The sequence below is a fragment of the Pan troglodytes genome, chromosome 18 (assembly GCF_028858775.2).
Source record: "Pan troglodytes isolate AG18354 chromosome 18, NHGRI_mPanTro3-v2.0_pri, whole genome shotgun sequence".
In the NCBI taxonomy this organism is placed as follows: Eukaryota; Metazoa; Chordata; class Mammalia; order Primates; family Hominidae; genus Pan; species Pan troglodytes.
The window spans coordinates 46148871-46415695 of NC_072416.2; the positions used below are offsets into that span (position 1 = coordinate 46148871).

The 266825-nt window shown below is 43.0% G+C and overlaps 3 protein-coding genes and 1 long non-coding RNA gene across 11 annotated transcripts; 1 reads left to right on the forward strand and 3 right to left on the reverse strand.

The window, feature by feature from the left end:
• Window positions 1–9629: 9629 nt before the first annotated feature.
• Window positions 9630–86786, reverse strand: ABCC11 (ATP binding cassette subfamily C member 11). The gene is made up of 30 exons (XM_009430753.5): window positions 86705–86786; window positions 74328–74453; window positions 72941–73077; window positions 70628–70786; window positions 67103–67250; window positions 65419–65652; window positions 58945–59118; window positions 58028–58175; window positions 57712–57860; window positions 56273–56380; window positions 53772–54023; window positions 51249–51320; window positions 48230–48354; window positions 46047–46119; window positions 43060–43263; window positions 40930–41064; window positions 40760–40856; window positions 38986–39075; window positions 36632–36735; window positions 35272–35469; window positions 29961–30187; window positions 29713–29850; window positions 27201–27387; window positions 21363–21452; window positions 19691–19880; window positions 18016–18175; window positions 13650–13728; window positions 12867–12980; window positions 10222–10386; window positions 9630–10092 (listed from the first exon to the last, which is right to left on the reverse strand). Exons 2-30 carry the CDS (start codon window positions 74424–74426, stop codon window positions 10000–10002), a joined length of 4149 nt encoding a protein of 1382 aa, XP_009429028.2. The 5' UTR covers window positions 74427–74453; window positions 86705–86786; the 3' UTR covers window positions 9630–9999.
• LONP2 (lon peptidase 2, peroxisomal) lies at window positions 86754–201829 on the forward strand. Of its 5 annotated transcripts, XM_024349824.2 has the most exons (17): window positions 86885–87117; window positions 95067–95301; window positions 99545–99676; window positions 101518–101640; window positions 104330–104493; window positions 105684–105778; window positions 110102–110360; window positions 117419–117560; window positions 136046–136196; window positions 139700–139826; window positions 143223–143356; window positions 174403–174545; window positions 187709–187916; window positions 188303–188493; window positions 191837–192054; window positions 196899–196944; window positions 201710–201829. In XM_024349824.2, exons 1-17 carry the CDS (start codon window positions 86885–86887, stop codon window positions 201827–201829), a joined length of 2721 nt encoding a protein of 906 aa, XP_024205592.1. The 5 variants fall into 5 exon arrangements, with proteins under 5 accessions (XP_520624.3, XP_024205592.1, XP_003315137.1 ...); XM_520624.7 differs by lacking the exons at window positions 196899–196944; window positions 201710–201829 and having other exon boundaries at window positions 86754–87117; window positions 191837–195738; XM_016929800.4 differs by lacking the exons at window positions 196899–196944; window positions 201710–201829 and having other exon boundaries at window positions 87025–88141; window positions 191837–192258.
• Window positions 200758–225633, reverse strand: SIAH1 (siah E3 ubiquitin protein ligase 1). 4 transcript variants are annotated; one of them, XM_063796217.1, is made up of 2 exons: window positions 225581–225633; window positions 200758–202663 (listed from the first exon to the last, which is right to left on the reverse strand). In XM_063796217.1, the coding sequence occupies exon 2, from the start codon at window positions 202659–202661 to the stop codon at window positions 201813–201815; it is 849 nt and encodes a 282-aa protein (XP_063652287.1). In that variant the 5' UTR covers window positions 202662–202663; window positions 225581–225633; the 3' UTR covers window positions 200758–201812.
• A 7745-nt stretch (window positions 225634–233378) lies between these two features.
• LOC129137463 (uncharacterized) lies at window positions 233379–256442 on the reverse strand. The gene is made up of 3 exons (XR_008540038.2): window positions 256288–256442; window positions 243051–243148; window positions 233379–233461 (listed from the first exon to the last, which is right to left on the reverse strand). It is a non-coding gene; the product is annotated as an uncharacterized LOC129137463 (long non-coding RNA).
• Between the last annotated feature and the right edge of the window lie 10383 nt (window positions 256443–266825).

A 266825-nucleotide genomic window follows, 5' to 3' on the forward strand; every position in this document is an offset into this window, starting at 1 on the left:
TTCCAAACGGAGTCAAGTGCTATCAAGTTTATGGAGGAAGAATGCCGATCAGTTTTCCTCTATCTCCATGAAAGGCTGGGCAGAGACGGATTTCCACCCAGACAATCAGTATTGGGCGCTACGCAAGAAGATTGGTGGGCCTAGCCGGAAACAGAGTGGAGAATGATGGAGAGGGACTGTCCGGTCTGTATCCAAGGAAGTCCTTAGGAAAAGACCAGCCAAGCTCCTGTTCCAGGCAGAGCGTGGACTCACCCACAGTCAGGGAACTGAGGCCCAGCCTGGGTGTACACACGGCTCGGGGTGGGGCGAGATAATCCACTGGAATACAAAAAGAAAAAAAAATAGAAATCCTTTTCATATTTCTCCTCTTCCTTTAAAAATTCTATTTTGGCTGAGTGCAGAGGCTCAGGCCTATAATCCCAATACTGGGGGGCCAAGGCAGGTGGATCACTTGAGCCCAGGCATTCAAGACAAGCCTAGGCAACATGGTGAAACCCAATCTCTACTGAAAATACAAAAATTAGCTGGGCGTGGTGGCATGTGTCTGTAGTCCTAGCTACTTGCGAGGCTGAGGTGGGAGTATGAATTGAGCCAGGGAAGTCAGGACTGCAGTGAGCTGTGATCATGCCACTGCATTCAGGCCTGGATGATGAGAGTGAGACTCTGTCTCAAAAAAAAAAAAAAATTGTGTACAGTGATATACATGTGTAGGGGAGAAAAAGTGTGATACTTTTCCTCACCAGTCATGTGGGTCATGGCTGACACTCTTGTAACAAAAGGCGGACTAACAAAAGGAAAGCATAACAATTTTATTTCATCAAAGTTTAATGTGACATGTGAGTCTTCAGAAATGAATACCAAAAGGCTCAGGGAGAACTGTCCATTTTTATGCTTAGACTCAATGAGGAATGGACAGTGGTATAGAAATGCGATTGGACAGAAAGTTCTGATTAACTGTAATGGACCGAGGTGATGGGATGGGGACCCAGCAGGGCCTGTCTGTTCAGATTCTTCTTGGCCTCTCTGCACAGCATTTCTTCTTTCTAGGTATGGGGCACGACCCCTCTGGAATGAGGGTCTTAGGACTTACTCTCAGACAAAGTTGGTCAGAGAATTTCTTTACGGCCAGCTCCTGTGCAGAAGGGTGGGGGAAGGTTTGAGTCATAGTTTTAGGTTTTATCGGTGGCTTTGGGGGAAGAATTTCTATGACTCACCTTGGGGAAGGGGAACTCTGGTTTCTATGACTCACCTCATGGGAGAAGAGGTGCACAAGGGGTGCAGGAGGGCAGGAGAAGGTCAGAGAGAACTTGCTTCTGAGGCTGCTTCTGAGGTCATCCAAACTCCATCAGTTCAAAGTACTCAGCCTACCAAAGTGCCATACTTTGGGGTATTGTTGTCCGAGCCTCAACACATGTCCACCCTGCACATCCTTGTAAATAACTATACATGCATAAATTAGGGGTCTGTGTGCGCACATACCAGCAGTGGTGCTCCATGGCAAGGGAAAATTGGTGCTTGATGGGAAGGAAATTTTCCCAGCTCTGAGATTCTGTGGGGTCTCTATTCCAAAGTGAGGTTCTGGCCGGGCGTGGTGCTTCACACCTGTAATCCCTGCACTTTGGGAGGCTTGGGCAGGCAGATCACCTGAAGCTAGGAGTTCAAGACCAGCCTGGCCAACATGGTTGAAACTCCATCTCTACTAAAAATACAAAAATTAGCCGGGCATGGTGATGCACACCTGTAGTCCCAGCTACTCGGGAGGCTGAGGCAGGAGAATTGCTTGAACCCTGGAGGCAGAAGTTGCAGTGAGCCGAGATTGTATCATTGCATTCCAGCCTGGGCGACAGAGCAGGACTCTGTCTTAACGACGACAACAAAAAAGTGAGGTTCTGCCTGAAAAAAAAAAATAGAGAGAGAGAGGAGTGGGGAGACAAAGACAGAAAGAGACAGATAAGAGAGAAAGAGCAGAAAGACTTGGCCCAAAGGCCCCAAGAAGTGCTCAGAAATCAGTGTGTGCAGTTACATAGAATCAATAGCTTACAGTGGCTAAGAGTAGAAACTCTGGAATCAGATCTGTCCTCAAAATCTCTAAATTTCAATGTCGTCAACTACAAAATGAAAACACTATCCTGAAAGCATTGTAAATTAACTAAGGATTAAAGTGGATCATGGAAGTGAAGCGCTTAAACACAGTGCCTTAAACAAACACTCAATAAATGGTAGCTATTGTTTGTGAATAAGAATTTTAAAATTAGCAGGATCTCAGCGGGGCGTGGTGGCTCACGCCTGTAATCCTAGCACTTTGGGAGGCCTAGGGGGGCAGATCACGAGGTCAGGAGATGGAGACCATCCTGGCTAGCACAGTGAAATCCCATCTCTACTAAAAATACAAAAAAATTAGCCAGGGGTGGTGGCGGGTGCCTGTAGTCCCAGCTACTCGGGAGGCTGAGGCAGGAGAATGGCATGAACCCGGGAGGCGGAGCTTGCAGTGAGCCGAGATCGTGCCCCACTGCACTCCAGCCTGGGCAACAGAGCCAGACTCCGTCTCAAAAAAAAAAAAAAAAAATTAGCAGAATCTCGCTAGAAGTAAGAATTCTACCTCCTGGGTTGCTATTAGAATCTGTTTAGTAGAAATACACTGATGTCTCTGCTAAAAGAAGGGGTTTGGATTTTTCACTTTATTTGCCTAATGAACTAAGGCGAGAGATATAAAAGGACTGTCAAACAAAGCTGATGTCAAGTGATTTTTGCAAAGTAATTGGAATTTGCATGGACTTTTAAAACAGTATATGTAAGTAAAGCAATAATAGGATTCGTGAGCCAGAAATACATGCATGCAACAGTCAGAGAACAAGCCCTCTAATAAAGAACAAAAATATTTCACAGCCAGAAAATGTGGGTGCTGTTCTCAGCTCCACCACTTAACAGCTTAAAGACCTGAGCAAGCCCCTTGGCTCAGAGAGCTGAGCCTAGGAGTTAAAACCTGCCCCCAACATGAGAAAGAATTCTCAAAGAATCCATTCTCAGAATCAGGAAAACTATGCTAATTGCAAACAAATAAATTTTCCATTTAAATGGTGGTCATAACAATCTTGTAATAAACCTATTTCTTTCTTTGCATGGGCTGTTAAGGAGTTTAGAGCAAAAACTCAGCCATCTCTAGTAACTGTACACAATCTTATGGCATGCACTTATATGCAATTATGTGCGAGGAAGTGCCCTGTTAAGTCTAAATCGTGAACACCCCCCAGATCAGTGAAGGATATTGATATGTGAGGGGAGAAGGAGGTGGGGAGCATTTCAGTGAATGCCACTGAGAGGGACTGAGACCCTCACATCAGAACAGAAATTTCCAAATCGGTACGGTTCTCTCTAGAGTACAATGCTACCCATTAAGTATCTGGGAACCAAGGATTTGGCGAGAAACACGCTTATCAAGTCAGCAAAGTGTACTCCTCTTTGCTCTGATGAATCATAGTTTTGCACTAATGCTCCTCAGAGATGCCGCACTGGATGGCAAGCTCTGCATAAGGGGCTGTCAGGCACTAGAAATAGAACTTCCATGAAGGGGCAGCCTATCTGTCCCCCTGCTCTGAGCAGGCCATGCTGGCTGGTTTGGGGGTGAGGCCTCTATCCCCAGCCCTTACTGCTTGCTTCATCCTTCTCGTTTTCTTCCCTCTCCTGTTTTATTTTATTATTTTATTTTATTTTTGGGATGGAGTTTTTCTCTTGTTGCCCAGGCTGGAGGGCAGTGGCTCGATCTCGGCTCACTGCAACCTCCACCTCCCAGGTTCAAGCAATTCTCCTGCCTCAGCTTCCCTAGTATCTGTGATTACAGGCGCATGCCATCACGCCCGGCTAATTTTTGTATTTTTAGTAGAGATGGCTTTTCACCATGTTGGCCAGGCTGGTCTCGACCTCCTGACCTCAGGTGATCCGCCCACCTTGGCCTCCCAAAGTGCTGGGATTACAGGCATGAGCCACCGCGCCCAGCCCCCTCTCCTGTTTTAGATTCGAGTTCTAAACCAGCCTATTAAAAGCCAGTGGTGTGGTTGTGGGCAAGGTATCTCCTCCGCCTGGGACACGAGTTCCCTCTAGAAAATCAAAGAGCTGAGTTAAATGCAGGTTCTTAAATTGTTTGTGTGCCATGGACCTCTTTGGCATTCTAGTATATTCTCAGAAAAAGTATTTCTATGCATGAGATAAAGTACATAGGATTGCAAAGATAACCAATTATACAGAATGTGCTTATGATAATATGTATAAAACACAGCTGAATACTGTAAGGTATATGCTTCTATATTGATGCACTAAGTAATGTGATCTAGCAGAAGTTCTAATGACTATTATAATTTCAAAGCATTGATGCATGTAAGTGATATTTTGAGACATCTGAAACAATTGAAATGAGATTTGAGAATACCGCTGATTTCTATTGGTAACAAAGTCACAGATACTGCTAATACTATCTATTTGTTGCCCCATCAAGGAAAACACCAAATTTCAGTTTGTAAAAATAAAGATGTCATTTTTTTCCCATCCAAATTCATAGATGCCTTGAATCTAGCTAAGAGGTCCATGGACCACAGGCTAAGAACAGCTGGACTGACGACTTCTAAAATTGCTTCTGACTCTGAAGCAGTTGGATTCCACAGAATTTTCTAAATGATGCTGGGGGACAGATTAGGGGACATTTAGGATAATGGGGTGAAATTTTACAATCTTAACAGCTGGCACCAGAGTGAATCAGAGGGTGGGAACCGTTTTTGTTTAGCAACTGCCTTGATCTGTCTCTTGGGGCAGTCAGAGACACCCTAATGACTTGCTTGGCAGGAAAGGGCACCAGAAGGGAGAACTAAACTGCTCTGCATAAAACGTGTCCAAGAATTGGGAGGCGGGGGCAGGGAGAACACAGACAGTAATTAGAGAACCAGAGAGGAAACCAGAGCCAGAGTGGGTAGAATGGTGAGGGACTCCTTAAGAAAGCACGTGGTTGATATTCAACTGGAAGTTGTTGACTTGCTGTCAACAGTTCTTTTGACCCCACCCTTCATTCAAGTGGTCTACACATACAAAGGAAATAAAGAAAAGTGCTGAATTCTCCTGCTAGATGAATGCAGTGGAGCAAAGGAGAGGATGGATGGCCTAGCGGGATGCTCAGGAAGGCAGAGTTAAAAGAGGTCATGCAAATCAAAGTGCCCGGAAGCACAGGAACTTTGGGAAGCACATTCACATGGGGGCCTGGACCCTTCCTGTCTAGATCATATGGGACACGTGCTCTCAGCTAACCTCTGTGTTCTCAGAGCACGGGCCAGAGACCAGCAGTATCAGCAACATCTGAGCCTTGTTAGAAGGGCAAATTCTTAAGCCCAACCCCAGACCTACTGGATGGAACCGTACGAGGTTGGGGTCCAGCAATCTGTGTCTTGCCCTCCAGGCAATTTGGATACTCAAGTTCAAGTTTGAGAACTTCTGCTGTCAGGCGTTATTATTTCCATTATTGCATTCCAGTGTCCCAGTCCACAGAGAGGTGTATGCAGAATTTCTCCCAGCACTCAGCCTTGGGGGACCCGCTCCCAGCCTGGGGATAAGAACACTGCCCCTCACCTTGCACTGGAGAGAGCTTTCCAGAGCCAGAAAATGCTCCCAGCCACGGTGAGCTCCCTGCCCCTCCAGGCAGCCACTCCCTCCTGGGACCTTTCCAGTGACCCAAAGGTCCATGCCTTCTAGGCTGGGGCTGCCCTCTGGAGCCACTTTTCTGAAAGAAGCCCTTCCGGACCGGAAAGACTGAAGTCTGCGTCTTCCCCTCTTTCTGCTGGTGCCTTGCACAGCATGGTGCTCTGGCCACCATAGAGGTTGGTCTCTGAAGACTGCTCATTTACCAGTTTCTCTTACGATATTGTCCAGGGCTGCAGACAGAGGGCAGGGCAGGCAGGGCCAGCGTGACTGTGGCCTCCTTTGCTCTGCACATCAGTTGCTGTCACTGTGGACCACACTGTTACAGGAAAGGAGCTCCAATCCAGACACCAAGAGAGGGCTCTCGGATCTCACGCAAGAACGAATTCAGGGCGAATCCATAGAGTAAAGTGAAAGGAAGTTTATTAAGCAAGTAAAGGGGCCGGGCACGGTGGCTCACGCCTGTAATCCCAGCACTTTGGGAGGTGGAAGCGGGCGGATCACGAGGTCAGGAGAGCAAGACCATCCTGGCCTAACATGGTGAAACCCCGTCTCTACTATAATACAAAAAAGTAGCTGGGCGTGGTGGCGGGCGCCTGTAGTCCCAGCTAGTCGGGAGGCTGAGGCAGGGGAACCGCTTAAACCAGGGGGGCGGGAGCGCGGAGGTTGCAGTGAGACAAGATCGTGCCACTGCACTCCAGCCTGGTGACAGAGCAAGACTCCGTCTCAAAACAAAAAAACAAGTGAAGAAATAAAAGAATGGCTACTCCATAGAGCAGCCCCGAGGGCTGCTGGTTGTCCACTTTTATGGTTATTTCTTGATGATATGCTAAACAAGGGGTGGATTATTCATGCCTCCCCTTTTTAGACCATATAGGATAACTTCCTGACGTTGCCATGGCATTTGTAAACTGTCATGGCGCTGGTGGGAGTGGAGCAGCGAGGACAACCAGAGGTCCCTCTCGTCACCATTTTGGTTTTGGTGGGTTTTGGCCGGCTTCTTTACTGCATCCTGTTTTATCAGCAAGGTCTTTATGACCTGTATCTTGTGCCAACCTCCTATCTCATCCTGTGGCTTAGAATGCCCTAACCATCTGGGAATGCAGCCCCGTAGGTCTCAGCCTTATTTTACCCAGCCCCTATTCAAGATGGAGTTGATCTGGTTCAAATGCCTCTGACAACATCACCCCAACTCATGCCTCTAGAACCTCTAAAAAAATTCCATGACCTCCTCTCCACCAGTATGGAATTGAAAATAAAAATAATAACAAACCATCAAATAAATATAACAAAGCACAGCAAAGCCCTGCATTCTCTCATTATGATTATTTTAGTATTATTTTTGAAAGACCAAATACCAATTTTTAAATGTTTATCATAAAACATTTCTGAAACCTGAAAAGGTGAAAAGAATTATTAAAAATCAAAGCCTCATACACTCACCACTCAGCTTAAGGAATAAAATATTACAATATTGGCTGGGCGTGGTGGCTCACAGCTATAATCCCAACAGTTTGGGAGGCGGAGGCGGGTAGATCACCTGAGGTCAGGAGTTCAAGACCAGCCTGGCCAGCTTGGCAAAACCCCGTCTCTACTAAAAATACAAAAATTAGCCAGGTGTGGTGGCAGGCACCTATAATTCCAGCTACTCAGGAGGCTGAGGTAGGAGAATCGCTGGAACCAGGTGGCAGTGAGCAGAGATCGCGCCACTGCACTCCAGCCTTCACAACAAGGTGAAACTCCGTTTCCCTCCCTCCCTCCCTCCCTCCCTCTCTCTCTCTCTCTTTCTCTCTCTATATATATGTAAAATCAATGTTGTTTAAAAAAACTAATGGTATTTTTCAAAAAATTCTGCTTTATTGCTGCTCGGAGCCAATGGCTCTCACATTTTGCTGCTGGAGGTGGGGATGGGGGCAGATGGGTTGGGGCTCTGCACACTGAGTGGAAATGGGCTCTATTTCCTGTCCTCTGACTCCAGGGGTCAACACTTTTGTGGCGAATTATCTCCGTGGATCCGGCCAGCTCAGAAGCCCAGTGGGGCCATCACCGCATTTTTGGGACGAGGCTGCCATCTGCTGGTCACTCAAGGAAAAGACGGCAGCTGCATCTGGCCTGGGGAGGGCCAGTGTGCAGAGAGCTCCCTCACCCGTGATGTGGGCAGTGTCCCACAGCAGCTCTGGGAATGGGGAAGCAGAGGAAGGAGAGTCACCCTCAATGGGCAGGTGAGCAGCTGAACTGTGATAGGATGGTAGCATATGGGGTTCCCAGGGACACTTCAGGGCCCAAAAAAGAAAAAAGCCAGGACTGAGGGGAAGGGAATAACAGAGCAAAGGTTTTTTAAGAAAGATAAACCCCCTAGAAGGAGAAGCAGGTGCCACTAGAGAGTCCCAAATGGGGAACAGAAGGTTCGCGCTCCAGGGCACCGGACTTCTCCTGTTCCGTCCAAGGATTGCATCAGCCCCTGTAGTAGCTCATTCCCGCAGGGATTTGTTTGCTGTTCTCTCTGCCTTGAACATTCTTTCCTGCCCCAGTCCCCTTCCTTGGAGTAAATGTTTGTTCAGTGCTCAGGTCTCAGTAAACTGTGCCCACACTGCCTCCAGGAAGTCCCCGGGGGCTGCCTTTTCCTCTGCACCCTGTTCCTGCTTCTAGCCTCAGGTAGCCCTGTTCTGGATTGGCCTGCTTACTTGTTTACAGTTTTACTGTTTACTTACCCTCACGAGATTCCAAATTCCCTGAGGGCAGGGACAACATTTCATCCCCAGCACCAGTGCAGGCAAGAGAGTGAGAAATATTGGTTTACTAAATTGATTTTTTATGGCATTTTTTGAAAATCAGACATCATAATCTGGAATAAAAAGGAAAGTACTTTGAAACATATTTCCCCCAACAACAAGGTCTCCCCAGAAGTAAGTTGAAAATGATTGCCTTTTCTATTTGTCTGTAACCACATGTGGAGGGTGGGGGAGTGAGAACAAGAAAGAGAGAAAACAAATTATTTTATTTTCAGTTGTCATGCGTTGTAAGTTATGCTGCTCTTCAGTAAACAATCATAGTAGACAGCTGCTATCTGGGGCCTGGCCAGCATCCATATCCATTCTTCCTTCAGGTAGTAAGAGCATCTCAATTTTACTTTGGTGAAACAACCTCTTCTATTCTCAGTCTACATGATCTAGGGCAGCAAATCCCATCCCCAGGCCCAAGTATGGGCATGTGGCTCAGGCCTGGCAAATCACAGTATGCCAACAGCCTAGCACATGATTGATCAGGAACAAGCACATGACCCAAGCTGGCCCAGTGAGATTTCACCCTGGAATCATTGAGGCAAGAAGACCTGGGGGGTGCAGAGTGTGTAGGACGTGAACCTGGAGCTGCAGGCAACCATATTGCCACCATGAGGCAAGAGGAAGTTAGAAAGCGAAGCCAAACAAAGGAAAGCAGAGCTAGGAGAAGAGAAACAGAGACCTCAAAACAGGCATCCTTTCATTCTGGCACCCAAACTTGAACTTTTTCTGTATCTTTCTGTTATAAGACCAACAAACTCTTTTTTTTTCCAAAGTTAGTTTGAGGGAGTCTCTGTTCCTTGCAACTGAATAAGTACTAGCTAACGTAAAAAGCAGAATGAAGATGGCTGGGTGCAGTGGTTCATGCCCATAACCTCAGCACTTTGAGAGGCCAAGGCAAGCGGATCACTTGAGATCAGGGGTTCAAGACCAGCCTGGCCAACATGGTGAAACCCTGCCTCTACTAAAAATACAAAAATTAGCCAGTCATGGTGGCACATGGCTGTAATCCTAGCTATTCAGGAGGCTGAGGCAGGAGAGTTGCTTGAACCTGGGAGGCAGAGGCTACAGTGAGCTGAGATTGTGCCACTGCGCTCCAGCCTGGGCAACAGAGCAAGACCCCGTCTAAAAAAACATAAAGAAAAGAAACGAAAGGAAGCAGAACAAAGAAAGTGAGTTTTCCTTCGTTTTATATTTTACAAAGTCAGTACAGCATTTGCAACACTTCTAACACAGATCAGAAAACTATAAGCTTTTACCTTATTATTAAATTATTCAGCATGTAAGTTAAAAGGAGAACCACATGATCACTGAATCCCATGTCTTAGATGGTTCTGGGGTTCTAAGGTCTTGAGAGCCATCAAGTAGCCTATTCCAGGGTTTCCATCCAGCAATCCCCACCCCCCCCCCCCCCACATTTACCCCTGCTTCCAGGAGAAGTTCTCATCTCCAAACAAGAAGGTCACAGACTGTGGGCCTTGAAGCTGCACCTGTGTGAACCTCTGAGCTCAGCCGCCAGCCTCCATGAAGTCTCCACATCTCCTTATCTCAGTGAAGAAGTGGCTGTGGCCATGAGGGCTGCGAACAATGACCCAGGCTTCTTCCGCAGGACCTCCGGCCGATCAAATTCTACCACCTGGAGGGTGGAGAAAGGCGAGGGGAGGATCAGGGCACAGCTGAGCTTGTGTCCTTGGAGGACTCAAAGGCATCTGGGGTAGCAGCCTGAGCCCTCATCCTCCCACCAGCCCAAGGACGCAGCCTTCACCTTCCCATTGCCCATAACCAGGATGCGGTCACAGTTCAGCACGGTGGTGACACGGTGGGCAATGATGAGCACGGTGCAGCCCTGGAAGGCTTCACGGATTGTGCGCTGGATCAGGGTGTCTGTCTCCGTGTCAATGGAGGCTGTGGCTTCATCGATAAGGATGATCTGATGAATACAAAACAGGGGTGAAGGTGTCTACTTCAGGCCCTAGAGACCTGGGTCTAGCCCTGGTTTACCACTAATTCACCAGGGCCCTTCCTCTCCAGGTCTCCATTTCTTTAGCTGGGAAATGGGAGAATTGTGCTGAGTGCAAAGCCCGCTCTGATTGCTGATTATCCATTACCTTATGAAGAGAACGTTAGGTCTCAACCAGGAGCTAACTGCATTTTAGTGGCCAGAGAATTAAGTTCTTGGAAATGAAAATGGCCTAGTGGCAACTTCTTGTTTTATTAACTACTTTCCCATTTACCTAAACTAAAGTAGAGCGGTGTTCTCCAAGAAGGGGCAGGCACACACCCCAGGAGGCACATGAGATGATTTCTCCAGCATATGGATAAACATTCTTTTTAGTTTAACATTTTTGTATTTATTTCATTAACGATATGCATGAGGAAACTGTAACTCACACTGAAAGTGTGATTTCACAAATGGCACTGCTTGGGATGAGGCTGTTTTTGAAAAGGGAGTATCATTAGTAAATCACAGGGTAGGTGGTACCCAGAGATGACAAAAATCATAAAGTAATGACTCAAATTTGGGAAGCAATACAGAGGAAGCCATTGCAGCACCAAATGGCTATGTAATTGAAATAAGGAAGTGTGAAGAAAGTACTACATACACTTTGCAAATTTGTTGTTCATCTCTCCAAAGAAGAGGGGGAAAGTCCTACCTCCTCTGAAATTTTCCCAGGCTTTGGGCCCCACTGAGCTCTTTTCCCACAGCTCTGACAGTTTGCACCAACAGTTTTTGCATTTATCATTAATTTATCATGCATTATTATGCATGTATCACACACCATGATACATGTGTGTGAGCATGCATACATGTGTGAGTATGGAGGAGGTATGTACATATGCGTGCATAAGTATGTGTGTACATGTGTGTCTTGCCTCGCCTACGTAGGAGAAGGTTTGTCCCAGGCTATCTCACATACTCAAACACCTGAAATTATGGACAAAATATCTAGAAAGCTGCTGGAAGCCCTGTTCCGCAAAATTTTTAAAAATATGCAATTTTGCAGCCATAAAAAAGAATGAGTTAATGTCCTTTGCAGGGACATGGATGAAGCTGGAAGTCATCATTCTCAGCAAACTAACAGGAACAGAAAACCAAACACCGCATGTTCTCATTCACAAGTGGGAGTTGAACAATGAGAACACATGGACACAGGGAGGGGAACATCACACACCAGGGCCTGTCAGGTGCTGGGGGGCAAGGAAAGGGAGAGCATTAGGACAAATGCTTAATGCATGTGGGCCTTAAAACCTAGATGATGGGTTGATGGGTGCAGCAAACCACCATGGCACATGTGTACCTATGCAACAAACCTGCACGTTCTGCACATGTATCCCAGAACTTAAAGTAAATAAAAATATATATATATATGCAATTTTGCCCTGGATCAGCATCTGTCATCCAATTCCCAATTCTAATACAGATAAAAGGGATGTACTGCATCCAAGTTTTTAAAACAGTATACAGTAGGCAATTTAAAAATCAACGAGGGTCTAATGTGTTGTGTTTTTCTGAGAAAAGAGGATCATCATTTGGTCTAGTTGGAGACATTTCAGCTCAGGTGTAAGGAATCTGCTATCAGGCAGCCTAGGCTGTGAATCTCATCTACCATGCCTCACCCACACCACAAATGCATGTGGAATGGCACTCAGTGAAATGAATAAGCCCATCTTGAATTAATTTTTGTAGAAGGTGTAAGGAAGGGATCCAGTGTCAGCTTTCCACATATGGCTAGCCAGTTTTCCCAGCACCATTTATTAAATAGGGAATCCTTTCCCCATTTCTTGTTTTTGTCAGGTTTGTCAAAGATCAGATGGTTGTAGATGTGTGGAAATAATTAAGAAAATATGGCACATATACACCATGGAATACTATGCAGCTGTAAAAAAGGATGAGTTCATGTCCTTTGTAGGGACATGGATGAAGCTGGAAACCATCATTCTCAGCAAACTATTGCAAGGACAAAAAACCAAACACCACATGTTCTCACTCATGGGTGGGAATTGAACAATGAGAACACTTGGACACAGGGTGGGGAACATCACACACTGGGGCCTGTCGTGGGGTGGGGGGAGGGGGGAGGGATAACATTAGGAGATATACCTAATGTAAATGACGAGTTAACGGGTGCAGCACACCAACATGGCACATGTATACTTAGGTAACAAACCTACACATTGTGCACATGTACCCTAGAACTTAAAGTATAATAATAAAAATAGGAAATGAATAAGCCCTTTGGATTCTGTTGCTGTTGTTGTTGTTGTTGTTGTTGTTGTTGTTGTTGTTGTTAAGACGTACAGCACAGAGCCCAGTGTCCCATGGTAGTGAAGGGAGAAGGAGCCGGTGTGGCTTCCCTCATCATGCGTAGTCTGTGGCTTCCCCTGGCCACACAGCAGTGGTGGCCTCACCTTGGAGTTGCGAAGCACAGCCCTAGCAATGCAGAGCAGCTGCCTCTCCCCCACAGAGAAGTTTCCACCGTTTTCCACCACATCCGTATGCAGCTTTTTGGGGAACTTTGAGATCTGTGATATGGGAAGAAGAGACAACATAACCTGGAGGCCACTGTGGGGTGAGACCCAACCTGACCTCGTCAGTCTTCCACTGTATTGGCAACACTGCCTCCTCTCTCTACGCTCCAGCCTCTGTTTTCTTGCTCCTTAACTGTGCCTTGCTCACTCTCGTCTCTGGGCCTTTGCATACGCTAGCTCCTGTGCCCAGAATGTCCTCTCAAAAGATCTTTCATCGGCTGCCCCTCAGTTCTTAGTCTCAGCTCAGCTGCCACCTGTTTAAAGAGACCTTGCCTGGCCACCCAATTGAAAAGAGCTGCTCCTGCCCTGAAGTTTCTATGGGTCTCATGACTACCTATACAGCCCTTACCAGTATCTGAAAGTATCTCCTGCATTTACTTGTTGCCTTTATCTCCTATTAAATGTACGTACCAGGAGGACAAAGACCTCATCTGCCTTGTCTTTGCTGTGCCCCTGAGCCTAGAACAGTGTCTGGCACACGGTTGGTGTCTGAGTGCCATCAGCCTTGACTTAGGAATGCCAAGTCATCTCATCTCCATGAGATGATGCATCCATGACCCGAAGCAGCAGCAGCTGGAACACCACATGAGAGGAGCCCCAAAGGAGCAGCCCCCCATGGGCGATGCAGACTTAGACCAAGACTTGGGCCTTGGAGCTACTTACGGCCTTGGTCAGGAATGTCCTCTCCAAGGCATCCCAGATCTGCTGGTCAGTGTGACGGTCAAAGGGATCTAGGTTGAATCTGCCATATGAGAGAAAGAGAAGTGTTCAACAACATCACCCAGGCTTTGAACACTCATTTATATGCCCAGTGAATGACCAAGAATGTTTAGAACCGGATTATGGGGTTTAGGGAAATGCATGGAACCACCACAAATGGAGATTTTTTGTGCCTCCCAGCACCTGTTCCCTCTGCAGGCAGCACGCCCAGGTTTTGTTTAGGGGCCACCTCTTCCCCAGTCCGCCAGCCCATGTGTTCCAGGGCAGGCTCCACCATCCACTCCTGATGGAGCAAAGGGCTCAAGGATAAGCCAATCGACATACAGCGATCCCTGGCCATGGTGCTTAGCTTGGGGTGGGAAAGTAACCAATCAGAGTGTATCTCAGGACTTTTCAGGCTACCATGGGAGACAGCGGAGAGATTGCAACCATCCTCCCACAGGAGTGGGACACATGGAGCCCCCCAGGGCCCTCATGTGGAGTTCAGAATGAAGCAAGGCAATGCTAGGGGAAAACCGGGCCCTGGAACTCAGCCTTGGCCTCCCCATTATCATGCATGAGTCATTAGAGGCCACTTTTCCTTAAGCCATTTGGGTTTTGTTTTATTGTGTGATAGAAAGTACATAATATTTATCATTTTAACCACTTAAAAGTGTACAATTCAGCAGCATTAAATACATTAATAATGTCATGTAACCATTACCACTATTTATATCGAAACCTTTTTCATCATCCTGCTGGGCATGGTGGTTCACACCTGTAATCCCAGCACTTTGGGAGGCTGAGGTGGGCAGAACACTTGAGGTCAGGAGTTTGAGACCAGCCTGGCCAACATGGTAAAACCCCGCTCCACTAAAAATACAAAAATTAGCCAGGCACAGTGGTGCAAGCCTGTAGTCCCAGTTACTCAGGAAGCTGAGACAGAAGAATCACTTAAACCCAGGAGGTGGAGGTTGCAGTGAGCTGAGATGGTGTCACTGCACTCTAGCCTGGGTGACAGAGTGAGACTCGGTCTCAGAACAAAACAAAACAAAACAAAACAAAACTTTTTCATTATCCCCAACAAAAACTCTATACCCATTAAACAGTCTCTTCTTTCCCCTCCCCACCAGCCCTTGGTAACTTCTATTCTACTTTCCATCGATATGGATTTGCCTATTCCAGCTACCTCATATAAGTGGACTCATGTAGTATGTGTCCTTCTGTCTGGCATCTTTCACTTCATGTCCATCCATATTGTAGCATGTATCATTTCCCTTCTTTTTAGAGCTGCATAATATTCCATTGTATGTATATACCACATTTTGTTTTTCCATTCATCTGTTTATAGACGTATGACTTGTTTCCACCTTTTGATTACTGTGAGTAGGGCTGCTCTAAACACTAGTGTACACATATGGGTTGAAGTCTCTGCTTTCAACACTTTGGGATATATAACTAGAAGTGAAATTCCTGGATTACATGGTAATTCTATGTTTAACTTTTTTTTTTTTTTTTTTGAGACAGGGTCTTACTCTGTCGACGAGGCTGGAGTGCAGTGGTGCAAACACAGCTCACTACAGCGTTGACCTCTTGGGCTCAAGCAAGCCTCCCACCTCAGTCTCCTGAGTAGCTGGAATTGCAAGCACAGACCACCATGCCCAGCTAATTTTTGTTTACCTTTTTGAGGAATTGCCAAATTGTTTTCCATGGTCTCTGCACAATTTTACATCCCCACTGGCAATGCATGAGAGTTTCAATTTTTTCACATCCTTGTTAATAATACTTGCTATTTACTTTTTATTATTGTTATAGCCATTCTAGTAGGTGTGAAGTGGTAGCTCATTGTGGGGGGGCTGGACTTTCTGTTTCTTCCAGTGAAAAGAATCCTAACATCCAGGTAACTGACATGAGAGAGGGAATCTATCTGGACTTTACACCCAGCAAGCTTTACACTTGCATCTGGAACAGGCAGCACTAGACACTTCCCTGCTATGCAGCCATGTAGCCCTGAGTGAAACCTGTCAACCTCGCTTTATCCTTCCCCAGTTGTGCCAGCCACGCATATCTTGTGTGTAGGGCTAATGTGTACTAAAGAAGAGGCAGGTCTTATTTGCATGACATTTGATATCTCCAAAGCACTTTCATAGATGGGTTATTTGACATTTTCTCCTCCATGAGATGGGTATACTCCTTTCTTATCAGTTTTAAATGGGTTGTTCAAGGTCACGCCACAAGCCAGTATGAGAGCCAGGCTGGCATCAAAGACATTCAGAGAGACGCTTAAGGGTAGAGCCTTAAGTTCTAAGGTAGGATTTCAAGTCCACATTTCTTTCTGCAGCAAGAGGTGGGGGGAAATATCACAAATTATGGGTTTAGAACACCCAGGGTTATAGCTCATGTTCACCATTTCTTTGTGTGTCCTTAAACAAGTCCCCTTCCTCTCTAAGTTCCGTGCCTTCATCTGTAAAATGGGGATAATGAAGGGGCCTCACAGTGTTGCTGGGAGAGTTAAATTAGGCAGTATACTAAAGCATTCAGTTGGCACATATAAATGCTCAATAAATGTTAGTTCATATTTTTACTACTCTTCATATCAACGCACAGGAGATTTGGCCACATTCTACTGTAACATAGAAATCTATCACTAAATGTCTTATCATTCCCCTAACACAACCATTTTTTTGGTTTTTTTGTAGGGGCGGGGAAGGTTTTGAGACAGAGTTTACTTCAGTCGCCCAGGCTGGAGTGCAGTAGCACGATCTCGGCTCACTGCAACCTCCACCTCCCGGGCTCATGCAATTCTCGTGCCTCAGCCTCCCAAGTAGCTGGGATTACAGACATGCACCACCACATCCGGCTAATTTTTGTATTTTTAGTAGAGACAGGGTTTGGTCATGTTGGCCAGGCTGGTCTCAAACTCCTGGCCTCAAGTGATCTCCCTGCCTTGCCCTCCCAAAGTGCTGGGATTACAGGCATGAACTACCATGCCCCACCTCATGCCCCAGTCATTTTGAAACCCTGTGTCTGTACACATATTGTTCCTTCTCCTTGAAAAGAGTTTCTCTCCTATTTCTGCCTGGAAAGCTCCTACTTAGCTTTCAAGACCCTGATCAAATGTTCCCTCCTCTGGGAAGCCTTTCTGGATTCACTCAGGCAGTGACTCATCACAGTCGTAGCTCCCTTAGCATTTTGTACATATCTCTGATCTAGCAATTACCCCTTCATACTGTGATTTATTGGGTCTTACCCCTGTACAAAACCATCTTCCCCACCCACACTGTGAGCTCCTGCTGGGGGAGCAGGGAAAATGTACATTCATTAAACTGGCTCCAGTCCCTAGCACAGTGTCCAGACCAGGCAGAAGCTCAGAAAAGGCAAGTTAAATGAGTGGGAGGATGAATGAAGGAATGAATGAATGAAGCTCTGGGGTTCAGTTTATCCTCCTGGCTCTAAGAATTCTCCTTAAATATCACAAAACATGGGGGGACCTAGCCTGCTTTTTAGTGCATCCATCTTCCTCAGTCCCCATGCCTTGATGTTTCCTCCCAGATAAAGTGCATTGTCAGTAGGAGCCTAATCTGGATAAAGCTTCGTCCCTGAGTTGACTTCTGAGGACACAGAAAGTGTAGTGAAGAGGCTGGAAGATCTGGTTCTGTCTGCTTCACTGACTGGGCTGCCTGGATTTTTCTCACATCACCCCTGTCCAGAATGTGTACCATTGAAGAAGCACTTCCTAAAAACGTCCCCAGGGGCTTTGCCCAGTGCACAGAGAGAATAAGCTACATCTGGACAAGAAAGAATATGGTAGCCTGAGTGCAAATGCTTAATGGTATAGTGAAATCTGACCAATCCCATCAGGGTTTTGTTTCTGTTTTTTGTTTGTTTGCTTGTTTGTTTGTTTGTTTTTTAATAAGAGTCAGGGTCTTGTTGTGTTGCCCAGGTTGGAGCACAGTGGCTATTCACAGGCACAGTCATAGTGTACTACAGCCCTGAGCTCCTGGGCTCAAGTGATCCTCCTCCCTCAGCCTCCCAAATAGCTTGGACTACGGCTGTGCACCACCATGCCATCCAGTTTCTAAAAAATAAAAATATGTTTTGTTTTTGTGTATAACATTATGGTTTACAAAGTGCTCTTATATATATTGAGGCCTCATTTAATCCTCAGCAGTACTTCAGTGAGGTAAGCCAGGTAGGCATGAGTGGCCCAGCAGGCCAAGGAGGCCTGGAAATCGGGGCATTGGTCACCAGCTCACTATAGGCAGCCCGGTGCTGGAATCCTGGTCCTGTGACCCACCTCCTGCAGGCTTCCTGCTGGCCCAGCACTCACCTGATGGTTCCTGAGAGCAGCACTGGATCTTGAGGGATCACTGAGAGCTTGGACCGCAAGTCCTCCAGGCCGATGCTGCAAATGTCCACGCCGTCAATGAGAATCCGGCCTGCCATGGGCTCCACCAGGCGGAAGAGAGCCATGCCCAAGGAGGACTTCCCTGTGGGGCAAGAAACAAGCGGGGCCTCAGTTTCCTGCATCTGCACTAGCGGAAGCACAGGTCACACCTGGCGATCACACCTGACCCGCTGCCCTCCGTGGCCCATTCTTCATCACTGTGAGCCCTGAAGGGGTAGGAGAGGGCTGGCGTCCCTGCTCCAGGTGATACCTAATGCCATGAGCAGCTTGTTACAGCCTAGATCAGAGGGCACACGTGGGGCCCCTGGAGCAAAGCCAGCCCACAGACATGTTTTGTTTCATACACACAATGTTAGGATTATTTTTTAATTCCTTGCCAGCATTTTTTAAAATCCTAGATATAAAAGTTCAAATTGCATGTTTCTCTTGAAATTTAGTAGAATTGGCAACACTGGACCCATATCCCCCCTCCAGGCAACAGCTCGGCTGGAGCTGAGTGCAGCCACTTGGTTGAGACACAGTGGCATTCTCCAGTCACCACCCGCCCTCCCCCGCCCCCATATATCACACCCACCCATGGCACTCAGCTATGTCACCTGCCAGGCTCCAAAGCATTGGAGGTTTCAACCCTGTTCTCAAAGTTAAGCTCTATGAGGGTAGAAGCTGTGTGTCTTCCTTACCTTTCGGTTCCCAGGCACATAGTAGGTGCTCAGTAGAATATAGGCAGTAGGGTCAGAATCTACTGAGAGCTTTTCTCTGCCAGACCCCAGCCCTCTCAGGGTTTCCACCAATCGGCAGGTGGAAAATAGCAAGAGAAGAACACCCAAAAGAACATATGTGGAAGCTCTTCACCCTGCAGTGCAGGAGTGCTGAGGAGACAGACCAGGCAGGCTCTCATTATCCATGGGGCTGCCTGGAGGAGGCAGCTCTGGGGTGTCCAGGAGTGGGGGACTGGGGACAAGAACCAAGTCTTAACAGTAGTTTTTGAACAATGCAAAGAGGCAGAGGGAGGGGGACTTGGGCCAGATCTCCCAGAAGTGACAGGAGAGGAAGACAGGGAGAGAAACTGAGGAGGAGAAAGGAAACTGGGAGAGGAAAGAGGAGGAGACAGAGGCTGGTGAGAGCAGTCCAGGAAGGGGGTGGGGAGGGAGGAAAAGGGGAGTCTGGATTTAACTCCAGTGCCTCATCCTGGCAGTGCCCTGCAATGCCCCTCCAAAAGTGCTCCTGCCCGGACCCTACACCCCTCAGCTTAAGCACTGGGCTCAGAACCCAGGTATCCAAAGCCCGGTACCACTAGCCCCATTATTCTGCATACCACCCTGTTTATTTCCTCCCCGGCAGCCACCACAGCCTGCAGCTGTCATATTTCCGTCTTTATTTGCTGGTCTATTTAACATCCGTCTCCTCCACTGGAATCCCATGATCACGGGGACCTTGGGTTTCGCTCACCAGTGTTTGTCTAGCACAGGGCCCAGCACAGCGTGAGGACCTAATACATATTTGGGGGATGACTGAGCAAACACATGCCCCTAAATAGGTCTAGTGCCCAAAGGGCAAAGGAGGAGCTGGGGATGCTCGCCCAGGAAGCTCAGCTCACCAGAGCCCGTCCTTCCCACGATGCCCACCACTTCGTGGCCGCGGATGGTCAGGTTGATGCCGTGAAGCACGGTGGGTGTGTTGTCTCTGTATTTCATGTGATAATCCTGAAATATGATTTCCCCATGCTGTGGCCACCCCTGGGGACAACTTGTGCCTTCCATGTGTAAAGGAGCTTCCGAGACACACATCTTGTTTTTGAAGAAAGAAAAAGAAATCAATAGTTATCATCCATCTCGGCCCATCCCCTGAGGGCCTGCCAGCCTCCTGCTGTAGGGGGTGTGACCCACCCCAGCCTGCCTTGCGCCAAGGTCAAGCCCCCTGCTGTGTAATCAGAGGAACATCCCCCGCGCCCCCATCGCCTAAAACATACAAAATTTTCCCCAGAAGAGTGAGAAACCTGCATAGCTAATTCCCTTGTTATTAACATAGAGCAACGTTCCTGATTTACTGTGTGACTTTAAAGAAATAGAATCCAAGGTAATGACAGTAAAGGCAGCAGAGACTCACCCCTTCGGCGGGGTTCATAGCTCAGAGCCCTTGTGCAGACTTAATCTCTCTCTATCCTCATCCTATGAGACAGGCCTTTTTGGAGGCATTTCCCAGGTGAGGAGACAGAGGATCCAACAACTTAAGATCAACAACTTACTTAACATAAGTTCCACAACTTACTTAAGATCACACAGTTTCAGGTTGGAACTCAAACCCAGATCTGCCTAACGCCGAGCCCACTCTGCATCAAGTGCAGTTGTGTGTGTTGAGAGGAAAGAACGCTGGAGAAGAAGTTGGATCTGACCACCTGGCTGCAAGCCACAACTCCCCATGCTGGTGCCGTGTCACAGCAGCATCCCTGGGCAGGAAATCAGAGCCCTACAATTCATAAATTCCACTCATGCAAGGGGGCAGGAGACCTGGTTTGCACAGGGCTCTGCCAGCCCCAGCCTGTGTGATCTTAAGCAAAAGTTCTGCCTGGCCCAACCTCGGTTTCCTTGTCTGAAAAATGTGGATAATCATCCAATCAACCTAATAAAATTGTTCCATGATCCCATGAGATAGTCTAGATAAAGGGCTTAGCACCATGCCTGGCCCATAGAAAGGTCTCAATCACAATAATAAAGAACATGATGGAGCCTCACTATGGGTCAGGCAGTGTGCTATGTGCTTTACGTGTTATATCATTTCAACTTTGTGATAATCTGGCAAAGGGACGCTATTGTCTTTCTCATTTCAGAGATGGAGAAAAAGAGTTTGAATAAGTTGCCCAGGTTATTCCAATGATTCAAATGGTAAAGCTTAGACTTGAACCCAGGAAATCTGGCTACAGAATCTGTGCTCTTAACCACCATGACATAAATGGAAGCAATAATAGGAACAAAGATTATTGTCATCATTATTATTGCACTGGGCAAACCTCTCATTTCCAAGAGGAGAAGATGATCTCCTCTTCCCCCTAGGAATGCTGTGAGGGATGTGGTCAAAGTGAGCAGACAGGTATGGAAGAGCTTCAGCGAGATGGTCAACAAAAGTCTGGGGAAGACGGGGAGGAAAGGCCAGGAGCCTGGTGTTTCCTGGGATGGTCTCAGGGCTCTGAGGCCAGTGGGGCTTGTAGAGGTCACAGAAGTCATGCCCCAGCTTGCATGGCTCCCCACACCAGACCCAGACCTGAACCCCACCTTCATGTACTGCAGTATCCTCTCTACAGCCGTGAACTGTGCCTCTGTCTCCAAGCCAATCCGGGCAGTGCCCTGGAAGCTGGACGCCAGCTAGAAGGAAGGAGAAGTATCGGGGGTCAAGAGGCTGCTGGGGTGTGCTCAGGCTCTTCAACGCTCCTGATAACCACTGATTGCCATTGCCCCTGAGTGACCCCTGAAACTAAGATAATTTTCCTAGCAAGAACGGAGCAGAGGCCCCTGGTGCCCCCTCAGCCCACTTCTGAGTTTAGCTGCAGCTGCGATGGGCAATTCTGGGGGAGAACCTCCCCAGACACTGTTCCACCTTGAGTGCCCTCTGTATGTCTTTCTGCTCAAGACCTCTGCCCACATCACAGCAACCACCTAGCCTGTGCATGAGGACATCCCAGAAACCCAGGAGACTTAAGGTTACTGAGAATGAACTTTGACTGATGGGGAACAAGAGCTAGCAGAGATAAATGCTCCCATCTCCCAGCCTTTGAGGGCATGGTCCTGGAAATACCCCATATGCTTCTCAGGAGATCCCAGGACAGTTGAGCCCTAGTGACGTAGAACAGGGACCCCAGTGTCACACTCCCATGATGACTTCCTCCTTCCTCATCTCACTTTTCTGCTCCCTCAATCCTGGTTCCTGGGAGCACCTCCCAAATAAGCTGCCTGCACCCAAGTTCCTGTCTCAGGTCCTGCCTTCAGGGAAACCCAGGCTAGAGGAGTTAGGGACTCTTGGGAATTGGGGGCACCAAAGATAAGGAAACTGAGGCGCCAAAAGAAGAAATTACATCCACAGAAACATCTAGAAGCTGGAGGCAGAGCTGGGGTTGGGGCCCCGGTCTATAACCTCCATTACCCCGGCCCAAGAAATGGGCAAACAGGACGTGCAGGGGGTGCTGGGTAACACATTAATCATACATTCATTCAACAAACTCTGGTGGATGGCTCTGTGCCAGATGCTGGACCAGGCTCCATGTCCCAAAGTGCAGCAGATGTAGGCCTGCCCTCGAGGAGATCCCAGCTGGATGGAAAGGCAGACAAGGCAACAAAGAATAAAGTGCAGAGGGGCGCACTCCACAATGGAGAAGCCCTGGAGTGCCACTGGGATGCACAGGAGGGGCCCTGGATGAGGGCACAGGGAAGGATTCCAGGAAGAGTCAGTCCTAGAGTGACATTTTTAAGGTGAAGTAAGATGCAGTGGACTAAAGATGGGTGGAGAAGTGTGTTCCAAACAGAACAGCCTATGTAAGCCCTGAAAGCAGCAAATTCTCAGAATACATCCAGGCACCCACAAGCCATTTGGCTATGGCTGAAACAAAAGGGTGTAGGAAGGAGGGGAAGCCCTCTGTAAGTCAGAGAAGGTGGGCACCATGATGAAATGGTGCTTAGTCTGAAAAAGAGGCCAGGGGTGGGTTGGAAGACCACTTTTCCTCCCATCCCTCAGTGTATCACACCCTGCAGGCTGCCCTGCCAGCATCATGTTCAGGTGTCTGGTGGTCTTATGCTTCAGGGAAGCTTGGTTAATCCAAACCAACCACATTAATTCTACTCCTCTTGCCAGAGATTGGTTTAGGTGTGGGCTCATGATGCCATTCTGGCCGTTGAAGGATGAGAAGGCATCAGATGGGTGTGTTCTTGAAAACTTCTCTTTGCTTTTAAAAAGAACACATGGAAAAAGTTATCTCCTCTCCAGCCTTTGACCATTATTGTGGGAGGATGTGACACTTGGGGCTGCAGCAGCCATTTTGTGACCATGAATACAGACAGACTTGCAGACAAAGCCAGGCTGTGGATGCCAGCACAGAAAGGTAGAACGATCAAGGGTTCATGCTAGGCCACTAAATGAGCCAACTGAGCATAGGCCTACCCCAGCCTTCTGGTTACATGAGAGAATAAGTTCCCAGATGGTCGAGGCCATTTTGAGTTGGTTCTTTGCCTCGCAGCCAGATGCATCTCTGGCATTTACTGATAAGCCTCTTGGGGCTGCAAAGCAATGTGTTGTGTGATTCCTGCCTCCCAATGCTCGAATGTAATTTTCTTAAAAGCGCATGCAGAAGTCAGTGAGGTTCTGGCTTGACTGGAGCAGAGGGAGCACATTGAGGTCAGGACCCCATAGCTGAGGTTTGGTAGACAGGAGACAGAGTTTTTGAAGGCTTCTGAACGAGGCAGTCACATGATGAAAACTATAATTAAACATTACTCTGGTGAGAGTGTGGAAGGTGACTTGGAAAGTACTGAAGGACTGGGAACTGAGACGTTATTACCAGGATGAAGATAAGATGCTTAAATAGTACAGCAGACCTTGAAAAGAAGAAAAGACCCTCAAGGGCCATTTTGAAGCAGTCAGTCCCCCAGGCAGGGTTTCCCATTAGAGTCTCCTGTGGTGCAACAACCTTTGAGCAACCGCCTGCTGTGAACAGTGCACCCTGGGAGAGATGAGCCTCTGCCTCGCTCCCTACAAGGGCTGCGCTTAGGGCAGCACCAGCACTGGGCAACTTTCGCCCTGAGCGTTGCCCTCCTGATCTATGTCCTGAAGCAGCAGCGGGAGGGATTTCTGGGCCTTAGTGATTCCGAATCCCCTAAGACACTGGTGTGGCGCCTCTCCCTGAGAGTGCCGGAGGTTTGGGGGGCACTCTGTAATGGTGCATGTGTGTGTGTATCAGAGAGAGAGAGAGAATGTGAGCCTGTGCACACACCTGTCTCTTATTGGCTATGGGAACATAGCCAAGTTACTTAAACGCTCTAAGCCCTAAGTTTGCTATTTGTAAGACAGGAACAATAATAGCTAATATTCATTGAGCATTTATTCCAGGCCAGGCTCTACTCTAGGTTTTTACAAACATTAAGTCTTACATTTACACATAATCCTCACAAGTCTATGATTTTGAAACTTTTATCTCCCTTTTACAGATGAGGAATCGCAGAGGTTAACCAATTTACCCAAAGCCACACAGCTAATAATGGGCAGAGCCTCTTTGAACCTGGGTATTCCAAACCACATGTTCTTTTTTTTTTTTTTTTGAGATGGAGTCTCGCTCTGTTGCCCAGGCTGGAGTGCAGTGGTGCGATCTTGCCTCACTGCAAGTTCTGCCTCCCAAGTTCACGCCATTCTCCTGCCTCAGCCTCCTGAGTAGCTGGGACTATAGGCACCCGCCACCACGCCAGGCTAATTTTTTTGTATTTTTTTAGTAGAGGTGGGATTTCACCATGTTAGCCAGGATAGTCTCGATCTCCTGACCTCATGATCCACCCACCTTGGACTCTCAAAGTGCTGGGATTACAGGCGTGAGCCAACGTGCCCCGCCCCAAACCACATGTTCTTAACCACTTTGCTCATCTCATGGAGTGTGGTGAGCACTGAATGCCTGGAAGAGAGCACGGCCAGTGCCTGGCATTGCACCAGCTCAGTGGAAGCTCCCAGTCAGCCCAGCTGTTATTGCACTCCCAGTGCATGTACGTGCTTGCTTCAGGGGGCACAACGAGGAGTGAGATGGAGCCCCTTTGCATGCTCAAAATAACAGCTCAGCATGGAGGACTGATACTAGTGCTCATGGACATACATGCACTCCAGCACATACATGCACTCCAGCACACACATGCACTCCAGTACATACATGTGCTCCTGCACATACATGCACTCCTATACATACATGCATTCTTGGACATACACGCACATGCCTGTGTGTGCAGAGCCTTCTGCAGACACATGGACATTCAGACAGCTATGTGGTCCTCACCCTCAGACGCCTGGGAGTGCAATAACAGCTGGGCTGACTGGGAGCTTCCACTGAGCTGGTGCAATGCCAGGCACTGGCCGTGCTCTCTTCCAGGCATTCAGTGCTCACCACACTGCATGAGATGAGCAAAGTGGTTAAGAACATGTGGTTTGGGGCAGGACGCGGTGGCTCACGCCTGTAATCCCAGCACTTTGAGAGGCCAAGGTGGGCGGATCACAAGGTCAGGAGATCGAGACCATCCTGGCTAACACAGTGAAATCCCATCTCTACTAAAAAAATACAAAAAAATTAGCTGGGCATGGTGGTGGGCACCTGTAGTCCCAGTTACTTGGGAGGCTGAGGCAGGAGAATGGCATGAACCCAGGGGTGGAGCTTGCAGTGAGCCGAGATCGCATCACTGCACTCCAGCCTGGGCAACAGAGCAAGACTCCATCTCAAAAAAAAAAAAAAAAGGAACATGTGGTTCGGGATATCCAGGTTTAAAGAGGCTCTGCCCATTATTAGCTGTGTGGCTTTGGATAAATTGGTTAACCTCTCTGTGCCTGGGATTCCTCATCTGTAAAAGGGAGATAATAATAGTTTCAAAATCATAGACTTGTGAGGATTATGTGTAAATGTGAGACTTAATGCTTGTAAAAACCTAGAGTAGTGCCTGGCCTGGAATAAATGCTCAATGAATATTAGCTATTATTGTTCCTGTCTTACTAATAGAAAACTTAGGGCTTAGAGCATTTAAGTAACTTGGCCATGTTCCCATAGCCAATAAAAGACAGGTGTGTGCACAGGCTCACATTCTCTCAGGGGACATACGCAAGATCCCAAGCCAATTGGAGAGAAAGCCACATAACCACAGAGGGGACAATTAATGAATAAGCCCTGGGGGACGGAGCCCTGGACTGGTACAGCCCAGGTTCCCTTAGGCACTGCTAAGCCGGCCTCGGGCCTTGGGGCCTTCACGGATGCCCCTTCTGTGGGACTCTGTGGACAGTGAACCTTGGCCAGTCGCTCTCTCTCCACATCTCTCCCCATCTCCCAGCCCCCAGTGTGCTGGGCACAGAGGGATTCCGGCCTTGAGGTACACAGCTCACTATATCAGAATCTCCTACAGAACCCGTTTTAAAAATTAGATTCCAGGCTGGACACGGTGGTTAACACCTGAGTGCCAGCACTTTGGGAGACCGAGGCCAGTGGATCACTTGAAGCCAGGAGCTCAAGACCAGCCTGGCCAACATGGCAAAACCCCATGTCTAACCAAAAATACAAAAATGAGCCGGGAATGGTGGCATGTGCCTGTAATCCCAGCTACTCAGGAGGCTGAGGCAGGAGAATCAAGTGAACCCAGGAGGTGGAGATTGCAGTGAGCCAAGATCGTGCCACTGTGCTCCATCCTGGATGACAGAGTGAGATCCTATCTCAAAAAATAAAAAACAAATTAGATTCCAAGACCCCAGCTCAGGACCAGACTCAGAATCTCTATGGCTGTGGCCCTTGACTATGGTCCTCCTGGCAGCCCCACCCAGGCCCAGAGTGAGTCAAACCCCCAGGCTAAGGTCCAGAAGTCTGTTTCAAGTCTTAGGCACATTTAAGTTTGAGAAGCCCTGTTCTAGGGGCTGGGCTGTGAAACCCACCTTTTAAACAACCTTTCCAGGTGATTCAGAAAGGTTTGACAGCTCAATCAGGATAGGAACGGTTAGGTACAAAGACAGCAGCCAGGAAGCCAAGAAATCAGTGTTCTCGTTCCAGCTCTGCTAACATGCATCTGTTTGGACAACTCCTTCCCTTGTCTGGGCCTCAGTTTCCCCATCTGCATAATATGCGCACTGGACTCTGTCATCTGTGGGCTCCCCTTCACCCCCAGTGTCCTGTGATCCTATTAAATACCTTTGAATACAGACTTCCCAATTCAGAGCTGACCACAAGGAAACACAGCAAAGTACCAATTTCAGAAGGCCAAGCACATAGCTCCTGAGATCACACGTGGCCAGAACCTAAGGTGTCATTGAACACCTGAGGACCCCCTGAGTCTGCCCAGAAGCCACAGGCAGAGGATGAGCAAAGCTCAGAGAGGGCCCACACAGAGTCAACCCCTCACCTGCAGCACGATGTTGACAGCCATGACTTTAAAGGAGTAGGGGGTGGAGGAAATGCCAAAAGCCACGAACAGGGCAACAGCCAAGGTCACAAGGTTGGTCATGATCTCCAGCCTCAATGCCATCCATCGTGTGGAAGATAGAAACAACAGCAGGTAGTTATTCTGCGCATCAGTCAGCCTCTTAAACCTGAGAAGGAAAGCACAGACTAAGAACCATGTGTTTGTCTGACCTAGGGTCTCCCCGGGTCAGGGTAGATACCGGCTGCTTCCTCCAGCATCCAGTTCCCCACTCCCAGCAGCAGGGCCTGATTTTTCTTTGGGGAGTTCCTCCCTACCCCTTTCTCAGCCATGAATTTGGGTGAAGTTGACCTGACTCCTAACCCAGATTGAGGAGTAGGCTCTGCTGATAAGGCCCATCCTTAGCACGCGCTCCTCGCCTAACCTCTGTGACTCACTCAGGGATGGGTGAGTTACCCCAAATTGGCCACAGAGAGTGAATAAACGCCAGGACATGTGAGTGAGTGTGGGAGTGATTCCTTTCAGTGGGATGATGGGAGATCTGAAACTACCATTCTGCTACTAGGAGGGGAGCCTGGAGCCACCAGAGGGTCTCTGGGAGCTTAAAGGTAAAATAACACCATGGAAGGCAGAGCAGTAAAACGAGACACCCGAGGAACATTAGCTGAGTCTCTGGATTAAGCCTCACTTTAAGCAAGTCCTCCTCCCCAGCCTTTTGCTATGAAAATTTTTATAAGTACCAAGAGATTAAAAGCTTGATTTAATGAACATCTGTATACCCTCTAATGAAAATTTTTTAAAGTACCAAGAAATTAAAAAGTTCATTCCATGAACATCTGTATACCCTCTACCTAATTTAGCAATTGTTACTATTTCGCCATATTTAAGTCATATTTTTAAGCTAGTTTGCATTAGTTTTTTCTGTCACTTCCAACCAAGAGACCTACCAATTTCCAATTTTCACATACCACCATCACAGTTTTCCATGTCAATCACAACCTATACTGTTATTTGATTAGTATTATTATTTTACTTGCTTTGTTTGAGAATGTATATTAAAAGAAACTTTAATCACAACCTTAAATTATATAAATAATGGGTTTGATATGTTAGTTGCATTTTTTCTAAAGTACATTCAAATAAATCTTTGATTATTGAAATTAAATATTCATTTACTCATCAACTAAAACCATCTTACCATCTGAGTGGGCTATCACCCCAGCACAGTGGCCCTTCTGACTCACTCTGTCCATACCCTCTGAACCTTTGCATAAGACATTCCAAATTCTGTCCACCTTACCTGTCTATACTGATTGAGTCACCTCCACCTTGAGGCCTTCCCAGATTAAACACAACAGACCCTGGTCACTGTGTGGCCCCTGTGCTCAAGCCACCTTGCTATCCTTCAAACCTACTTCCCCCATCTCTTGGTCTTTGCATTTACTGTCCCCTCTGCCTGGAGAGCTCCTACCCACATATTTCCATAGCTCAACCCACACTTCATCTCAGGGTCCTTTTCTCTGAGACCTTCCCCAACAACAGCTCCAATCCCTCCAGACTCTCTTCATCTGCTTATCTTAGTATATACCTTGGGGCAGGGTTCTCAGTGCGGGCTGAACGAATGCACCGCTCCAGGATCCCCTCAGTCCTAGAGTCTGCACAGACCTTGAGTGGTCTATAATGCCACTGAGAGAGCAGGTGCCAACAGTTAATCCAATATTCCAGCTAACTGAGCACATACCGTCTCCCAAATGTGTGCCCAAGTCTTACCCAGGCTTCAAGGCCAGCTTAGATGCCACCTCCTCCCGAAAGCCTTATCTGATTCCCCCAGGCCACCTCCTTCCCCTCTGAATTCCCAAGCAGTTTATCTGCCCCTCTCTCATGCTATCTACCTTCTTCAATCATGTATAATTACAAAAACATGTGCCTGTTTCTCCCTTTTCCACCAGACTATGAACTTCTTGTAGGTGAAGACCGTGCTTGATTATTCTCTACAAACAGATAAGTTCATGTTACACCATTAAACCTCAACAACAATCATAGGACTTGTTTGCTTGTTTGTTTCAACATTTAGGGGGCAAATCTATGGCATGAGTAGTGAAGGAAGTTCTATTATTTAGAAAGCTATTGTTCCTCATTATTTTGTTAAAGATAGATATTTGTTTGGAAGTGAAAGAAATAACATAATGCAAGATGTGTTTGCACAGTAATGCACCTTATCATTAAATGTATGTATACATATGTCCATATATATATACACAATATATACAAGGTCTTTAAAGTTTACAAACATTTTTCCTATCATTTACATTTTTCATTCTTATAAATGAAAGAATGGTTCAGCAGGTTCTGGAGGCTCAGAGAAATACGTCCATCGAACAATGTGCTCTCTGATGCTTTTGAAGATGATGCCACTCCCAGACGCTCCATTCTTTCCCTGCTCCCCACCACCCCTGTGGTTCCATCATTCTCAAATGGCAGCAGAAGGACTCACTGGCTGATGAAGTCTTCAGTTTTTCCATAGACATGGATGGAGCTCAGGCCTTGCAGAGAATTGAGGATGTGGGAGAATAAAGGAGACCGGCTATAGTTCTCCAGTCTCTTGAACACACCGATGGCCTTCTTGAACATCCTGCATGGACAGTGGAGGTAAGGGACCTGGACCGTCCACCTCTGGGACCATCTAGTCTGGGTTGGTCCCAGCCTTGCTCCCCAAGTCACAAGCAAAAAGAACCTACTCACATATAATAAATGAAGCAAATAACCATGATTATGGCTCCCATTAACAGGATATATGGAGACAGCACACTGACAATCAACAGGACGGCGATCACCATTAAGGACAGGACCAGGAACTGCTCTGAAAAGATGGGCAAGAGCTGGTCCAGCTGTTCCAAGTCCCCTGCGAAGCAGTTCAAAAGCCGGCCTATTGGGATGGTGTCAAAGAAACTCATGGGGCAGCGGAAAACCTGCAGGGACAAAATCAACGCGGACCATGAGAGAAGCTGCAGGCCCTGCTCAAGATTGGATGAAGATGCCTGTTACCCTTGACTCTAAAGAGCCACGGATCCCAGGGGTCTCCAGGGCAGGCAATGTAGAGCAATGGTTTAAAAGCATGGATGGGCTCCACGGCTACCTGACTCCTCCACCTACTGCTGTCTGACCTCGGGCAAGTACTGAGTTCCTCTGAGTCTCAAGGTCCTCGTTAGTGAAATGGGAATGAAAACGATGCTTCACAGAGTTGTAGTGAGGATCACACAACTCCTCAAATATACTAAACACTGAAGTGTATAATTAAAAGGGTGAATGTATGGTATATGAATTATATCCTGTAAAGCTATTAGAGAGAGAGAGAATACATTAAAAATGCTCAGAGCAGTGCCTGCCCCTGAGGTAGGAGGTGAGACTTGACTCTGGAGGCGGGGTTTGAACGCCAGACCAAATTGAGGACTAGCTAAAACAGGGGTGGGGTGGAAGCCACTTTCCGTAAGACAGGCCCACCAGTGTGTCATGTCAGTTTACCATTCCCATGGCAACACCCAGGAGTTACTGCCTCTTTCTGGGTCATCAATGACTTGATGACTTAGAAGTTGCCACCCTTTTCCTAGAAACTTCTGTATAAACTGTCCCTTAATCTACATGTAATTAAAAGTAGGTATAAATATGACTGCAAACCTGCCCTGAGCTGCAGCTCTCAGCACACTGCCTATGGGGTAGCCCTGCTCTGCAGGGTCAGTCACAGAGCTGCAACACTGCCAGAACTGCAACGCTGACACTTCAGTAAAGCTGTTTTCTTCTACCCTACCACTGGCTTGCCCTTGAATTCTTTCCTGGGCAAAGCCAAGAACCCTCATGGACTAAGCCCCAATCTGGGGTTTACCTGCCCTGCATCACCCCCAGTAGGGCATTCTACCAAAACCAGCTCTTATTATTTTCTACAGGTGGGACCATTTTCACTCAGGACTGCCAAAGATTAGGAGCAGCAATCCTACTAGGTTGCACACGATTTGGACCCTTGGATCAAATTTAGCCTTAACTGCCCCCTTCTTGAGGGTGGCACCTCCAAGTTGATCTCTAACAGCCAGTGGCCATGAGGCCTTTCGGAGATCAAAGGACATGTCAAACCACAAGGTAGGCTCTAACAAAAGCATTTAGTTTGGTGTCCTTGTTTTGCAGATGAGGAAACTGAAGATTGCAGAAGAGGAAGTGGCTCTGTAACTTACTCATTATGCAAGTGGTTAATGGCAAAACCATGATCCAATTAGGCCTTCTGAGGCTTCCCCAAGCCTGGCACAGTCACTCTTCACAGAAGGCAATTTCTTAAAGGTTCAAGGCACTGACCAAATGACCACCTACATTTCCCCATGTACTTCTCAAGCTATAATGCAAGAAGTAGAAATGAATAGAAGCCAATGGCATCTATTAAAGCCAAACTCAAAGAAAGAGGAGGGAAGGACATTTTGACGGTTACTAAATGTAATTATTTGAGCCATGAAGTGTTCTCTGCAGCTGCTCTCATCGCAAATGCATGGATACTGCTGACCAAGCGTAGCTCTCATGTATGTTTGCTTTCTAGCTGGTGGGGTAGTGAGGGTTGGAGGGGCAGATTTAAAGCCTCCTTGCTTTTTCTGCCTCTAAAATCCCTTCAATTTTATTTCCAGAATGTTTTGTTAAATACTTGAGCTAAAGCAATCAGAATTGTCATGATCACTCAGAGGAATCAAAGGGCAAAAGGGTCACCCCTTCGAGGACTCTGAGCACACCTTGCAGGTGCGGGGCATGGCAGGGTTGTGGAGGAGACACAGGAGTGGACGTCAGCTCCACTGTGGGTGAGGAAGATGCATCTGTGGAAGCCCAGCATTACTTTGGATTAGGGACCAATGGTGGCGACAAAGGGAAAACGGTTTCAGTTTCTGATTGTCTTCTAAGTATCAAAACGATCTGGGATTGTTCTTGTTTGTTCATTTTTGCTTCATTTTTTTCTGTTGTGCTTGCAGTTGAGCGAACTTTTTAAGATTTATCCTTTACTTGTGATTCTTTAAAACTACAAAGACAAATTTAAAGTTTAAAAAGCCATGAAAGGACTGGAAAAAGGAAAATATTTTAAACACGAAACACGTTTTCATGGAAAGAAACTTGAACATTTCTCAAAATTAAAATACAAAATGTCATTTAGAGGCATGGGCACTGGATATTTCTAGAATCTTGGAATGTGCCATCAAAAGAAACTCAGAGACCACCTTGAGGGCCGAGGGCCACCCCCAGAGGCCGGGTGGGAAAGTGTCAGGCCTCAGGTAGAATTTCCCCCTCCTGCTTTCTGGTTCTGCCAAGCTTTATCTGAGAGGTGGGGAAAAGCTTTGTCTCACCCTGCCAAAGTTGAAACACTTCATGGCAACACAATTTGCATTCAGTCTACAAGGAACGATGGGCCACTCCTCACCTCCCGTGTCTCCAAGTCAAAACCCCCACTCCCACCTCTGAGATTAGCCTTCCCGAGCTCCATTCTCCTCCCAGAAGTGCTCTGCTTTTGTTCACCTTCAGTCTCCTGGTCTTGAGCTGGCTAAATCTGATTCCTCCTTCAAGGAGTGAAGTCCCCAAGAAGGCTTTCTGGACTCTCCCCACTTTCTTCCCCTGCCCTCAAGCTAAGACAAGGTGCCTCTTATGTTCTCATGGCCCTGTGTGCCCCATCCGGTGATAAACTTTACATATCTACGACAATGGCCTGTTTTCTTGTCCATCTCCCCCATTAGACTATACATCCATGATGGCCCAAACCCTACCTGCACTGTGCATTCTCTAATGTAAGCCCCATGCCCACTGCAGAACCTGGCACATAGTAACACTTAGTAAGTGAGAGAGAGGAATGACATTTCCAAGAAGCAGTGTGACACCATAGGCAATTCGGTTTTTTTTTTTTTTTAATGAGATAGGGTCTCACTGTCTCCCAGGCTGGAGTGCAGTGGCATGATCTCAGCTCACTGCCACCTCCACCTCCCTGGCTCAAGCGATCCTCCTTGATCCTCAGTCCCCCAAGTAGCTGGGACTACAGGCACAAGCCCCCATGTCTGGCTAATTTTTATATCTTTGGTAGAGACAAGATTTTGCCTTGTTGCCCAGGCTGGTCTCAAACTCCTGAGCTCAAGCAATCCACTCACCTCAGGCCTCCCAAAATGCTGGGATTCCAGGCGTGAGCTACTGCGCCCAGCTGACAATTCAGTATTCTAACCAAACACATATTCCAACTTTAACATATGTGAGATTTCAGTTTCCTCATATGTAAAATGAGGATAATATCCACTTCAAAGAGAACTCAGGGCAATCATAAGCAACTCTGTATATGACCATGCTCAGCCAGTGGAGGCCAGCGTCACTGTGGCCCTCCATCAGGGGACACTGAACTCTTAGGACCAGACTTCCAGCAGGAGAGCTCCACCGCACCTTCGTCACTCCCTTCTCACCAAGCAGCCTGGTTCACCCAGCTGCAACTACATTTTAGAAAAGGCAAAGCTATGAAGAGAGTAAAAAAGATCAGTGGCTGCTGGGAGTTTGAGGGTAGGGAGGGAGGGATGAATAGGTGGGACACAGGGTTTTGTTTACGGCAGCGGAACTATTCTGTACCATGGATACATGTCATTATACATTTTTCAAAACCCATAGAATGCACAGCACAAAGAATGCACCATAAGGTGAACTATGGATATTCGTTAATAATAATAATTAATAATGTACCAATATTGACTCATCAATTGTAACAAATGTCCCACGTTAATGCAAGATGTTAAGAATAAGAGAAATGGGCCAGGTGCAGTGACTCACAACTGTAATCCCAGCACTTTAGGAGGCTGAGATGGGCAGATGGCTTGAGCCCAGGAGTTCAAGACCAGCCTGCGCAACATGGCAAGACCTGTCTCCACAAAAATACAAAAATTAGCCAGGCATGGTGGTGTGCCCCTGTGGTCCCAGCTACTCGGAGGTTAAGGTAGGGAGGATTGCTTCAGCCCAGTAGGTCGAGACTGCAGTAAGCTGTGATCACACCACTGCACTCCAGCCTGAGTGATAGGCAGGTATATGAGAACTCTCTGTACTTTCATCTCAATTTTTCTGTAAACGAAAAGTGCTCAAAAAATAAAGTTGGCTTGGTTCCAAGTCTTTGCTATTGTGAATAGTGCCACAATAAACATACGTGTGCATACATGTGCATTTATCTTTACAGCAGCATGATTTATAATCCTGAAGCTGGAAACCATCATTCTCAGAAAATTATTGCAAGGACAAAAAACCAAACACCGCATGTTCTCACTCATAGGTGGGAAATGAACAATGAGAACACAAGGACACAGGAAGGGGAACATCACACACCGGGGCCTGTTGTGGGGTTGGGGGAGGGGGGAGGGATAGCATTAGGAGATATACCTAATGTTAAATGACGAGTTACTGGGTGCAGCACACCAACATGGCACATGTATACATATGTAACTAAGCTGCATGTGCACATGTACCCTAAAACTTAAAGTATAATAAAAAATAATAATAAAATAAAGTTGGCCGGGCATGGTGGCTCACACCTGTAATTCTAGCTACTTAGGAGGCCAATGTGGGAGGATTGCATTAGCCCAGGATTTTGAGACCAGCCTGGGCAACAGAGCAAGACCCCATCTCTACAGATAAATAAATAATTAAGGTCTACTAATAAAAAAAAAGTAGGCCGGGGGTGGTGGCTCATGCCTGTAATCCCAGCACTTTTGGGGGCTGAGGTGGATGGATCACTGGAACCCAGGAGTTTGAGACCACCTCGGGCAATGTGGTGAAACCCAGTCTCTACAAAAAATACAAAAATTAGTCAGATCTTGTGGCATGTGCCTGTACTCCCAGCTACTTGGGAGGCTGAGGCAGGAGGATCACTTCAGCCTGGAAGGCGGAGGTTGCCATGAGTGGAGATTGTGCCACTGCGCTCCAGCCTGGGCTACGGAGCTCTAAAAAATAAAAAAATAAAAATGAAGCTGGGCAAGTTCAGAGCTCAGCCTTCGGCCCCGCCCAGCACCCAGGCCCATACCTTGTTGAAGAGCCTGTTGTGCAGGGCCGTGGATGCCTTCCTCGTGACCTTGGTGAAAATCCCTGAGGAGCAGACCCCCACACAGATGAGGAGCAGGGCGTTGAGCCCGTACACCAGCTGGTAGAAGGACAGTTGAGGATTGTCTGCAATGTTGTCCAGGTCTGCCATGGTTCCATTGCTCTCTCGGCTGCTATTGGTCTTCAAGAAAGAACAGGGGGTCAGACTGCAGGTGTCCAGGGGGAAATTCAGTGGCAGGGAAAGCCTTCTCCCTGGGGCCACGTGAGACTCTGTGGCTGGTAGAAGGTGAAGCTGTTTGCCCAAACCTCCCTGCTCAGCGCTTGGCTACTCTCTTTTGCCCTTCATTCCCACTGCCCTGCCCTGCATCAGGCCCTCAGAGTCTGCCCCGTGGACACTGCAGCAGCTGGGCCCTTGTGCATGCTCTGCTGCAATGCAGCGAGAAGCTTGGGAACGTGATTTCCCAGAACCCCTCCCAGCATGGTTTCAGGTCAGATTCTGCCAAGGAGAGGCATCCACAGGGAAACAGAAAGGTGGAAGAGGAGAAGCCAGCATGCTCAGTGGTGACTGTGGGCAGGAGCATGGGGTGTGGGGTTTTTCCAGAGGCTGGAAGGCATCCTGGGAATCACCCACTTCAGTTCAGCTGAGATCCCTGATGGCCAATTCCCCTCCAATGGTTGACTGAGCCTCTAATTCCCTATATTAAAACCTTGGAAGCTCTAAATACTTAAAGTGGCTTCTGCTCTCCTGACCCAAACCTCCTGGTACACGATCCAGAAATTAACCATGTGGAGTACTGTGGGAAAAGCATGGCTTCGATTCTAAGCACCAAGTTCAAGTTCCGGCCCTGTCCTGTCCTAGGGCAGGTTCTTCATCCTCTCTAGGCACAGGGTCCCCTTGGAAAAATGGAGACAGTGGAACCTTCCTCTGAATGTGGGTGGGGAGATTAGTGAAATAACTTGACACAGTGTGGCCCGTGGTGGCTCCCAGCTCACAAGACCAGAAGTATATTTTAAATAAACCATAGTATGGAGGCCAGCCTGGAGCTAAAGGAGACAGTTACTGCAGTGGAATGCAAAGATTCTTGGGGCACTGTCTGGGGATATAAATCTCTTGGTTTTCCAGTAAGACTGCACAGGTGACCACCCATTCTACAAAGTCAGGAGGCCTGTGCCAGGGGAACCCCAGAGTCCTGGCTCCCCACGGTTCTCTCTGGAACACCAGCTCTGGGCTTGTCATGTGGGTCCCAAGCCATGCTCTGGCTCTTGTGGTCTCAAGGAGCAAGAAGTCACCCCACCTCACTCAAGCCCATAGAAACACAGCCCACCCACCTCACGGCACTCACCCCCGAGCCCTGCTCCAACCAGTAGCTCAGCCACCAGAAGCTGAAGATCGTTAAGAAGACGATCAGCACCACGAAGAAGAAAATTATGCAAGAGACCATGTAACCTGGGAGGGAGACAGTGGTGATGTACAAGTGCCACAAACAAGTGCGAGGCAACTGCTGACTCAGCTGCTCGGCCATCTCTGTCTTTGAGTGCTTGGAAACCCTTGAGCCCCACCCAATGTGGACGCCTTGGAGGAATGGGAAGAGCTGGATTCCAAAGTCAGAGAGCCCTGGGTTCAAATCCTGGCTCCACCACTTCCAAACCGTGTGACCTTGGATAAGGTACCAAATGTCAGCAACATACCACTTCTTTACCTATAAAATAGTGATAACCTTACCAGCTTCAGAGCCATGCTGAAGATGATATGAGATAATGTGTGTGAAGCACTCAGCCCAGTGCCTGGCACAGGGCAGTGTTCTAGAGAAGTTAGTTCACCTTATGCAGGTCCTGCAGGTTCAGTTTTATAAATAATAATAACAGTTACCTTTTATGTGGTATGTACTGTTATGTGCTACATGCCAGGAATAGTACCAAATGTATGCATTATTTCTGAATTAGTAATTCCTATCCCCATTTTCAATAGCGCTACTGTGTGAATGTATGTGTCTCTCCAAAATTCATATGTTGAAACCAAATTCCCAAGGTGATGGTATTAGAAAGTGAGGCCTCTAGGAGGTGACGACCATGAGGATGGAGCCCTCATGAGTGGCATTAATGCCCTTAAAAAAGAGGCTTCAGAGAGCTGCCTTCCTAGTTTTTTGTCCCTTTCACCATGTAAGGATACAACATTTATCCCCTCCAGGGATGGAGGACGCAGCATTCAAGGCGCCATCTTGGAAGTAGATACTGGGCCCTCACCAGACAAAAAACTTGCCAGCACCTTGATCTTGGACTTCCCAGTCTCCAGAACAGTGAGAAATAAATTTCTGTTCTTTATAAACTACCCAGTCTAATATATGCTGTTACAGCAGCACAAATAGGCTAATAAAATGAGGAAACTTAATCTGAGAGGGGAACTCCCTTGCCCAAACTTGCAGAGTTGGTGAGTGGCAGAGCTGGGATTTGAAGCAGTTAAGGGCAGGAAAAGGCAGGGTACACTCCTTGGGGCACTGCCTCCTGCTCTAGCACTCCTCTCATCTATTCATGCTCACATGTCCCGTGCCCACAGTCTTTTCCCAAATTCTATCCTTCCTTCAAGGGCTATCTCTTCTTTGATGAGATTTGAGATTCCCTGGCCACAGAGATCTCTCTTACCATCTGATGGAAGCAATGTCTTAATTCTCCAGCTAGATTCCAGGGTTGGTTCTTAGATGACTTTATACCCCTCACCTCTAGAGCTTGGCACAGTGCCTGGAACATAGCAGGCACTTTGTAAATACAGATCAATGTATGCTGCTAGATCCATTCATGCATTTCACAAGCATTTGCTGTTTCCTGCTCTGTCTGGGCAGGCCCTGGGTTACTCCTTGCAGGATACCCATGGTGGACGGGGTGGGGACGGCGTTCTGTGTACACAGCCTACCTCTTCCTCCCCCAGGCATGCAGACAGGAGACATCTTACACAAGGGTCAGCTTCCAATGTAAACGATGAGTAAAAAGTTTCATGGAGTAAAAATTACTCTCAAAAATCTCTTAAATTACTTGATAAGTACAGCACCATATACTGAGTTTTGTGTTTACAACATTGTACAGTAAATATACATGATGATATATACCATTTAATAAGGCAGTAGCTTTGAACTTCTAATTGCCCTCTGCCTGCCTTAAGAAATAAAAATTAAGAAATTTTAAATCACACCAAAATAAAAGTCCCACCACTGTGACCTTTTGTGATGTGGCTGCTATTTTCTCTCCGATTCTATTTCATGTCTTTCAGTGCTGCTCATGATAAACTCAGCTGATTGTAAAACCTGCTAAGGGAGCAGAGCCCAGAGTTTGAAAAACACTGAAATAATGAGGCAGGAGCACTTTGGGAGGCTGAGATGGGAGGATTGCTTGAGGCCAGGAGCTCAAGACCAGCCTGGTCAACATAGCAAGACCCCATGTCTATTCTATTTTTTTTTAATTTTTTTTATTAAAAAATAGAAAAACAGTGAAATAATGAGTATACATGAAAATATAACTTCCAACCTTGGCTTTGGTGGTAGAGTTGCTATAACTGAGTAGAGTTTGGTTTTGCAAGTTAGGCCAATAAATACCATGGCTCCTCTGGACCCCTCTACTTCACATGACCTCACGTGTTCCAATCTGACCCAGTTCCAGGGATAGGGCTGCTCCAAGAGAGAGCCCTGGGCTGGCATGGGGACCGTACCTCCAGCTGCCTGGATGTAGTGGTGGTAGACCCTCCAACTCAAGGAGCCTTCTTCCATCTCCTCCTCCTGTGTGAGCTGATGCTCCGGCACTGGGTCAGGGTAGAAGAAGAGAAAAATGGTATGCCTGCCAATCACATGATCTGCTTCTTTCTGTCTCTGGCTTCGATCCTGTGCCAGCTTTTCACTTTCCAGCTTCAGTGCCCCACCTATGTCTAAGGTTTTTCATGGAAGACTCTACTGAAAGAAACCTTTGACCTGGGCTCCAGAGCCTGGAAAGGGATCCATCCTTAGCCATTCAATAAACTCTGGAGGGACTGCGGGGTCTCACGTGTGTGATGGGCTGAGAGAAACGCAGGAAAGAATGAAGAAAACCACCTGGGACCAGAAAACCTAGGTTTCAGAACTGTCACTATGACACTGTGCGACATCAGGCAAATCACTTAACCCTTCTGTTTCCTTGTCCGAAGAAATGGAAAGCCGAGAAGTTTGCTAAGATGCCCTGCAGCCATACACTTCTGAGATAATGCTTCACAAAACAGCCCTGACACAAGCCCAGGTGGACTCTTGGCCTTGAGCTTGGCCTGAAGACCAGTACCTGGAGATGCCCATAGATGTTTCTGATGATAATCATAACAACAAACATCACGACAGTGACTGTCTGCTGCTGCTGCCTGCTATTCTCCCTTCTAATAACGACACCCCAGTATTTCCTGGGGAAGGGTGCTCTTTTTCTGGAATTTTAATCCTGAGGGAAATTATACCAGGATGGAAATTTTTGGAGTAGGTTTTCTTCAAAAAGACTCAGTTGGTGGCCGGGCACAGTGGCTCATGCCTATAATCCCAGCACTTTGGGAGGCCGAGGTGGGTGGATCACTTAAGGTCAGGAGTTCGAGACCAGCCTAGGCAACATGGTGAAACCCGGTCTCTACTAAAAATACAAAAATTAGCCGGTGTGGTGGTGTGTGCCTGTAGTCCTAGCTACTTGGGAGGCTGAGGTACAAGAATCGCTTGAACCTGGGAGGCAGAGGTTGAAGTGAGCCAAGATCAAGCCACTGTATTCCTGCCTGGGCAACGGAGCAAGACTCTGTCTAAAAAAAAAAGACTCAGTTGGAGACAGGAGCCTACAATGTGACAGGTACTGTGTAGGCGGCTTCCCTATATATGACCTCATCTAATCTCCACTACAACCCTGTGGAGTTAAGTACCATCATCTCCACTTTTGCCGAGAATTCAGAGAGGTTAAGTTAGATGGCTAAGGTCACACAGCTTTGTAAGCAGCAGAGCTGGGATTCAAACCCAGAACTGTCTTACTTGAAAAATGGAAGTCGCTCCCTTCTGCTACTCTGCCCCAGACAAGAGCAAAGCCATGAGCTTCCAGACATCAGGGGCTAAACCCAATTCATTTCTGATCCCTAATACCTTTGCTCTCAATATTTACTCTCTTGCAGTGTGTAATGAATGAATGTCTAGATGCCTGGCCAAGTCTTAAATCTGTGCCACTCAGAGCCAAAGGTACCCCCATCCTTCCTCTGATGTACAACCTTAGCTGTGCCCCCCACAACACTCACTTCCTGGATCCTTCAGGCCTCCTGCCCATCAGTCTACACCCCATGGCCCTCAACTACTTGGATCTGGAACCTGTGTATGTAAATGCTTAGGGTCTCAAGACACTGAGGGACATGGCCCAGTCTGGGGTCGAGGAGGAAACACTGGGACCTCTGGAGGACCCAGGCAGGCATGCAGACATTCTTATTCTGTCTCCCACACCATTACCAGCATTTCCATTGAGAGACTCTTCCAGGGAGGTGGCCAGAGCCTGACTTTCTACCTTTGGCTTCTCTGCTATCTTTGCTGTGTCCTGCAACATGTCCTGGGGAGAGAGCACAGGCCCTGAGTACACGTGCATCCACCGTGGGGAGTGAGGGCGGTGGGGCAGGACTCACCGAAGTGGCTTCCTTGTGCATCTTCTGGATAAGTTGGGCATATTTCCCCTTTTTCTGCATTAACTCACTGTGAGTTCCATTTTCACAGATTTTCCCATTTTCCAACAAAATGATCTGGCCACAAAATTCTAAGTACTGGACAGTCAAAAGAAAGAAAGGCTTCAGTAAGCACATGGAAAGATGTTTGATTTTACTATTCACCAGGAAAATGTAAATTTAAACCATGATAAAATATTATTTCATACCAACAGATGAGCAAACATTCAAAAGTTGGACAACTCCAAGTGTTGGTGATGGTCTGAGGCAAAAGGAACTCTACTTAACTATCAGGATTGTAGATTGGTACAACTACTTTGGAGAACCATTTGACCTATTCAGTAACATGGAAGATTTTTGAAGAATTATGAACCAACAATTTGACTCCTAAAACCCTACCCGAAAAAACTCTCAAACATGTGTACAAAGGTACACGTAGAAGGATGTACACTGAAGTATTTTTTTTTTTGTAGAAGTGAAAAATAAGAAACAACTGTTCATCTTGGAGAAATAAATTCTGGTACATTCAGATATTGGAATGCTATACCAAGGAGAATTAAATAAACTTATAAGGCTGGGTGCAGTGGCTCATGCTTGTAATTCCAGCACTTTGGGAGGCCAAGGTGGACAGATCACGAGGTCAGGAGTTCAAGACCAGCCTGGCCAACATGGTGAAACCCCATCTGTACTACAAATACAAAAATCAGCCAGGTGTGGTGGCGTGTGCCTGTAGTCCCAGCTACTTAGGAGGCTGAGGCAGAATTGCTTGAACCTGGGAAGTGGAGGCTGCAGTGAGCTGAGATTGTACCACTGCACTCCAGCCTAGGCAACAGAGTCAGACTCTGTCTCAAAAAAATATATATATATATCTATATATATATAAAGTTACAAGTATCAACATGGAAGATCTCAAAAAACATAATGTTGAGGGAAAAAATGAAATTACCAAAGGACACAGAAAGTAAAAAATAAATTCTATAAAGTTTAAAAATATGCAAAAGGAATTTCTTCATGTCTAGAGATTCATGCATATGCTGTAGAAGTATGAAGACATGCATGGAAACAATAAACAACAAAGTCAGGAGAGCAGAAAGGGAGAACTGGAACAGAATTGGAGAGTGGAATCAATGTTTTATTGTTTAATCTGGGTGGTAGATACATGGGTTTTTATTAATTATTTTCTAAACCTTGTTTAGGTCTTAAATATTTTATACCAAAAAAAAAATAGTAAAGCAAAAATAAGGGGCGAGAGAAAAAGAAACAGAAGAAGAAGGGGGAGAGAAAATAATAAGGCACTGTGGCCAATGCCATATATGAAAATATTCAAGGGAAAATGACCCAGGAGAAGCACCACCAGAAGCAGTCATTGCACTGCGGTCATCATCGGTAAGAAAACACACTGAGATGGCTCTCAATCTAACAATGGGAGACTTGGGGAATTCTTTTCTGAGAGATTGGTTTCTTTTTCTTTTCTTTTCTTTTCTTTTTTATTGATTGATTTTTCGTTGTTGTTTTTTTGAGACAGGGTCTTGTTCTGTTGCCCAGGCTGGAGTGCAGTGGCACTCACAGCTCACTGCAGCCTTGACCTCTGGGGCTCCATCCTCCCACCTTGGCCTCCCCAGTAGCTGGGACCACAGATGCACCACAACGCCTGGCTCATTTTTTAAATTTTTGTAGAGATGGGAGGTCTCTCTACGTTGCCCAGGCTGGTCTTGAACTCCTGGTCTCAAGCAGTCCTCCTGCCTTGGCCTCCCAAAGTGCTGGGATTATAGGCATGAGCCACCGTGCTCGGCCTGTTTTCATTTTTTATAACTTGAAAAGCAGGGGTCTACTCAAAAAATTTTGAAGATAAAGGAGACCATAAAATTTGTTCTCAATTTTTACCAGCACAAAAATCTTCTACCAGTCTGTTTGCTTTGTGTGGAAAGCAGAGGAAATTCAAGTTTTTTACAGCCCTCCCCAAATGTGGAGGAGTCTAACCTGAGATGAGGACAGCTGCTGGGAGGCTGTTACTGAATCACACTCTGAAATGGCAAAGGCTTGAGGATCTACATTATCCATCAATCACAGTCAGAGCCCTGGAAGGGTGCTAACCTGCAGCTGGTGGGTCACCAGGATGACCGTCTTCCCCCTGAGTGTCTTCTTAATGCACTCCTCAAAAATGTGCTTCCCCACATGGGCATCCACAGCAGACAGGGGGTCGTCCAGCAGGTAGATCTGATGGTCGGAATAGACGGCGCGGGCCAGGCTGATCCTCTGTTTCTGCCCCCCAGAGAGGTTGAGGCCCCGCTCCCCAATCTGCAGACAGGCAGTAAAAGGCACCATGTCCAGACAGTGAGCACAGCCGGGTGTGCTCAAATGGGTAGGCAGATGTAGCAGACAGAACCCCCTCAGTACAGACCAAGATATGCACACACTCCAGGATACCTGATAATTTGGCATTCTGGACTTAAAAATACATATATATCTCACTCATATGTGGGAGCTTAAAAGCTGATCTCGTGGAGGTAGAGAGTAGAATGATGGACACCAGAGGCTGGAAAGGATTTTTGGGGGTAGGGAAGGGAGGTGAGAATGAAGAGAGGTTGGCTGATGGATACAAACATCAAGTTAGATAGAAAGAATAAGTTCTAATGTTTGATAGCAGAATAGGGTGACTATAGCTAACAACAATGTATTGTATATTTCAGCAGAGCTAGTAGATAGGATTGAAAAGTTCTCAGCACAATAGAAATGATAAATACTCAAGGTGCTGGGTACCCTAAATGCCCTGACCTGATCATTACATATTCTATAGATATAACAAAATAGCACAGGTACCCAAAAAACATGTACAAATATTATGCATCAATAAAAATATTTTTCAAAACGTGGTTAGTAGGGGATGAATAAATTGCTTCTCAATTAATTAAAAATCTTACAACCTCCATGTATCCCCTGAATCTAAATTTAAAGATATATGACTTTTAAAAAATTGTAACTCTTACTTAGATACAATTTTTCTAAACCTATCAACTTCTAGGAGGCAAATATTAAACTATTAAAAATTCAGATAATAAAATAAGTCACTTATTCCCAAGTCAGAGCACTGTCTCACATATTATTCTGGTTTTATTTATTTGGTTTTTTGAGACAGGGTCTCCTCTGTTGCCCAGGCTGGAGTGCAGTGGCACCAGCAATCATGGCTTACTGCGACCTCTGCCTCTCAGTCTCAAGCGATCCTCCCATCTCAGCCTCCTGAGTAGCTGGGACTACAGGCGGTGCCATCACACTTAGCCAATGTTTTTAAACCTTTTTTCTTTCTTTTTTTTTTTTTTTTTTTTTTGTAGAGATGAGGTCTCACTATATTGCCTAGGCTGGTCTCAAACTCCTGGGCTCAAGCAATTTCTCCCACCTTGGCCTCCCAAGGTGCTGGGGTTACAGTGGACCTGGCCTTATTCAGGTTTTTAATCTCCATTGGCAGCACCTGTCAACTTGTGGGACCATTGGCCTGGGTTAGAGGTGTCGTCAAAGACTATTTGCACTGTGTGCACCCACTCAACAGACCAGAGCTACAATGGCTGCAAGGAGCTTTACTGACGCTGGAAGGACCATGTCACACGGCACCTGCTGTGATAGGAGTTGAGGGTGGAAACCCAAGTTACTGAGCATGTTTTGCAGATTAGCACTCCAGGCAGCTGCCAGCTGGCCCATCCCTCCTTGAGGCTCTGAGGAAGTGGGAGCTGGAGTGTAAGTGCTAGTTCCTGTTCTATCCTGACTGCTTGAAGTCTCTGTAGAGAAGAATCAGAGTTGAAATGGTGGCAGAGAAAACTCCTGTCCCTGCCATGCTTCCAGGTCACCACTGTGTGACCTTGGACAACCTGCTTGATCTGGCCAAAGCCCAGTTTCCCCATTCATTCATTTACTTATTCATCAAACACTATTCAATGCCTACTGTGCTCTTACAATAATAGTTAACACTTACTCTAGGCCGGGCACTAGTCAAAACACTTTGTATTAACTCATTTAAACCTCAAAGCAATCCGATCAGGTCAGTACTCTTATTTATGCCATTTTACAGATGAGACCTTGTTCTTCCTATTGAAGAAACAACCTTGAATAAGATCATTGAGCTCTCTGCCATCAAGGATTTATAGTCCCAGCTTTAAAAGAAGAAGAACAGGCCAAGCGCAGTAGCTCATGCCTGTAATCCCAGCACTTTGGAAGGCCGAGCTGGGTGGATCACATGAGGCCAGGAGTTTGAGACTAGTTTGGCTAACATGACGAAACCCTGTCTCCACTAAAAATGCAAAAATTAGCCAGGCCTGGAGGTGCATGCCTGTAATCCCAGCTACTCAGGAGACTGAGGTAGGAGAATCTCTTGGATCTGGGAGGTGGAGAGGTTGCAGTGAGTCGAGATCGCACCACTGCACTCCAGCCTGGGTGACAGACAGAGAACAAGACTCCCCTTCAAAAAAAAAAAAAAAAAAAAAAAAAAAGAAGAAGAAGAAGAAGAATTAAGAGACTACCCTCCTGAGGTTATTGAGATTATCGTGACTCTCACCTAAGACACTACATTCAAGTCACTAGAATAGCACCTTGCATGTAGTAAGTGTTCAACAGACTGAGCTATTATTAGACCATTAATATCAAGAAGGCAATGCCACTTTTATCTCTGGTGAGGGTCGTATGTGTATTAAGGTGGCTGCAGATGTAAAAGATTGGAATTATCAGGGAAATATTACAGTCAGAAATTTCCCCTGAGGGTCATGGCTGATGTTGCACCAGCCGGAGTGGGGCAAGGGCGATGCAGCGTTTCTCATCTTCACAGGGTCTCCGCTCTTGCTTCAGAAGAAGGAGCTTGAGGTCAGCTCTCCATCTCTGTGGGATAAGGTACCCACTTTCCTTTCCAGGTGCCTCTATAAGCTGAGCCCCAACCTCCCTCAGTGAGGGAAGCTTTGCTCCTCCTGCAGCAGCTGCAGGAAAAACTCCAGCTGCTTTGGGAGGAAGAGCTGGGATTCCTCCCTTCCCTGCCTGGGGAGGCAGCATGAACATAAGAGCACCAACATTACACAGAGAAGGCAGGCTCGCCTCCCTCTCACCTCTGTCATGTCTCCAAAGGGCAGAAGTTCCAGGTCCCGATTCAGGGAGCAGCAGTGGAGCACCTGGAGGTATCTGTGAAGGACAGGGAGCCATAAGGCACAGGGGACCAGCCCTCCCGCCCATCACCCTTCCCAGTGTCGAAAGGAATGGTCTTGATTTTCATGCTAAGAAATTTAGACTTGATGGTGTTTAATGGTATAACACTGAAGGCTTTTTTCATTTCCTTCCCTCTTTCATTTCTTTTAAATTAATACACACTCTTAGTAAATATTTGACCAGAATAAAAAGATGCAATAAAAAGCAGTTCTCCTTCCCATCTTTGACCTTCATTTGCTTTTCCCAAAAGCAGTCAGTCTTGGCCAGGCACGGTGGCTCACGCCTGTAATCCCAGCACTTTGGGAGGCCGAGGAGGGCAAATCACCTGAGGTCAGGAGTTCGAGACCAGCTTGGCTAACATGACAAAACCTCGTCTCTATAAAAAATACAAAAATTAACTGGGCGTGGTGGTGCGTGCCTGTAGTCCCAGCTACTTGAGAGACTGAGGCAGGAGAATCACTTGAACCAGGGAGGCGGAAAGGTTGCAGTAAGCCAAGATCACGCCATTGTACTCCAGCCTGGGAGACAAAGTGAAACTCCGTCTCAAAAAAAAGCAGCCACTATTACAGTGTCTTATGTATTTATTCAGAAATAATCTATTCGTATATGGATGTGTACTGCATGGTACTGCATGTATAGGTTATTATTGTTTTAATGGCATTTTAGTATTCCATTATATGGTTGCACCATAAATTATTTAACCAGTGCCCTAGTGATGGACACTGGAATTTTTTCTACTCTTTTGCTCCTGTGAGCAATGCAGTGTGAACATCCTTGTATATGGGTCTTTGCCTCCATGGGTGAAAATATCTACACATTAAATACCTAACAGTGGATTTGCTGAGTCAAAGGGTTGGTGCATTTTTATTTTAACAGACATTTCAAAACTTCTGTATGAGTTCTATCAGTCTCATAGAAGACCATAAAGAAGAGCAATGACAAGATGAGAGCTGGGACTTAGGATGATTGCCCTGGAGACAATCTTATGCGGGGTGGAACAGAGCAGGAGATTAGAGACAGGGACCCAAGGGCAGGGGCAGTGGGAACTGTTCAAACAAGAGATCACAGGCTGAATGAACTAGAAGCAGAGATGGAGAAGATAGAAACACAAGAGATATGTAGGAGACAGGCTTATTCACGATCGGTGACCAATTACCAATTAGATGTGGAAGAAATCAGAGGAGGAGACATCTGGCTTCCCAGGGTGCAAGGTTTGGGTCATGCCATTAAACTGAGTTGCACAATTTGGGAAAAGAAGCCAGGGGTATGGGGCTGGGCAGGCAGGGTGCTCATGAGTTGGTATTGGACATAATTGTGAGGTGTCCACAGGACAACTAGACAGAGACAGCCAGTTCCTACACCTCCATATCTATGTTGTTCCCGGGGGCAGATTGCAAAACCAAGCAAACAGTCACAGGTCAGAGTCCACCATAGTTGGAAGCATAGCTGTAGCATTCAGAGCAGTTTTCCTGGACCCTTCACTGAACAGGCTTCACTCATGACATTCAATCTCATGTCTTGGGCAGGTTAACCCGAGAATTCTAGGGCAGGGAGAAGCCATAGAGGGAAAGGAGGGATATGGACAAGACTTGGGAGATCCATGGGGCCATAGATTCAAACTGGTTTCCTCTATGTCACAGAACCTCATCGCTCCCATTTGTTTTCCTTTTCACAGAACCTCATTGCTCCCATTTGTTTTCCTTTTCACTTAGGGGCCAAGATTTAATGAATACAAATGAAGTTCTAATGTAGCAATATTGGAGGGGGAGAGTGTATTGACTTTTGAGCCAATATAGCGTAATAGTTAAGCACGAAGTTTCTGAAAGCAACTGGGTTCAAATCCTGGCTCTATCACATCCCACCACCTGGGTGACTTCGGGCAAATTATTTAACCTCTTGGGGCCTCAGCTGATTCATCTGGAAAATTGATATGATGGTATTTCTTTCACAGTGAGGGTTGAATATGATAATGCGTTTAAGTGGAGCACACAAGTGTTAGCAGTTGTCAGGTTACCGTTTGAAGCTGGAGGTGCCCCCAGACCAGCCACATGCCCTGTACTCTCCCTTTCCCCTCCCAGGAGCTTACCGGGCCTTGTCATATGCACCTCCCATGAGGATGTTCTCCCTGATGTTCCCGCTGACGATCCAGGCCTGCTGGGGGACATAGGCCAGGCTTCCCTGCACCCCCACTGAGCCCTCGAGCAAGTGCATCTGCGGCAGAATGAGTCCAGCCTCAGGACCAATTGGGCCAAGGGACAGAGCCTGCCTGGCTCAGCAGGCACAGTGCCCAGGGCCCCACTGCCCTCCAGGACCTTGGGGGCTCTCCTAGGTAAAAGGGACTTTTAATGTGGCCCTACCAGGCCCACCAGCGAGTTCCAGGGACCGGCCATGAGAACATGTGGAAGCAGCTGGAGATAAGCCCAGCCAGGTCCTGCTTGGACTGAATCCAAGGTCTGCACTAAAGACACTCCATACGTTTTTTCCTCTTTTTTTTTTTTTTTTTTTTTTGAGACGGAGTCTCGCTCTGTTGCCCAGGCTGGAGTGCAGTGGCACGATTTCGGCTCACTGCAAGCTCCACCTCCCGGGTTCACACCATTCTCCTGCCTCAGCCTCCTGAGTAGCTGGGACTACTGGCGCCTGCCACCACGCCCGGCTAATTTTTTGTATTTTTAGTAGACACAGGGTTTCACCATGTTAGCCAGGATGGTCTCGATCTCCTGACCTCGTGATCTGCCCGCCTCGGCCTCCCAAAGTGCTGGGATTACAGGCGTGAACGTTTTTTCCTCTTATTTGTCCCAGCCCCATTCCCTGGCAGCCAGTGCCTCCATGGTCTTCACCATGCACACCAAAAGTTCCAGGCTATCTCTGAGCATGCCTGGGTATTATGGAATTATTATTGTTAGGTAGGATAATGTTATCATGGTTAGGTAGAAAAACGTTCTTACTTTTGGACATCACGATGAAGTATTTAGAATGGAAAGTGTTATAACCTCTGTAATTTAAAGTATTCTACAAAATATATGTCTATATAGTAAGGTAAATATGCAAAAACTATCAACTGCTGCATCTAGATGGTGGGTATATGGATCCCTGCTGTAGTGTTCTTCCTGCTTTTCTGCATAAGTTCAAAACAACACGTTAAAAACAAATAGAGATAGACACTCATCCCCAGCACCCTGACTTGGGACCTCATCATTCTCAATCCTTTCTCTTTTATACCCTAAAATGTTTACTTCTAGTTTGGAGCCAAGCTTTAATGAATAAGAACAAAACTTTAAAATGGCATCTCTGTCTTCCTTTATTAGAAGAAAAGTGACAGGCTCATTTACATAGAAAACTGACAAACCACTGGGCACGTAGGAGGTGGTCTTGCCTGGAGGCTGCCAGGCAATGCTGCTGTGATGTAGAACAGAGCTCTGACCTCAGGTGGACCTGGGACTCAGCCCTGGCTCACCCCTTACCTGCTGTATGACCTTGGATGAGTCACCTCTCAGAACCTCACGTACTCATCTGTAAATGGGTCATTGTGAGTATGCCTTTGTCATGGGAGGTTACCAGAGTTAAAGGGGAAAATGGAAAGCTCTTTGCACAAGACTTCGCATGTAAGTACTGAAGCTAGTTTTACAATTTTTTTTAATGGAGTCTTTCTTCTTTGCAGTTGCAAAGAAACCGGGGAAAGGCCATTCCACATGCAGCACGTGGCTGATGTGTTAAGAGAGAGCTGGCTTTGGTAACATAACCACATTCCAAGGAGGGGATGAGTTTGGCAATGTTCATTTGGGAGAAGGAGCTGAGGGAAAAGCCAAAGAAAGGAAGGAAAACTTCTCCCAGTGTTGGGGGAACAAGGGACAATGGGCAGAAGAAGAAGGGGGAAGAGATGGCAGCCCAGGAGGGGGTGAGGTTGGGGCTCCATGGGGAAGGGCTGGTGTAAGACGCTTGAGGGAATGTGACCAAAAATGCATAGCAGGCGTCATGGGTGCTTTTAGTGTTCGTTATAAGGTGTGCAGTGTGACCCCAAAGGATCTGGGGAATGGGTTTGGGGTTTTTTTGAAACTGGAGAAATGGCCGGGCATGGTGGCTCACATCTATAATCCCAGCACTTTGGAAAGCTGAGGCAGGTGGATCACTTGAGGCCAGGAGTTCGAGACCAGCCTGGTCAACATGGTGAAACCATGTCTCTACCAAAAAATACAAAAATTAGCTGGGCATGGTGGCGCATGCCTGTAGTCCAGCTACTCAGGAGGTTGAGGCATGAGAATCACTTGAACCCTGGAGGCAGAGGTTGCAGTGAGCCAAGATCACACCATTGCACTCCCGACTGGATGTGTCAAAAAAAAGAAGAAAGAAAGGAAGGAAGGGAAGGGAAGGGAAGGAAAGGGAAGGGAAGGGAAAAAGGAAAGAAAAGAAAGAAAAAAGAAACTGGAGAAAGGGTGTGTGAGCCACACGTCCACATGGCAACAGACCTCAAACTCGTCCACAGGGGATGGAATGGGGGGTTCAAATCTCAAGGGCAAGGGCACCCAGCAGGCATATGTACCCCACTGCCGGAGTACGAGTAAGACTGCCCCATCCCATCCAGTAGGGCTCCTCTCCCCAGCCTTCCTTCCTTCTTTCTCCCTGTTTCTCCCCCCACATTTCTCTTCCGACGCCATCCTAAAAGGCACATACATCCCACTCCTCAATGTTATGAGTTTGGCTTTACAAAATGATTTTTATGCTCTTTTTTTTTTTTATAGGGACCATTGCAAGAGGGTATTGCAGTGTGGAAGAGAGACTGGACTCAACTCTCTGTGAAATAATTTGCATGATCGTATTAACTTTGTGTTAATATCCTGTATCCTCACAGAGCACAGGTGAGGACAGGTCTCCAGGTGACATAAGAGGCAGCTTGCACCAGGAGTGCTGCCACAAGATGAAGAGAGAGGGCCACCTTGATCATGCACCTCCCGCACAGTGCAAGCACAAACATTTTTGATTTATAAAAATCCCACTTGCTCAGACCCCTGTGAGGAAGAAAGCAGTGGGGGGCCCCGCCTGGGGCACTGGAGCTTGGGAGGGCCTGGACTGCCCGCAGACAGGCAAGCATGTGGCCACAGATCACTTACCTCCTCCAGGATGGCTGACAACAGGCTGCTCTTACCACTCCCCGTGTTGCCGCAGACCCCCAACATCATCCCCTGCAAGCCAAGGAGGACATACAAGTGTTGGGACAGCAAAGCCCTGGCATACCCACCTGCCCATGGCGGCTCAACTGTTTAGAACCCAAAACAACACACAGAAAACAAAATAACCACACAGAGCCCAAGACTCCTCAGACAAGCAAAGCTCAAGAGGAGCTTTGTGCTCAGTCCCCGCAGGCAGGTGGGGTGACCCGAGAGGAAGGAGATCACAAGGGAAAGGCAGAGGGGAATTCAGGGGTAGGTGGCAAGAACCCTGAATTCCAGATTTGTGTCTATTCTGTGCAGCAATCCTGGGAAAGCCACTTAGCCTCTCTGGGCCTCAGTTTCTCCATTTGTGAAATGGGAATAAAGAAGCCAGCCTCACAGAATCTCATGCATGCATGCATGCATTCATTTATTGAAACATTCATTCACCCATCAAATAGTTATCTGAGTTTCCTCTATGGACCCAGTAATGAAGAAAAGACCTCAACATTGAGCTCAGAATATAAGCTGAGGGGATGGGAAGACAGACAGACTACATAAATAAATAAATATCAGATGGAGATAAGTGATATGAGTAAAATGAAGTTGGCTCTTATGACAGACAGAAAGTTGGGGGTTGAGGCAATTTTAGATGGGTCAGCCAGGGAAGGCTTCTACAGAGCAGGTGTCATTGCTGCCCAAGAGCTGTGAGAACACTGGGGGGAAAAGGTTCAGAGGTACAGGTACAGATTTGGAGGAACCTGGGCTCTAAGGGCAGTGAAAAGTCACTGAAGGGTTTAAGGAGAGTGACTTGAATTGGTTTATGTTTTAGAAAGATCCCTCTGTCATGGTATAATGCAGCTGCCCCCAATCTTTTTGGCACCAGGGACCAGTTTCATGGAAGACAATTTTTCCACCAACTGAGGGATGGCAGGGGATTGGTTTCAGGATGAAACTGTCCCACCTCAGATCATCAGGCAAGATTCTCATAAGGAGTGTGCAACCTGGATCCCTCTCATGCACACTTCACAATAAGGTTCGCTCTCCTATGAGAATCTAATGCTGCCGCTGATCTGACAAGAGGCGGAGCTCAGGCGGTGATGCTCACTGGCCTGCTGCTCACCTCCTGCTGTGCGGCCTGGTTTCTAACAGGCTGTGGACCAGTGCGGGTCTACCGCCCAGGTGTCGGGGTCCCCTGGTATAATGGATTTTGGAGGGTCAGAGAGACAGAGGATGGGAGTGGGGCGAGAGATACAAACTACCTATTGGGTACAATGCACTCTATCGGGTCACGGGTGCACTAAAATCTTGACTTCACCACAATACAACTCCTCCGTCTAACCAAAACCCACTCGTACCCCAAAAGCTATTGAAATAAAAAATATATATTAATTATTTAAAAAAGGAAAATCCCTCTGTCTGCTGTATGGTAGAAGGCTCATAAGAAGGCGAAAGTGGGAGCAGAGAGGTGGATGAGGAGGTTCTGGGAGCGGCGTGACAGTGGCAGGGATAGGGCAGTGGAGGGGCTATGGTGAGGGTGGCAGGTTTGGGGCAGGTGTGGAAGTCAAGCTGACAGGCCTTGCTGGTGGATTGGATTCGAGGGAGGGAAGGAAAGGAATCAAGTGTGACTTCCAGGTCCTCAACCACTGGAAGGATGATGGTGCCATCTCCCAGGAAACGGAAGATTTGGGGAACTCGTCAAAGGGGGTGAATATCAAAACCTTATTTCATTTTAAATGCTTGATGGACATTTAAGAGAGATATTAAATAGGCAGTTGAGTCTGGAGTCCAGAAGATACTTCAAGGCTAGAGATAATAGCACAGAGATAGAATTTAAAACCGCAGGGCTAGAGATGATCACCAAGGAAGAAAGTATAAATAGATAAGAGACAGTAGATATTAGATATTAACACCTATTACTACTAGATATTATCTATTTTTTAGACATTTATCATTATATATAGATCAATATCTATATCTATTCTATATCAATTATTATAAGATATCAATATCTACATTAATAGATAACAGAGAAGAAAAGAGGAGGGGCGAAGGGAGACAGCAGGAAGCTAATCTTTGTAAACATTAGGCAGAGAAAGAACCAGATAAGGTGAGTTCACAGAATAACCAAATTCAAACACAGGATAGTGCTTGGCACATACGAGGAATGTAATAAATGTTAGCTGGGTCTCCTTTCCCTTCTCCTTTCTGTGTCCTTAGTTCTTCCAAGGACAAGCACACAGTACTCTCATATTATTTTGGGTCTTACCTAAGCCAAAAAAATTTTAAATGATAGATTAATTCACATTAAAAAATGAACGATATCCTGTGTTTGCCCTCCATGAAAAATTTGAATTTTAAGGGGAGAGACCTTGGAGAGGGCAGATTTTAACCAAGGAAATGGTGGGGCACCTGGCCAAGCTCCTAGCCTCAGGTCCTGAGAGCCTGGCAGCTGGCCTGCCTGCATGGCCTGAACAAGGCTACCTTGGACACCACCAGGTTGATCTTGTGCAACTCTGGGCCCAGGCTGTTCCCTTCTTCCTCTGGCCCGAGGGCATCTCTAGGCCTGGTCATCCCCTCAGAAGCATGCCCGTTCCTCTCCAGCTCCAGTGCCCCATTGATGATCCCGGGACAGGTCTGTTGCCACGACAAGGTGGCCTCCTCCAAGACCAGAGCTTTGCTGGGGTCTTGTAATGTCTGGACATAGAAAACAGGGCTCTCCTGGAGGAAAAACTTCTGTAAAGACAGAAAGAAACAGAGGGAGGAGGAATACAGTTCTTTAGTTCAGCAGGAATGTGTTCCCAGTTTTACAAGCCTGCCAGTTGGTATGGTTTTGTGAATTTCTAATAAGCAGTAAAAGTTTGCAGAAGTACCACCAGTTAGGAAAGGCCAGTTTCTGTGGGTGAAAATTCCAGGTCAGTGTTTTCCAAATTTCAGACCACCGGGCCACTCTTCCATATTTGCAAACACTGCACTGTCAACTGCAACTCTGCGCTCAGGAGGTTGACTAAGGCCTAACCTACATTAGCCTCATCCCAAGTGATGATAGCCATTGACTCATAGGATTGATGTTTTTCTAATTAAATTCTATTTAGATTGGGCTGGACATAATGGCTCATGTCTGTAATCCTAGCACTTTGGGAGGCCAAGTCGGGGGATTGCTTAAGCTTGGGAGTTTAAGACCAGCCTGGGGAACATAGTGAGACTTCCATCTCTTTAAAAAAAAAAAAATCTACTTGTAGCTGTTGAAAATAAAAAGCTCTGTCTGTGTCCCACACTGGGGAAAGGTCATTTGGGGTCATACATTTCAAAAGGTGATCATCAGCAGGTCAATTCTCTCTGCATCTCCAGCTCCCTGTCTATAAAGCACAAGGGTTGAACTACATAAATTCAAGCAATTAAAAGAATGGAGGGGAGTATGATCCTATGGAACTCAGGTTACATTCACATATCCCTTCCTGGAGATATGCTTAAGAGACCTAGAAGGATGCTTCCTGACATTTTGGACTCTCTTACCCATCCTTCTGAGCTCGGATTGTGGCTTCCTCATCTCTGCCCCCTCCACAGGTGAAAACAGGCACAGAAGGGGAGAACGAATGGGTGAACCCAGTGTCCCATGGGAAGGAAGGCAGCAGCAGGAGCCTTCTCATAGCTGCTGAGAAGTCAGGGAAGCACACTGGGCTGGTGATAAGCAAAGCACTGTTTGTGTTACTCAGAGCAGCCAAGCTCATTCCAGCCTCAGGGCTTTCACACTTGCTGTTTCCTCAGCCTGGTCATCATCACTCAAAGTCACCTTCGCAGGGGCCTTCCCTAACCAGGCTCTTCCTAGGAACCCCCAGCCCTCCCCAACATACTCCCTAGAACAGGCGTGTCCAATCCCTTGGCTTCCCTGGGGCACATTGGAAGAACTGTCTTGGGCCACACAGAAAATACACTAACACCAACGATAGCTAATGAGCTAAAAAAAAAAAAAAAAAAAAATAGCAAAAATAAAAATCACCTAATGTTTTAAGAAAGTTTACAAATTTGTGTCGGGCCACATTCAAAGCCATCCTTGGCTGCATGCGACCTGTGACCCAGGTTGGACAAGCTTGCTCTAGGACATCACATTGTTTTATTGGCATCATGACTCTTCATATGATCTGATCTAATCCTCTTTGATCATTAATTTACTTGTTAATTGTCTGTTTCCAATACCAAATCAGAACTCCCTGACAGCAGGGACCCCTGTTCAATACAGTATTCTCAGTGCCTGGCTTGTGGTAGGAGCTCAATAAATATTTTTTGCATTAATGAGTGAATGAGTGATAATAGGTCGTGGACTGCATGTACGTAAAAGTAGAGTGACTACAAAATGACTTTTAAGAATTGGTTTAGATTAGGGTTTTCAAACTCAGATGCCAGCTATGTAAATAAGTGAAGTGGACCATTTCTAAGATGATAAATGGTAAAATGCAGCTGCAGGCCTGGAGGTGCAATAGGGTATGGTACAGACTGCAGCAAACTGCAGCTAAATGCCTCCATCTAAACAAGGCAGATATTGCCTCAACTCCAGTGGCTTGTGGCCATGGTAGAATGTGGTCCAGGGTCACTAGATCTTCTAATCATTCAAGAGAATTCAAAAATCTGGGTTTTCACATAAAATGCCCAAGTTTTTCAATGCAAGCAACATCTATGGTGTTTTTCTAAAACAAAACTATCTATTGGGGTAACTCTATGCAAACCTGGATAAAGTCTGCAGAGCATCTGTCTGAGACCTGGTTTGGACACACTATCCTAAGATCTTCTTGGGGACTGAGACCTGACCCGATTCATCTGTCTTCCCAGGCTCCACACCAGCCTTGGAACAGGAGGTCACTGAGTTACCTAATCCCTCTCTCGACCTAGGCCTTGGCCAGGGGACGTGTTCTGGAGGAACATCATGGGGGCTGAAGACAGAGGAGCGTCCAAGCAGGGAGCCTACAGCCAGTCCCCTGATGACCTACCTTGAACCTCATCACTGCAGACTTGGAATTCGTGAGACCTTTGACTGCAATAGGCACAAAGAACACTGACAGCCGAAGGAGATTCAAGGAGGCCAGCATGCTGAAGGCCTGGATAAGAAGGGGAGGAGGCGGTGAGGGTCGTGGCCCTTCCTGCTTCCTCCATTCCCTGGCACCCGCATCCCTGAGCCACATCCTCAGCATCCAACAAGCAGTTGCTTCATCCAACAGAGGCTAAGCTAGTGTTTGGGGGAGACTGGAAAAAGCTGGGGAAAGAGCACTCGTCCTGGAGTCTTAGAGTCAAAGGCCTAGTCCCTGTTGCAGCTTAGCCACTGACATCTCTAGCTTTGGGCAGGTTGCCCCTACCACAGCCCAGTTTCCCCATTGGCATAGTGAGAAAAATCATAAAGTGCATACAGGAATAAAGTTGGGAAAAAACAAGAAAATTCATGTGAGTGAGCATTGCTTCCTTTCAATGTAGCTTGGTGCTATTCTTGCTGTCAAGGTCCTATTTCTTCTTCTTTGCCTTAGATGTTTGTTTTCTTTCTAACATTCAACATATCCTTACCCTTCATGCCTAACTTATGCTGCACTGTGACTATAGCAAAACACCTTAGGCTCTCAGGACCCCAGAAGGTGCCCTCCTGGAGGTGCCGAAAGAACCTTCCAATCCATACCCATCTCTCCTTCTTTCTTCTCCTGGCTTCATCCAAAAATGAACTCCAATGGAGCAGGAATGCCTTCGTCTAGACCTGCCTTGTGTCATCTCAGTGTGAGCCTCAAGTACCTCTGAAAGTATTCCTTCTATAGCGCCCCCAACACCCTCAGACTTCTCAGAGGTGTTTTCCTGGTGCATGCCTGAGCCAAGCAGAGGGGACAGCCATCTGGGGCACACACAACCCCTTGGCTGCAGACTCTCAAATGCTTCCCTTCTTGCTCTGGGTGCTGCCTCCTGGCCTCCCCAGTTGGATTACCACCCCTCCAAGAGCAGCACCGTGTCATATTCTGCTCAAAGAGCTGGGATTCCTAACACTGAAAGGCAGCTGCCACTTCTCAGGGCCAGGTTCCGACCACGAAGGGAAGGACTGAAGAAGCTATACCTTTGTATTTAAAGTGCACTTCCAGGGCCCTTATTTAGGGACTAGAGGAACTCCACAACCTCAAGGTGTTATTCAAATTGTCAGAATTTTAACTACAAGTACCACCTCCCCCACACCCCCGATGGTTCTGCTGTCCAGCCCGCCCACAGGGCTATCCAAGATGTCACTTTTTCAGATGGGTTGAGATGGAAGACAGCACTGTACTTTTGTCTGGAAAATCAAAATCAACATATAATGTCCATATACAAAGCCTTCAGACCTTTGAGGGGCATGGCTAAAAAAGGACACATGAGAAAATTCCCAATCATGATGGGGAGAAAACAAAGCCCCCCAAACCCTTACCATTGACGCTGTGAGTTTCAGCTTTAAGGATGTGTGGATGAGAACCCAGACCACTGTGGCCACTGTGGGGATGATGAAAAAGGTTATATTTGTCAGGCTCTGGACAAGCCCGCACTTCTCCAATAGTTTCATTTCCTTCCTTCTTAGGTCTGGGAAATAAAAAAGAAATACACCAAAGATAACCACAAGAACATTCTCCAAAGAGCACAGCACCATCCCCAAAGCAGTAAAAAGAAAAAAACTCCTCAAGAGGTGAGAGGGGCTCGGCTCACCATGCCATCACCAGGTTTGGAGCAGAAAGTCAGACTTTCCATACCTTCAATGATTTTTGCAAATGGTTTCTCCCATGTGTACATTTTAATCAGCTTAATGCAAGTGAGAACTTCACTGGTCACACGGATGCGCTGGTCGCTGACCTCAGATGTGTGATGCTGAGCCTTCACAGCCATTCTTGTCATGAATACCTGGAGTCAGGATACAGCAAGTTTGGAGTTGATCTGCAAGGGCTTCCTTTGACAAGGGCAGGAGAGTTCAGCCTGGCATAAGTAGGGCAACTGGGTGTATTTCCAAAGAGAGGTTTGCCAATCGAAGCTCTCCAGGCCACTATGCCTTAGAGCATCCCAGGGGCCTTTCTTTCCTGAGTCCCAAGCCAGGCTATGGCTACTTAGACAGAAACTAAACCGAAATGGTTCCTCTGTCTTCTGGAACCCTAAATCCTCTAATAATTAAAATCATCTTTCGATCAGAGTGACTGCACTCAGGAAAACATTCAATTTCAATAATTCAGAGCACACATAATCCAAGAATCATTTCTGTTTTCTCAATTTTATTTCACCGGAATCTTTGGCAACAAATATGCTTCCCTTTCCCCATTATACTGTGCTCAGACAAATGTTAAATGCTGGCTGTGTTATTACATCAGCACATTCTGGGTAGAAGAGACGGAACAAAAATCTCGCACAGAGATTATCTACAAAGGAAAGTTGTCGAAGCAGATAATCTCCCATAGAAAGCTACGAGGTAGACTTTGCACATCACATTCACCTCTTATTTACTTATTAACCGAATGTTGTGGCCAGAGAATAGTTTGAAGTAGGGAGTGGAGCTGAATCTTAACCACAATGGATTGAAAGGTCAACAAGAATCAATGTTCTCACTCAGAGGTATCCCAGATTCCAGAGCCCTGGGACTTCTGGGGCCCAGCATCAAATGGGTGACAAAGAAAGACATTACCTCCAGCGGGAAAGCCAGGAGATAGCATAAGATGGCAATAAATGCGGTGTATCCAATAATGAAGTAGGAAGAAATGCTGCAGATGACCAGCGATGCGCAGGTGATCAGTACTAGGGGTCCATAGCACACCCCTTCAAACAGGTAGTTTACGTCACCGGTGAAGAAGCTGATGGCCTGCAAGACAGCAAGTTGACGGGCACAGATGTCACCTCCCTGGGTACCCAGAAGGGGTGGCAGGTGGCCTCCCCATGCCCTCTCCTAGCAGGAAGGCTTGAAAGGAAGGGTGGAAGAGTAGAGACAGACAGCCCAGGTTCACATCTTTCTTCTCTCTGGCTGTGTGACTCTCAACAAGTTACTTTACCACTCTGAGCCTCAGCTTCTCCATCTGTAAAGCTGGAATAATTATACTTACTTTATATGGGTTTTGTGAGATTTCAATAACATAGAAAGTGTCTGCACACATAGAATGTGCTCAATAAAAGGGATATTTTACTACGATTAATACTACTACTATTACTACTGCTACTGAAACCATGCCCCAAAGAGTTAAAGAAACCAGTAACTAACAGAAATTCTTGAGTTTGTAGGATAGCAGTTACAGAAAGAAACAACTTGCTGAAAGTCCCCCTGCTTGTAAGGTAACAGAACTGGCTAAAATCGGTGGAACCAGTATGGCTAACTAGAGTCTGTGCAGAACCAGCTTGCTAACGACACAGCCTAAATTTTCACCACATATTTCATACTAATTCCCTGTGAATTTGCAAATGGGACCCATGAAGAGACATGAAGAGATCACTGCATATATACAAGGGCTTTTCAGACCTCCCCTCTCATTCCACCAATCACCTACTAATCTCAGAATCCACCCCTTAAATCTTTCCTAATAAAATCACTGTCTTAAAGCAAGCACAAGGAGACAGATCTGGGCTGGACTCCTGTCTCCTTGTGAGCCAATTTGCAATAAAAAGCTTTTCTTTTCTCAAAAACCCAGTGTCAAAGTATTGGCTTCTAGCACTTTAGGCAGTGAGCCCCTTTTGCTTGGTAACACCACTAATATCTATATTCCAGAGAATTGCTTCTACTCTTCACTCGATTCTATTCATTCTACTACTAATAATAATATTAATTAAATTTTCTCCTTTTTTTTCTTTTTTGTTATAGATTCTTCTGCCTACTTCCCTCCTCCCACATATACTGCCTGGCTCAACGCTATATAAAAAGTAACATTTGGCCGGGCACAGGGAGGCCAAGGTGGGTGGATCACTTGGGCCCAGGAGTTTGACACCAGCCTGAACAACATGGTGAAACCCCGTCTCTATAAAAAGTAGGAAAATTAGCTAGGCACGGTGGCACATGCCTGTAGTCCCAGCTTCTCAGGAGGCTGAGGCGGGAGGATTACTTGAGCCCGGCAGATCAAGGCTGCAATGAGCTGTAATCATGCCACTGCACTCCAGCCTGAGCAAGAGAATGAGACCCAGTCTCAAAACAAAAACAAAAACACAAAATCTTACATTCCAAATCGGGAAATCTTTAAAGAACAATTCACTAATGTTTTCTAGAATTGCCAGTCTGAATCCCTTACAAAGTGATTTGCTTTTAACTTTCACCTAAACTCCTTCCAGTTTCCAGGACGTGCCCTAGTGGGAGCCTTTAAAACATTTAAAAGTACATCAGGGAGCATAAATTGGTATAGCCACTCTGAAGGGCAATTTTAAAGTATCTTTTAAGATTAAAAATTGCACAAAACTCTATGATCTGGCAATTTCATTTTTCTGTTGCGAAACATTCACACATGTTAGATGAAGCACATACAAGGATGTTCATTACGGCACTGCTTACACCAGCCAAATGCTGGAAACATCTTACAAGTTGGTGGAAAAGGATTTAAAAAGTCCATCCCAGGCTGTGCAAAGTGGCTCACATCTACGATCCCAACACTCTGGGAGGCTGAGGCAGGAAGATTGTTTGAGGCCAGGAGTTCAAGACCAGCCTGGGCAACATAGCAAGACCCCATCTCTAAAAAAAATTAAAAATTAGCCAAGCATGGTGGTGTGTGCCTGTAGTCCTAGCTACTCAGGAGGCTGAGAGAGGATGATTGCTGGAGCCCAGGAGGTCCAGACTGCAGTGAGCTATGATGGCACCACTGCACTCCAGCCTGGGTGATAGAGTGAGAACCTGTCTCAGACAACAACAAAGTCACCCCAGAAGTAGTAGGTAATCTTGGGTCCTAGAGCTAAACTGTCAGAGCTCATGCCCCAGACTTGTCATTTACTAGATGTGCAACCATAGACAAGTTACTCCACGTCTCTGTGCCTCTGTCACCTCATCAGTGAAATGGAAATAATAATACAACCTACTTTCTCATATTGATTTGAGAACAGTGCTAGATAATGCATATATAGCACTTTATTCAGGCATGTCAAAAGTACTGTAATTATGATTCAGCATCACTGAATAAAATAATGATATGGTTTGGCTGGGTTCCCACCCAAATCTCATCTTGAATTGTAGCTCCCACAATCACCATATGTTGTGGGAGGGACTATTCTCATGACAGCGACTAAGTCTCACAGTATCTGATGGTTTTATATGGGGGGAGTTTCCCTACACAAGCTCTCTCAGTCTCCCTTGTCTGCCACCATGTAAGATGTGCCTTTCACCTTCCGCCATGATTGTGAGGCCTCCCCAGCCACGTGGAACTGTGAGTCCACTAAGCCTCTTTTCCTCTATAAATTACCCAGTCTTGGGTATGTTTTTATCAGCAGCATGAAAATGGACTAATACAAATAAGGACGATCTATGTGTGCTAACTGGAAAGCTCTGGAAAGCTCAGTCACAATAAGCAGGAGGGAAAGCTACAAAGCAACACAAAGATGTAGTATCATTGATGTAAAAAATCCCCCAAAAGCTATGTTCTACATTTTCTATTGGCAAAACCAAGAAGAGGACGCTATGTAAAACATAGTACCACTTACATAAAAATACACAAACACAAAATCCAATGTTTTTTATGGGTAACTTGCATGTGTACCTAAATGGACTGTTTTGGTTTTGGGTATTTTTTTTTTTTGAGACTGGGTCTCACTATGTTGTCCAGGCTGGGGTGCAGTGGTACAATCTTGGCTCACTGCAACCTATGCCTTCTGGGCTCAAGCCATCTTCCTTCCTCAGCCTCCCAAGTAGCTGGGACCACAGGTGCACGCCACCACGCCCAGCTAACTTTTTGCATTTTTGGTAGAGATGGGGTTTCGCTCTGTTGCCAAAGCTGGTCACAAACTACTGAACTCAAGCGATTCATCCAACTCGGCCTCCCAAAGTGCTGGGATTACGGGTGTGAGCCATCCTGTCCAGTCAAATGTGCTTTAAAAGGTCTGTAGTACAAAAACCAAGTTGCTAATGGTGCTAATCTCTGGGCACAGGGGAAGAAACTAGGTCTAAGGCAACTTCTATACTATTTTATTTTGTTTCCAAGGAGAATGTATTCAGATCTTTTTAAAAAATTAATTTTAGTGCAAGAGAAAGGACAAAGAAATGTTTTTAAGTAAAAAAAATTTTTTCAATTAATTTAAAAATAAAATGTAGGCTGGGAGCTGTGGCTCATGCCTGTAATCCCAGCACTTTGGGAGGCCAAAGTAGGCAGGTCACCTAAGGTTTGAGACCAGCCTGGCCAACATGGTGAAACCCCGTCTCTACTAAAAATACAAAAATTAGTCAGGCGTGGTGGCACACACCTGTAGTCCCAGCTACTCGGGAGGCTGAGGCAGGAGAATTGCTTGAACCCAGAAGGCAGATGTTGCAGTGAGCCAAGTTTGCACTATTGCATTCCAGCCTGGGCAACAATAGGGAAACTCCAGCTCAAAAATAAATTAATTAATTGAATTAAATTAAAATGTATATAAGCAACTGCCTAGAAATCCTTACTTCAGAAATTACTTCCATCTCCACTCTCAAATAGACCATTTTGTTTTATGCTTCTATGAAGATGTTTGAGGAAACTGGATTTTGCATACAGCAGGTGCTCAGAATATACAGAAAGGAACCAAGCTAGGCCTTAGCACAGGGCTCCTTAGTGAGGCGGGTGACTGCAAGGGTTGAAGACCCGGACTCTGCAGCCAGGCACCATGTCCAAATTCAGGCCCCAGCACTTAGCAATCACATGACCTTGTACAAGTTACCTACCCTTTCCTTGCCTCAGTTTCCTCCTTTGTGACAATGGGGACACTAACAGAAACTGCCACACAAGAGGGATGTTAGAGAACTGACCAAGCGAATGTAAGTAATGACTTGGAGCAACGTATGGCTAAGAGTAAGTTAGGGGTTGTTACGATGACTTTCCTGAGATAAACAGGGAGATCTTTTAGCTGTCAGTCAAGTGCAGGAGGACAGTGGAGCTCAAGGCCTAATGGAAACTAACACTAATTGTACAGCTTACACTTGTCAACCACTACCCCCGTGTACATGCTTTACATGTACAAACTCACTGAATCCTATGAGACAACAATCCTATGAGGTTGGTTCTATTATTATTCCACAGCTTCAGAGAGGCTGAACAAATTACCTAAGGCCACAGAACCAATAAAATGGTGAACAGTAATAACCATAATGATTCCAATAAATACCTAATGTTTGTTAGTGCTTGCATTTTTGGAACGCCTCTACTTGATGGCAATGAATAATTCAGCAGATGTTTTTGGAATATCTGTTCTGTGTAATTCAGGTGTTGGGCCTTTTGAGAGACAGAGTGGTGAATCTGAAATGGTTTGTGTCTTTGAAGGGGGCTCATATTAGTAGGGCAGCCAGATTTGTGCAAAAAGAACTGCAAATGCTTAGCAGGGAATGCCAGTAGAAGGCTGGGTTTGGAGATCCCGTCACGGAGGAGAGGAAAAATAAACTGGATCTTGAAGGATGAGTGGGATTTTTAAAGGGCTGGGAGTGGGAGTGACATGAGCAAAGTCACCAGGAGGGGGATGTGTCCGGTGTATTTGAGGACTGGAGGTTAGCCCAGCCTAGGTGGCAGGAGGAAGTCAAGCTAGGGCTAGAGGAGAGGACACAGGAAGAGATGAGGCTGGAAAGGGGCTAATAACAGATCACAAAGGGGTTTGGCTTAAAGGAAAGGAGCCAAAGCAGTGTTGCCTTTTCCAAAAATTAAAGTATCTGTTTCAATATCAAAGTAACCCACAACCCTCGAGGCAATTGGTAAACCACAGAAAAATAAAGATATCAAAATGAAATAGATGAAATCCCAGTATCCCCCACAACTATAGGTCATAAGTTGGAGTTTCTTCCTCCATTTCTGTCAATGCTTGTTTGTGTTATGCTGTAAAAAAAAAAAAAAAAAGCAAGAGTAAGAATGGACAGTAACAATAACCAGGCAGGTGAAAGGATTCCTTTTCTGCAGATAAGGAAATTAAAACTCTGAGATGTTACCAAAAATTGCTTTTCCCTGGAAGATTTCCCTAAGCCATCAAGTCTTCCCACACCCTCACCCTCAGGTTGGCTTAGGGGATGCACTTTCCAACATGCTTCTACTTGGGATTTGTGTCTTTTTGTTCAGGGGCCTATCCCCAGGGTCTAGAGCATAATCTGGCTCAGAATAGGCCTCAGTAACTATCTGGGGTGTGTGTGTGTGTGTTTGAGACAGGGTCTCGCTCTGTCACCTAGGCTGGAGTACAGTGGTGTGATAATAGTTCACTGCAGCCTTGAACTCTTGGGCTCAAGCAATCCTCTTGCATTAGCCTCTCAAGTAGATGGGACTATAGGTACATACCACCATGCCTGGTTAATTTTTGTCTTTTTTTTTTTTTTTTTTTGAGACAGGCTGTCACTCTGTTTCCCAGGCTAGAGTGCAGTGGCGTGATCATGGCTCACTGCAGCCTCAACCTCCCTGGGCTCAGATGATCCTCCCACCTCAGCCTCCTGAGTAGCTGGGTCTACAGGCATGTACCACCAAGCCCAGCTATTTTTTTTTTTTTTTGCAGGGTTGGAAGTAGAAATAGGGTTTTGCCATGTTGCCCAGGCTAGTCTCAAACTCCTGGATTCAAGCAATCCTCCTGCCTTGGCCTTCCACAACTGGGATTACAAGACATGAGCCACCACAGATGGCTGATTTTTGTTTTTGCTTTGTTTTGTTTTTTGGTAGAGACGGAGTCTTTCCATGTTGCCCAGGCTAGTCTTGAACTCCTGACTTAAACAATCCTCCTGCCTGGGCTTCCCAAAGTTCCTACTTGTTGAATGAATGGATAAATCCTCTCTAGTCTCTGAATGTAAGTGGCATTTCCTGCATTATTGTTGACCTGCTTTCATGACACACAGGCAATCGTTAATGGTTATCCACACTCAACCTAGGAATTATTTTCTTTCTCTTTCTCCTTCCTCTTCTAACCCCCTTTTCTCCCTCTCTTGGCCCCCAGGGCAGTTATGTCCAGAGGAAGGGTAGGGAAGCATGGCCCGGAATAGGCAGTCCCAGCTGCTTACCTCTCCTGAGGTGATGTGTATTACAGACTTAAATTGGATGAGCTTCTCAAAGGCAAAGGAGGAAACAGCTGCTCGGAACCTGATGGCTGTGCGCTGGTTGATGATCCAACTGGAGGAGAAACTCAGAGACTTCACACATTCGGAGAGAAAAAGGGCAAAGCAGAGTCCCACTCCATGGACAACATTCCCCAACTGCTCTTCTGAATATTCCAGGATCTTTGGTATAATCAATATCTACAAGGAAATGGGAGTTTGGATCATTCAGACCACCCTGCCAGACACGTTTGATGTTTTGTTGCTGGAAGAAGGGTTGGGAGGTCTGATTCATGCTGGGGGTTTGTTGAAGGATCAAAACTGACTCAAGTACAATCCTGCCCTCAAGAAGGTTAAGGTCCAGTTGGAGGAGACTTAGGAGTTCAACTGACCCAGTTCTGCAACCTTAGGTGGCTGTCCTCATCCTGACAGGAGACAGGGGACACACACAAAACAGTGATTTAGGCGTTAACAAAGTGGCTTTACAAAGGTGTGGACAGAATCTAGGAAATCCAACAAGGCCTGGTGGAGCACCATGAAGCTGGTGACAGCAGGGAACAGTGGCCTCCTTAGACTTAAGGGGCAAGAGCAGGAAGAGGTTCTGTGGCCCACAAGGGGTGAGGCACACAGAGAGGGTCTGGACAGGAGCTCTGGTCACCAGCCTCCAAGGACAAGAAGGGAGGTCGCCTGGGGAATATGTATCTTGACCTCATCTTCTTCCTCCTTCCAGTCTCCTATTAGAATCTCCCACCAGTCAACCCCAACCAGAAGCCAGAGGGCAGTGGGGGTCCATTAATGTGATCCACATTAGGGGCACAGGGCAGGATGGAAAATGATGGAGAGTGGATCTAGAGGACCCGGCACCTAACTGTCACCCGACTTAGTTATCTCTGTTCTGTCATCTACTGCTGTTTCTTCCTGACCTACATTCACCTCCCCGTAGCTGGTACCAGTGCCTCAGTTTTCTTCTGGGAAGACTCCCACCTCCCCCATTGGTGCAGTCTAGGCTGGACTGTAAATCAAAGTACCCCACTTCTTCTGGCCAACCAGTGATCATGTGACCCCAGCTGGCCAATCAGACTCTTTCTCTTATATGAGACTCTTGGGCTGAGGAACTGGAGAATGATGGGAAATAGAGCACATTCATCCCAACCATGTTACCTGGAGAAGACCATTATTTCCTGCTACCTACATTCCCAGAGTTGCTCAGCCATTTCTCAGAGGAGCTAACATGTGCTGAGCCAGGCCATGTTCTAAATGCTTTATATACTTATCTCATTTAATGTTACCCTATGAGGCAGCTCTCCATTTTACATGCAAGGGTTTCCATAAGGTCTACACCTGAGGGTCCCATGGGATTCCATGGGGAAACCAAGTCACAGAGAATGTGACTATATTGCTAGAAGTCACCCAGCAGCTAAGTGCCAGGGACATGGTTTGAATCCAAGCAGTGGCTACAGGGCCACTCCTTGGTGGTTAGCTACTCCTAACCACCATGCTCTACTGTCCTCAAAAGGTCTTCATTTTCTAGACAGCAACTGAAAGACAAATGCATCTCTAACTCCTGGCATGGACTTGAACATGCCCGCAGTTCCATCTCTAAACCTCTGAAGCCTAGAGTCCCCCAAACCTCACCAAGTCTGCCACTTACTGGCCCGAGTACACTGGCAATGCAGAAGCAGATGCCCAGAAGTGCATCGAAAATCAACCTTGTTCTCTGGAACCTCAGCATCACCAGAAGCACTGAAGCTTTTTCAATCCCTCGCCTTGAGACTTCTTCTTCCCAAAGGCGGTGAAGCCTTGAAAAGAGGATAATGGAACTGGTGGAATCTCTTTGCATGTGACATCCAAACATCCTAGTTCTTGCTAGCCAGGAGCTTTGTTGCAGAAATTTTCAAACATAACAGAATAAAACAATGTAGTAATCTTCTGAGTACTCATCCCCCTTTCCAGAATTAAAAATGTTTGACATTTTTGTTTCATGTCTCTTCCCTTTGACTTTTGTTTCCTGGAGGATTTGAAGCAAATCTCAGTCATCATATCATTTTATCTGTAAATGCTTCAGTATATATCTCTTTCAGATAAAGTCCTTTAAAAAACCATAGCACAGGGCCAGGCGCAGTGGCTCATGCCTGTAATCCCAGCACTTTGGGAGGCCAAGGCGGGTGGATCACTTGAGGTCACGGGTTCGAGACCAGTCTGGTCAACATGGTGAAACCGCCGTCTCTGCTAAAAATACGAAAATTAGTTGGCACGGTGGCATGCGCCTGTAATCCCAGGTACTCGGGAGGCTGAGGCAGGAGAATTGCTTGAACCCAGGAGGCAGAAGTTGCAGTAAGCCGAGATCATGCCACTGCACTCCAGCCTGGGTGACAGAGTGAGACTCCATCTCAAAAAATACAAAAAACAAACCAAAAAAAAAAATAGTAACAATAAAATAACACTACAGTCGGGTGCCTGTAGTCCCAGCTACTCGGGAGGCTGAGGCAGGAGAATGGCTTGAACCCGGGAGGTGAGTTGAACCAGTGAGCCGAGATGGTGCCACTGCACTCCAGCCTGGGCGACAGAGCGATATTCTGTCAAAAAAATAAAATAAAATAAAATAACACCACAGTAACAATAATTACTTAATGGCATTTAATGCCCAGTCTGTATTGAAATTTCTCTAATTATTTAAACATGTCTTTATAGAGTTAGTTTCTCTGAATCAAGATCCAAACAAGGTCTAAAGGAGAAATCTGATAGAACTCTTGAGTTGCATTTTAATCTGTAAGCATTTCCCCTTGTCTGCATTTCTATGCCATTTATTTGTTGGAGAAACTGATTTTTATTTATCCTGTTGGATCTCCCACACTCTGAACTAGACTGATTGCATCTCCATGGTGTTGTCTAACATAATTGTTGATCCCCTGTGCTTCCTAATAAACTGGTCACTAGACCTAAGGCTTAATGAAATCCAGAATTCCAGCCGTTTGGCAAAAAAAAATGTAAGAGGTGATGTAGTGTACTTCCTGTCGCCTCACATCAGAAACCACATGATGTCTGGTGTCCCACTTTTAGGAATGTTGGTGGGGGTCAGTGGGTTAGGGTGTGTCAGCCTGGTTCCTTCATTATCAAGATCTCCAACACTGATGACCATTGCCTAGCGCCACCTCCACTAGTGCTGGAAAAATGATGAGTTTTCTAATTCTTCCATTCCTTCTGTATTTCGTAGTTTGCGTATATAGTGAGATCTCATCTTTAAACAAAAAACAAAAACGGAGTGATTGCAAAAGTGTTTGTGGACAGACATTGTAAGTAATGAAATTAAAAAGAGAATCAGTGAACTGGAAGAGAATGGAAGGAAATCAGGAGATCTTGTACTCACAATGGTTAGAGAAGAACAAGCAAACTCACATTGACTTAGCTGGTTACCTATTAAGCATCAAGTGTGTTTCCAGGTACATTATTATTATTATTATTATTATTATTTGAAATGGAGTCTCACTCCAGTCACGCAGGCTGGAGTACAGTGGCGCAATCTTGGCTCACTGCAACCTCCACCTTCTGGGTTCAAGCGATTCTCTGTGTACTTTAAAAAATGAATTAATCACCTCTTTTGTTTCTTGCAACAATCCTATGAAGGACCATGAAATAAATTTATGATCCACTTTTTTTTTTTTTTTTTTGAGATGGAGTCTCACTCTGTTGCCCAGGCAACAGTGGCGCAATCTCGGCTCACTGTAAGCTCTGCCTCCTGGGTTCACGCCATTCTCCTGCCTCAGCCTCCTGAGCAGCTGGGACTACAGGCACCTGCCTCCATGCCTGGCTAATTTTTTTGTGTTTTTAGTAGAGATGGGGTTTCACTGTGTTAGCCAGGATGGTCTCGATCTCCTGACCTCGTGATCTGCCCACCTCGGCCTCCCAAAGTGCTGGGATTACAGGTGTGAGCCACTGCACCCGGCCAATCCACTATTTTATACATAAAGACACAGGGCCCAGAAAGGGAAACTTGTCTGATATCATAGTAAGAGGTGAGATTCTGACTAATATCTGGCATTATCCAAAAAGTATTTCCTGAACCATTTCTTTTTTTCTTACCAAATAAGTCTGAGAAGGAATGGGTCAAAGTTTACCCAGTTTCTGTACTCCATGTGAAAACATGTGCCTTCAATATGTTAAGTTGCTTTGTAAATCTCCAACACCTGGCTATAATACAACATTTCACAAACTCCTCTGACTACTGAATGCTCTTTATGTGGAGGCTCTTATGAGACTATAATTTCCAGAACACATTTGGAAACTCATTTTCCACCTGGTATCTCTCATGAAGCAGCTAGAGGTAGGAACATGAATACAGGATCTTTAAAATCACATATTCATATTCTCCCACCTTTTGTCCTCATATTACCATGTGTGGTGGGTGGTACAAGAAATTTAATCACACAACTAGTTAGCGGTGGCTTGAGCACTGGGAGACTGGGCCACTCACCCAAAGTAATACTCAGTGCCACTGTTGAATGCCTGATCCAGAAGAGAAAATCAAAAGGGACTAGAAGTGGTCATTTCTAACTTTCTTGGGACAGGTGTAGTGGCTCATACCTGTAATCCCAGAACTTTGGGAGGCCAAGGCAGGTGGATCACCTGAGGTCAGGAGTTCAAGACCAGCCTGGCCAACATAGTAAAACCCCATCTCTACTAAAAATACAAAAATTAGCCAGACGTGGTGGCAAGCGCCTGTGATTCCAGCTACTTGGGAGGCTGAGGCAGGAGAATCACTTGAACCCAGGAGGCGGAGGTTGCAGTGAGCCGAGATTGCACCACACTGCACTCCAGCCTGGGTGACAGAGAAAGACTCCATCTCAAAAAAAAAAAAAAAAAAATAGTGATAAAAATAAAAGAAAAAAATGAAAAATAACTTTCTTGGGTTCACAAGCCTTGTGGTAAGTCTGATAAGAGATGTGAATTCTTGCTCCAGGGAAAGATCTCCAGCCCGTATGTACAAAATATCCATACCATTTTAGGAGATTCATGAACCCCAGGTTAAAAACCCTCACCTAGTATGAGGCCTCTTCCTACAGGAAGAGCCAAGTCGTCTGGCATGGCCCCTCCCTACCACCCTTAGGCATCTCTGGTCATTATCCCACCAAGAGATTGTCTTTTAACCTATCCACTGGTTTGCCCAGCGCAGCTTCACCTTTGGACATTTTTGTCTGAGGCATCATGGACTGACAGTGGAGGGATGGTGTTCTCATCTAAGCGATTCCGTAAGCTTTGGATCATGAGCGGGGTGAGCCATGACACGGTGAGGTAGGAGAACAGACCAGCATTGTCCAGGGGCTGGGGGGCAGGAAACCTAGTAGAGGGGACACAAGGATAAGAATGAATTCAGGATCAAGATTTTGCAAGGATGAATGACAACCATATTAAAACACAACGAGGTTACCCAGATCTACACACAAACATGTTTTCATGACTCTTATTTGTAAGTTGAAAACCATAAACAACAAAAGTGCCCATTAATTGAGGAATTATTTAAACAAAAAGAGAGAAATTATGATCTACCCATACTATAAAATGCAAATGCAATGTAGATGTTTAGGTTTTTTTTTTTTTTCAATAAGGCTTGTTTATATGTAAAACACAGGAAGAGTTCCAAGCAAAAGCCAAAAAAAAGCCACTTGCAGATTAAAAACTCAGTATTGGCTGGGCGCAGTGGCTCATGCCTATAATTCCAGCACTTTGGGAGGCCGAGGAGGGTGGATCACCTGAGGTCAGGAGTTCGAGACCAGCCGGGCCAACATCATGAAACCCTGTCTCTACTAAAAATACAAAAATTAGCTTGGTGTGGTGGTGTGCACGCCTGTAATCCCAGCTACTAGGGAGGCTGAGGCGTGAGAATCACTTGAACCTGGGAGGCACAGGTTGCAGTAAGCCGAGATCACGCCACTACCACTCCAGCCTGGGAGACAGAGCACAACTCAGTCTCAAAAGAAAAAAAAAAAACCTCAGTATTTTTTTTCACTTATATAAAAAAGGAAGAAAGGAGGGAAAGCAGACAAAATAGTACATACATTTATATCACATTGCTGATAGTGGTTGACATTGAAAAAGGAGTTGGAGTTGGCAAAGAAATAGGAAGAGAGGTCCTCAAGGCTTTAATTCTTCTGTGAAACTTTTACAAACAATAAAATTGAATACATACATAATTAAAGATGATAAGGTATTATCTTTAAGAATGATTTACAAATACCAAAAATGACTAAATTAGGGTATTGGGATTATGTGTCATTTTTCCACTTTTTTTTTTTTCAAAATTGCCTTTAAGGTTATGTGTTCCAATGGGAAGAAAATGCAATTCAAAAAGAGACTTGAGGAGAAAGATGGGAAGATGAAAATGCTGAACTTATAAGATTTCTTTTGGGGGGTAGGGGAGAGGGACTATGACATCTTTTCTCCACCCTTTCATATCCTCACAGCATTCTCAACAAGGCTGGCCACATGCCATTGCCAGGGATATTGGAGCAAGGAGCAGGTGAGGGGAGGGCAAGAGATTGTACCATTTGTGATCACAAAAGACAGGGCAAGACCTATGAGCCAGTGCTAATATCTTAAAGCCCCAACAGAAACAATATATTTATCTAAGATGAGGTTACCCAGGTGAATGAAAGTACCAAGGTTCTTTGTTCTTGGTGGAGATAACATAATTCAATATGGTAACAATGTAACTAGTATTGACAGAAGCTCAGATTTTAAAAATGGGCAAACAAATGCAGTTTGTTGATAGATAAAAATCTTAGAAAACATGTTGGAAATCAACTTGGTTACTCCCATAACCAAGGCTGGTAACTTTAATGTGGCCTTTGAGAACCTGTCTGATCCGCCTGCCTCTGCAGCCTCACCTCATGCCACACCCACATCACACAAGACTCTCCAGTGACACTGGCCTCCTTCTTTCTCAGTTCCTGGACACATCATGCTGTGTTCCTTGCCCCTCCAGGCAAGGCTGTCCCACAGGCTGTTCCTTGATCATTCTTCTACTCCTGCTTAGGAAATTCTTGTTCTCCCTCTAGGTGTCACTCAGCTTAAGCCACTCAGAACCTACCAAGTTGTCATGGTTCTCCGGTCCCTCAACACTCGCATACTTCTTCACAGCACCTTCCTCAAACAGCTTGTAATCATGTCATGCACAAGTTTATTTGCTTATTGTCTTTCTCTCCCATGTGAGGTCCATGATGGCAAAGATCACGTCTGTTTGCTCACTGTTCTTCCCCTGTGATGTAGCACAGTGCCTGGCACATGTAGGTGCTCAATGATCCTTTCTGAATGAATAAATAATGAATGAATGGCTATGACGATGTGCCTCCCTGGTGTGCCTCAGGCTGCTCTGAAGGGATTTGGCTGTGTAGGGATGTAGTTATGCAACCTTCGCGAGAGGTCTAGATGGGAGGGTTGGGGATCATTGCCCTGGTGGATACAGCTCTCTCCCACCACCCCCATCAGGACTCACCTTGGCTTGGGGCGGAAGGGAATCATGGTTCTCAAGGCAGCATCGTACTTCCCCCACGGTGGGACAGCTGCCCTCCCTGGAGCCTCAGGATTTCTCTCTTGCTGACTCCAGGGGCCATCTTGGAGAGTGTAGGTTTTCTTGGAAAAGAAAAACAAAAGAGCATCAGTTTCAAATCTCGTAAATTCTGTCCTGAGGGAATGTTGGACCAGATGCCCATGGAGAAATGGATTTTTCCATATCCTGCTTCCGAAAGAAAGGCTTCCATACCGGGAATAAGCAGGGGACCGAGAGTCAGGGCAACTGGATCCCAGCACTCGCTCTGCCACACATTTGCTGAGTGAGTCTGGCCCAGTCACTCTACCTCTTTGGATTTTTATCTGACAGTAAACAATTTAGACAGGAATAAAGGGTGCCATAGTTAGTTACCTGCAGAATGAGGGACCAAGTCACTCTTTGAGGGTAAATCTACTAAAAAGAAACCAACAAGTAAAAAAGCAAATCCTAAAATATTATATGTTTCCCTTTCGACAACTAAAATAAAAGCACAGGTAATTTTTAGGACTTCATATAGAATAAATAATATATTCTATATAAAATAATACTTTTTAAAAGCACAGCAAGGATTGACAGAAAGAGATTCAGAATAGTGGTTACATCAGGTAGGAAGGGTTGGGGAATGACATGGGGGAAGACCAATTGCTGTGTGTGATTGTCAAGGTCCAAGCTGATGTATTGGTGATGGGTTTGTAGATGCTTATTATTATTATTATTATTATTAATATGAGTAAATGCATAGATAAATAGGTAATAGGTGATAGAGAGATAGATACAATCTAATCTCTATACAATATTATGCATAGAGATATGCATAAACCATGAAGGTATGCCATGATGACGGATTATAATTGATCTCATTGTGGAAGCCTGAGGTCTATTTGAAAAAAATCAAGAGTAGCTGGGTGGGCTGGCTCATGCTTGTAATCCCAGTGCTTTGGGAGGCCAAGACAGGAGGATGGAGGCCAGGAGTTCATGACAAGCCTGGGCAACATAGGGAGACCCCCATTTCTGTGAAAAACTTAAAAATTAGCTGGGCGTAGTGGTATGTGCCTATAGTCCCAGCTACTCAGGAGGCTGAGGTGGGAGGATCATTTGAACCCAGGAGGTGTCAGTGAGCTATGATTGTGCCACTGTACTCTAGCCTGGGTGACAAAGCCAGACCCTGAGTCAAAAAAAAAAAAAAAAAGAGAGAGAGAGAGCAAAAAGAGAAAAGAAAAAAAATTCAAGGGTAAATAAGTATGGGAAGAAATTGTTTGACGTAATTTATGACCATGGAGAATATTCTGCCAACTCAGTTTCCTGGTGTGCTGATGCTAAGAGATCTACTTACATAACTAAGTCCTGAAACCATGTCATCGCCTATGTCGATGCCACGATTCACGAGGCCACCAGAAGAGTTGGGCACCCAGTATGTCCTCTTCCTAGTCATTTTCAGTTCCTGCCAATTCTTCGTTTCCTAGAATCAGAGAATATGAAAAGACAGCAGGAGTTAGAAGAAGCTTAGATCTCGCCTTGAGCAGCCAGAAGAGGGGGCACTACCCTGCAGGGAGCTTTTTGGGGCCATGCAGAGGTTTGGGTGCCTGCTCTTTCCTCTCCTTAGCCTGTGCTTGATCCCTCTTTTTAAACATCTTCTCAGGCCTCAGGCCCAAATCACTTAGTGAAACCTTCTCTAACCACCTTCCCCAACCCACCCCCAACACCGCACCCTTGATCCTGGGCAATCTCCTTTGATGTATCAAACCCCTGTTCGTAAAATCAGTCTTCTTGCTTTATCCCAGTCTTTAACTGTGTATTTGTTTGAATCATTATTTGTTCAGACTTCATTTATGCACGACACAGAGAGCCTCATGAGCACAGGGACATGTCTGCTTTCCTCGCTGTTGAATTTCCTGGGCCTGGAACGTGCTGGGAGGAGAGCAAGTGCTCAATAAATGAAGAATGAATGGACGCATATGTGAATGAAAGAAACATCATTTTCCCTGCTTTCACTCTTGGTTTTCACAGACCCCAGAAGGAATCTGGGGACAAGTTAGGAGACTTAAATAATCAGGGTTCTTTTTTTAAAAAAAAAATATGCCTTTCATATTTGTTTTTCTGAGTATGTGACTCACTCCCTGCTTGACTCAGAATATTCATGTGCCTGGGACAGGAGAGAAGGTAGTAATTAGGAATATTCTGAAGAGATGGAAAGAGAAAATGTGCAGCAGAGCCAGGGCCATGAGGGTGCAGCCTGTGCCCCCCAGGGCCTCACACTCAGAAGGGCCCCAGGCTCAGTTGAATGCTTTTCTGTTGCCATCCTGAAATTCTTAATAAATTTGAACAAGAAGACCCACATTTTCATTTTCATTTTCATTTTGCACTGTTACCCACAAATTATGTAGTTGGTCCTGGTGTTCAGATATAGCTTTTACCATTCAAATACTGAGGCTGGGTATGATGGCATGCACCTGTAATTCTAGCACTTTGGGAGGCTGAGGCGGGAGGACTGCTTGAGCTCAGGAGTTTGAGACCAGCCTGGGCAACATGGCGAAACCCTGTCTCTACCAAAAATATAAAAAATTAGCTAGACGTAGTGGTGCACGCTTGTGGTCTCAGCTACTTAAGAGGCTGAGGCAGAAGTATAACTTGATCCTGGAAGGTGGAAGTTGCAATGAACTGAGATTGTGCCACTGTACTCCAGCCTGGGCAACAGAGCAAGTCCCCATCTCAAAAAACAAAACAAAACAAACATTCAAATATTGGATTGTACTTCAAGCAAATAGACTGCTAGCTAACCCATTACTTTGTGAGAAGTTACTCTAGATTTCTTTGTCCCACTCCTTCCCATCCCACTTCCTTTTACCAAATCACAACCAGATCTGGTAGAGTCAGTTGCTGGAATTTTCCTACAGACCATATAAGATAGGCTTCCCAGCCAGGGCACCAGGCCATAGGCTTACTTGCCATGTAGTGGTAGAATGTGGACACTTCAGGGATGATAGAAAAGAGAAAAGAGAGAGAAGGAGGTGTATTAGATAAGAGAGAGTGACACACACTCTTTACAGCTCTGGGAGGAAGACTGGCTGCCATGAACCAGCCTAGAATATAGCTGCATTAAAGTAAAACTGGCATGATTCCCTAGAATGAGGCCCTGTGGATGGGGCCACGGTATATTGCTGTATGATTTATTCACACACAAAGATCCCCAGTAAAGGGAATAGAGCAAGGGGTGGAGGCAGCAAATTTCAGAGTGCAAGTCTCATATCCTTGCAAAGGGCTGCCTCAGTGCTGTGCTCATAAATGTTTGTATCTGTAACAAACCTGTGGTTGCAATTGGTGATTAAGTATAGTTCCAATGCTACTTGACATTTTGCTCTATGTTAACAAGTAAGAGGAAAGTGCAATACCAGAGATATATGTTGGTTGAATCTTCCCTCATTTGTCAATGACCTGAGTAACTTTGCTGAATAGTTTTCAAATGCTGAAAGAATATTCCCTTATTTTATTTTACTACTCACAATGTAATGGCTACAGGCACCACACACTTGTACATTTAATCTGCATTATTAACATTTCCTACATTTCTTTCTTAAGACTAGACAATCAACAAAATGATAAATCCAGCCCTGATATGTAGCCTTTGCCTATTTCTGTAGTGTAAACACACCCATCATGGCCGATTTCATGATGTGATACCAACATAACTCCACTGAATGCAGAGCTGGGAAGAGATGCGCAGCACGGCATCATCATATACTGTTTCTACCATAGAGATATAATAGATGTAAGTAACCTCAGAAGTATAAATAACAGCAAAACTTAGCAAAATAAGTAGGAAATGATACATTTTGAGTATTATCTTTGTTTTTGATGTAATTTATTTAATTGTAAGTTTATATAATTTGATTTTTAATAATGTTTGTGTTTAGCAGCTACACTCTCAAAGTTCATGAAAATTTGACCGATGATTGTCATGAGGCAGTATGAACAGGTACCAGCCGACCACTGTGGCATCCATCTTGCGAGAGTGCTGCCTTTTCCTAAATCCTCGTCTTGCTGGGCACATCATTTTCCAATTCACTTCTAAGTGCTCTATGGGCTGTGGCTGGCTGTGCCTGGTGGTTAGCTTTCTTGGCTTCCCTGTGGTATAGATGGGAACAAGAAGTTGCTAAAAATCTGGGTGAAGGGCTTCCCAGAAGTGGCATAGTGGACAACCCAGGTTGCAAACAGCTGAGAGTCATGGAGAGATCTTGGAGGGGGTTATGCTGCCAACAGAAGTGGGACAGGGGAGGCCTAGCAACTCAGAGAACATCCCCAGGTGAGTGAGCCAAAAAAGCATTACTGTGCAAGCCAAGATCCAGCTGGCTTGCAAAGACAGCAGGACAGGCAGTGAGCAAGTAGACAAAAGATCTCCCCTGGGAAAGGCTAGGAGCAGAGGTCACTGTGCCCAGGTTCCTGATTCTTTCTCTGCCAGGTGACAACTCCTAGACAGAGCCTTTAGTGAGAATTATTTGATAAAATGACTTAAATTATTGGCCCAAACAAGATCTTAAAATGGTAAGCCAAAACATTTATTTTTCCCTCATTAACCAGCAAGTGGGGGATCATGAGGAAGACCGGATTTATAAAGACCAAGTAAAGAAATTAGATTTTCTCTCACCTTTCAGCTATAGTATGATTTGCCAACCTGGTTTATTCAAATACACCTGCAAAGAGAGGTAACGAAGGTTTCACAACTAGAGATGCAAAGAGATGCAATGAGGGTTACTCATCACATTCTGAAATTGCCATTTCTTTCCTTGTTGGCTTATTTGTTTTCTGCATACCTCATTAGAATGTAAGCTCTTTGAAACCAGGGACCTTGTCTGTCTTGTTCACAAATGTGTCTTTGGATCTAGAAGAGTGCCCAGCACATAGTGTGACTCTTTCCTATTCAAGATTCATCCAGGAAACTAATGACACGGAAAATGAAACCCAATGAAAATTAAGAAAATGCAAACATTGTAATAGTTATGTTTGCAGAACATCAGTCACTCATCCCAAGCAAACGAGCTCGAGCTCAGCCACACATTAGCTTGGGCCTCCTTCCAGTTCCATGGGGCCCATCTCCACTTCCTGGACTGACCAGGGGAATTCCCTCCAGAACCTTCCTTGGCAGTCCCGGAAGCGTTCCCTGGACTCCCAATTCTCTTTCCGGAAGAAAATGGAGCTGGAGTTTATTCACTCTAATTACTGTAAGACCATCATTGTAGTCAGGATGGAAACCAGGACATGACTGGGAATAAAATAGAGAGGAAACAGCAGATGCTTCCAGCCCTGTGTTTTCCCAATCCCCAGAGGCAAAGGTCAGGATGACAAATTTGGTTTGGACGTGGGTTGTTTGCGTATGGTGAAACAGACTGTGAACAGGAGGGGAGCCACTGGAGCAGGGTAACCTGTATCATGGGCTTTCTGGAGGAGCTGATTTATTTCCATGTTCTTATGCAGCAGGGTCTAGTGTCCAAGACCAGAAGGTACATCAGTGGCTAAGGAAGTGTCCAGGGCAAGGAGCCAGAAGCACCTGCCAGCTGGGCCCTAAAGAAGTTTAAGTGATTAGATCTTACTCCTCCTGTACCTCACCCTGTGCTATTTAACTTTCTCTGCTCTTAGGTTTATTTCCTTCTGTTAGTTCCAATAGCTTCAGGAGGGCATCTTGTTGCCTGAAGAATCCCCACATCTCAGTACCTGGCCTTCTCCTCAATTTTAGAAGCTAGGATGATCCTGTCACCTTGATCTTTGCATTAGTCCTAATATCTGACAAGAATATTCTCCTCCCACTTCCTTGCAGAGCTGGTTCATTCTTGACATTCAGGACTCTACTCAAATGCCACCTCCTCAGAGTAACCTTCCCAGATCCCCTCTCTCCATACCACCTTCTGCATATTTTCCTAATCTACTTCCTTTACTCATCACATTCTGAAATTGCCATTTCTTTCCTTGTTGGCTTATTTGTTTTCTGCATACCTCATTGAATGTAAGCTCTTTGAAACCAGCGACCTTGTCTGTCATGTTCACAGATGTGTCCTTGGATCTAGAAGAGTGCCCAGCACACAGTATATGCATAACAAATATTCAATGGATCAATGAATGAAGTACATGCAGAGTCTGTCAAAAAAGGAGCTAGGAAAGCCACACAGTCACAAAAGACTTCACATTTAAATTCTTGGTGTTCTCCAAAGTAGGCTGACACATCCCATCACAGAGATACAGTGACAGGATTGAAAGAGGGTTTTCATCAAGCAGGCAGGTTAAACTTGGGCCTATTCCCACACCACACCACATCTTCTATAGAGCAGCATTAATTTGTGTTTTAAAAACTAAATCCAGCCATTATTATGTGAACAGAACACTTATATAGTATTGTTTATTGTGGTTGTTGGGGCACATGTATGTATTAGGCCATTGATGCCTAGTGTTCCATTATGGGAATGCTAAGCATGTGAAAGTTATTTATATCCTACTGCTCAAGGTCATCACCGAGGTCTGATTGCAAAAATCCAAAAAAATTGCAACCTCCGGCATAAGTGGGTTAAAATTATTAAACATTAGTGTTTTAAAAATATACCATAAAGTTTGTAAGCTGGTTTTAGAAGTTCTTTGTTAAAACTCTGGAAGCCTGAATGAATGCAGCCCCTCCTCTCTTACCCTTGGAGAGACCCTTGATGAAAAGGTAAGCGCTTGGGAATCTGGGCCACATATGCTTTATCTCTGTACCACCCTCAGAATCTGTCACAGGGTAGGGCACATTGTACATATCCAGAGAAGTGAATGAGACCCTCATTATAGCCAGGATCTTCAGCTACTGGCTCAACCTCTCTCCAGGCCCTGGTGGCTTAGGCCCCAACCTAGGATAATCCTTCTCAACTGTTTTTCCTTAAATCTTCATGTCCAATCCATCAGCATATTCTCTTGAAGCTACAATCAAACATAGCTTGACAGCAACTGCTCCTAGTCTAAGTCATCACTTCTTGCCTGGACAACTGCAACCACCTCCTGACTGGCCTCCCTGCTTTTGATCTTAAATCCTTACATTCCATTCTCCACATAGCAGTCAAAATTAACTTTTGAAAATATAAGCTAGATAATGTTATTCCTCAACTTGATCTCTCCCATGGCTTCCGTCAGGTTTAGAGTAAGACCCAAACTCCTTACCAGAGCCTACAGAGCCCTCTATAATCTGACTCTGCCCACCTTATTGCAACTGAAATCACTAGGTCCCAAGCTCAGACATTCCAGGAACAGGTTCCTCAAACACCCTAAATTCATTCTAGCCACAGGGTCTTTGCAAGTGCTGCTTTTTCTGCCTACAACAGTGCCCTTGGCCCCCACCCCATAATCTTTGCATTGATCTATGCTTTCTCATACTGCAGGGCTCAGTTCAAATGTCATCTTTTCAGAGACCTTCCCTGACCATCTAAAAGGCTTATTACTATCCAGAAATATCTTCCTTATTTCTTTCCTTGCTTATTGTTTGTTTTTCCCACTAGAATGTCAGCTTCATGAAAGCAGAAATCTTGTCTGTCTGATTCCCTGATGTATTCCCCATTACCTAGAATAGTGTCCAGCACATCATAGGTGTTCAAAAAATATTTTTAGTGAATGGTTATTGAAATGAATATTAAGCAATGTGAAAATGATGTTCAGTGAATGAATGAAAGAAGGTGGGATCCTGTCAGACAAAGAGCTTTAGGCAGGAGCTTCTAAGTTTCTATATTTGTGTCTCTCCCACAGCACCTAGTAACCTGATTTCTCTTTCCCTTATCTGTTGCACACATATAAACACACAGTTCTGTCTGCCCTACCTCATACTCAGATGTCTATGGGTCTGTTCCCCTGGCTGAGAGATGCTTGAGAGTAGGACCTTGTTTTGGGACCTGTCTACCCTTCTGCAATTAGCTCAGGGCCTGGCACTGAGAAGTCCCTTAACAAATAACTCTTGATATGAATGGACTTTCAACTCCTTCTGGAATTCTGAAAGCACTGCTGGACTTCACATTGGAGAAAATGTTCCACCTGCAACCTAAGGCCAAACCCAAGTCAAATCTCAACATGCAGAAATGGTCAAATCCAAAACAATTCAAGCAAAAAAAACAAAAAAAAGATAATATTATCGGATTAGAATCCATAAAAACTAGGCCGGGCGCGGTGGCTCACGCCTGTAATCCCAGCACTTTGGGAGGCCAAGGCAGGTGGATCACAAGGTCAGGAGATCGAGACCATCCTGGCTAACACGGTGAAACCCCGTCTCTACTAAAAATACAAAAAATTAGCCAGGCTTGGTGGCGGGAACCTGTAGTCCCAGCTACTCGGGAGGCTGAGGCAGAAGAATGGCATGAACCTGGGAGGCAGAGCTTGCAGTGAGCCGAGATCTCGCCACTACACTCCAGCCTGGGCGACAGAGGAGACTCTGTCTAAAAAAAAAAAAAAAAAAAAAAAAACCATAAAAACTAAATATCTGTAAGACCATACTAACATTAAAAAGTAATTGAGTAAGTAAATAAATGGGGGAGATGGAACAGCTCTTTCTTACAGTAGAATTCTAAATAATAAATGTAAAATTACACCTACAACCACCTGATCTTCAACAAACTTGACAAAAACAAGCAAAGGGGAAAGGATTCCCAATTTAATAAATAGTGCTGGGAGAACTGGTTAGCCATATGCAGAAAATTGAAACTGGACCCCTTCCTTACACCTTATACAAAAATTAACTCAAGATGGATTAAATGTAAAACCCAAAACTATAAAAACTCTAGAAGGGCCGGGCGAGGTGGCTCACGCCTGTAATCCCAGGACTTTGGGAGGCTGAGGCGGGCGGATCACGAGGTCAGGAGATCAAGACCATCCTGGCTAACACAGTGAAACCCCGTCTCTACCAAAAATACAAAAAATTAGCCAGGTGTGGTGGCAGGTGCCTGTAGTCCTAGCTACTCGGGAGGCTGAGGCAGGAGAATGGCGTGAACCCAGGAGGCGGAGCTTGCAGTGAGCTGAGATCGTGCCACTGCACTCTAGCCTAGGCAACAGAGCGACACTGTGTCACAAAAAAAAAAAAAAAAAATCTAGGTAATACCATTCAGGATATAGGCACCGGCAAGATTTCATGATGAAAACAACAAAAGCAATTGCAACAAAAACAAAAATTGACAAATGGGATCTAATTAAGCTAAAGAGCTTCTGCACAGCAAAAGAAACTACCAGCAGAGTGAACAGACAACCTACAGAATGGAAGAAAAATTTTGCAATCTGACAAAGGTCTAATATCCAGAGTCTAGAAGGAACTTAAACAAATTTACAAACAAATTTAAAAACAAACAACCCCATTAAACAGTGGGCAAAGGACATGAACAGACACTTTTCAAAAGAAGATATTCATGTGGCCAACAAACATGAAAAAAAGCTCAACATCACTGATCATTAGAGAAATGCAAATCAAAACCACAGTGAGATGCCATCTTACACCAGTCAGAATGGCAATTATTAAAAAGTCAAGAAACAATAGATGCTGGCGAGGTTGCAGAGAAAAAGGAATACTTTTACACTGTTGGTGAGAGTGTAAATTAGTTTGACCATTGCGGAAGACAGTCTGGCAATTCCTCAAAGATCTAGAGGCAGAAATACCATTTGACCCAGCAATCCCATTACTGGGTACATACCCAAAGGAATATAAATCACTTTATTTTAAAGATACATGCACACGTATGTTCACTGCAGCACTAGTCACAATAACAAAGACATGGAATCAACCTAAATGCCCATCAACAATAGACTGGATAAAGAAAATATGGTACATGCACACCATGGAATACTATGCAGCCATGAAAAGGAATGAGATTATGTCCATTGCAGGGACATGGATGGAGCTGGAAGCTGTTACCCTCAGCAAACTAACACAGGATCAAAAACCCAAACACTGCATGTTCTCACTTATAAGTGGAAGCTGAAGGATGAGAACACATGGTCACATGGCAGGGGAACAACACAACCTGGCCTGATGGGGGCAGGGGTAGGGGGAGACAGAGCATTAGGAAGAATAGCTAATGGATGCTGGGCTTAATACCTAGATTATGGGTTGATCTGTGCAGCAAACCACCACGGCACATGTTTACCTATGTAACAAACCTGCACATCTGCACATGTACCCCAGAACTTAAAATATTAGGTTGGTGCAAAAGTAATTGCGGTTTCTTGCCATTACTTTTGCACCAACCTAATAAAAGTTGAAGGAAAAATAAATAAATAAATAAATAAATATGAAATTATCTCCTTACATAATACTTACTAATTACAAAGAGAAAAATAGTAACTTACAGTGAAAAAATCTGGCAGATACCACCTTCACCAAGTAGTCAAGATTCAAATCGTCATTAATAAGACATTTCACCATCATATATCACATGGCCACAACATCACTTTTTTTTTATTTTTTGAGACAGAGTTTCTCTCTTGTTGCCCAAGCCAGAGTGCAATGGCCTGATCTCAGCTCACTGCAACCTCTGCCTCCTGGGTTTAAGCAATTATCCTGCCTCAGCCTCCCAAGTAGCTGGGATTACAGGCACGCACCACCACACCTGGCTAATTTTCTGTATTTTTAAATAGAAACGGGATTTCACCATGTTAGCCAGTCTGGTCTCGAACTCCTGACCTCAGATGATCCACCCATCTCGGCCTCCCAAAGTGCTGGGATTGCAGGTGTGAGCCACTGCGTCCAGCCCACAACATCTCTTTCATGGTATTTGGTCCCAAAATGCATATCATTGATCTAATCGTGAGAAACAGTAGATAAACTCCAATTGAATGAACTTCTACAAAATAACTGACTGATAACCTTCAAAAGTATCAAGGTTTTCCCACTGCTCAACGAAATAAAAGAGGACACAAACAAATGGAAGAACATTCCATGCTCATGGATAGGAAGAATCAATATCGTGAAAATGGCTATACTGCCCAAGGTAATTTATAGATTCAATGCCATCCCATCAAGCTACCAACGACTTTCTTCACAGAATTGGAAAAAACTACTTTAAAGCTCATATAGAACCAAAAAAGAGCCGGCATTGCCAAGACAACTGTAAGCCAAAAGAACAAAGCTGGAGGCAACATGCTACCTGACTTCAAACTATACTACAAGGCTACGGTAACCAAAACAGCATGGTACTGGTACCAAAACAGAGATATAGACCAATGGAACAGAACAGAGCCCTCAGAAATAATACCACACATCTACAACCATCTGATCTCTGACAAACCTGACAAAAACAAGAAATGGGGAAAGGATTCCCTATTTAATAAATGGTGCTGGGAAAACTGGCTAGCCATATGTAGAAAGCTGAAACTGGATCCCTTCCTTATACCTTATACAAAAATTAATTCAAGATGGATTAAAGACTTAAATGTTAGACCTAAAACCATAAAATTCCTAGAAGAAAACCTAGGCAATATCATTCAGGACATAAGCATGGGCAAGGACTTCATGACTAAAACACCAAAAGCAATGGCAACAAAGGCCAAAATTGACAAATGGGATCTAATTAAACTAAAGAGCTTCTGCACAGCAAAATAAACCACCATCAGAGTGAACAGGCAACCTACAGAATGGAAGAAAATTTTTACAATCTACCCATCTGACAAAGGGCTAATATCCAGAATCTACAAAGAACTTAAACAAATTTACAAGAAAAAATCAAACAACCCCATCTAAAAGTGGGCAAAGGATATGAACAGACACTTCTCAAAAGAAGACACTTATGCAGCCAACAGACACATGAAAAAATGCTCATCATCAGTGGCCATCAGAGAAATGCAAATCAAAACCACAATGAGATACCGTCTCACACCAGTTAGAATGGTGATCATTAAAAAGTCAGGAAACAACAGGTGCTGGAGAGGATGTGGAGAAATAGGAACACTTTTACACTGTTGGTGGGACTGTAAACTAGTTCAACCATTGTGGAAGACAGTGTGGCGATTCCTCAAGGATCTTGAACTAGAAACACCATTTGACCCAGCCATCCCATTGCTGGGTATATACCCAAAGGATTATAAATCATGCTGCTATAAAGACACACACACACGTATGTTTACTGCGGCACTATTCGCAATAGCAAAGACTTGGAACCAACCCAAATGTCCATCAATGATAGACTGGATTAAGAAAATGTGGCACATATACACCATGGAATACTATGCAGCCATAAAAAAGGATGAGTTCATGTCCTTTGTAGGGACATGGATGATGCTGGAAACCATCATTCTGAGCAAACTATCGCAAAGACCGAAAACAAAACACTGCAAGTTCTCACTCATAGGTGGCAACTGAACAATGAGAACACTTGGACACAGGGTGGGGAACATCACACTCAGGGGCCTGTCGTTGGGTGGTGGGGAGTGGGGGGGAAGGGATACCATTAGGAGATATACCTAATGTAAATGACGAGTTAGTGGGTGCAGCAAACCAACATGGCACACGTATACATATGTAACAAACCTGTACGTTGTGCACATGTACCCTAGAACTTAAACTATAATAAAAAATAAAATTAAATTAAAAACAGAAAAAAAAATAAAAGTATCAAGGTTGTAAAAGAAAAAAAAATTGGACGGGCGCAGTGGCTCAGGCCTGTAATCCCAGCACTTTTGGGAGGCCAAGGCGGGCAGATCACGAGGTCAGGAGATTGAGACCATCCTGGCTAACATGGCGAAACCCCGTCTCTACTAAAAATACAAGAAATTAGCCGGGCGTGGTTGCGGGAGCCTGTAGTCCCCAGCTACTCGGGAGGCTGAAGCAGGAGAATGGCATGAACCCGGGAGGCGGAGCTTGCAGTGAGCCGAGACCTAGCCACTACACTCCAGCCTGGGTGACAGAGCCAGACTCCGTCTCAAAAAAAAAAAAAAAAAAAAAAAAAAAATTGAGGACTTGCCACAGATTAGAGAACACCTAGGAGATTTCATAACAAAACACCTAGGAGATTTCACAACAGGATCCTGGATATTGGATCCTGGACCAGATCCAATGAAGGACATTAGTGGGAAAACTGGCAAAATTTGGGTAAGGCCTATAGGTTAAACGATAATAATGTTAATTTCCTGGGTTTGATCATTGAACTATGATTATGTAAGATGATAACAGACGAAACTGGGTGAAAGGTATATAGGAACTCTGCTGTAGTTTTGTACATCTAAAATCAATTCGGGCCGGGCACGTTGGCTCATGCCTGTAATCCCAGCACTTTGGGAGGCCGAGGTGGACGGATCGCTTGAGGTCAGGAGTTAAAGACCAGCCTGGCCAACATGGTGAAATCCCCTCCCTACTAAAAATACAACAATTAGCTGGGTGTGGTGGCGGGCATCTGTAATCCCAGCTACTCGGGAGGCTGAGGCAGGAGAATCGCTTGAACCCGGGAGGCAGAGGCTGCAAGCCGCGGGTATCGCGCCATTGCACTCCAGCCTCCGCGACAGAGCGAGAATCTGTCTCAGAATAAATAAATAAATAAATAAATAAATAAATAATTAGTTCGAATCAAAAGTTAAAAATTCAAGTATATGTAAAAAATTGAAGAAAACGTTAAAAACACTTCAAGTATATACAATTCAAATAAGATCATCCTTCCAAATATACTCTGTAAGTGAGGCGAAGGTCGCTGCACGCTTGAGTGTACGTCTTTCCGCATAGGTAGGACGCTCAAGTCTTACCGGGAGGCTCTCCTAGAGAGCAGCGCGAAGCCATGGCTTTTGGGCCCGGGGACGGACCGTAGCGCGTAGCCGGAAGCGGAGGCGTGGAGGCGGGTCTGAGGTTTGGTGACTGCGGGGCAGGCCGGGGGCAGCTGTCTGTCTGGCTCTTTTTGACAGCCCCCAGTGCGAAAGGCTGCCAGCATGTCATCAGTGAGCCCCATCCAGATCCCCAGTCGCCTCCCGCTGCTGCTCACCCACGAGGGCGTCCTGCTGCCCGGCTCCACCATGCGCACCAGCGTGGACTCGGCCCGCAACCTGCAGCTGGTGCGGAGCCGCCTTCTGAAGGGCACGTCGCTGCAAAGCACCATCCTGGGCGTCATCCCCAACACGCCTGACCCCGCCAGCGACGCGCAGGACCTGCCGCCGCTGCACAGGTAGGCCTGGCTGCCCCCGCGGCGGCGGCGGGCGGCGCAGCCTCCTCCGGGGACCCGGGCCCAGGCCACGGCCTGCCTTGAGCGCGAGACTCGGTTCGGGGCGGCCTTCGCGGCTCGGTTCCGCCTCTCCGGTGCTATCACATGCAAAATGGGGATGTCAGATACCTGCCCCATGACCATGAATGAGATCGTTCATGAAGTAGTGCCTGACACCTGGTGAAACTACGCAGTTCCCTACCGTTCTGGATAATTTAATTTGAATTCTCTTCCCCCTCTCCGCAATTCCTCGCCCTCGGTCTTCAGCCTCCTAGGCCAGTGCTTTTAACTTTCCAGGCCCTTTCTTTCTCCCCGGTGATCTCTGCCTTCACTTGCCTTCGCTTTTCACCTTTCTCCCCACTGCCCTTTACTCCTATCCGCCTCCCCTTTTCTGTCACCCATCATTTTTGTCCGCTGAGGCATTCTCTGCTCCGTGAGTTTTAACTTTTCCTGTTTCATTCCTAAACTGCACTATTTGTGGGTGCCTTTCTTCTATACTCCCTGCCACCCTTCTCCTTCTCCCCCTAATCCTTCTGTTTCCCTTTGTAAAGGGCCTTTACTGCTCACATTTTCGCTGGTCCCCCTTTCTGGAACTTTCCTAGCTTCTCACCTCTGCTCCTTCACTCATAACATTTCTTAGGCCCCAGGCTTACTACTATATTGCCCAGTACCCTCGCCCTATTGGTGTGACTTTGGGTGAGAGCTTTAACCTCTATTTCTTTTATTCTGCAGTTTGGAAACTGACAGCATCCATCTCTTAGGCATGTTATGAAGAATAAATTGAATAATGTGTATATTCCACTTTGCACCATGCATGATGGATGACTTTGCTGTTCAGTGCTGTGTAGTGCCTGTGGCTCGTCAAATTGAGATGATAGAATTGCCCGTTGTCCTGGTTTGCTGCGATTGTCTGTTTTAGCATTGAAAGTCCTATGTTTTAGCCCCTCCGTCCCAGGGAAACCAGGAGGTTGGTCACCCTAAATGTGCTGTAAGTGTACAATACACGCCAGATTTTGAAAAAACTTTTTGATTAATACATTTTATATAGATTAAATGTTGGAAAGGTAATATTTTGAGTACTTGGGGTTAATAAAATGTTAAGATTTCTGCTGTTTTTACTTTATAATGTGGCCACTAAAATTTTATATGTGGTCCACATTATATTTTTATTGGACAATGCTGGTATATCGTATGCTCTCAACAAGTATCTTCAAACTCACCTGCCAAGCACCCGCCTCCTATTCCTAACTCTACTGGAGGTGTTGTGTTTTCAGTTTAGAGCTTCTTTCCTGGCAGTTATCCCTTATTTTTAAATTAGGGGTTCCTGACTCTGAATGGATTTCCGGAGGGTTGGACATGCCTTATTTTTCCTCAAAATCTTGTGACTATGTACATTTTTTTAGGAGAATCCTTTGCTTTCTTCAGATTCTCAAAGGAGACTGGTACCTCCCCCCACCCCCGTTAAAAGAAAGCAAAACAAAGCAACAAAGACCAACAAACCTTCCACAGCAGCCCAGTATTCATTTATATTGTAAAAGCCTTGATTTTCTCAAGCATGGAAAATATTTTGGCTCCCATCTGACCTGCTTTGGTTATTGCCTGAGTGGAATTGGTCACATTCCAAGTTTCAGTACTCTTTGATAAATTGTATTGGATTCTAGTTTCCCAACATATGACTCTGCTCCTTCTGCTTACTTTTCCCAAATTTTTTTGCCTTCTGTGCCCAGGCACTTAGTTCCCTGTCTAGGCAAGAGTGGTCATTATTAGACTTCATTTTCTTTCTACTGTGCATATGTATTGATTAGCCATGGGCACATTGTGAACTTGAAAAGTCGATTTAGTCACATTTTAAGTTTCACTATTTGTTGGTATTATTCTGGCAAGATTTTGGAAGGTTTTTATTATTTATTCATTTGTGTATTTTTTGAGACAGAGTCTCATTCTGTCTCCTCCGCTGAAGTGCAGTGGCGTGATCGTAGCCCACCGCAACCTTGATTGAACTCCTGGGCTCAAGTGATCGTCCTGCCTCAGCTTCTGGAGTGGCTGGGACTACAGGCGTGCACCACTACACCCAGCTAATTTTTAAATTTTTTGTAGAAATGGGGTCTCACTATGTTGCTTAGGCTGGTCTCAAACTCCTGGACTCAAGCTATCCCCTGCTTTGGCCTCTGGAGTAGCTGGGACTATAGGCAAGTGCCACCATACCCTTCAGGTTTTTAATTTATTTTATGAAAATCCCTCCAAAACAACAATCCTCAATTCTCCTGCTTGAAAGTAATCACTAATAATCAGGTACTGTGTGATCTGATCCTTGATGTTCATATTATTGCCTTTAACTGAGTAGCAATGTTAAAATTTAATCATTTAAATTAGAAAACATATATTGAAAAGTCTTCATAGAAGTCCGGCATTATAAGAACTCATCAGACCATCTAGTTATCCTAGAAGTATTGTTTGCTACTTAAAAAGCCTATGTGGAAAGATTGTACCATATTCCTTGGTAATAGTTTCCAATGTCTTTTTTTCTCTAATAGGGCCTTTAAAACACTCTACTTAAAAAAAAAAAAAAAAAAAAGGCTTTAACAATACCAATACTGAGTAATCCATAGCATTAGCCTGTTTCCACGCACAAGTCTGTCCTTCCCCAGTTACCTGCTTTTCTGTATGGTAGCCCAGAGGCCAGAAGAGGGGCTCTGTTCCTTTCTCTTGTTTCCTTTGCGCTATCCAGGTGACGCTGGCACAGCCTTCAAAGAGCAGCAGAAGTAATTTGCTCCCAGTGTTCTTTGCCACATAGAGTGGCAGGGTTAAATGATTTAAAATTTAATCATTTAAATTAGAAAACATACATTGAAAAGTCTTCATAGAATTCCAGCATTAAAAGAACTCATCAGACCATCTAGTTATCCTAGAAGTATTGTTTGCTACTTAAAAAGCCTATGTGGAAAGATTGTACGATATTCCTTGGTAATAGTTTCGAATGTCTTTTTTTCTCTAATATGGCTTTTAAAGCACTCTACTTAAAAAAAAAAAAAAAGCTTTAATAATACCAATACCGAGTTATCCACAGTATTAGTCTGTTTCCATGCACAAATCTGTCCTTCCCCAGTTACCTGCTTTTCTGTATGGTAGCCCAGAGGTGAGACGAGGGGCTCTGTTCCTGTCTCTTGTTTCCTTTACACCATCCAGGTGACACTGGCTGCAGCCTTCAAGGAGCAGCAGAAGTAATTTGCTCCCAGCGTTCTTTGCCACACAGAGTGGCAGGATTAGATGTTGACTTACCTCTGCCACTTCCTTGGTGGTTTTGAGTAGTACAGTCCCTTTCTGCACGTTAGTGTGCAGGCATGTTGCCTGCAGGAGCCTTTTTAAAGGAGGAGCTTTGGACTTGTCCTGCAGTATAGAACTTGGCTGGCATGCTGACCCAGGGCACCCTGCATTTTTCTGCTTAGTAGAACTGCATTTTTAGTGCTTCCTGAGTGACCCATTGTTTTCTTAGTGAAAAGGGGTCATAATTTAGTACTACCTGTACAATATCCTTTCAAGCATTTCAAGATGGTCATCCAGCTTTCTTCCAAATTTACACTTTTCAGGGTACATGGCTTCATTTCCTCATAGTGCCGACTTCTCAGTCTCCCTCACCAGGCTGGTGTCAAACTTGTGGGCTCAAGTGATCCTCCTGCCTCTGTCTCCCAAAGTGTTAGGATTACAGGTGTGAGCCACCATGCCTGGCCTATGTTTATAATTCTTGTAGGTAGAAGTGGTACCTATTGTCCATTGTAATGAGAAAAAAGTAAAATTTGTCTTAAAATATAATTAAGGAACTCAATTTATTAAATTTAAATTTATCCTTTAAATTTTAAATTTAAATTTATTTCTTAAATTTATTTCTATTAAATTTTCTTGTAACCATGTACAACTAAGTTGTTCTACTTTAATTTTTTTGAGACAGGGTCTCACTCTGTCACCCATGCTGGTGCAGTGGTGCCATCTCAGCTCACTGCAACCTTTGCCTCCCAGGTTCAAGTGATCCTCTCACCTCAGCCTCCTGAGTGTCTGGGATTACAGGCATGTGCCACAATGCCTAGCTATTTTTTTTTTTTTTTTTTTTTTGGTGGAGACGGGGTTTTGCCATGTTGCACAATCTGGTTTCGAACTCCTGAGCCCAAGTGATCCACTTGCCTCGGCCTCCCAAAGTGCTGGGATTATAGGTGTGAGCCACCATGCCATGTTCTACCTTTTTGAATCTCATTTACTCACTTGTAATAAGGAAATAATACTACCTTCTTCATGGGGTGAAGGGAGGTATAAAATGAAGTATACATATGAAAGCCTTTTGAAACTGCAAAGCATTCTAAACCTATATCCAAATGGGTAGTTTTAAATGTAGATTTTCACAAAAGGGGATTAAAGAGCGGAGTGGGAAGTCCCCATATTATTCCAACATGGGCTGAACTGAACTAACATCATTGCAGGAAGGTCTTGGAAGATTAAAGATTCCAAGAAAAATTAAGGGCTTTGAGTAAAAAAATTTTTTAAAAGTGGCTGGGCCTGGTGGCACGTGCCTGTACTCCCATCTACTCATGATGCTGAGGCGGAGGATTACTTGAGCCCAGGTGATCGAAGCTGCAGTGAGCTATAATCGTACCACTGCACTCCAGCCTGGGTGACAGAGCAAGATTCTGTCTATAGGAAAAAAAAAAAAAAAAAAGCAAGTGCTGGGCATATAGGCTGGAATTAGATATTTACATAATATCCTCATCTTGGAAAACTTTTTCCAGTAGTGCTGCTTTTAGATTTTCCCACTACTGCAGTTGATGGTTCTTAAATATGTTTGGAACTCTTATATTATTTAGGTCAGTTTCCAAATTACACAAATTGTAACCATTGTAGTCAGACCTCACTTGAATGAAAACAATATTTTACAAACTCTGAGGGTAGATTCGAGTTAGGATTTGGATTAAAACATTATCTTAAAACCTCTGAGGGTAGATTCGAGTTAGGAGTTTCAAAACTTCTTTGAACAATATCATAATTAGGATGTAGATTTACAGAGCTACTAGCTAAAGGGAAGGACACCAGTCATTGGGATGTATAAGTTTGGATCTGTTGCAAAATTAAAATGCTGCCTTTTGAGCATGCCTAATAATGCACATACAATAGAAGAGCCAGAATTTTTAGAAAAATGACTGACTTGATATACAACCTTTTGTATATCATAGAAGGAAAATATTAGTTGAGTATTTTGTTTATTTACCTGTTTGTATATATAAAACCTGGGGCCCAATATACAATAGATTCTTTTTCACTATGCTTTTCACCCACAGTGTCTCACCAGGTACTCTGTTTCTAGCCATCTATAATTTCATAGATGTTTTTCTTTAAAAGGGATGTATTCTAGGCTGGGCGAGGTGGGTCTTGCTTGTAATCCTAGCACTTTGGGAGGCCGAGATGGGAGGATTGCTTGAGGCCAGTAGTTAGAGATCAGCCTGGTCAACATCATGAGATCTCATCTCTGTTAAAAAAAGAAAAAAAAATTTTTTTAAAGGGATAATTTCTAGTCAACTATAAGTGTTTTTAAGTAAAAAGCAATTAAGGCATGTATACATCTATACCTTTTGTAGGCATAGTATAAATTCAGCTTAATCTCTTCAGTTTGGAACATCTTCCTTTCACAGCAAAAATATTGTATTTGCTTTATAAGAAAACCCCTTTTGGCCAGGTGTGGTGGCTCACGCCCGTAATCCTAGCACTTTGGGAGGCTGAGGTGGGTGGATTACCTTAGGTCAGGAGTTCGAGACCAGCCTGGCCAACATAGTGAAACCCTGTCTCTACTAAAAATACAAAAATTAGCTGGGCGTGGTGGTGTGTGCCTGTAATCCCAGCTACTTGGGAGGCTGAGGCACGAGAATCCCTTGAACCCAGGAGGCAGAGTGCAATAAGCCGAGATCACGCCATTGTACGTCAGCCTGGGCGACAGGGTGAGACTCCTTCTAAAAAACAAACAAAAAAACCACAGTGGCTCACACCTGTAATCCCAGCACTTTGGGAGGCCAAGGTGGGCGAATCATGAGGTCAAGAGATCGAGATCATCCTGGCCAACATGGTGAAACTTCATCTCTACAAAAAATACAAAAAATTAGCTGGGCGTGGTGGTGTGTGCCTGTAGTCCCAGCTACTTGGGAGGCTGAGGCAGGAGAATCACTTGAATCTGGGAGACGGAGGTTGCAGTGAGCCAAGATTAGGTGACAAAGTGAGACTCCGTCTCAAAAAAAAAAAAACAAAAACCAAAAAACAACTCTTTAGCATCACCTTTTAGCAATGACGTAGCCCGAATAATTAAATTTGTCTCCTGATCGGAGATTTGGATTTGTCTAATCTCTCTTTCTGGTTCCTCCTTGGTTTCTACTTTGTAAACCCTTTAGGCTGGGGATCCAGTTTCTTGTCTGTGGATGTTTTATATACAAACAGGACTGTGAGCTCTTTCAGCATTGTACAAACAGTGATGAATATCATCTGCAATTAATTATGTTTAAGTTATTCTCTAATCAGTTTAGAGGTGGCTCACTTCCTCAGGCAATCTGAGTGGGCTTTCAGGAAGTGGGAAATATTATCTACTATTGATTGAAGAAAAGCAGCCACAACACAAATAAGTCAAAATAATAGCTAATTGCTAAATAATTTCAAGTTTTTTATGTATTTGATTTTTTTCCCTCACCAATTTATCTTCTCAGTTGTTTGGTTTATTATTTAAATCAGTTTTTATTGTAAACATGGTAATGACTGAAAGGTAAGAAAAGGATAGACGTAGTTCAGAATAAGCTGAGTGGCAGAAAGAAGCCAAAGACTATGTGTAATCTACGGAATGAGTAATTTATAAGGAAGTAATCAAGAATTCACTGTGTATAGAAGTAAGCAAGTTCACTCACATAGTCACATACTGTATTATATGATTTATTATCTTTGAGATGGGCAGGTGTAGTGTTCTTCTATTACCGCTTTCCTAGGGTGTTGAGAGTTCTAGTCCTTCTATTTTCTTTTCTGGAATTACCACTTTTCCTATGGCTGAAGGGAGAAAATATTATTTATTTTGGGATCTGGAATTGTCTTCTCAATGTTGATTTTTGTATTTTATATAACTGACTTAGTTTGGATGTGGCTTCCTTTCTGTGAATTAAATTTATATGTGACTTGATCAGAGTTGTATTTGCTGATGAGGAGCTGAGACTTGAAGCCTTTTCACCTATTGTTAGGTAAAATGATTACCACTTAGAACTAGGTTGAGACCTTTTGAGATGTGGGTCTTTCTTTAGCTCTCCTCAGTCTATGGCAGTGTGTGGACTGTAATATTTAGCCCTCACACTTAGAAATTCAGTGTTAAGGGCATATATATAAGTTCCCAGTATGTGATGGCAGTTTGTGATAAGGTGGGTATGTGGAAGTTTCATAGACTGATTATGTAAGAAAACTGACTTGATGTTAGTAGCACAACTGGTGTTGGAACGGAGATTTCTTAGATTGGTTTATGCTATTTATATTTAAATGTATTTAAATTGATAATATTTATCCTGGTATAAGATTGCCTTACTCTTAGTTGACAATGTTAATTTAAGATATGTAATTCTCAGCTGCTTTTCTCTTACATTTTTATGCTTGAATAATCCAAGTGTTTACAAATTCCTACCTAATTTTTTAAAAGAGGTGCAGATTATAGTGAGATGGTCTGCTTTGCCATATAGCTGAGGGTAGTGGCAGAAGAGGCCACATACTGGATGCTAAGTTAAATAGAGAAAAAATTTATTTACACTTCAGATGTCTTTTGCTTAATGAATGTATCAGAAAAGCCAAAACTTTCTGAAGTGAGTTTCTGTTCTACCGTATTGAATGTTTGTAATACCGATGTTTTGTGTGTTTTTCAGGATTGGCACAGCTGCACTGGCCGTTCAGGTTGTGGGCAGTAACTGGCCCAAGCCCCACTACACTCTGTTGATTACAGGCCTATGCCGTTTCCAGATTGTACAGGTCTTAAAAGAGAAGCCATATCCCATTGCTGAAGTGGAGCAGTTGGACCGACTTGAGGAGTTTCCCAACACCTGTAAAATGAGGGAGGAGCTAGGAGAACTATCAGAGCAGTTTTACAAATATGCAGTACAAGTAAGGTGCTTTTATTTTTTCTTAAAACCCATTTTTCTTTGGTTCTTTTGCTTTCCTAAGATATGGTGAATCTGTTGGATAGTGAAGTTTTAGGACAGTATACATTTAAATGAGTTAGTAACATTATATATTAATTCTGATTTACTCTTATCTGGGATTGTACCTAAATCATTCCAGGACATATTGGCCTACCCTTTCTAAAGTTTTCCAAATGTTATTTCTACAGCTTTCCTTCTAACTTCTACTGTCTCTAAACTAGATAATTATTAAACCTAAATATTTAAAGCTAAAAAACGAAATACTGCACAGAAGCTGTCTGTCACTAAAATATCTAGGCACCATTTATATAAATTACAATATATTACTTCAAAAGTCAAGATCACATTGTCTAGCAGTAACTATGGTAGATCAAGCCTGTGGTGGGCTGATTTCAAGTATGGTTAAAACCTTGATTAACTAGAATGCTGGGAAGGAAGCACATTTTAGATATGCATTAAATATTTGACTCTTTAATTCTAGTTCTTTTTGGTTAACTCTAGATAGAACAGAAAGCTCCTATTCCCACCCCATTTTGTTTCAAACCTTAATGAAGCATAAAATTATAAAGTATAGTCTTCTACTTTTCTATTAGTATAATCCAGTGACTATAACTAGATCTATGAGGATCAGATAATGTTTAAAAGTCACAATTATAAATACTACTGATCATTGAAATATGTGTGGGGCAAGTGTTCATAGCCAGTGGTACTTGTATCTGATGTGGCATTTGAAGAGCCATACTTACAGTGTAATGAACAATAATAGAAAAATAGTAAATTTGAGGGCCAGGTGCAGTGGTGCACACCTGTAATCCCAGCACTTTGGGAGGCTGAGGTGGGTGGATTGCTTGAGCCCAGTAGTTCAAGATCAGCCTAGGCAGCATGGTGAGATCCCGTCTCTACAAAAGGTACAAAAATTAGCCTAGTGTGATGGTGCGTGCCTGTAGTCCCAGCTACTGGGGAGGCTGAGGTGGGAGGATTACTTGAACCTAGTAGGTGGAAGTTGCAGTGAGCCAAGATTGCATCACTGCATTCCAGCCTGGGCAACAGAGCGAGACCCTGACTTAAAAAAAAAAAAAGAAAAATAGAAAATTTGAATCTGTAATTTCTATGTGGGCTGAAAGAAAGCACTTTGAGGAAAGAAATTTCAGTTTGAAAACTGGAGTAAGTGAATATACTGCTTAGGAATAAAGGAGATTGAGAGAAATAGTATTTCTTTTTCTTTTCAGCAGTGATGTTCCCTGGGTCTTTGTGCCTCTATTGGACATAGATAGCTTCATAGCCTCTTTTGCTTTGCTTTTACTTCTTTGTACTTTGAATCTAGAGGAACTTTTTAAACTTGTAAAGATTTTGCAGTGACATTAAAGGAAATTTTAGAGATAAATAGGTCACCACACATCTTACTGTCATCATGCATCAAATTTAATTTTTGTTCGTCTTCTGGGCTCAGTTCATATTCAATTATATGTTTTGTTTTTGTATCCATGTCTGATGTTCATATTAAGTACTTTTGTTAATTTCATTGAGTTAATGTATACTAATTTTATAATTTCTCTTTTTAGACATTAAAGTTATTTCCAATTATTCTCTTTCATCCCCTTCTGCATCTACTTCTACTTCTGCATCTCTTCAATGAACTTCTTCAATAGCATCCTGTCTCCTAGTTCTTCTATCTTGAACCTTTTCTCTTCACTGAGCCTTTCTAAAAGAAGTTTGGGGCATCCCATTCCCTTGAGTAAAAGACTTTAATGGCTATAGGATGGACACCAAATTTCTTAGTATAACATTAAGACCGTTTGCAACTTGTCTTGGGCCTATCTGTCTTGCGTCAACTCTAGTTATCACCTCACTGACACCCTAGTTCTAGCTCTACTGAATGTAAAACAGCTTCACATTGAGTTATTTTATGTCTCTATGATTCTGCCTTTAGTTCTCTGCTGGGAGTGCTCTTCCATCTCTGATTTTTTTTTTTTTTTTTGAAATGGAGTCTTGCCCTATTGCCCAGGCTGGAGTGCAGTGGTGCAATTTCGGCTCACTGCAGCCTCCGCCTCCCAGGTTCAAGCGATTCTCCTGCTTCAGCCTCCCAAGTAGCTGGCATTACAGGCATGCGCCACCACGCCTGGCTAACTTTTTGTATCTTTAGTAGAGATGAGGTTTCACCATGTTGGCCAGGCTGGTCTCGAACTCCTGACCTCATGATCCAACCGCCACCACGCCCGGCCTCCATCTCTGAATTTTAAAATTGAATCTATGCTTTCCCAACAGCTGTAGGCTGTTAACGCTCATCTCTGTGTGCCTTCACAGTCTGTCATACATGTCATTTAACATAATGCTTATCACATTGTATTGAAATGTATCTTATAGGTATTTTTTCTCTACCAAACTTGAATTCACTTTTCTCCTTTAGCCATCCTGTACTGAGCAGTGTATTGGGTCTGGCAAATAGTTTGTACTCAGTAAATGTTTGGAAAATGAGTTTTAACTGTTTTATTTTCGTGGGGTGAATTCCTAGTAGCAAGGGTATTCAAATTTTATTATCTACTTCTTCCACCTGAACAGCTTCATCGTAATTATACTTTAATTCCCTTCATTCTAGGCAGGTAATGGATAAGTTCCAAAATTACGATGTTGTTGGAGAGGTTTGAATATTACTAGCACATGAAATCTGATTTGAACTGACTAAATGAAGGTTTAGTACATCATTATGAATTAGTGTGAACTAAGTTTTGCTATGTTAACTTCTCTGAAATCTCAGTCGCATAACGTGAGTGTCTTTCTGGCTCATGCTTCATGCCTGAGACTAGTGGGGGTTGTATCTGCCTATTAAAGTCACTCGGACCCAGGTGGATTGGAGATTCATCTCAAGACATGCTTCCCTTATCTCTGAGGCAGGAAAAGGAAATGGGGCGCATCTGTCATTGGCTTGTAATGCTTCTGCCCAGAAGGAGCTGTCACTTCCACTACGTTTCATGGATCAATTTAAGACTCATAGACACACCTATTAGTATATTCGAAGGAAGTTAGAAAGAGCAGTGCCCAGAAGAAAAGGGGAGTTTGTCAGTAGCCCTAATGACTATCACAGTTACTGAAAGTGTGCCTTGGGCATAATCTATCTTAACTCCCAGATATACGCTGACAGTTGTTTTTCTAAAAGTCATTCACAGTGTTCAGATTCTAGTTAGTCCAAATTGATATGGTTTGGCTGTGTCCCCACCCAAATATCACCTTGAGTTGTAATAATTCCCATGTGTCAGGGGCGGTGCCAGGTGTAGATAATTGAATTATGGGGGCGGTTCCCCCATACTGTTCTCTTGGTGGTGAATAAGTCTCACAAGATCAGATGGTTATATAAATGATAGTTCCCCTGCACACGCTGTCTTGCCTGCTACCGTGTAAGACAGGCCTTTGCTTCTCCTTTGCCTTCCTCCATGATTGTGAGGCCTCCCCAGCCATGTGGAACTGTGAGTCCATTAAACCTCTGTCTTTTATAAATTACCCAGTCTCTGGTATGTCTTTATTAGCAGTGTGAGAACAGACTAATACAAAATGTTATACTAAATATTAATATTTCATCCTCTGATTGGCCGTGATAATAGCATCAACTATGCTAAATTTCTAATAATACACATATTTCTAATAATATGCATCTAATAGGGTTTATATTGTGATTATGTAAGAGAATATTCTTGTTCTTAAGAACAAGGGTCCTTAATCTGTCACAGGATTAGAGATTTAAAGAATAAGGATCTCGATTCTGCAGCTTATCCTCAAATGTTCATTAATTATGTGTGAGTGTGGAGAGAGAGAAAGCAAACATGGCAAAATGCCACTTTTCAGTTGGTGAATTCAATTGGTGAATCTGGAAGAAGGATGTACAGGAGTTATTGTATGATTCTTGCAACTTTTTTGTACATTTGAATTTTTTTCAATAGAAAGTTAAAAATAATCATGGCACAGGTTTACAAAACCCTTGTAAACATTAGTGTTAACTACTTTTAAGCCATTATTGCTTTTCATTCTGATTGATGTTTTGAAAGTACTTTTCTTTTCCTCTGAGGCCTGTAAAATACGTGGACTATATTAATCAGTGATCTTTCAAAAACAAAGACTGAGGCCCAAACATTAAACCTAGATGGAAATCTGATTTTTAAAAATTCACAAATAATGCCAGATTTCATTTAAAAGACTTTTTTTCCCCCTTCTAGTTGGTTGAAATGTTGGATATGTCTGTCCCTGCAGTTGCTAAATTGAGACGTCTTTTAGATAGTCTTCCAAGGGAAGCTTTACCAGACATCTTGACATCAATTATCCGAACAAGCAACAAAGAGAAACTCCAGGTACAGTGTTCCCTTTTGAACGCCAGGTTGCTTTGTCACTTTTTATTGAGATCTAGATAGTGAGTAGTTAAGTTTTGACCTTCAAGAAAAAGATATTGGAGACCCAAAGTAATTGAAATGCTTTTACATTTAAACTGACTTTCAAATGTGATTGTTTTATATTTTTGTTGACACAAGCAGCTCTTTTATTTGCATAATCAGTAATGGTAGTCAATTTACAGAAAAAGTTAAAGCAAAGAATCATAAAAAGGTAAATATTTGACTGGGTGCTCACGCCTGTAGTCCCAGCACTTTGGGAGGCCGAAATGGGTGGATCGCTTGAGATCAGGAGTTCGAGACCAGCCTGGCCAACATGGTAAAACCCCATCTCTACTAAAAATACAAAATTAGCTGGGCGTGGTGGTGCGCGCCTATAATCCCAGCTACCCGGGAGGCTGAGGCAGGAGAATCGCTTGAACCTGGGAGGCAGAGGCTGCAGTGAGCCAAGATTGCACCACTGCACTCCAGCCTGGGCAACAGAGACTCTGTCTCTAAATAAATAAATAAATAAATATTTAATTTAACTTAAATATGTAGACATTCTTTGATTCACTATTTTTAAACGTGGAGCCATGGCCCTTCCCTTATGTGTGGACCTGCTTTCTTAGAATCTTCATCATGTTTCTTATATAAATCACACCTATGATGCATTACTTATAATTTTAAATTTATATTTATTTAAAGTGAAATGAATTTTAAAGACACTTGAAAAGTAATCCAAGTGTAGAATCCTACATTTACATGACTTAATCCCCAAACTGTAATACTTTAAGTTTTCTTGCACACTTATTTTTAAGGTATTTTTAAAGCAGTATTTTTAATGAATCATCCTAGAATATTTGTTTGTTTTCAGTGAAACAGCTCTCTCATATGTTATCAGCTTATTTAATACTTAAATCCAACCGTTATAATAGCAAATACAACTAACACAAACAGGTTGGTTATACACAGGAATTCAATTAATCCAGTGGGAGTAGAAGAGTTACAGGACTGCCAGAGAGCCCCCGGCTGTGGGCGGCAGCAGTGTGTTTTACTGCGGGAACAGAGAGCGGCCTGTGCTCCGACAAATCACTAGTGAGAGTTGGTTGAGTGCTTCTGTTCTCTTGTGTATGTAAACATTTAATATTTTGAACCTATAATTTGTTTAGATCTAATATGAAAACACATTCTGGGCTTCAAGAGAGTAATTCCCAGAAAGAGTTGACGTCAACTGTGTGTCTGGTTTTCTCATCTTAAAAACACACAGCTTCGGCCGGGCGCAGTGGCCCACGCCTGTAATCCCAACACTTTGGGAGGCCGAGGCGGGCAGATCACGAGGTCAGGAGATCGAGACCATCCTGGCTAACAGAGTGAAACCCTGTCTCTACTAAAAATACAAAAAATTAGCCGGGCATGGTGTCGGGTGCCTGTAGTCCCAGTTACTCAGGAGGCTGAGGCAGGAGAATGACGTGAACCCAGGAGGGGGAGCTTGCACTGAGCCAAGATCTCGCCACTGCACTCCAACCTGGGGACAGAGCAAGATTCCGTCTCAAAAAAAAAGAAAAAAAAAAAACCACACAGCTTCATTTTAAAGTGAAAAACCAAGATCCTGTTTTTTCTTTCTTTTTTAAGGATTCTGATATTCATCTCAAACAACCTTGCTGATTAATATAGTTCATTTGGTTGTCTTAGCCATAGTGTAGCTTTGAATACTGTTAATAATTTTTTTTTTAACTTGGCAATTTAAACCATGGCTCTGACTGTCTGTTATTGGATTGTGTGTTTCTGAGAGAGATCCTATTGATTGACTCACATTTCCTTAGATTTTAGATGCTGTGAGCCTAGAGGAGCGGTTCAAGATGACTATACCACTGCTTGTCAGACAAATTGAAGGCCTGAAATTGCTTCAAAAAACCAGAAAACCCAAGCAAGATGATGATAAGAGGGTAAATATTTATTTTAACCCATTTCAGTTTTGAAAAAAAAATAAGGAGAATAAAGAGAGGAACAAAGAAGAAAAGTTTATTGTCTCCTACCACTCGCACTACTGATAAAATTTAGGTGTTTCCCTCTCATCCTTTTCTTTGCCTGGATTTTTTTTTAAAGCATGTAAGCATTTTTCTCACTTTGTTTTGGTTATCATCCAAAAGGATAATTTACTGAGCCATTTCCCCTTTTGTGTTGTTTCCAATGTTTTGTGTATTGTAAACACTAACAAATAACTATGATGGGTGTCTTTGAGTATAACATTTTTTTACTGCATGTAATACTAAGAAACTAATACAAAACTCTTTCTTAAAAGGACTATATGTTGTGTCAAAATTTGGCTGTTTTCAACTTATAATAAGTTTCCATTTTTATTTAGTCAAACTCTTGATCTTTTTTTTGTTTTCTAAGCTTAAGTCCTCTAACCTTCAGTGGCTTGATAAATATTCACTTTCCTTTCAGTTTAATTTTAGTTGATTTTTTAAAAAGTATTTAATTCTTTAACCCATATATTATTTTGAAGACAGCAGTTGTATTTTTCCCTCAAATAGCTTTTTGTTTGACTCAACACCACTAATTAAATAATCCTTCCCATCCCCATTATCATCTATTACATTTATATGTATGATGGGATCTGTTTGAAGTCTACCTTGATCTGCTGATTTTACTATTTTTATGTCTGGACAGAGTTTATATTAGGAAGATATATTTGATGTGGACAGGATGTGAAAATGGCATTTCTCTGAAGGTGTTGAGATGCAGCGCTCTGACTTAAGTTGAGGTGTTGAGAATTATGTTAGCAATTTGACGTTCATCAGCGCAGAAGTCTTGTCATCAAAGAGAATACATTGTAGAGAAAGCAGAGCAGAAGGGAAGAACTCCTCCCCGGTGGGACTAGAGAAGGGGCAGTCAAGTAGGCTGAGGAGAGAGAGAGGAACAGTGATGATCATGCTGGCGATTAGTACTCCAGGACACCATGCTGTTTAAAACATGCAGAAAGCTGGATTATTTCTGGCTTGAGATCAGGTCAGGGACTCAATTACTCATTTTGTATAGAAAGACAAATCCACTGGGAGTTGCAGAAAACTGCAACTTACTCTCAGTAAAGTTTGCCATCACTTAAAATGAAAGTTTTTCAAAAGTGCTCCAGAAAATAATCAAGCAAGAGACAGTTATTTAAAAAGTAGGAATTAGGGTAATATTTGGAGTTAACCTAAAACTCTCTCCTTTTTGTTCCCCTAAGAGTTGAAAAGCCCTGTTTTAGCAGTCAGGAAGGAAAAATGCATTAAAAAGTGCTTTTGTCTTAACAATGAAATCACTGATATGCTTATAAAAATCTCACTTTTAAAAAATATATAATATGTTCAGTTTTTTATTTATAATATTTTATCTGCTGATGACTTATATAAGAATAAAAGCATATATTTAGTACTTGTGTTTTTATAAAATTAAATTTTTATTTACTGCTTTATGTTTTAAACATTTTTATATTTGAATGTATTAAATAGATAAATTTTCCAGGTTAAAAAATAAGTTCTGGGCTGAATGCAGTGGCTCATGCCTGTAATCCCAGCGCTTTGGGAGGCCAAGGAAGGAGAATCGCTTGAGGCCAGGAGTTCAAGACCAGGCTGGGCAACATAGTGAGACCTCATCTTTACAAAAAAAAATTTAAAAAATTAGCCAGCATGCTGGTGTGTGTCTGTAGTCCCAGCTATTTAGGAAGCTGAGGTGGAAGGATTACTTGAGCCAGGGAGGTTGAGGCTGCAGTAAGCAGTGTTCATGCCATTGCACTTCAGCCTGGATGACAAAGCTTGACCTTGTCTCAAAAAATAAAATGTTCTGGGGGCTTTTAAATTAAATGCTAGTATATAATTTTGCTCCAGTAATGGTTGTTTATTCATGAATTTCAAGGAGCACATAAGGTAGTTTTAACATATGATAGAGAGATCATAGAGAATACAACGGCCATTTGACTTTGCACAGAATATGTTTTTTAGATTTGAAAGAACAATTTTGGCGGGATGGGAACAGATGCCAAAGGCTCAGTGAAGTAATTGATGAGGTAGGGGATCTGGTGGTTATAGCCACTTGCTGGAGAAGCAGAAGTTCACAAGAAAGGAAGTAAATAGTGCGATAGTTAACTAGAAGAAACTAGAGGTAAGAAAAAAATATTTTGAAAGCAGGAAAGCTTTGAAGACAAAATAGAGCCAGTGGTGGAAAGGTTGAAGATGCTAGGAAGAAATTTTGTAATGTAGGAGATAAAATGGAATTTTTTTCAGTCACCAAATGGTAAGAAGTAATGTATTTCAAGAAAATAGTGGCTGCAATAGTAGCTCAAAGAAAGGTAATTCCTAGATGGTTTAATTATTTCTAGTATCCAGTTCCTTGAAATTTGTTTTCTCATGCAAGTATTATTGTAAGTATATACCAAAGAATCATGTCTACCTTACGTCGGTCTACTTCTGCAATTCTGCTGCCTCTCTGTATACAACTGCCTTTTGATTATCATTCTCAACTTCACTTCCTAAAGATGTAGACTGTAGTCATAAAAATATTTATTCAGCACCAGTCATAATCTTATGTGTACCTGGGTACTTCGTTTCCAATTTATTTTGACATACGGTTTTACTTTTCTGCTTTCTACGTTAGGTTATAGCAATACGCCCTATTAGGAGAATTACACATATCTCAGGTACTTTAGAAGATGAAGATGAAGATGAAGATAATGATGACATTGTCATGCTAGAGAAAAAAATACGAACATCTAGTATGCCAGAGCAGGCCCATAAAGTCTGTGTCAAAGAGATAAAGAGGTAAATTATAAAAGGCATTTGTTCATTATTGTTTTCATTCTTGGTACTCCTGATTAACACCACTTTCACTACTCTTTTCTCCAATACTGAGGATACATAATACAAGTCTTCCACCTGCAGTGTGGTGTCAGGCAATATAACCCTTGCAGCTGCCTTTTTGTTGTCTGAAAGAACAGACCATGCTTCTTTGTTTATACGTAATGTTTGTTCAGTTAGCATCATATTCTTCACATGTGACTTTTCTTCTCTAGATTATAAACTCTCAAGGGCAAGGACTGTCCATTTCTCTTTGTACAAGACAAAGTACAGGGAAACCTTGATAACAGAATAGGATATATGGGTTGATTACATTTTCTGGATATCCCCAGCGTTAAACTGAAAGCCATTTTTCCTTTGCATACTTTTAACTTTATAACTCTTATTACATTTTCTTTTATTAGTGAATTGTAGTGAGCCTGCTTGAATGCTTAGTGACTTAATATTTGACTTTCTGAGGCTTACAGTTAAGAACATTAGTAATTGTAGTTGATGGGTATTTTATATTGCCTCTGACATTAGTTAATATGTGTAGAACATTTATTATGTGCAGAACACTTTGCTAAGCACTGCATATATTATGGAAGTAGCATTTGTTATTAAATATATGATATTAGCTTGCTTTTATGAGCAGACCTCACTCATCTCTGATACAAAAAAAAATGTATTGTATTATGCATAGTTAGGCACTTACATCTTATTGTGATAAGTAAACCAATGGATATGTGTCACTTGACTATCCCTGTGAGCTTAAAAGGGACACACACTAGTAAGGCCATATTTCCAGGTTAGAATTAGATATAATGTTTTCTCCTGCAGTTTGCAGGTATCTGCCTTATTTTGTTTTGTAAGTACCTTAAGTACTTAGAAAATATGAGAATACTTTGTAGAGAAAGCAGAGCAGAAGGGAAGAACCCCTCCCTGGTGGGACTCCAGAAGGGGCAGTAAAGTAGGCTGGGGAGAGAGATAGGAGTGGTGATCATTACATTACAAAACAAAATAAACGTTTTATTATCTGGATACTTTAAAACTTTTTCAGATTTGTTTAAACATGCATGATATATCTAACCAAGAAAGAGAGCTGTGTTTGATTTTTCTGTTATGGAATTTTTCTGTGTTCTTGAACATGTTTGCTGTGTATTCTTTCTTCACAGACTCAAAAAAATGCCTCAGTCAATGCCAGAATATGCTCTGACTAGAAATTATTTGGAACTTATGGTAGAACTTCCTTGGAACAAAAGTACAACTGGTAAGCCAAAAAATAACACCTTTTTTGCAGTCTAATTGTCACTCAGAAAGCTCATGCAATTTTTCATTTCAAATTTACTCCACTGATTGTCGTACTGTTAAATTATTTTTGTTTTCAATTTTTTTGAAACCATTTTATTGAAGTGTGATTGTCGTACAAAAAGCTGTATATATTTAATGAATACATCTCAGTGAGTTTCAGAATAAGTATACACCCATGAAACCATCACAATCTTCATAGCCATAAACATATCCATCACCTCCAAAGTTTCCTCCTACCTCTTTTGTGATTATTATTATCATCATTATTATTGGCTTTTTTCTTTTGGTGCTGGTGGTAAGAACATTGAACATAAGGTCTAATGTTAAATTAACAATATTGTTAGCGATAGGCACTTTTCTTTATAGTAGATCTCTAGAACTTATTTATCTTGCATAAGTGAAACTTTGTTCCCTTTAACCATCACCTCCCATTTCCTTCTGCTCTCATCCTGTGGCAACTACTAGTCTACTCTCCATTTCTATGAGTTTCACTATTTTAGATTCCGCATGCATTAAATAGGTGAAATCATACAGTACTTGTCTTTCTGTGTCTGGCTTATTTCACTTAGCATGATGCCCTCTAGGTCCATCCATGTTGTCACAGATGGCAAGATTTCCTTCTTTTTTAAGGTGCATAATATTCCATTGTGTGTCTATACCACATTTTCTTTATTCACTTATGTGTCAGTAGACATTTCAGTTATTTCCGTATCTTGGCTATTGTAAGTAATACTGCAGTGAATACGGAAGTGCAGATAACTCTTTGAGATCCTGATTTCAGTTCCTTTGGCTGTTTACCCAGAGGTGGCATTGCTGGATCATATGGAAGTTGTATTTTAACTTTTTTAGTAACTTCCATACTGTTTTCATAATGGCTGTTATCGGGGGACCTGCCCCAATAATCACGTAGGTTCTTTTCTATTTTCCTAAGCGTTGGCTGGCTTGAGAAATAAAGGGACAGAGTACAAAAGAGAGAAATTTTAAAGCTGGGCGTCTGGGGGAGACATCACATGTTGGTAGGATCCCTGATGCCCCACAAGCCACAAAAACCAGCAAGTTTTTATTAGGGATTTTCAAAAGGGGAGGGAGTGTGCGAATAGGTGTGGGTGACAGACATCAAGTACTTAACAGGGTAATAGAATATCACAAGGCAAGTGGAGGCAGGGCGAGATCACAGGACCACAGCTCCGAGGCGAAATTAAAATTGCTAATGAAGTTTCGGGCACCATTGTCATTGATAACATCTTATCAGGAGACAGGGTTTTGAGATAACGGATCTGACCAAAATTTATTAGATGGGAATTTCCTCTTCCTAATAAGCCTGGGAGCGCTATGGGAGACTGGAGTCTATCTCACCTCTGCAATCTCGACCATAAGAGACAGGTACGCCCCGGGGGGGCCAGTTCAGAGACCTACCCCTAGGTGCGCATTCTGTTTCTCAGGGACATTCCATGCTGAGAAAAAAGAATTCAACGATATTTCTCCCATTTGCTTTTGAAAGAAGAGAAATATGGCTCTGTTCTGCCCGGCTCACCAGCGGTCAAGAGTTTAAGGTTATCTCTCTTATTCCCTGAACAATTGCTGTTATCCTGTTCTTTTTCCACGGTGCTCAGATTTCATATTGCACAAACACACATGCTGTACAATTTGTGCAGTTAACGCAATTATCACATAGTCCTGAGGCGACATACATCCTCCTTGGCTGACAGGATTAAGAGATTAAAGTAAAGACAGGCATAGGAAATCACAAGAGTATTGATTGGGGAAGTGATAAGTGTCCATGAAATCTTTACGATTTATGTTTAGAGATTGCAGTAAAGACAGGCATAAGAAATTACAAAAGTATTAATTTGGGGAACTAATAAATGTCCATAAAATCTTCACAATCCACGTTCTTCTGCCATGGCTTCAGCCGGTCCCTCCGTTTGGGGTCCCTGACTTCCCGCAACACGCCGTACCAATTTACATTCCGAACAACAGTGTACAAGGGTGCCCTTTTCTCCATATCCTCACCTTCACTGATGATGGTTTTTTTGCTTGTTTGTTTTTTTAAATAATGGCCATCCTAACAGGCATAAAGTGCTTTCTCATTGTGGTTTTGATTTGCATTTCCCTGATGATTAGTCATGATAAGCACCTATTTGATTTTTTGCCGTTAAGTTTCATGAGTTCCTTGTGTATTTTGGATATTAACCCCTTATCAGAAATATGGTTTGCACATATTTTCTGCTGTTACATAGGTTGCCTTCTCATTTTGCTGAACTTTTTTTATTCTGTACAGAAGCTTTTTAGTTTGATATAATTTCACTTGTTCATTTTTGCTTTTGTTGCCTTGACTTTGGTGTCAATATCCAAAAATGCCATGCCCAGACCAATGTCAAGGAGCTTTTAAAATATATTTTCTTCTAGGAGTTTTACAGTTTCAGGCCTTACATTTAAGTCTTTAATCCATTTTGAATTAATGTTTGTACATGGTGTCATATAAGGGTTCAAGTGCATTCTTCTGCCTGTGGGTATCTGGCTTTCCCACAACATTTTTTTGAAGAGACTGCCCTTTCCCTTGGTGCCCTTCTTGAAAATTGGTTGACCTTCTAGGTAACTTTATAGGTTTATTTCTGGGCCCTCTATTCTATTCCATTGGTCCGTGTGTCTGTTTTTGTGCCAGAATCATACTCTCTGATTACTGTAGCTTCGTAATATAACTTGAAGCCAGAAAGTCTGGTGCCTCCACGTTTGTTCTTGCTCAAGATTGGCTTGGCTATTCAGGGTCTTTTGTAATTTCTTACTAATTTTAGGATTTTTAAATCTATTTTTGTGAAAAATGTCATTGGAATTTTAATAGGGATTACATTGAACTTGTAGATTGCTTTGAGTGGTATAGACATTTTAACAACATTCTTCTAGTCTACGAACATGTAATATCTTTCCATTTATTTGTGTCTGACTTCTTTCATCAGTGTTTTATAATTTTTAGTGTACAGACATTTTACCTCCTTGATTAAGTTTGTACTTAAGTATTTCATTCTTTCTGAAACTATTGTAAATGAGATTGTTTCCTTAATTTCTATTTATTTATTTATTTTTTTGACAGGAGTTTCACTCTTGTCGCCCAGGCTGGAGTGCAGTGGCATGATCTTGGCTCACTGCAACCTCTGCCTCCCAAGTTCAAGCGATTCTCCTGCCTCAGCCTCACGAGTAGCCTTAAATACAGGCACCCGCCATGACACCCGGCTAATTTTTTGTATTTTTAGCAGAGACGGGGTTTCACCATGTTGGACAGGCTAGTCTCGAACTCTTGACCTCAAGTGATCCACCTGCCTCGGCCTCCCAAAGTGCTGGGATTACAAACGTGAGCCACTGCGTCTGGCCCTTAATTTCTCTTTGGAGAAAGGTTTTTTTTTTTTGAGCTATCTAGGGATAATGAGCATAACCATCACCTCCAAAAGTTTCTTCATGCTCTTTGATAATCCCTTTTTTTTTTTTTTGACCCAGCACTTCTGTTGATAGAACATAAGCTGAAAGAAATCATTGCAGATATATGGAAGATTTAGTTACAGTGATGCACAGTTGAAGCATCTTTTATAAATGTAAAGATGTGTAAACAACTTGAATGCTCAGCAGTAGGGAATTAGTTAAATGAATATAGATAATTAAGTAATGGAACATTAAGTAACCATAGAATGTTACTGATAAATATATGTGTGACGGTGAAAGTTGTCTGTCATATATTAAGTGAAAAAAACATTTTACAAAACTTAAAGGCCCCATAAAATCCCATTTTGAAAAATAGGTTTGTAAATACACGCACACAGCCTGGAATTACACATACTGAAGTAAAGGTAGTGGTGATCTCTTGGGGGCATGAGATTATGGGTAACTGTTTTCTTCTTTTCTATTAGTGTTATCAGGTTTTCCGGAATGAACATATGTTACTACTGAAATAAGGAAAAAAATCACCCTTTTTTTTAAAAAGCAAATGCCAGCACACATACAATATGTAGAAATTAAGAAGTAATGCATAACTAGAAAATCATTCCAAATAAAATGATATGAACATTGAGTTTTTAATTGTGTAGTGCCTACTATCTCTGGGGACACTAAGTCTTAAGCAGAGAAACCAAACCAAATGCAGATCTCCTAGAATCCTCATCTAGAAGGATCCAAGTCTGTTCTTATCACATCTATTTTCAAAAAAAATATTTTGCCCTCGTCATGCTTGAAAGGAGTTCTTTAACTTAAAAATTTTATGTGTTCTAATTATTTCTGTTGGGTTATTTGACAGACCGCCTGGACATTAGGGCAGCCCGGATTCTTCTGGATAATGACCATTACGCCATGGAAAAATTGAAGAAAAGAGTACTGGAATACTTGGCTGTCAGACAGCTCAAAAATAACCTGAAGGGCCCAATCCTATGCTTTGTTGGCCCTCCTGGAGTTGGTAAAACAAGTGTGGGAAGATCAGTGGCCAAGACTCTAGGTCGAGAGTTCCACAGGATTGCACTTGGAGGAGTATGTGATCAGTCTGACATTCGAGGACACAGGTAGAACACTTCTCTCAGTTTAATCTCTGATTCCTCTTTCTTTTTAATTGACTAGAGCTCCCTAAAAGCTTAGGCATAGCATACATCTATTTTCCTTAAAGGGCTATGTGTGGTACCTTGAATGAAAAGGACATTTACAAGAAGTATCAGCTAGCCTAGAGCCTCTAAGCGTAAGGATAAACCCAAACTAACCTTGATTTGTATGACAGTGGATACTACTCTGTGCCTCAACTTTCCTGGAATCTCATTTGAATGTAATCATAAGTTATTTATGATTGGATATTATTATGTCTTTACACTCTTTTCAACTCAGTAGCATTCCATAAATAATGATCCCTAACTCTCAGAGTTAAAAAAAGTAACTGCAATAGGGAGGGCCAATAGGAGGAGGTGAGAAGTCTTTGATAACAAACTTGTTCTGATTGCAGTCTAAACTTCCTCTTATGAAGGTTGGTTTGTATTATGAATATGAGTAATAAGGATAAATGTTAGCATAATTATTAAGGCTTATTCTTGCATTTTGGACTCACTTTCTATAAAAAAACAATAAACTGTAAGAACTGTCCCTCTAGGCTGGGCACAGTGGCTCATGCCTGTAATCCTAACACTTTGGGAGGCTGAGGTGGGTGGATTGTTTGAGCCTAACAGTTTGAGACCAGCCGGGGCAACACAGGGAAACACTTTTGTCTCTACAAAATTTATATTTAAATTTTTAAATTTTAAATTTTAATTTTTGTCTCCACAAAAATTAAAAAATTAGGCAGGCACAGTGGCATGCACCTGTGGTCCCAGCTACTCAGGAGGCTGAGATGGGAGAATCATTTAGGCCTGGGAAGGTCCAGGCTGCAGTAAGCCATGATTGTCCCACTGCACGCCAGCCTGGAGACAGAGACATTATCTCAAACAAACAAACAAACAACAACAAAACTGTTTCTGATTAATCTGACATTATTAGAATCAGATTTGCATGTTGCATTCATTGTTCTCACTGATCTCTTTGTTGATCTGATGGAAAATGCCTTGGGAAAGCATGAATTTACATTTCATGGTTTAAGGGATTCATAGCAATTGTAAGTTGTGAGAAAACATACCTATAGTGTATGTGTTAAAGAACATGTTTAAATGTAGGAACCATGAACTGCTTATAAAAGAATATGATGCTTTTTTAATATCTTGTTTTCTATTTGCCTTATTCAAAGGGATCCCTATCCATAGACAGGGATGGGAAACTGTTTCAGAAACTTTTCTATAAGAAATGGTTATTTTTATTCTCTTTTATTTGCTCACTTAAAATTCTTACGCATTCAAAAAGTATCATTACTGGCCTTGTGTAGTAGCTCATGCCTGTAATCCCAGCACTTTGGGAGGCCAAGGCAGGCAGTTGCTTGAACTCAGGAGTTCAAGAACAGCCTGGGCAACTTGGTGACACCCCATCTCTAAAAAAATAATAATAATAAATTTTAAAAAAGACTCATCACAAGATTTTAGTAAATAAACAATGAGGCGTGCAGATCAGAGTAGAGAATTGATTTGGGTGATTTCTTCTGGCAATTTCAAAAGATATTTTTGTTGCCTAGACTTCTTATTCTTGCATGTACCACTAGAGGCTATAGTTTGCTTTCGTAAAGGAATTGGCATTTCTCTTGGACCAAACTCAAAGAAGCTGCGTCTAGGGCCTAAATCTTCTAATTTTAGCTACAGACTAAGTATTTGATGGCATTTAGAGAGTGAGTTCGTGGAATTAATGCTATGTGAAATTGACATCATAAGCACGTGACATGTAGGTAATTTGTTCTTATTTCTTTTCACATTGGTATTGATTATTTGATAAGGCTTGGAAAGCACTTATTCAATACCTGACACAGTGAGCATTCACTAAAAATTAGCTTTAACCATTATTTAAATTCTATTAATAAATTCTCAGGAGGACAAATTTAGATTTACAAGCTTCAGTATGAGTTTTTATAAATTTCAATCTGATTTTTTAATTGCCTTCTAAAATATTTATCCTATTCTCAGCATTATTACTTAATTTATACGGCAGAATTATGGGAAAATGCATTTTTCTGTTGCCTACTAATGGACAGTGTATAGTGGCATGGTTCTCACCACTTATGAACATCACTGGATTAAAATAAATCTCTATTTTAAATCCTTACTGACATATAAAATTTGTTCTTTTTTTCAAGTGAATATGCTTTTGTGTATGTGACTGTATTAAGAAAATTGAGTCTGAAGAAAATAAGAATTGACTTTATGGGTCTTTTGTAAAAGGAGGTTGTGTTACAATCACCATTGCCTAAAATATTTGTAAATATAACCTTTTTAGAAACGTATATATGGAGGCTGTGATTGTTGCCGAGTAAAAAGTATAAGGATTTGTTTTGTGAATCATTCTATTCAGCCTGATTTTAGATACACCTTGCTGGTAAGTGTTACTTAGCCATCAGTGTACCAGATGTTTGATTAACTACTATAGCAACCTGCCCTTGTGCTGTTGGGGACATATTACCCATCTACCCCGTGAATTATTTAAGCCTGGTGAAAAATTTTATTTCAAGCCCTGTTTGGAAGCACGTGGAGAGTAGTGGGGTTCAGTTGTTGAGGAAAGGGTGAGGGCAGAGCATGCACTTAGATCAGTTATGAATTGAAGGTGAATAGGAGGAGGAGAGAAAGAACAGCCGACAATTCCAGCACAACCATGGGTGTGCCTGGGGGAACATGTGGTTCCATGTGACAGTTGAGGCATTTGGGAGACAACCCAGGTCTTGACGTTTGAGTACCGGTCACATGCTCACAGTTAGAGTTCATGAAAAGTTTTGTTTTTCCTCAGCCTTTGAGTAGGCACCACTGTTCCACAGCCTTATAATAGCCAAGGAAAAAGAAAGCCAGGGAAAAAGAAAGCTGCTTTGTTACTGTCCTTGCTTATCCTCTCGATTTTGCCACTCACTCTCCCTGTTTTCCCATATGTGGAACACTTTCCTTTTGCTAAAAGTACCTGCGTATGAGAAGAAGGATGCCGATAAGTTGGGGATTGATTTTAAAAACAAGCAAAGATATGTTTTTTATGGTTAAATGATAATGAGGTGGGAGATGGGGAAGCAAAAGAGAGGCTTGCCTTAATATTTAATCTTAAACTTGGAAAATAATAGTGATCTGACTAAACATTGCCTCATTTTTGTCTGTATTGTTTTGAGTAGCTTAAAGGAAGAATAATGTTTATGCTACGTATTAACTCTTCAGTTTTTCAGTCTTTTCGATATTTCTCATTTGGATTTATCTCCATTGTGATTTTTCTGTCCACTTTGTAAGCCACAAAATACTCATTCCCTTCTATCAGTTTTAACAACTTAAATTTTTATATTTAAATATTACATTTAAATAATTTAAGTCAATTCACACAAATATAAGGTAACTAACTTCTTTTAAGATGAAGTTTTATGAAATAATGTTTGCATAATTGTTTTTCATTTGTTCTTTGGTAAAAAGAAATAATATATTATTGTTATGATATATCTTAAATCACTGTGGATGTTAACTCCTAGAGATACTTTACCAGCTGTTTACTTAGATAATAAAATTATATTATTGCAAGAAATCCTTGTCTCAACTTTCAAACAAGATGAGAAGAAAAATGAACTTGTGATTTCCACATTGATACATTTTCATATGCAACCTGAAATGGTAAAGTTATAAATAAACTATTTCATTATTAGTTTCTACAAGGGAAAAATAACTGAAGCAGCAAGCTTCTAATGTATTTTTTTAGCATAGTGTACCAGATATATTATGGTTTGCCCACTATCCTTTCAACTTATATTTGCATGTAGCTCTTCTTTGCCTCTCCAAAACTTAGGTTTATTTTAAGGCCTCAACCCAAGGCTTCCTCCATTAATGTAAGTGCAGTCAGTTATGATTTTACTCTTCTCTAAACTGACCACATATTGTGCTCCTTTATCGAATACGGGCCTCTGGCATTTCTACCATACAACTGTGGAGATGAAACATAAATACATTTATAAAAAGTACAAGCTTTCTCAGGCAGGGGATTTATCGTCTATCTCCTTTATGTGCCCCATGATGCTTATTTAACATGGTGCTAAATGTGGTGAGCGCTCTCTGGGTGTTTTGTGAATTCATGTAAGATTAAAACATAATATTTTGGAAGTTATGCAACCCTTTAGACGAGTACACCCATACAAATTAGTCTATAAAAAGATTTAGGAATGACTACCAGAAGAATAATTGCATTTGTTTAGACATGCTCTTATACATTAAAATCCCAGTTTCTTAAAGACTGTTTTTCTTTTTGAGATCATTAGGATCTTTTTTAACCTGATTCCTTTTTCCAGTTTGAGATACACACACACACCCACACACCCACCCACACCCACACCCACACCTCCACACACCCTTGGTAGAAAATGTGAAAAATAAGGGAAAAAAATCCTCATGTTTTTCTACCATACAAAGATAATCACTGTTAACATTTGTTTTGTTCTGCCAGACTTATCATTGGATTTTAAGTAACAGAATTGTAATCCTCTCATTTTCACTTAACATTGTAACACTTAAACTCTTTTCTATTCCAAATTCTTTGTAAATTTTATTTTAACAGTTTGCATTATAGCCTGCGGGAGCCGAGCCCTTTAATTGAATAGGTAGGAAGAGTGGATGGTGAAATGCCTATATTTTTCTCTCTTGTCTGCTATAAAAGACATTTGCAAAAGTTGCTTCCATGAGGCAGAAATTGAAATGGGACTCAAATTCAGGTGTACTGAATTCTGCTCTTGTGCTTTTTCCAGGAAACCAGAAGTAAACTTTAAGTAGCTGTTGCTAATAATGATGAGCATCATTGGAAAGCTCACTGTGTGCCAGGGACCGTGCTGTGTGTTTTGCCTGTGTTCTCTCATGATCCTTATATTAATATAACCCACCAGGTTGACACTATTTTCCCCATCTTATAGGTGAGGAAACTGAGGCTTAGGTCAAGTAATTTGCCCAAAATAGTATTCAGAGGCTTGTACTGTGTTACCTTTAGAGTGCTGATGGAAAGATGCTTTGAGTGCTGGCACGGTGGATCTGGTGAGGAACAATCTTACAGCTCTATATCTAGCCTCTACTCTGTGGTAAGACCCCGTCTCTGTCATAAAAGTGCTCACTGGCTCTCTATAGAGGAGGTTATTATACCCATGAATAAAAACTAGGTTGTAAGTAACCATCAGATGAGTTATGGGGCCAGTAAGTGCTGTAGACATTGCATTATTAGAGCGATCACTTTGTGAGAGGTAGTCAGAAAAAGTTTCTTAGAATTGTTGGGATTTACGTAGCAGGAAGAGGAGTATTAAGGGCAGGAAGGCACCATATTTTTAAGAAAGGTAAAAATTTTTAAGGGGCGTAATAGTATCTTGATTGTGGATGAAGCAAGAAAGTAATGTCAGCAAGTTGGGAAGATGAATGGGAGCTGGATTGTGAAAAGCCTCGAACTCCAGACAAAGGAATTTGAACCTTATTCTGTAGGCTCTGGGAAGCAATGGAAAGTGTAAGAGGAATTGCTTATATACAGTGTGAGTAGAATCTAGGATTCCACTTTTTTTAGAAAGGGTGCCTACCTAGAATATTATTTTCTCTCTGTGACTTTAGGTGTAGAATTGTCAGTACTTGTTTTTGAAGTTTACTCATCAAAAAAGGAAAGGCAAATAAATAACTGCAGCAAAAAATGACCCATTAGAGCCTTTGAGATTCTTTAAAAAAATTCCCTTCCCTACCACTCTTAAAAATCAGAGTAATGGCAAATCTGTAAGTTCTCTAGAAAAATAATTGGAAAGAATTTATAAATTCTGAGTCTCGTCTTTCCTGTATCTGATTCTGAAATCTTGAATGTGCTAATTCCTTATATTAACAGGACAATGTTTATTGCCTTTGCTTCCCTGTGCCTTAGTCACCTTTCCCGGATGAAAGGCATTCCCATGATATTTTTAAGGCTTGCTTGCCTTTTCAAAGGTCACTCTGTTTATTCTGTCCTACTTTATACCAGTCATGTGGCAGAAATCAGGCCTGCTCTGTGAATCGGCTTTGTGCAGATCATGAGGTAACTGCGGCTGTTCCACTTGTCATTGATCATTTTCTTCTCGGCAGTCAGGCTTTTATGCCTTTTCAGAGACAGCATTTGCTTTGCACAACATAGACAGCAAGGTTATAATTAAAATTAGTAAATTGCTGCTTTAAGTTTTGCTGGCTTTGTAAAAAAGACACCTTTTTTGGTTTGATAAACTTATGTGTTTTTATTTCATGCCACACTCTACATCTGTCATAATTATGTGGGTGATTCTTGTCCAAATACAATAAAGCAGGCTCTCACATTTTAACGTTCAACAAAATACCTGGCTGGCTGAACGTGGTTATTGCCAATTAGTGCATATGGGATGAATACAGTTTTGTTCAAAAGGACAGAATAATGGAATTCTGATATAAATACTGTTGACCCCAGATCCTCATACTATAATTAATAGATTATTTCCTCTGAAAATAAAAGAGATTGGAGTTTTTCTTTTTTGTTGTTGTTTTTGGTCTGCATTCTGAGTGGCTGTTTGAACTGATTTTAATTTCCTTCATGAAGATGATGATGTTTTAGCTGGCCCAGGGGCAGCCATTTCAGTGTGCATAAAGGTGGTTGCGTTGGGTAGGGGGATGCTCAGAAAAATCATGGAAAGCATGGGAATTCATAGGGTACTTTGGACATTTTGGAATCTCGAAGAGTAAGAACCGTAACTGGTGACTTAAGTGTCGTGTTTCTTCATTTCACCAAATGGCAAAATGTGATACAGTTCTTCCAATATCATGGGCAACTTGTAGCCAGAATTAAGTAGAAGATAAGATTAGAATTGAATATAATAACTTTTGATTTATCATAGTGCCTTTTAAATACATAGTACCTCTTTGCTATATTATAGTGATAGCTAAATGATCTTTTCACATTCCTAAGTTTTGATTTCTGAATGGCGTCGCTCCTGCCTCCTGACATCTCACACTGTGAATGTGCTACTTGCTTTCTCTAGGCGCACCTATGTTGGCAGCATGCCTGGTCGCATCATCAATGGCTTGAAGACTGTGGGAGTGAACAACCCAGTGTTCCTATTAGATGAGGTTGACAAACTGGGAAAAAGTCTACAGGGTGATCCAGCAGCAGCTCTGCTTGAGGTAAGATTTGGAAAATTCCCTGTCTGTCTTCATACTGGAAGAGTATGGAGGGGGGTTGATAATCATATTCAAGTGATATACACAGTGGCGTAGCTTTACTTATGGGAAAAACAGTTTGATACCGGCTGAGGTCTGAGCAATTTGGCACTTAAATTAAAATGTTTTTGAGATTTCTTTCACTAAGTCCCTTCTTTTTTTATTTTCCTTTTGTGTTTTAATCAAATAGTTTAACAAAGTTTTGTGCACACTTATTATCTAGAGACCAACAATTCTACAGTTATGGCAAAAAAACAGCAAGCAAGTCTCCTTCTCCCTGGGGTCCCCCATGCCTTCTTCTGCACTTTGACCTCTTCAGCTTTTAGTTGATTAACCCTATTTTCAAAATAGCATGGCTATCTTGCACTTCCTGATTTTTTTTTTTTTTTTTTAGTTTTTGTCATTTTCTATAGACGCCCCCCAACAGGAGGTGAAGATTTTACCTTTTTTCTTCCCTTGTCCCCACTGTATCATTTTTATACCTTAGATCTCGCAATAAGAATTTTTTTCTTGTTTTTTTGTTGTTTTTCTTGTGAATACTAATACATCCATATTAGTATTCACATTATTATGATTATGTAAATGCTTTTCACAGCAGGAGCCACATGGTAAACTGTGATCACTTTTCCTGTACCTATTTTTGTTTTTCTCTACTTTTTAAGAATATTTTCAGAGTTAGCTGTCTTGTTTCTTTTGTTTACTTTTTCACCAATCGTCTAATTCTGTCAAGACCTTCAGACACTTTAGGTGTTCTATCCATTTTATCTTCTTAAGCGTCCAGTCTGAACTGGTTGTTTTTGACATCCGGTTTTATGGCTGCCTTCCTAGGTTCTCCCTTCACCTCTCACCATGTTGGATTTCCTGTCTCCTGTATTCCATTTCTTGCTCTTTCTTGGTCCATTCCCTCATTTTTGTGGTGTTAACTCCCTGATAGTTTCCTGAGAAAGCTTGCATGAGTGGTAAATGTTTTAGACTTTGCATATCTGAAAATGTCTTTATGTTTCCCTCATACTTGATTAGTAATTTGAGTAAAGAATTCTGGTTGGAAATAATTTTTCTACAGAATTGTACTTTGCCTCCATTTTACTTCACTTTCCCATTTCCAGTGTTGCTGTTGGTAAAACGGATTCCATTCAGTTCCTATCCTTGCAGACCTGCTTTACCCTGAAAACTTTCAGGTTCTTCCCTTTATCCTGGGATTCTGAAATTTCCTAATAATCTGCCTTGGCATGGGTTTCTTTTCATGCATTTTTGCTCATTCTTTCTTTGAATTCTTCCTATTCTTTGGTTCTAAAATTTTTCTTAAATTCTTTTATTGATGACTTTTCCCCTTTATTTTTTGGAACTCCCATGACTTGGATATTACGTTTCAGACTTATCTTTTCTCTCCTATTAGTCTCCACTTTTATGTTTTGCTCTACTTTCTGTGCAGACTTTCTCAGATTTATCTTTTAAAAACCCTCTGAATTTATTATTTCAAAAACTTTCTCTGCATGTTCTTTTATAGTATCCTGTTCTTGTTACATAGTTGTAATATATCTTATCTCCATGAGAAAGATACTTATAGATATATTTTAAAATTTTACTTCTCTGACCACTTGGTATATTAAAAAGAAAAAGAAAAAAATTACTTCTCTTTAAGCTGCTTTTATCTGTTTATTATATATTTCTTTTAGTCTCTGTCTTTTATATTAGAGTCTTTCATTAGATATCTGGACATTTTTGTTTGTGTGTTTAATAGTAAGGGACAAAAAGGCTGATTGGAGGCTATGAGCATAGGAGTGGGGCTTATCAACAGTGAGTTCCACAATAGAGTCACCTGGCTGGGCTGTTTGGTTGAGGAATCTTCTACTCAATAGCTTTAAGTCTTCCTTCTTAGGATGGTCAGATTCCTCAGAGAAGACTCTTCCTGTCTCTTGCCTTGAGAATGAAGGCCTGGCTGCCATCATTCTGGGAACCAAGCAGGGGAAGAATGATTGGGGTCAGGGGTATCACTGCATTCAGCATCCGTATATATGCATTCACCTGAGCTCTTGTTTTCAGCATAGTATATGTTCTTCTCAGCTGTGCCCAGGGTCCCCTGTGCAGAGAACCGCTGTTTTATGTTCTTAAGAAAATAAACTTCCAGTGTTTTGCTGGGGTGGGTGGGGGGGGATCTGGGATCTGACTGCTTCCTAAATTTATTTCAGCCAGTCCTCCTTATTTTAGCACATCAGCCCCTCCTCCCTTTTACCCTTGCTTAAAATATTATTAATGCAAATTGATTTGTAAAATTGAGGAAAACTTACTTTGTGAAAGTTTTTATTTTTTTCTTGTTTATTTCTGTGCTTTGAGCTGCCTCGTGCTTCCTGTTTTTTTTTATGTTTTTGTGATCTTAGAACAGGATGGCCTGGGACATGTGTCTTATTAAGCAGGAGACCATACATTCTGGTTTGCTTGGCACATTCCCAGTTTATGCCTAATATTAATTGCACTCTTTTTTAGTCTCAGAAGTGGGTTTTGTTTGGACGATAAAAAAGTACAGTTACCTTACTTAAAAGCCCTGGTATTTGGAGGTAAGGGTTTGATTTGGTTCAGTTTTGCTATTTTTTATTGTAAGATCATTACCTTCTGGCTCCATAACTGGTTCTTTTTACTATGAAGAGTAAAATAGTGAACATTATTTAAGATTTTAGTAGTTTCTTATATAATATCTTTAGACTTTCAGTTTAATTTATATTGGGACATTTTTTCAGGTTATCTGACAGATTCTCCCATTAGACACTTACAGTTATCCTGTTGAAAATAATTTTAGAGTATTCCCCTGACACTTAAATTTTTTCAACAACTGTTTTGAAGCAAGTTCACCAAAGACAGCTTTACAAGTAGTAGTAGATGATTAAGTCCCCTGTTTATTTGTTCAGTTGATAAACAATATGTTTTAGGTCTTCACCTATATATACTTTGTAATGATTCAATAATATTTGTTAAATTGATCTTTGATAAGAAGCAGCTAGCATAATGATATTTTCTTGTCTGATGTAGACCTTGGTACTCACTTTTTTGGCAGTCGATTTATTAGCATTCAAAAAAAAGGTATGAAAACCTCAAATGATATCTCAGAGTAAATGCCCCCTGGGCCCACGTACTAATCACTGTAGTTTAGTTATGAATAGCATTGGTTCCTTACAGACTGTAAATGCTATAAAATGAAGCAAGACATACATATGGAGGAACTGAGTATCTTGGTACCTGACAGCCTCTTCCTCCCTGCTTGCCCAAGTCCTGGGTAAAAACCTCAGACCTCACAGATTGTTGAAACAATTAAATAACAATACATATTAAAGCACTCTATAAATGGTAAAGTACTGTACAGATGTTAATTTAATATCCACTGATATTTCTTCTGTGTCCGTTTTGAAAGCCACTTGCTGTTTCCATTGCCAGTAGGTTCACTTAAATTTAAAAAAAGGACAAACTCAATTACACAACACTTTACATTTAAAGTGAATATTCCTGAGAGTTTGGAGACCCAAGTATAGTTTTATTATCTTCCTACATAGAAAACCTGCTTTTAAAAAATGATATCTAGATATTATTTGTAAAATGTATAAGATTATTTTATGTTTAAGCTAATTTATATTATTAAGGTAATATAGCCCAGATGTGAAGAATGTAATAGTAGATGTAAATATACACTAGAGTGCTTACTCTGAATAAAGAATAAACTTTGTCTGCTGTGTATTCTTCTTTTTATTTATGTAGGATATGCCCGTTTCCTTGACCTACCATGTAATTGTTGCTTATGTAAAACAGAATGTATTTCAAGTTATTACTTAATATTGTCCAAAAAAGGAGAATTCAAAATTTAGATGATCTCTTTTGAAAATTTATTGGAAGACTATAAAAATAGGTCCAACTACTTAATTAATAAATGGTGGTAGGCAGTAGAACTTGGGCAAGTCTATAACTGAGTAGCACTAAAATATTAGATATAAGGAAAGTAAGGGCTTGTATGTAATTAATAGACTTGAAAGAAAATTACAGAATTATTTTCTTACCAGATATATGTTATATTTATAACTGGCACATGTCCAGACTTTATTGTTAAATATGAATGCATATCTCAAATACATTTTTGTGTGAGTGGGCAAATAAAATGCATGGATACAATAATTAATTGTCTTTATAGGCAATAATATTTACAGTTCGAAAAACATATATTCCCCAAAATAGAGAAGTCACTAGTCTAGATATAGTAAACTTCCTTTAAAACTGAAGTTCTTACTTAATTCGAATTAGATCCAGTTAGTAATTAGACCAATAGTATATTTACTACTCAGATACAGTAGACATGATCTTTTGATTTGAGCTATACAATTATTGTCAAAGAATGTCAGAAGAGAGGGACTTAGACATCATCTAATCCAGCTTCATGCTCTTAAGGATAAAAAGCTTAAGGCCTAAGATATTATTTTAATTTCTTATTTCACTACATGCTATATTAATGATATAATTTCCAAAAATCGAATGGAGTTAAAAAATGCCTTAAATAAGGCATACCTTGTTTTATTGTGTTGTGCTTCATTGTACTTCACAGACTGTGTTTTTTTAACAAATTAAATGTTTATGGCAGGCCAGGCACAGTGGCTCACGCCTGTAATCCTAGCACTTTGGGAGGCCGAGGCAGGTGGATTGCCTGAGCTCAGGAGTTGAAGACCAGCCTGGCTAACGTGGCGAAACCCTGTCTCTACTAAAAACACACAAAAATTAGCTGGGCGTGGTGGTGCATGCCTGTAATCCCAGCCACTCAGGAGGCTGAGGCATGAGAATAGCTTGAACCCGGGAGGCAGAGGTTGCGGTGAGCCGAGATCGCACCATTGCACTCCAGCCTGGGCGACAGAGCAAGACTCTGTCTCAAAAAAAAAAAAAAAAAAAAAAAGAAAGTGTTTATGGCAACCCCGTGTCAAGCAAGTCTGTTGGCACCATTTTTCCAACATCTTACTTCATGTCTGTATGCCACATTTTGGTAGTTATTGCAATATTTTTAACTTTTTCATTATTATATCTATTATGATGTTCTGTTATCAGTGATCTTTGGTATTGTGATTGTTTTGGGGCACCGCAAACTGCACCCATATAAGACAGCAAACTTAATCAATAAATGTTGAGTATGTACTAACTGCTCAACTGGCCAGGCATTCCCCTTTCTCTCTCCCTCTCCTCTGGCTCCTATTCCCTGAGACACAGCAATATGGAAATTAGGCCAAGTAATAACCCTGCAGTGGCTTCTAAGTGTTGAAGTGAAAGGAAGAGTCACACATCTCTCATTGTAAATCGAAAGCTAAAAATAATTAAGCTTAGTGAGGAAGGCATGTTGAAAGCTAGGCCTCTTGTGCCAGATAGCCAAGTTGTGAGTTCAGAGGAAAAATTCTCAAAGGAAATTAGAAATGCTATTCCAGTGAACACACCAATGATAAGAAAGTGAAATGGCCTTATTGCTGATATGAAGAAAGTTTTAGTGGTCTGGATAAAAGATTAAGCCAACTACAACATTCCCTTAAGCCAAAACCTAGTCCAGAGCAAGGCCCTAAGGCTCTTCAGTTCTATGAAAGCTGAGAGAGGTGAAAAAGCTGCAGAAGAAAAATTTGAAGCTAACAGAAGTTGGTTCATGAGATTTAAGGAAAGAAGCCATTTCTACAACATAAAGTGCAAAGGGAAGCAGCAAGTACTGATGTATTGTAGAAGCTGCATCATGTTATCTATCCAGAACATCTAGCTAACATCATTGATAAAGGTGGCTACACTAAAAAACAGATTTTCTATGTAGATGAAACAGCCTTATTTTGTATTGGAAGAAGTGTCATTTAGGACTTTGATGGCTAGAGAAGTCAGTACCTGGCTTCAAAGCTTCAAAGGGCAGGCTAACTCTTGTTAGGGGCTAATGCAGCTGGTGACTTTAAGATGAAGCCAGTGCTCATTGACCATTCTGAAAACCCTAAGGCCCTTAAGAATGATGCAAAATCTACTCTGCCTTTGTTCTGTAAATGGAACAACAAAGCCTAGGTGACAATGCATCTGTTTATAGCATGGTTTTACTAAGTACTTTAAGCCCACTGTTGAAACTTACCGTTCAAAAAAAATAGATTCTTTTGAAAATATTACTGCTCATTGTCAATGCTTCTGGTCACCCAAGAGCTGTGATGGAGATGTACAAGGAGATTAATACTGTTTTCATTCCTTATAAAACAACATCCATTCTGCAGCCCATGGATCAAGGAGTTATTTTAACTTTCAAGTCTTATTATTTAAGAAACACATTTTTTAAGGCTATTGCTCCCATAGATTATGATTCGTCCCATGCATCAGGGCGAAGTACATTGAAAACCCCTAGAAAAGATTCACCATTCTAGATGCCATTAAGAACATTCATGATTCACGGGAGGAGGTCAAAATATCAACATGAACAGGAGTTCAGGAAGAGTTGATTCCAGCCCTCATGGATGACTTTGAGGGGTTCAGACTTCAGTGGAGGAAGTTACCGCAGATGTGGTAGAAATAGCAAGAGAACTAGAATTAGAACCCAAAGATGTGACTGAAATACTGCAATCTCATGGTAAAACTTGAACAGATGAGGATTTGCTTCTTACAGATGAGCAAAGAAAGCGGGTTTCTTGAAATGGAATCTAGTCCTGGTGAGGATGCTATGAACCTTGTTGAAATGACAACCTTGATATTGTGAACCTTGTTGAAATTCTACACAATTTAGAATATTACATAAACATAGTTGATAAAGGCAGCAACAGGGTTTGAAAGGATTGACTTCAATTTTGAAAGAAATTCTACTGTGGGCAAAATGCTATCGAATAGCAATGCAGGCTATAAGAAATTGTTTCATGAAAGGAAGAGTCAATAGATGAAGCAAATTTTACTGTTGCCTTATTTTAAGAAATCGCCACAGCCACCCTAACTTTCAGCAGCCACCACCTGATCAGTCATCAACCATTAATATTGAGACAAGACACTCCACCAGCAAAATGACAACAACTAACACTGAAGACTCAGGTGATTAACATTTTATAGCAAGAAAGTATTTGTTAATTAAGGCATGTACATTGTTTTTTAGACATAATGCTATTGCACACTTAATAGACTATAGTATATTGTGTAAACATAACTTTTATATGCACTGGGAAACAAAAAAAAACATACATGTGACTCACTCTGTTGCAAAATTTGCTTTATTGCAGTGGTCTGGAACTGAACCCACAGTGTCTCTGAGGTATACCTGTATTGAGGAGGGGTTGCAAATTTTAGCAAATAGGCAAATTTGCAAATATGGAATAATAAGGATCAACTGTAATTACTGCTTTATGCCATTATCTTTTAAATCAGATAAGAAAAAGTTACGTCAACAATATATTTACACTGCCTTTTATGTTTGCAATGTAATCACTTCTGCCAGTGCGCTCTATTTCTTTGTGTGGATACTGTCTAGTGTCCTTAAACTTCAGTCTTTCGTATTTCTTGTCTCGTCTCCTGGTGACATATTCTCAGTTTTTGTTTTTCTGGGAATGTCTTAATTTCTCCTTCATTTTTGAAGTAATTTTGTTGGTATAGAATTTGGGTTGACAATTGTTTGCTTTCAGCCCTTTCGCATGTCCTCTCACCACTTTCTGGTCTCTGTGGTTTCTGCTGTGAAGCCAGCTGTTAAGCTTGTGGCGGATCTCTTATGCCTAATGAGGGCAGCATTTTTCTCTCATAGTTTTCAGTATTCTCTGTCTTTCATTTCTGACAGATTGACTGTGTTTATGTGTGATCCTCTGAGTTTACTTAGTTCTTTTCGAGCTTCTTGGATGTGTAGGTAAATGTTTTTCATCAAATTTGAGAAGTATGTGGCCAGTATTTCTTCAAATATTCTTTATGCCCCTTTCTTTTTCCTCTCCTTCTGAAACTCGTATTATGGTGTGTTGGTAATCTTTGTGGAGTCCCGTAGGTCTCTAAAGTGCTGTTCACTTTTTTTAAAGCCTTTTTTCTTTCTATTCTTCAGACAGGATCATCTCAGTTGACCTGTCTTCAAGTTCATTGATTCTTTCTTCTGCCAGCTGAAATTGTCATTCAGCCCCTCTAGTGAATTTTTCATTCAAATTACTGTAGTTTTCAACTCCAAAATTTCTATTTTAAAATTTTTATTATTTATCTTTGTTTATATTCTCTATTTGTCAAGACATCATTCTCATACTTTCCTGTAATTCTTTAGACATGATTTCCTTTAGTTTTTTTAAATGTTAGTAAATATAACAGAAAAAGTCCCATTTTTACCACTTTTATGTGTACAGTTCAGTAATGTTAAGCACATTCGCATTGTTGTGCAGCCAATCTCCAGAACTTTTTCATCTTGTTAAAGTGAAGGTGTATACTCATTACACAGCAATTCCCTGTTTCTTTCTCCCTCCCTCAGTCCCTGGCAGCTACCATTCTCTTTTCTGTTTCTATGAGTGACTACTCTATATACCTCATATAAGTGCATCATACGGTACTTATCTTTTTATAATTGACTGACTTCACTTAGTTTCCTCAAAGTTCATCAATGTTGGGGCATTAGTTTTTTAAGCATATTTATAGTAGCTGATTTGTAATCTTTTTTTTTTTTGAGACAGAGTCTCACCATGTTGCCCAGGCTGGAGTGCAGTGGCGGGATCTTGGCTCACTGCAAGCTCCGCCTCCCAGGTTCACACCATTCTCCCACCTCAGCCTCCCAAGTAGCTGGGACTACAGGTGCCTGCCACCAGGTCTGGCTAATTTTTTGTATTTTTAGTAGAGATGGGGTTTCACCATGTTAGCCAGGATGGTCTCGATCTCCTGACCTTGTGATCTGCCCGCCTTGGCCTCCCAAAGTGCTGAGATTACAGTCGTGAGCCACCGTGCCTGGCCGCTGATTTGTAATCTTTATCTAATAAATCCAACATGTCTTCCTTAGGGATGGTTTCCATTGACTTCTCTTCTTCTTTTTTGAGACAGGGTCTCGCTCTGTCACCCAGACTGGAGTGCAGTGGCGCACTCATGGCTCATGGCAGCCTTGACCTTACCCAGGCTCAAGTGACCCACCCACCTCAGCCTCCCGAGTAGCTGGGACTACAGGCACACACCAGCATGCCTGGCCAATTTTTTGTAGAGACAGGGTTTCGCCATGTTGCCCAGGCTGGTCTCGAACTCCTGAGCTCAAGCAATTTGCTCACCTTGGCCTCCCAGAGTACTAGGATTAAAGGCATGAGCCACTGAACCCAGTTGACTTCTCTTTTTTTTTTTTTACTCTTTAGGGCCGTACTTTTGTATTTCTTTGTGTGTGTCTCATAATTTTTTTGTTGAAACTGAATATTTAGAGTGTTATATTTATATTAAATATAGTCAGATATATAATTGAATAATATAACCTTAAGGGTTTTTTGTTTGTGCTGTTGTTGTTGCTGTTTGTTTAGTGACTTTCTGGTTTCATTCTGTAAAGTCTGTTTTATTCATTAATGTGTGACCACTGAAGTTGCTCAGTTTGTTTAGTGGTCAGCTGGTGACCGGACAGAGATTTCCTTAAGTACCTGGACAGTAGCTCTCCCACTCCTTGCCCAAGGGGCTCTTATGTGTGTATTGAAGTGGGCCTTTCACACTTTGGCAGATGGTTTACAACTCTGCCTTAGCCTTCACTTCCTGCTTTTGCAGAGCCTCAGTGTCTGCCAAAGATGAGCTTATAGGGCCTTCTCAGGTCTTTCCTGGATATACTTAGAGCCTGCACATTCACATGAAATTTTGGATTCTCAGGCATATGTCAAGGCTTTTCAAAGTCCCCATGAATATCTCATTTCCCAGTTTTTCCATTTAAGTTTTTTGGTCAGCCTCTTGTTAGTCCCAACTAGTTTCATTGCCTCAGGCAGCTGCAGTGCTAAACAGTTGCCACTGGTTGTTTTTGGCAAATGTCCTAAGGATAAAACTGTTCTCACAGAGTGTTCTCTGAGTTAAGTCAAATAAGGATATGGAGCTCTTCTAAGGAACTGCCAGAGTCAAACAGGGACAGTTCTCTGGGGATGGGGCTTTTGAAGGATTGTAATCCTTTTCTACCCCCTAACAGGATTGCTAGGCTACTGGTTTTCACAGCTACTGGGGTTATGAGGCTGTTGATTTTGCTACCATGAACTTGAGAGAAAGGGATGAGTGTAAAGCAAGTTAAAATATCACAAAGCTCATTCTGTTTACTGAGATTCAGCTGTTTTTCTTGAATAAGCACTCCTCAAATTGTTGCAAGTTAGTATGTAGCATTCTGAAAAAGTTGATTTTGACAATTTTTGCTAGTGCTCTCATTGCTTTTCTGGAGGAGCAGATTTTCAGGGTTTCTTACTCTACCATTATATAATAGAAGTGCTTCCTCCCCCATTTCATTTTGATTCTGTGCTTGAATGATTTCACTGCATGCTTCTGATACTTGTATTTTGGTTTATCACTTGTTCAGATGAAATATATCTTCAGGTTACTTCATTCAAAGATTTGTGTGTGAGTTGTATTTTGAATCTCTTCTATATTTGAGAAGGCTTCTTTGTTGTCTGCACCAGTAGTAATATATATATAAATAAAATAAGAATGTATTAGTCTTCTTCTTTTTTTTTTTTTTTTTTGAGACGGAGTCTTGCCCTGTCACCCAGGCTGGAGTGCAATAGTGCAATCTTGGCTCACTGCAACCTCTGCCTCCCAGGTTCAAGCGATTCTCCTGCCTCAGTCTCCTGAGTAGCTGAGATTACAGGCACGTGCCACCACGCCTGACTAATTTTTTGTATCTTTAGTAGAGATGGGCTTTCACCATGTTGGTTAGGCTGGTCTCGAACTCCTGACCTCATGATCCATCCGCCTCGGCCTCCCAAAGTGCTGGTATTACAGGCATGAGCCACCGCGCCCGGTCAGAATGTATTAGAATGTATTTCTTAAGACTGCCATAACAAAATACCACAGACTGGGTAGCTTTGAAGACCAAACAGAAATTTATTTCCTTATGGTTTTGGAGGCTGGAAGTCCAAGACCAAGGTGTTTATAGGTTTGATTTCTCCTAAGGCCTCTCTCCTTGGCTTACAGACAACCGACTTGTGGCTGTGTCCTCGGGAGACCTTCTGTGTGCATGCATGCATCCCTGGGGTCTCCTCTTTCCTCTTATAAGGGTACCAATTGTATTAGACTAGGGGCCCACTCTTACCTTCATTTAACCTTAATTACCTTCTTTAAACACCCTGTCTCCAAATGCAGTCTTCACCCTGACTGCCCTTGAGACAGAGCGGAGGGGGTTAGGGATTCTGTCAATTTTGAGGGGGCACAATTCAGTCCATAACAAAGGACATATATAATAGATACATAATATATATGTACCAGTGTGCCCATATCATGTACTTTATGTAAAACGAAATCAGTTTTAAAAGGTAATTGTATTTTCAATGAAAGCACTGTGTTCTAATTAGATAATTGTTTTTACTTCATAATATGTCTATCCTAGCTTATTATATAAATAAGAGTGTCAACTCTGTTATTTTCTTGTGGTTCATACCTTTGCCTATACCCTTTTTAATGATACTTTGCAGGAATCTTTTTAAACCACTCAACCCATTTGTAATATTAGGCTCTGTGAACCCGGAAAATTTGAGACAGGTCTCAGTTAATTTAGGAAGTTTATTTGGCCAAGGTTGAGGACGCGCACCCATGACACAGCCTCAGGAGGTCCTGACGACAAGTGCCCAAGGTGGTCAGAGCACAGCTTGATTTTATACATTTTAGGGAAGCATGAGAGACGTCAATCAGCATATGTAAGGTGAACATTGGTTTGGTCTGGAAAGGCAGGGCAGCTCTCTGGAGAGGGCTTCCAGGTCACAGGTAGATAAGAGACAAACCCTTGTGTTCTTTTGAGTTTCTGATTAGCCTTTCCAAAGGGGGCAATCAGGTTTACCTCAGTGAGCAGAGGGGTGACTTTGAATAGAATGGGAGGCAGGTTTGCCCTAAGTGTTCCCAGCTTGATTTTTCCCTCTAGTCTGGTGATTTTGGGGGCCAAATATATTTTCTTTTCACAGCACACATGGACAGCAATGTGCTGTAATTATAGTTAAGGCAGATAAGTGAGGACACCACAGGCAGCCTTCGACCTTATGGAACTTCTTCTAAGTGAAGACATCAATTCCATTTTGGATATTAAATATTTACAAGCTATTTTTTTCTGGTATTTATAAATAAAAAAGATAAATACAAATACTAATATTTTCTACTTGCACTTTGGTGGGTCATTTTCCACTTTCGTGACCACTGGTCTAAATAGATAAACAAATGTCTTCACAAATGGGTAGTAGGTTCACAGGTGTTCATTTTGTTATTATGCATCATATCTTATATATATTACATATATTTGATGTATTCAAGATTGTAAAATATTTTAAACTAGTGATAATTTTGCTTGAAAATTCTGTAGGTGTCATTCTAATGACATTCTCATTTTGATTGCACAGGAGGAGGAATCTAAATCTTTTCAATCTATAGTGTCAAGGTCTTCTAGAATATTTTCGTTTCTTTAATCCCTATTTTAATTTACTGAGACCTCTTCTTTAGTTATATTAATCAGTTATGAATTGTATCTCTTAATTTTTCCCGTATTTATCCCCTACATGTCTCTAAAGCCCTTTTTCTTCTATGTCCTGAACACTTTTCTCAAGTTTGTCTTTATCACAGATTTAATTTCCATAGTTGAGGATATAGAGGAAAAGTAAACCCAGTTTCTCCTACTGCACTCTCACAACACAGAACACCTCTGACCAAATGCATGGGTTTTTTCTCCATATGCCAAGCAAGCAGTTCTTCAGCAACCGACCACAGCTGGGTGTCCTCTAATTCAATTCTGACAATGTGTATCAGATCCTACGGGTTGAGCACTCAGTCCCACAAGACTGCCTCCCCCTTCAGATGCCAGTCGTGAGTTGACTTCCAGAACGTGTGACCAGCCAGTTATAAATTGGAGTTGCCACAAGCCCCCCTCCTCAGGTTTGCTTAATTTGCTAGAGTAGCTCACAGAACTCAGGGAAACAATTTACTTGCATTTACTGGTTTATTAAAAGAATATTTTAAAGAATACAAGCAAACAGCACAGGAGCTTCCATCCCAGTGAAGTCAGGGTCCACCAGCCTTCTTGCACCTGGGTGTGCTCATATTCACCTTCCTGGAAGCTTCCTGACCTCAGTCCTTTCGGGTTTTTAATGGAGGCCTTGTCACATAGGCCTGATTGATTAAATCACTGGCCATTGGTGATCAACTCAACTCTTAGCTCTTCTCCCCTCCCAAGAGATTGGGCTGGGGAACTGACAAGTCCTCAGCCCTCTAATCATGCCTTGGTCTTTCCTGTGACCAGCCCACATCCTGAGGCTGTGGAGGGACTGCCAGCCACCAGTCAATCACTAACATACAAAATGATACTTATCACTTTGGTGATTCCGAGGATTTTAGGAGTTGCATGTCAGGAAACAAAGAGATGAAGGCCAAATATATATTTTACAGTATCATAATAGTATTAATTGTGTGTGGCTTTCAGAGCTGATTTTAGTTATGTTATTTTATCTTTATTTTCTGTTGTGGAAAATTTCAACCATAGCAAAAGCAGAGAAGATAGTATAATGAATTCTGTGGACTCATCACCCAGCTTTAATATCTTGTTTCATCTATTGCTTCCCATTCTCCCCTACCCAACCTCTGATTATTTTGAAGCAGATTCCAGACATCATCTTTTCATAAATGTTTCAGTAGCTATCAACAAAAGATATACACTTTTAAAAAGCATAATCATACTATATCACACCTAAAGATGACAGTTACCTAGTCTTGTGTAATGAACTCTATGTAATCTATTCCTGGATTGCCTACAGACATCTGTAGTTCTTCTCTTGTCAGAAATTATTATTGAAGAATGATTCTCAGTGTACATTCCTCCCACGGTTCATCCCATTGTGACTTCACATTCCTAGGAATAATGCGTCATATCACAGCTATTTCCATTCCCAGTCATACTTTGTAGGTATGAATTATAGTCCTAGGATTGATACAGAAAATCTTTTAGTTGGGGAGAATAAAGGAGAAACAGCCCTAATTATTTTTGAAAGTGGCCCTGGATGTGGGCAGTAGAATCCCTTCTCTGAAGTTAGGGTAAGAAGATGAGGTTTGATAGCTACAAAGCTCTTAATTGTAATTTTCGTCCTTCCATAGACTCACCAGTTTGCCTCGGAGCTTCATCTGAGTAGTGATTACCAGAAATTATTTTCTGCCAGAATATTGATCAGTATTTCTGATGCTGTTTAAATTCTATATGTCTTTTTATGCTTTTGAAAACCAGAAAGTATCTGAGACAGGTCTCAACCAGTTTAGAAGTTTATTTTGGCAACGTTCTCCAGAGATGATTTTGAGGGCTTCAGTATTTAAAGGGGAATGGGCAGATATTGGGGAAAGAGGAAGAAATTTTAAAAGGTATGAGTAGACAAGAGACAAACGGTTGCATTCTTTTGAGTCTTTGATCAGCCATTCACCTGTGAGAGGGGAGCAGAGGAATAGTCACTGACGCATTCATCTAGCTTAGTGAATCTGCATTTCTACGTAAGATAAAATAAACATAGCGCACAGGAAGCCATCAGATATGCATTTGTCTCAGGTGAGCAGAGGGATGACTTTGAGTTCTGTCCTTTGTCCTGTATGTGTAAAGAATAAGCTATCAATTTACATGGTTGGGGTGAAATTCAACAGAACTGTTACAGGTTAAAGATCTTGGGGCCCACAAGGAATTTCTAAGTGGGGGGATTGTGAGGGAGATATGTAGCTTTTTTTGTCTTTGTAGCTATCTTATTTGGAAACAAAATGGGAGGCAGGTTTGTGTGACGCAGTTCCTAGCTTGTCTCTTCCCTTTTGCTTAGTGATTTGGGGGTCCTGAGATTTACTTTCCTTTCACACTCTCCTGAGTAAAAGAGGAAGGCAGGCAAATTGGGCACAAATTTAGTCTAAGTCTGCCTCCTTACATATTAATATTTTAAGTTTGGCCTAAAGGTTTCCCCTTACAAAGTAAACTGCAGCCTAACTAGCTGTGTAAACACACTATTCTTACACCAATCACAGATTTTCAGCAAGTCACAGGAAGTCAGCTGTTAACAAACTTTAAATAAAGCAAACACCAAGCTGTAAGTAATCCCGCTGTTTCTGTACACTCTTTGTTTTCTGCATGTCACTTTCCTTTTTCTGTCCATAAATATTATCAAACCATATGCCAGAGTTTCTCTGAACCTATTCTGTTTCTGGGAGCTGCCCAATTTGAGACTTGTTCTTTGCTCAATTAAACTGTTAATTTATCTAGAGTTTTTCTTTTAACAGGCATCACTAATTTTTTCTCCTTATAATCTAGGTATTCTGTCACACTGTTTTTAAAACCTCCTTCATAATTCAGAAACATTGCTTTATTAATTTTCCTACTTTTTAAAAACTCTAGTGTCTTAAAATTTTAAGAAAAAAAAATTACTTGTTCAAGTCTGACAGCCATTTCTAAAACATATCCAGCATATATGAATTACATATGATTAGAGCCATTAAAGAATAGAATTTTTTCCGGCCAGGCATGGTGGCTCATGCCTGTAATCCCAGCACTTTGGGAGGCCGAGGTGGGCAGATCACGAGGTCAGGAGATCGAGACCATCCTGGCTAACATGGTGAAACCCCGTCTCTACTAAAAATACAAAAAAGTAGCCGTGCATGGTGGCGGGCGCCTGTAGTCCCAGCTACTCGGGAGGCTGAGGCAGGAGAATGGCGTGAGCCCGGGAGGCGGAGCTTGCAGTGAGCCGAGATCACGCCACTGCACTCTAGCCTGGGCGAAAGAACGAGACTGTCTCAAAAAAAAAAAAGAATAGATTTTTTTCCTTAGCTAGTGTTAAAAAATTACTCATGACGCTTATTAAAGGTGGTAAGGATTACTTTATTCAAGGTGGGAGACTAGGTATAAGAAACACTGCAATGGGGTTTTGCAGTGACAGGAGGAGAGTGAATGGGGAATCAGTAGAGGGAAACATTCTAAGAGGAAAAATTGGGGTTACAGGGGATTCTCACTAGAAGGACACAACAGAACTCTTGCTGAAGGGAGGCCAGGGTGAAAAGATACTGGGTTAGAAGTGAGAACAGATACGTATGGGTATGGGTCATTTTTGCTAACCTGACTTAGCAGGATTCTTGCTCACATTGGATTTTACAAAGACAGAGGGAAGGCCGACGTTGGCCTAGTTGAGCAGAGGACTCAGAGGAGCCTGACTCAAGTTTGCGTCAAAAGAAGAGCGTTTTTGTCACTAGATGATAGTTTTAACTGTTTTCCATACATAAACATTTTCCATACCTAAACAGTTTGTTTGTTCATTTGTTTGTTAGTTTGTGTTGGATTTTCACTCTGTCGCCCAAGCTGGAGTGCAGTGGCGTGATCTCAGCCCACGGCAACTTCTGCCTCCAAAGTTCAAGCAATTCTCATGCCTCAGCCTCCCAAGTAGCTGGAGCTACAGGCATGTGCCACCATACCAGGCTAATTTTTGTATTTTTTTTTAGTAGAGACAGAGTTTCACCATGTTGGCTAGGCTGGTCTCAAAGACCTGACCTCAACTGATCTGCCTGCTTCGGCCTCCCAAAGTACTTGGATTACAGGTGTGAGCCACCGTGCCCGGCCTGTAAACAGTTTTTAGATGATTAGTAGATAGTAAGACCACTCTTAACCAATTCAATACTGAACATAATTAGTTTTCCTTGATTACTTGAAAGTACTTGTTTTTTAATGATATTAAACATTATTAAGTCTTGTGAAAATGTGAAATTAGAGCTTTCTGGGAATTCTAGAAAGAGTTTCCAGTAATAATTAGTGTTTAACAAAATTCAGAATTATGTATGAGGCCTAGAATTAAGACTAGCTTGGGGCTGGGCGTGGTAGCGCACGTCTGTAATCCCTGCACTTTGGGAGGCCAAGGCAGGTGGATTGCTTGAGGCCAGGAGTTTGAGACCAATCTGGCCAACATGGTGAAACCCCATCTCTACTAAAATTGCAAAAATTAGCCAGGTGTGGTGGTACGCACCTGTAATCCCAGCTACTCAGGAGGCAAAGATTGCAGTGAGCTGAGACCATGCCACTGCACCTCAACCTTGGTGACAAAATGAGACTCTGTCTCAAACAAAACAAAACAAAACAAAAAACTAACTTTGGATAGTTTTGAAAATAAGTAAAACTTCAGAAAGAATCAGAAGGTAGGAAAAACTGCTTATATAGTTAAATTGTGGTTGGTGAGTATATTAGTCATTTTATTGTAATTGGGCGTAAGTGAGAGTGTTAATATGTTTAAGGTTTGGAACATGTAGAAGCTGTTGGTGCCTTATTAAAGTTCTGCACCAGCCCCTTAGCAACAAGTGCCTGTGACTTGAAGCTCTTTAATGTACAGTTGCACATTTTAAGAATCCAAGTTGACTGATAAATTATCTAATGTATCTAATTCAAATATTTTTAAGAGCTATTGTAATCCCAGTACTTTGGGAGACTGAGGCAGGCGGATCACTTGAGGTCAAGAATTTGAGACCAGCCTGGCCAACATGGTGAAACCCCATCTCTACTAAAAATACAAAAGTTAGCCAGGCATGGTGGCGCACACCTGTAGTCCCAGCTACTCAGGAGGCTGAGGCAGGAGAATTGCTGGAACCCGGGAGGCGGAGGTTGCAGTGAGCTGAGATTGTGCCACTGCACTCCAGCCTGGGCAATAGAGTAAGACTCTGTCTCAAAAAAAGAGTTATTGATGTTTTGCTTATTATAAGCAGCAATGTTTTGTAGTAAGCCATTTTTAAATAGTGAATTTTTTGCTGTATCAGAATATAGTAGCATAGTAATTTTTACTCTTATTTAACTCATAGCAAAGGTTACTCTTATTTGGAATTCTCCTTTCAGTTAAATAATTTATACCAGACTTTCTGAAAATGTTTGAGGAGGATTATATGGGTTCTTATTTACCGGTTCTTTGAGAATTTCAAAATACTTTACACATTTGCTTTATATTCCCATAGCAGTTTAGATAGGGTGTGTTACCAAGATGGAAACTGGTTCTGCAGGACTGGTAACTTATGATGGCCAAACAATGAGTCATTAATAAATAGATTTTTGAACAAAGCTTGAAACTGTAATTTCTGCTGCTTTGTGCTATTACATTTTCAGAAATTTTGACACTGAACGTATTTTATTTTTTAAAAAGTATGTAGAACGTAGAGAATGCAAATAATAATGCTCAGATGTTAGTTTTGTCTGTTTCTTAAATTATTCTGAGCAGAAATACTAACCTTGCCAGTACATCATGTGTGTTTTCACTTATATACAGCCTTCTGTTGGCACTACTAAAGTTTTTAAAATGTTTTTTGTTCTCCCCTAGGTGTTGGATCCTGAACAAAACCATAACTTCACAGATCATTATCTAAATGTGGCCTTTGACCTTTCTCAAGTTCTTTTTATAGCTACCGCCAACACCACTGCTACCATTCCAGCTGCCTTGTTGGACAGAATGGAGATCATTCAGGTTCCAGGTACCTGACTCTTAAATCATTATGATACATCTTGCCTTTCTGACCATAACTTTAAAATTAGTTATGCTATGGAGTTTTGACTAAAAGAAGTTCATTTGCCAACATACAATCTTCAGAAGTTCTGAGGAATGTATATAAATCAGTTTCTATGTAGCTTCAAAGTCTGGAAGAGCAAAATAGCAAACGTTGACAACAACAATTTCAGATTTAATTAGCATGAAAGAATGATAATTTTATGACAAATAAGACATTCTTCTTTAGTATAATTTCTAAAATGGCAGGCTGTGTGTGGTGGCTCACACCTGTCATCCCAGCACTTTGGGAGGCTGAGGCAGGTGGATCACTTGAGGTCAGGAATTCGAGACCAGCCTGGCCAACGTGGTGAAACACCATCTCAATAAAAATACAAAAATTAGCCTGGCATGGTGGCGGGCGCCTGTAGTCCCACCTACTCGGGAGGCTGAGGCGGGAGAATCCCTTGAACCTGGGAAGGGGAGGTTGCAGTGAGCCTCACGCCACTGCACTCCAGCCTGGGTGACAGAGTGAAACTCCATCTCAAAAAAAAAAAAAAAAAGAGTAACTGAACTTTCTCATAAAATCTGGCCTCACTTTTATATTAAAGTGCATGCCGCTTTTAAATTCCTCTTGAATCTATCAAATAGTTAAATTTTTTAAATGTCTTCCCTGTCACTGGAGCATGCAAAATGTATTCCTTCAGTTACTAACACTAGATAAGTTATAGCATTTTCACCTTATTTTAATTGCTCAGTATTGTTTTTCCCTGGAAGAGATCAAATATCACTGAGTTTTTTTTTTTAATTTAGAGTAGAATCTAAATGTCTTTATTTATTTAATTATTTAGAGACAGAGTCTAGCTTGTTGCCCAGGCTGGAGTGCAGTGGCACGATCTCGGCTCACTGCAGCCTCCGCCTCCGAAGTTCAAGTGAGTCTCATGTGTCAGCCTCCCAAGTAGCTGAGATTACAGGCACTCGTGACCACGCCCAGGTAATTTTTGTATTTTTAGTAGAGACCATGTTGGCCAGTCTGGCCTCGAACTCCTGGCCTCAAGTGATCTGCCTGCCTTGGCCTCCAAAAGTATAAGGATTACAGACGTGAGCCACCATGTCCAGCCTAAATGTCTTTTACTTATTTTTTCTTTTTTTGAGATGGAGTCTCACTCTGTCACCCAGGCTGGAATGCAGTGGCACAATCTTGGCTCACTGCAACCTCTGCCTCCTGGTTCAAGCGATTCTTGTGCCTCAGCCTCCTGAGTAGCTGGGACTACAGGTGTGCACCATCACACCTGGCTAATTTTTGCATTGTTAGTAGGGACAGGGTTTCGCCATATTGGCCAGGCTGGTCTTGAACTCCTGACCTTAGGTGATTCACCCGCCTCAGCCTCCAAAGTGCTGGGATTACAGGCGTGAACCGCCACACTCGGCCCTAAATGTCTTTAGATTCTAAATGTAATCTAAATGTATTTTTCATATTAATCTGAAATATATTTTTACTACTAAGTGAATTATAATTGGATTTCTGTTTTTTTTTTTTTTGAGATGGAGTCTCACTCTGTCACCAGGCTGGAGTGCAGTGGCGCAATCTCAGCTCACTGCAACCTCTATGTCCCAGGTTCAAACAATTCTCTTGCCTCAGCCTCACAAGTAGCTGGGACTACAGGCGTGCACCACCATGCCCAGCTAATTTTTGTATTTTTAGTAGAGATGGGATTTCACCATGTTGGCCAGGAAGGTCTCAATGTCTTGACCCCATGATCCACCCACCTTGACCTCCCAATATAACTGGATTTCTTAATTATCTGTGAGCATTGCAGGTTCCTGTATTTAGTTTTAAAATATGGTAGAGTAAAAAGTTAATTGTGTGTATTTAAAGTCTAAAGTAAATAAGTAATGAATTCCCTGGAAACTCCAAGTTATGGCAGAAAATCCATTAGATACACTAAAGTAAAGTGAAAGAATCAGGACAGCTGCTGCAGAGGGGAGCATATGATGCCACCTTCTTCCTTTGGCAGATTTAGCTGTCCGATCTTCTAGCTTTCCTGGTGTTTACTAACCTCTTTCCATTCAAAAGGTGCCTTATCAATTCATATTTTTAATTTTTGCTTGTTAAATGGAAAGGGACATTAGTTGGAATTTTGTCTTACGGGATTTAGAGACAAAGGAAATCTATATTTATTCAGGCTATTAAATAAGAACATTATGTGTTCTAAATATACTATATATATAAAAAATACATATATACATACATAAATACATATGCACACATATATAAATACATGTACACACACACAGACACACACACACACACACATATATATATATATATATATACCATCATGTGGAGGAAAAAACCTTTTATATGGACATCTTAGGTTTTCTTTTGCTGCTACAATTTATTTTATAGTCATGGTTCTGGAAACAGTATCTTTAGAGCCCTTCCCTTGGAACCCACTGCTTATTTAATTGAGGGGGGTGTGTGTGTGTGTGTGTGTGTTTCAAGTATAGATCAAATTAGGCTAAAAAGATGCATTTATTCTTCTATTTGAAATTTCAGAGGATTTGAGGATAAAGAGATAATTGTCTCTAAGATTTGAGGTGTTTTCCTCTTTGGGAAATATATCATTTAATCAGAAAACTTTCAAGCACTGTGCTTAGTAAATGCTTGTTTTGTTTGTGAAAACGTTGGAAATTTTAACAATTATTGACTTAGATCAAATTTCTTTTTCTTTTTTTTTTTTGGAGGCAGTCTCTGTTGCCCAGGCTGGAGTGCAGTGGTGCAATCTCAACTCATTGCAACCTCCACCTCCCCAGCTGAAGCAATTCTCGTGCCTCAGCCTCCAGAGTAACCAGGACTACAGACATGCGCAACCATGCTCAGCTAATTTTTTGTGTTTTTAGTAGAGACAGGGTTTCGCCATGTTGCCCAGGCTGGTCTCAAACTCCTAAGTTCAAGTGATCCGCCCGCCTCAGCCTCCCAAAGTGCTAGGATTACAGGTGTGAGCTAACGTGCCTGGCCAGAATAAATTTCTTTATTGTAATTATAGTCTCATTTGAAATAATACTTAAATTTGTTCTAAATCTAAGATCCATTTAATCTACATTTGATTCATTAAAAAAGCATGGCACTGGCTGGGAGCAGTGACTCATGCCTATAATCTCAGCACTTTGGGAGGCTGAGGCTGGTGGATCACTTGAGGCCAGGAGTTTGAGACCAGCCTGGCCAACTTGGCAAAGCCCTGTCTACTGAAAATACAAAAATCAGCCAGCGTGGTTGTGCATGCCTGTAATCCCAGCTGCTCGGGAGGGTGAGGCAGGAGAATCACTTGAACCTGAGAGGTGGAGGTTGTAGTGAGCCGAGATCACGCCACTGCACTGCAGCCTGGGCGACAGAGCAAGACTCTGTCTCTAAAAAAAAAAAACAAAAACAAAGCATGGCATTATGGGAGCCATGTAAATAATTACAAAACAAGATCTCTTCTTTTCCAGGGTATACACAGGAGGAGAAGATAGAGATTGCCCATAGGCACTTGATCCCCAAGCAGCTGGAACAACATGGGCTGACTCCACAGCAGATTCAGATACCCCAGGTCACCACTCTTGACATCATCACCAGGTTAGTTAGCCATCCTGAGGCTTCATTAACTCCAGGCAACTTTTGAGTATTTACTGAGTTACCAAACAGGACATAGAGTATCAATATTTGAGTTTTTCATCTTTTGAGATAAGCCACAGTCTCCTGAAAAGGAGATTAGTTTATTGGCATCCCATATAGCATCCATTTCTCTTTCTTCAACAACTTCCAGCAAGTGTTATTATAACTATTGATTTACACCGTTCTCTACACTAGGCAGAAGTTTACAGAGAAACCATTTGGAATATTGTTATAGCTAAAGCTGAAATTTATGCTTTGCCACAATAGCAATATAAGGGGTTAATCTGATCATTTAAAAACCAAATACATGGCAAATATAGAGACACTTTTTATGCCCAGGATCTTGAAAGTTGTTGAATTCTCTTAAGAGGTGATATGCTACTTTCAGATAATCTGATTTAAGTTACTCAGTTTTCTTTTCTTCTCTTTGGCTGAGAGATTTTTAAAATCCTTAGAATTTTGATCTTCAGAATTAACACTGGAACAATAGAGAAGGTGCCTTCCCAAGTTTACTACCAAATGCTTAAGCCTGTAGCAAGCAGTGTGTAAATTATCTGAATAGAGTATTGCTTAGTCTAATTTACAGATTCCCTGTTTGAATGGAAAATATACTCTGTTGAGAATTTATATCCACCACAGCCTCTTACAGTTTTCCTAGCTCAGTATTACAGATCCATTGCATCATCCAGCAAGTCATGTCAGGCTGCCAAGCTCTCCTCTTGCGGCCCTTTTCTAGTAACTACTGTTTTTAAGAGATTTGAAGTATCTCTCTATTTTGAACTTTGACTTAGAGTTTGGCCAGACTGTCTTTTGATCTATGCCTTCTTATGGATCTATTTAGATTTATATACAAAGCAGTAAGACTAAGTCTTACCTGGGGGTTCCTTTTCTTAATTTGTCTTGTGATTTATGGTGTAGATAATGCCAGGAGAAAAAAATTAAGTGACTTATATGTCTGAGTCTTCCAACAATATCATTATTCCAGATAACACCCATGATGCCTTTGGGTAACTTTCAATAAGTCATTTAACATTTTTGATAGCTTCCCCATCTGTAAAATATGAGGGATGGAGAAAAATCCAGAGTTTATCTGAATAATAATGATTCTGAAGAGTGATCATTATTTATATTTCCCAGTTGTTACCTAGAGAACTATTTCTTTTTTTATGTATACTTGTTAACTCAAAATATCAGATCTTAAAAGCTGTGGACATAAGGAAATATCTGGAGCAGTTTTGTTAGTTTTGATATTGTTTTTAAAAACAGCACAAGTATGTACTATTCCAGGCACGTTTTTGGATATTTAGTGAGTTACCAAACTTAGGACATAGAGTATCAATATTTGAGTTTTTCATCTTTTGTGATAAGTCACAGTCATAGACCCTAATGTTCTAGTCTTTCTTATTTCCAAGTATAACTCACCTGCTTGAATACTTCCAGTCCCAGTATGCTTAATTCTAGCTAATAACTACCTCTTCATGGGTAATTCTAACTGTAACAAAGATATTCTTTTTATTTATTTATTTATTTATTTTTTAAGACAGGTTTTCATGCTGTTACTCAGGCTGGAGTGCAGTGGCATGATCTTGGCTCACTGCAACCTCTGCCTCCTAGGCTCAAGCCATCTTGCCATCTCAGCTCCCAAGTAGCTGGGACCACAGGTGCATGCCGGGCGTGGTGGTGTGTGCCTGTAATCCCAGCTACTCGGGAGGCTGAGGCAGGGGAATTGCTTGAACCAGGGAGGTGGAGGTTGCAGTGAGTTGAGATCGTGCCACTGCACTCCAGCCTGGGCAACAGAGTGAGACTCCGTCTCAAAAAAAAAAAAAAAATAGAGATGGGGTTCTCACCATCTTGGCCAGGCTGGCCTGGAACTCCTGAGCTCAAGTGATAATTGTTACAAAGATACTCTTTCTATTCACTTTTCTGTAATTTTCTTCTTCTGCCTTATAGGAGCACCTGGAATCTAAGTGTAATTCCTCCTTGTACAGCCCTTCTGACATTAAGATAAAATACTATCAGGTGCTGTACACTAAGTGTTCTCTTCTTCAAGCTAACCATTCCTCTCCTCTGTACCATTCCTCTTGATGTAGTTTCAAGACTTCTCACCCTCCTGATTAGTCTTCTTCTGAAAGAATCCTGTGTATCAATGTGTCTTTTAAAATTAAACACCCAGAATTGAACACAGTGTTTCAGATAGAGTCTAAACAGTTCATGGTATAGGAAGCCCATGCTTTTCTTATTCTGACTATATTATTTTATGACTGTATCTCTAGATTCTTAGCTTTTTAAAGATTATTCTCTTCCCTTTTTCGGTGAATTTCGCTAAGCTTGGCATATCCCATTTTGTATTTATAAAGCTGAATTTGTTAAAGCCCAAATGTAGAAGTTGTTAAGATGCCTCCCTGTTTTCTCCCTTATTGAAATTATACGTAGTTGCATAATATAGGCTTTATATCCTTCTATACCTTTGACTGAAATGAGTATTAGAGTGTTTAGCTAAGAGCTTTTTATCTGTCTTTTCTCAGAACTTTTAAAATCTGCTTTCCTAAAGTCTACAGTGTATGTCTGACTTAATCAAATGTATGGCTTTGTCAAATCCAATTCTTCAGATAAAACTGCATTCTCCACCTGATCCTGTCCATTCAGGTCCATCCAAAGCTGAGTGGCCAAAAGTGGTTTCACTATATAATGGTCTGTGGAATGACTTAACGGAGTTTGATTCTAATGTACATGTGTTTAAAGCAGCTCTGCTTAACCACACATAGCGTCTTTTTCACAAAGTCCACAAAGTCAGTGCTGTCATCACTTAGCATACCTTCTTCCTTTAGAAATCTTCACAATGAAAATACACTGAAGAAAGGTGGTTAGCAAAGTGCCTAGTGAAAACCAGATTTCTGTCTCAGATTTGTTTTTGTTTTAGTTCCACAAAGAGCACAATTTCTCTTATTCTTTCAGCAGTATTTCAAATACAATGAATTTATCTAGAATTTTCCTAAATTGACAAATTTTGTTTAAGAAAACTCTTCAACAAATTACCGAGGAGTAAATGGTTTTTTATATGCTGCCAAGTTTACTTTGGCAATGTAAATTGAACTAGAACTAGGGTTCATTTTTAAGTGTAGGGTTATAATTCAAGATAATCTGTATAAAGGAAATTGTTGTAGCTGAAAATAGATCACAGTATTGAAGAAATAACAATAATGAGGAGTTTTAAGTGTGGAAAAGTTAGTACTCAAGAAAGGGTAATGAACTTTTAAATGTACACTGTTTCTTTACCAAAAATGTTAATCACATTACCTCTCTCTATTTTTTTAAGTGGTATATAGTCAAAAATAAAATATTTTTGTTTGATGACAGGTATACCAGAGAGGCAGGGGTTCGTTCTCTGGATAGAAAACTTGGGGCCATTTGCCGAGCTGTGGCCGTGAAGGTGGCAGAAGGACAGCATAAGGAAGCCAAGTTGGACCGTTCTGATGTGACTGAGAGAGAAGGTTGGTGACCTTGTTCTGGCATTCTCAGGCCTGGTGGCTAGGAGTGAGTGACAGAAGAAGGTTGGGTATGGAGGGGAAGGTGTTGGGTAGTCCTTGGAGCAGTGGCACACATGACTCCACTGTTAAATGCATCCAGTAAGTAATACCTTAATGTTTCAACATATTTCATCAAGAGGATTGTCTTTTACAAATAGCACAGTTTTAACTGGAATAATAATATGAATGCTTTGAGGATATAGGAACTGTATTAGGGTTCACTAGAGGGACAAGACTAATAGGATAGATGTGTATAGGAAGAAGAGTTTAAGGAGTATTAACTCACACAATCACATGGTGAAGTCCCACAATAGGCCATCTGCAGGCTGAGGAGCAAGGAAGCCAGTCCAAGTTCCAAAATCTCAAAAGTAGGGAAGCCGACAGTACAGCCTTCCGTCTGTGGCCGAAGCCCCAAGAGCCCCCAGCAAACCACTGGCGTACGTTCAAGAGTCCAAAAGTTGAAGAACTTCGAGTCCAATATTCGAGGGCAAGAAGCATCCAGCACGGGAGAAAGCTGAAGGCCAGAAGATTCAGCAAGTCTGATCCTTCCAGCTTCTTTTCTCTGCTTTATTCTAGCCATGCTGGAAGCTGATTAGATGGTGCCCACTCAGATTGAGGGTGGGTCTGCCTCTCCTAGTCCGCTGACTCAAATGTTAATCTCCTTTGACTATATCCTCACAGACACACTGGAACAATACTTTGCATCCTTCAATCCAAAGTTGAAACTCACTATTAACCATCACAGTAACTTTCTCCAGATGTATAATGATGGTGTACGTTATGTATGGGTTCTGGTGTTATCTTATTTCTTTCTGACCCAGACAGTTAAGTCTTTAAATAATTTATAACATAAAAAGTTTTTACAACATAAGAAAAGCCATGCTGTTCAGGTACTGCAAGGACAGACCTTTGTACTCTGGAATAGCTCCATGTGTAATAATTTTTCACACATTTTCTTTTATAGATAAACAACTAAATGTAATTTAAATTATTCTTTAAAAAATTATTGTGAAGGTGTTCTATTACTGGAATTAATCAAATGTGGACGTTCCTTTGGTATCTACTTAAAATGTTTCAACTGGCCAGGCACAGTGTCATGCCTTTGATCCCAGCACTTTGGAAGTTTGAGGCAGGCAGATCACTTGAGGTCAGGAGTTTGAGACCAGCCTAGCCAACATGGTGAAACCCCGTCTCTACTAAAAATACAAAAATTAGCCAGGCGTGATGTTGGGCGCCTGTAGTCCCCGCTACTCTGGAGGTTGAGGCAGGAGAATCGCTTGAGCCCAAAAGTCAGAGGTTGCAGTGAGCAAAGGTCATGCCCACTGCACTCCATCTGGGCAACGGAGCGAGACTCCATCTCAAAAAAATAAATAAGTAAATAAAATAAAATGTTTTAATTTCTTGCCCCAAAACTGTAAGGGGTCTCAGTTCATCATATCATGCTGTTATGCAGTTTGCCAAAACTTGCTTTAACAAACATGAGTTGTAGGGAATTGACAATTTCTTTCATAGTAAAGAGATTTATTAGATTTTTCTATCATTTCCATAGCTGTTTCCAGAAAGGAGTTGGATGACTGTGATTAAAGAACCATAATTTATGGTGGGCCCAGTTGAACAGACACAGCCAAATGTCTTTCTTGTTTTTCCATCAGTCGCTGAACACAGTGCATTTTACAGCAGTAGCATCAGAGTCAGCTTTCACAGAATCCTTCTGTGGCCAGTACAGTGCTTCACCCCTGCCTCCCCATGCCTGGAACCTCACTGGTTCATTTTCTCCAGAGAGCGAAGCTCCTATCTTCTGTTGGACTGGAGGGAGGCAGTGCCTTCATTATGTGGAGTAGGAGTAGAGGTAGTGAGTTCTAATTGTATTTTATCCAGACTTTAAAACTTGTGCTTTATTTTTATTATTTTTATTTTATTTTACTTTTTGAGATGGAGTCTCGCTCTGTCGTCCAGGCTGGACTGCGGTGGCACAATCTTGGCTCACTGCAACCTCCGTCTCCGAGGTTCAAGTGATTCTCCTGCCTCAGCCTCCCCAGTAGCTGGTACTGTAGACGGATGCCACCATGCCCGGCTAATTTTTGTATTTTTAGTAGAGACAGGGTTTCACCATGTTGGCCAGGCTGGTCTTCAACTGCTAACCTCAGGTGATCTGCCCACCTTAGCCTGCCAAAGTGCTGGGATTACAGGTGTGAGCCACTGCGCCTGGCTTTATTTTTATTTTTTATTTTTACTCTGCCTTGGGAGAATCTAGAAAACTTTTGCCTTTTGTCCCACTCTTCATCCATGCTTTCAGGGCTACCTTGAATTCTTTAGCTTTTGTAGACTTTTAGGACCCACATCAACTTGTTCTCTACCTCTAGCCCCACAAACATTGAGGTTTCTGCTTTCTCTAGCCTGTTAAGTGTTGGTTACTTTTTGTCCATGTACTTTTTGTTTTCCAAAATTTTGTCAGCATCTCTTGTCAGCTGATGTCCTCTTTGTCATTATTTTTGTTCTTGTGGGTTTATATATTTTTAATTTCTTAATTGTCATTTTAATACGATTCAGACAGGAAGTAAAAACTCATGCTCAGACTACCATTTATAGAAATTTGAATTTAAAAAAAATGTCCTAGGTGAGGGAGTACCTATCAAGGGTGGAAATCACTTGTGTAGATGACAGTGACAGTGGAGAACTGAAGTCTATAAAAGTTAAGACCTAGATCTAGATGCTCCTGAATTTCCCCTTTTTATTCTTAACAACACTTCCTTTGTGCTGTGATCTCAAGCAACTGAGCCTAGGTCTTTTTGTTCTTGTCTGATATAACAGAAGGTAGAGGATGAAATAAATGAGTTTATTAGGTAACACATTTTGAAAATTGTGTTTAAGATTTAGATGATGTATTTTAGAACTTCTAATAAATATATTCAGAGGAATTCAATGTCAAAGGAAACTTTTGTATAGTTATACATTGCTTAATGTTTATACATACATCCATGTAGCATACTTCTAATAATATCTTTAATTATACTAGCTATTTTAAAATAACCCACAAATACTCAAGGAATTGTTCAGTTTGTGAACTGTGTGAGAACTACAGTTTTTCATGGTAACATTTATTTGTGTGGTTTTTAAAAGTGATCACAGGACATCTCCTAAATGATAATATAGTTAAGCAGATTTGCTTAGTTAAGATATTACCAAGAGCATCTAGATGAATAATTAGAATAAATACTTGTCTCTTGGAGATGATTTTGGGTGTAGTCTTTACTAGAGGCATAGGTATGGACTCCAAGTTGGCTCTAATATTATGAGATACCCTTGAGTAAACAACAGCCATTCTCTAGACCTTAGTAGAATGATTATTAGGTGTCCTGAATTGGTGTTTATGACCTCAACCAAACCAAAAGAATAATTTCTACAAAAGAGTCTATGTTAGGTTTTCATAGCACCAAGTTCAAATGGAGCTTAGTAATGAAAATTTTCTCATTAAGAAATGAATTAATTAAAATTAAGAGCATAAGACAGTTGTTTTAGAAACTTCAAGTAATACAGTGTGGGAGTTATTTTTAATGTTAAAAATAAAGCTTTCCTAATTCAAGCACGAGAGACAGAAAAAGAAATAATAAGGCTGAACTTGGAGTTACTGCCAGGAAGAAAAGTAATTTTAGGCCACAAGCTTCAAAACAGGCAGAAACCTCCAGTGTATCAAACAAACTTTCTGGAATAGGCCCAGAAGCACTGATCTGTGAACAGTTGTCTTTGTATTTGTGGGGTCTTAACTGGCAGTTAAAGACACTAAATAATAGCAGGGAGTTTAAAAAGCAGGTGAGATTTAGAATTGATCGATCTGTGTTAGCGGAGGAACATTTATGGTTTCAGTCACTTACCTATAAAGTATGAGAATTGTTTCTTTAAAAGAATGCTGCCTCTGTTTTTCTGCATGTTGTTAGTATTTTCTGAATTGCCGTTTTCCTTTCTAGGGTATTTGTTGGGTTGAGAGATTAGTTGGATTACATGACTACAGTTTTATTCTGCTTTTTGCCTGCCTTTTGCCAAGAAAGACACAAATGTCCCATGTATTTAATTTTGCACACTTCAGTGTTTCTAAACAGGGTAAATGTTCATTTGTTTAAGTACCCATGTATCATATATATTCAATTTATATCTAGCAAGATTTTTCCTCAAAAATTGTCCTAAGCAAAGAAGGATTTATATTATAATCAGTCCTTATAAAGTTTCTCATAATACACTGCATTCTCAATTACTTTATTTTTGAAGAACATAGTATTTGAGGAAGTTACATTAAACAGAAAGAACCTGGGTAGATACTAGTTTCTGATTATTTTCATAGAAGTCACCTGAAAAATTGGTTAGAAAAAAAAGACAAAATTAATACAAATTTAACAGTTATTTGTGAAATATGTAAATGTTGTGTTATTCCATTTTGCTGTGCTACAAAGGAATACTTGACGCTGGGTAATTTATAAAGAAAAGAGATTTGTTTGGGTCAGAGTTCTGCAGGCTCTATAACAGGCACAGTGCTAGCTTATAAGGTGAGGCCTTAGGTAGCTTATAATCATGATGGAGGACAATGGGAGAGCAGGCATGTCACATGGTGAGAGAGGGAGCAAGGAAAGAGCCAGGGACCTTTTAACAACCAGCTGTCATGTGAACTCATTACCATGGGGAAGGCACCAAGCCATTTATCAGGGATCTGCCCCTGTGACCCAAACATCTCCTAGTAGGTCCCTCCTCCAACATTGGGAAACAAAGCTATAGTAACCAAAACAGCATGGTACTGGTATAAAAATAGACACATAGATCAATGGAACAGAATGCAGAAACTAGAAATAAAGCCACAAATCTACAGCCAACTGATCTTTGGCAAAGTAGACAAAAACGTACACTGGGAAAGGACAACCTATTCAGTAAATGGTGCTGAGAAAATTGGATAGCCATCTGCAGAAAGAATGAAACTGAACCACTGTCTCTCTTATTTTATATAAAAATCAACTCGAGGTTAGGCTAGGTGGCTCACACCTGTAATCCCAGCACTTTGGGAGGCTGAGGTGGGTGGATCACTTGAGGTCAGGAGTCTGAGACCAACCTGGCCAAAATGGTGAAACCCCGTCTCTACTAAAAATACAAAAATTAGCTGGGCGTGCTGGCGCATGCTTATAGTCCCAGCTACTCGGGAGGCTGAGACAGGAGAATCACTTGAACCCAGGAGGCGGATGGTGCAGTGAGCCGAGATTGCGCCATTGCACTCCAGCGTAGGGGTATCGCAGCGAGACTCTGTCTCAAAAAAAAAAAAAAAAACAAGTCAACTCAAGATAGATTAAAGACTTAAATGTAAAATCCAAAACTAAAACATACTAGAAGAAAATCTAGAAAAAATTCTTCTAGATGTTGCCCTAGACAAAGAATTCATGACTAAGACCTCAGAAGCAAAAGCAACAAAACCAAAAGTAGACAGATGAGACTTAATTAAACTAAAAAGCTTTTTATACAGTAAAAGAAACAACAGAGTAAACAGACAGCTTGCAGAATAAGCAAAAATATTTGCAAAATACATATGCAAAAGACCAATACCCAGAATCTACAAGGAACTCAAGCAACTCAACAACAACAAAAAACCCCCAAATAACCCCATTAAAAAGTAGGCAAAGGAGATGAAAGACATTTTTCAAAAGAAGACATACAAGTGGCCAGGAAGCATTTGAAAAAATGCTCAATATCACTAATATCAGAGAAATGAAAAATCTACGAGATACCATCTTATACCAGTCAAAACGGCTATTTTTAGAAAGTCAAAAGTAACAGATGTTGGTGAGGATGTGGAGAAAAGGGAGTGCTTATATAGTGCTGGGAGAAATGTAAATTAGTACCACCTCTATGGAAAACATATGGAGAGTTCTCAAAGAACAAAAAATAGAACCATCATTTGATCCAGCAATCCCACTACTGGGTATATACCCAGAGGAAAAGAATTCATTATGTCAAAAAGATACCTGCACACATATGTTCATTTTATCTGATATAAAAAGTCTGTTTTATCTGGTATAAAAAGAATGGAATCATGCCTTTTGCAGCAATATGGATGAAACTGAAGGCTGTGACAATAACTCAGAAATTCAAATACTGAATATTCTCATTTATAAGTGGAAACCAAATAATGTGGACATATGAACATAGAGTGTGGAATAATAGACACAAGCATGAGCTATCATGCCCAGACTCAAAAAATTTAATTTCCCTCTTAATTTTGTCATTGACCCAAAGGTTGTCGAGGAGCATGTTGTTTAATTTACATGTGTTTGTATATTTTTGAGAGTTTCTCTTCAGATTGATTTTTAGTTTTATTCCATTGTGTGAAGATACTTGATATGATCTTGATTTTTTTTTTAATTTATCGAGACTTGTTTTGTGGCCTGACGTTTGGTCTGTCTTGGAGAATGTCCCATGTGCTAATGAGAAAAATGTATCTTTTGTGGTTGTTGGGTAGAATGTTCTGTAAATGTCTGTTAGGTCCATTTGGTTTTAAGTTCAGTGTTTCTTTGTTGACTTTGCCTGTCTCAGTGTTGAAGTCCCACATTATTATTGTATTGCTATCTGTCTCTTTTCTTAGGCCTAGTAGTATTTGTTTTATTAATCTGGTACTCCAGTTTTGGGAGTATATACTTAGGATTGTTATATCTTCTTGTTGAATTGATCCCTATGTCATTATATACTGGCCTTTTTTTAAAAAAAAAACTATTGTTGATTTAAAGTCTGTTTTATCTAATATAAGTATAGTTACTCTTGCTTGCTTTTGGTTTCCTTTTGCATGGAACATTTTTCCACCCCTTTACCTTCAGTCTGTGTGTCTTTAACAGTAAGGCAAATTTCTTGTAAGCAGCATGTAGTTGTTGTTTTTTAATCCATTGCACCAATTTATATCTTTGAAGTGGTGCATTCAAGGTTAGTACTGATGCATGAGGTTTTGTTCCAGTCATAATGTTAATTGCTATCTAGTTGCTTTGTAGATTTTTTTTTTCCTTTTAAGCAAGAGTCTTGAGTCTTGCTCTGTCACCCAGGCTGGAGTGCAATGGCGCAATCTTGGCTCACTACAACCTCCACCTCCCGAGTTCAAGCGATTCCCATGCTTCAGCCTCCCAAGTAGCTGGAATTACAGGTGCATGCCACCATGCCTGGCTAATTTTTGTATTTTTAGTACAGACGGGATTTTGTCACGTTGGCCAGGCTGGTCTCGAACTCCTGACCTCAGGTGATCCTCCTGCCTTGGCCTCCCAAAGTGCTGGGATTACAGGCGTGAACCACCGCAACCAGCCAGCTTTGTAGATTCTTTGTTTGTTTTTTGTTCCTGCTTTGTGGTCTTCTGGAGTTCTGTCATGTTGCCCTTTTATTTCTTTCTTTTCCTTATTTGTATAATTGTTTCATAAAACTTGTGAGTTTCATGTGTTTTTATGATAGAGTATCAACCTTTTGTTCCCATGTTTAGAACTTCTTTAAATATTTCTCATAGGACCAATCAAGTGGTGATGAATTCCCTCATTTGCTTATCTGGGAAACACTTTATTTCTCCTTCGTTTGTGAAGCTTACACTAGCAGGATACAAAATTCGAGTTTGACCATTTTCTTTAAGCACTTTGAAAATAGAATCCCCGTCTCTTCTGGCTTCTGAAGTTTCTGCTGAGAAGTCCACTGTTAGTTTGATGAAGTTTCCTGTATAAGTGACTAGACACTTCTATTGTATTTAGGGATTTTTCCTTCACATTGACCTTAGACAGCCTGATGACTAGATGCCATGGTGAGATCCTTCTCGCAATGTATTTGGCTGGAGTTTGTTGAGCGTCTTGTATCTGGATGTCTAGATCCTTTGCTAGACTAGGGAAGGTTTTCTCAATTATTTTCTCAAATAGGTTTTCTGAAATTTTTGCTTTTTCTTCTCCTCTAGGAATACCTATGATTCATAGGTTCCAATGTCTTATGTAATCCCTTACTTTTCAGAGGCTCTACTCATTTTTTAAAATTCTTTTTTCTTTTTTTTTTTTGTCTGACTGGATTAATTGAAAAAACCTATCTTAAAGTTCTGAGGTTCTTTCTTCTGCTTGGTCTAGTCTGTTGTTGAAGCTTTCAAATGTATTTTATAATTCCTTCAATGAATTTTTTATTTCCAGGAGTTCTGTTTGGTTTTCTTTTTAAAATACCTATCTCTTTGGTAAATTTCTCATTCATATCCTGAATTGATTTTCTGACTTCTTTGTATTAGTTTTCAGATTTCTCTTGTATCTTGTTGAGCTACTTTTTTTCTTTTAATTTAATTTTATTTTGAAACAGGGTCTCGCTCTGTTGCCTTGTCTGGAGGGCAGTGATGCAGTCATAGCTCATCGTAAGCCCAAGCAGTCCTCTGCCTCACTGTCCTAAGTAGCTACAAATTCAGGCACATACCACCACACCTAGCTTATTTTTTTATTTTTTGTAGAGATGGAGGGTTATACTGTGTTGCCCAGGCTAGTCTTGAACTCCTGGCCTTAAGTGATCCTCCTTCCTCTTGCCTTGGCTTCCTAAACTATTGGGATTGCAGGCATGAGTCACTGTGCCCTGCCCCTGACAGCTTCTTCTTCTTCTTTTTTTTTTTTTCTGAGACAGAGTTTTACCCTGTCACCCAGGCTAGAGTGCAGTGGCACGATCTCGGCTCACTGCAGCCTCCACCTCCTGGGTTCAAGTGATTCTTGTGCCTCAGCCTCCTGAGTAGCTGGGATTACAAGTGTGCGTTACCATGCCTGGCTAATTTTTGTATTTTTTTAGTAGAGATGCAGTTTCACCTTGTTGGCCAGGCGGGTCTTGAACTCCTGGCCTCAAGTGATCCACCCACCTTGGCTTCCTAAAGTGCTAGGATTACAGGTGTGAGCCACTGTATCCAGCCCCTGATAGCTTCTCTAAATCAGTGTTTTGAATTCTTTATCTGGCATTTTGAAGATTTGTTTTTTAGTTAGGATCCATTGCTAGAGAATTACTGTGTTTCTCTGGGGGTGTCATAGCACCTTTTTTTTTCATATTTCCAATATTACTGTGCTGATTCATTTGTATCTGGGATAACAGTTGCTTCTTATTATTTTTTAGTTTACTTTTGTTGGGGCAGGACTTTCTTTCCCTTGAGGATGTATCTATTATGTATGTTGAGTAGGGTCATTTGGCTTTGCTTCAGGGTGCATTCGGTGACATAGACACTGTATGATAGCCTTGGTTATAAAGTAGTCTTAGTATGGTGGCTTTCTCAAATGCCAGTGACAGTAGTAATGTACTGGGTGGGTGATTGGGCTCAAGGCCTCCTGCCTAGCTGGGGTGGATGATGGTGGCAGCAGAGGTCGTGCAAAGCTTGCTTTCTTCCAAGGCACTATGCAGTTGTATCAATAGATGTTGTAATGGGTGGTGCAGGTTGACTTCCCAGCTAGGAGGTGGTGCTTGCAGATGAGCGTCAGCTGCAATAGTGGCAGTAGGGTGATTAACCTTTGTAATTCAAGAATTATTCAGGTATCTCAGGTACCGAGCTGGGCCGTGAAACTCTCAGGGGTCCTGGTCTTGTGCTGTGCTTCCAGGGTAGATTGTGGGGTGAAGCCAGGCAGGCTGGACCAGCCAAGCTCATGTTTGAGCCCCCTGAATGGGTACTTTGGGCTGGGATAAAATTTCCAGTGGCTGCCTCATACATTGTTTCAAGAATTACTTTATCTTAGATAATCTTGGTATCTGGTAGTGTAAGTCTTCCAGCTTTGTTCTTCTTCAGAATTGGGTCGGCTATTGTAGGTCCTTCAAATATCCATGTAAATTTTAAAGTCAGTCAGTTTGTCATTTTCTACCAACAAGTAAATAAATAAAAACTCCTGGGGCATTTTTATTATGATTCCATTGAATCTGTAAATCTAGTTGGGGAGAATTGACAATTTGTATTATCAAGTCTTCTAATTCATGACTAGCTTCATTTATTTAAGTCTTCTTACATAAGTTTTTTTTCTTCAGCTTTTAAGTTCCAGGGTACATGTGCAGGATGTACAAGTTTATTATGTAGGTAAACATGTGCCATGGTGGTTTGCTGCACAGATAATCCATCACCCAGGTATTAAGCCCAGCATCCATTAGCTATTCTTCCTGATGCTCTCCCTCCCCTCACTCCCACCCACAACAGGCCCCAGTGTGTATTGTTCCCTGCCATGTGTCCATGTGTTGTCATTGTTCAGCTCCCACTTATAAGTGAGAACATGCAGTGTTTGGTTTTCTGATCCTGCATTAGTTTGTTGAGGATAATGGCTTCTAGTTTCATCCATGTCCCTGCGTGTCCCTGCATGTCCCTGCAGAGGACATGCTCTCGTTCCTTTTTATGGCTGCATAGTATTTCATGGTGTACATGTACCACATTTTCTTTATCCAGTCTGTCATTGATGCACATTTGGGTTGATTCCATGTCTTTGCTATTGTGAATAGTGCTGCAATGAATATATATAAATCATTCTGTTTCTTTGGCTATATACCCAGTAGTGGGATTGCTGGATCAAATGGTATTTCTGCTTCTAGATCTTTGAGGAATCACCACACTGTCTTCCACAATGGTTGAACTAATTAAACTCCCACCAACAGTGTAAAAGCATTCCTTATTCTTCACAACCTCGCCAGCATCTGTTGTTTCTTGACTTTTTAATAATTGTCATTCTGACTGGCGTGAGATGGTATCTCATTGTAGTTTTTATTTGCATTTCTCTAATGATCAGTGATGTTGAGCTCTTTGTCCTATATTTGTTGGCAACATAATGTCTTCTTTTGAGAAGTGTCTGTTCATGTCCCTTGCCCACTTTTTAATGGGGTTGTTTTTTTTTTCCTTGTAAATTTGTGTTCCTGGTAGACTCTAGATACTAGACTTTTGTCGGGTGGATAGATTGAAAAATTCTTTTCCCATTCTGTAGGTTGTCTGTTCACTCTGATGATACTTTCTTTTGCTGTGCAGAAGCTCTTTAGTTTAATTAGATCCCATTTGTCAATTTTTGCTTTTGTTGCTATTGCTTTTGTCATTTTCTTCATGAAATCTTTGCCCGTGCCTATGTCCTGAATGGTATTGCCTAGATTTTTTTCTAAGGTTTTTATAGTTTTGGGTTTTACATTTAAGTCTTTAATTCATCTTGAGTTATTAAATAATTTTTGTATAAGGTGTAAGGAAGGGGTCCAGTTTCTGTTTTCTGCATATGGCTAGCCAGTTTTCCCAGCACCATTTATTAAATAGAGAATCCTTTCCTCATTGGTTACTAGTACAAAAACAGACACATAGACCAATAGAATAGAATGGAGAACTCAGAAATAAGACCACACATCTACAACCATCTGATCTTCTTAAATAAGTTTTTTAAGAGTTTTGATCATTTTCTGTGGCACACTTTTACATAATTTTTCTTTAGATATGTTCCTAGGTATTTGATCTTTATGTGTATATTATTGTAAATAACGTTCTTAAAATTTTGTTTTCTAATTTTTTGTTGGTAGTGTATGACAATGCAATATTGGCCTCCTGTTCAACAAACTTGCCACATTCACTTATTAATCATAATTGTTTGTGGAATCTTTTGGATTTTCTGCATCTAACATCCTGTAATCACAAATGCAGATGTCAGTTTTTACTTCTTCCTTTCCAATCGTTATACCTTTTATTTCATTTCTTCCCTAATATGTTGTCTGGGACCTCCTGGGAAATGCTGAATAGAAATAATGATAATAGACAAAGTAAGCAGGATAAAAGCCTATGAAGAAATTACCAACTGACATAGGCTTTGCTTTGTAGCTTTAGGTCACCCCTCATCACCTAATATTATAAAATTACAATTCGGTAGGATTCTCAGAAACTGTCCAGTTTGACCCTGATTTAATTCTCAACATTCTCCAGTAAATACTATGCCTTGCCTGTTTGACTTTGTTAACAGACATGTCAGACAATCATGTGGTGAAGTGTGATTTTACTTGTTTATTCAACCTGAGATTTGCTGACAGTGTTAGTTTGTTCTGTGTTGCTGTAACAGAATACCACAGACTGGGTAATTTTAAATGAGCAGAAATGTATTGGTTCACAGTTCTGGAGGCTGAAGAGTCCAATGTCAAGGTGCCAGCTTCTGACAGGAACCTTCTTGCTGCATCTTCACATGGCAGAAGGGCAAAGAAAGAGAAGGGGGCCTGAACTCACTCTTTTATAAGGATATCAGTCTCACCCATAAGGGCAGAATCTTCAGGAACCTAAGAGCAACTTGTTACTTCATGGCCTACTGACCTCTTAAAAGTCTCACTACTTAATATTGTTACAATGGCAGTTAAATTTCAACATGAATTTTGAAGGGGACAAACATTTAAACCATAGCACTGACTTTCTTGAATTTGTATACTCTTTTATTGGTTTTGGAAAGATTTTGGCCATTATCTTTTCAAATATTCTTCCCATTTTTTTACTCTTCCTTCTGGGATTCTGAGAAGAGAGCTCTTCACTGTCTCTTATCCTGCTTTCTATTTTTTGTTTGTTTGTTAATTTTTCTCTCTCATTCAGTTTAGATATTTTCTGTTGCCCTGTATTCCAGTTTGTTATTGCTTTCTTCTATTTTTTTGTGGTCTGCTATTAAGCCTATGAAGTTCTTAATTACCATATTGTAATTTTTTTTTTTTTTTTTTAACTTTTAGAATGGCCACTGGATATTTTTTTTTTCTTTCTTTAAGACAGAGTCTCACTCTGTCACCCAGGCTAAAGTGCAGTGGCACGATTTTGGCTTACTGCAACCTTTGCCTCCTGGATTCAAGCGATTCTGATGTCTCAGCCTCCTGAGTAGCTGGGATTACAGGCGTGTACCACCATACCCAGCTAATTTTGTATTTTTAGTAGAGACGGGGTTTCACCGTGTTGGCCAGGCTGGTCTCGAACTCCTTACCTTAGGTGATCTGCCCTCCTCTGCCTGCCAAAGTGCAAAGTGCTGGGATTACAGGCATGAGCCACCGCGCCCAGCCCATTGGATTCTTTTTTTTTTTTTTTTTTTTTTTGAGACGGAGTCTCGCCCTGTTGCCCAGGCTGGCATGCAGTGGCGTGACCTTGGCTTACTGCAACCTTCACCTCCCAGGTTCAAGTGATTCTCTTGCTTCAGCCTCCCGAGTAGCTGGGATTACAGGCGCCCGCCACCACACCCGACCAATTTTTGTATTTTTAGTAGGGACAGGGTTTCACCATGTTGGCCAGGCTGGTCTTGAACTCCTGACCTCAAGTGATCCGCCCGCCTTGGCCTCCCAAAGTGCTGGGATTACAGGCGTGAGCCACCACACCCGGCCAGGATTCTATATATATGTGTGTATATATATATATATATATATATATATATATGGACTCCAATAGAGTCTCCACTGAAATTTTCTATCTTTTTATCTATTTAATCCCTCCTTTTCCCTATTTTCTTGGACATGCTAGTCATTATTTTGAAAATCTCTACCTTAACACTCCATTATCTGATTCAGTTATGTTTGGTGTTTGTTTTGTTTCTATTACCTTTTTTTCCCCCTTGATTTCTAGTTTTTTGTTCTGTTTTTTAGCATTTCTTGTATTTTTTTACTGGATGCCAGACATTGGATGAAAAATACAAGGGCTGTAACTATTATCCTCTGAAAAGTGTTACATTTTCTTCTGATTGGTAACTACAGTACCAACCTGTCACTCTGTCCTGTCAAGGCTGAGTTTTAGGCTTTGTCAGGACTGGTCAATTTCAGTTTGGGTCTTATTACTGGGATACAGTCTTTATTTTATTATGTGGTACTCCCAGGATGTAGTTCTTATTCCTTCGTGGGTGACCCTTACTTCTAGAGCATGATCTTTCTGAGTTCTCACATGAAAATCCAATCAGGTCTTTAGCATCCTGGCTTCTCCTTTCTCCTGGGTTTCTAAAAGACTCACCCTGAATACATTCAACTTAGGAGTTAGTCAACAGCTTGAGGGGGATTTAAGTGCAGATTTTTGAGATCCTTCTTTTTGGTTTCTTCCTTTATTGGGATTTTGCCAATGAAGTCCCAGTTGCTTTGACAACCTCTAATTTTCAGAATTACTTTTGACTAAATGTTTTATGATTCTAAACATAGCATCTACTCTGTCAATTCTGAATTATGGTGATACTCAATTCTACCTCAAATCCCAAAGAAAAGAGGGGGAAAAAAAAAACTAAGAAGAAACATTGCTTTTGTTTTGTAGCTTTAGGCTTCTACCTATATAATTGACTATTATAAAATCTCATTTGAGTAGGATCTTTAGTAGCCACCTACTTTGACTCTGATTTGATTTATAAATCCCTTCACAACATTCCTCAGTAAACACTATGCTTTGCCTGTTTGACTTGGTTAACAGACATGTCTTTATAAACTTGGCTATCCATTTTCCAGTCTGTAGGAAAAGAGAAGCTGTAAGTTGGAGAAAAGGCTAGTGGTTGGGTGGTGAGTCATAAGCAATAAGATTTGATGTCAGTGATGACAAGCCTGTCCTCTTATGATAGATTCCTTGAGCCCCCTGCTGACCACAAAGCTTTGGCTGGCTAGACCACAAATCTGTCTCCCTCAATGACAATTTTTGTAGCTCAATATGGATCCTATTTTGTGTGAGTTGCATTTGGAGATTTATTGTTTATCTGCTATATTTGCCTTAGGTGGGACAGTGAAATCAACCTAATGTAGTGGAAGGAAGTAGGTATTACATCCTTAATTCCTTGATATACATCCTTTTATTATGTGGTACTCCCGGGATGTGGTTTTTCAGATTTGGAGAAGAATAGTTAAAAAAAAAAAAAAAATGCAGAAAGGATCAAAAGCACTTGATTCTCTCGCAGGGACAGCTTCCTGTTTTGGTTGAGGAAGGAGCTGCACTTAAAATAACTAGCATAAAGCATGCTTAGGGCTTGCTTTCCAGACAACCTCAATTTAAAATGCATCAAAAGCCAGGTGTGGTGGCTCACATCTGTAATCCCAGCACTTTGGGAGGCTGAAGAGGGCAGATCACTTGAGGTCAGGAGTTTGAGACCAGCCTGGCCAACATGGTGAAACCCCATCTCTTCTAAAAATACAAAAATTAGCTGGGTATGGTGGCACACACCTGTAGTCCCAGCTACTTGGGAGGCTGAGATGGGAGGATCATTTGAACCTGGGAGGCGGGGATTGCAGTGAGCCAAGATCACACCACAGCACTCTAGCCTGGGCAACAGAGCAAGACTCTGCCTCAAAAAAAGAAAGAAAATAAACAAAATTCATCAGAATAAAATATTTGAATTTTACAGCACTAGTTCTTTTCATTCAATGACTTTCATTCTCCCACTTTACCACACCTTTAACTATTGGCAAGAATGTGGTGAGTGGGAGAAAGGTATCCTGCCACGTAAGCAAGTATACCTAGAGCCAAGGGGTCAGAGTGTCACAGAGGAGAGCCACTTGCTGACGGGCTTGTGTTTGTTCCCACTCACTGACTATGCAAGCGCCTCTTCTCTTAGCCTTTCTCAGGATGCAGTTCTCCAGGAGGAATCAGCCTTCTGTTGGGCTGCTTTCAGAGCTCTTTGTTGTGGCTTCCTGCCATTGACTTTGCAAGCCCTAAGCATGCTTTATGCTAGTTATTTTAAGTGCAGCTCCTTCCTCAACCAAAACAGGAAGCTGGCTCTGCAAGAGAATCAAGTGCTTTTGATCCTTTCCGCTTTTTTTTTTTTTGACTATTCTTCTCCAAATCTGAAACATATCCATTCTTGTCTACGGCCATGAGTGCATTTATGTTAACAGAAAATGCTAAATTTGATGTTTTTAGAAAGTAACCTCTGTGGCCAGACATGGTGGCTAATGCCTGTAATCCTGGCACTTTGGGAGGCCGAGGCAGGCAGATCACTTGAGGCCAGGAGTTCGAGACCAGCCTGGCCAACACAGTGAAACCCTGTCTCTACTAAAAATAGAAAAAATCAGTTGGGCACGGTGGTGGGCGCCTGTAATCTCAGCTACTTGGGAGGGTGAGGCAGGAGAATCACTTGAGCCCAAGAGGTGGAGGTCGCAGTGAGCCAAAAATCAAGCCACTGCACTCTAGCCTGGATGACAGAGCAAGACTCTCTCAAAAAAAATAAAAAGTAACCTCTGTGCTTTGTGTAACTTTTTGCTAAATTCCTGTCTTTGTCTTCTTGGAACAGTCTTCTACTTGTTACAGGATCTTCCTATCTTTTGGATTTTATATTAGTTTTAATATAAAACTAATATAGTTTTATATTATATAGCCCACTGACATGGCTGTTAGCTATCTCTAGTAAGAGGTAATGTGTCTCTCCCTAGGGCAAGGCTGTGACAGCTGGCTTCTCCCAGAGGGAACGATGTGTGAGAGAAGCAGGGAGAGTAAGAATCAAGACAAAACTGCAGTCTTTTATACCCATCACTATTGCCATATTCTCTTGGTCACACAGCCCAACCCTGGTATGATATGGGAGGCACTGACTCCATGGGGATGGGATATCTGGGCACCATCTTGAAGGCTAGCTGACACAGATTATTTTTTGTGCGTGTGCCTGTAAGAATTTTTTGGCCAGGCGTGGTGGCTCACGCCTTTAATCCCAGCACTTTGGGAGGGCGAGGTAGGTGGGTCACGAGGTCAGGAGTTCAAGACCAGCCTGGCCAAGATGGTGAAACCCCATCTCTACTGAAATACAAAAATTAGCCAGGCATGGTGGCAGGGGCCTGTAATCTCAACTACTCGGGAGGCTGAGGCAGGAGAATCGCTTGAACTTGGGGGGCGGAGGTTGCAGTGAGCCGAGATCACGCCACTGCACTCTAGCCTGGGCAGCAGAGTAAGACTCTGTCTCAAAAAAAAAAAAAAAAAAAAAAAGAATTTTTCTAAGCCCGCATTGAAGTTTATACTGTAGAATATCCATCAAACTTGAGCTGATTTCTTATCAAAGACCCAGGTTGCACAGATAGGGGTTAGAAGTTTGGATTCGGTTTTGCATTTTCAGTATTTAAAGTCTTGTTTCATCTTGTTCATTCTTACCTTTCCTTTGATTGTATTAGTAGCTCAGGACAAATAAGAATTTATAATTTTCCAAGGAACTAAGGTTGCTGTTGAGGAATATGGGTTTCAGAGACAAGAGTTTAGGCACTGGCTCATTGGTACTAAGCTTCAGGGGTTTGTAGTGTTGTTAGAGCTAATTGGATTTTACAAATAAGCCAAGATTATTAAAAAAAAAAAATAGAACTAGAGAGTAACACTTTCTATGCTAAATCCATTGCATTTGATGGGATACTAGGCAGTATGCTGTGTCCAAACTTCTAAAATCAGGCGGTGGTCTAACGTTGAGGTGAAAATATCATGTTGGTATATACTGCCAATATCATGAAGATATACTAAATATTATTTTCTGAGTCTGACATTTACACTGATTTACTGATTTATCCCTCATCAATATTGGCCTGGTTTAAGAGAGACTTGTTTGCCTGTACAGACCGGGAGGAAGCTTCAATGAAGGCAAAAATCTAACTATAATAGGAGCCAAACATTTGTTATTTGAATTCCAATTGGGGACAGGAAAATAAAATATTATCAAATAATTATAAAGTCATCATTCTGTTAAATGAATCATATAGGAAAATGCATTAACCTTAAAACAGAGTCTGGCTCTGTCACCCGGACTGGAGTGGAGTGGCCTGGTTTCAACTTGCTGCAACCTCCACCTCACGGGCTTAAGCTGTCCTCCCACCTCAGTCCCTAGAGTAGCTGGGACCACAGGTTTTGCCATGTTGCTCAGGCTGTTCTCAAACTCCTGAGCTCAAGAAATCCACCTGTCTCAGCCTCCTGAAGTGCTGGGATTACAGGCGTGAGCCACCACGCCCGGCCTGCAGTGACCTTTGGTTGTCATTGTTATACATTATCAAAACAAACCCAAGTTACAAGAGTATTAAAGCAATACTTAATGGTTTTAAAAAAAATATTACAAAAGGTCTCTGCATTTTAACTACTCATCTAAATAATTGTCTAGGAATATTTTCTGAATCTCTAATACAGGAAATGAGATTTATTAATACATAAAACCCACTGAAAACAGGGGTGCAGACTTTCTTGTCTGGTACTAAAGATGGATTCCTATGTTTTGGGCCCTTGTTTATACCAGTTTATTCAATCAGTGAGTCAGCTAGCATTTACTGAATAGTCATATGCGTTGCTTAATGATGGGGATAATGTTCTGAGAAGTGCATCCCTGGGAAATTTTGTCATTGTGGAAACATCATAGAGTGTACTTACACAAACCTAGATGGTATAGCTTTCTACACACCTAGGCTATATGGTATAGCCTGTTAATCCTAGGCTATAAACTTCTACAGCATGTGACTATACTGAATACTGTAGGCAGTTATAACAGAGTGGTATTTGTATATCTAAACAACAGATAAACAATAAAGAAAAAATAAACAACAAATAAAAGCTGGTACTTCTGTATAAAGGCACTTACCATGAATGGAGTTGCAGGACTGGAAGTAGCTCTGCGTGAGTCAGCAAGTGAGTGGTGAGTGAATGTGAAAGCCTAGGACATTACTGTGTATATACTACTATAGACTTATTAACACTGTACACTTAGCCTGTATTTTTTAATTTTTTTCTTTTTTTTTTTTACTTCTTTTTCTTTTTTTGAGACAGGCTGTGTTGCTCAGGCTGGTCTTGAACTCCTGGGCTCAAGTGATCCTTCTACCTCATCCTCCTAAGTAGCTGGGATTACACGTGTGTGCCACCACACCCAGCTTTTTAAAACTTTTCAAATCTTTTATAATAACACTCAGCTTAAAACACAAATACACTGTATAGCTATACAAAAAATATTTTTACCCCATTTATGCCTAGTGCTCCATTATTGGAACACTAAGCTTGTGGGAGTTATTTATATCCTACTGCTCAAGGTCATTGCCAAGGTCTGATTTTTCACAAAAAAAAATTCACAACTTCTGGCATAAATGAGTTAATATCCTTACTGTATATAAGCTTTTTAAAAAATTGTTTTACTTTTTAAACTTCTTTGTTAAAAGCAAAGACACAAACACACATTAGCCCAGTCCTGAACTAGGTCAGGATCTTCAGTTTCACTGTCTTCCACTTCCACATCTTGGCCCACTGGAAGGTCTTCAGAGGCAGTAACATGCATGGATAACAGCGCCTTCTACCTTCTGAAGGACCTGCCTGAGGCTGTTTTACAGTTAACTTCTTTTTTACAGAAGGGAGTACACTCTAAAATAATGATGAAAAGCATAGATAGTCCAGGCATGATAGTGTGTGCCTGTAGTCCCAGCTACTCAGGAGGCTGAGGCAGGAAGATTGCTTGAACCCATGAGTTCAACACCAGTCTGGGCAACATAGCGAGACTCCACCTCTAAAAATATATATAAGAATAAAAAAAATTTTTTTAAATGAAGCATAGTAAGTACATAAACCAATAACATAGTCACTCACTATGACTATGAAGTATTATGTACTGTATGTAATTGTACGTGCTGTGCATTTATACAGCTGGCAGCACAATAGGTTTGTGTACACCAAGCATCACCACAAAGATTTGGGTAATGCATTCCATTGCCCTAACGGGGCTACAACATCACTAGGCAATAGGAATCTTTCAGGTCCGTTGTTGTCTTCTGGGACTTCTGTCATATATGTGGTCTGCCTTTGACCAAAATGTTGTTATGCAGTGCGTGACTATACCCACTATATGTCAAGTTCTAAATTGGATTCTGGGAAGCTGATTAAAGAGAAAATAATGTGTAGTCTATTGGAAGAGGTAGATAAACAATTTTTAAGTGAAATAATTGCTAATTTTTAACCTCTGTGGAGGCACTGAATTGATCATTGAAAGCTCTATTTTACTTACTAAAGATATGGTAGCTTATAAAAATTACTTATAGTAAATGGACATGAAAAGGTCATTTGCTTACATCTCTAAATTCATTTTGATGGAAAAATAGTGGAAAAATGTTTGCAGATACCCTTTTGTTTGTTTGTTTTTTTCATAATAGATAATTGCCACTAAAATTGAAAAATGGCCAGGTCCGTTGGCTCATGCCTGTAAGCCCAGCACTTTGGGAGGCCAAGGCGGGTGGATTACTTAAGCTCAGGAGTTCAAGATTAACCTGGCCAACATGGTAAAACCCCGTCTCTACTAAAAATACAAAAAATTAGCCAGGTGTGGTGGTGCACACGCCTGTTGTCCCAGCTACTTGGGTGACTGAGGCATGAGAATCACATGAGCCTGGGAGGCGGAGGTTGCAGTGAGCTGAGATTGTGCCACTGCACTCCAGCCTGGGCAACAGGTGAGACTCTGTCTCCAAAAAAAAAAAAAAAACTAAAATTGAAAAATACCTCATAGTCATAACTTCCATCTGTATCTCAGTGGTTATTATGTAGAAATGTTCAGTAGGTAAACTTGAAAGAAAATGTATTTGGTAATCGTAAGGTTGTGTTGCCACCCCCAAAATAATGAAGAAAATACCAACAGAAAGAAAAAGGATTTATTGCTGGCCTGAAGGTTCTTCTGGGCATTTGATCTACAGATTTCTCCATTATAGCTAGTTCCTTTAAAAAAATAAAAAACATTGAAAATATGCAGACCCAAATGCCTTGGCAGCCCTGGTCAGTAACTTGAATCTCAGTTGCACTTAGCACAATTCCTCTGGCTGGGAAGATGTTGTTTTCGAAAAGATTAACCTGAAATGACAGCACGAATTATACAGTCGGAAATACTCAGGTTTTTCTGATTTTTTCAAAAGATACTTTGTTTTCCCTTTTCTGCCTTACCATGGGAAGGTCCTTAGATGCATCATATCCTTGTCAGTTTAGCCTTGTGACACATATTTCTGCAATTTTGTGCAATAAGAAAGCCACTCGAAATCTCAGCATTTCATGTCACTTTTAAAGTAGGCTCAGTTAAAACAAAACCACTTGATTGTTTGTATAACCACAACCATATGTGTCTTTCTCTCCATGCTTAAACAAGGTCTGAAATCGTGTGTCAAACAGTTGAGATGTAAACATCTCCTCCTCACACATAACCCCTCTGCCATCTTGTTATTTATATCCCCAGTAACACACTTCTTGTCCCTGACACAAGTACAGCCGTCTCCATGTTCCATTTTGCTCCTACTCCACAACTCAGGAAGCCAGTGTGATGGAATTAAGCTTGCAAGAAAAAATTTTAATCATTCAAAAATAATTGTTACATACTTTTCACTGATTAAAAATATTTGTTTACTTGACAAAATTAGCATTAAAAACAGTAATTCTTTGGCAGATTAATAAGTATTTTGATGATTTGTCATTTTTCACAGATGTTGATAAAATTTAAGAATTACATAGCCAAAATTTGGTCTAATTCAACAAACCACAATTGACTCTTTTGGTAAGGCCCTATGACGAATGGTATGGGAGAGTGGAGTTTATCCAATCTGATTTTCATTTTATTGATAAAGAAACTGGGGCCCCATTTGTTCTTTTTTTTAATTGCTACATAATATACATATTTATGGGGTATAGTGTGATGTTTCAGTACATGTATACATTGTGTAAAAATCAAATCAGGCTGTTTAGCATATCTGTCACCTCATATATTTATCATTTCTTTGTGGTAAGTATATTTAAAATTCTCTATTCTAGCTATTTTGAAATATACAATACTGTTAACCATAGTCACTGTGCAATAGAACAGTGGTCCCCAACCTTTTTGGCACCAGGGACCAATTTCATGGGAGACAGTTTTTCCACGGACCTGTGGGGTGGTGGTTGCGGGATAAAACTCTTCCACCTCGGATCATCAGCATTAGATTCTCATAAGGAGCACCCACCCTACATCCCTCACATGCACAGTTCATAATTCACAATAGAGTTTGAGCTCCTATGAGAATCTAATGCCGCCGCTGATCTGACAGGAGGCGGTACTCAGGCCGTAATGCTCGCCCACCCGCTGCTCACCTCCTCCTGACAGGCCATGGACTGGTACTGACCGGTCCACAGCCTAGGGTTTGGGGACCCCTGCAGTAGAACACCAGAACTTATTCCTCCTATTTATCTGCAATTTTGTACCCATTGACCAATCTCTCCCCATCCCCACTATCTCTCCCCTTGCCAGTCTCTTGTAACCACTGTTCTACTCTCTGTTTCTGTAAGATCAACTTCTTTAGATTCCACATATAAGTGAGATCATGCAGTATTTGTCTTTTGGTGCCCGGCTAATTTCACTTAATATAATGTCCTCCAGGTTCAACCATGTTGCCACATGTGACAGGATTTTATTCTTTTTGTGGCTGAATAATATTCCATTGTTTATATATGTCACATTTTCTTTATCCATTCATCCATTGATGGATGCTTACGTTGATTCCATATATTAGCTATTGTGAATAGTACTGCAACAAACATGGAAGTGCAGATACCCCTTTGACATATTCATTTCCTTTGGATAAATGCCCATTTGTGGGATTGCTGGATCATATGATAGTTCAACTTTCAGATTTTGAGAAACCTCCATACTGTTTTCCATAATGGCTGTACTAATTTACATTCCAGCCACCAGTGTGTAAGAGTTCTCCTTTCTCCACATCCACACCAACTACAGGTGGCTTTTCTAGACTGGACTTTAGGTTGGGACAAAAAGTGTCTTTGAGAGTCAGTAGTCCTAATACTGTCTGTGAATGCTGTGGATTTAGGCAGTTTGTTTAAGCTTGTTTAAACTGGGTCTCTCTTTCCTTATATATAAATGGAGGGTTAGACTGGATCTTTAAGCTTCTGCCCAGCATTTAATGTTCTGTTTATTGTGGTTCTAGCCTGTGCTTCGTGAATTCCTGATTCTTCCTGAATTCTGCTAAGCATCAGAATGCAGTCTATACATTCTCAACAGCTTCCCAAAGACATGATATTAGTATAACAGAAACAGTAGTAGTCCTTTCTTGGAAAATTATCCCCATTTCTGGACCCTATTTTATTGCTGGCTGCAATTAACAGGTTCTTGTATGTCCCATCCTTCCCTCCTCCATCCCTAACCCACAGGCGTTAAAAACCTGCTGTTTGTGAAAATGAACACTTCTTTGATAATCTGGAAGAAGGGGTTCCTGTTACCAGAAAATTTAGCTCTTGAACTCCTGGGACTGGGCTTGAAAGCACAGTACTATTATGCTTCAGATTAAGCAGGGTATAGAGAATAAGGAGTGATCACAAAAATTCTGTCTTGAATAAAGATGATGATAGATATCCCAGGGCCCTCTGTGGTTAGATAGTCTCCATTTCTACCACATTCTGAGGAATTGTGGGTGTTGCGCTTTTTATGTTTCTGGCCTCCCTGCTACTTGCCATTGGTTGGATCACTGGCCAAGAGCTACCGAGAGCTACCATTTTGCTTCAAGATTTTTTCAAACAGCAAGGAACTTTTTTATTTTTTAACAGAGAGCTACTGAAGTTTCCTGAGTTATTACATCCCCCTTATCCTTCCTCCTTACTTCCCCTTTCAGTAATTCCCTTTCCTCTCTCTTCCCACAGCAGTTCTTTGGCTATTGGGCCTGTTTTCATTGAAATCATCTTCCTGTGGCAGAGGGAAAATGAATAGAGAAGAACAGTTGACTGTGTCCAAGTGATAGCTGCTTGCTTAGGAAAAGCCTGGTCCTTCCCCAGAGGAGTCTGTCCCTATAGGACTTCCCTCCATAATAGCTGTGCTTCCATCAGCTCTAGAGGATGGCTTAGCCCCCTTTGGGGGTACACCGCATTTCACTCTCACTTGGCTCACAGCCATCACCACAGTCCATGCTGTGAGTGCATTGCTGGTTCTGCCCCCGTGCTGTGTGCATCTCTGCTGCTTTAATGCTGGGAAACTCCGTGGTTATGCCCCAACTATCTTGGCAATGTTCTGAATCAGACATAGATAATACCTATTAAAGGTATTAATAGGCCAATAATACCTAGTAAAGAAGAGCTGGGAGATACCTCTGTATAGATTAAATCAACTAGAAAACACTAGCCCCCTCCCATTTTCAGACCGATTTTATTTCTTTTAAGTGGGAAAATAGTTGAAGTGGGATGAAGCAGAGCTAGCTTATTCTGCTCATTTTATATTTCTGTGGCCTTTCTTTTCAACCTCTGTTTAACAGCACTTTATTACTTAGTTTTTTTGTTTTGTTTTGTTTTGTTTTTTTGGGATGGAATCTCACGTTGTCGCCCAGGTTGGAGTGCAGTGGCATGATCTCGGCTCACTGCAACCTCCACTTCCCGGGTTCAAGCGATTCTCATGTGTTAGCCTCTCAAGTAGCTGGGATTACAGGCACCTGCCACCAGGTCCGGCTAATTTTTGTGCTTTCATTAGAGATGGGGTTTCACCATGTTGGCCAGGCTGGTCTCGAACTCCTCACCTCAGGTGATCTGCCCGCCTCAGCCTCCCAAAGTGCTGGGATTATAGGTGTGAACCACCACGCCCAGCCTCACTTTATTACTTTTAAGAATATGCTTCAAAATAGTTTGTAAAGAAGATTTTAATAGGGAGCACTTATATGAAATATAATAGTGATATATAGTATAGCATAGAGCAGAGTCTTCAGTCTTTGTATCTTTTTCTTTTTTTCTTATGCATATTTAATGTATATGATTCCCAACCGTTGTGTGATTGTGGTCAGAGCCCTGTCTGTGGGATGCTGGGTAGAATGAGATTGTAGAGAGCACTTTGTTTTCTTGTAATTGAAGGGTTTGGGGTGAGAATATGTGAGTCATAGAAATCTGTATAGTAAATATTACTCTAAAAAGGGAGCCATCAGGATCTGGGAGAATTTGCTAAAGGAAAACTAAGAAAGAAAAAAAGGCCAGGTACCATGGCTCATTCCTGTAATCCCAACACTTTGAGAGGCCAAGGCAGGAGGACCTGAGGCCAGGAGTTCAAGACCAACCTGGCCAACATAGTGAAACCCCGTCTCTACTAAAAATACAAAAATTGGGCCGGGCGCGGTGGTTCACACCTGTAATCCCAGCACTTTGAGAGGCTGTGGCGGGTGGATCACGATATCAGGAGTTCGAGACTAGCCCGACCAACATGGTGAAACCCCGTCTCTACTAAAAATACAAAAATTGGGCCGGGCGCAGTGGCTCACACCTGTAATCCCAGCACTTTGAGAGGCCGTGGCGGGTGGATCACGACATCAGGAGTTCGAGACTAGCCTGACCAACATGGTGAAACCCCGTCTCTACTAAAAATACAAAAATTAACCAGGCATGGTGACGTGCGCCTGTAATCTCAGCTTCTCAGGAGGCTGAGGCAGGAGAATCACTTGAACCCAGGAGGTGGAGGTTGCAGTGAGCCGAGATCACACCATTGCCCTCTAGCCTGGGTGACACAGGGGGACTCTGTCTCAAAAAAAAAAAAAAAAAATTGGCCAGGTGTGGTGGTACACACCTGTAATCCCAGCTACTTGGGAGGCTGAGGCATGAGAATCGCATGAACACAGACGGCAGAGGTTGCAGTGAGCTGAGATCACACCACTACGCTCCAGCCTCTGTCTCAAAAAAAAAAGGGGGGGGGGCGGCGGTGGGGGGAGCGGGAGCCAGTATATAATTCAGTATCTCTCATCTATACATATTAAGGCTTTTGACCATTACCAAATTCTCTCAGCAGCTCTCTGAGAGTACTGTAATTCTGGTTTTGCTGATTAGAAAACCAGATACAAAGAGGTAAAGTCACCTTGTTCTAGGCCACATAGGTGGTAATTCTGAGTCAGGACTGGAGACAATGATTTATTTTTAATATCTCATGTAATGTTAATCTCATAACTCAGGGCATAACTCTTTTACCATTTTGGACTATATCATTTCATTCATATGATAAAGACACTGTAGCTTCCCCCTCACCTGCAGCTTCACTTTCTGCAGTTTTAGTTACCTGTGGTCAACCATCGTCCAAAAATATTAACTGGAAAATTCTAGAAATAATCCACTCGTAAGTTTTAAATTGTGCACTATTCTGGGCAGTGTGATGAAATGTCGAGCCATCCTGCTCTGTGTGACCCTGGACAGGAAGCCTCTCTTTGTCCAGCATATCCATGCTGTATGACTCCCGCCCGTTTAGCCACTCAGCAGCCATCTCACTTACCAGATCAACTGTCTTGGTATCAGGGTGTTTGTGTTCAAGTAACCCTTCCTTTACTTAATAATGGACCCAAAGCCAAGAGCAGTGATGCTGGCATTCTGGGTTTATTTTATTAGTATTGTTGTAAATCTCTTACTTTGCTTAATTTATAAATTAAACATGATCATAAGTACATATCTATAGGGAAAAAATGGTATATATAGGGTTCCGAACCATCCTGCATTTCAGGTATCCACCGTGGGTCTGGAAATGTATCGCCTGTGGAGAAGGGGTGACTACTGTGTATGTAAAAATCACCCTGTGTGAAATGTTATATCCTCCCCTTTCCTCAGTTTAACGTTGTTTTGAAAGAATTTTCTCACATTACTTGAAAACACTTAGGAAACCATTTTTAGTGACTGTAGTATTTTACCAGTTAGATATGCCATGGTTTACTTAACCATGTTCCTAATGTTGGGTACTTATATTGGATCTAAGTTTTGCTGTTATTTGTAGTGCTGCGATGGGTGACTGTGCACAAACCCTTGCCTGTACTTTTGTGTATTTCCCTAAGGATAGATTGCTGCAAAAAAGAACCACTGAGTGTGAGACTGTAAATATTTGGAAGGCTTTCAGTCTATTTCCATATTGCTTTCCTGAAAGATTGAACCAGTTTATACTTCTGTAAGCAACAGTGTTTGAGAAGATCTCTTTACTTTTTTTAACATTGACCTTTGTCATTTCTTAAACTTTACTAGTTATTTTGGTAACCAGCTTGTTTTTATAATTTGAATTTCTTTGCTTCTCAGTGAAATAATAGTTTCTTTTATAGGAGTATTAACCATTTGTTAAGAACCACTATTTTAGTCCAAAAGAAAGGTATATAAGAAGAAAACTGCGCAATTCCAGTGGGAAGGACTTGGGGTCAGGGTCCCTGATATGTTGGAAGGTTGAACTTTTTGTTGTTGGTTTTTCCCCTTGCCTTAAAAAGTCCATATTGCTTGAATGTTGCAATCTTGGGCAAGGCCAGCAATTAATCCAAGGGATGATGCTACTGTCTTCTCCTGGTGCTGGTCCTTTCTGACAGAGAACATGGTACTAGGGCTGAGTGCTTGAATGCTTGCACATAGGACCCAGAAGGTGCACATATAACCGGGGGTTCGTTCCTTGAGTGATATCTTTGTGAGATGACATTTTGCTTGTTGGTTGTTTGTTTTATAATGAGGAATCAAAGTGGGTATTCTAGGAAGATCCAGTGTTTCCCTACTCACACTTTGCATTACACACAATCCAGGGGGTGACTCAGAATCCAGTGCTGTCCTGCCTCTCCCAGTTGGCTGACACCATTTTCTTGACTGGAGCCTTAGTTTTCTAGGCATATATTCTAATGATGGAACATTTTGAAATGCAGATTATTTTTGAGGTTACTGAATTTTTTAATAACACAGCTGCTGTCCCTAAATTGCCATCTTTTATAAGGTCTAGTTGCATTAGAAATAGCTCTCCCAACCCCACTCCCCCAGTGCTCAGAACGCTGAACCCCGTACTACACTTGGAAAAGGATTGGATGTCCTAAAGCATTGGTTATGTAATTGTGGGTTGGCTTTCACCCACTGAGCTTTACTTCCTCCTGTGATCGTGAAATACAAGCTGGCAACAGTAATTAGATCTCAGAAAAGCTTGTCACAAAGCACCACAGACTAGAGAAACTTGTAAGCTCTTTTTGCACTGGCTGAAGTTTTTGAGTACCACTACCTTCCATCTGTAGAGTGTAGTAACCTTAGACAGGTAGTGCTTTTCTTCTGTGCATTAATTTTAATTAAGCAATGACACCTACTTTCTTTTCCACTCTGAGATCTGCATGTAGCTAAACTTATCAGGTGAGTGCTTTCCCATCTTTGATCATTGATACTGCTTGGAATATACTGGAAAAAGAGCAGCAAGCAGAAAATCTCCCATTTCCACAAGCTGCTGACTAACTCAGAATTGCTAGATTTTGTGAAGCAAATGAATGCTATAAAAGAAGTCAGAAAGATCAGGGAAGCTGTCCCTAGGACTTGGTCAGGCCAAACCTTGAAATATCAAGTGATGTTACAGAGGTACAATTATGAGAATATATATAACTCAAGACTTACATATGTGATAAATAGTGCATTGCTCTTTGCCGTCTCCAAAGGATTTTCTTTTTTTTTTTTTTTTTTGAGACGGAGTCTCACTGTGTCGCCCAGGCTGGAGTGCAGTGGCGTGATCTCCGCTCACTGCAAGCTCTGCCTCCCGGGTTCACGCCATTCTCCTGCCTCAGCCTCCCGAGTAGCTGGGACTACAGGCGCCCACCACCACGCCCAGCTAATTTTTTGTATTTTTAGTAGAGACGGGGTTTCACTGTGTTAGCCAGGATGGTCTCGATCTCCTGACCTCGTGATCCGCCCGCCTCGGCCTCCCAAAGTGCTGGGATTACAGGCGTGAGCCACCACGCCTGGCCAGGATTTTATTTTTAATTCTCACAGCAATTCTGCAGAGAGAGGTAGTGAGAGGTTTAATGCTTTGTTCAGCATAATTTGCTGTTAAATAGCCATTCATTGGCAGAAAATCTGAACTGTTGTGTTTTCCTTCCTGTGTCATTCATGGTTTCAGTCCTGAAGAGGAGCCCACTAGAGCCCAACAGGAGAGGAGAGTGGGAGAATCCCTCACCCAGAAGTTCACAGTGGTATCATTTAGTGACACTCAGGATGTCTCCAGTTATTGTTAGAATTTAAAGTTAGGTTCATCCCTGTGAGGTCCAAGAAAATATAAAAATAAAATAAGGGTCTACTAGTATTAAACATACTCAGTAATCACTTTTGAAAGGAAAGGAGTTAGTGGAAAAAATGGAAGAACCATAGCGAAACTAAAATAAATATATGTAGATATATTGCTGGACGTGGTGGCTCACACCTGTAATCCCAACACTATGGGAAGCTGAGGCAGCCAGATCACTTGAGGTCAGGAGTTCAAGACCAGCCTGGTCAACATGGTGAAACCCCGTCTCTACTAAAAATACAAACATTAGGCCGGGCTCAGTGGCTCACACCTGTAATCCCAGCAGTTTGGGAGGCTGAGGTGGGCGGATCACCTGAGGTCAGGAGTTCGAGACCAGCCTGGCCAACATGGTGAAACCCCATCTCTACTAAAAATGCAAAATTTAGCTGGGCATGGTGGCACATGCCTGTAGTCCCAGCTATAGGGAGGTTGAGCCAGGAGAATCGCTTGAACCCAGGAGGTGGAGGTTGCAGTGAGCCATGATTGTGGCACTACACGCCCGCCTGGGTGACACAGCGAGACTCCATCTCAAAAAAAAAAAAAATTACATATATATGTGTGTGTGTGTGTGTGTATACATATACACACACACACACACACACACATATATATATACACACACATACACACACACACAAACATTAGCCGGGCATGGTGTTGTGCACCAGTAATCCCAGCTACTCTGGAGGCTGAGGCAGGAGAATCGCTTGAACCCAGGAGGCAGAGGTTGCAGTGAGCCGAGATTGCACCACTGCACTGCAGCTTGGGTGACAGAGCGAGACTCTGTCTCAAAAAATATAGATAGATAGACAATGTTAGATAACTGCATAATTATTATATGTGTGTATTAATATACGAAGCAATCACTTTCAGAAGGAGTAGTGTGTTAAAAAAAGGTAATGAAAGATTTTAAAACAAAACACTTCATGAGACAAGAAGTTAGAACAATTACGGCAAACTAAAAGAAAAAGCTAGGAATGAGATCGAATACAGCCAAGTATTTCCTGCAGTTTTAAAACCTCTACTCCCCATTTTGGGTTTCTGGCCACAGATTATGTAATATTTTTTGTTACTTGAACTGGAATTACAAAGATTGATACAGAAGATGGTCCGATAAGTCAATTGGGTCCTGCTCCTTGTATGTCTAGGTCCAAACCAAAATGAGTCAATATTTGGACAAGATATCAGCCATCCAGGGCTTATAGGCAGGTAAAGGAGATGGCCCATTATTACAGGGATTTCAAACCAGGCTTTGTATTCTCTTACCCTGGCACTGCCAATTATATTTATTTATTGGAAAATGATAACCTTAGAGTTAAGCTATATGCTTATAAAAGAGGCACTGCTTATATGGGTTCTATCATGTCCAGGTTTACATTGCCCGTTAGAAAACAGGACACCTGGCTGGGTGCAGCAACTCATGCCTGTAATCCCAGCACTTTGGGAGGCCAAGCGAGGGAGGATCGCTTGAGCCCAGGAGGTCAAGGCAGCAGTGAGCTGTGTTCACACCAGTACACTAGACACCGTCTCAAAAAAAAAAAAAAAAGTGTTGGGGGGAGAGAGAGAAAGAGAGAGAGAGAAGAGGAGGGGAGGGGAGGGGATACCTGATCAGACTCCTCTGAAGAGGGAATTGAAAAGTTTGTCACAAGCCCTGAGTTATGCTGATGTAACAGAGAATTGTTAGATCAGAGAATCCAAAGTAAGCTACTGCGCTTAGCCCTTCAGTCTTTGTCCTAGCTATAGGCCATAAAGTTGAATAGTGCCGGGAATTGTTCTTGACTTAAGAATATAATGGTCAAAAAGGACAGGCAAAGTTGTTTCCCTTCTGGAACTTACACTTTAATGGGGGAGATAGACAATAAGCAAGTAAAAGTAATTGAACAAGGCAATTGCAAATACCACCCTCGGTGAGCTCTTGAAACACAAATTATTTCACCTGCATTCCACAGATACACAGGTGAATGTTTGCCTTGATAAATGCATAAAAGTGACTGAACTTTTGAGGTCCACTGGGCTTTTGTTTGATATTTACTGCTAGTGAATTTTCCAGCCTGCAAATCTCTTAGAACTTCTAAATACATTTTTTTTTTCTTTTAGGTTGCAGAGAACACATCTTAGAAGATGAAAAACCTGAATCTATCAGTGACACTACTGACTTGGCTCTACCACCTGAAATGCCGATTTTGATTGATTTCCATGCTCTGAAAGACATCCTTGGGCCCCCGATGTATGAAATGGAGGTGATTCATTCTTTTTATTTCTTTTTGCTCCAGTCAATGAAAGGAACACTTTATTGAGGCCCCAGGGCCGTAGGGCCTGGGCAGGAGGCTGCCCTTTGGGGAAGGAATAGCCTTATTTGACCTTCTTTTTGGGACGCAGGTTGTTGGTGTGGCCGCACTTCTTGCAGCAGTTGACAGCATGGGGGCGCAGGCAAGCACAGCTCTTGTGGCACATCATCTTGTTGCAGTTGTATTTCTGGGCAAGGTGGCAGAGGGAAGGCTCCGTAATGCCACCTCGCAGGCACAGCATCAGGCGCAGGGTGGACTCTTTCTGGATGTTGTAGTCTAAGAGTGTGTGGCCATCCTTCAGCTGTTTGCCCTCAAATATCAGACACTGCTGGTCAGGTAAGATGCCCTACCTGTCTTGAATTTTGGCTTTGACATTCTCAGTGGCATCACTGGGCTCGACCTCAAGGGTGATGGTCTGGCCTGTGAGGGTCTTCACAAAGATCCACATCTCAGCGTCTGCAGCTTGGCCAGTCTCACTCCATTCTCATTTTTTTGTTGGTACTCACTGGTGTACTCAGGTGGTTGCTTAACAGAGAAGTAAAATTGGGTGTTTCCAGAGGCTGAATTTTGCCTTAAGATGGAAACTTTATTTCTATATGGTATTGTGTTTTAGTGCTTATTGTGATAATATGACTTGCCAGGAGCCAGAGATCCCAGCCATATCCTCTTTTAGAACCCCAGTCTCATTTTATTCTCTACCATTCCGTTCCATTTTAAGGACAATGCCTCTGACTCTTCTTCTTAGAAAAATTACATATTCTTATGTGTACTTTAAGGAGGGATTTCTTTGTGCTACCAAGGGCTTGGGGGAAGAGGCGGGGAATCAACCTGATACAGGTCTGAAAACATGAGCATAGCTTAGCTTCAGACTGTGCTAGTGCAGACCCAGATGACATCTTTCAGGAACCTATTGTTCCATTGTTAATAGTTCCTTTAGGGTTAAACCCACATGCAGGTCTAGCCCTATTTTCATCTTTCTCTCCTAACTGTACCTCACAGCAGAAGGCCTGGGTGCCAAGACTGAGTTGAAGCAGCTGATGGAAATAGATGTTAGACTATAACTGCTAAGGGCATTGTGAAATAATTTATAGGTGCTTAGATGAGCTTTCATAGGTTGGTTACTATAAAAATGTTTGTATTATACTACTGAATTTAGCTTTATCGTCACCTCCTTATCAGTTTAAGGAAAACATATTTTCAGAAAATAAATCTGATAAACTATGTAGAAGATAATCTCTCCATCTAACATTTGAAATCATTACTAGTAGATATGGTTTTCCTCAAGTTCTTACAACTGAGCAGATGAGAAATAGCCCCCAAGCCTGTCTTGTTTATCCATTTAAACTCTAAACTGGTCATTAAAGCTAATGAGCCTCTCTACAGAGCTCTCAGTTACAAGAATAGAACTTGTTTACTCTTGACAGTAAATCTGGACTTGAACAATAGAATCAGAAGCATTGTTTTGATTATTTGAATTCTTAAGATATCATGGATTTGAATTTTGAAGTGTTGAAAGAACTTGAGCAAAACATTGTTGATTGAGAAAGTGAACAAAACCTGCTTTCTCGTTCTGGGAGGATCCAGTGACATTGTGAGTGAAGACGCAAACAGGTTTTGACTCCTGCATGGCCGATGACCTTTTTCTGTAGGCTTTCCAGAAAAGTACATTCCAACAGTTCTTTGAGGATTTAAACTAGAGCAGCAAATAAAGACAAAAGATTAATGCATGTCTCTGTTGCATATACCCCTCTCTCCCAGCCATTTCTGCTGATGTTAAGTTTGGAAGCGTTGCTGACATTCCTGGAGCATTAGCAAAGAAAGAGCCAAGAGAACAGAAATGAGAAATTTTATAAACACTGCTTACCAGTTATCCTTGTTAGCATGGGAGAACCTTATTTTCCTTGTAGCATGTGAGCTTTAACATAGTAACACTTTTACCAACATGAGTCTGCAGAAAGACTCCAGTAGCCATTTTGTCTTTTATAGATAGCATCTTAGAATGGAAGATGTGGTGTGTCACGTGCGTCCGTGCGGAGAGACCACCAAACAGGCTTTGTGTGAGCAACAAGGCTGTTATTTCACCTGGGTACAGGTGAGCTGAGTCCGAAAAGAGAGTCAGCGAAGGGAGATAGGGGTGGGGCCATTTCATAGGATTTGGGTGGGTAGTGGAAAATTACAGTCAAAGGGGGTTGTTCTCTTGTTGGCAGGGGCGGGGGTCACAAGGTGCTCAGTTGGGGAGCTTCTGAGCCAGGAGAAGGAATTTCACTAGGTTAATCGCTCAGTTAAGGTGGGACAGAAACAAATCACAATGGTGGAATGTCATCAGTTAAGGCAGGAACCAACCATTTTCACTTCTTTTGTGATTCTTCACTTGCTTCAGGCCATCTGGATGTATACATGCAGGTCACAGGGGATATGATGACTTAGCTTGGGCTCAGAGGCCTGACATCGTGTTTTGAGTGTTGGGAACATTGTGTTCATTTTTTTCATACTTGAAAGTGAGAACTCACCCTGTAGCCGGGGGTCTGTCTCTACCTGTAGTGGTCTGATGACCACCAGCCCCAAATTACTTAACCACACAGTCTACCTCTGCTTTTGCATCTATAAAATTAAGATTTATGGAACATTTCTTTCTTGTCCGTGAGGGCTGTCACTGTGCTAGGAGTGTAATTCCATTTTACATACAAGGGAAAAAGTTTGAAGAGATTAAATGAATTGTACAAATTCACGTAAGTGGCAGTTGGTAGAGTTAGGATTCAGACTCAGATCAGCTTATTCCAAGTCCATTATTCTTTCTACCTTTCTACAGTACCCTGTCAGGCCAAAATAATTCCTGCCCTTGTCTGCTAGAAGAGAGTGGCGGTGATATATTAGAGTTTTTTAAAAAGGCATCTGCTCTACATCAGATTCTCATTCATATTCTTACCAACTCTGTTGCTCTGTTTTGGAATGGGAGAGGCTGGGCTCAACTTGTTGACCACTCCCATTTTTGTATCTCTTGGCTATCAGGCACTGTGTAAGGCCCTCCACAGTGATCATTTAATCCTCAGTCATGGTTGTCTTTCCAGTAACAGTTGAGGAAACAGGCTTAGAGTATTTAAATAACTTGAGAGAAGACACAACTTATGCCAGAAATGAGATTTGGTTCTAGACCTGACCAACTCCAAACCTAGTGCTGTTTATTACTCTAGAAAAACATCACAGGCAACCTGAGCAGGGCCTCTGTTCATTGCAGAGAGCTCACAGGTGGACCTGAGCAGGGCGTCTGTTCTTTGCACTTCACAAGTGGCCAGTCTTATTTCTCTACTTCTTTGTGCTTTCCTAGGCAAAGAATCTGAAGAGAGAGGTTATACTAGGAATACTGGAATACATGTTGAGGTGTTCCCAAGATGTTATAAGATACCTTTCATTTGTTTGTTTTTACTTTTTGAGATGAGGTCTCACTCTGTCACCTAGGCTGGAGTGCAGTGGCATGATCATAGCTCACTGCAACCTCCACCTCCGGGGCTTCCACTTCAGCCTCCTGAGTAGCTGGGACCACAGGCGTGTGCTACCATACCCAGCTAATTTTCTCTGTATTTTTTTGTAGAGATGGGGTTTCACCATGTTGTCCCAGACTGGTCTCAAACTCCTGAGCTCAAGCCATCCACCTGCCTCAGCCTCCCAAAGTGCTGGAATTATAGGCATGAGCCACCAAACCCAGCCGATACCTTTTTTTTTGTCTAAATGCCTGTATTCTCCCTTAGGGTAAATTACAGTCTAGGGTCTGTGGTTTCTTCTAGAAAGAGTTTGATTCATTTAATAAATACCTATTAAGGACCTAACATGTGCTTCTGGCAACACAGTAGTAAACAAGCAAGGTATGATGTCTGCCTTCATGGATCCCACTTTAATGCAGGAAAACAATAGACAAGTAAACAAATAATCACAAATTGAAGTTGATGCTATAGAGAAAACAAACAGGGTGGTACTGAGATAGACAGTAACTACTCTCGCTATATCTGAGGTCTGTTTTAGAGGTAGAAGTAGACATGCTGATGGGAAACATTTGGGGAATGAAGGAAACAGTTATCAAAAGGGACTTACAGGTTTCTGGCCAGAGTGACAGGGCATGTGTGTAGTAGTGCTGTTTACTGAGATGGGGAAGACTCAGGGAGGGAGATGAGGAGAGAGTGTTGCAAAGAAAACTGAGAGCTCTTTTGAACACATTACAGTTGAAATATCCAGGCTGGGCGCGGTGGCTCATGCCTGTAATCCCAGCACTTTGGGAGGCTGAGGCAGGTGGATTGCTTGAGTCTGGGAGTTCAAGACCAGCCTGGGCGACACGGCAAAATCCCTTCTCTACAAAAAATACAAAAATTAGCTGGGTGTGGTGGCTTACGCCTGTAGTCACAACTACTTGGGAGGCTGAGGTGGGAGGATCACTTGAGCCTGGGAGACGGAGGTTGCAATGAGCCAAGATCACGCCACTGCATTCCAGCCTGGGTGACAGAACAAGACCCTGTCTCAAAAAAATAAAATAAAAGTTAGAAATATCTGTGAGGCATAGAAGTAGAGACATTTGGACATTCAGATCTATTGCTCAGAGGAAATACCCAAGATGGAGATTTTAGAATTGTTAGAAAATAGAGGATATTTAGAGCCCCAGATATTGAGGCTTTCACATCACCTAAGAAAAAAGGATACATTTTTAAAAAGCAGGTAGTCTAGAAGCAAGCCCTGAAGAACAGCATTATTTAGGGATCATATAGAGAGAAGAGGAGCCAACAAAGAAGTCGGGAAAAACAGAAAGGGACTGGGAAGGAACAAGCCTTCAGGGAAGAGGAAAACCAGGATGTTGTGCTGCCATAGAGACAGAAGAGGAGAGTATTTCAAGAAAGAGGGGACATCAAAATGTGTTTACTGTTTGAGAGATCAAAGAAGATCAAGGTCAGAACAAATGTGTATTGGATTTGATGGCATGAAGGTTGTTGGTGACCTTGAAAGAGATTTCACAAGGAAGGAGTGGTGGGGATGGTAGAAATTGGAGTATGTTGAAGAGAGAATGGGAGGCGAGGAAGTAGAATTAGTGTGTAGGCAGCTCTTTAGAAGTTTGGCTGTAAACAATTGCAGAGAAATGAGGCAGCTAGAAGAGAATATGGATGTCAAAGGGAGAATGTTTTCAAAATAGTAGCTGCTGCTAAGAGTAATCCAGTAGAGAGCACAGACTGATGTTGCAGGACAGAGCAGTGGTACGATAGAAACAAAGTCTCCAGGAAAGTGAGAGGGGGTGGGACCCAAAGCACCAGTGAGGCTTTTGTTGGGAGAAGGGATACCTTTTCCAGGATATTATGTAGAAAGGGACAAGAATATTGAGTTATTTATAAGGAAAAGATTATAATGATGGGGCTAACGTGTGTGAGCTGCACAAGAGAGGAGTGAAGTTAGGGCAGAGCTGCTGTATGATGGGAGTGTGCTGGAGTTCATGGCTTGAGTACAGGCGAGCTAGAAGGATAAGAAATGATGGTCAGGGGTTTCAGAGGTAGTATGGTTTCTGTTGGTGATAAGTACCTGGAAGAGGGTGGCTGAGTTCAGGAGGCATTTAAAGAACTGAGAAGCCAGGTTCTGGGAGAGCATCATGCCTTCACTGAAGACACCCAGGGTGATTGATAGCAGGGGCTGGGGCAGAAAGGAAGGAGCAGAGTTTAGAATCTTCCTGAATGTCAGAGACAGTGAAGAGAGAGTCAGGATGGTAAAGCCAGCTGCCATAAGCAGGGGCTCAGAAGGGTAGAAGAATAAGGCCTGAAAGTTGCAAGGCAGCCTCTTACTGACTAAATTATAAACTTAGTCTCCTTGAGCTTGATGTCTTCCTCTGATAAATGGTGGTAAGCATGTGCACGTTATCACAGAGTTCGAATTTGGTGAGTCAGTGTACCCACTGCATTGCCCAGTAATACTAAAAAAGAAAAAACAAATACTAATTTCTGCAACTACCATACTCCCTAAAAACAGAGACCTATCCCCAATCACCAAAAAATCCCCATTGTTTTTCTAATCCAAATTTTGTACATATTTAATAACCTTATACCACCACTTACTATTTTTTTACTTTCATCGAAGATGAATCTACAAAAATATATTAATGTCAAAAAATATTACTGACCTAGCAAACTGGCAGTTGGGAAGTAAGGTAAGAAGGCACACTTTTATTAATTAATAATATCTTTTGTATTCCCTAAACAGATTGAAAAATGGTGGATTAGTTCATTCTTGCATTCCTATAAAGAAATACCTGAAACCAGGCACAGTGGCTCACGCCTGTAAATCCCAGCACTTTGGGAGGCCAAGGTGGGCGGATCGCTTGAGTTCGAGACCAACCTGGGCAGCAAAGTGAGACCCGGTCTCTACAAAAAATACAAAATATTACCCGGAAGGCTGAGGTGGGATCCACCTGAGCCCAGAAGGTTGAGGCTGCAGTGAGCTGTGATCACACCATTGCACTCTAGCCTAGGTGACAGAGTGAAAACTCTGTCTCAAAAAAAACAAAGAACCACCTGAGACTGGGTAATTTATAAAGAAAAGAGGTTTAATTGGCTCACGGTTCTGAAGGTTCTAAAGGAAGCATAGCTCCAGCATTAGGCCAGGTGCATTGGCTCACACCTGTAATCCCAGCACTTTGGGAGGCCAAGGGCAGGCGGATCATGAGGTCAGGATTTCGAGACCAGCCTGGCCAATATGGTGAAACCCTGTCTCTAAAAATACAAAATTAGCTGGGCGTGGTGGCGCACACCTGTAGTCTCAGCTACTCGAGAGGCCGAGGCAGAAGAATCGCTTGAACCCAGGAGGCGGAGGTTGCAATGAGCTGAGATCGTGCCACTGCACTCCAGCTTGGGACACAGAGCGAGACTCCATCTCAAAAATAAATAAATAAATAAATAAATAAATAAATAAATAGCTCCAGCATCAGCTTCTGGGGAGGCCTCAGGAAACTTACAGCCTTGGCAGAAAGTGAAGGGGGAGCAGGCATGTCTTGTGGCCAGAGCAGGAGCAAGAGTGCAGGAGGGGAGGTGGCCACATGCTTTTAAACAACCACCTTCCACAAGAACTCACTCACTATTGCGAGGACAGTACCAAGGGGATGGGGCTAAACCATTCATGAGAAATTTCCCTCCGTGATCCAGTCACCTCCCACCAGGCCCCACCTCCAGCACTGAGGATTATAGTTCAACATGAGATTTGGTGGAGACACAGATCCAAACCATATCAAATGGGTTCTAGGAACTTAGCCTAGATTTCAGATTTAGGAACAGTATCATAGGTCACCTTTTCAAAATACATAAAGTTTCCTACAGAAACAATATCAATTAAGTGCATGTTTTAAAAATAAAAATAAAGGTTACTACAAAAAAAGTGGGGAGGAGCAGGAGTGGGTGCAGGTGTCCCCAGGAAGCCTAGGCATAGCTCACACTGCATGTGCTATCACGGCGAGACTCAGAACTGCCCCGAATCCGAGGAGGGGCCATGCGAGTAGGTGGGCCTAGGCACCTCCTCAGTCACTGGCTGTGCCCTTTCACTCTGTCACTGGGAGACAGAATCCTGAGTTTTCTGCTTCAGGGAGCCTGCATGGAAAGAGTAGGTCACTGCCGGAAATCAGGCTGGTTTTAGCAAAAGGAATGGACATTGGGCACCTCCAAAGGGACAAAGGACCAATATACCTGGTTGGGGGCAGGATTCTGTCATTTGATTATTCCTGACTCATGTTTTCATGAGGTAGTCCCCCACCTCATATAAAAGCCTCAGTGTTGGCTTCTGACCATGGTGTATGAAAAGCCCTTGTCTAAAGGTTACTGCCCTGAGAAAATAATAAAGGAAGAAGAGGATAGACATGAAGACACTTTAAAGCCTCCTGAATAGAATGCATCCAGAAGCGAATTCCAGGAGATTCTGTCATCATGCTTGCCTTTCAAGCAAACAAAATTAGCTGCTAGAACTGAGAAAGAGTGTAAACACCAACTAAATGCCTCAAAGAATCATGGTAGTAAATTACTTCTCCATGTTGCTCCATATAAACCTGCTGTGCCACCTGTTGAAGGCAGCACTGATGCTGCATGTTCAGTCTGGTCCAAGGCCCCAACAGGAATCCGTTGTGCCAAGAAAAGGCCCTACTGGAAGGATTGGAGAGCAGCTGGTTCTCAGCAATGCAAGCATCAGGCCAGGCTGGGGCTGCTTAATGCTGCTTAAGAGATGACAGTGGTGGACCCCAACACCTCTCCAAGGGATGTAGAATCTGCTCTTCCCATTTCTGAATGCTACTGAAACAAATCTACAACTAGAAAAATCAAATATTCATGAATTCAAGACTTGGGATCTCAGTACTAAGACTTTAAAGAAGTTGCCAGATGGATCGCTTCTGTGGTGACAGCCCTGGCAGGAGCATTCAAGTGCTCTATGAGCTACAAAAGAAACCAGTTGATGGTGTGAACACCACTACAGAGCAACCTGCACACCACAGCAATTTGACAGCTCAGGTTCTGTGTCTCACGTGGTGCCGTGCTTGTCCTTGGAAAGAAGGCCTACAAAATTCTTCATATCTCCATTCCTTGACATCTGCTGGCAAACTCCCACTCATATTTTAAGACTCAGCCTCTCCTGTGACACCTGTGTCTTCTCTCCAAACAGGGAGGGACGCTTGCCTCTTCAGAGCTCCCCACACTGGAGTATAACTGCTCCTGTGTCTGATGCCCTTAGTCTCTCAGTGCCAGGAGGTATTCATGCTTATGTCCCCATGGCCTGTAACAGAGCCTGCATCAGGATACTTGGTAAAGGACTGTTGAATGAATGTCAAATATGGGTCCCTCTGATGGGTCTATACGTGTTGATCTAGGATTGGAAGGGTCACAAAGAGTTGTGCATACTTACAATTTCAATCAAATATCACTATTTTTAGTTAAGAGGGAAGAGTAGTGTGAAATTGGCAATAATTAGATACTCCAAATGTTCTTTAAAAACTAATAGCATTGACGTATTAAGAATGCAATCAGCCGGGCACAGCAGCTCACACCTGTAATCCCAGCACTTTGGGAGGCTGAGGCAGGTGGATCATGAGGTCAGGAGTTCGAGACCAGCCTGGCCAAGATTGTGAAACCCCCGTCTCTACTAAAAATACAAAAATTAGCCGGGCATGGTGACGCACGCCTGTAGTCCCAGCTACTTGGGAGGCTGAGGCAGGAGAATTGCTTGAACCCAGGAGGTGGAGGTTGCAGTGAGCCCAGATCGTGCCATTGCACTCCAGCCTGGGTGATGAGCGAAACTCCGTCTAAAAAAAAAAGAATGCAATCATACATTAGAAGACACATTCTGTTTTTAGATTTTTACTTAAATATTTTAAATACTTCCTTAATCTGCATATTTACCTTATTGATAGATTTCAGAAGAAATTGATCATTTCATGGAACAAGATTTATTAGACACATAAGGAAGGTGAATCATAACAACTGTACAGGTGGGAAATTGAACAACAAAAATGACCCTGAGATACCCACATTCTACTTTGGCATATAGTGGGAAGAACATTCTAGACTTCAAGTCTAGGCCTATCTTGGCTAATGTAACCGATGACTTCACAAACCATTTATGGGACTAGAAGCTGAAAGGAAAGTACTGGTGGATAAACATCATATTGAAATTATGTTGAGTCACTTATTTGCTATAAAACACAAATTGTTTTGTGTAAAGGGGTTAAGATGGCTGGAAAACTGTCTCCATTCAAGAGCAAGAAAGCAGCATGTGTCTTACCCTGTACCTTCATTTTTACTTGTACTTCATAATTTCTGAGGGAGAAATACATGGAAACCAGATGCTTGATATAGTTTCAGAACACGTCCTTAAAGAATATGACTCCAAGTCTAAGAATTGTAGGTCCTTTGCTTCTTAGATAACTACTGTTAGCCTTGATCACAGAGATTCCAGGTTTAATAACTTCAGTTCTCCCCACTGTGTATATAGATGTTAAGTTACACAGATTTGGCATTATTCCCATTTTCAGGTTAATATCAGAACACTTCTTATCAAGTCAGGATAGTAATTGTGAGCCTAGATGCTCTAGGTTTGGCCATATGTAGTTATCTACACCACCCACTGTTCCAATTAACAATTTACCAGTTGCTTCTACCCAAAGTACCAAGACTCTCCAGCAAATGGGGAATATTGGAAACTGGCTTGGCTTCTTGAAGCAACATGGTAATCAATAAGAATCTTGGCTGGGCATGGTGGCTCATGCCTGCAGTCCCAGCACTTTAGGAGGCCAAGATGGGAAGATGGGAAGATCGCTCAAGCCCAGGAGTTCAAGACCAGCCTGGGCGGCATCGTGAAACCCCATCTCTACCAAAAAATACAAAAATTAGCTGGGTATGGTCGTGGGTGCCTGTAGTCCCAGCTGCTGGGGAGCTGAGGTGGGAGATCACCTGAGCCCAGGAGGCAGTTGCAGTGAGCCAAGATTGCACCACTGCACTCCAGCCTGGGTGACAGAGTGAGACTCTGTCTCAAAACAAACAAAACAACAATCTGGCTGGGCGCGGTCGCTAATGTCTGTAATCCCAACACTTTGGGAGGCTGAGGAGGCAGATCACTTGAGGTCAGGAGTTCGAGACCAGCCTGGCCAACATGGTGAAACCCATCTCTATTAAAAATACAAAAATTAGCCGGGCATGGTGGCACACACCTGTAATCCCAGCTACTTGGGAGGCTGAGGCAAGAGAATTGCTTGAACCAGGAGGCAGAGGTTGCAGTGAGCTGAGATCATGCCTCTGCACTCCAGCCTGAGCTACAGAGCGAGACTCTGTCTCAAAAAAACAAAAAACAAAAACAAGAAGAATCTTACTACTGCTTCTTCGGGGATACTTTTGGTATTATTTTGACAAATGAATTGTGAGGATTCAAATATAAGAAAGGGATTATTCTTGGTAGAGTTAACAAAATTGTACCAAATGACTTTTTGTGTTAAACACGATTCATTCACCCAACCCTAGAAAGGAGCCTGAATGAAGTCTAATTTGGGTGACAGATTCCCACACAAATTAGATGTATGTCATTCAGGTATAGAGAATTGATTTTATATTAGAAAAAACAAACCTTGTGAACAGTTTTATAAATAACTGTTTCATGATTTTCCTTAAGTAGTACTGATCTCTTACATATAGATCGTTTGTGTCTTTCTCCTCAAGTTAGTATAGAACAGGGCAAGTGGCAAAGCTCGAGGAAAGTGTGACCTGAGGTACATGCTGTCAGCTCGATGCTGGAGTTTGGCCTCTTAAATCTCTAACCTGTTAAATGAAGTTAATTAGGATTAATTTTTTTTAATGTATGTTTACTACTGAAAATAAGTGCTCGGCCAGACGCAGAGGCTCACGCCTGTAATCCCAGCACTTTGGGAGGCCGAGGCTGGCGGATCACCTGAAGTCAGGAGTTTGAGACCAGCCTGGCCAACATGGCGAAACACTGTCTCTATTTAAAATACAAAAATTAGCTGGGTGTGGTGACACATGTCTGTAATCCCAGCTACTCGGAGCCTGAGGCAGGAGAACTGCTTGAACCCAGGAGGCGGAGGTTGCATTGAGCCAAGATTGCGCCATTGCACTCCAGCCCAGGCGACAGAGTGAGACTCATGTCTCAGAAAAAAAAAAAAAAAAAAAAAAGAGGAAAAGAAGTGCCCAATAGCTTCAATGGATGCCACATAATTTTGGAATAATTTTTACAATCAGGAATTTCATTGTCCAAGCCCCTTAGAAAAAGAAGCAACCCAGCCCCATACCCAGAAAGTCAAGCTGTATACTGCTGTTCCTTAGTGAGACGGTCAACTCTCAGTAGAAAAATCTCCTGTTTGGATTAGTGCTTAGTTGACCTATTGTGTTCAGTTCCTCTAACATGAGTAACTTCTATTGGATAGGAAATTTTGAAGCTCAAAGGGTGTAATGAGAGTTAACATTACTGATTTTCCACTGTTACTTTTTAGTGTTTTCATAACTTGGATGTGTTAACCTATGGCCCATCAACTATGCTCCTAGTCTCAGGTGACAACATGTTCAATTTAAGATGGCAGGCAGTACAGTGGACCTCTCTCATCCCATGGGAAGGAACCCAGGATGTTTATTATGTAGTATTGTATAGTCTCTGCAGCAGTAATAGAGAAAGTTAAAGGTAAGCGGTGGAGAAGTAAAATCTAGAGTTTCTAATATAACCCTTCTCACTTTTCTTTTCAAAAAAAATAAGAAGGTCTCACCATGTTGCCCACGCTGGTCTCTATCAAACTCCTGGGCTCAAGCGATCCTGTCGCTTCAGCCTCCCAAAGTGCTAGGATTACAGGCATGAGCCACTGTGCATGGCCAAGCTCACTCTTCTTAAAGGTCTGCTAGTAAGAGGGTTTCTACTTTTTGAAACAAATTCATGATTACCTAAAATGAAGCTAGGTTATGAAGTATATATAAATATGCAGCCCAATAGGCCGGGTGTGGTGGCTCACACCTGTAATCCCAGCACTTTGGGAGGCTGAGGCAGGCAGATCACTTGAGGTCAGGAGTTTGAGACCAGTCTGGCCAACACGGTGAGACCACATCTCTACAAAAAATACAAAAATTAGCGGGTGTGGTGGCCTGTGTGCGCCCATAGTACCAGCCACTTGGGAGGCAGAGGCAGGAGAATCACTTGAAGCCAGGAGGCAGAGTTTTCAGTGAGCTGAAATTGTGTCACTGTACTTCAGCCTGGGCAATGGAGTGAGACTGTCTCAATATATATATATATATTTGCAGCCCAATAAAGATACTTAGATAAAACTATTGGGTTTATTCCTTGAAAACTAGGGCATGTGTAGCTAGATCTGGCTCATAAAAAGCAAAGTTATTTACATATATTTTAAGGTAAAATTGCTTCTGATAAATGTCAAAGAGGAAGTTTAGGTCTTTCTTCTGGCAGAAAGCCAGAGAGTAAGTGCTGAATGTGACGCAGAATCATGTTAGGTAACAAGGACTTTGAGGTAAGTGGCTGAAGTCTTCTGTGGAGTCAGCCGACTCTTGCAGGATTGTGTGGTATCGGTCACCTTTAGCATTTGCCAACCCAACTCTGATCATTCTTCTTCTTTCAAGGTATCTCAGCGTTTGAGTCAGCCAGGAGTAGCAATAGGTTTGGCTTGGACTCCCTTAGGTGGAGAAATCATGTTCGTGGAGGCGAGTCGAATGGATGGCGAGGGCCAGTTAACTCTGACCGGCCAGCTCGGGGACGTGATGAAGGAGTCCGCCCACCTCGCTATCAGCTGGCTCCGCAGCAACGCAAAGAAGTACCAGCTGACCAATGGTAGGAGCCTGCACCCGGCCAGGCAGGCGTGACCCAGGAGGCGGTACCATTCCATGGCGGAGACTGGCATGAGCTCGAGACTGCCAGTTACACATCTAGCAAAGTACACACCGTTTTGAACCCCTGTGGAAATCCTAGTTCCCATTTCAGGACTATTTGACTAGTGCCTGAACTAGAAACTAATTCAAAAGGTTTATTTTGTTTTAATCCGACTTAGAGTAGAATGGAACTGTTCTTCCACACCCTCACTCAAATTGTACTGTCCACCAATATTTTGAAGAATTCATTTACCCAAAACATTCATTTTTGTTTGTGACTTTTTTTTTAGGAGAAAAAGAAAACAGGTTTAATTTTTCTACATTAAAGTCCCTTTTTCCTTTTTAAAGCTTTTGGAAGTTTTGATCTTCTTGACAACACAGACGTCCATCTGCACTTCCCAGCTGGAGCTGTCACAAAAGATGGACCATCTGCTGGAGTTACCATAGTAACCTGTCTCGCCTCACTTTTTAGTGGGCGGCTGGTACGTTCAGATGTAGCCATGACTGGAGAAATTACACTGAGAGGTCTTGTTCTTCCAGTAAGTATGAAAAAAACAATTTATATGGTTATTTTTTATTTAATTTTTGAAAATTAATATTATTTTTAAATACAGGTTTGCCTTCTTTCTATGAAAACCTTGGTTTTAAGTATATATTAAATTTTTATGCCTGTAACTAATTCATATTTTAAAATTTTGATCAAATAAAAGAAAAACTGACAATTTTTCACATTTTCCTTTTTTTTTTTTTTTTTTTGAAATAGGTCTCACTCTGTTGCCCAGGCTGGAGTGCAGTGGTGTGACTGTAGCTCACTATAGCCACCAAGTCCTGGGCTCAAGCGATCCTCCTGTCTGTCTCCCGAATAGCTGGGACTATAGGAGCACGCCACCATGCTCAGCTAATTTATTTTATTTTGCGTAGAGACAGGGTCTCTCTGTGTTGTCCAGGCTTGTCTCGAACTCCAGGTCTCATGCAGTCCTCTCATCTCCACCTCCCAAAGTGCTGGGATTACAGGCGTGAGCCACCGCATTCAGCCCACGTTTCCCATTCTAAGATTTGCTAAGGGAAAAAAATATTAGTGTGGTCATCAGAAATATTGGCAGTTACATGAAAATTTGAGGCCTTGTTCTACTTGACAAATTGTTAAAGATATAGCACATGTGCAAAATGGGATAGTAGTTGTTTTTAAGCTTTAAGCCCATTTCTTAAATTTGAAGTTTCTTTGAGACCTCCTGTCCCCCTGCAGAAAACTTTGCTAGTATAGAATGGAAACTCTAATAAAGATTAACCATATCTAATGACTACATTTTGAAAAGGTTCTATACATGTGGGGTCTTGAGGCTCCAGATCCTAAACTGCTTATAAAAATAGTGTGATAAAATGTACAGAACTTGAGAGTATTTAAAGTTATTAGTTGAGTATTAGTCTACAACAGACTAGACTACAATTTAGTCCACAACAAGATTTTGGCAGGTTCATAGCAAGATGAGGAAAAAAAAAGAAATAGTCTTTTTTCTTTTTTCTATCGAGATGGAGTCCGGCTCTCTTACCCAGGTTGGAGTACAGCAGCACAATCTTGGCTCACTGCAACCTCTGCCTCCCAAGTTGAAGTGATTCTCCTGCCTCAGTCTCTCAACTAGCTGGGATTACAAGCATGCGCCACCACGCCCGGATAATTTTTTCTATTTTTAGAACCTCCATAGAACAAATGGGTTTTCTACCTGGTCCCCTCTCAGAGCAAATCGTAGCCCAAGTAAAGGCTTCTGCAGCCTCAGGAGAGACAGCCACAGCGGCCTGGGGTACACCTTCAGCTCCAGACCATTACAAGAGGCAGGATGGAAAGCAGCAGCACTTGAAAGAAAGGCCTGTGAAAGCTGGAGAAAACCTCCTTCGAGAACAGAGGACAAGACGGGGCTTTGAGATTTGAAAGTGGTCAAAGAATTATTCAGGAAAAAACTATAGTGAAAAACAATTTGTTGTTAGAACTCCAACATCTAAAAGGAGTTCTAACAAACAGGAAAATGGAATGGAACAAATTATCCAAGAAATAACTGAACATTTCCTAGAAGTTAAGGCATCTTGAGATCGAAAGGACCATTACTAACCAGGAAAAACATTTCATCCCCTTGACTTTTCAGATTACTGAGGATAAAGCGGCCTCAGCACTGACACTGGATGTGCAGTACCTTCAAAACTATGAGGGAAAATGGGCCAGGCGTGGCAGCTGACGTCTGTAATCCCAGCACTTTGGGAGGCTAAACAGGAGGATAGCTCAAGTCCAGGAGTTCAAGACCAGCCTGGGAAATATATCTCTACAAAAAATTGTTTTAAAAATAGTAAGGAGGCTGGGTGTGGTGGCTTACGCCTGTAACTCCAACACTTTGGGAGGCCAAGGTGGGCGTATCACTTGAGGTTAGGAGTTTGAGACCAGCCTGGCCAACATGGTGAAACCCTGTCTCTACTAAAAATACAAAAAATTATCCGGATGTGGTGGCGCATGCCTGTAATCCCAGCTACTCAGGAGGCTGAGGCAGGAGAATCGCTTGAACCTGGGAGGCAGAAGTTGCAGTGAGCCAAGATTGTGCCACTGCACTCTAGCTTGGGTGACAGAGTAAGACTGTCTCAAAAAAAAAAAAAAAATAGTAATGAAAGCTGTGAGGGAAAATGTTTTAAATCTAGTCTTGTATACATGGCCTTAATATCAATCAAGTGTGAAAGTAAAATATTTTCAAACATGCAGGGAATCAGTTCATCTTACACTCTTTTGAAGAAGGTACTTTGAAGGAGTACTTCAGCAGCATGAACAAAACCTTGAAAGAAGATGCCAGTGGGGCGGGAAGGCCTGGAGCAGCCAGCCAGTCTTAATTGGAGCAGATGCAACACATTACCCCAAAGCAAGAATACTCCATACTCTTCAAGTTCCTGTGGGTCAGGAATTCAGGAGAGGCTGAGCTGGGTTCTTGTGGCTCAGGGTCTCTGGCCTTACAGTCTAGGTTCCAGCCAGGCTGCAGTCACATGAAGGCTGACAGGCTGGAGAAACTGCTTCCATGGTGGTTGACTCATGTGACTGGCAAATTGGTCCCATCTAGTGGCAGGAGGCCCCAGTTCCTCACCTGATGGACTTGCCCATAGGCTGCTTGAGTGACCTCAGACATTATGACTGGCCACCTCCAGGGCAGGTGATCAAGAGAGATTGAGGCAGCAGCTCTCGTTTTTTGTGACTCAGCCGTGGAGATCATACAGCATCACTCCCACCACACTCTGTTTCTTACCGAGTCACAAAGCCTGGCCCACATTCAAGCAGGGGGACCATTGTAGACATGTTTGAAAGCCACCATAGGAGCCTAGTTTAGGGATACGTTTTCTTCATTAACCAGCATGGAGGTTCTGGCTTTAAACCTGTAGAGAGGGAAGTAACCCCAGCACACAGCTAAGCTCAGCATGGAGGTTCTGGCTTTAAACCTGTAGAGAGGGAAGTAACCCCAGCACACAGCTAAGCTCTGCAGGAGCGGCGCTCATGGTCAGAATCACGTGCTGCTTTTTCAGATCAACCTAAAGACTAGACGGTTGTGATTACACCTGAATGCCAATTTACTTTGACAGCATTTATAAAAACAATCATTGACAGAAGAGGAACTCATACCTATCAACAATTTAGAATCCCCCTCATCAGAGTCTTTAATATAACACCAATTGAAACATTAAAAAAAGATTACTACTTTCCTTTTTCCTGGCTTTCCTAGCTCATGCTATAACAAAACGGAAGATGATTTGGATGTTTTAAAATAGTAGTGGTTAAATTCAGTGAAAGAAAGCTGGGTCAGGGTTTCTTTCAGCTTGAGGGTGATCATTAACCCTAAAAACTTTTTTCTCTCCTTACAGGTGGGTGGAATTAAAGACAAAGTGCTGGCGGCACACAGAGCGGGACTGAAGCAAGTCATTATTCCTCGGAGAAATGAAAAAGACCTTGAGGGAATCCCAGGCAACGTACGACAGGATTTAAGTTTTGTCACAGCAAGCTGCCTGGATGAGGTTCTTAATGCAGCTTTTGATGGTGGCTTTACTGTCAAGACCAGACCTGGTCTGTTAAATAGCAAACTGTAGGTCCAAATCTCAATTTTTTAGAATTTTAAGTTATGAAGTGCTCAAAGGTACTGACACAGTTGATTTTATTCACACCATTAGGGGTATGCAAGATGTCCCTGTTTTATAAACATAATCACAACAGTAATAAACCTCAAGTAGTGACTAGTGTTTAGTATAGAAATATAAGATGTTGATTTAGTAAACTGATAAAAATCGAATTCTTGTCTTTTTAGTGGGATCCTTACTGTCCCTGGAAAGATACAGCATAGTGGTTCTCGGCACAGTCTCCAGAACAGAAGCATCTGTAGTACCTGGTAACTTGTTAGAAATGTACATTCTCAGGCTCCACAGCAGGCTGCCTGAATCAAATCCTGGGAGGTGGGGACAGAAATCTGTGTTTTAAGAAGCCTTCCAGGTAATTCTGCTGCACACTCAAGTTCAGGAACCACCGGTATAGACCATTACCTTAGTGGATTTACCTGTAGAGTTTATTGGATTCTGAAACCAATCAATTACTTAGAACTAGGCAAAGATGAAAGTATAGCCAACTATTCTTGGCTATATATATATATTCAAGTGGGCCGGACGTGATGGCTCACACCTGTAATTCCAGCACTTTGGGAGGTCGAGGTAGGCAGATCACCGAGCCCAAGAGTTCAAGACAATCCTGGCCAACGGGGAAACTCTGTCTCTACAAAAAATATACAGGCGTGTTAGCATGTGCCTGTAATCCCAGCTTCTTGGGAAGCTGAGGCACAAGAATTGCCTGAACCCAGGAGGTGGAGGTTGCAGTGAGCTGGGATCGTGCCATTGCACTCCAGCCTGGCTGAGAGCGAGACTGTCTCTAAAAAAGAAAAGACTCAAGTGGACCCTACAATGAAGCCTACACATCCCAATAGAAGCCCCTTCTTATGCTGAGGGAAGCAGCCCTCAGAACATGATAGCTTGTATCCAGCAGAGTGGCACGTGCTGGCACACCTCACAGAAGCACCCTGGCCCTGGATGCCTGCAACCTCAGAAGAGTGCAGCTCCCAGAGGGAGGCAGCCATCCATCTGGGATGGTCCTAAGCATGGAATCCTAACTCCTGATTCCGTCTCCTGTTTCTTGCTTGGCTACGCCAGTTCCCAAATCTGGTAGATGTCCATGCCCATGTGCTCCTGCTGGGACTCAATTCAGGCTATGTATGACTATGAAGTCAGGCTCATCTGCTTACTGGCTGTGTGAACTTTTTGTATCTTGGTTTTCTTCATCCATGAAATCCAAGTAATACTACCTAATTGTTACTGTGGAGATTAAGTTCAAATGCAATGTGAAGTAATATTAAGCAATTTCTAGTTATTATTCTAGCCAGTAATGGACTTCAGAATCTTTTATTACACAATATAAGAATATGTATGTAAAGACATTTTGGAATTTCCTGGATGAGAAAGAAGTCTGGGCTGGGCATGGTGGCTCACGCCTGTAACCCTAGCACTTTAGGAAATCGAGGCGAGTGGATCACTTAAGCTCAGGAGTTCAAGGCCAGCCTGGGCAACATGGCAAAACCCCATTTCTACAAAAAATACAAAAATTAGCTGGGCATGGTGGCACCCGCCTGTAGTCCAGCTACTTGAGGCTGAGATGGGAGGATGAGGGAGGTCGGGGCTGCAGTGAGCCAAGATCACGCCACTGCACTCCAGCACCCTGGGCGACAGAGACCCTGTCTCAATAAAAAAAAAAAAAAGATTCGGCCAAAATACTGTGATAAAATAGCAGGCCTGCTGATAAAAGTTTATCTGAATGCATTGAGAGGAAAAGTCCAGACCTAGGACTAGTTATGGCAGTTGGAGAGAAAGAACATCAGGATGTTTGAAAATATGCCACTGACTATCTTAACTACTGTAATTTTATCATTTCCAACGTCATCTAACGGGGGACTAGAACAAACTGTGAATTCACTTTCAGCAACCAGAGGGCACTAATCCACACCCACATCGCTCTGCCCTGTTCCACCCAGCAGGGGCAACAAGGATATAACTTGGGGTTCTCGGTATTCTCCCTTTAGTCCTGACACAGGCAGCCTTGCACTTTGTAGCAGCAGGAGGGCACTTGCTTTAAGCATGTCTTTCGAAAGGCATCCATTGAGAGAATAATGCATTCTCCCCTTGCTGTGTATGACATGGAACAGTATGACCATTGCACTAGCTTTGTTTTTTGTTTGTTTTGTTTTTTTAATTCCAGGGGTGGGAGGTTGGTTGGTTGAAGTCTAAGCTCTTCCTTTTTCACCTGGTTTTTTTTTGGGGGGGGGTGGGGGATTAGGGGTGGGGCGGGTGGGGAAGAGCCAAAATTTTAACCATTTTTAAGCATATAATTTGGGGGCATCAGTTACTGGATCTAAGCATGTCCACTATACACGCTTTTTTTTTTTTTTTTTTTTTTGAGATGGAGTCTTGCTCTGTTACCCAGGCTGCACTGCAGTGGCATGATCTCGGCTCACTGCAACCTCTGCCTCCCCAGTTCAAGCAATTCTCATGCCTCAGCCTCCCAAGTAGCTGGGACTACAGGTGTGTGCCACCACGCCCAGCTAATTTTTGTATTTTTTAGTAGAGACAGGGTTTCACCATGTTGGCCAGGCTGGTCTCAAACTCCCAACCTCAAATGATCCGGCCACCTTGGCCTCCCAAAATGCTGGCATTACAGGCGTGAGCCACCACACCCGGCTTACATGCATTTTTTATCACCACAAACTGAAACTCTGTACCCACTGAAAAAGAGCTCCAAATTCCACCCTCACCCCAGACCCTGGTAACCACTATTTCACTTTCTTTCTGAATTTCCCTTCATATGAGTGGGATCAAACAAGAGTTGTCCTTTTGTGTTTAGCATTCTTACTTAGCAAGCCATCAACTGCTCGAACAGTCACTGGGGCAACTACTTTTCGCCCAGTATCCTCCAGAAAAGAAAGATCTGGAGGGTCAGGCCACTCTTTTTCTTCAAAATAATGGGGTGCAGAAGGGTAGGGATGAACCTCTTCCTCCTTTGCCACTTTAGCTTTAGCTCAAAGGAACTCCAACTTTTTATTATTTGCAACAGTTAGCTTTCTTTGTTTCACATCTCTGCCTTGCAGAACCATGACCTATCAAGGTGTTTTGTCAAACAAAAACTAATACTTTCCCTGGGAAAAAGCCATGTGGTAGCAAGTACCAGAAATTTTTATGGCCAAATAATACACCACTATATCCATAGACCGCATTTGGTTTATCCACTCATCTGCTGATTGTTTCCCCCTCTTGGGTATTATGAGTAATGCTATGAACATGGGTGTACACATCTCTCTTGAAGTCCCTTCTTAGGTCCTTTAGGGATACATATCCAGGAGCAGAACTACTAGATCACATATGCTAAGGTCTGAATGTCCCCCCACCAAATTCGTATGTTGAAGCAACCACCAACGTGATAGGTGAGGCTTTAGGAGGTGATTATGTCATGAGAGCTCCATCCTCATTAATGGATTTAGTGCCTTTATAAAGGGGCTCAAGGGAACCAATTACCTCTTTTTTGCCCTTCGATTCCCTTCCACCATATGAGGACACAGCAACAGGCCCCGTCCTAGAAGCTGAGACTGGACCCTCAATAGATGATACCAGTCTGCCAGCACGCTGATCGTGGGCTTCTCAGTCTTCAGAACTATGAGAAATAAATTCGTACTTTTAAATTACCCAGTCTCAGGTATTCTGTTACGGTAACACAAATGACTAAGACAACAGGATAATTCTGTTTAACTTTTTGAGAACTGCCAAACTTTTCCACCGCAGCTGCACCATTTGACATTCCTTCCAGCAATGCACAAATGTTCCAGTTTCTCCACATCCTTGCCAGCACTCATTTTCTGGGTTTTTTATAATAGCCCTCCAAATGGGTGTGACGTATTTTGATTCTATGTCCCTAATGACTAGTGATGTTGAGCATTTTCTAGCATTGATTTTTAAGATGATGTTACCCAAAGACCCCTTTATCAAAATAAGCTGGATTTTTTTATTGAAAATTATTAACTCTAGGAATTTTAGTTAACTAGACTTAGGGATATGTGTATTTTACCAGTATTCCACGTTTTATGCATGGGTTTTTAAAACTTCTCAAGTATTAAAACTAAAAGCTTTAGGTGCTTTGCTTATCAAGAAATCCTACACTGTCCACTGGAGGCATCCATGTTTTTACTTGGCTCTGCCCCTTTAGTGGTCCCTCTGAACCTTACCTCAAACCATGCATCTGGGGCAGAGATCCTTACTTGCTTGGTGGTTACAAATGCAAATACAGTGAAGAATGTCATCTTTGTGATTGTTCCTGAAATAGTTCACGAGAAATCCATGACCGTAAAGTACTGTGATTGATAGTGATGTCTACCACTGTGAGCTTCCAGTACTAGGTGATTGGTCTGCATTTACAGTGACCAAAATCAACTATGTGGCCAGGTAATTCACTGCTGAGGGCTTTGGATTTTCCTTTATGAACTACTGAAATGAGGTCAACTTGACTATTACTAAGGGACATTTTGCTACAAAGGGAATTTTGCCAATTCCCTTTCCAAATCTAAAATTTATTTTAACCAGGATTTTAGATGTAAACATCAAGTAGTTTTGGTTGTTTCAATGAAGTAACATGTTTAAGCTCACATTATTTGAAGTACTTCAGTTCCTATCCCCATGAAAATTGTAAACAGCAGCTAAAAAAAAAAAAAAAAAGACTACAGTTAGTCATTATCCAATTTGATGATTTATGGTCCAACACTAATGCTCATTTTGTTTGTTTGTTTTACGAACATTTGGTGGATACCACAGTGAAAACTGCACTTAAAAAAAAAAAAAAAAACGCTGAAAGAGGAAGGAGATATCAAAAAGGTCTGAATAGACAACAGGCAAATCTGGTCAGTGGTCACTGAGATGTTTTAAAAGTTACAGCAAAAGGACTTCTAAAACAATTTTAGGAAAAGCTTTGTCATGAAAATTCATTTCTTTGGAAATACTGTAGTTTGTACTTAATGACACTGTCAGCACATTTCTAGGCAATACAAACTCTTGAGGCTAAATCCTCATCCTGACATGACAGTGCAAGTCTGTCAAAATGTGACCCCAAAACCAGGTGTCCTTTTGCTCCATTATTTATATCTGTAAACCTATTATTTTCAGAATTTAGAAAGGCCTAAGAAAATTACATCTATGATAATAAAGTGTATTTCTTTGTCAAGTTTCTAGAGCTATATAAGGATAGCGAAAATATTTGGTTCAGCAAGACACTGGGGTATCAAGTCAGGCATAATAAGCACTTTATAGCACATCTAGCCTTCCTCATTCCCTTACACAGTGGACATCATACCCTTTTGTGGAGGAGGGACCAGGCAGAGATGGTATTTAAATAAAAACTGGTAGATACAGAGTCAGAAGTCAACCCAGGCAGTTAGAATCTACAACCCACACTGTTTGCCACCAAATCTTAGTAGATGCTTGATAAGGAATTTTGTTTGGATGGTGCCATTTTTAGATAAACGTACGTTTCTTTTGGTAAATTCAGGTTAGGATCATAAGCAGTAAACTACCAAATACTCCTTTGTGTTTTGAACATGCACACTGGATGAGTGGGGAAGGGAATGACAAAGCTTCAAACTCTGGGTCTGTGTAACACTCTATCATCTGTACCTTTCATGTTTAACCTACACAAATACCACAGTCCTGCGTGGTAGGTTCACACACACTATTCACCCTGTCGAGTTTCGACATCACTTTTATGTCCATTCTAATGCAGCAGTCACAGACTGACCCCCCCAGGTATGTTGGATTTGATCCATTATTTTCTTAATTTGGATTACTTACCAATTCTTCTAATCAGGAGTGTGAATGAAATAGAATTCTACCATTAGTAGAATCACTGCAGATGTTTCTAAATATGAAGAGCTTTTGGGGGTTGGAGGCGGCACACTATTATTTTGGTGAGCTAAGCTATCTACAGCCACTTACATACGTTTGAAGTTTGCAGAAAGGTGGGTCTTAAAATCATACATATTACAATAAAAATTACTCACAAAGGAAAAACTGTTCCCCAAAAATGAACACACCAAACTGGCCCATGATTAAATAGGACAATTTCAAGTTTAAGGGTATAAAAGCAATAGAACAAAGTTAATAAGTATCTCCCATACCTACCCCATGTACAGCCTCCTGAAAGACACCAAAAATAAGAAATGGAGGAAGTCTTCGTTACAACAAGCAATTTCAGGACAAGAGTTATGCCTCATAAATCAAATGTGTAATGGACCAAGAAATATGGCTATAGATCTTACCTCTATAGGCTAAGAATATGAAGACCCAAATGCAAATAGTTAATACTAAAATGTCAAGCTTATTAACTGTTAAACACAAAATGTACTACCTTAATTTGCCTAAATGAGCAAAACAGGTGAAAATGAAAATGGAAAACTTCACACAGTTACTGGTGTCCTCTGGAACCTCTCCAGAAAGCAATGATGAAGTGTGTAAAAAATAATCCCAAGAATATAAACAGAAAACATACAGATATGTTCATGGTTTACTTATATCCAGCAAGAACCTAGGTAAAATTACAGTGAATCCTCAAACTAACAAAAATTATTTTTCCAAGATTATTAAAGTGGTGAAACACTCAGATGACCATGTTGTGTGATGAAAGGCCTACACGGTAATACATAAAAGGGCTCCCAAAATCTTTGAAAATAAACATGTGGCTGGAGCCAGCTGCTCATGCCTGTAATCCCAGCACTTCAGGAGGCCAAGGCAGGAGGATCACTTGAGCCCAAGGGGTTTGAGACCAGCCTGGGCAACATAGCAAGACCGCATCTCCACAAAAAAATTTAATTAGCCAAGCATGATGCTATACACCTGTACTCTCAGCTACGCAGGAGGATGAGATGGGAGGATCACTTGAGCCCAGGAGTTTGAGGCTGCAGTGAACCGATTGCACCATTATACTCCAGCCTGGGTGACAGAGGATGAGCATATGTACATACACATAAAAAAAACTGGAAAAATAAAAATGTCACCTGAGTGGACAGTTAAGATTACACATCTCAATTGTATGTGCAGTTTTATAATTTCCAAAGTCTACATGAACTTTATAATCAAAACAATAGTAAAACTACAAAATGATATACCTCCACGAATATACCCAATATGTTTTGTTTTTTGAGCCAAGAGTCTCAGTCCGTCACCCAGGCTGGAGTGCAGTGATACGATCTTGGCTCACTGCAACCTCCGCTTCCTGGGTTCAAGGGATTCTTCTGCCTCAGCTTCCCTAATAGGGTGTGCCATCATGCCTGGCTTTTTTGTACTTTTAGTAGAGACAGGGTTTCACCATGTTGGTCTCGAACTCCTGACCTTAAGTGATCCACCCACCTTGGCCTCTCAAAGTGCTGGGATTACAGGTATGAGCCACAGCCAGCCACGTTTATTTTGAAAGAGATTGGGAGCCCTTTTACATATTGTAATGTAACCCTTTCACCATACAACATTAAATATGGAATAAAAGTCACTTTTTCCAAGCACACATGCTAATGAACAGACCTGAATATAAATCTGTGGTTGAACTGTTATTCTCTTTCACCATAAAAATGGCTACGCAAGGCCGGGCGCGGTGGCTCACGCCTATAATCCCAGCACTTGGGAGGCAGGCGGATCACAAGGTCAGGAGATTGAGAACATCTTGGCCAACATGGTGAAACCCCATCTCTACTAAAAATATAAAAATTGGCCGGGCATGGTGGCACGTGCCTGTAGTCCCAGCTACTCTGGAGGCTGAGGAAGGAGAATCGCTTAAACCCGGGAGGCCGAGGTTGCAGTGAGCCGAGATCACGCCACTGCACTCCAGCCTGGGTGACAAGAGTAAAACTCCGTCTCAAAAAAAAAAAAGCTCCACAAGCACATTATAACCAGTTCAAAAGATATTTATGTAAGGAAGAGACTACACAATCATCTTTTCTGAAAATGGATAACAGAAATAAACTCTTATCCAAAATTATCCAGAATCAGTGGTGGGATAAGGGTGAAGTCCAAATTTTCATTGACTTTCTAGGCTTACAGTACCCATAAAAACCACACAAAATTCTCTCACCATTCAGAAGGCAATTTCAGAATCTTGCCATGTGCCTCAAAGTAATTAGCAACAGTTAACTACATGGTACTGAAGGCATAATGGTAGCTAACATTCGCTGGATGCTGATATGAGCAAAGCACTGTTTCAGGTAACATACCTGTACCCCATTTAAAGGTTTTAAGTATCTACCATAATTTAACCCCACTTTACACATTAGGAAACTGGGGCCCAAGGTCACACAGCTGGTTAGTGGGGTAGAGCCGAGACTGGCACTTAGGTGCCTGGAAGTCTGGCTGCAGAACCAAGGCTCTTAGCCACTAGGCTATGAAATAGTGAATTTATTATATCATTGTGCTTTTTTAAAGAGGTGAAAAGTGGTCAGCATTTTAGTCATTCTCCTGACAGTTGTAAGAATCAAAATGTGGGCAAGAGGGGCAGGGCATGGGAAAGACTAATCAAGAGGCCATATACCCAGTTATTTGCTGTGATTTAGAGTATAAGTCTACCACACTTAAAAATGACAACACACAGCTTTCTGCTATATAATTAAAGTATGGAATGAAACAGGAAAATAACTTTGGATTTTATCAAACTTAGAGCTAAAGCAGACACAGTAAGATTTTTTTAATTTGCCAGATATTCTTTTAATGAGAATTATAAAAGACCAAAAACATTTTTTGCAAACTGCCTTCTTAAACAAATGATTTGCTTTTAATTACAAATACTGTGCATGACGATGCCTTCTTCTGCAAAACCAATAAATACAAGAACAAATTTTAAAACATGTGATTTGTCCAAGATATTTGAAAAAGGAAACAAAAGCCTGATTTGCAGTATTTATAAAAATCAATTTATTCTCTAACCTTTCAAAGATTAAGCTCAAAGGTGTGACTCATCTGTAGAAGACAGAAAGAGAGCACCTTATAGATGCTTTAAATAGCTTTTGATCATTTTTCCGATGTCACCTTTACTTTCTGAAACTCATGGCTTCACAAAATAGCTGATTTTAAAATATTTCTAATGAACTGATTAATGGGGGAAAAGAAAATATTGAACACGTTATAAATTTTTTACCATAAACAAATATGCATATCAAAAGATACTAACTTTAAAATGGTACAAAAAAAGGAAAAACCTGAATTACAGAAAAGTCAAATTTATTTAATGAAAAACTAAAATTAATAAAAATTAGCAAATACACACACACAAAAAAAGCACACAGCAGCACTATGTATTGACTCACAAAGGGAAAAGCAGTGGCCCATGACCACTCAAGATGGCTTGTCAGTTAAAGGAAAAAAACCCAAACACGCACACACCCACGCACGCACACACTCCCACGCAAAAACAAACTATTTTTCAACAATACAATCAATCTACAACAAACACAAAACTCAGAATTATTTTACAATGCTTCCTTTCTTAATACAAAAGATGCCCATCTTGGGTGTATATACATATATTTTTTCAGTGGTTTACTGTTGACTTATTTTTAAATATATTAGTGTTACTACATGCAACTGTTTCCTGTATTTAACAGCCTTTCTTTTTATTTACCTTCATGTGTCTAGCTTCCACCTACCAAAAGAGTTTTAGGTTGGCAGACAGATGGGTGCCTTATTTTCTGTGAAACTGAAGTTTTAAACACTGGCCAGAAAATGTTTGATTGCCATTTCAACACATGGAAATAGTTACATTGATGCCTAAATTGCCATTTTCTGCAAAAAGCTGTGCAATGCTGGTGTCAAAGACTAGACAGTCGCTATTCATAATGGCTGTTGCAATTCCTTCATGAATAGATCGAGGAGTCGCTTCCCAAGTCAATCGTCGCCTATGACCATTTAGCTCAAGTCGGTAAGCAAAATTTTCAGCTTGCTTGCGTGTTCCTATCAGCTGTACGATTGCGAAGAACTGCTGGTGACCATCGTATTTTTCCTGTTTCTCTAAGACTAACATGAAGTGAAAGCCAAAACAGGACTGCATCATCACCCAGTCAACAGCACCAGGAAGATTAATGTCTGTAGCAAGGAAAACTATATCCTCTCCCTGTAGGGTTGTAATGGACTTATGCTGATGCATCAGATGGGGCATTACAGCATCCAGAGAGCCTTGCCATTTACAGGAAGCACCAGGGCACGGACAGGAATAAGGCCTAAACTCACAGAGCTCTTCATGGTCTGCTTTTTCTGTGTGTGGCAGAGTTATTTCACATCCAGAAGAGGCATATTTACAGGGGAAAAGTACTGAATTAGCCACTTTCTCCATAGCCAAGTTGCGAATGGATCCCAAAGGGCCCCGGCAAGTTGGACAACATGTGAGCTTTGGGCGACAGTTGCTACAAACAAGATGGCCACTCTGACATTGAAGAATGGGTGGTAACACATAGTCAAAGCAGACTGGACACTCAAAAAGACTCGCCAAGTCATTGTTGGATGCAGTTGTGCCAGTCAGGGCAGGCACCCTCTGGGATGGTGGACACTTCGAGGTACCGGTAGGTAATGCTGTAGCAGTCTGACGGCTCATTTCTGAAATAAATACATAAGGAGGCAGGAGAAAAATAATTATAACCATGACTTACTTTATAAATAATGTTTACATGCCATAAGTCCTTTTAAAGTTTCATACAAAATTTACTGAGCAAAAGAGGAAGAAAAATAGGATTAAAAAAGTAAGATATTAAAAAAATAAAATTACACTGAATGTGCACTTTATTAGGATCTGTACACTGGATAAGCTCTCTTTTCAAAATGTTCCGGAAAACATTTGGAACTCCCTTAATCGTCTTTGGATAGACTACATGGAATAATAAATGCTAAAATAGAAAATGGACCATAAGCAACTAAAGAAACTATACAAGGAACTGAAGTTTAATCGAATCCGTTTTGCTAGGACTCTCCCTGAGGCTCCCTTACTCTATTTCTTTCTAATTTGGAGTCAGCTGTTGATAGGTACAGGGAGTTACAGGTGAACTCCTGTATAAAATCGGCACTCTGTATCCACACGGTCTGCATCCGAGGACTTCACCAGCCATGGATTGAAAATATTCAGAAAAATTTATAAAGAATACAAAATTTTTAAAATACAGTCTATAACAACTATTTACATATTGTTTACATTGTATTAAGTAATCCAGAGATCACTTAAATTATACAGGAGAATATGCACATACAAATATGACACCATTTTCTATCAGGGACTTGAGCATCCTCAGGTTTTGGTATGGAGAAGGGGGTCCTAGAACTAATCCGAGGATACCGCGGATTGAATGTAGTTCCAATGCCAAAGAATCAGAGTATCACCTTCCATTAACTCTTCTTAATGGTAAGCAATTATCTACTCTAGAGGTGTATTTTGGAAATGAGGGGAAGGGTCACAAGGGGAAAGGTCTGCTGCCATCCCATTATCCATCTCTATCTAATTAAGTCTTCCCCCCAAATTATCACCAGCCAGGTATTAATCTTATTTCCTACTGATCAGTGCCCACCTCAAGAGTGAGGGGATGTACTCGCTAGTGAAGGTGGCGAAAATACAAAAATAAAAACACAACAAAGGTGAAGTGAGGCATGGGAGAAATGGAGGGCCATCTCAAAACTTTTTAGTGTGGTAGAGAAAGTATATCTTTCTGTTCTACTTTCAATCCACAATATGTGTCAGACATAATGAACAAAGGAGGACAGTCAGGAAGAGACAATGAAAAAGGAAAGAATAAAGATGATAGCACGGCAGAGATATATGCCATACTGGGGGTGGGGGATGGAGTCAACAGGTGAAGAACCCCTTGCAGCCTAGGGTTCTCCAGCGTTGCTGAAAACATTCATCAGCAGAGTAATAAACATTATTTAACACGTAAATATCATCTGGAAGAAATAATCGACAATGTAACTAGTCAGGCTGAGTCAAAGATAAAACAAGCAACTTTTCCCAGGAAGCTACCTGGGCTGGAAAATGGCAGGCCACTATTTGTCTTGGGGGTGAAAAAAAAGATCAGTCAATGTCCTAAGACTGCACTCCTAGTAACTCTACTAAGCCATAATCTTTTTTTTTTTTTTTTTTTTTTGAGATGGAGTTTTGCTCGTTGCCCAGGCTGGAGTGCAATGGCGCGATCTCGGCTCACTGCAACCTCTGCCTCCCAGGTTCAAGCAATTCTCCTGCCTCAGCCTCCCAAGTAGCTGGGATTACAGGGGCCCGCCACCATGTCCGACTAATTTTTGTATTTTTAGTAGAGACGGGGTTTCACCATGGCTGGTCTCTAACTCCTGACCTCGTGATCCACCCGCCTCGGCCTCCCAAAGTGCTGGGATTACAGGCATGAGCCACTGCGCCCGGCCACTAATCCATATTACAAAATTAAAGCCTCAAAATTAATGTTTTATCTCAATTATAGTCATTCTGTTGCAAGGAACTTTTAAGAAGCAATGTTGGTTACCAATGTGACCAAATAAATGCAACTTGGGTTTAGATTACCCAAGTGGTTACCAACTGATAGCTTAAATGAGGGCTGAGGGTGACGGAAAAAATAAAGATTAATTCCACGTCACTAAAGGGATATTTTAAAGTTCAAGAGGCAACAAAAGTGACAATTCCATCGTAATGTGTCTCATCATATGGACTCAGAACATGAATCAACTCTCAATCTGAAGCCCAGTGTGACCCAGGTATTCTGTCCCCTGACAAAGGACTATAAGGGAGCTCTCCTGTAATCCAGTTTCCCTCTCAGTAGATTCTTTGTACATATGACATCCATTTTATGTCACTTGTAAAACAGTGGGCTCGGCACTGCCAAAACACCCTGGCTGTATGCTGTATGCCTACTGCATGGTCCAGTTTACTTCAGTAAGCAGCGTAACAATTACAAAGTGGTTCCTTGGGCAAAAAACAGTCTAGTCAACCAATGCCTTTCAAATTACTAAATCAAACCAAAGAATCACATCCAAGGGCAGTAAACTCAGTTTATATTTAACACAATATAGCTACGGACCAAGCAAAACACTGTTGTTCACAATTTCTTGACCTAGCAATAGTTATACATTTATCAACAGTTCGGGCTCACATTACAATATATCTTTGCCATTTTCCAAACACTACAGAAAGCACATTTTAACTCCTATTCAAAGTGTGAAAAAGAAGCGAAATGTGAACGGTATTTCTTGGGAACGGAGGTATATACAGGACAGCAACTGCTAAAGCCTCTCAAAGCTCCAAGGGTGGAACCCAGCTCCATCTTGAAACAGAAAAGGAATCCCAACCACACAGGCGCCCTGCAGTAGGAACCAAGGACAGCCCTGCAAGAAGTCATGACGTAACCTGAAGTTTGATTTAAACAGAAAAAAGCACAGCAGCCCAAATGAAACATGACTGAGAACCTCGGAAACGGCTCGATTCTGCTGCAGCCATTCCCTAAGCCAGGCAGGTTCCACTGACTAATAGCGTTCAAGTTTCACAGCCTCAGCAAACCATCCTCTTAATGTCAATACCTTTTCTCTTCCTTGTCCTGGCCGCTGGTAAACATGTGAACAAGACTCCCCTCCAGGAGTACAGAGAAGGTGGAGTAGCCTTTCCCGTCATGAGAAGTCAGGCCATGCATTGCGTTTCCCCCAAGAAGTAAAGGAACAGGCCCCTCCTGGGCTCTTTCTGCTCCTAAGCACAGAAGACCCAAATTCGCGTCTGAGGTCAGGATCCAAATACCATTTACTTCTCAGAAGCACCAGTTACAGAGGTGGAGAAAGGAAGCTTTTCCATCCCCAGGAGGCAACCACACCTCCCTGTGAGCTCAAATTCGACTGCATCTCCAAAAATGGGAGCCACAGCTGCGCTGTCCTCCAATGTGCCCTAAGCTTTCGTCTGTCTCCCAAGTTTGTTTTCTCCAGATTCACTGGGTAGGCTCCTGCCCAGCTCCGGTGGAGGCCACGGATGCAGGGGGCGACGCGCTGGCTGAGAAAGAAGTGCGCTCCCTGAGCCAGCTCAAGGGTTACTGCAGGAGCCTGCCCGCCGGGAGAGCCATTTGGAGCCTCGGCCGGGGCTGGGCCTGCGTTGGGAACGCCTACTCCAACCCGGGGCGCCAGGGCCAGTTCAGGGCGCGCGGCGCACAGGGCGGTGCCCGTCTTGCTCGCGCTAGGGTGGGGCCGTGCCCGCAAGCCCCGCCCCCCAGCCAAAGGCCGGGGGCGTGGGGGAGCCCCCGCCACCCCGCCGTTGACCCCATCCCACCCCAGCGACATCGAACCTTCCTCAGCATTTCCACCAGTTTAAAATTAGGTGGAACTATGCTGTTTTCGGTAGGTCAGAACAGTCGAATATCGGCAGTTTCTTATGGTTTCGATCTAAGAGCTACAGCGTATCTGGGAAATGCGTGGCCACACTGGCGCTACGCTCCAGGTTTATAGTGCGAACTCTAAATTTTTAGAGTGAAAACATTCTCCCTAATTCATTCAACAGCTATTTACCGGGCATCAACTACCATATTTCCTCAATTCTAGCTCACTTCATTTCTACTCCTATCGGCACTATATTTTAAACTCTCCTTACCCACTGTGAAAAGACTTTGCAGGAAAAGTAGTAAGCACACTTCTGCCACATTAAACTCCTACTTAAACCTCCTAAGAGATTATACTCTCTTCCCACTCTGGGAAAGCCATCTTAAATGGCCTCATTAAACGCAGAGTAGCTTGTTTTGTTTTTAAACAAGCACTACCCTTGCCCCAATAAAGTCCTGCGCCTCAGATTTGCATTGCATCAGCTAGTGCGTGCAGAGGTTTAACCTGTCATTACATCATGCTTAGGACAGCCTCAAAATGCAGCAAGAGTTGGCAGTGAGGAGTGAACCCAATGCAAGGAATTGCAGATTACCCACTTTCAGCAGGAAATTTTAACTCTAACCACTTCCTCACTCTATTAAGTGTGTTCAATCACCTCAACCTCGTTTTACAATACAGGCTACACAAAACAGCATTAGGAAAAGAAATATAATTGAAAATAGACACAGCCCCACAACTACTTTTTTTCCTTTTTTTTGAGACAGGGTCTCACTCTGTTGCCCAGGTCTGAGTGCAGTGGCACAATCTCCACTCACCGCAGCCTCGGTCTTCTGGGCTCGAGCAATCCTCCCACCTCAATCTCCCCAGTAGCTAAGACCACAGGCTGGCACCACCACTCTCGTTAATTTTCTTTGCATTTTTTGTAAAGATAGGGAGTCCCCATGTTGCCCAGGCTGGTCTCGAACTCCTGGGCTAAAGCCATCAGCCTGCCTTGGCCTCCCAAAGTGCTGAGCCACTGTGCCCAGTCTGTATTTTTATTTTCTAATATTTTTTCATTCGACAGGTCTTAAATTTCCCTAGAGAAGAAAATTTCATATATTTTAGAGAAACTCTTCCAAACAGAACCAAAATGTATACAACAAAAAGATGACTGATTATTTCTCAAGCAAAAGATATTTCACTGTTTACCAAACTCCAAAAGATCTGTACAGAGCCTTACAGCACACTCTGAAAACCACTGATCTATGGACAGGCCCCTCTACTTAATTAAGTCAGAAAAGTGGAAGCATTCTAGAGTCATCTACACTTGGATTCAGACCCCGGCTCCACCAGTTGTTGAGCTGTAAAACTGGACTGCTTCCAGCCTCAACTGGCTTTTGTCTAGATTGAGATGGGTAATTTATGTGTATCATGGATGGTACATATTCCAGAACATTTAAGTTTTCAGCTGAGACCTGATTTAATTGCCAAGTCATCAATTAGTCCGAGACCCACAATTTGTAGATTCCAAGAAACACACTCCAAAAGATGCCTTAACCTTGCAAAGGTGATCAAACATGTCTGCCAAGAATCAACCACCATTTAATTTTTAGCACAATAAACCTTAATTCTCAACTAGGTAGAATATTTACACTAGTTTTACAAAAAGCTGAAAAGTTCACAGAAGTACCTTAAGACAAGCCCATAGAATCCAAAACTGGCAAAAATCCAAAACTTAGCAAGAATGCACTATTACCTACACTTTCTAAAGCCTGCGTCCCAAGCCCAGTTTGGTATATAGTTTAAGTAGATGTCAATCTAAACAAAAACATTTTAGAATCAGCCTTTAATGTTGTCTTAGTAATTTCAGAGCATTCAGCCATTGCTTTACCACCTTAGCATACTTAACAGTAGAAAGATAAACTTTTATTCTCAATTCCACGTGGTAATCTTTGTTTCCTTTTATAAATTACTTATAAAAGTTTAAAATGGAGAAATGTAGTCAGATATGGGGAAAAAATCATAATATATTGTAAATGAAGTTACAAATAGAACACAGACGTGAGGGACGGGGTGAGAAATCAAGAGGGCTACAACATCAGACCAATGAATCAGTTACCTATATGAGGATAGTGGTGATTTTTAGCTGTATTTTCTCCAAAGGGGACAATAAACTGCTTTATAAAGATTAGTCTGATTAACAACTGTGAAAACAGTCAAAATGAGCAAAAAGTAAAACATGTTTATTCTTAATTTAGTAAAAAACAACAACAACAAAAAACAGCTGGGCGTGGTGGCTCACGCCTGTAATCCCAGCACTTTGGGAAGCCAAGGCAGGTGGATCACCTGAGGTCAGGAGTTCAAGACCATCCTGGCCAACATGGTGATACTTTGTCTCTACTAAGTAAATACAAAAATTAGCCGGGCATGGTGGCGTGTGCCTGTAATCCCAGCTACTTGGGAGGCTGAGGCAGAAGAATCACTTGAACCTGGGAGGCGGAGGCTGCAGTGAGCCAAGATCGACTTGAATCCAGGAGGCGGAGGCTGCAGTGAGCCAAGATCGTGCCACTGCATGCACTCCAGCCTGGGCGACAGAGCAAGATTCCATCTCAAAAAAAAAGAAAGGGTAGGATGCAATTATCACTACCCCATCTCTAGTAAAACAAAAATTATTCTTAGAAACAATAAAATATAAAATAAAATTATAGGTATCAGATTACAAATTTGCTCTTTCCATTAGAAATCTTAATTAAATAAAACTCCTCCATTCAAAACACTTAAGGCTTTTCTTGTTCCCAGAATGCCTTTAGGTTAAAAGGGTATTTTCCAAACTCATTTGACATTGTGGCAGGTATTATGTAGAAAATGTTTTACGTTAAAATGTTAATTAAACATTGCTTCTATTTGAAGACTTACTTGCTTCTTACACAATGACAAAATCAAGGCAAGTCTCTTAAAAATTCAACAAGTTAAAATGCCAAAAGTTGAAAAATCAAACACTGTTATAAGGACAATAAATTAAACAATCTATAGCTTCCAGAACTGTAGCAAAGCAATAAAATGATTTCTTAAAAATTGTATGTTTTTCCTAAAACCTCCATTTTTCCTGAAGATAATTCTGAAAACTTTGCAGCTACAGAAGAAGTTACACTGAGTAGGTATAGAAAGATTGATTATTGGAGATGAGGGAAACCCAGGAAAGCTGCTGTCAACAGAAGACAAAGAGGAAAGGCAAATCCTGACTTAAATGTGTTCAAAGCAAAATACAACACTTGCTAAGTCACTTTATTTTGAGGCTTCCACCCAAGCTAAAGATTAGATATACATGGGGTTTGGTGGCTCATACCTGTAATCCCAGCACTTTGGGAGGCTGAGGTGGGAGGATCACTTGAGCCCAAGAGTTTGAGACAAGCCTAGGCAATATACTGAGACCTCATCTCCACAAAAAAAATACAAAAAAATTAGCTGGGTGTGGTGGCATCCGCTGTAGAGCCAGCTATTTGGGAGGCTGCGGTGGGAGGCTCATCTGAGCCTGGGATGTAAAGGCTGCAATGAGCTATGTCTGCGCAACAGAGTGAGACCCTGTCTGGGAAAGAATAAATAAAGTGTAAGATCCCCCTAAAACAATGCAAGCCCTTCAACATGCCAATAGTAAAACTTTCCCTTTCCCACTAGGCACAATAAAGATTGTACTAAGCTCCTAAGTGCCAGGTAGACTCAATGGTTTACGTATGTTCTCATTTAACCTTTCCAATGACCAAAGTTAGACATTTATCTCCACCTTACTTAAGAAAATAGATTTCGGCTGGGCGCGGTGGCTCGTGCCTGTAATCCCAGCACTTTGGGACGCTGAGGTGGGCGGATCATGAGGTCAGGTTATCGAGACCACAGTGAAACCCCGTCTCTACTAAAAATACAAAAAATTAGCCAGGCGCGGTGGCGGGCGCCTGTAGTCCCAGCTATTTGGGAGACTGAGGCAGGAGAATGGCGTGAATCCGGGAAGCGGAGCTCGAAGTGAGCCCAGATCACGACACTGTCCTCCAGCCTGGGCGACAGAGCAAGACTCCATCTCAAAAAAAAAAAAAAAACAGATTTCAAGGACAGGCATGGTGACTCACACCTGTAATCCCAACAACTTTGGGAAGCCAAGGCTGGTGGGATCGCTTGAGGTCAGGAGTTTGAGATCAGCCTGGCCAACGTGGTAAAAAGTTGTCTCTACTAAAAATACAAAAATTAGCTGGGTGTGGTGGCAGGTGCCTGTAATCCCAGGTACTACGGAAGCTGAGGCATAAGAATCGCTTGAACCCGGGAGGGGGAGGTTGCAGTGAGCCAAGATCCTGCCATTGCACTCCAGTCTGGCCAACAAGAGTGAAATTCCATCTCAAAAAAAAAAAAGAAAAAGTAAGAGCAAGCTGGCACATGCCTGTAGTCTCAGCTACTCAAGAGGCTGAAGAGGGAGGATCACGTGAGCCCAAGAGTTCATGGCTGTACTGCACCATGATTGTGTCTGTGAATAGCTACTGCACTCCAGCCTGGGCAATATAGTGCCTTGAAATTAATACGAGCACAGCCAGATGTTTTGTTGTCTCTAATCTCATCTTCTTTTGAATAACCCTAAAAAACAGTATGTATGTTCTCCTTACTTACCCTGGTATGGAATATTTAATTTGGCATTCAAAACATCTTTTCCATATTTACAAAAATGTGTCAAGAAAATAAACTTCCTAAAGTCTTTAAATTAAACCTTTACTTTCCATCAAAGTGATAGAATCACATATTCTAAGTCTGCCATTAAATCATTAGATATGAAATCAAAGCAAAGTAAGTATCATGGAGAGAAAAGAGCAGAGAAGAGCAACAGAACCAGGCAGAGGGCCAAACAGGCTTTTTCAACTTTTTATTTCATACCACACATTATTAAAATTTTTAAATAACCTTAAAACTTTTTAGCAACACTTGAAATTAAAATTATTGAAACATCAGTCTTGATTACAAACTAATCTGCAATATAACCAAGTCTCAGTGTCTATATAAAAGCATTCAAATACTACTTACCTAGTTATCTGAATACAGCCATTTACTACCTTATGTTTTATATTCTCTCAGGATACAAAATTCTCACATTCCAGTGCAAGCTTGCTCTTTTACTCCATCTTGGCATTTAAGCTGTGCTTTTTAAAACCTTACTTATAAAATTCATGGTACCTAGTTCTACACTCTACCATATAATTCATTCAACTTCACATTACATCTGACAAATCTGGTAGGTAAGTATGTATACACACACAGAGAGAGAAAAAAAAATTTTACAGCAGATCAAAATTAGCAGTAATCTATATTTGGGATACTAAACTAAGCATAAAAGAGCATATTGCTAGGAAGACTAAAGAAATTAAAGAAACAGGGTAAAAAGTCACATTAGTGAGTCTGATATATTTTGATTGATGGCTCTTTACTAGTAAAATAGAAAAAAGTAATGGAATTTATAGGAAAGAAATGCCATCTTTTAAAAAATCATGGAGCCTTATTAAAATTCAATTATATTCAGCTGAAATAGTTACAATCTATGTTGACATAAGCAGTACCACCTGAAACTCCAGGCAAACCATTTTAGTTATTTCAACTAAGGATGTAACAGAAGAATTAACCTATATTAATTTCCCTCAAACTAAGATTCTGTTCACAAGGAGTTCACATTTCTCTAAAAATTTAATATTTTACTTTCATGTTTTTAATAGTCTAAAAAACAGTATCGACACATTCTGAATCATCTGAATACACCTGTTAGCCATGTAATTAAATGCCTCTATTCATATTTATGGCCACACTGGCTCTAAGTTGGTCCTATTTTCTCTACGCAAGCTAAAGAGAAAAGCTGAGGTCGATCTAATAACATAAATAATTCATTTGTGTGAAGCAAAGCCTAAATGCCATCATGGTTTCCACTAAAGCACCTGTATGTCAGTGAAAAAATTAAGATTTCATACGACCACATGATACAGGGCAATTAAGGTATGCTTAACTCAAAAAGAACCTGCCCGGTAACAGTCAATTTCATAACCGTAAGTCAATCCCATAAGTGCAGTTTTAAGACTAAAATTCAGCCTGACAGTATCCAATATTTTAGTGAATCAGTAATTTGAATTTCAATGGTTCTGTGGTTTTGTTTGTATTTAAATTGCAAGTTTTGAACTGTCAGCAACACCTGACAGAGTTGACGGATCACTGGGCTCCTGCCTAATAAACTCTGTTCACCGACTTCACATACTCTTGGTTTTCCTATCTCAGTCACTCCTCAGCTTCCTTTTATTCCTGCTCTTCTCCCCAAATTATTGAAATTGTAGCTGCCTATAAATTACTGTAATCTCTTCCAAACCAGTCTCTCTGTTTCCATCCTTGTCTCCCACCCTTACACCCTAAGATGTTCTTTTCTTATGCACACTGGTACTTTGGTGATCTCATTCAGTCTCCTAGTTTTAAATTCCATCAACATGCTAAGGATTTCAAAATTTTCATCTCCAGCCCAGATTTTAAAAATAAACACAACGCTCCAGATTTGTCTGAAACCCCAGATTTGTAAATCCAATTGTCCCTTCAGGGGGATGGCCAAAGAGAAACTCCTTGTCACCTCCCAAAGTCTCTCCACTCAGAGTCTTCCTTTTTTCAATTAATAGAGACTCCATCCTTCCAGTGACTCAGGTCAAGCGCCTTCGAGTCAGCCTTGATTCTTCTCTTTCACAACATACATCTACAACAGTCAGGAAATCTTATTATACCTCCCTTCAAAATGTATTCAGAATCCAACCATTCCTCCCTACCTCTACCACTACCATCTAGTCCAAGCCACCAGTATCTCTCATCTGGATTACCGCAATATCCTCCCAACCAGTCTCATTGTTCCCAGCTATGTCTCCCACCCTCACCACCTAATATGTTCTGAGCACAGCAATTAGATTAATTAATCCAGCTCCGTTTTATATCAGATGACATAAATCTCTGCTCTACACCCTCCACTGGCTACCCATGTTAGAGTAAAAGCTGAAATCCTAAAAATAGCCCACAAGGGGCCATTATGTATAAGGATACAATATGGTGCTGTGTTCCCATTACTCTCTGACTTCATCTCCTACTTTGTTCCCCTTTACTCACTGCACTGACTTCCTTGTTCAATGGCAATGCTAGGTTGCTCCTTTGGGCCTGTGTCTTAAAATACTTTTCTCCTGAATATCCATGTGGCTAACTCCCTAACTTTCAAATCTTTACTTGTTACATTCAATGACACTCACTCAGACCCTCTATTTAAAATAGCAAGCGGCACCCTTCCCACTGCCCCTCTGTGTACTCCTAAATCTTTGGCCCATCTCACGCCTCCTACTCTTTTCCCAGCAAAGAATGTATTATCTTCTAACAGACTACATTATTCACTTATTATTTTTTATTTGTTGTTATAGGCGCCCCCGTCCTCAATTGGAAGGTAGGATTTTTGTCTGGCTCAATTATGTATCCCAAAAACTTAATACAGTGCCTGGCACATAGTACAGACTCCAATAAATATTTTTTGGATGAATAAATAAATCAGAAAACAAGAACTTTGGACTTTCAGGCAGCAACATCCAAAGTCAGAAAGCAACAGAACAATGCTTTTAAAATTCTCAAAGAAAATTATGCCCTAGAATTCTATACCCAACTATCTCGAAAGTGTTGAGGGCAGAATGATGATGCAAAGTTTCAAAATACTACCTCCCCTGGATATGTTCTTAGGAAGCTCCTGGAAGATAAGCTCTTCAAATACAAGGGAAATAACCAAGAAAAAGAACGGGGTTACAATAAACAGAAGACTGCATCTAGGAGAAAGGTAAAGAAACTACTGAAGATAATGACAACTTTATGCTAGAAGAGGGCAACTGAAGGCATCCAAACAACCTGATGGAACATTTAGACAAGCGGCAAGGAATGTGAGGTAGCATTAGCAGTAAGCACAGAAGAAAACAAAGCCAAAATAGGAAGGAAGAAAAAAGGTATTACCTACAAAAAATAAAAACTAAAAAATGCAGAGAAAGAAGTAATCAGTTTATTACATGGCTCAAACTGAATAACTTTGACAGTCAGGATAAGCAAATAAAAAACTGCAGTGTTACTAACTAAATTAGGAATGTAGGAATGAGAAGGGTATGCACATGTGATGGGGGCAAGAAGAGTTAAAGTCACAAACGGAAATCAACAAAGAAAGCCAAAAACTGAAATCTAGAAACAATAGAGGCGTGTTATTTAAAGACAAAGATAAACGCAAAAATAATCAGCTAAAAGAGGTCAAAGTGGTGGCTGAGGCAAGATAATTACTTGAACCCGGGCACGGAAGTTGCAGTGAGCCAAGATGGTGCCACTGAACTCCAGCTAGGGCGACACAGTGAGATTCTAAAGAGTCTATCCTCTAATGTTGGCAAAGGAGTGAGTGTGTATGGATGCCTGTTTGTAATAGTAAACTGAAAACAGCCCTATCCTAAGAAAGTGGTTAAATTATGGTCCACACAACAGAATACTGTGTGCTGCCTTCTTTAAATAAAATGGACTCATACATCAGACTTACTAACGTGTAAGAATCAACTGTTTAAACGGGGTGGGGGGAGAGAGGCGAGGAGCAGTGGCTCATGCCTGTAATGCCAGCAACTTTGGGAGGCTGAGACAGGTGGATCACTTGAGGTCAGGAGTTGGAGACCAGCCTGGCCAACATGGTGAAACTGTTTCTACTAAAAATACAAAAATTATCCAGGCATGGTGGTGGGCACCTGTAATCCCAGCTACTAGGGAGGCTGAGGCAAGAGAATTGCTTGAACGCAGGAGTTGGAGGGTATAGTGAGATGAGATCAGGCCAACTGCACTCCAGCCCGGGCGACAGAGTGAGACTCCGTCTCAAAAAAAAAAAAAAAAAAAAATTGGGGGGAGAAAAAAAGCTACAGAATATACAGATTACAATTTCATTTAGGTTAAAAGAAAAAAATAGGTAAGTATAATAGATATGCACATTGATGTATATATTTTCATGTATGTATGCATGTATGTAGCATGTAATGAAACAGAAAAGAAACTGGAAGGACATCCAAACTGCAGAATGTAGTTTAATGGTTTAAGATGCAGGATCAGACAAAGGGAGAGCAAGCCTGGAATTAGAAACCAGAGAGAGATGGGACCACTGAACTACAGGCACACAAAGCATCAAGAACTCCAAGAAACAGAGACTGTAGGCACAAATTCCATCGTTTGAAATTACAGTACACAGTTCAAACATATATAGTTCTTAGAGATGATAATCATGAGAACTACTACAAGAATTTAAGTCAGATCAAAGAAACTAACTTTAAAATATCTTTGGCTGAGTAAAACAAAAAAATGTGAAGCACACCCAGACTACACCAAAATGTCTATGATGGTTACTTTTTAGTAATCAGATTACAAATAATCGTTTGGGGGTGAGGAGGGATTTTGGTATCTCTCCAATGTTTCATAAAATTATTGGCAATAAAAAATATTACACTTAAAAATTTTAATGCACATTTTATCATATCTCCACATTTTCTGTTAATGAATTGCTAGTAACTTCTACAGAACATCAAATACACAATTCAAGAGCTGATTTTCTCCTTGCTTTCACTTTTTTCTTAAAATTCCTCAAATAGATGGATACTTACAGGAAACTTAAAACCAGCCTATTCACAAAAAGCTACATATTTTGTAGACATTTTATCTTCTACTATAAAAAAAATCTTATTTATTTTTTCTTGAGACAGAGTCTCGCTCTGTCGCCCAGGCTGGAGTGCAGTGGTGCAATCTCAGCTCACTGCAACCTCCACCTCCCAGGTTCAAGCAATTCTCCCGTCTCAGCCTCCCAAGTAGCTGGGATTACTGGCGCCCGGCACTACACCCGGCTGAAAATATCTTAAACATTTTAAAAGTTAACAAAATTTATGATAGCCCCCCTCCCCTCACAAACTCAAAAGAATACAGTCTGCAAAAATTAACTAACGTCTGTATAGACAAGATATCCGAAGTTGTTCTAATAAAGCTAAATCAGGGCCCTTGATAAGTTTTTAAAAGTAAAGCTACCTTCCCCAAAAAGCCTGAGTTCTGGCCAAATTCAAAAGGGCAAAATTTAATGTGAAATACAAAGGAAGGAAACCAGGAAGAAGTTTTTAACAGGGAGAGGATTACTTCATTTTGTCAAATAAATTATTGAAGTAATCTTTCCAAGGTAGAGTCTTTGCAGAGAAGCTAGTACACACTTATATTTACTGTATCAACCATCACTAGACCAAGGTGGTCGATGTGACACTAATAAATAACTATACCAAGTACGCTAAAATATTTTCTACAAAATTCAAGACTGGCATTAAACTCCTTAAGAAAATATTTCTCACTGGCAAGATCTGTTTTATAAATATAATTAGTTCTCCAAAGGTTTTTCTCTTTCTAGTTTATTCCATGTGCCCAGACTCCCTGTTCAAAACAAAAACGAATAAGCAAAACAAAACAAAACAAAACAAAACAAAACAAAAAAAACAAGTCAGTTCAAACATGACTGGGCAACCACAAACCTAATGGAAGGTTTCTGCCAGCTTTATTCTGGTCATATCTTGTCTGTAACATTAAACCTAAAGTTCTGGAAGACTTTTTTTTTTTTTTTTTGAGACAGAGTCTTGCTCTGTTGCCCAGGCTGGGTGCAGTGGCACCATCTCGGCTCACTGCAACCTACACCTCCCGGGTTAAGTGATTCTCCTGCCTCAGCCTCCGAGTAGCTGGAATTACAGGGGGATGACACCATGCCCAGCTAATTTTTTTACTTTTAGTAGAGACAAGGACAGGGCTTCACCATGTTGGCCAGGCTAGTCTTGAACTCCTGACCTCAAGTGATCCACCAGCCTCGGCCTCCCCAAAGTGCTGGGATTACAGGCGTGAGCCGCCACGCTGAGCCTCCTGAAGATTTAAGGAAAAAAAAATCATTCTAGAAATACTGGTCAGAAAGTATTTGAGATGGTCAGGGAAAAGAATAAGACTTAAAAAACAAAAGAAGGGCCAGGCGTGGCAGCTCACACCTGTAATCCCAACAATCTGGGAGGCCGAGGCGGCAGGATTGCTAAAGCCTTTGAGTTTGAGACCAGCCTGGACAACATAGTGAGATCTCGTCTCTAATAAAAATAAAAATTATAATAAAATAAAATAAGAAGTACTGGGACACATGGCTATTCAGCTGGTAACTTTGTCATGGATAAGCAAATAATACTCCTTAATCACACAAAAAAACATAATGTTGAGTGAAAGAAGCCAAACAGAAATGAAAGAGTACAGGCCGGGCGCAGTGGCTCACGCCTGTAATCCTAGCACTTTGGGAGGCCAAGGCAGGCGGATCACCTGAGGTTGGGAATTCAAGACCAGCCTGACCAACATGGAGAAACCCCATCTCTACTAAAAACACAAAAAATTAGCCGAGTGCGGTGGTGCATGCCTGTAATCCCAGCTACTCGAGAGGCTGAGGCAGGAGAATCGCTTGAACCCGGGAGGTGGAGGTTGCCGTGAGCCAAGACTGTGCCATTGCACTCCAGCCTGGGCAACAAGAGTGAAACTTTGTCTCAAAACAACAACAACAACAAAAGAATGAAAGAGTACAAACTCTACTGTTCCATTCACATAAGGCACAAAATTAGGCAAAATAAATCTATGGTGTAAAAAGTCAAGAGGTGGTTTCCTGTGAAGGGGGCGGCTCCTTGTTTCTTCGATCTGGGAGGTGGTTACAATAGCGTTCCCTTTGTGAAAATGTCAAGCTGTACACATGATTTGAGCACTTTTTCCATATGTATTTAGGCTAAATGTCAACAAAATAGTTTACATTTAGAAAATAAAAGTCCTAATATTGCTCTAGGTATTCTCCTAGAATCTCCTTGAACAACAGCCAGATGCTAATATCAGCTAACACTTCACAGCATCTCTCCTCTCTTTCCCTCTGCACAGTTCTTCGACCTGTCTCTCTCTACTACCCATTTGCTCCAGCAACACTCCTCAGGTCCTAGAGCAGTCCAAATTCATCCCTACTTCATGGGGCCTTTATCTGGCTGCATCTTCCATCTAAGATGTACTCCTTCCCCCTTCAAAGGGCTAGCTCCTTATCCTTGGACACCAGGTCTCCCTTCCACCCCACTGGTCTCTTCAGCACTTTGACTCCTTTACAGTACACTTCACAATTTGTAATTCTGTTTCTTTCTTTCCTCACTAGAAGGTAAGTGGTAATATTTAGAGAAGTAACTTACTCAACAACTAATCTTTTTACAACACTTGCTGTGTTAGGCAATGTGCTTTTAGATGCAAAGTAGGCAGTGTCTCTGCTCTCATGGAACTTAAAGTCACAAACACAACTAATAAGTGATAGAGCCAAGAGACACATCCAGATCTGACTCTTAAGGGCTTGTCCTCTTAGCCACTTAATTATACTGACACTCTAGCATTAGGACATGGGGGCTGGGGGGGCGAGGGGAAGGCAGGGAACAGCAATATACTTAATAACTGTTCATGTACTAATAGAACTAAGGCTTAGAGAGGTTCAGTAATCTACCCGAAGTAGCACAAATAGACATTTCAGAGGCTAAATACAATCATGACCAAAGGCACAGAGATGCTAAAGCAGTGTTCAAGGAACAAAAGAACCCAGTTGGCCTAGGTAGGCAAAGGGGAAACACAGGCAATAAGGCTAGAGAAGTTTGTAAGAAACACTATGCCTTGGTAAAAAAAAAACACAACGAAAACGCTAGAAGAGTTTAATAAGGACAGTGTGGAGTCAGTCACTCAATAACTTTTTACTGAGCACCACCTATGTTCCAGAAAGAGTCCTAAACTCTTGAGACACAAGGATGACCAAGTCGTCATAGAGATTACAGTCTATCTGGGGAGGCGTACAACTAAAGAAAAATTATAATTCAGGAGGATATGTTACAGTGGGACCGAGCAGAGTGCTATGGGAACACAGAGATGACATCCAATTCAATGTGCAGAGTTCACAAAGAGCTTCTCAGCTAGTGATGTCCAGGCTGAGATAATAGAGCTTAATAGGATGAGAGGGGCTTGCAAGTAAAGTCCAAAATGGCAGGGGAGTAACAAGAGAGGCCAGCTCAGGAGAGGCTATGTACTTACGAACCATATCAAGAACTTAGAACTTTACACTGAAAGCCTTTTAAGTCAGGTTCACCTATTAGAAAGCTCACTTAAACTGCAGTAGGAAAACTGACTGTAAGGCTGGAGACCAAAAGGAGACCTCTTAAAGGCAGAAGGAAATGAATGTAAATGTGAAGAAGAGAGGCAATGCCAGCTTTGAGATAGAGAACAGAAAAAATATCTGCAAAAGACGTATCTAAAAAAGAACTGTTATCCAAAATATGCAAACCTGGCCGAACACGGTGGCTCACGCCTGTAATCCCAGCACTTTGGGAGGCTAAGGCAGGCAGATCACTTGAGGCCAGGAGTTCACCAGGCTGGCCAACATGGCGAAACCCCGTCTCTACTAAAAATACAAAAATTAGCCGAGCACGGTGGGCTCGTTCCTCTAATCTCAGCTACTCAGGAGCTACTCAGCAGGCTGAGCACGAGAACAACTGCTTGAGCCTGGGAGGCGGAGGTTGCAGTTAGCTGAGATGGCGCCACCGCACTCCAGTCTGGACAAGAGTAAGACTCTGTCTCCAAAAAAACAAACAAACAAAAAACAAAAACTCACCAATAACAAAACAACCCAACCTAAAAAAAAGAGTCAAAAAGACCTTAACTAACTCCCCACCAAAGAGATATACAGATAACAACTAGCATATGAAATGATGCTCCACATCACATGTCATCACGGAAATGCAAATTTAAAACAGTAAGATACCACTACAGGCCAGGCGCAGTGGCTCACGCCTGTAATCCCACCACTTTGGGAGGCCGAGGTGGGCGAATCACTTGAGGTAAGGAGTTCGAGACTGACCTGGCCAGCATTGCAAAACCCCGTCTCTACTAAAAGTAAAAAGAAAAATTAGCCGGGCATGGTGGTGTACGCCTCTAATCCCAGCTACTCGGGAGGCTGAGGCAGGAGAAATTACTTGAACCTGGGATGTGGAGGTTGCAATGAGCCGAGATCATGCCATTGCACTCCAGCCTGGGCGACAGAGTGAGACTCCGTCTCAAAAAAAAAAAAAAAAAAAAAAAAGAACGGCTAAAATCCAGAACAGTGGTAGCTCCAAATCCGGCCGAGGATACAGAGCAACAGGAACCCTCATTCATTGCTTGTAGGAATGCAAAATGGTACAGCCAATCTGGAAGACAGTTTGGCAATTTCTTACAAAACTAAAGATACTCTTCACTTTGGGAGGCTAAGACAGGCAGATCACCTGAGGTCAGGAGATCAAGACCAGCCTGGCCGACATGTTGAAACCCTGCCTCTACTAAAAATCCAAAAATTAGCTGGGCGTCATGGCAGGCGCCTGCAATCCCAGCTACTCAGGAGACTGAGGCACGAGAATCACTTGAACCCAGGAGGTGGAAGTTGCAGTGAGCTGAGACTGTGCCACTGTACTCCACCCCAGGGCACAGAGTGAGACTCTGTCTCAAAAAAACAGCAGCAAAACAACTAAACTCTTACTATCTGATCCAGCAATCCCATTCCTTGGCATTTACCCAAAGGAGTTACAAACTCATGGCCACACAAAAACCTGCAAATGGACGTTTACAGCAGCTTTATTCAGAATTGCCAAGACTTGGAAGCCAACCAAGACATCCTTCAGTAGGTGAATGGATAAACCAACTGTGGTACATCTAGACAACAGATTATTATGCAGCCCTAAAGAAATGAATTACCAAGCCATAAAGACGTGGAGGAAACCTAAATGCATATTACTAAGTGAAAGAAGCCAATGTGAAAAGGCTACATATTTTAAAAGCCCAGCTACACATATGACATTCTGGAAAAGGCAAAACTATGGAGACAATAAAAGAAAGAAGATAAGTGGTTGGGGGTGTGGGGACAAACAGGTGGAGGTCAGAGGATTTCTAGGGTGGTGAAAGCATTCATGTATGTCATTATGTATGTGTCTAAACCCATAAAATGTACGCCACTATAATCTTTGGGTAATAATGGTGTGTCAATGTAGGTTCCTCAATTGTAACAAACGTACCACTTTGGCGGGGAATGTTGATAATGGAGGAGGTTACACGTGTGGGGGCAGGCGCTACACGCGAAATCTCTTGTCTCTTCTACTCAATTTGCTATGAACCTAATGCTGCTCTAAAAAATAAAGTCAATTTAAAAAATCTGCATAAGGGGATATATGGGTCTACATCTCAGCAGGCAAAAAGATTGGAGGCCAGGCACAGCAGCTCATACCTGTAATCTCAGCACTTTGGGAGTCCGAGGTGGGCGGATTACTTGAGCCCAGGAGTTTGTGACCAGCCTAGGCAAGATGGCGAGACCTGACCTGGTCTCTACAAAATAACTTTTTAAAAAATTAGCCCAGTGTGATGGCACATGCTCCTAGTCCCAGCCACTTATGAGGCTAAGGTGGGGGGAACCTTTGAGCCCAGGAGTTGGAGGCCACAATAAGCTATGACATCACCACTGCACTCCAGCCTGGGCAACAGAGCAAGACTCTATCTTAAAAAAAAATAAAAATAAAAATAAAGATCTGAATGTCATTAGAATACGCACAGTAGTAGGTGAGTAAACAAATACCTACTGAGCACTAGGTACTGAGGATATATATTAAAAACACAATTCTTGCCCTTATGCAGAAGATATTGTAGTAACTATAGCCACGGGAACTAAATCATTTAAAGTGCATTAGAAATCCTGCTATTTTGAAGAATACTATTAAGGATACTTATTGTAAAAAGGAAAATTTCCTTTTTTGGCGGGGGGATGGAAGGTTCTGGGGATTTCATATAGATTTTGTTGAAAGAGAGGGCTGTACAAAAAATATCTAGATTTTAATATTTCACAAGGCGAATATGGAAATTCCACAAAATTCTGTTAATAAATCTCTTTAAACAAAGAACCTCCAATCTTTAAAAATTTTGTAAATCAACTGCTTAAAAATACAATTTAAGCAGTCACCTAAAACTCTGTAAATTACTAAACTTTGTTACCCTAGTTATGTAAGATCTGTTTTCAAAACACCATACTCACTGAAAATCCTATTTGTTATGCTATGTCATTACTGACATAGCTAGATAATTCCTTCATAACTCCAACTTAACCTAATTATGCTTTTTAATTACAGATATTAAGAAAGAATATTTCTCTACAGCAATTTCGTAAGAACTTCCCGAAGCTTAGAGGGAATAGATTAATATTTAACAGATGTAAAATGCATTAACATTGTTTCTGAATTTGTACTTTGTGGAATACTTATCCTGAAAAGTTATCAGTTTCACATCTATTATACGTATTTCAGTTTAAAATATTAAATGTTAGTAAATTATGTTGGAAAGATGCCAATAACGAAAAAAAAACTGTTTGGCATAAACTTTGGGGAACAAATTCTGGATATAATCACAACTAACCATCCAAGATTACAGAAATCTGTATCTTTATTTAAATTTTCAGAATGAAACACTACACAACCAATTTGTGTAATCTACTTTGAGTCTCAAGATCTACCAGTCTAAAGTCCTCCTAACAACTAATTAAAATCCTCTCCACCATAATTTGAGCCAACAACTCCCAGATAAAATTACCAGACCATTACATTTGCCACCACACTACATTCTGCTCTTCAGTAACTTCCAAAAGTGATGGTAACACCATAGATACACACTCAAGTATTCACTGTCCCACTTTTCTAAGTTGGTTAACTCAAGTCCTTGAAAGTGAACTGATCAATAAATCTAAACTAGCTAAGAGAAGACCTCATTTTAATCAATTTGATTTTTTTTAATCACAAAGATATAGCCATTCAAATCCCCGGCCACAGCAATTTCCAAAATGCCACCATCTCAGAAAGTCTGTTAATTTATCATACAAATCTCCTTGTCCTTTTTAACAACAAAATGCATTGAAAGAAAAAACCCAGCACTAAAGATCTGTGACCTGATTTCACAAATTCTGGTCTATGCACTTTCATCATACCAACACATCATGCCAAGAAAACCCGTAAGTTTAGCTATTAAACAACAGTCTTAACAGTAAGCATTTGTTGAGAACTTAGTATTGGCCTGCCACTGCTTTCAGTCCACCTATTGTCATCTCATCAATTCTCAACACGGCTTGAGGTAGATACTGTCGTTACACCCATTTTGCAGATAAGGAAAGCGAAGCACAGAGAAGTATCTGCCCAAGGTCACAAACCGGTGGAGCAGGATTTGACCCAAAGCAGACAGTCGGACTTCACAGCCCGTGCTCTCAACATCCAACTGCTGAAGAGTTTAACAATTTACCCTTGACAGCCGCTATAAGCAAAGGTAAATGCTCAACTGCTAGGAAGGGACAGGACAGTCAGAACACCGTCCCATATCCAGTATCCATGTCTCTGTTTGTTCATGGCCTCTATGACTTTGGCAAAAGAGGTACACACAATCTGATTTTCCGAACACCCAAGCTGGACTTTTCTGAATGTCCGAGCAAACAAATTATGTATCTTTCCAGGAACGGGCAGACAGCGAAAACGAACCTACGCATCGGAGTGGCCCAAGTTATTCACTTTAAGTTATAAATTTGGGAGAGTTAAGAAAGGACCCCAAACTACCCGGCAAATGAACCCTAGGAAATGCCAGGTTTATAATAAGCTAGAGCTTCCCCGGCACGCCGTTCACGCGCTCTCCTCTCTAACGACATAAACAAGGGAGGAGGCTGCATTCTTCCCACTGCACAATGAAGCCTCCGGCCGAAGCGGCAGGAAGAGCGCAGCCCCGTCCCGGACGGCTCCAGCCGGGGGTCGGGGGCAGAGAGCGGAGGCCGAGGCCCGCCGAGCGGCGCGGTGCGGCCCGGGCCTCCGGGCGCCGCGGGGAGGAGGGGGAGGGAGGGCAGGGCCCCGGCAGCTGCCCGCACTCAGCTGACCTCCGCCATGTTGGCCGCACACCCCGGGACCCTCCACAACAAAGGCCGGCACGAGGGCGCGGGGCGCGCCGGGCGCCACCCCCGGCCGGGCCCGCCTCCCGGGCGCGCGGGGGCCGGGCCGCCGCCGAGGCCCTTCCCCCGCCCTCGGCCCGGCCGCGCGGGGCCGACCCCCGCCGCCACCCCGCCGGGCTCGGGGCTCCAGGGGCGGGGGCGAGCCGGCTTGCGAAGGCTGAGGGCAGGGGAGGGGCGGGGGGCGGCGCTCGACCGGGCGGCCCGACTCCGGCCGAGACAAAGGCGCCGCCGCGCCGACTACTGCCCGCGCCCCGGCCGGGCCGCCCTTCCCGCCCTCCGCCATTACCGGGCCTGGGCGCCCGCCTGTCGGAGAGCCCCTCGCCGCCGGCTCCTCCCTCAGGCCGGGCCCCACTTACCTGTGGGCGGAGAGCGCGCCTCGGACCCCGGTCCTGGCACCAACGCGCTCCGTCGCCAACCCCCGCCACCGCGGGCAGCGCCACCGCCTCTTCCCGGCGCCGAGACCGACGGGACACCCTAGGCCGCCGCCGCCTCTCGAGAGCGCGCCCCGCAACGGCCGCCCCGGCTCCCCCCTGACCGCCGCCGCCGCCGTTTCGCGCGTCCTCGAGCCCGCCGCGCGCCCCCGCTAAATACCACACACTGCGGCGGCGGCCATGAGGAGGCGCGTCCCCGCGCGCTGGGAGCCTGGGGGGGGCGGGGCTTTCGCGGGCGCGCAGGCGCACAGGCGTTGGCGCGGCCGGCGGCGGCCTCCGCGGGCGTAGCTGTGCGGGTCTCCAAAGGCGGCAGTAGGTGCGGGGGCTACTCGGCTACCGTTGCTGCGCCCGTGCACCGCGCATTAAACAGATCCTGGCACGTGGCGCTCTGGCCCGCGAGAAGCCAGCGCTTGCCCGTCGGCTCAGGGCGGCTCCTCCCGCGGCGCTTTGTTCCGGGGCCGCGTGACCCCCCCGGCTCCGGCCGGAGGGGTCGCCCAGCGGCATGCGAGCCCCAGGCTGGCCGCCGCCGCGGCCTTGTGCCCTCCCCCTTGTTTTGTCTGCTGATTTAGCCCAGCGCCTCCAAGGATCCTTCCCAACTCCACTCAGTCCCAAAGAAAAAGCGGCTGCCCTGCCCGCCGACCGGGACCTCACCCCTAAAGAGAGTCCCAGCCTCTCCCGAGGTTGAGCCGCTCCTCAGCAACAGCGGGACGAGCTTCAAAAGCTTGTTTCAGCTGAAAAGTGGGTAATGGGGAAGCACGCCTTTTCCTGTGTCCATGCTCATCTGGAAAGTCCCTAATTAGGAACTCTGCATTCCACTTCTTGAAATAATAAAAGGAAAACATCACTTGCAATTCTTTGATGGGTGCTATGAGCAGAAGCAAGCATCTGAGACATTTACAAGCCCTAACTGGAATTCCATGTAAGATCTATTAAAATGGTATTCCGGCCGGACGCGGTGGCTCACGCCTGTAATCCCAGCACTTAGGGAGGCCGAGGCCGATGGATTACTTGAGGTCAGGAGTTCGAGAGTAGCCTGGCCAACATGGTGAAACCCTGTCTCTACTAAAAATACAAAAATTAGCCGGGCGTGGTGGTGCACGCCTGTAGTCCCAGCTACTCGGAGGCTGAGGCAGGAGAATCGCTTGAACCCGGGAGGCAGAGGTTGCAGTGAGGCAGAGATCAGGCCATTGCACTCCAGCCTGGACAACAGAGCGAGACTCTGTCTCAAAAAAATAAAAATAAAAATAGAAAAATCCCATACCGGGCACGTATGTACAAATTCCCAGTGTATGATAAAGTTTATATGTGCAAAACACTAGTTTACAGTATTCCTAATTACATGATTTAAACTGCAATTTTACTTTCACATTTTTGGGGAGAAGTTATAGCTCCTCAGTACACGGGAAGGTCAATAGAGTTCGGTTCACTTCAGTTTAGAGGTAAATTTTCCATTTTTACAGACTATGTGCTGGGCATAGCCATGTGGCCTTGACCTGGTCGTGAAGGGCAGAGGAGTTCTGTCCTGGGCGAGGAGCAGCTCTGGGGTGAGATGTGTTTCTCGCCCCCAGAACCCATGGGCCGCTCTGCAAGCAGTGAAATGGATACGGACTAAGAGAGAACTTGCCAACGTGGCGATTAAAGTTCTAAACACCCGGCTTTGCCAAAGTCAGATTTTGTTCTCCTTATCCCGCATCCCTTCCTCTACCCAACAGCATTTGTCCATCTGAAAATAACAGTCTGTCTCTGGCCCACTGCTGACAGTCGAGGACTTACCTTATAAACTAGTGGATTCTCTTAAACTGCAGGGGTGCCCAGGACACAGTGTCCCCTGAGGATGCCGCACACCAGTCTTGAAGTGCTGGATCGTTGACGTCAGGCACCCAGAAGCAACTTCTGCCTCTGGAATTCTCAAACGTGCTTTTCTTGGCTTAGTTTGTGCCTGCTCTCCTCTAGAAGAGTCCAAATTACTTCTTACTTCCCCCACTTCCCTTTTATACAAAACAAATTTAATCAGGTTAATTCCATCTCTGAGAATTCCTACCTAGATTTGGGCGGGGCTCAATCTGATTTGGTTAATTCTGGGTGGTAGCTATGGGTGGGACATAAACATCACCATTATAAATTTAATTTACTCCCTCTCTCAAAAAAATGTACCTTCCATTTGAAAGAAAATAGCTCCACTGTGGGGGTAACTAAGCACCTTTTCTGAACAGGGAGTTGACTCTGCTTCCTTGACAGTTTATCCATAGAAAAGCATTTTGTAAACTGTAAAGCCTATCCAAATAATCTTCCAATTGATGGGATTTCAGTAACGGTGACAAATATTTTCAGGCCACATCTGGATAGGGAGCCTTCCTGGTCCCCTCAAATCACATCAAATGGTAATTCCATCTACTGCAATGGAACATAACGCTCTGGTCCTGCATCTGGCCCGTAGTTAAGGTACCAGTGATGTAAATTACTTTCCTCTTATGAATAAAACAGGCACCGGCCAGGCACGGTGGCTCACACCTGTAATCCCAGCACTTTGGGAGGCCAAGGCAAGAGGATCGCTTGAGGCCCAGAAGTTCCAGACCAACCTAAGAACATAGCAAGACCCCGTCCCTATAAAAAGTTTAAAAATTAGCCCGGCAGGGTGGTGTGCGCCTGTAATCTCATCTAATCAGGAGGCCAAAATGAGAGGATTGCTTGAACCTGGGAATTTGAGGCCATAGTGAGCCATGATTGTGCCCCTGCACTCCCATCTGGGTGACAGAGGGACACTCCGTCTCTAAAAACATAAAAATAAATGAATAAATAAAACAGGCACTGATGAGAGTATCTTTATTTGGGGGTTTTGCTATGAATTTATATTAAATTGATATTTATTTATTTTGCAATCTCGGCTCACTGCAAACTCCATCTCCTGGGTTCAAGCGATTCTTGTGCCTCAGCCTCTCAGATAATGCTGTCAAAGTTGGCTAAACTAGTTAAGACTGAACAGATGATTTCCAAGTGTCTTCATGTCAATATAGTTATTTTACAATAGACCAGTTCACAAGACCAAACCCATCTATTGAATCACCGATGGGCTGTGTTTGTTTCCAGGCAATCACAGATGTCTCTTGCCCAGGAAACTATAGCTATCTCCTCTTACATTAAACCACTGATACCCATTTGTCATTCAGCTTAGGTGGATAGGTCTGGAAACATATTAGCATTCCCTTCCAAGCCTGGCTCTGCTGGTAGCGAAACAGAATCTTTTTCAGCCTGGAAACTGGAAGGCGGTTCCTCCCTCCCAGATAGACTCCTATAAGCTTTGCAAAGGAAAGCAGGTCCCCAACTTGTCAGACATGCCTACAGCAGAGCAGAAACAATGTTTTCTTTATCAGACACACCTGTTGCCAGTCATAACTGGCCCATAACTGTAGTTTTCCTTCAATATAATCAAGTTTCTTTAGGAAAAAGGTTACATGCTAGGCATCACATTTTTCAAGAAGTTAGAGCCGGGCACGGTGGCTCACGCCTGTAATCCCAGCACTTTAGGAGGCCAATGCCTGCAGATCACCTGAGGTCAGGATTTGGAGACCAGCCTGGCCAACATGGTGAAACTTCGTCTCTACTAAAACTACAAAAATTAGCCAGGTGTGGTGGTGGATGCCTGTAATCTCAGCTACTCGGGAGGCTGAGGCAGGACAATCACTTGAACCCAGGAGGTGGAGGTTGCAGTGAGCAGAGATCACACCACTGCACTCCAGCCTGGGCAACAGAGCAAGACCCTTGTATCAAAAAAAAAAATTAGAAAATCATTGAGGTTTTTATGTAGCTGGTGGAAGTAGGTGATACTGACAATTAGTTTAAGTAATTGTTGTTCTTGAGTTCATTGGAATGCAGTGATAACTGTCCAGTGCATTAGGTACAACCCCTGCCTCATGCCCAACCCACAGATGCTCATTTCCATGGATCCAAATCTTTTCTTTACACTTGTCAGAATTTAGCCTTTTTCTTTTTTCTTTTTTTTTTTTTTTTCCAAGACGGGGTCTTACTCTGTCACCCAGGTTGGAGTGCACTGGTGAGATCTTGGTCACTGCAACCTCTGCCTCCCAGGCTCAAGCAATCCTCCCACCTCAGCCTCCTGAGTAGCTGGAAACACAGGTGCGTGCCACTGTGCCCAGGTAATTTTTTTGTATTTTTGGTCGAGACAGGGTTTCACCATGTTGCCCAGGCTGGTCTCAAACTCCTGAGCTCAAGCCATCTGCCCATCTCGGCCTCCCCAAGTGCTGGGATTATAGGCGTGAACTACCATGCGCGGCCTTAGCCTTTTTAAAAAATTTAAGTATTTGTTGAACTGCTATGACATGGCAATAAGTAGAATAAACCCCTGGAGGGCAGGGTGCATGTCTGTATTTCCATCTATGCCTAGCACAGTGGCTGACACATAAAGAGCCCTCAACATTTTTGTTGAGCAAATGAAGAAATATTAAACAAGGACCATGCCCTTAACTATCACCGTCTATGGAATCTGTTTCCAGTTTCTCTTTTACATCCTTTCATTCATTGTTAGTAGATATTTGACTTTCTTTCCAAATTATCTTGCAGAAACTAGCATTTAGAAACATTTAGCATTCAAGAAATGCTTAACACACGCACAAGTTTATGGGTTACTTAATTTTTTTTTTTTTTCTTTGAGACGGAGTCTCGCTCTGCCACCTAGGCTGGAGTGCAGTGGCGTGATCTCGGCTCACTGCAAGCTCCGCCTCCCGGGTTCACGCCATTCTCCTGCCTCAGTCTCCCAAGGAGCTGGGACTACAGGTGCCCGCCACCACGCCTGGCTAATTTTTTGTATTTTTAGTAGAGACGGGGTTTCACTGTGTTAGCCAGGATGGTCTCGATCTCTTGACCTCGTGATCTGCCCGCCTCTGCCTCCCAAAGTGCTGGGATTACAGGCGTGAGCCACCGTGCCAGGCGGGTTACTTAATTTAATACTAACAAATATATGAAGTGAGCACTGCTTTCCCATTTTACAGATGAGGAAATGGAAACTCAGAAAGGATAAAGAACTTTCCCATGGCATGTACTAATAAGTGGAGGTGTGGAAGTTAACATCCAGGTCCGTCTGGCCCCAGAGCCTTTGCTCCTTCCTCATTCATCGTGTCTTACAGCTGAGGAGAAACATGATCTGTGATTCATATTCATCCAGGAGGGCTTACACATGAATCTGCAGGGCCCTCAAGTCCTTTATGAGAATTTGTCAATTCAGGGTTTTCATTTTAATGAATTTTAGAAGGATGAATTAAAGTATATTTTACATTATCTAAACAACTACCTGCAATTCACTATGTTAATGAAAAAATGGCCAGGTGCGGTGGCTCATGCCTGTAATCCCAGCACTTTGGGAGGCTGAGGCAGGTGGATCACCTGAGGTGAGGAGTTTGAGACCAGCCTGGCCAACATGGCGCAACCCCATCTCTACTAAAAATACAAAAATTAGCCAGGTGTGGTGGTGGCAGGCATCTGTAATCCCAGCTACTTGGGAGGCTGAGGCAGGAGAATCGCTTGAATCCAGGGGGCGGAGGTTGCAGTGAGCCGAGATCGTGCCACTTTACTCCAGCCTGGGCGAAAGAGCAAAACTCCATCTCAAAAAACACATGCACACAAAAGTTATAACACTTAGGGTACAGTGGTGACTGCTAGACGCATTAAAGCTGCAATGGTTAAAGGGGTTATTTCTGGCAAAAAGTACTAGGAAAGGGGAACTAGGTGGAGTTGGGGTAGAGAAAAGGGAGAAATTTTTTTTTTTTTTTTTTGAGACAGGGTCTTGCCCCATCACCCAGGCTGGAGTGCGGTGGTGCGATCAGAGCTCACTGCTGCATCGACCTCCTGGGCTCAAGCGATCCTCCTGCCTCAGCTTTCAAAATAGCCACCACACCCAGGTAATTTTTGCATTTTTTGTAGAGACGGGGTTTCACCATATTGCCCAGGCTGGTCTCAAACTCCTAGGCTCAAGCAATCCACCCACCTAGGCCTCCCTAAATGCTGGGATTACAGGCATGAGCCACCGCGGCCAGTCTAAAGTCTATGTGATATTTGAATGAGAAAGCAGGCTCAAGGCTGGGCAAGGTGGCTCACACCTGTAAACCCAGGACTTTGGGAGGCCTAGGTGGGCGGATCACTTGAGGTCAGGAGAAACCCTGTCTCCACTAAAAATACAACAATAACAAAAAAAAATTAGCTGGGCGTGGTGGCACACTTCTGTAGTCTCAGCTACTTGGAAGGCTAAGGCAGGAGAATCGCTTGAACCTGGGAGGTGGAGAGGTTGCTGACCTGAGATTGCACCACTGCACTCCAGACTGGTTGACAAAGTAAGACTTGGTCTTAAAAAGAAAAAAAAAATGCCTGGCTGGGCACGGTGGCTCATGCCTGTAATCCCAGCACTTTGGGAGACGGAGGCGGGTGGATCACCTGAGGTCGAGAGTTTGAGACCAGCCTGACAAACATGGAGAAACCCCATCTCTACTAAAACTAAAAAATTAGCCAGGCATGGTGGTGCATGCCTGTAATCCCAGCTACTCGGGAGGCTGAGACAGGAGAATTGCTTGTACCTGGGAGGTGGAGGTTTCAGTGAGCCAAGATCGTGCCACTGCACTCCAGCCTGGGCAACAAGAGGGAGACTCCATCTCAAAAAAAAAAAAAGTCTACAACCTAATCCCCAGAACCTGTGAATAAATTACTTTATGTGGCAAAAAGGACTTAGCATATGTGATTGAGTTAAGGATTTTGAGATGAAGACATTATCCTGGACTATCCCATGGGCCAAGAGATAGAAGACGTGATAACAAGAGGTCTGAGCCAGGCTCAGTGGCTCACACCTGTAATCCCTTTGGAGGCCAAGGCAGGAGAAGCACTTGAGCCCAGGAGTTTGAGACCAGCCTGGGCAACATAGCAAGACTCTATCTCAACAAACAACAACAACAAAAGCAGAGGTCAGAGAGACCCAGAAAGGGGCCATGAGCCATGGAATGCAGGAGGCCTCTAGAAAACTGAAAAGGCAAGGAAACAGATTCTTTCCCTGGAGTATCCACATGGGGTCAGCCCGGCCGACACCTTGATGTTAGCCCCATAAGACTAATTTTAGACTTCTGACCTCTGGAAATGTAATATAATACATCTGTGTTGTGGTAACCCACTAAGTTTGCAGTAATTTGTTAAAGCAGCGATAGGAAACTAGTACAGACACAAAACAAAGTGTAAATCCTCAGTCAATGTAGAGTGAAAGAGAGGTGAGGGGCAGCTGCGGACAGCACCCTTCCAAATGTCACCGAATATCTGCAAACAAAGCCAAAATATACCTGGGTAAATCAACAAAGTGGAGGCAGAAATCTGTCTGGATTGTTTGGTAAGTTGTATTAAGACAGAAGAGGCCATGGAAACTCACTGAACTTGGTATTTACATGTATACAATCTCAGTCTTTTCATCCCTTGATCCTATTGAAAGAAAACAAATACCTGTCTGCTAGTTTTAGTGAAACTGTCCCTACACAGTTAAGCAACTGATTCTTAATAACTGTCTGTACTGATTGTGGTAATCAATAAGAAACAGTTTCTCCCAGTTCATTCATTTCTTTTTTTTTTTTTTTTTTTTTTGAGATGGAGTCTCACTCTGTTGCCCAGGCTGGAGTGCAGTGGCCCGATCTTGGCTCACTGCAACCTTGGCCTCCCAGGTCCTAGTGATTCTCCTGCCTCAGCTTCCTGAGTAGCTGGGACTACAGGCACCCATCGCCACACCCAGCTAATTTTTGTGTCTTTAGTAGAGACAGGGTTTCGCCATGGTGGCCAGGCCAGTCTCCAACTCCTGACCTCAGGTGATCCACCTGCCTTGGCCTCCCAAAGTGTTGGGATTACAGGCGTGAGCCACTGCCCCCAGCCTTTCTTTTTTTTAATTTAGAGACAAAGTCTCACTCTGTTGCTCAGGCTGGACTCAAACTCAGTGGCTCAAGTGATACTCCTGCCTCAGCCTCCCTAAATGCTGGGATTATAGGCATGAGCCACCACACCCAGCCTCCAGTTCATTTCTTAATCAAGAGACATACTGATTAACCCAACTGACTTTCCAGCATGTATACTGTGTATCTGTATTCATAGACACATTTCTCTTTTCTTCCTCTTAATAAAAATGTAGCTCTCAAAGATATCCTGAAAATAGTGCTCAGGCTTGCAACATTACAGCTTTAATGAGCCAAGAACTCTATTTTTTCCCTATTACACAGAACAATAATTCTCAACAGCTTAAATTTTCAAAGCACTTCACAGGCATTTAATTAATCCTCTCCATTGCCAGAGAGAAGGAAACTGATATTCATAGCATCTCATCCTGACATCCTTTAATTTGGCAAGACTTCTGCTGGCTTTGAAAAACAGTGTCTGAACCACTGAGGTTATTTGGGCCACCGTTGCTTAATCGGGCCTTCTTACCTAATGAAACCTGGTCATCAAAGCAGTTTAAATTGCCATCTCATCAGCGCTTTACACGGGGCAGGGGGAGCTGCTTTGAGCCTGGAAGAGAAATGACAGTGATTCCCTCAGAGAAATGACAAAGCTCATCTGTGCGGAGCCTGTGAGATGAAGCTTGTGATTAAGGCCTATTGCCAATTGCATCAGAGCCTGATTCACTCGGTGTAACTGGGGCACGATGTGTATCGCGAGGCCCTTCTCAGAACCCTGCTCTCCTGAGGCCCGGAGAGAATCAGCAGTTGAATTTCACTGTGTTCTTTGCTGAGCCTCTCCTGTGTGTGGGAAGCTCTAAGAAGCCCTACTTTTCTCTCTTTTCAGACCTGCTTCCTGCGGAAGGCATAACTAAGACAGACTAGTCATGCCACCTCAATCACCAAACAGGATTCTCCTCCAGCTGTGCCCCAGAGGCACAGCCTTTCCCTTCACTGCCTCCCAACACCCCCATCCAGACCTACTCCATTTGTTTTTTATTTTGGTGGGGGGTGGGGGGCAATACTTCATTCCGTCAACTAGAACGAGTAATGCACCAGACCCATTCCATTTACTGCAATTTCAACTAGCCAATCTCTTCCCACTTCATTATGTCAGTTACACAGTGGCCGGAGTGACGTCATACCCTGTGTTCAATTCCAAGAAACAACCTCGAGAGATGCTTCCTGAGTGCTTGCTATATGCCAGGCACTGAGGGATCCTGAGTGAAGGCCCTACACCTCAAGAAGCTTGGTTTGAAGTAAGATAAATAGCAAAAAATAACTAGAATATAAGTACAATGATGGAGGCACAAACAAGCTATTACTGAGAGAACAGGGCACAAGGAGAAGGGAGAGAGAAGGGAAAATACCATTTATGAGGGGTAGGGAAGAATCATTGAATATTTTCTTTTTTTTTTGAGACAAGCTCTTGCTCTGTCGCCCAGGCTGGAGTGCAATGGCATAATCTTGGCCCACTGCAACCTCCGCCTTCTGGGTTCAAGTGCTTCTCGTGCCTCAGCTTCCCAAGTAGCTGGGATTACAGGCATGTGCCATGACTCCTGGCCAATTTTTGTATTTTTTATAGAGATGGGGGTTTCGCTATGTTGGCCAGGCTGGTCTCGAACTCCTGACCTCAAGTCATCTGCTTGCATCGGTCTCCCAAAGTGCTGGGATTACAGGCACGAGCCACCATGCCTGGCCATAGAATTTTTAAGAGGTGGCATTTGATATGGCCCTTCGAGGATGTGCTTTTGTTTCTTTTTATTATTTTTCAAATTTTAAATTCTTTTTTTGAGACAGGGTCTTGCTTTGACATCTAGGCTGGAGTGCAGTGGCACTGTCTCAGCCCATTGTAACCTCTGCCTCCAGGGCTCAAGAGACTCTCTCACCTCAGCCTCCGAGTTGCTGAGATTACAGGCGTGCGCCACTACGCATGGCTAATTTTTCTGTTTTTGGTGGAGACAGGGTTTTGCCATGTTACCCAGGCTGGTCTAGAACTCCTGACCTCAAGCGATCCTCTTGCCTCAGCCTCCCAAAGTGCTGGATTACAGGAATGAGCCACTGTGCCCAGCCAGGATATGCTTTTAATGAGCACAACGGGAGGGTGTATTCTAGACAGAGGAACTAGGCAATGTGCAGGGTCTGTGTTTGGGGAAATGGAAGCCCGCTTTCACTGGGGCCTGGAGGAGACACTGCTGGACAGCTAGGTTGAACCAGACTGTAGGGTTTTATGCACAGTAAACATTTATGACTGCATTGCCCAACTTGGTTATTGTTGAGCCACTGTTAGACTATTCTATTGGCCTACAAATCATTTGTACTCTCCTTTACTTCATATTATTCTTAGCTATTGTTCTGTTTAAATTAAAAGAACACTCTATAGAGCCCGGCCTTACATGTTTAAATGGTTGGAAAACATCAAAAGGAGAATATTTCATGACACATGAAAATTATGGAGCTTGGCACCGTGGCTCATGCCTGTAATCCCAGCACTTTGGGAGGCTGAGGCAGGTGGATCACCTAAGGTCAGGAGTTCAAAACCAGCCTGGCCAACATGGTGAAACCCCGTCTCTACTAAAAATACAAAAATTATCTGGGCATGGTGGTGAGCACCTGTAGTCCCAGCTACTTCAGAGGCTGAGGCAGGAGAATCGCTTGAACCTGGGAGGCGGAGGTTGCAGTGAGTCGAGATTGGGCCACTGCATTCCAGACTGGGTGACAGAGTGACATTCCATCTCAAAAAATAAATAAATAAATACAAAAGTAAAAAATTATCTGGCGTGGTGGCGTGCTACTTGGGAGTCTGAGGTAGGAGGATTGCTTGAGCCCAGGAGGTCCAGGCTGCAGTGAGCCATGATTGTGCCACTGCACTCCAGCCTGGGCAACAGAGTGAGATACTATCTTGAAAGAAAAAGAAGAGGAAAGGGAAAGGGAAGTGGAAGGGGATGGGGAAGAGAGAAAAAAATAAAAGAAAGAAAGAAAGGGGAGAACAAAAGAAAATTATATGAAATTCAAAGTTTAGCATCCATTAATAAAGTTTTTTTTTTAACTCCCATTCCCTGAATTATCTAGTAACATGAATAAAGTTTTATTGAGACACAGCCATACCCCTTCAGTTACATTTTGTCTATGGTGGCTAACAGCAGAGTTGAAAAGTTACATCATAGTATGGCCTGCCTTAGTTGAAATATTTATTATCTGGCCCTTTACAGAAAAAGTTTGCCAACCTCTGATATAGAGTAAATATATTAGCATATACATTTGTATGTCATGTCACCTTTCATAAATGAGAAGTAATGGCCGGGCGTGGTGGCTCAAGCCTGTAATCCCATCATTTTGGGAGGCCAAGGTGAGTGGATCACTTGAGATCAGGAGTGCGAGACCAGCCTGGCCAACATGGAGAAACCCTGTCTCTACTGAAAATACAAAAATTAGCTGGGCATGGTGGTGGGTTTCTGTAATCCCAGCTACTCGGGAGGCTGAGGCAGGAGGATCGCTTGAACCTGGGAGGTGTAGTTTGCAGTGAGCCAAGATCACGTCACTGCACTCCAGCCTGAGCGACAGATCAAGACTCTGGTCTCAAAAAATAAATAAAATGTAATGGGAAAAAACAGTTTTGAAATACAAGTAACACCAGAGATACAGACTCAAGTAACATCTTGGGAAAGCACTGATTGCTTGAGTACCTTAGTGGCAGGCACTTTTTGCTAAGCACCTTTATGTGAGCTAATAATGATAGCAGCTACAATATAGTCATGGCTTAATGTGAACAAGGATAAATATTTTGTATGCATTATCTAATTCCATCCTCAAGACACTTGATTGGAGAATTCTCCCTGACAGAGGTTCACAGAGTTGGCACAACTTGCCCAGAGTTACACGAGACAGGAGGATCACTTGAGGCCCAGAGTTTGAAACCAACCTGGGCGCATCCAGGATTTTGTCTCAGGTCTTGGGATTTCAAGCCTCTTGCAGGTTAAATATTAAACTACCGTAATCTCACATACTGTGAGATCTGGAGTGCCAAGATGGAAAAGTTCATTCCTCTGTTCCCAGGAAGAGCCACTGAAAGTTTTTGAACAGGAAGGGTAACATACTCAGAGCCCCGGCTGTACTGGATTAATCAGGTATGCAAAGCAGGAAGAACTGGACTGGGAACTCTGAGAGGCTCTTTTTTTTTTTTTTTTTTTTTTTGAGACAGAGTCTCGCTCCATAACCCAGGCTGGAGTACAGTGGTGTGATTATGACTCACTGCAACCTCAACCTCTTGGGATCAAGTGATCCTCCCACCTCAGCCTCCCAAGCAGCTGAGACTACAGACATGTGCCACCATGCCTGGCTAATTTTTAAAATTTTTTGTAGATACAGGGAGGGTCTCACTCTATTTTCCGGGCTGGTCTCAAACTCCTGAGCTCAAGTGATCCTCGCGCTTCAGCCTCCTAAAGTGCTGGAATTATAAACATGAGCCACCGTGCCCGGCCCCTAGGACACACTTGGATTAGTGAAGCTGTGGTGGTAGTAAAATCCAGAGGGCTTGTTGGTAGAATGGTTGTCTGAGGTGAGGAAGAGGGAAGGGTCAGAGCGCCCATGGTTCTGAATCTCAGAAATGGTAGGAAATGGTGGGTGGATTGGGGAGGGGGTTAAGTTTAGACACGGAATGCTGAGTGGTCTCTGGGATATCTAGATGGAGAAGTGCAGCAGACAAGATAAAATTTGGAAATGGAATTTGAGAAAATACTATGCTTTGGGGTATCATGTTCCTACAGGGGATGGTTAAAATCACAGGAGCCAATGAGATTCTCAAGGACAAGGCTGTGTAGTGAAAGGGAAGGGCAGGGTTGGGCGCAGTGGTTCACTCCTGTAATCCCAGCACTTTGGGAGGCTGAGATGGGAGGATTACTTGAGGCCAGAAGTTCGAGACCAGCCTGAGCAATGTAGCAAGACCCCATCTTTATAAAAAAATATGAAAATTAGCTCGGTGTGATGGCTCACGCCTGTAGTCCCAGATAATTGGGAGGCTGAGGTGGGAGGATGACTTGAGCCTGAGAGGTCAAGGCTGCCATGAGCTGAGATCATGCCACTGCACTCCAACCTGGACAGCAGAGCAAGATCCTGTCTCTAAAAAAACAGAGAAATATATATTTTATTCTCCTTCATATACCCTCACAAACACCTGGGAGATCTGGCTTGAATTTAAAATCCACAGACTGGCCAGGTGAGGTGGCTCACACCTGTGATCCCATACCTTTGGGAGACCAAGGCAGGAGGATCACGTGAGCCCAGGAGTTCTAGACCAACCCGGGCAACATAGTGAGACCCCATCTCTATTTTTAAAATAAATTATAAATTAAATTTGTAAAAAATAAAATCCACAGCCTTCCCAGAGTTCCACCCAGCAGCCCAGAGAGCAGAGGCCGACCCTGAGCCCTGCTCCTGAGCTACTTTTCTTCCCAGCCCTCCTCTACCTTGCCATGTCTCATATATCAAAGGGACTTGCATGTGCCCATGTGGACACTGAAGCCCAGTGTCCCAGCTCAGGCCTCACCTGTTCCTGCACAGACACCCATTGATGTGTTTCCCCTCAGGCCTGGGGGTGCTCATCTGAGGCCTGTTCACCCTCTGGAGGACAGAACGAGAGAGGAGGCACATGTGGGCCATGAGTGCAGGACCAGGGCCATTGAGCAGCTCACTGATGTTAGAAGAGGCCTCCATAGGGGCACCTCTCCTTGGGTCCTTAGACTCCTGACTCCTTAGGGGCCCCACCAGGGTGGGCCTAGAGCCAGTCTAGGGTGGAGTATTAGTTTCCCATTGCTGCCGAAACAAGTGACCACAAATTTTTATTTATTTAGAGATGGGGTCTCACTTTGCCACCCAGGCTGGAGTGCAGTGGCGTGATCTCAGCTCACTGCAGCCTCGACCTCCTAGGCTCAAATGATCCTCCCACCTCAGCCTCCCAAGAGTTTGGGACTATAAACATGAGCCACCACACCCAGCTAAGTTTTGTATTTTTGTTTTGAGATGGAGTTTCACTCTTGTTGCCCAGGCTGCAGTTCAATGGCGTGATCTCAGCTCACTGCAACCTCCGCCTCCTGGGTTCAAGTGATTCTCCTGCCTCAGCCTCCCAAGTAGCTGGGATTATAGGCGCATGCCACCACACCTGGCTAATTTTTTTCTTTCTTTTTTTTTTTTTTGAGATGGAGTTTTCGCTCTTGTTGCCTAGGCTGGAGTTCAATGGCATGATCTTGGCTCACTGCAACCTCTGCCTCCCGGGTTTAAACAATTCTCCTGCCTCAGCCTCCTGAGTAGCTGGGATTACAGGCATGTGCCACCATGCCCAGCTAATTTTTTATTTTTAGTAGAGATGGGGTTTCTCCATGTTGGTCAGGCTAGTCTCGAACTCCTGATCTCAGGTGATCTGCCCACCTTGACCTCCCAAAGTGCTGGGATTACAGGCATGAGCTACCACACCTGGCCCTAATTTTTGTATTTGTTTGTAGAGATGGGGTCCTGCTGTGTTGCCCAGGCTGGTCTTGAACTCCTGGCCTCAAGCTATTCTTCCACCTCAGCCTCCCAAAGTGCTGGGATTACAGACGTGAACCTCCACACCCGGCCCAAATGACCACAGATTTAGTGGCTTTAAACAACGCAAATGTATTGTCTTACAGCTGTGTAGGTCAGAAGTCTGGTGTGGGTCTCATGGGACTAAGATCAAGGTGTTAGCAGACCATGCTCCTTTCTGGAGGTTCTCGGGGAGAATCTGTTTCTGTGCTCATTCAAGTTTTTGGCAGAATTCAGTTTTTTGCAGTTGTAGGACTGAGGCCCAGTTTGCCTGCTGGCTGTCCATGGAGGGCCTGTTCTGAGCTCCTAGAGGCCACTGCACTTGGTTGACGGAGCCTGCCTGTCTCCATTTTCAAAGCCAACCACGGAGGGTGATTCCCCCTCACACTTCTTGGTTTTTTTTTTGAGACAGAGTCCCACTCTGTCGCCCAGGCTAGAGTACAGTGGCGCAATCTCTGCTCACTGCAATCTCCGCCTCCCGGGTTCAAGCGATCAAGTGATTCTCTCGCCTCAGCCTCCTGAGTAGCTGGGACTACAGGCGCCCACCATCATGCCTGGCTAATTTTTGTATTTTTATTTTTATTTTTTTTTACTTTTTATTGATCATTCTTGGGTGTTTCTCGCAGAGGGGGATTTGGCAGGGTCATAGGATAATAGTGGAGGGAAGGTCAGCAGATAAACAAGTGAACAAAGGTCTCTGGTTTTCCTAGGCAGAGGACCCTGGGGCCTTCCGCAGTGTTTGTGTCCCTGGGTACTTGAGATTAGGGAGTGGTGATGACTGTTAAAGAGCATGCTGCCTTCAAGCATCTGTTTAACAAAGCACATCTTGCACTGCCCTTAATCCATTTAACCGTGAGTGGACATAGCACATGTTTCAGAGAGCACCGGGTTGGAGGTAAGGTCATAGATCAACAGCATCCCAAGGCAGAAGAATTTTTCTTAGTACAGAACAAAATGGAGTCTCCTATGTCTACTTCTTTAATTTTTGTATTTTTAGTAGAGACGGGGTTTTACCATGTTGGTCAAGCTGGTCTTGAACTCCTGACCTCAGGTGACCTGCCCGCCTAGGCCTCCCAAAGTGTTGGGATTACAGGCGTGAGTTACTGCGCCTGGCCTGCCTCACACTTCTAATCTTTCTCCTTTTTCATCTCTCTCATCTCTATAGCTCATCTACTTCTCTACCTACTTCTTTTTCCCTTTTAAGGACTCAAAAGATTAGATGGGCTCATCCAGAAAATTCAGGAGAACTTTCCCATTTCAGGGTCAGCTCAGCAGCAACTTGATGTCATCTGCAACCTTAATACCCCTTTGGCAGGTAAGGTAACAGGTTCCAGGGATTTAGATGTGTATGTTTTTGGCGGGGGTTGGGGGGGCATTCTGCCTTCCACAGGTGGCAATCCTGAGGAACAGCCTCTCTGAGAAGATGATCGATAGCTGAACATTGCAAAGGAGCAAACCATGAGCCATTCCGCCCAGTATAGGTGCCACTAGCCCCCGTGACTATTTAAATAAATTAGACTTGGCCTGGCAAGGTGGCTCATGCCTGTAATCCCAGCACTTTGGGAGGCCGAGGCAGGCGGATCACCTGAGGTCGGGAGTTTGAGAACAGCCTGATCAACATGGAGAAACACCGTCTCTACTAAAAATACAAAATTAGCCGGGCGTGGTGGCGCATGCCTGTAATCCCAGGCAGGAGAATCGCTTGAACCTGGGAGGCAGAGGTTGCGGTGAGCCGAGATCTCGCCATTGCACTCCAGCCTGGGCAACAAAAATAAATAAATAAATGAGACTTAAATACAGTGGGTTGCAGTGGCTTGTGCCCATAATCCCAGAACTTTGGGAGGTTGAGGCAGGAAGATCGCTTGAGCCCAGGAGTTCTAGACTAGCCTGGGCAACATAACAAGACCCTGTCTCAAAACAACAAGAACAACAACAAAAAAACTCAAAAGCAAAAATGAATAAATAAATACAATTAAAAATTCATTCCATTCCTCAGTCACACTAGCCACATTTCAAAGGTTCAATCCCCACATTTAACTAGTGGTTACTGTACTGGACAATGCAGGTTAATAGAACATTTCCATCATCCCAGAAGGTTCTACTGAACAGAGTTTGATTCAGAGGAGATGAGTTCCAGGCAGAGGAAGGGGCACATGCAAAGTTTTGATCCCATTGACACCATCCTACTAGGGTGTGGAAGGACATAACACACACCAGGAGCACAAGTCTGGCAGATCTGTATTCCAAACCCATCACAGAATCATAAGTTAACCATCGACTATAAGTATCAGAAAATGACCTCACAGACCCTGGGCCACCCCATGCCCTAGATGCAGACCCCAATTCAAGATAGCTCGGATGCACCCCAAGCTCTCCTAACTCTCCGTTCATTATTCCTTCCTTTATACCCTGCTGCTTTCCCTACTAGGAAGGCCGTCTTTCCCCCAGTCTACCTCCTCATTGCTTTCTTCTTCTTTTTTTTTTTAAGACAGAGTTTCACTCTTGTTGCCCAGGCTGGAGTGCAATGGCGCGATCTTGGCTCACTGCAACCTCTGGCTCCGGGTTCAAGTGATTCTCACTGCCTCAGCCTCCCGAGTAGCTGGGATTACAGGCGCATGCCACCAAACCTGGCTAATTTTGTGTTTTTATTAGAGACATGGTTTTTTCCTGTTGGTCAGGCTGGTCTCGAACTCCTGACCTCAGGTGATCCACCCCTCCTTGGCCTCCCAAAGTGCTTGTATTACAGGCATGAGCCACCGTGCCCAGCCACTTTCTTTTTTATTTATTTATTTTTGAGATGGAGTCTCACTCTGTCACCCAGGCTGAAGTGCAGTGGCGCAATCTCGGATCACTGCAATCTCTGCCTCCCAGGTTCAAGTGATTCTCCTGCCTCAGGCTTCTGAGTAGCTGGAACTACTGCCACCAAGCTCAGCGACTTTTCTTGTATTTTTGGTAGAGACAGGGTTTCATTGTGTTGGCCAGGCTAGTCTCGAACTCCTGACTTCAAGTGATCTGCCTATCTCGGCTTCCCAAAGTGTTGGGATTACAGGCGTGAGCCACCATGGCCAGCCCTCATTTCTTTCAAGAGCCAATCTAAAGAGTACACTTTCAGAAAATCTCAGGTTGTTTTTTTTTTTTTTTTTTTTGCAAGAGAACTTATGCTAATTTCCCCTTTACTTTTATTTTCTTATTTTGTTTTTGTTTTAATCCACTCATCTACACACTGATCCCCTTTATTTTTAGATATGCACAAGGGATACAGTTGGGCCAGCATCCCCTCATTTTTATTCTTTGTTAAAGGTCTCCCTGTCTTGTCTCCGTAACTAAATTGCACAGCAACTGTGACTTCTCTGTGTTTGGTTTCCCCACAGCAGATGGCAAAGGTTATTGAGAAGTTTTTACTGAAGAAAGGTAGAAAGTAGGTATGGTGGAGAATAGAAGGAGATAGGACAATTCCAAAGTCATAAAGGTCATTCCAGACTGATTGGTGATGTGCAAAATGTCTCTGTTTTGTTTGTGATGTGGCTGGGATGAAAGAGGTTTTTTTTTTTGTGACCAGGGCTGGGCAGGGACAACTTCCTGTCTAGCACCTTCACACATACCTTCAGAGACCATTTCCTCCATCTTCCTTTTGTCCTGGGGAGCTCTCTTAGAATATGTATCCACTTCTTGTCACTTTGAGTTGATGCTTTATAGACTCCTTGAAGGAAAGTTATAGGATGAAAATAGAAATAGAGCATCAGGGATCATTGTGTTGGGGATATCTTTAAGAGATTCTAGAGTTTTAAAAGGTTCCATTTTGTAGATACTTCCTTGATCCTTTTTTTTTTTTTTTTTTTTTCAACAGTGTCTCGCTCTGTCACCAGGCTGGGGCGCGATGGCACAATATTGGCTCACAACAACTTCCACCTCCCGGATTCAAGCAATTCTCCTCCCTCGGCCTCCCAAGTAGCTGGGACTACAGGCACAGGCTATCACGCCTAGCTAGTTTTTGTATTTTTAGTAGAGACGGGGTTTCACCATGTTGGCCAGGATGGTCTCGATCTCTTGACCTCATGATCTGCCCTCCTCGGCCGCCCAAAGTGCTGGGATTACAGGTGTGAGCCACTGTGCCTGATGATCCTCTCTTTCTTGCTGCCTGAATATGCCAACCAAGGTGATTTTCTAAACACAAAGAGAAAAAATGCCGGGTTCCCCTGCCCGGGTTACCTGTTTCTTTCTCTAGTTATTAATGGTGCAAGCTTCTGTTCATCCTCACCTGATAGAATACAATGTAGTGGAAAAGCACAGGATATTTGCATGAAAATAGATTTGGGGTGTTCAGTCCCCTGCAAGATGCTTGGTCCAAGAGAATGAGTTATTCACGTAGTAAATAACTAAGCCAGGCCGGGCACAGTGGCTCACACCTGTAATCTCAGCACTTTGGGAGGCTGAGGCTGGTGGATCACCTGAGTTCAGGAGTTTGAGACTAGCCTGGCCAACGTAGCGAAATCTCATTTCTACTAAAAATACAAAAATTAGCCAGGCGTGGTGGCACACGCCTGTAATCCTAGCTACTCGGGAGGCTGAGGCAGAAAATCACTTGAGCCTGGGAGGCAGAGGTTGCAGTGAGCCGAGATAGTGCCACTGCACTCTAGCCTGGGCAACAGAGTGAGACTCCATCTCAAAAAAACAAAACAAAACAAAAACTAGGCCCTTGCCACTAATCCTGAACACTGGGTACTGAAGGGAGTTGGGGTGCGAGGAGGATCTAACAGATTTCTAGAATTCCTTTGGGAGCTTGAGCTTGACAAGTGTTGCAAGACCCAAAGGCCATGACTGAGAGTGCCCAGGGCTCAGACATGAAGCAAAACCCGGGGTAAGTAGGCATCTCATTAGGCAAGTCTAATTTAGCATCTTTCACATCATTTTTTGTGTGATTTTAAAAAAAACTATGTTAGAGAATTACAGTGGTGCTGCTGCTGCTGCTGCTGTTGTTGTTGTTTTTCTTGGAAAGAGTATAAGATGTTGCCTTGGTTGAATTTGGAGGAAAAGGAAGAAAAAAATATGAGTGCAAGATCTGAGTGGTCACATTTTTTTTCCTCTGGGTATTAAGAAACAAGGCAGGGCCAGGTGTGGTGGCTCATGCCTGTAATCCCAGCACTTTAGGAAGCCAAGATAGGCAGATCCCTTGAGCCCAGGGGTTGGGACCAGCCTGAGCAACATGGCAAGACCCCATCTCTACAAAAAAATACAAAAATTAGGCAGGTGTGGAGGTGTATGCCTGCAGTCCCAGCTACTTAGGAGGCTGAGGTGGGAGGATCATTTGAACCCAGCAGCTGGAGACTGCAGTGAGTCATGATTGCACCCTTGCCCTTTAGCCTGGGTGACAGAGTGAGACTCTGCCTAAAAAAAAAAAAGAGAGAGAGAGAAAGACACAAGGCAGGACATTATGCACCTGGCATCCTTCAAAACCTTGTTACGGCAATAGCGGTGGGCAAGCATAGATGTCCTGACACTGAGGGCCTCAAAGTCAACATAAGGATGTGCATTTGGGAAGCCCAGGTAGTGAAAGGAAAAGGCAAATAAATCCTGTCCCCTCCTGCTCCCTGGCCAGGTCCACACAAAAGAGTCCATTAAACTAATTGGTGACAAAACTCCCAGCAGGGTTAGGTTTCTCCAACTTTCCCTAGAGAAGGATCTCAGATGGCCTCCTTCTGGCTCAGGGGAGCCAGGTCACAGTGGCCCCTGGGGATGGGGGCCAGACCACGGCCTGGGAGCTGGAAAACAGCTCAGGCAAGTCATGCACCTTCTTTCTGAGTTTCCCCATCTGGGAACTGAAGGTCTTGGCCTAGAAACTCCTTTCAGCTCTAATTCTGTGTGTTTACACAAACTTTACAAAACAAAACAAAAAAACAAAAGCTCGCTCTAGGAAAACTGTTAACATTTATTAGATATCTACTACCATGTGCCAGCCACTTCACACTAACTCACTGAATCCTCACAATCTAGGTATACTGGTATACAGGTATACTGTTTGCCCATTTTATAAATGAGGAAATAAGGTTCAGGAAATGCAACCAAAGTCATTACAAATAGGCAGTCATGTAGTTGGCCTTCACACTGAGGTCTGTCTGGGTCCGAAGTTCATTTCTTTCCACCACTCAGCCTCCCTATCTCCTTTATTTCTTTACCACTTTCAATTACAAGTCACTGACTCTGTCAAACATGCTAGGAAGGACAGTTGAAGCCATGCTGCACTCCCCTCAGCCTTCAGTCTCTGCTCTCCAACCTTTTTTTTCTTTTTGCTCGCTATCTTGCCCAGGCTGGAGTGCAGTGGTGTGATCTCAACTCACTGTAACCTCTGCCTCCTGGGTTCAAGTGGTTCTCCTGCCTCAGCCTCTGGAGTTGCTGTGACTATAGGCATGAGCCACCACACCTGGCTAATTTTTGTATTTTTAGTAGAGATGGGGTTTCACCATGTTGGCCAGGCTGGTCTTGAACTCCTGACCTCAGGTGATCCACCTGCCTCGGCCTTCCAAAGTGCTGGGATTACAGGTGTCCAAGCAACGTTGTTCTCTGGGCCATGCCGTATTTTGACTGCAAACATGGGTTGAACCCTTGCTTTGGGCCAGATGCTGTGCTGAGCAACTCCCATGCTCCTGCAGTATCATTACCACCCTATGAGATAGTCACCATGGTCAGCCCCACTGCACAGAGAATAGAACAGATCCAGCGAGCTCAGAAGCTGCACAAGTCAGATGGATTCCTTAGGCTCAGGGAACTTCCATCTGGGAAGTAAAGGTCTTGCCATATGCACTCATAGTGGGTAGTACGTTTTGTACGCTCATCTAGACCGATATCCCCCCTAATCCATGGCTCTGGGCAGCATCATGGAGTTTCTCTTTCATAATCCTGAAAGAGCAACCTGGGGTGGGGGAATTTTGTTCCCACACAACACGCTTGTGTATTGTTATAATTTATTAAATAATTTGTTGTATGACTTTATAATAAAAAGTTATTTATTTACTTGAGACAGGGTCTTGCTCTGTTGCTAAGGCTGCAGTGCAGTGCTGTGATCTTAGCTCACTGTAGTCTCAAACTCCTGGACTCAAGCGATCTTCCCTCCTCAGCATCCCAAGTAACTAGGACAACAGGCATGCACCACCACACCCAGCTAATTTTTAAATTTTTTATACAGATGGGGGTCTCACTATGTTGCCCAGGCTGGTCTAGAACTCCTGGGCTCAAGCCATCCACCCACCTCAGTCCCCCAGAGTGCTGGGATTACAGGTGTCAGCACCACGCCTGGCCTATAATGAGAAGGTTTTATTTTTATTTTTATTTTATTTTTGAGACGGAGTCTTACTGTGTCACCAAGACTGGAGTGCAATGGCACCATCTCGGCTCACTGCAACCTCTGCCTCCCAGGTTCAAGTGATTCTCCTGCCTCAGCCTCCTCAGTAGCTGGGATTACAGGTATCTGCCATCATGCCCAGCTAATTTTTGTATTTTTGTAGAGATGGGGTTTCACCATGTTGGCCAGGCTGGTCTTAAACTCCTGACTTCAGGTGATCTGCCTGCCTCAGCCTCCCAAGTGCTGGGATTACAGGCGTGAGTCACAGAGCCCAGCTGAGAAGATTTTTTCATACTAAAAATAAGATATAATTTATTATAAAGACAAAGATAAGTTCTCATATCAAATAAAAGGAGAGAAAATTTCAGGGCCAGGTAAACATTTCAGATATTAGTCCCTCATCTTCCTCCTGTGTTATAAAAAAATAGTTTGTTTTGTGAGAGGGGGAAAATCAGTAATTGGACCAAATAAAAAGTTTTTACAAATTCATTCACCCGATAAAAAATATATTGTTTTGCTTCCTGTACTAAGTTCAGTGGAGAATAGAAAAATGCATGAGCTTTCATCCCTACCCTCAAGGAATCTACCATCTCATCAGGGAGGTGACTAGAACACGATCATTTGAATAAATGCAGAAGTAAGGCTAGGCACAGTGGCTCACCTCTGTAATCCCAGCAGTTTGGGAGGCTGAGGCTGGAGAATGGTTTGAGTTTAAGAGTTCAAGACCAGCCTGAGCAACATAGTGAGACCACTGTCTCTCCAAAAAAAAAAAAATTAGCTGGACTTGGTGGTGCACACCTAGAGTCCCAGCTACTTGGGAGGCTGAGGTGGGAGGATCATCTGAGCCCAGGAGGTTGAGGCTGCAGTGAGCTGTGATAACACCACCGTGAGATCCTGTCTCAAAAAAAAAAAGCATGCATGGAAAAATTGAGACTCGGTGTAGGGGCACATCAGAAAGAGAAGGCAGTGCTTCAGTTGGATGCAGGAGATGGGAGGAGAAGGGGAGTGTGGAGAGGGGAGGAGAGGGGCATGCATGCTGGAGGGGCACAGGGAAATGGAGGCTGGATAAGGGGATTGTTTTGGGGAGGTAAATCTGGACACATCAACTGGAGTCAGATTGGGTCTTTTTTTTTGAGACAGAGTCTTGCTCTGTCACCCAGGCTGGAGAGCAATGGCACCATCTTGGCTCACTGCAACCTTGGCTTCCCAGGTTCAAACAATTCACCTGCCTCAGCCTCCTGAGTAGCTGGGATTACAGGCATGTGCCACCATGCCTGGATAATTTTTTCATTTTTAGTACAGATGGGGTTTCACCATATTGACCAGGCTGGTCTCGAAGTCCTAGCCTAAGGTGATCCGCTCACCTCGGCCTTCCAAAGTGCTGGGATTACAGGCATGAGCCACCACGCCCAGCCCAGATTGGGTCTTTAATGCCTAAGAAATGTGGACTAAACTGATGGCTGCTGTGTGTTTGTGGGTGTGTGGAGTCATGGTGCTAAGCAGCTAAGGAAGGCCACACAAGGGAGACAACTGGAAGAATGCAGAAGTGCTGGATGGCTGCCAGTCCCACTGCAGGGAAAGGCAACTGTAGAGGAAGAAAGAGAACATGGTGAGGGGAGGCTGGGTGCCTGTGAAATGACTCCACTTCACTCCTCCTTGGGAAGCCTGCTGTCCTTTCCCTGGTCGCGGAGAGGCAGCTGCAAGATGCGAGTATTTACTGGAGAGATGAACAGAAATGCTTTACCTGTCCTGTAAAGCTATTTCAGGACATGGATTCAGCAAAGATACAGCTTCCATCTTTTCATTTTAGTGAATTTCAAAGTCATATTTCCTTCTACTTTACCGGACATATTGGAGTGACACAAATCTGAGATTCATAGAATTTAAAAATGTTAGAGCTGGAGAAACTTCTATGTTTATAGGATATCTCTACAAACCCTTATTTATTTTTTATTTTATTCTTTTGAGACAGAGTCTTACTCTGTCACCCAGGCTGGAGTGCAGTGGTGTGATCTTGGCTCACTGCAACCTCCACCTCCCGGGTTCAAGTGATTCTCCTGCCTCAGCCTCCTGAGTAGCTGAGACTTCAGGTGTGCGCGACCATGTCTGGCTAATTTTTGTATTTTTAGTAGAGATAGAGTTTCACCATGTTGGCCAGGCTGGTCTCAAACTCCTGACCTCAGGGATCTGCCCACCTTGGTCTCCCAAAGTGCTGAGATTATAGGCATGAGCCACCAAGCCCAGCCTACAAACCTTATTTAACATCTGACTTTCAACATTTGAATTTGAAGTCCTTTAAAATTGGGTAATGTTTCTTATAATCCTAGGAGGGAAAAGTAAGAGCTTTCTTTTCTCTTTGTTTTCTTCCTCCTTTTAATAAAAACAAATAGACAAAACTGTTTGTTAGATGGAACTTAAGAGAACTTTGTCAAGAGAGGACTTCAAGATGACCTAGAATATCCTTTTTTTTTTAGACAGAATTTCCTTCTGTTGCCCAGGCTGGAGTGCAGTGGCTTGATCTTAGCTCACTGCAATCTTCTCCTCCCGGGCTCAAGCGATCCTCCCACCTCAGCCTCCCAAGTAGCTGGGACTACAGACACGCGCCACCACACCAAGCTATTTTTTTTGTAAAGAAGGGGTTTCGCTATGTTGCCTTGGCTGGTCTTGAACTTCTGAGCTCAAGCCATCCAACCACCTCGGCCTCCCTAAATGCTGGGATTATAGGCATGGGCCAACCATGCCTGGCCAGCCTGGAATATTCTACGTTGACCTCACACACCACCCTTCCCAAAGTGGACTCAAATGCTAGAATCTGTCCTTACTGCAAAGAGAGAGAGGGCTTATCAGTCACTTTCATGAGTCACCCAGGCTGCTGCACATACTAACTATCCAATATGCAGCAACAAATCAGAAGCAGGCCGAGGTTCATGGCATACACACTTGAGCAATCCTCAGAGAGAGGCTGCCAGAAGCCACATGCATTCTACCCCCTCAGCGTTCCTCTCATCTGCCCTTCCTCATCAGCGAGGTGGCTTCCTTGGGGTCTTTCAGAGCTCAAGCGTGGGTGACATCCAGGAAGTGGGCTCTGCCCTTGAGCTCCCAGTGCAGGCCAGGAGCCTCCCTTCTCTAGTCCTGCCCCTTCCTTGGCACTCACACAAGGATTTTGTGACCTCCCCCTGCACCTCCTGAACACTAATTACAGGTGTGTGTCTACACACATGACTACCTCAGAAGCTACAGGACAGCCTCTGTGCACAGAATTCCTTAGGTAAGGGCGAGGGCACAATTGCACAAGCCTTGCCTCGGCCAAGTTTTCCACTAAAAAGAAATTGTTACTTGGCAGCGAAAGCAATTAGGCCCAGTTCAGGAAATTATCTACCCCCGAATAGAGCACCAAAACAGTCTGGGACCACCAGCCTTCCCCACCGTCTTCACATGTGGTTCAATAGAACTGAGCAATGCATGTATTTGTTCACAACAATTTATGCAAGAGTTGGATTCAGGAATAAGCAGCTCAAAAATGTATTTATGGCTAACAAAATTAGATGGTTAGAGAAAGATGGGTGGTAGATGTGATGTTCTCAGAGTTAGTTAATTAGCATTACTAGTTTTCGAGCCCTACACTCTTCTTTTTTTTTTTTTTTTTTTGAGACAGAAGTCTCCCTCTGCCACCCATGCTGGAGTGCAGTGGCACGATCTTGGCTCACTGCAACCTCTGCCTCCTGGGTTGAACCGATTCTTATGCCTCAGCTTACCAAGTAGCTGGGACTACAGGCATGCACCACTACACCTGGCTAATTTTTGTATTTTTAGTAGAGATGGGGTTTCACCATGTTAGCCAGGCTGGTCTTGAAATCCTGACTTCAAGTGACCCACCAGCCTCAGCCTCCCAAAGTGCTGGATTATAGGCATGCGCCACCACACCCGGCCTTCTTATTATTATTTATAAGAAACCCCACCTTTACTAAGAGTACAAAAATTAGCTGGGCATGGTGGTGCACACCTGTAATCCCAGCTACAGGGAGGTTGAACTCGGGAGGCAGAGGCTGCAGTGAGCCAAGATTGCACCACTGTACTCCAGCCTGGGCAACAGAGTGAGACTCTGTGTAAAAACAACAACAACAAAAATTCTGAGAGAAGGTGAGGGGACAAAAAGGGAGATGAAAATCAGATCCCAGAAGTACAAGCACATGCAGATGTGGAAGCGTGACAGTGCCGATACGAATCCCTGTGGAGAGTGCCCACGGATGCATATGGGGAATAATAAGAGGTGAGTTCAGGGACAGTCCTGCAGACCATGCTACAGAGCTCCTGTTTTATCTTATGGGTGGGGAGCCATTCAAGAGTGTAAGCAGACAAGCAGGTTTGTGTCTGGGCAAGAGCATTCTGGATGCTAAATCCACAAGGGGTTGGAGAGGGGCACCATCAGCGTCAGGGAGACCAGACAGCCTGTAGCAGTGACCAGGTGAGGGATGATCTGGGCTTTGGTTGTAGCTTGGGTGTAGACAGAAGAAGGTAACCTAGAGGTACATTGTGGGGATAAAATCCATAGGACTAGCTATGGATTGCATATAGGAGGTGAGCAAAAAGGAAAAATTAAAATACTTAAGTGGGCCAGGTGCAGTGGCTTACACCTGTAATCCTAGCACTTTGGGAGGCCGAGTTGGGTGGATTGCTTGAGGTCAGGAGTTTGAGACCAGCCTGGCCAACATGGCGAAACCCCATCTCTATTAAAAATACAAAAATTAGCTGGGCACGTCGGCGCATGCCTGTAACCCCACCTTTTTGGGAGGCTGAGGCAGGAGAACTGCTTGAACCCAGAAGGCAAAAGTTGCAGTGAGCCGAGATCATGCCACTGCACTTCAGCCTGGGTGACAGAGCAAGGCTCCGTCTCAAAAACAAATCAAAAAACCAAAAAAACAAACAAAAAAAACCACTGAAGTGTCTTGCTTGGGCACTAGGTAGATGCCATTTGTGATGATGGTGCAATGGACTGCATGTTTGCATCCACCCCCCAAAATTCCCAATATGATGGTAATAGGAGGTGGGGCCTTTGAGAGGTAATTAGGTCGTGAGGGTGGAGCCCCCCATGAATGAGATTAGTGTCATAAAAGAGACTCCAGAGAGCTCCCTTCAGCCCTCTTCCCACCTTGTGAGGACACGATGAGAAGTCGGCAGTCTGCAACCTGGATGAAGGACTTCACCAGAATCCTACATGCTTGGACCCTGATCTCAGACTTCTAGCCCCCAGAACTGTGAGAAATATATTGCTGCTGTTTATAAGCCACCCAGTCTAAGGTACTTAGCCATAATAGCCCAAACTAAGACAGATATAAAGACTGGGGAGAAGGGTGGAGGGTGTGCTCAGGATGAATTAGGAAAAATCCATCGTTAAGCCTGGAATGCTTACAGGAAACTTAAAATATGCCTGGGGCAAGCCTAGAGAACAATTTAGGAACACTCATGCTTGCCCAGGACCAGACACTGTATTATCCACCTCAAAACTCTGTGTCCCGCGTTTTCCTTTTAGATAGAAAACAAAACCAAAACCCCCCAAAATCCTTTGTGGTTCCCTTTTGCCTAAGCATGGGTTTTAACCTGGATGTGCCCCTGAATCACATTTGAGCTCTCTGGATGCATATCACTTCTTATCTTTTTTTTTTTTTAAACAAGGTCTTGCTCTGTCACCCAGGCTGGAGTGCTGAGGCGCTATCATGGCCAGGCTAGAGTGCAGTGGCGCGATCTCCGCTCACTGCAACCTCCGCCTCCTGGGTTCAAGTGATTCTTCTGCCTCAGCCCCCCGAGTAGCTGGGATTACAGCCATGCACCAGTATGTCCAGCTAATTTTTGCATTTTTAGTAGAGGCAGGGTTTTACCATGTTGGCCAGGCTGGTCTCAAACTCCTGCCTTCAAGTGGTCTGCCTGCTTCAGTCTCCCAAAGTGCTGGGATTACAGGCAAGAGCCACTGCACCCGGCCAATTAAAAAATTTTTGTTTCCTAGAGATGGGGTCCCTATGTTGCCCATGCTGGTCATTTAACTCCTGGGCTCCAGTAATCCTCCTTCCTCAGCCTCCAAAGTACTGGGATTATAGATGTGGGACACTGTGCCTGGCCACACCTTTTATCTAAAGGGCTGGGCCCTCTTCTACATGTAGGACACAGAATCGGCCCTGGGTAGGCTGGTTGCACCTGGCAGTTTTTCAAGTACTGTTTATATATTTAAAATTTTCTGTTTGCAAAAGCAATGTATACACATTGTAAAAATTCAAATCATGTGGAAATGTAAACACTCATACACACTCCAAAAAACAAAGAACAACAAAACAGAAACCAGGAGTCCCTCCTAAACCCCACTCGCCTGCCCCCACACCTCCCATCAAGATTTGTTCTTCTTTTTTTTTTTTTTCAGTTGAGACAGTCTCACTCTGTTGCCCAAGCTGGAGTGCAGTGGCGTGATCTCAGCTCACTGCAACCTCTGCTTCCCAGGTTCAAGCAATTCTCCTGCCTCAGACTCCCCAGTAGCTGGGATTATAGGCATGCACCACCACGCCCAGCTAATTTTTGTATTTTTAGTAGAGACGGGGTTTTGTCATGTTGGCCAGGCTGGTCTCGAACCCCTGACCTCAGGTGATCTGCCTGCCTCGGATTCCCAAAGTGCTGGGATTACAGGCATGAGCCACCGCGCCCGGCCTAAGATTTGTTCTTAATGTGATGGTGTAATTGGCCAGATCTGGATCTGAAATTGATGCATCCTTTCCGAATCATACTTGTGGGTTGCCAGCAAACAGCCTTGCATGGGAAACTCCCCTTCCTGAGTCACTTGGGGGAAAGTTGAGATGGCCTGAAATTCTAAGAAGGTGTAGGAACTGCAGTGTCAGGAGGGGAAGACTGCAAGACTGCCAACTCGCTGAAATGTGCACAGGGCCAGCCGCCAGGACCATCCCCTCAGTACCCCTGAGTCAGTTAGGAAGTCTGCAACTACTCTACTTACTTTCATTTTTAAAAATCAACACTTCAATTATTTTTATATAAGTAAAATTTTTTTTTTAGACACAGAGTCTTGCTCTGTTGTCCAGGTGAATGCAGTGGTGTGATCATAGTTTACTGCAGCCTCAAACTCTTGGGCTCAAGCAAGTCTCCCGTCTGAGCCTCCTGAGTAGCTGGAATTACATTCATATGCCACCATGCCCGGCTAGTTTTTTAAACTTTTGTAGAGATGAAGTCTGGCTATGTTGCCCAGGCTAGTCTCAAACTCCTGGGGTCAAGTGATCCTCCTGCCTTGGCCTTCCAAAGCTCTGGGATGACAGACATGAGTCAGTGTGTCCAGTTGTCAATTATTTTAAAATATACAATGGCTGGGCGCGGCGGCTCATGCCTGTAATCCCAGCACTTTGAGAGGCCAAGGTGGGTGGATTGCCTGAGGTCGGGAGTTCGAGACCAGCCTGGCCAACATGGAGAAACCCCATCTCTGCTAAAACTACCAAAACAAAACAAAACAAAACAAAACTAGCTGGGCATGGTGGTGCAAGCCTGTAATCCCAGATACTCGGGAGGCGGAAGCAGGAGAACCACTTGAACCTGGGAGGTGGAGGTTGCGGTGAGCCGAGATCGTGCCACCGCACTCCAGCCTGGGCAACAAGAGTGAAACTTCATCTAAAAAATATATATATATACACAAACAATACATGCTCATAGAGTATTGTATATTTTGGGCTCTGTCGCCCAGGCTGGAGTGCATTGTCACGATCTTGGCTCACTGCAACCTCTGTCTCCCGGGTTCAAACGATTTTTCCGCCTCAGCCTCCCGAGTAGCTAGGATTACAGGCACCCTCATCGTGCCCAGCTAATCCTCATATTTTTGTAGAGACAGGGTTTCACTGTGTTGGCCAGGCTAGTCTTGAACTCCTGACCTCAGGTGATCTGCCCACCTCAGTCTCCCAAAGTGTTGGGATTACAGGTGTAAGCCACCGTGACCAGCCTAGAGGTGCTATCTTAGCTGAAATCTGAACAATGAGTAGGGTTAATCAGGCAAGATGGAGAGTGTATTAGGAACAGGAAACTATAAAGTGCAAAGACTGGAAGGCAGATAGAGGATGGCCCACTGAAAAAATGGAAAGAAATAGTATTTGCAAGAGTAGAAGGACATATCAGCTAAGCCTTTATACTTTCTCAAGTCAGACTGCCTGGGTGCAAATTCTAACTGCTACTCACTGACTGTATGACCTCAGGCAAATTTCATAACCCCTCTGGGCTCAGCTCCCTCATCTATAAAATGGGCTGGGTTATTTAATCTCCTTCATAGAAAATATACATATATATATTTTTTTCTTTTTCTTTTTCTTTTTTTTTATTTTTGAGACCGAGTCTCACTCTGTCACCCAGGCTGGAGTGCAGTGGCGCAATCTTGGCTCACTGCAGCCTCCACCTCCTGGGTTCATGTGATTCTCCTGCTTCAGCATCTCGAGTAGCTGGGATTACAGGTGTGCGCTACCATGCCCAGCTAATTTTTGTATTTTTAGTAGAGACGGAGTTTCACCATGTTGACCAGACTGGTGTTGAACTCCTGACCTCAGGCAGTCCTCCCACCTCAGCCTCCCAAAGTGTTGGGATTACAGGAGTGAGCCACTGCGCCCGGCTTTCATAGAATTTTAAATGAGACAGTGTAGGTGAAACTGCTTAGAATAGTGCCTGGCTCATGGTAAGCACAAAATAAGTCTTCGTTGTTTTTTCTTCAAGTTTTATTAAACTTGAACTGACGTGAAAGTCTAGGGTTGGGGGCACGAGGTGAAACTAGAAGGCAAAGCTGAAGAGGGAAGCACAGGGCGGTTCTTGAAGGGCCTTCTTTTTTTTTTCAAAGAACAAAAATGTGATTGGGGTTATTTATTAGAAGAGCTTGCCAATTCATTTCATATTTTTTTTTTTTTAGTATTTATTGATCATTCTTGGGTGTTTCTCAGAGAGGGAGATTTGGCAGGGTCATAGGACAATAGTGGAGGGAAGGTCAGCAGATAAACATGTGAACAAGGGCCTCTGGTTTTCCTAGGCAGAGGACCCTGCGGCCTTCCGCAGTGTTTGTGTCCCTGGGTACTTGAGATTAGGGAGTGGTGATGACTCTTAACGAGCATGCTGCCTTCAAGCATCCGTTTAACAAAGCACATCTTGCACCGCCCTTAATCCATTTAACCCCGAGTGGACACAGCACAAGTTTCAGAGAGCACGGGGTTGGGGGTAAGGTTATAGATTAACAGCATCCCAAGGCAGAAGAATTTTTCTTAGTACAGAACAAAATGGAGTCTCCTATGTCTACTTCTTTCTACACAGACACAGTAACAATCTGATCTCTCTTTCTTTTCCCCACATTTCCCCCTTTTCTATTCGACAAAACCGCCATCGTCATCATGGCCTGTTCTCAATGAGCTGTTGGGTACACCTCCCAGACGGGGTGGCGGCCGGGCGGAGGGGCTCCTCACTTCTCAGGGCGGCTGGGCAGAGACGCTCCTTACCTCCCAGACGGGGTGGCGGTCTGGCAGAGACACTCCTCAGTTCCCAGACGGGGTCACAGCCGGGGCAGAGGCACTCCTCACATCCCAGACGGGGCCGCGGGGCAGAGGCGCTCCCCACATCTCAGACGACGGGCGACAGGGCAGAGACGCTCCTCACTTCCCAGACGGGATGGCGGCTGGGAAGAGGCGCTCCTCACTTCCCAGACTGGGCGGCCGGGCAGAGGGGCTCCTCACATCCCAGACGATGGGCGGCCAGGCAGAGACGCTCCTCACTTCCCAGACGGGGTGGCGGCCGGGCAGAGGCTGCAATCTCGGCGCTTTGGGAGGCCAAGGCAGGCGGCTGGGAGGTGGAGGTTGTAGCGAGCCGAGATCACGCCACTGCACTCCAGCCTGGGCAACATTGAGCACTGAGTGAGCGAGATTCCGCCTGCAATCCCGGCACCTCGGGAGGCCCAGGCGGGCAGATCACTCGCGGTCAGGAGCTGGAGACCAGCCCGGCCAACACGGCCGTCTCCACCAAAAAATACAAAAACCAGTCAGGCGTGGCGGCGCGCGCCTGCAATCCCAGGAACTCGGCAGGCTGAGGCAGGAGAATCAGGCAGGGAGGCTGCAGTGAGCCGAGATGGCGGCAGTACAGTCCACCTTGGGCTCGGCATCAGAGGGAGACCATGGAAAGTGGGAGACAGAGACGGGGAGGGAGAGGGAGACGGGGAGGGAGAGGGAGACGGGGAGGGAGAGGGAGACGGGGAGGGAGAGGGAGATGGGGAGGGAGAGGGAGAGGGAGAGGGGGAGAGAGGGAGAGAGGGAGAGAGGGAGAGAGGGCAGGGCCTTCTAATTCATGGTAAGAGGTTGGGACTTTTCTCCTGCAGGGGAATAAATCAATTTCAGGGAACCAAAGAGAAACTAGGAGTGAGGAAAGGCCCATGAAAGTCCTTGTTGAAAGAGCAAGCTCTTGGTGGTAAGTGTTCACCAAGTGCCTGTGGTAGACAGACAGGTACAGGCTGGGAGACCTGAGCTTGAATAACTGCTCTGCCAAGGCAGGTGGGGACAAGTGGCGTCACTTCTCTGGGCCTGCACCCTCAACTGAGATGGATTTATTTCGGGGACTGAATGAGAGGGGGAAAGCCAGATGCCTCCTTTCTGCGGTACCCAGCAGAAAGCATGGGTTTGATGTTGGCTGGTGCCTGTGCCCTCAGTCCACACATACATCTTGAGTGTAACAGCTTCAGAATTCTTATTCTACTGCCTTCTCAGCCCTCTTTTTTACTGATATCTGGTGATTATGCAGGATGAACCTCCCCACATTCACCTACCCTAGTTAGAACCATGTTCTGGAGGCTGGACTCCCAACTGCAACTCCGTGTAGCCTGAGCTCTGTCCGGTCGGTGAGTGGTCTGTACATCTCCAGCATCTTACCCCAACCATAGTGATTCTAACTTGATTCAGTGAAATATGCCAATTAGCACTTGTCTGGGAGAAAAGAGGTTCAAATCAAACAAGTTATGCTGGAGTGTGAGACCAGTCTGGGCAATGCTGCAAGACCCTGTCTCTACAAAAAAATAGAAAAACTTAGCAAGGTATGGTGTTGCACAGCTGTATTCCCAGCTGTTTGGGAGGCTTAGTTGAAAGGATCACTTGTGCTTCAGGAGTTAGAGGCTACAGTGAGCTAAAAAAGAATCTAGTTTGAGTCAGTTCAAGTGAGATCCCTGTCTCAAAAATAAATAAATAAAATAAAATAGGCCAGGTGCGGTGGCTCACGCCTGTAATCCCAGCACTTTGGGAGGCCGAGGTGGGTGGCTCACCTTAGGTCAGGATTTTGAGACCAGCCTGGCCAACATGCTGAAACCCTGCCTCTACTAAAAATACAAAAATTAGCCAGGAGTGGTGCTGGGTACCTATAATCTCAGCTACTTGGGATGCTGAGGCAGGACAGTTGCTTGAACCTGGGAGGCAAAGTTTGCAGTGAGCCGAGATCATGCCACTTCACTCCAGCCTGGGCAAAAGAGCGAAATTCTGTCTCATAAAAAAAAAATAAATAAAAATAAAATAAAGTCAGAAACAATAAATCTATGATTTTTTGCTAGTCATAGTACTACCGTTTTTACTTATGAGTTAAGTAATCCTGAAATAGTAATCGTGTTTTATTAGTTCATCTTCAGTGTCCGGGAAATAGTTAATTGAGTGGAGTAACACAGACATTTATTGAGGTCCTTCTCTGTGCCAGACCTGGGTCTATCCACTGAGGATACAAAGATAAGCAGGACTCAGAGAGTCAGTCTCAGTTATTGGAGTACAAGGTCTGTAGGGGAAGAGGACAAATTATTATATTTTATACTAAATACTAGAGTAGAGGTTATGAACAGTTCCAGGAGAGCCTGCAGGCAAAGCTGCTGGCGTACATCTGTATAGGTTGTACACTGCACAACTCCAGCACACCACTAACATAGACCAGGGTTTGGCAAAATTGTTCTGTAAATGGCCGGATTATATATATATATATATACACACACACACACACACACACATATATATATGTAATATTATTTTATTTTATTTTATTTTCCAGACGGAGTCTTGCTCTCTCACCCAGGCTGGAGTGCAGTGGCACCATCTTGGCTCACTGCAACCTCTGCCTCTTGGGTTCAAGCAATTCTCCTGCCTCAGCCTCTGGAGTGGCTGTGATTACAGGCGTGCGCCATCATGCCTGGCTAATTTTTGTATTTTTAGTAGATACAGGGTTTTACCACGTTGCCCAGGCTGGTCTCGAACCCCTGACCTCGAGATCCTCCTGCCTTGGCCTCCCAAAATGATGGGATTACAGGTGTGAGCTACTGCACCCAGCCAATAGTAAATATTTTATGCTTTGTGGGCCACCATCTCTGCTCTTGTAGCACGAAAGTAGCAATAGACAATATGTAAACAAATAAGCATGGCTGTATTCCACTTTTCATTTTACTTTTAAATTATTTACGTCTGTTCAAAAATGAAAATCATTCTTAGTTCATGGAACACACAAAAACAGGTGGTGGGCTGGATTTGTGGATTTGGCCTATGGGCTGGACTTTGCTGATCCTGACATAGATGACCATGAGAATCACCTCCCTTGGAGTTGTACAGCAGGAGGGCCCTGTCTGGAGGTGATCTTAGAGAGGCTTCACTCAGAAGTTTCTGTCTGAGCTAGGGTTTTTTTTTTTTTTTTTTTTGAGACAGTCTCACTCTGCTGCCCAGTCTAAAATGCAATGGTACAATCACAGCTCACTGCAGCCTCAGCCTCCTGGGCTCAAGTGATCCTCCCACCTCAGCCTCCCAAGTAGCTGGGATTACAGGCACACAGCACCATGCCTGGCTAATTTTTGTATTTTTCATAGGGACGGGGTTTCACCATGTTGCCCAGGCTGGTCTCGAACTCCTGAGCTCAAGCCATCTTCCCACCTTGTCCTCCCAAAGTGCTGGGATTAAAGGCGTGAGCCACTGCACCCTGCCTGAGCTAGGTTTTAAAGGATAAGTAGGTACTGAGTAGGGACACTTCAGGGAAGGGATTATAAGAGAGAACAGCATGGGCAAAGGCACAGGATGGCTGCACTGGAGGGGACAGAGGGAAATGGGACCCAGAAAGATAGGGTGGAGACTGACTGTGAAGGGTCTTGAATGCCATACTTCAAAGTGCAGGCTCTGTCCTGTGGGCAATAGGGAGTCATTCAAGGTTTTAAACAGAAAGTGACATGGTCCAGGATTGCATCATAGGGAGTGAAATGGAAAATGGAAAGCCCAGTTAGGAGGCATGCAAATCAGTCAGAGGAGACGGTGAGTGCCAGGTGCAGTGAGTGCCAGGTGCAGTGGCTGGAGCCTGTAATTGCAACTACTCAGGAGGCTGAGGTGGGAGGATGGCTTGAGCCCAGGAGTTTGAGACCAGCCTGGCCAACATAGCAAGACCCTCTCTTTACAAAAAATAGTGCCATAGTGCCAGCTACTCTGAAGGTTGAAGGAGGAGGATGACTTGAGTCCAGGAGTTTGAGGCTGCAGTGAGCTACGATTGTGCCACTGCACTCCAGCCTGGGCCACAGAGCAAGACCTTGTCTCTTGAAAAAAAAAAAAAGGAGATGGCTAGGACCTAAATAAGCAGGCACAGGGGAGTTAGAGAGAATTCAAAAGTAAACTGGAAAAAAAGGTCAACATCCTTAGCCATTAGGAATTATAACCACATAAGATACCACTTGACATCCACTGCAATGGCTATACTGAAAAAGATAATAAAAAGTGTCGGCAAGGATGTGGAGAAATTGGAACCCTCACCACTGCTGGTGAGAATGGGAAATGGTGCAGCTGCTTTGGGAAACAGTCTGACAGTTCCTCAAAGAAAGCTGCCATATGACCCAGCAATTACACGCCTGAGCATATACCAAGAAAACTGAAAACATATGTTCACGTGAAAACTTGAGCACGAATATTCATGGAAGCATTCAAATGGCTATTCATAATAGTCATGAAGTAGTAATGACCTAAATGTCCACCAACCGATGCATGGAGAAATAAAATGTGGTCTATTTATACAATGGAATATTACTCATCAACAAAAAAGAATAGCTGGGCGTGGTGGCTTATGCCTGTAATCCCAGCACTTTGGGAGGCTGAGGCGGGTGGATCACTTGAGGTCAGGAGTTCGAGACCAGCCTGGCCAACAGGGTGAAACCCTGTCTCTACTAAACATACAAAAATTAGCCGGGTGTGGTGGTATGCGCCTGTAGTCCCAGCTACTAGGGAGGCTGAGGCATGAGATCACTTGAACCCTGGAGGCAGAGGTTGCAGTGAGCCGTGATCATGCCACTGCACTCCAGACTGGGTTACAGAGAGAGATTCCATCTCAAAAAAAAAAAAAAAAGAAAACCATAAGACAAAAGACCAAAAAACAAGAATATATCCTGCAACATAAATGAACCTTGAAAACATGATAGGCCAGGTACAGTAGCTCACAGCTGTAATCTCAGCACTTTGGAGGGCATAGGTAGGAGGACTGAAACCAGCCTGGGCAACACAGGGGGACTCTGTCTCTATAAAACCAAACCAAACCAACAAACCAAAAAAACCCATTATGCTAACGAAAGAAGCCAGTCACAAAAGACCAAAGATATGATTCCATTTGTGGGAAATGTCCAGAATAAACAAATCTATATAAAGATAAGTGGTTTCCCAGGGCTGGGGAAGTGGGTGGGGTAATAAAGGATGATTGCCAAAGGTTATACAGTTTTTTGGGGGGTTAAATAAAATGTCCTAAAATTGGTTGTGTTGATGGTTGCACACCTGTGGAAGAAACGAAAAATGATTGAATTGTACATTTTAAATGTGTGAAATGTATAATATGTGAATTATATCTCAATAAAGCTATTTTAAAAGATTACATGAGGCTGGGCATGGTGGCTCATGCCTGTAATCCCATCACTTTGGGAGGCCGAGGCGGGCGGATCACGAGGTCAGGAGTTCGAGACCAGCCTGACCAACATGGTGAAACCCCTTCTCTACTAAAAATACAAAAATTAGCCTAGCGTGGTGGCATGCATCTGTAATTCCAGCTACTCAGGAGGTTGAGGCAGGAGAATCACTTGAACCCGGGAGGCGGAGGTTACCGTGAGCTGAGATCACGCCACTGTACTCCAGCCTGGGTGACTGAGCAAGACTCCATCTCAAAAAAAAAAAAATTACATGAATGCAACTCAAGAAGCGTAATTATCTCTCTGCATCTCTAAATAAATGATCTGTCAAATGCAATTTAAACCACTCATCGTTGGTTTTAAAATACATGCAGTTTTTGTAATTTAGATTTCTGCATTTTGTTTAATTTAATGCAATGCATATGTGTTCATCTTAGCAATGATATTCCAAAAATCACTCATAAAAAAACTAGAACATTGTAGCCAATAGGGAATTATACATGCAGCAGATCAGATTCAGACTGTGTGGACCTTGCTCTGACTTAGTCCTCACATCTAGCCAGCCAGCCATGCAGACCTTTTCATTTTATTCTGTGTGTGTGGGCTTTGAGGGGGGCGGGAATGGAGGGAGTATTATACAATAACAGCTTTATTGAAATATAATTCACATACCATACAAATCACTCTTTTTAAGTGTAAAATTCAGGCTGGACACAGATGCTCATGGGTAATCCCAGCACTTTGGGAGGCCAAGGCGGGCAGCTTGCCTGACCCCAGGAGTTCGAGACCAGCCTGGCAACATGGTGAAACTCCACATCCACGAATAATACAAAAATTAGCCAGGCATAGTGGCATGTGCTTATAGTCACAGCTACTCGGGAGGCTGAGAGGTGGGAGGATTGCTTGAGCCTGGGGGGTTGCAGCTGCAGTGAGCCATGATCGTGCCACTGTACTCGTGCCTGAGTGACAGAGTGTGACCCTGTCTCTAACAACAACAATAAAGTGTACAATTCAATTTTTTTTAGTATATTCATAGAATTGTGCAATGGTCATCACAAATTATTTTTAAAACATTTCGTCATTAAAAAGAAACCCCATATCCATTAGCTATCACCCTTCATTCCTAGATCCTCCAGCCCCCCACCCCTAGGCAACCATTAATCTACTTTCTGTCTGTATAGATTCTGGACATTTCAAATAAGTGGAGTCAATATAATACATAGCCTTTCATGACTGGCTTCTTTTACTTAACATGTTTTCTTTTCTTTTTCTTTTTCTTATTTATTTTTTTTTTTTGAGACAGAGTCTTGCTCTATTGCCCAGGCTGGAGTGCAATAGCATGATCTTGGCTCACCACAACCTCCACCTCCTGTCTCAGCCTCCCGAGTAGCTGAGATTACAGGCATGTACCACCGTGCCTGGCTAATTCTGTAGTTTTAGTAGAGACAGGGTCTCTCCATGTTGGTCAGGCTGGTCTCAAACTCACAAACTCAGGTGATCTGCCCACTTCAGCCTCCCAAAGTGCTGGGATTACAGGCGTGAGCCACCACGCCCAGCCTAATCTTTGTATTTTTAGTAGAGATAGGGTTTCACCATGTTGGCTATGCTGGTCTCAAACTCCCGACCTCAGGTGATCTGCCCACCTTGGCCTCCCAAACTGCTGGAATGACAGGCATGGGCCACTGCATCTGGCCCTAACATAATGTTTTCAAAGTTCATAAATGTAGCATGTATTAGTTCTTCGTTCGTTTTTATTGGTGAATAATAATCCATTGTATGGTTATCTTGCATGTTATTTATCCATTTATTAGTTGATGGACATTTGGTTGTTTCTACTTTTTGGTTATTATGAATAAAGCTTCTGTGAACATGTAAAATTTTTTCTGTGGATGTACATTTTCATTTTTGGGGGGTACATAACCAGGATTGAAATTGCTGGATCAAATATAACTGTTTTATAACAGCATAGTAGTATTACTTTAGATATTTGATAGAAATAGATTTCAGAGTCTGTTGACTCCAGTTGTCATATGGTGAATTTCTTTCAGTCTAGGGTACTCAGCCACGCAAATAACCACACTTTTAGATATGGATACACACAGGGCGAAAGACTGCTTGACTACATAATGCACGAATGCAGCTCTCATTTTTAACCGGAGATAAGCACCTAATAGCATTATGATGCCTTAAAGGGGAACCTTGCCATGCAGTCACCAACCTGTACCTTTTAATTACAACTCATGACAATTACAATGTGGTATTTCCCCTTCCAAATCAAGATGAGAGAGGGTACAGATAACCATGTCCCTTTTTCTTTCTTCTTACATGCTTGTTTGTTTTTGACAAAGGAAACGAACAGAACTAATGATGTAGTAATTTCAGCAGGCCTGGCTCCCATGTTTGGGGAATTTGGTGCAGCCCTGCACCAGTAGTCCTGAGAATTTTCACTCAGCATTCTCATTGCTTTTTTTCTCTTAATTATGGTAAAATATATGCAATATAAAATATGTGATTTTGACTCTTTTTAAGTGCACCATTTAGTGGCATTAATGACATTCACAATATTGCAGAGCCATCACCACTATGTCTAAAATTTTTCCATTACCAAGAACAGAAACTCTGTACCCCTTAGGAAGAACCTCGGCTCAAGTGATCCTCCTGCCTTGGCCTTCTGAGTAGCTGGGATTACAGGCTTGCACCACCATGCCTTGCTACCCTGTATCTTTTTAACAAAAAGTTCTTACTTTCAAGTGTACCTGGATTCATTTTGTACCAGTTTGAGACAGGGTCTCACCCTGTCACCCAAGCTGGAGTGACACCATCACAGTGGCTCACACCTGTAATCCCAGCACTTTGGGAAGCCGAGGCAGGTGGATCACTTGAGGTCAGGAGTTCGAGATCAGCCTGGCCAACATGACGAATCCTGGTCTCTACGAAAATACAAAAATTAGTTGGGTGTGGTAGCACCTGTAATCCCAGCTACTCGGGAGGCTGAGGTAGGAGAATTGCTTGAATCTAGGAGGCAGAGGTTTCGGTGAGCTGAGATCATGCTACTGCATTCCAGCCTGGGTGACAGAGTAAGACCCTGTCTCAAAAAAAAAAAAAAAAAATTAAAATTAAAAAATAAAAGTATTTTTAAAAAAGCTTTGCATTTTCACGAAGTCCAATTTATCTATGTTTTTGTTGCTTTTACTTTTGGTGTCAGATCTTAGAGTTCATGGTCACCTCATCACTCTTTTTTCCTTTAACACCTACAAAGCTTCTGGACCTCATGCCTCCTACGCAGGAGAGGCAGGACGTGTAGATGTCCTACAAAATAACAGTGGTGGAAGTGGCAAGTCAATTATCTTTCTAATACAGAAAATATTTAGAAAGCCACATATTTACACTGAATATGGGCTAAAACAGCATTTGTATTTTCTTTGACAAAGCTCATATTTAATGAAGTATGTTTATGTTGCTCTGAGAACCTAAGTTCATTTTCATCAATTATTTGTTTGGGTCTCTATCAAAGTGGACAATATGAAAGGTGTCTGCCTAGCCCAGAAACCATTGTTCCTCCTAGGAAACTGCCCCCACAATGTCCTCTCCCACCTTGGTGGCTCCCTGGAAGCTACATTTGTACCTCATGATCCCACTCCCTGGTCAGGACCCAGCCTGGCCAACCAATTCTGTCCTGAGAATCTGTCTTTGAGACTGAGAAATGATGTGTTCATTACTGCAGGGGACCATGGGACTGCCTCATCCTGCCATTTGATTTAAGTAGACTTCATTCCCTGCCTTGAGATCCATGTAAGAGATCCCTGTATTTATCTGTTTTCTTGAAACAGGGTCTTGCTCTGTTGCCCAAGCTGGAGCACAGTGGTGCGATCTCGGCTCACTGCAACTTCTGCCTCCTGGGCACAAGTTATTCTCCTGCCTTGGCCTTCTGAGTAGCTGGGATTACAAGCATGCACCACTGTGCCTGGCTACCCTGTATTTTTTAGTAAAAAGTTCTTATTTTCAAGTGTATCTGGGTTCATTTTGTACCAGTATGATTTTTTTTTTTTTTTTTTTTTTTTGAGACAGGGTCTCACTCTGTCACCCAGGCTGGAGTGCAGGTCTGTCACTGTAGCCTTGACCTCCCAGGCTCAAGCCATCCTCCCACCCAACCTCAGCCTCCTGAGCAGCTGGGACTACAGCCACATGCCACCACGCCTGGCTAATTTTTGTATTATTTATAGAGATGGGGTTTTATCATGTTGCCCAGGCTGATCTCAAACTCCTGAGCTCAAGTGCTCCTCCTTCCTTGTCCTCCCTAACTGCTGGGATTACAAGTGTGAGCCACTGTGCCCAGCCTGATATTTTGAAATAATGTGTATGTTCCCATACTGGTGGGCTGGCTTCTCTCCCTGCAGGTACCCCATCTGCAACCAGAGTTGAGCTGTGAAACTGCAGTCAGAGAGGAGGGTATGGCTTAGTGCAAATGTGGAAGTCTCAGTCATACAGAAGAAAATGAAAAGCCTGTTCTTTCCTCTTCACAGGATTGTGAGAAGCAGGGATCTTGAGGTAGGTGAGATGGTTGGGCCCTTCATGTTCGTTTCTCTTTGGGGCTCTGCCTAGGTGAGAAGGGGATTCAGGCTCACCCAGCTGGGAGCAATGGAGCCTGAAGACATGAAGGCTCATGATTTGCTTCCCTGGACACTGTCTGGGGGAGGCTGCCAGCCCTGGGAGGCCTATCCTGTGGTTTGGCAACATTTTTAACAAGAGACTGAAGAGAACGTGGTGTCAAACACAGCTACAAAAATGAGTCTAGGGCAGAACCCCTTGGCTCTTCAAGGTGTGGCATTCAGGGACCTGGAGGTTTCCCCAGGTCCCAGCAAGGAGATGCAGAGAGCCTGAGAGAGCCTGTGGACCCTCAGAGGCCTGGCTGGGTGCTGAGGCCTCTATGGCCCAGAGCACGGATGGTGCCAGACGTACACTCACACTTCAGCATCGCCAGTCCCAGGGGCAGGGCAGAGGAGATGCTCAGCTTCAGAGACCAATGCACGTCCATAGGACCCTACCTAGATGGGAATGACCCTTCTGTCATCTCCAGGACTCAGTGACCCTCTGTACCAAGGCACCATCCTG

Excerpts from the sequence above, each read along its gene's own strand:
- ABCC11 (XM_009430753.5), bottom strand. The coding sequence starts at position 74,426 with ATGACTAGGAAGAGGACATACTGGGTGCCCAACTCTTCTGGTGGCCTC. Across the intron at positions 36,736-38,985 it reads CTACATCCAGGCAGCTGGAG|GTTACATGGTCTCTTGCATA; the intron begins GTACGGTCCCCA and ends TCTCCCTCCCAG. Across the intron at positions 18,176-19,690 it reads CGTGGGAAGGACGGGCTCTG|GGAAGTCCTCCTTGGGCATG; the intron begins GTGAGCTGAGCT and ends CTTGCCCCACAG.
- LONP2 (XM_024349824.2), top strand. The coding sequence starts at position 86,885 with ATGTCATCAGTGAGCCCCATCCAGATCCCCAGTCGCCTCCCGCTGCTG. Across the intron at positions 110,361-117,418 it reads TCTGACATTCGAGGACACAG|GCGCACCTATGTTGGCAGCA; the intron begins GTAGAACACTTC and ends TGCTTTCTCTAG. Across the intron at positions 188,494-191,836 it reads TGAGAGGTCTTGTTCTTCCA|GTGGGTGGAATTAAAGACAA; the intron begins GTAAGTATGAAA and ends CTCTCCTTACAG.
- SIAH1 (XM_009430724.4), bottom strand. The coding sequence starts at position 205,703 with ATGACGGGAAAGGCTACTCCACCTTCTCTGTACTCCTGGAGGGGAGTC. Across the intron at positions 202,664-205,612 it reads CAGGACAAGGAAGAGAAAAG|AAATGAGCCGTCAGACTGCT; the intron begins GTATTGACATTA and ends TATTTATTTCAG.